Source organism: Perna viridis, chromosome 5 (assembly GCF_037379345.1).
Source record: "Perna viridis isolate PV_CMFRI_1.1 ecotype Kerala chromosome 5, ASM3737934v1, whole genome shotgun sequence".
NCBI classification, from domain to species: domain Eukaryota; kingdom Metazoa; phylum Mollusca; class Bivalvia; order Mytilida; family Mytilidae; genus Perna; species Perna viridis.
This window is the reverse complement of record NC_142449.1, coordinates 18,763,390-19,042,350: the sequence shown is the minus strand read 5'-3', so window position 1 is coordinate 19,042,350 and position 278,961 is coordinate 18,763,390. Positions and strand designations below refer to the sequence as shown.

The window sequence follows — 278,961 nt, the reverse complement described above, 5'->3', positions numbered from 1 at the left end:
GATTACATTCTTTTGATTTCCGCTAGAATATTGGTTTCCTTGATTACTCTTTATCCACACATCAGTGACCAACCGGGCACTGTGCACTGTACATGGAAATACAATGATAAGTGTGTGTGTGTGTGTATGAAATTGTACCACGAGTTGCCATATACCACCAAATGAATGCTGAATGTTTTTAGATTGTTACTTTGTTACTTAATTGAACAGTTAATGCTTATGGTTATGGAGACGAAGAGTGGCCACTTCGATGCTGGTAAATCTTATACTATTTCGCTGTATATATGTGTAATGTTGTTTTGGGGCCAGCTGCAACCTGCCCAGTGGTGTGAAGTTTTCTTCGGAGTTTACTGAAGACCCATAGGTGGATTTGGGCTGACATTTTCATCCTGACTGGGTTGTTTCTTTGACATATTCAGCATATCCATTCTCCTTATGTTTACTTACTAACATGCAGGCTTTAGCATACTCTATATATCGACGAAAGTCGATCGGTGGTGACTATAGTTCTATGTCTTTTCTGTCCGTCTAAATAAGTTACTAGTATTATATGTACATAAAAATATATTACAATATTTGAGGTTAACGTTTTCAACAATTTTAAAGTTGTCACACCAGCAAGACAACTTTGGAGGAAAAATGTACTTCTTTTAAACGTGTGTTGATATTTCCACCCGAATTGTAATAATTGATTTTTCCTGAAATTTCCTGGACCATTTGAGCTTAATATAAAATACCATAATGATATTATGACCTGAAAATGAACTTTTTCTTACAGTTTAACTTACAGTATTTTTAAAGATATCACTGCCCTTTGTCGAAGCTATATTTATTGTTAAACACTCTGGTGATCTATATGTACATTGCATTGTCATTCTTTACCCGCTCAATCATCGGCAATCATATACACTCCCGTACAGCTCTACAACCCAAACCCAAATCAGGAAGACTGTCAAAATTGTATTGATTTAAAAAAAAATCATTCATGTCAAACAACTATTATTTTAGTAATTGCAATCATGAATAACTAAATAGACCTGTAATTAATTCAAAGTTTATGCTAAATATATGCTGGGATTGAGTACATTACCATTCATTTGTTGTTGTTTTTTTTTTGTTCAGTCCCAGCAAGGATTTTTAGAGTAGACTATATTTAACTCCTTTGGTCCAAACTATATGATTCTTTCAGATGATTCTTTGAATTTCGATACCATCCTAAAGAAAACCTCCTAAATGACATGCTTCTTGTTTATTCTTAATTGTGTTGTAATCAAATGTTACATAATTTCATTTTGCTTCGTTTTTTTTCAATCATTTCAAAGCTTTCTTGTATTTGTCGGAAATTACGGAGGTGTCCGAAACTGACTTGAATTATTCGTCAAACTTCATTTCCGGCAAACAAAAAAATTGAAAACAGACTTAACAGATCGCTAACTCATACCGTATTATCTATTTTACAGAAACGGTTGTTTTGACACCCCAGCAAAAATTCGACGTGTATGTTTTATTAAGGTAATGATAACTTTACTCAATTCAAAATCTGCGTCAGATCTAGAAGTCCTTGCATTACCTATATATAATATTTTGGGATCGCATTCAGTGTCCGAAGCTGCATGCATTTTCTGATTCTTGATACCTACGGTAGGATTAGACCTTTGTCGAGCCAAATATTTGACTTATTGTAGTTGGGGTAAGTACTTGGAGACTTTTAATAAATTTATTTTAAACCATTTAGCTAGTTATCAGAGAGCAAATATTATAAGTTGCAAAACCAAAGAAAAATTCTAACTGTTCTTCTTTCTCAGATGAGATTGCCAGTCAGGTGTTGGTGGGTTATTCCTTTGAAAAACTGTCTAAATTGGCTTGCTTTCTGTTAGAATGCTAAAGGACTGATTTTGATTATAGTGTTGGTTGCAGATAAATATAATACATTAACTATACTTTTGAGTATTTATTGACTAAGTTGGTAAATACATGTAGTCTGTGTTCAGTAGCAGAGTCCTACTGTTTGTCCCTGGCCTGTACTGGTATGTAAGTTTTGTTCAATACATCATGCTCTTCTGTTGCAGTAGGGAAGTCATTGTGCTGATGACAGATACAATGTAGTAAGAAATAAGTCAGTGGACATATAATACCAAAAGGTGCTTGTAGTTACATCACCTTATCACTAATTGTGACAGTGTATGTGAAATTGGTGTAGGTTTACCAGACCGAATCTCATATTTTGAACTTTTCTACTATTTGTGTAACTAAAAAAACATTTTTTATAGGGCCGAAGGCTTTTTCAGACATGTCTGTCAGTCCTACACATATTTTGTGAGTTATGACAACCATGTTTGTAAAACTGCAGGATAAGCTCATATACATGTCCATTGTAAGATGTTATTTCATATGTACATGTATAAAACCTTAGGATAATTTTTTATGTGTTATTTCCTGAATGAAATGTAGAAAATAATAAGTAAGAAGAACACATTTTACTGCGTCAGCTATCTTTTTTAAAAAGATAGTATTTGTTTTGTATGATCACATTTTTTTTATGGCAGGACATGTTCATTTATACAATAGTATGGTGTTGTCAAATTGATTCTCTCAATGTAAAGTAGCATATATGTAGAGTAGTTAGGGTCCTTCCACAAAAAGTGGTGTAGTGTTGTGAAGAAATGTATCCAATATGCTAGCTTTACTTGGTCAAGCAAATGTTTGGGTTTGGAAAATCAAAGTATGTCATTTCATGTGTTTATTAGATCATGTCAAAGGCGTTCAAAATATGTAACTGCTCTTCCCAATATAAGATGTGAATAATGTTACAAAAATTGTTTCTGGTACATACATGCACATTTGTACATTGTAAGCCTTAAAGTACAGACTTAATTTTTACTTGAAATTTAAATGATTCATTACATAACCTCAAATTTTGTAGTGAAGATGAGTGGGAATAGGTCACCTATTCAATTCAGGGTATGTGCTTCAAAATGTTAATAGATGTAATATTATAGCTGATGTCTAAACTTACTGTCTGCATTTTAATACAAAGAAATTTGTATGCTTTTAGATTTAAGTAATGTCTAACCACATCATAGATACTGACAGTGAAGATGAGTTACCACCTGGATGGGAGGAACGGGTCACCTTTGAAGGAAGAGTGTTCTATGCAAGGTACTGCAAATGTTAAAAACATGTGGAATCTGAAACAACTTAAACAACCTACAAGGGAAAGGGAGTTACTGTATAAAAACCCACTCTGGTCAAAGTCTTTTGCATTCAAGCATGAATAACACTGTAGGTGCATATTATTGATGGTGTGTTACATGTAAATTAATAATACCATACTGGGTTACATTACTCTACAGATAATGATTCAAGATTCAAAGTTTTGTTGATCTTAAGTCATATATGCAGTCAGTTTGAAGAATAAATAACTTCAAAATTGGAACAATAACAAGGAAGTAAAAAAAAAACAGATTCTGACTCATTACTTTTATCAATAGCCATTAACATTCTGAAATTTCTTCCATCCTGACAGAAATTCATATTGAAGAAAAACTTGCAATAAATATCCTTTTTATTTGAAAATACATAGCAGAACAGCATGATCAGCGTTTTTTTCTTGCACATACCAATCAGATGAGTTGAAAACTCAATACCTTTAATACAGAGTTTCCACTGCTCAACTGGTTCCATCATCAGGTGAATCCCCTTCTCCTTGACTGTTTCAAGACACAACAATCACTAGTGGGTATACAGACTGAGTTGACAATGCTCTGCCAAGATCTATCTAGCTATATCCTTTGCTTGCTTCCCCACTCTTCCTAATGGCCGAACAGTCCAAAGGACCCAAATGCTCGTCATAAAGTTTGGGAAGCAAAGCCTGTACAGCCCACCTTGACTGGGAATAATCATATTTTCCAATGCTTATTAACTCACCTGGACCAAAGGTCCATGTGAGATTGTGCCATTACTTGGTGTCTTTTGTTGTCCCTCATCTGTTATCTGTTGTCTGTCATCCATCTGCTGTCTGTTAACTTATTAAAATAAATCTTCTCCTTTAAGATTCCAGTGAAGCTAATTTTTTGTCACCATCAACCTTAGAGTATGTAGTTTAAAATTGTATCAGATATTTTCAAATCCAAAACAAAATTGCAGACATAACTGTAAATAGATCAATGTGGAAAATCACTCAGTTGTGTCTATATCTTGAAAATTTGAAAAGAAATAGTGAATTTGAAAGCATACTCTAGATACAGATGAAAATATAAATGTTTCAAATCAAATTTTTGAGGAAAAAAATTGTTAGTACTAATCCATTGAAAAAATAAAAATAGTGATTCTATAGTTTCCCCATTACTTAACAAGGCAAGTTTTCAAATAAAAATATTAATTTTGGTTGCTACTGAATTATCAATTAAAAATTGCACTTGTGCAAAAAATAATTTCTTATCCGTCATTATATCCGAGGCTCTGGATAAAAATGGCCAGTGCTTAGCTGTGTCTAAGCCATTCCCATGACATGTTATGTACAGTGTAATTGCATGTCTACTTTCAGATTTGATGCACTTAGGTTCTGTTTTTCAGTCATGAAAACCAGCAGACTCAGTGGAAGCATCCAGTTACAGGGAAAGAAAAGCATGTCAAAGGAGGTATGTTAAAATGAAACAAAGAAATGATGTGCAATTTGTTTTATAGCCAAACAACTGTGAAACTGTAAACAATTCCTGTATTGGCAAAAAATACTGTACTGTCGGTAATGGGGTAATTCAGATAATCAAAAGTTCATTGCTTGAAGGTAAAATTAGGAATCAAAGACAATCTACATACACAATGTAGTGATCAGAATGAAATGCAATTGAAAGTAATGAAAACAAGGCATCATACAAGTAACTAAATCATTACACAGAAACAGGGAGTTACTTCAGGTGCTCTGTCATGAACATCCTTCAAATTGCAAGTGAGTATAATCCAGTAAGATTATAGCTACATTTATGCAGCTTCCTAACACACTGTTTAGATGGAGTCACAAAGGAGTCTCAATGTACATATTCAAAAGAATTTGAGAAGTGCTGTAATTTTATAATGACATGAATCAGGAATGCAAAATGTCATGTGTAGTTAGCACTTTTAGACAGAAATAAGCTGCAAAAACTCCATGGATTACTTTTCATTGTGTAATATTTGAAATTTTAAACTATATTCATTCAAAATGTTAACAAACAATGGTAGAAAAACATGTACACTATGGTTTCTCAAATAATGGAATAAAGTATTTAGCAAATTACACATGTGTTGCTTTATTATAGCCTGCTCTGTGTTCATGTGTCTGTTGTTTCAGTGTTTCTGTGGGTTTGTGTGTCCATGTTTCCAAACAATTTTTTCAGTCACAGTTTTCTCAGCAACTACTTATCACAGCAACTTGGTATTTAACACATTCTTCCTGTAACTATGCCATATGGTGGATGACATTTTTGGAAAAATTCAACAATATCTTGTTTACCAAAGACTGTTTACTTTTGACATTTTGGAAAGCCACATAATTTCTATAGATATGTCATATGTTGTGATTGAAAGCGGGGTATCACAAGATGGCTCACAGATTCTTGTTATTCCAGTTTTGTAGATCTGTTTGTAAGCTGGGATCGCAGGTATAATTTAGGCATTATGTAATGTAAGAGTAAGCACCCTTTTAGGGCAGTATGATTTATTAAATATTTTTTAATTCTGAAACATATTTTCTTATGAACTAAAACAAATAAAAAAAGGAGAAAACAGGTTAAAATGTTCAATTTGAAGCTGTAGAATAATTACGAGAAAAGAAAATCCAATCTAACCCATATTATGTGCAGCATCCACAATGCTAGACAAAGGGAGGTAACTCCTTTTTACAAAAAAAAGACTGAGTAGTAACCTGTAATGGTGTTTTATTATTACAGACTTACCCTATGGTTGGGAGAGAGTTATAGAGAAAGATGGTACCATTGTATTTGTTGAGTAAGAATACTATATTGTCATTGTGGACATCTTTAGTCATCAATATTGTAGATTTTCCTGACCTTTACATCCATTCCTACAACATACTTTGGTTTTTATTGATAGTTTCATTAGTTTTCCTTTGTCAAATTTAAGAAACATAAGGAAATGCTTTAACCTAACACCATACAATAAAAAATTCAGTTGGTATTACTGTAATCTTCATTGTATTCCACACACTTTTTTAATATCTTTTTTTCTCAGTTCAAGAACCTGTGTGCAGTGAGCTGTTTAATTCTGTAGAAATACCAATTAACCTTCATTATCTGTCTGCATATATTAAAAAATACTTTCTAATCATGTTAAAATATGGCAGTAGATCCAATTCACTTAAATACATTTTCTGTCTGTTTGCACAGTAACATGCTAAAAAAAAGACTAACAGCAGTCACACAAAATTTATTGGTGTTCTGTTTTAATACAAAAATTTAAAACGAAAGTAGAGTTTCACAAGCAAAAATATAAAAAAGTCTTCATCCATGTAATGAAATAATAAATGACTGTTAAGTAACTGTCATGATTAATCAACTGTCACAAACTTGCCTACTGTTTCATGATTATAACATTTTCTCAGGTTAGTGAAACATCATAGCAACTCATATCAAAGTCATTAATTGTATAACATCATATTTGTTTTTATTTCAGTCACATAAACAAGAAAACAACCTTTACAGACCCTAGACTAGCCTTTGCAGAACCAGTGAAAACCTCTCCAGCAGATTTTAAACAGAAATTTGATGGGAATAGCACAGCTTTACAAGTGCTGAATGGAAGAGATTTGACAGGAAAATTTGCCCTGGTAACGGGAGCTAGTGATGGCATAGGTAAGGATCCAGAGGGGATGCCATGGGTTGGTACCCCCTTTATATTGGAAAATTGGTCATTTTCATGTGTAAAATTGACAAAAAATGGCAAATAATGTCCTAGCACCCCCTCCCCTTTTCTGAGAAGCCCCATCTGGCACCTTTTTTTTCAGTGTCTTGATCTGCCCCTGAATATTTGTTTTAAGAGTTCTTACTAAAAGTGCAAACTTACCTGTAATTCATAAAATTGTTTGTGAATACTTCAGACTTAGATTTTACTCTTGGTCCATTGTAACTCCAATCAATTTTAAGACTTTAAGAATAATTCAAATTCTCAATTTTTGTAATATAAGAGTCTGATCTTTTATATTGAGAGGCTCTAAAATAATCATATCAGAAAAAATGTTGATTAAGGAGACTTTATGCTTATAGTGCCTAAACAAACAATAGAATTATACAAGATACTAATAAACAAAAGATATTTTAATATACCTCTACCATTCCATTGATTGTACTCAGTGGCAGAACTATTATTCATGGGGTACCAGTTTTCATGGTAGTCTGAATTTTCTCTGACCCTGTCTCCCTCCTTTTTTATTTGGGTATGGATATGTAGGGATGGTGGCCAGACTATGGTGCTGTATAATAAGTTGGAGGTTGAATAGTACACTGGAGTAATGCACTTCAGACACTTGTATTGACTTTCTATTTGAAATGGTGCATGTCAGGCCTACCTAATATGATTCTTGATTCATTTTTCTGTATGCTGATATCATAATTGTTATTAAAATTTCATTTTTTAAGTTTTGACCTATTTACATGAGAGACCCTGTTTTTTGACATGTTTACATGTGAACTGTTAACAATTATAAATAGATCAATGTTTATGACTTCATTGTATCAAAGTTAGTTATACAAAATGACTTTTGTATTCAAAGATAACCTACCAAGTATAAAACTTTTTTTTACAATAGATAAGGGTAACAATGTCACAACCTCAGTTTCTAGGGGGTTGATAGAAGTAAACTATAATTTCTAAATAAATGTTAATGCTCTGTAAAATACAGTTATATTCAATACACAGCACAAGATAAATAATAGCATCTTGCACATAAAGATAACATTAAAAATTAAACATGTGTGTGAATGTATATTTTAGTACAATTACATATCATAGGAAAAATATAACATTTGAGTAAATTTAATTTACGGCTTCATCAATCTGCTTGTGAAGCATAAACCAACTAGCTAAATATGTAGTTTGACTCGGGAGGTTTACTCCATATTCAAATGTAGCAAATTATAAGAAAATGGCAAGTTATCTAATCAAACATATTAAAGAGCAAAACAACAGCGTTAGAGCATGAGCGGTTTAGTGCATACAGTAAACGTAAAAAAATAGCAAAGCAAATACATAAGCAAAGCAAAAAAAACCTCAAGAATACAAAACACTTAGCTTACCTCACTTATCGTGCAAGAGGCACATTTGTAAATGGTCACAGGAATAGTACTAGTCCCCAGTACTACTGTATTGTACCTGAAGTATCAGAAATCACTTATTGTATTTATAGTTTAAAACAATTACTTTATGACCTCAGTGTGTGATCGATTTAAAGACTTACACTTTTACTTTCGAGTGGTCCACTCGAACTGATAAATGAATCAATCGTTAATCACTATTATTTAAGCATAGTAAAATATCATTACAGATTTATGTGTTTAGGCAAATTATAATGAAAGTTACACAATCAATCATTCATACCGGACTTTCATACGAGGTAAAAATATTAATTTCTAGACCATTGACATGCACAACTAAGTTAGGAATGTTAAAGAAACTAACCTTAGTAATAGTTAAGTTGAAATCAGATGTGTATATAAGTTGAGTTGATAAGAATATAGGTTGGTAGATACGGATGAACATAAAAACCAACATGTCCGTTCAGATACTTAGGTAAGAGTGTTCAAATGAAAAAGGAAATAACCTGCAACAATTACCAACCAATAGATGACGAGAAAAGAAGTGTGTACTAATCAAGCATGAAAAAGAATATAGAAGATTATGACTAGATTGCAATACAATCACCAGTTCCCGAAAGCTCGTCTGTCAATTGGTCCAAGTCAAATAGTAAAACATAATACACATTCATACAAGTCAAATATTTTATTACACAATACATAAAATATTCATATAGAACAACAAAATTACCGAACACTTACCAAGTTACAAATCAAATTCATTTATTCCAATATACAATCCACACTCTGAGTTGGGGTATAAATTATACAAGGGATTTAAATCACTGACTTAATTGTCACTTTTATTGATAATCTGTACTGTTTTCCATTGATCTTGACAGATATTTTTCTATCTCTCTTACATAACAAGATATTTGAAAATACCTGTCAAAACTTTGAGAGTAATTGTGTAGTGTAATCAGACCTTCCTCAGGGTTTGTGGATGAAAATGACTTCAGGCACCTACAGTTTGTAGTCACACTACGACATGTTTTGTTAAAAGTACATTTAAATGATCAAATATGCAATTATTAGATTACACATAAAATAATAATAGTCAGAAGGTCATCATTATCTGCCATAAAAATGGCTTTTATTGGTAAAGATATTAGACAATAAAAAAATACTGATAAGATGACATTGATTTCTATTTTAGGCAGGCATTTATGAAAATTCTTGACTAATCCTCATATTGTCTGCTTGTTTTAAGCCATAGTAGTAAATCATAACAGTATTAATTACTATTCTGTGTATAATGGGCACATTTTAACATGGAAATCATTTTCTGAGCATGGGAATGTGTGTTACATCAATACACAAGAACTGGCCACAAAATGACAGATTTTCGTATGTGAAAAAGGTGCATTATGTAAACAAACAAATCAGAAATAGAATGTTACTCAAAGAAAAGTTTTATCTAATCATCAAAACTAAATTTTAGATCATAATTTCTTAAAAAATCATCAAAATCATCAAAAAATGTCAGTGTTACAATCTCATGGAAGAATACATCTATGAGATGCTTACGAAAACATATCATCAATCAGAGGAGATGTTACATCCAAAATTTATAAACTATTTTGCAGGTTATGAAACAGCAAGATCCCTAGCATTCCATGGGGCAACTGTTGTCATGGGATGTAGAAACCTAGAGAAAGCTGGGATGTGTAGAGATAAAATCCTAGCTGATAGGCCTAAAGCTACTATAGAAGTCTTGCAACTTAATCTTGCTTCCTTGAAAAGTGTTAAAATGTTTGCAGAGGAGTACAAAAGGCAGGCATGGTATGTAGATTAACTCATATTAATTTTTTATTGATAGTTGTTGATTAAGACAAAAAGGTTTTATAAGTAATATTGTGGTTTCATTTATTTTTGCAGTATCAATTTTTGTAGTTAAAGGAAATGGCATTTCATGGGATACTTATTTTTGTGGTTTTTGGATCAATATTAGGTATATTCCATTTTCAGGCCCTTGCACATGTTGATACTGAATGCAGGAGTATTTGGTTTACCATATATTGTTACAGAGAATGACCTTGAAATGACATTCCAAGTTAATCACTTGTCACATTTTTATCTGACCCAACTTCTGATGGATCAGCTGATTGCCTCAGCACCCAGTCGTGTGGTAGTAGTTTCTTCAGAGTCACACAGGTAAATAGTTTAATTTATGTTTAGTGTCATATTAACAAGTTCCTTTCAGCTTACTCATTTCTATGTAAAGCTAAAACATATAGGCAAAAAATACTGAAGTGTAAAAAAATAAAACATTATGAAAAGGGACAATTCGCACATGGTTGATATCAGATAATTTAACAATGTTTCATTATTTGTAATTCCCCTCGTAGTCATTGCCAGATGATTACATAGTTACAGATCAGAGAATTATATTATTCACATTTTAATGGTACTATGAAATGTTGATGAAGATTTATTTTTTGCAGGATTCCAGTTTTATTTTTTACTATACATCATTTTTGGTTCCACAACATTGCTGAGTATCATTATATATTCTGTTAGATACCCTTTTAATATTTACCTAGGTTTAATACTTAATTTATACATCATTTTTAGATTTTCCAAGATTCATTCTGTAGAAGATGTTTGTGAGGACTTTTTATCATTACCAAAGGAGAAATACAGTGATTTTTATGCTTATAACATATCAAAACTATGTAACAATCTGTTTTCTTTACAACTAAACAAACTTCTTGCTGGTAAGAAGGTGACAAGTAATAGTTTGCACCCAGGCAGTTGTATCAGCACTAACATACAGAGGAACTGGTGGTTGTATAGACTAATCTTTGCTGTTGTCAGACCATTCACCAAATCTAAGGTTAGTTTTATGATTTGCCGTTATGAGCTATACTGCTACCGTATTGTCTGTTACTTCAGAACTTTTTTAGCTTCCTCTGAGCAAAATAATAAATTTGGTTTGTAGCTTGTGTATAATCACATTATCCACAATTCTGAGAAATTTTGACTTTTGGGTACTCTGAAGGACAGAGTTATGAAAGTCTTAGCTGAGGGTTTTATTTCCTGGGAAATAGTTTCACTATGTCGGTTTTTGATCCATAGACTGCCTTTTTTCCCTAAATTTCATCTGATTTTCAGAGTCTCTATTCTGCAGCATGAGTTTTGGTTTGGTATTTAGAATTTAATGAAGCTGTATAATTTCTAATATATTTCATACCACATTGTGATATATTACTTTGATTAGATATGATCTTGTATCATGAAAATAAAACTTTTTATAGTAGATAGGATTGGAATCTTGCGCTTTCTAGTTGTATCTTGCATAGTAAGATTTATTTTGTCACTGATATTTTCGAATGTCTTGATATTGTTGATAACTCTATAAATGGGAATAAAGCAAGATGATTTTCAGTAAAATTACTTACATACATCAATAAAAGCCTATCAGAAAAATGTCCACTTAAAATCAACATTCGGGATCATGAGGGAGGGGTTTGAAATTTAAATAAGCATCGCAGTCTTTACTTACAGGATATTGCCATTTTGACAAATGATGATTCATTGTTTTTGCAAACACAAAAAATACATAGCAAGTGATTCAATAAGGATATTTTTTTCATATATACAATGCTTACACTATCAACATCACAAATACACTTAACATTGTAGGTTAAATTGGTAAATATGGATGTTGAATGATTTCTTAATAGACCACCCCTTTTCAGTCTAAGACATGCCCCATCATTGTAAATACTAGTAAACAAAGCACAATAAATTCAAATTAAGTCCATGGTTTTCAATAAAATTGCTCATTCATGGCTTAATACAATACTATCTAAACAAAACCTGCTTATATATCATCCTACAGTCAGTGTTTCATTAAAAACAGTTATATTTTAAAACTCTCTTCACTACTCCCTTGTGACTATGATATTACATACATACTAATACTTGCTTTAAAAGCTGAAGCAATTAACAATTTCTCCATTCAATCAACCCATGCACATCATCTACAAATCGCAAAATGGGTAATCTCACTGGTTCTTCCCAGTGTAACATACGATCTACATCCAATCCTGTCTACTGTAAAAATCGTTGCTGGAAACCAAAACAAAAATCACAATACTAAATATTTGTAAGCCTTGATGCAAGAGGAAGCTTTTTATTATGTAGGGTAGCTTTGTACTGTAACTGTCTTCGTCTACAAATTTCAGTCCTCCCTTTTTGTTTGTAAAATTACATTTTGTACCAAACATAAGACTACTACTGTTGGTCCTTTTACTTTGACACTTAAAGGAGCTAAAATATTTTCTGTGTTAGAATACAGCAAAAGGTATCAGGTGACCTTGAACCTTCATGATTTTTTAAAATTCTATGATATATTTTCAGCAACAAGGAGCAGCTACAACAGTATATTGTGCTACTCATAAAGATTTAGAGGAGGTTGGAGGAATGTATTTCAATAATTGTTGTCCATGTCAACCCTGTGATGAATCTATGGACGAGAAACTAGCTAAAAAACTATGGACAATAAGTGATGAAATTCTACAAGACAGACTTAATAGAATGACAAATCTGTAGCATAGCTAACTGTTAAAGCTGAAATAATATTGAATATGAAAGACCAAACTTTCCTAACTTACTTGTTCTACTTAATATTGTTATATTGATTATAGACTTTCTTTTTAAAGAGGCTAACTTTTTTATATTCTATTCTAAATATCTTATTAAAAAAAACTTACCTCTATTATTTAAGGAGGCATTAACAATGTATTGCTGTTACCATAAAAACCTTTCAATCAATCAATCTACCAATTAATCAATCAATAAATGTTATAAGATAAATAACATGAAAATAATAAAGCAGAAACCAAGTACACACAGACAAAAACAGATTGTTCATGTATTTTGTTCTGGTTTCATCATAAGTTGAGATTTTCCTCAAATCCTTGAGTTTTTCCTCTGACAAATTTCTAATTTCAAGCAATCTTGGCTAAAATTTCAGTTGAGGAAATATTTTTTATGAAATCCAGGCTTGGTTTACAATGAGTTTAAGGTGCCAATAGTTGGTAGATAAAACTTTGGTTAAATTAATTATGTATGTACTGTAAATGTAGTATTTTCACGGTTGCTAATTTTTAAGAATTTTGATTCTGATATATTTTCACAGGTATAATTTTTTGCGGTTTCACAAAATGTTACAGTTATAAAGTGTTAATTGATTTTGTGGGTACTATTTTTCACGCTTTTATGTCCACAGCAAAAATAGCAAAAATTAATATGCTTACAGTAAGTATCATTTTTTGCATAATATTTCCTTCCTGTTATGCTTAAGTTATATAGCACAGATGATTACTGAAATCAATCTTTATTAGAACTGCGGTAGAATGTGAATGGAAGACAAAGAATGCCAATTGATGGCATAAGCTCACATGGACCTTTTGGTCCAGATGAGCTGATAATTATACACAAACCTAACAGTGATTTGAACTAGATGTGTACTCTTATTAAAACAAGAAATTTAACCGGAAATGTAAGACAATTGGAATGGATATTATAGAAATTGTTGATAATGATGAAAATATAAATCAGTTGAAAATTACCTCAGATTGAACAAAACTATGGACCACAGTTGAAAATCTAGAAAATTTAAATATTCTGCACACGTTTCGAGGAGTACAAAACTATGGACCACAGTTGAAAATCTAGAAAATTTAAATATTCTGCACACGTGTTTCGAGGAGTAACCTTCCAGCATCATTAGAACTACATAGGAAGTTCAAGAGCCAAAAAACTAAAGGACTACTCATAGATACTCCTTATAATGATAGGCAATATGAATTTATTTTTGACCTTGAAAGCACAAACAGCCTGTTTTCTGCAGTCTGACAGGAAGTTATCTTTTATACCAAGTGTAATACAAATTAAGGAAACATTTTTGTTGATGAGGCGTATTGAAATGCCTGGGAGAAAGTAAGCTCTGTCCTGAAAGCAAAATCGTGCAAACCGTGATTAGTCCCAACAATCTATGGATTAAGACCAGACTAAGAAATGAAGAATAAAAAAATGAAATCCTCCCACTGCCATATAACGTTGTGGAATCAACCATTTAAGCTTACTTGGACTTCTGTGATATCTTTGTTGTATGTACCCGAAAACAACCAAAATTGAAATCATCTCGTAAGCTCATCAGACATAAGGGTATAACCGAATGCTGTTGGAATATTGTTTGACGTGCACACTAGCAAACCGGAGCTGAAGGAAAATGGAAAACCTAGCAAGAGTTATCAAGTCAAACAAAATTATCTTCACTGTGTAAGAGTAATCAAGGGAACCAAGGTTCGAATGTTAACAAATATAATCCAAGGACAAAGACTATAGACAGGGAAAACAGACATGCATAACAAAGAACATGAAATAACCAAAAATAGCACGCACAAAGAAACAAAAGCAAATGAGCAACGCGGACTCTCCTAAAAACTTGGAGCGTGGACCCGGTGCACCGGTAGGGTGAATTCTATATATTTTTAGAAGTTTAAAGTCATTTCATATATGGTAAGGAAATATATCTTTAAACATTAAATAATGAAGCCGATATATTTTCGTGGTTAGGCTACGCTACTTTCAATACCTCTTTAGTACGATTCGTTGCATGTATTTAGGTATCTGCAAGAAAAAATGTGTTCTTCTTTTGCGTTGAACTGATTCGCCTGATCAAATTGAATATCTTTAATTGTTTTTTACTTTAATTTGCAATTTGTTTCCTGCGAGGTTTATGCTTTATTTTTTAAAAAAAACCTTAAAAGTTATTGTCCGTTGTTAAATGTCCCGCGTCAGAACAACCTACATGTAATTTTCAAAATAGAAACAAAATAGCTATTCTACCTATTGTTTTCCGACGAGCTAGGAAAGCAAAATTTTGCACTGCGTAGAGTTAACGTGTTTGAGGTAATATTGTCTACCACATTAAGTGTCACGAGCTATTTTTTTCTGGAAACAGTGGTTGAAGTAAGGGCATCGTTACAATGAAATAACGCCGTCAAAACAAGTCAATTTGAGGTTAAGTATTAAAATTCGTGCGTGTTTTCTGAAAAAAAAAAGATGCTCCATAAGGTATACTTTCCTATGCACCAATTGATTCGTATTTTCTCTTTATTTTAGTTTTTGGATTGCAGGGAAATAAATTTCAAAAAGATGAACTGGATAATTTGTAGAATTTTCAAACATTTTTTTATTACTTTTTACTATATTTCTTTGTAACCCTAAAATCGACGTTTGAAACGCTGAATATCTTTCTAAGACGGTCCATAAACCATATTAAGAAATAAATAGTACGATGAAATTCGAAAAGATAAATGCGCATGCACAAACTTATAAAAAAGTAAGATATAGTCATTTAGTTACGTCTAATCATAAGAATAACAGGATTTCACAAAAGGTTGTGAAATTTTTTAAGTTCTACAATACAAGTAGAAACAAATTGATGGGTCACTGTGCTCGTTTTTGTTTTTTTTTTTTGTTTTTTTTTAGATAAAAGCACATTTAAAGTTTTGGCGGGAAAAGAACATCTCTTGATTTTCCATAGGTATCGTCTTGTAAGTTTTAGTTATTAAAAACACCGAAGAAATAACAAGGATTTTATGAAAACATCACAAATAACGTTTAAAGTGAAAAAAAAAGTAATGCTATGTAATGTATTTTTGATTTGGAATGGAAAATAAAAGGTTACAAGTTTTTGTCTCACCAAAGGGCATCGCTACAAAAAGAGGATATCTGATATATGTAAGAAAAGACTTAGACTCTTATACAGCGGAGACCACTAAATTTTCAAATGAAGAGTATGTCCAACTTGGAATATATTTTAAAAACTGAAATAGACTGTTAGTATCTTGTATTTCTAGAAGTCCACTTGTAGTAGATCAAATCTGTATAAAAGAACTATAAGAAATCCTATCCACCGCTAAGACTGGCAAAGTTAATTATGATTACCGACTATTCATGGGAGACTTCAAATCCCCCGAAATATTTTGGGAAAATAATAATACCAGTGTATGTGCAAACCATATATCAAAAAGATTTCTTGAAATGATAAAACACATTCCTAATCCAGAATGTTAAAAAGGAGACAAGATTTAGGGGAGATGATCAACCAAGCCTATTAGATCTCATTCTTACAAACGAGGTCGGCATGATAGACCGTATCGATCACAACGCTCCTTTAGGGAACATTGATAATGAAATATTCGAACTTTGGAAGCAAGAACGAAAAGCATTCTGAACAAAGGTCATGTTTCTTTGTAGGAATCTATACAGACATCAACCAAGAACTTGGAAGTGTAGATTGGGATTCTAAGTTGGCCCAATATGATATCAATGATCCTTAGAACAGTTTTGCCCATACATTATCAATAGCTTAATATGAAGAAAATATACCAGTGAGTAAAGCTGTACGGACAAAGTATGATACACCTTGGATAAATGATGGAAGTAGAACTGCACTAAGATTGAAAAGGAAATTATGGAAAAAATTAATACAGTAGAAATCCACAAATCAAAGTACAATATAAAGTAGCAAACAGAAAAGCAAACTATTTAGTGAGCAAAGCCAAGTACGAATATGAACGGTCAATTGCCATCAACATGAAGGAGGACAGTAAAATCCAAGACTAAAACCAAGGAAAATATACCTAGTGTAGTGGGTAACGCTGGAACACTTTATTCAGATGATAAGATAAAATCTGAGAACAGATAAAACTATATCTACAGTACATTTTAAACATAATGAAATAAAAAAAATTAGAAGTCACCGTATCTCCAGGATCTGACCAAATGCATCCAAACTGTGACAGGAAAAAGCAAAAGAAATTTAAATTCAATTAACAAAGATATTCATAAAATCTAGGGACAAGTGGAAAATACCGGTATGCCTGAAAAATGTTAATATAACACCTCTGCTTAAAAAAGGTCCCAAAAAAACTCAGTACAGAACTATCGACCAATTAGTTTAACATATATAATCTGCAAACGTATGGAAAAATTCACATGGGACTGTCTTTTGGACCACATGGAAAGGAACAAAATGTTTACAGTACATCAGCATGGTTTTAGAAATGGTAAATCTTGTGTAACGCAACTTGAAGTACTAGATGATTGAACTGAGCAAATAGAAAACAGAAATTCAATAGATGTTATGTACCTGAATTTCCAGAAGGTTTCTGACACAATGCCACATAACAAACTATTAAACAAATTACATAGCTATGGTATTTGTGGAAACCTTCATGGATGGATTGGGGACTTCCTAATGAATAGGATCAAAAAGTAATTATAAATTGTATAAGCTCTTAATGGACTCCAGTTACCAGTGCAATTCCCCAAGGCAGTTTTTTAGGACCCATACTATTTACCATTTTCATACTTGACATGGTTCAAACTATAGCGAAACTCTTTACTGGTAATACTTAGGTCTGCGCAGTAGTAAATAATGAGGTAGACCGACTCCATCTCCAAAACAATGTTGACAACTTGGCAAATTGGTCTGACAAGTGGCTCTTGAAATTCAATAAATCAAAATGCAAACATGTTTACTACGGTCAACATACAAATCACCAGTACAAAATGGAAGAGGCGAACATACAACAAGCGACCAAACAGAAAGACTTGGGGATTGTAAATGACGATAAGAAAAAAATTCAGCCGTATCAGCATGCAAACAATGAAGGCAAATCAGCAGTAGGGAATGATAAAAGGAAGCTCTGGTTATAAGGATAAATATATGTTCACACATGGAATATGGAAGTTGCATGGAAGTAATCTACAAAAAGAGGCAATTCAAATAGAACATGTCCAAAGACGTGCCACAAAACTGGTTAGAAACATAAGTCATTTAAGCTACTCAGATGGTCTTAGATACCTAGAACTTCCCTCATTTCAATAAAGGAAAAAAAGAGCAGTTGCGGTGGAAGTTTACAAGATCATAAACAACATCGACCATGTCCAACATGAAAAAATCTTCCCTATTAGAACAACAAATACAAGAGGCCACAAGCACATAATTTTCAAGAAAAGCTATCGCCTAAATTTTACGAAATATAACTTCTCCCAAAGAATTGTGGACGTATGGGACAACTTAACAACAAAGTGGTTGAATCCAAAACTGTGAATGCTTTCAAAAGCCATTTCAATGACCATTGGGAAAATCTTGAACAAAATTTGACCGGATGTTTATAGGTTGCAGACCACCAATTCAACCAATGAGCATTTGGAACGTACGCAAAAATAGTCCTACGCAGAAATTACCCCTGTTCCTCATAGTGCTGTGAAAAAAGTTCTCATCTTATTTAAAAAATTTAAACAGTTTCTGAAAGGGAAAACATTTCTGTACATTTTATAGGTGCATTTTGCTTCTTGTGATGTGAAGCCTAATCTCCATAATGATTTTTAAATATACCCCTATCTTGTGAAAACACTGGGATTTCCCATGCTATTTATAGACCCTTCACTTCCGGTGACCAGTACTGCACTGCAAGTCTGCTAACCCCACATGCCATTCTGAGGATTGTGAGCTGACATATGTAGAATCATGCTGATATATAGTCCTCTGCAGGTTAAAGTTAAGGTAAAGTCCAGAGAAGCCATTGAATATTGTGAAATTAGCATAGAAGCCTATGGAAAGTGGAATTAGTGGTTTTTAGCCTGAAGACCGGAAGAAAACCAAACCATATTAAGATGGACTCCATTGGGTATCTAGCCCAGATTTCTGCCTGACAGGAAGTTAAATTGTAATACCGCGTGTATTACAAAGCAAGGATCTTTTAAGTTTCGTGTCTGTAACAACGTTAAATGTTTACGGCTCCCGTCTTAAGGTTTTGTTAAATTGTGAGGAAAAATAAATCCTAGTTGATGTAAAACTGTAAAAGGCATTATCATTTTTAAAAATATAAATATATTTAACTTCGTCCAATTACAGGTTACACCTGCCTCATATTAATCATATATAAAACGGAAACTAAAATTAAGGACTCGGCTAGTTGCGTTTCTTTTTGTAGTAGTCCTTACTAAAGATATAATGGGCAAATTATGAAAAAAAAAGAAGAGAAAAGTTTTCATGATAAAATGTATCCCCAACTTAAAAAAATGTATATATACTTTTTTGTAATGTAATGTTTCAATGAATTATTTCCAGCTAATTTAACTCTTCAATAAAGGATACTATAGACACAGTGAAGTCGGCCTCATATCTTGACCTACACTTAGAAATCGATGGTAAAGGAAAACTATTGACCAAACATTACGACAAACGTGATGACTTTTCATTCAGAATTGTCAACTTTCCTTTCATCTGTGGCAACATCCCTTCGGCTCCTGCATATGGAGTGTTCATATCACAACTCATACGTTATGCCAGAGCTTGCCGAAACTACGCAGACTTTTTGTATCGCGCTAGAACTCTAACAAATAGGCTTCAGGAACAGGGTTATGTTGCTACAAGATTGAAGTCATCACTACAGAAGTGTTATGGTCGTCATCATGAACTCGTGGATCGTTATGGTGTATCCATCAGCACCATGAAAACTGATTTATTCAACAGGTCATGGTTTTCTTTCCTCATTTGTCTACCCCGGACTTGACTTTTTTATGAGCAACTCAGCGAGTGTTTCTAGAAAAGCAAAGGACGCTTACCCTACCGGTGCACCTGGTCCATGCTCCCAGTTTTTTAGTGGAGTCCGAGTTGCTCATTTACTTTTGTTACTTTGTATGTATGATTTTAGTTACTTTATGTTCTTTGTTGTGTATGTCTGTTTTCCATGTCTGGTCTTTGTCCCTTGATTACTCTTTCAAAAGGGGAATTAATGGTGAATCGTATATACTAAAATTGTTAAAATTAGAAAATTCTCGTGTGTACACAATTAAAGAATGTATCACATGACCATGAAAAAGCAGCGCGAGAAGTATTACCTACTTTTGGGGCACTGAGTTTACATTTCGGTTGGTAGCAGAGTTCGTGCTGCCCATGTTTGTGTGTACTTACTTATTCTTTTATATGAAACATGTCCGTTCCAATTTTTTTTCGAGCGACATCCACTATTTATTCTTTCCATTAAATAAAACTATTTTAATTATTTGACGTTTATTCATAACCATGCTACACTTTCGGTCGGTTTGCTACTTATCCGTGGACTTTCGGTCAGCAGACTGTAATGGAGAAAAGACATATAGACAATACATCACATTTTTCCGTTGATTTGCATAAAAGTTTTACTCAATTGTATTTAATAAAGTTGTATGAACAATACTGAAAATTAAAAAAAATAAAAAATACAAATGATTGAAATTTTGTATGCTATCCTTTTCTTTACATCACAATTATTCAAAAGACTTTAAGATAAAGATTGTTACAGACACCGAAACGTCTACCCATATCTTCACGAATTATTAGAGATTGGCGAGAACTAAATTATACGACTAACCAGATAGCCTTATTTGAAAGTGTCAATTTTTCATTTGTTCGTGGCAACATTCCATCCGATCCCCTGCACATGTAGGTGTTAAATCACAGCTCATACATTATTCTAGAGCCCACCAAAGCTACGCAAATTTTTAATATATATGATTGGTTTTTTTTGTTTTTGTTTTTTTTTTGTATATGTACTGCGCCATAATAAGATTTTGGATCAAGTTATTGTTGCCACAGAACTAAAGTCATCAATTCAAAAGTTTTATGGTCGCCATCATGAGCTCGTTCATCGTTGTTATGTGGCTAACTCCACCATGAGAACAAGTTTGTTATGGTATTTCTTTCGCGTTACCCGGATTTGACATCTTATAGGCAAGTCGGTGGATGTTTATAGAAATAGCGAGGACACATACCTTATCGGTTTTCTGCTCCTTATTCAATTATTCAGAAGTTTCTGGAAAATATTTATGGTGTTTTGCCTTTTTTTCTTAGAATATTATATATTTCTGGATCATATATATCCTGTTCCTCATTATAATCTTGATTTCTCGATTTCTTTATATAAATAACAATTAACCGACTAGTATAAATTTTTACCCACCTTTATTTTTATTTCTCTTAAGCTTTGCCGGATTTTTACCAGATTGTTGACATTGGTAAACTAGACATTTATTCTTTTTGTATTTTTTTAAAAGGGAATTAACATTTACACAGTTATCACGGATACTTTCAGTTTCTGAAAACGACTCATATCCACCAGGGACGTAACAACCTGTAAACAGTTTTGGAAATAAACTCATATTCATCAGGGACACCATAAAATGTGAAAGTTATACGTTAATTATTGCATAACATAGTCATTAAGAACAAAAAACAAAACAAAAACAAAACAAAACAAAACAAAAACACCAAAGTAAAGCACAACTTGCCACCGACGACAATTAAACTAATGTTTAATACTTTATAAAACCTGGATTAATCCATCATTTCCAATGGAAATAATTGTGGTCTTGATATGGTATTCGTTATATAAACTTTCGTTTTTAACTATTTCTGTTTGACTATTTCATAGAGTTTTTCAATTAGGTAATTATCTTATCATTCTTTATGAGGAAACATGTAAATTGCTAGAGACAAACACAATTAAAATGATCGCAAAATTACAGATTGTTTTGAATTTTGTTTTAATCCCTGAAACGTAGATGAAATTTACATGTAAATATAGTTTTATTTTAATGTTTTATGGTATGGCCGCATTTTAAGTGGAATGTATCGGGAATTACTAGTATATATTCCATATGCAAGTTTTCATGAATGATATGGCTGATTTCCTTTTGTTTTCATTAATCAAGAACGAAAGTCAGAGGTACGAAGACGATCAGATACCGTCGTGGTTTTGACCATTGTTCTTCACGTGGTCCTTTTTTTGAAAACTAAAATACGTACATCGATTTCAAGTTTCGAGTTTAATCATATACGCAGTCTTAAGGCTTATAATTATACGATTGTACCACTATTAACACAAATATCACAATAAATGCATGATCAACAGTACTCCTAACAACTTTAGAGGTTGGAGTTCCGTTCCTCTATACACCAATGAATAGGATGGCACCAAGTCTGAAAATAGCTTGCCAGACAACCTCTAGCACTGCTGGAGTAGGTCTATGGACGTTTATCTGGCACGGGTGCGATTACGAATGAATACTATTATATTAAAATATTTTTATTATAATAGTATTTATGTAATAATTATATATTCTGCTAATACCTAGGATCAATATCTTTTAATAAGTTGAGCTAGCAAGCTATAAGCCGACAAAATGACTAGCTCTACATTAAATTTTATATGTACAAAAAATAATGAATAGGAATAAACCAAAATGAATAGTAAACAGGCAATGCAAGATAATTAAAAAAACGATGTTATAAAAGTTTGTATCCATTTATCAAAATCTATTTTTAATCAAAAATAATTTTCAACATTTATGATCTTGAAAATGTTTTTTTTTAATATATGCTCAGACTGACAAGTAGTTAATATTATTAATAAGCAGGCTTTATAACTATCAAATAGGTGGTGACTTATGAATGTCACGAACGAATTTCACTTTATTTTTCATTCCTTTTCAACAAGAATGATTAATGGGAACCATGAAAAGGAAGGCACTTATTAGAAACTCAAGGTTTGTTTTGAAGCATTTTTTGTACAACTCACAGGCAGTGATATCGTGAATGAAGTTTCATAGGAAAAGCTATTTCTCGACTTTTTTTTTAGTGCAGATCTTATTTGATAGTCATTTAAAAGCTTAACAAGATGACATTGACTGTCTTATGTTTTAATCGAGTTACAAACCAGCTTTGCCGATCTTTTCCATTTTATATCCTTTTTCTGTTTTTTTACACATAAAAGAGGTACATCTATGTATTCTCGTATCGTTGAGTGTAACGCACTCATTCTTGTTCCAGGGACATCCTATGGAGAAATAGTATCAATATGAAAGTGGCAAATGCCATAGTTCACTCGTAAAAGAGAGACATGCACTAATCGACGAAACAAATGTTAGTCATTGCATAGACATGTTGCTTTAAATCTACATAGTAAGATAAATATATTAATATAGAATACCTGACACGCAAAGAGTGGCATTGTATCTAAGCTTTTGGTAAAAAATTAACATTGAATTTAAAAAGCAATGCATTTTTTGAACTTTGAATAATTTTGTTCTCACTTATATCAAGTTAAAAATATTTACGCGTGAGACGGTGATTCTTACATTCTAAAGCTTTTAAAAATAATTAAATTCTTCACAGGGGTCAATGTAATACGACTACAGACAGAACTTTGAACACTGGACCAAGTACAGAAACAGCATTAGTAACAATTCCTGCGTTTTTTAGTGGAGTCAGAGTTGCTCATTTGCTTTTGTTACTTTGTATGTATGATTTTAGTTACTTTATGTTCTTTGTTATGTATGTGTGTTTTCCATATCTGGTCTTTGTCCCTGGACTACATTCTTTTGATTACCGCTATAACCTTGGTTTACTTGATTATTCTTTATGCTCCAGATGGGGTAAGCATGCCCTGTAGCGGCTGATATACTGCAACTCAGTTGCAGCGGGTGTCAAGTTTGGATTGGGGTTGGAGTTGGGGTTATCCGATCAGTCTTAATAACAATAACTTGATAAGAAACAAATACATATTTCTCAGCTACTCGATAAAATCAACAGAAGGAAGTGTATCAAATTGTTTGGGTATATCAAGTTTATGTTATCTATATAACGGAAACTGAATTGTTACACTAGACAGAGAAATGTTCGTTTTTGTTTTCTTAATCTAATTCTACGTGGTTTCAGTCCAACCACAGAATCATTACAAGCTATATCTTGTTGTATGACAAACGGGCTTTGAAATTGAATATTGTCTCAGGCATTAGCAAAATACTTGTTTTTTGGTCACCAGGGTGCTTGTTTGTCTCCTCATTTGTAACCCTTTCAGGTCGTCACCTGTTAAGGCTACAAACTACTAATTCAGATTCCCATTACTCTCTATGTTAATTTGCTCATTTTCAGGGGATCCTCAGTAGTTTACCATATATTTAACCTAACCAAAACCATATATCATCTGAAACATACACATGTATTGCTATGTCTCTCAAAATTTCACAAGGGGTTTACAACCTTGCAATGCAGCACTGACACTCGGAACTCATCTACCTTAAAAATATCCTGGGAAATCCTAAAAATTCTGTATTTGGACCATCTTTATTTATAGTTCCACCAAATTAGTATATTTAAGTTTGAGGCAGCATACTTTGAGCTCAAAAGTATCAGAATAATATTCCCTTTATGAGAAAAGTTCATCAATTTAAAAATATTGTCAACTTTTTTATAATGGCATGCTTAAGGGACTACTTTGTAAATTGGTGTAGGACTTTTTTTTTGCGTATGTTCCAAATTGATGATGCAATTGGTGGTCTGTAACCTAAAATCATTCATTTACTTCTTTTTGTGGTTTTAGCACCTTAAGGAACAATCACAAAGACTCAGGTAATTGTGAAAAAACTGTCTACAACGACAATGCGACGTAATTATGTCCAATTGTTTGCGATTCGTTTGGAAAGTTTGTAAGATATTTTAACAGGCTAAATTCTGAAAACATATATTACCAATATCATAAGCCACTACATATCCAGTTGCATTTGTAATACACCTCTGGAAAACACATCTTTTCTCTGGATGTTTTCCTGTCCATCCATCCTGTACACACATTTCTGTTTTATCTGTATCTAGTACTGGACATGCTTTTATAATAGAAAGACAACAGCGGTATTAAGCATTCAAATTTTAAAATTTCACCGAAAATAACGCAGCTTACTACTTTCAATTGTGATTGTCGCATCATGTAATTTGTTGTACTCTGAAAGTTCGAAGGAACGTATCAAAATGGAAGATATGGTAATTAAAATGGCTGTGATTAAATTGCAGTATTTAAATTAACGATCATATACATTTTTCCAACTTTGGAAACACACCAAAAGAATTGATTGGTTGATGGATCGAATGGTGTTTATGTCACATTACGGATATTTCACGCATTTCTGTACAAGCACATAATCAGTCGAACAGACCCTTTCTAAACAATGAGCCGGGTTTTCAATGTCCTAGCGCATGGATTCAATAGTCGGCAGATAAGCATGTCTACCACATGACACTTTATTCTGGCATCGAGTTTAGCAGTCGTCACTCTTAATATTCCAAATGTATGTGCTTAGCGAATAAGCTATTAATACCATTTGAAACACTCTTTTGTATACCTTGATCCTAACTTAATCAACAGACATAATAAAGAAATGATGTCACAAGAAAGCAGAAATCCCAACGTGAAGAATATTAAAATTAATATGTTGAGGACAACACACTTTTTTGCATTTCTACCGTTGATGCTTTTAATATTACTGAAAAATAATTAGTAATAATAATACCGATACCATGTTAAGCGAACAGAAACAAACTCAAAAAATAACTTTACCAATATCAAGTTTCAACTTCCATCTATTTCCCTCTACGACACATGTTTGCTTCACACACTTTTTGTATTGTCCTTCCCAGCCTTCTGCTACACACATGACAGTGCCATTCTCATATTTTACTTGGCATTCTATTAAAAAAGACAGTTTCGTCATCAACAGTAGAGGTAATATTTGTAAGGACAATGTGTATACAGTATATTGATGTAGTACTTAAGTGGCGGATCAGGTGATGGAACTGATGGGTTTGAGCCCCTTTAGTTAAAAGTGTTTTCATTTTGTGCATAGTTAGACAAATTTATGAATCCCTTGTTCAAAACCCATCAGGAAGGTAACTTATAAGCATTTCTCAAGTAAATATATACATACTACGTTCAACTACTACACTTGCATAATGGTTTTCTGCTTTTTTCACGCATTTGAATATGCTGCAATCGCTTGTCCATTCTTCTTGATCTTGAAGACATTGGCCATCTTTTTCACATCCTTGAATATATCACATACCAACAAATTCAAGCTAAATGCTCTGTTATCTAGACACATCCATTATTTTATAACGGGTTAATCCCAAGAAAATCATACAACCACCAATACCGAAATGTTTATAGTAAATTTTACTTGCAATATGCCGTTCTATATGGTGTGTTTAAATATAACATCATATTTCAATAATATAAAACATGAAAATGAATATCTGTCAATACAATTCTGCTAATACATAAATATACTTTGTAAGTTTCTTAAAAATATGTTGTTGTTTTGGGTTCATAGAAAGTTAACATATATCATACTCATTAAAAAAAAAATAATGTATTCGTAAAAGTAAAGTATACTAAGCACATAATTTTCATTAACAATAATGATGTAAAGATTTATGTCCGAGAATTTGCATTTAGGTATATCCGTGGCATTTTAAGTCTGTTATTAATTAGAGAAGCAAAATAGAGATAGTTAAAACAATTAAAGAGCAAATTGATGAACCAGAGTTAGAATTACTGATCCCCGTGGAACTTTCAAAAACGTATTTTTTAACAATGGCATTGCATTGACCTTTTTGTCAACTGACAATTACTACAGAGTATGGAAATTTACAGAATAGATGCGACGTGATTTTTTTCCTCTCGAATCTCTCAATTTACGCTATATAGATGACGTATTATCATTAAACAAATAAAACAACCTTAGTGTCGGGGATTTCATACACAGCATCTACCCAAAAACTTCAGATAAAGGATACTTCAGACACTGGGAAGTCAGCCCTATATCTTAACCTACACTTAGAGATCGACGGTAAAGAAAGACTATTGACCTAACTACACAACTAACGCAGTGACTTTTCACTCCGTATTGTCAACTTTCCTTTCATCTGTGGTAACATCCTTTCAGCATTTGCGTAGTTTTAATATCACAACTTATACGTTATGAGCTTGCATCACGAACTTGCAGATCATTACATTTATGTACAACTTACCCATCTAAACAACGAGAACCGATTTATTCAACGTGTCATAGTTATCGTTTTCTCTTTCATCAGGTGTTTCTAGAAAATCAGGGGACCCTTACCCTCCCGGTGCACCTGGTCCATTCTCCCAGTTTTTAGTGGAGTCCGAGTTGCTCATTTAATTTTGTTGCTTTGTACATATTATTTTGGTTATTTCATGGTCTTTGTTGTGAATGTTTACTTTCAATGTCTGGACTTTGTCCTTAGATTATATTCATTTGATTTCCGCTAGAATCTTGGTTCCCTTGTTTACTCTTTAAACAATATTGATGAACTGATTTCTACAATTACAGCATTTTTGCCTCAAATTTCCGTTAGATTGTCAGCTTTAAGATTAACTTTTTTCTGATTTTCGTTTGATTGCTACAAATCGATGCGCTACTTTTTGTTTTTATAAGATTTGATGTTTTTGTCCTTTTCATGTGAGTAATTTGAATTTGAATATAAGTTTGGTATGCTGGACACGTAATACACGCCTCTCATCAGAGCTTTAGAACCAAATTGTTGAATTGTTTAATCAACTTTTAACTTTAATTTGCTTTAAATTTGTTTTCAAATTTCAAACGACAAAACAAATTGTTAAGATACACGTAATGAAACAAAATAACTGATTCTGACTACTTTAAAGGAAATACATTGAGAATATAAGTCTCATATATTAAAATACTATCTGTCATGATAATTTGTTTGTCATTTATAATACTATGTTTTTAAACTAAGAATTACATGAGAACACTCATCAAATTAATTTAAAATTGTAACCTCATTCTGCTTTGACTTAAAGTACAGTTGTTTTTTGTAGACAAAATATCACATCATAACATTGAAATAGAAACTAATAAAATTGTTTTTCAATCACTTAATGATGTTGTAAGATTCGAAGTGACATTGTTAATAAAAAGAGTTTACTGTTACATACACTACGTGTTAGTTTATTACATTTATACGTACATGAATTTACATTTGTGTGTTAAAAAATTCATGTTTGCTATATTACTTCTGTCCTGTTAATTGACCTTTATGCTGTATAAAATTTGATATGATAAAGTTTAGAATAGAATGTTTCTCAAAAATTATTTTTGTGAAGACGAGTATATTTTCAGAAGTTTATTCTATAAGCATTTTAAGGATGAGTATTCATGAAACACACAAATGTTGGCTGAATTTGTATGTTGTCAGTACATATACATTGACAAGGGAACAAAAACGTGACACTTCAGATTGATTCGATGAACACGAAATCATACAATCCTATGCTTAAAATATGATGGAAATTTTTGAACTACGGTGAATAGCTGCAAGGATTAAGAGAAAAGAAACACTGGAGAAACCAAATGGCTGCTAGTCTTTAGACTATTTTAGCAGAGGGAGCCGATTTAACTAACAGTCTATGAAAAAAAGATAGCCTTTACTAAGATGGAAGAAAAATAATCTCCGATATTCTAGCACTGTGGCCAACAAACTTGGGCTTTAAACTAACAACTCCTTCTAAGTCCAATATTGTGGAACACGATCATCTAATTACTTACAAAAAGGTTGTTCTTTCTATTTCAATAATAAATTTATCCATTAATTTAATGCCAATAAAGATTTTTTCTGTGTACAATGCCATATAATGTTCCAAAATGAGGAAAAAAAATATGAAACTCTTACATTAAGCATTTTAAAGATATATCCAACACATTGATCTGTAAATGATTTTTAATGATTCGTGTTGTTGATCAGTTACCCGTCTAATATCTTAAGCACCAAGACCGGCCTTCAACATCAACATGGAAAATACATATAAAACAATAGTTCAGTAAAATGAAACATTCATCAAATGTTCATTTGAGAAACAGTAAATTTATCGCATCTCGATGCCAAATATTATCATTGGCATTGCGTCAAAACCTTTATACTTCTATTTTAATCAGAACAGCATGTAATACAATGTGATTAAATTCCAAACTAAGACAATCTTTCAAACTAAGACAATATTTAGTAAGGATGTCTATGATATTTCTGTATTAAAAACAAAAATAGTAAAAATAAAAGTATTTTTGCATTTGACTTGCAACAGCCACACAAATGCTTGTGAGGAATTCATAAAAATGTGTTGACACGGAATTTATTTGGTACCCAGGCTACTTGACCTTAATTGTCCCTCCCCTTAAGTTTTTTGTTTTGCGTGAAACTGATAAGTTTCAATGGGATGAAGTTTGTTTGTCTTTAAAATCAGGTAAAAATTCTAACAACAAAGATCAAAGACATACACAATAAGACTTAAGTCATTACAAACCTCCAGATAAGATCTTTGTCACAAAATCTCCATTAGGCGCCTCAATACATTCCATTTCAAAGCAGCCATCTGTCCATTTATCCCCAAGTTCCTTTTCTATACCGTTATGTTTACACCCAGTAACTACTACTGCTACAAATTCAGATTGTATCGACATATTGTATTTAATCGTTTTGCTTCATATCTGCTTTGTAATTACTTTGTAGCTTATGTTATCTTCCGGATATTATTGGACTTAATTTTATTTATACTACGGGTATGTGTTTCATTTTCACGTGTCGCAATCAAAATTTTTTGTAGATTTGAATGAAACATTTTTTACACCAAGCCATAGACACTAATTGAAACGATGCCTCATAGAGCGCAAGCATTACACCTTTGGCTATAAACTTACCCGGCTCATCAGATGTCCGTCTTGGTGATAAAATAAGATTAGTTCCGTTAAATTTACACGTGTATTCAAAGTCTCCTTCAGTCCATGTACTATTTATTGCATAACAATTTTCACCATGGCTGCATTCTATCAAAACAATGAATGAAAATATAAATAAAATGAGTACAGGCCCTTATATTAGTTTAAATAATTAGCTTATCAACCTTTTTCAAAATAAATCAACGATTCAAAGATGTAATAAAACAGAAGAAAACAACACCAACAAAGAATATAAATACCCCATTTTTAGTAGTGATTTTTTTAGTAAATCAAATGTGCCAGTAAGACACTAATTATGCCCCCGCTCGCTAGATTTGATAAATTAAAAACATGTTTAGTTTTGTATGAAGACATGGTTTGCAGATTCAGAAAGGTTATGTAGTGTTGGCTGATGCAGTAAATATTTGGTATGTAAGGCTAAGCATTACATAAATACTTGCAATGAAAAAAAGAGTACCGATGGACGAAATGACGGACACATAAAAATGTTAATGTTAAAAACTATTATCATGTGTAGAAACATCCTGCAAAAAATATTTTAGATGTAGTTCAAAAACTACATTTGGAGATAGATGAACAAGCCTTATAGCCCTATTTCTGATGAAAATGACTAAGTTACGAAGTTTAACTATGACCAATTTCCGTAATATTTCACGAAAATCTAATTCCTTTGGCCCTGCACACCTTCATCATGTTTAGAAATATCCTGTAAAATATTTTAATTGTAGTTCAAAAACTGTGCGAGGAGAAAGACCGACAAGCCATAATCCATATATTTCTGAGTAAAGTGATTAAGTGTAACTTTCACCAATTTCCGTAATATTTCACGAAAATCAAAATTCTTTGGCCCTGCAGACTTTTATCATGTGTAGAAATATCCTGTAAAATACTTTAGATGAAGTTTAAAAATTGTACGAGATAGCCGGACAAGCAATGATCATGTGTAATCTGGACGGAGAGGGGTAAATTAATATGACCCCGACCATTTGTCGCGGGAACAAAATACAAAAAATAGAACATTTAACAAAAAAGAAATTAAATATGATAAAATTAATTTAAGTGTATATTTTTTTCTTTACAATAATAAATACTCTATCGACAGAAAGCATTATTACAGGTGATAAAAGTGAAACTGACAATAGTCAGTTGATAGTGTCATTTACAGGACAATACAGAAGGCTAGCTGTCTTTTTTGAGAAAAAAAACTCTTCAATTTCAATTTTGAATTCCAAAAGTATGGTCTCTGATGTAAGAATTATAATGGGAATTTCAAGATTTAGTTGGTTTATATGTAACATGTAAAGCCTTATATTTCCGACATCGATTTGGATACTTCTTATTATAATAAGATGCGGTCACTATTGCTTAATACTCTAAATGTAAGTATTTTGTTAGGTAGAACGACTTTCAAGACGTCATATCAATTTACAAGTGAAATCAAGGGAACCAGGCTTCGAACGGTTATCCAAAAGAACATAATCCAGGGATAAAGAACAAGAAAAAATTAAAATAACACGCACATGAAACAAAATGAAACGAGCAAGGTGGACTCCATAAAAAATGGAAGCACGGATCAGGTACATCAGTAAGGGTAGCATCTTCTGCTTTTCTAAAGAAAACATCATAGAATTACTCATAGAACGTCACATTCGAGGAAGACGAAAGAGGAAGACACCCTTTTCTGTTATTCAGCTCTTGAATGGTATAAACTTCCCACTTACACCATATTCCATACCCCATTCCCCGTTGAGAATTCCCCATTCAATAGAAAAATCCCCATCCCCCATCTGACAAGACAGTATTTCCTGTTTTACTTACTGACAAGACAGCAAACCCTGTTTTACTTACTTTTAATTCAACACTCCAATTTGTACTTACTAAGATCCGGTATTGCATGACCCCTTTCACAGCGATACGTTGAACATTTACGTTTTACAGATTCGCCATCTTTGAAGCATTTGTCTTCGTCTTTAAACTGGCATCCTTTATATACACAAAAAAATAGATAAATATGATATTCATTGGTGTCGTCTATTGTTATTACATGCATTAATTAACGTACAATAACATGCAACAGGTATGGCCGGGTTAATAATATGTCTTGGCGTTTATATACAATTAATATATGACCCAATGTTCCAAATTAGCCCAGTCAATTGTCCAGTCAGACAAAAATGTAGCAACTAGGTAGATCTACTGGTGATACTTAATCATACGTGTCACCAATACACATAGTGAATATCAGATAAAATAACAGGCGTCAAAAATTGATGTCTTATCAAAGACAGTAAAATTCAGGTACACGAGTAACACATGAAAACAAGAAACAGAGATAATCAATAATGTAATAAACAATAAATAATAAACAGAATAAAACAATATACAGAAAATGTAAAATTATTTTTGCAAAATCATTCTAATACTTGAAAATAGAAATTTAATATGTAATAAAGTGATTTATTAAAAAACTGTATCAAATGTCCGATTTGAGTATTGAAGTGTTACGGAAGACCCTAGGATTTATATGATTTTTTTTAATGAAGGAAATTTGAAGTATTCCGATGTTTAAATTTAAAGGAAAATCATATACATTTATACACAATATGACCGGAGTCACAGTTAAAAACGTAAATGCATATTTTATCAATCTTTAGTCGTCATTGGTCATATGACGCTTTTGACAGGTTTTGTGTGATATGTCAATTCATCAATTAAATTGTAATGTGTAACATAGCAAGACATTTGAACATTATAAATGAAAATAATTAATGAACTATTTTTTTAATAAACGTTCATTTCGTTCGATCGCCGTAGCATTTTTTCCCTTTGATTCTTTATTTGCTTTAATGGTAAATTGTTGTCACTCACCTTGTGAAACAACTTCTCTTCCTAGTGTATTATCTCCCTCCACACATTCGTACACAGAACAGTTCTCTTCAAATTGTTTTCCCACATCTACACATGTGCCGTCGCTCTTTTGGCAGCCTATTGTAGAGTATAACAGAGTTATATCAAGGTTTGATATTTACCAATGCTCCACAGATATAAGATAAAAATATATAGACAGACACATCTATCAACAAAACAAACCAATCAATAAAAAAGTCAGGATTAGGTACCAGTATCGTATTGCATATTCCTGAGCAGTTGTACGTCAAAACATGGAGGCTGTAAAATATAGCGCATTTTCTTTTTGTTTCTCTACAAACTAATGTTTTGTCAAAAAATTCGAACAATGACTTATATAATAGAGCAAACATTACAATATAAGATGACAAACTTTTTGTTAAGAAAATCTAACATTATAAATAAAAATGATCCACTGAAAAAGTTGGTTTGATGAGTGCAAAACGAAAGTGAAAGTAGAGAAAATGGCTATTAATATTTCAAGACTACTTTTCTGTCCGATCTGCGTTGACTCACCCTATTTTGTTTGCGGGAAATTATTTTTTCACATGTCTTTAGAAATGCTACATAAGTGAAAGTTTTATTGAATCAATTATGTTTTTTTTTAATTCTAAAAATATACACTTCAATGTAGAAGTCTCTGGGAATATTAATACGATACTGAGACCATTAGAAGAATGCTTGAACACAGATAAGATACAATGCAACATCTATCTGTTACATTGTATAGAAAATTCTTTTTCGAAATAACAAAATACCTGAGTTGAAATGAAAGACGTTTAACGTTGTATTATTTTATATCAATGTCTGGCTTTCGAATAGTTAAGGGCTTTCCATACATCGAAAGTACCTTATTGTCTTTCTAATTTTTTTTATTCTTCCGTTATTTGCAAAATTTTCTTTGACATGATTTCCCTTTTTCATCTGTTAAGACATCGTTACTAAATATGGACCATCGATAGAGGTCATTAAGGACCTTTACCAGATGACCCTGTGAAGAATTCCATTACCCATTGTAGAAGTTATCTCCCTTTTATTGGCATTTTTTCAACATGGTCCCCCGAACTCATTTTTCAGGCTACCATGATCATATTTGATGTAGACGTTACCAGGTTAAATTAGAAAATGACCCTGCTAAGGATTTCATTACCCTCTTTAAGAGTTATGTTCCTTGGAACAATTTCTTTTAATCGCTCATATCTTGAAAACCATAATAGATAGAATAATTCTGGAAACGGTGTCATGTACATAAACAGATGGCATAACTTATAAACATAAATTTGTTTTTTTGTTATCAAACCATATGGGAGTTATATTCCTTGAAATATCATACTAAAGTTTTTAAAAATATATTTAGAGACATGGGACCTTCATAAATGATCTTTGGTCTATATGACCTTTAATTTGCACTCAAGGTCAAAGGTCACAGAGTGCTAGTGTTTTTTTGTTTTTTTTTTTGGTTCACCATTTACTTTGACACTGCCCTGTTTCGTCATCTTTCAAGATAGCACTATAAAGTTTGGACTATCGATAATGTGTACATCTCAAGTTTTATTTTTTTTATACAGAAAAAGAACCCAGTTGGGGTTAATAAGTGCAGAAAGTAAGACTGTTGTATATCTAACGAACGGTCGTCGAGTTTACATTACAAAAATCATGACGTCAACATCGACAATTGCATTTGACAAGGGAACCAAGTGCAAAAAGTCAAACTGTTGTAGAAGGTTTGCGTTTTATGTATCAAACAAAATGTCTTATTGTGTATATGACGAAGACAAAGTTTTCAAGAGAAAGGCCTTTCAATTGTTTAAAAAACAATTGACATACTAGTTTATTCATATGTTTTAAACTTACAAGTGCTTTTACAGTTATGTATTACTTTGATTCGATTAATGATTCTAATACTTATTAACACACACTCTATTTATCATCTTTTGTATGGCGCAAATTCATCTGTTTAAAATAGCACTGATATTCATAGTTATAATGTTGAATCATATACAGAGAGATAATCGTACGGAATCTGCAAAATAGTGCATGATCGTCCAAAAGTAACTGTGACATAAATAAATATTTATACAGAAAGAGATTTGTGAATCGATAATATATTTAAAGATGATTGACTAGTATTCTGACAAACATATGGGAGTCAAAAACTTGTGAGTTATGTATGTGTCAATCATCAATCAAGCGGTGTCGCTTTGTTGATGATTAAATATACTTTTAAAAGTTTACAACTCCTACAATATTACTTGACTTTTTGCTCTTTTTTTCATATTCAATATTTTCCGAGCTGCTCATTTACTTTTGTTACTTTGTATGTATGATTTAAGTTACTTTATGTTCTTTGTTGTGTATGTCTGTTTTCCATGTCTGGTCTTTGTCCCTGGATTACATTCTTTTGATTACCGCTTTAACCTTGGTTCCCTTGATCACTCTTTCCTAAATGAAGGAATTACAAGTGTATTACATAGAATCGCTAACAGTGTTTTTGGTTGTAAGTCAGGTTTATATCGTGTAGTTTTAAAACAAAGGGAAATACGATCTAATGGTAACTTTAAATGTTTTAAACTCTTATCAAACTAAGATAGTTTAGGGTTCTCGTGATAAATGTTTATCTGCACTAAAATGTGTGAATGAGGTTTGGATTCTTGATTGTTATTTTAATATTTTAATATTTTGTGTCTATTGGAACACAAAACGTACTGAGTCATACCTTTTTTAGTGAAATATTCAGTCACTGAATATTCATCTACAAGTTTACATCCTTTCTCAACACAGGGATCATTTGGATCACCCCACACTTGGTCAAACTCTCGGCATGTATCAGTGTCGCTATAATAACAGCCTATATAAAAATAAATTAGTAATAATAATTCTTTTCCATACAGATAACAATTAGCGTGTGTTAATAACTTCATGATGAACGTTTGAAGTGGTGATGACTCGATGATGAATATAAAGAGTTTATATCGGTGCAACATTTGATATTTCTTCGTCAAGATTCTGGGCACTGTACGCATTAAGATATATTGCAAGTGTTTTTGCTATTTTGTGTTTGCTCTCTGGAATTTTTTATACACAAAATAGTTTTATAGACGTAATTCGATTTATTCTACTGTCAACATTGTGTATGTAGATTGTCTCAGTTTCGTGTTTGAAGGTTTTAAATATTTCGTTTAACTCTGATGTCTCGGGAATTTCCTACTATTTTGCCAATAATTTCTTAATACTTAACTTGTCTAGAGTAATAATTGTGTTGCTTTTATTTTTATATAAATGTTATGTAACTTTTCAGCATGGTTATGATACATGCGCTAACCTTTCAGTTCGTGATCAATGTGTCCTGCCTTACAAGTGAAAACTGTACAGCCCTCTTTCCATTCTGAACCATCAAGGCGAGTCTTACCATCTTTTGTGCAACTTTCTATAATATATATAGTTCACATAATTATTACAGGGTTACAAAATGAATACAAATGAATACAGAGTTTAATATATTTCCTTTCCAAATAAATCACACATTTTTTGTCTTTATGATCTTTTAGTGTGCTAGTTTTATTATACCATTTATAGCATTTTATATTGTCCTATTAAGGTTTTTATTTAATGTGTGCCTTGCCATTTGCATATGGAAGATTTGCATTTTCCTTTCAAATATGTAATGTTTACACTTTAAATATGGCCTGTGTCCACAAAGCAAGTTTTGAAATTAGAAAAAATTCTGTTCTTTATAAATGTTTATACATATATATTTTCGAACCATTGTTTTTACAATTATAACAGAAGTTGAATAACGTTTTTTTATCAGGATTTAATAATTGGGGACTAATGGGAAATAATTTGAATAGGATATACTATTTTGAATTTTGACTAGCTTTGCAAGGAAAATTCAAATATGTAAATATTTAAAGTAAAAGAAAAAAATAGCCGATAGACAAGTAAAATACAATAAATAATATCATAAATAAAATGTATCAACAATTAACTTTTGAAATTCCTGCAAGTATTCACTTGGATCGAACTACAAAACCTTTAATTTCGAATTAATAAAAAAAAATAGATATGCAAATAAATGTACCCTAAATGCAAAATAGAATTGTAGAAAAAGGTTATGTGAAATAAGGATAATATTATCCATGCTTTTGTACATTCCGGCAGAAAAAAATCAGATAAAAATATGTAAAATCTCGATAAGTACATGACAAATTCTTATTGAAGATTACGATAGAACGTGTATTTTAATCTATATAAATTTTCTTTTATCTACTTGAATTAGAGACTTTCAATTCAATGTGAGCTCTGATCTCTGTTTTATGACTCCTTTTAAAAATAATGAAAAATCCCTCTGTTACTGTTACATATTCCACATTTTTACGTTTCATTAGTACGTATTATTAATCGTTTTGTGAACTATTGTGCATAGAAGAAAAACCCTCACAATTTCGGTTTAACAGTGAATACGTATAGATTGTCGTGAATAACTGACTTACTTCACAACTGTAAAATAACATATTTATCATGAATAAAAAGCAGAGTTCAAGTGGAATAACAGGCTGTTTAACAACAATCATACTATAATGGTATTATGTAATGCTTGTTTACACCTTCTTTTCTGCATTTCATTATCTGCATTTATATGCACAAACTGTAAAAGGAAAGTATGAATATTTCCACCACATTTTGTTAAGCCGATTTTCTGTAATAAACTGCAAATTTTATTACCATTGACACTTTAATTCTGCGACAGACCCACTGACAATAAAATTCATATTCATACTATTTGTTCAAAATGACAGATGTCAACAACAAACATATTTTCAAGGAGATTCACTTAAAAGGAGTAGTTGCTAAATCTTTATAATCTTTATACATATTACAGTCCTACGTATTTCGATCAAATTTAAAATATCTATACCACCTATATCTATCCTTTCAATAAGATTAAGCATTTGAAAAAGATCTTTTCCATATGGGCTGTGATGAAATATTATTAGGCATGTACAATAGATAAAGATAAAACTTAATTTGTAAACAAATAGCAGATATTTCTATGAAATGCAAAAGTTAAACAAGCATGCTTATTTTTTGTTTGAGAATCGAATTTGAACACGAGCAAATGGGAAATAAAAGACAAGAACGGAACCTTTTTTATTTTTGGAATTTGTTATATTCCAAACTGAATTGATAGAGTCCTATGAAATGTTGTTTACTAGTGTTAGTCATTTTATACTCAGAAAAAAAAAACTTTCTTTGCTTCTGAACAGTTCCTTTCCGGTGTATACCCATATACGTCCCTTAATTAAGAGAATTTTTAAGTTGCAAACCTAAAACTAACTGTGATTTTGGTCAGACGATGGCGTAATACAGAAAATTTTCATTAATACCACAAGTTCTTTCTTGCAAACTTCCTACAAACTCTGCTGCCAACACCCCGACCCCAAGTTTAGATGAAATTGAAATTTTAGCTTATCTGTTTTATCAATTTTGAGTTTATAGTAGGCAGACATTCAACTTTGTTTTGTGTTCTTATCAGGGTCGAATTATATATAATCCGAACATAATCTTACTTTTAGAACTTGTTGTGATCATTAAAAAAATGAAGAAAATATTACAATACTAATTTTCGTTTGATTCCAATTGTTACAAAAAAATTAGTATTGTAATATTTTCTTCATTTTTTTAATGATCACAACAAGTTTAAAAGTAAGATTGTGTTCGGATTTTCGTTTGATTCCAATTGTTACATTGTCTGAATATAGCTGAAATATTGCTGCTCGGACGTTAAACCCCAACAAACAAACAAACAAACCAATTGTTACAGACACAATCTCCTTATATCCTACCTTTTATTTATCCTTCTTAATTAGTGTCAGTTTATCAGTTTTGTATTTTATTATGATCAAGAATACTTATTTAACATTACTTATGTTATATTTTCTCAGACTAACATACGTGATACCACAGGATCGATAAGAAGGATAAAGCCGAACACAACCAGTATCTCCATGTTCCTAATAAATGGTTGTCTGGAACAAGATACATTGAATATCACTAAGAGCGAAAATTTAATTTACAAGACAAACATTAAATAAAATCAGTCAATTTTTTTTTAGAAAGATAACAATTAGAGATAATTTTGATACACATATTTCTATTAGAATTTCTTAGTACTTTAAAAGCTTTAAAAAAAGACTTCATTAGAAATGAAAAAGAAATTGAAGGCGACTACGTTCAGAGGTGAAATGTACGATAGAAGAAGAGAAGTACTTCTTACCTTGTCGATAGAGGAAGAGAAACCTGGTAAGACCTGTATCGAATTGCCAAGAAAGAGAAATAAGCCCCGTTTTAACCAGCTGGCGAAGATTATTGATATTTGGTCAAATGATTTCAATTAATCGTAGAATTTAACCAGGTATTAGCATCAAATTCCAATCAACAGGAAAAATAAATCGTGGTCTTAGATGATTTTTACGGTGCCTGTCTGCCCACCCTAATTCAATTATATGTGAATCAACAATAAAGCCATAAAGCAACATTAAAAAGCCGGAGAAATCCTCAAAACTTGTTTGAAATAGGCGTAGATCTCCCATGAAAAGTTAATATTGACATTTTATGTTTTAACATTTTTCTGGCCTTTTTATGTACCTAGGCCAGATTAAGGTCAGAATAACAAGTTCAAATCAATTAAACACTGACTGATTATACTAATTCTCTAAGAACGGAAAAGGAAAAGAAACATAACAACATGCACAACATCTTAAAAATGTATCAATTTACTTTAAGTAATAACAGCTTGAATCATTAACAAAAACGTCAATTACAATTGTGAGCTCTTTTTGGTATTTATCTCCCTCTTCAGGCCGCTTTTTGTTGATTACAAAATTTGTCAATTCATATAAGTATTCAATTCTATTTGGTCAATGGTGGTGTTTTAGTTTTAAATATCTATGCATAGATTAAGTCCCTCTTAAAACGCAATGTTTTTATTGCCATTGACGCTAATATGGTGTGGTCATTTCATTTATTATAATTTCATATTTGATACTTTCTTGTGTCTTCTTTTTACTTAGTATAATTTATATTTATCATATTCAAATATCATCATTTATTAAACTCCACCGACATTAATTACGTATTTGCTCTAATATAAGGTTATTTCTTGAAACATGTGTACAGCATACCGAAATTTTCAAAACTTTTAAAGGTGTTTTTTTTATTTGGAACAGAAAATTTGCAATTACTAATTTTGTTTTGTTACTCTTTTTTACATTAGTTGGTTAGTAGGTTAGTAACATTCGGCATAAGCGTTTCTTTGTTTTAGTGTTTTAAGAGATAAATGATTATTGTATTAACTTTAGTCTATATCTGATTTTGTTTGTAATATTATTAATGATGCTTAAGGAGGTAGACCTATGGTAAGGAACACAACTCTTAAAAATTATTGGAACGTTTGTATTCAGCATTTTATATCAATGTCATGTAAGCATCAAAGTGCCCTTGACTGATTTCATTCTGTGTCAAATGAATAGCTTTTGGTGAAATTGAATATGATACAAACATATCACTGACTTCATGAATTATGTCCCTTGCCCTAGGTCTACCTCCTTAATGTGGTGAATGAAAGGGTAGCAATCAAAATTTTAAAATGAAGCTAAATTTTGTTATTGCGAAATAAAGGAATTTATGGAGAGAAGAGCAATAATCAAATTTGAAATTAGAAAGACCAAGACGGGAACTTTCCGACATCTTTACTTCGACCTTGAACTTAAATCGAGTCGGTAAATAAAAATGTTCTCTGATAAAGTACATATCTCCTGCTACTTATGAAATATGAACATAATTATTTACCCTTACTTATTGCGGATGAACTTTAATGAGGTCTTGTCCTGAAAAACACAAAAGAACACAAACTAACCAAAATAATACGTACATAGAAATTAAAGTAATTGAGAAACCCGGCCTAAAATTGGGAGCATGGACCAGGTGCACCAGTAGAGTAAGCATCATATGCTCTTGGCTGGACGAAAAGGAAGAGAAAATTATGACGCGGTGAACAAATCATTTGCCATGGAGCAGAAGGAGAATAAATGTAAAAACAATTGAGCTATTTTCCTTCTATTAATTATTATTGTGCTATAACTTCAAAAATTTAAAAATATGAGATGTGGTATGTTGCCGTAGAGACAGCCATCCACCAAATACCAAGCAGCAAAAGGTGGATTTACCCACCTTAAAATACCAGTACGAAGCCTGCACCATTGCAGCGGTTTCCAACTTTCAGGTTTTTACCCTGACGTTGTCATCTGTTAAACAGTCTTTCCTTTTGACTATTCATTTTGTCTACCGCCTAATCTTGATATTAACCTTCATCGTTTTCCTTTTTTTTTATCATGTTCAATGGCCACTTATTTATGAAAGAATTGATATTACGATGCAATCAAATGCATCCATTATTCTTGCAGTATCACTTGTAATCTATGGGACATTAACGGTATAATGCATAAAGAGATGTCATATATTTGAAAACCCGCTATAGTGTGAGTTTTAAGTTAAATTAAAAAAAAACACTCTAAACAGAACTGTATATGACTTGGCATCATCCTAAATCGTGGATTTAAATTGAAGGCAATCTTTCATTTTGATAAACAGATATTGCTTATGGTTACAAGATGTTCTAAAGCTTCTATCATAAAAAAGTACTAAACCTGAGTCTCATTTCTTAAATGTTTTAAATTCATTATATTTCTATCGAAATTTGAATAGTTATGCGTTCCCACTAGACATAGGGGTCATGATTTATTGAGGAAGGGTAAATTTATTTCGTTTTAAACAAAATGCACTTTTGTAGATGAAATAATCTGGGTACATTTTGATCCAGTGGGTGTATTATTGTATCATAAACTAGGTGTTGAACCGAATTGTTTCTAATTAAAAACCTATAACATGGCAATACTAAAACGTTTAGAAACTTGCAGTTTGTCACGAGGTACTTATAACGGAGGTATATATATATATAGTGGATGAAAGAGTACTTGGAAAGTGTTGATATCAATAACACTGTTGTAAGTATTGTTTTCAATTTTGATTTAAAAAAATCATGATCAGTGTTCCATGCATTGAATGTTTAAACCTAGTTTTCATGCTAATGATAAAAATGTAATTTATCTAAGATTCATTTTAATGTAATGTAAGTACTGTATGTTATAGAATAATTGCGGGACACTCTTTGCAAAGAATTATCTGTAATTACATGTTGTATATTCTAACAGATTCTAATTAGAACCTTTCAAACTTTTATTAAATGACAAAATTGAACAGATATCTACTATAAGAATCATGTAAAATAATGTTTCAAAAATGTTCTTTTTTCGTCAGATAAGATATATTTATCTTATTTTTTTTACACTCACTGCGATCTTGATATCTAAAATTGAAGTTGAGAAGGCTGAAATATGAACATTGAACTGCTAAGCCGGAACTTTATTGATAAAGTATGTTTTAACTGTTTCTTTTTACTTGAAGTATCAATTGGTCTTTTATTTCCCTTTCACCCAACTATAATATTTCCTCGTCGTTATTTAATCCGCAGTGAATGATCGTTGTAATTTTACTTCATTCAATTACCACTCAAAACTTTGCTATATTAATTTGTTACTTCAAGAGATGTAATTTTCGGGATATGCTAAGTTAATAATTAATTATTAATAGATTTGGAAATGCGCTTGGTTTTGAATGAGCGTAAGTTGCTCCTATCCAGGCTTCTTGGCGTTTTGTAAGGTTACTTTATGTTGTTTGTTGTCTTTTGTTTTTTTGCCGTTTTGATAGAGATCTATATATTCTAGTATTTTCCAGGTTGGTTTGATTTTCTTTACAAGATATAGGAAACCATGCAAATTATAAAAAACTTCGTATTATTCTCGATTCTGATTTGTGCATTGCTGCAAGTAAATGCATATCCAGATGAACCCATCAGTCCTGATCAAAGCGTAGGTATGTATAATAAAACAGATGTACATTGCTTTTCCTTAACCCTAGTCTGTATTGTTTTTCTGTCATTCATGAAATAATCACAATTTGAATCATTTTGATTTTCAGTTGGATAATACAATTCAACCCTGACATCAATACGACGCAAAAGTATAGTTTCAGCTTCCAGAAAGATCGACCGTAATTTGGATGATGTGACATTGTATTATAGTAGTTTATAGTCATATCCATTGTGTAAACTGAAACTTTTGACTGGATTTCTGGTGTTGATAAAATACATTAGTACATAAAGATAGTAAACGAAAATGCTTGTTAATTGAGAGTTTATGATATAGTCTATATAATGTGTTATTTTGGGAAGAATCGGTATGGTGCCATAGAGATTGAAACATTTAAATCTGTTAACAATGCTGGGTTAATGTGATTCTGTCTTTTATTTCTGTACCATATTTTTTGTATGATGGAAAAGGTAAAAAAAAAACGGTGGCTTTCTTATATTTAACTGTTAACTTCCGCTTTGAGTCACATTCTAAATTTGTTCTAGGTATGGACTGTACTTACAAAGACGAAACTTACGAAGAAGGAGTAGGTATATACGACACAGATATTGCTTGTAGGATGTTTGTTTGTGAGTACGGAGTCATGAAGCCTTTCTTCACAAGTAAGTTTTGAATTGATGTCACTCCCTGAAACACGTGTAAAACACAGCGATATTTGCGGTATTTGTATATACCTTTGGAGTTTTTTTTTAATTGACATGACGTCACAAGATGCGATGTTAAATAATGTACTGTTAACTTCGTGACATCTGGCGCAGTTTATTGGGCCAGTTTTGCAATTCAGACGGCTGATTGTTTATTAACTGTAGACCTTCTTGACTGTATATATTTATTTTTGTTTTGCTTGTTCGATCTTCTTTTGGGAAAAGCTGAGAAAGGTTATGTATATTTTACATATATGAATATAATCTAATCTTTATTGTTGGGAAATTCTAATTATTTACCATTCAAGCAATTATAATGAACATCTTAATTTTTCCGCAGTGTCAATATAAATAACAAAACTCAGAGTATATTTCGTGTGATTTTTAAAGTGATATGTACGTTTTAATTTAGAATGTTTCATGGACGGAAAATGTTATGACGAAGGTCAAAAATGGACATCTGGCTGTGAGCAGTATATTTGTATATTAACTAGCAGAGGATATCTTCCCCAAAGTCTAGGTAGACGTAAGTAATCAGGAATCAATCACTTATCTAATCATTTGAGATAACTTTTGAATACCAAGGTAAGCTGTAAAGGAAGGGAATCATGTACCCTGGTTTTATTGTATTGATATATAGAATTTTTAGAAATATTTTAAATTCATGCTTCATCCTTTAAATAGTGTATTCATCGTTGGAAGAGTAATCAAGGCAACAAAAATTCTAGCGGAAATAAATAGAATGTAATTCAGGGACAAAGACCATACGGGGACACACATAACAAAGACCATAAAATAACCACTTTAACACGTACAAATCAACAAAAGTAAATGAGCAACTCTGACTCCATAAAAACTGGGAGCATAGAATAGATGCAACGGTAAGGTAGGCATCCTCTGCTTTTCTAGAAACACCGGCCGAGTTGCTCATAAAAAGTCAAGTCCGGGTAGATGTAAGCAGACAGAATATTATTTGGTTCTCGTGTTGAAGATGAATACACTGCATCGAACCACAAGTTCATGATGACTACCATAAAACTTCTGTAGCGATGACTTCAATCTTGTAGCAACATAACTCTGTTCCAGAAGTCTATTTATAAGATGTCTAGCGCGATACAAAAAGTCTGCGTAGTTTCGGCAAGCTCTGGCATAACGTATGAGTTGTTATATGAACACTCCATGCGCAGGTGCTGAAGGGATGTTGCCACAGATGAAAGGAAAGTTGACAATAAGGAATGAAAAAGTCATCGTCTTTTTCGTATAGTTTGGTCAATAATTTTCCTTTATCATTGATTTTTAAGTGTATGACAAGATATGAGGCAGATTTCACATTGTCTGTAGTATCCTTTATCTCAGTTGCATTGGTGTAGATGCGATGTATCAAATCCCTGAAACTAGAATTGTTTAACGATGAAACGTCACTTGTAAAGCGGAAATTTAGATCAAAGGATCTGGCTGAATGATATTCCTTCCTTTGGATCTATAATGTTATCTATAGAAATTTCATCACTATAAATATCGGTAAAAATGCAGAATTGTCAGCAGGGGGATAATTCATGGCCTGAACGTGAAAACAGGAAACAAAGACGATCTAAAGACACTATGTAACGAACCGAAAGTAATCTAGATGTAAAGTTTCTTATTGGGATTTTCTTTATTTAAATGTAGCACTTCTTTTGATCTTTTGTTTTATATATTTATAGTGTGCTTTATGGATGGTAAATGTTATGAGGAGGGAGAATCGTGGTCATCTGATTGTGTGGACTATACCTGTAAAAAGACAGACGACGGATTTGTTTCAACAGTCACAAATAAACGTAAGATTGCTTTAGATAAGACATGATCACTTGAAGCACGCTTTTACCTGATCGGTCAGTCAATTAACTTTAATGATTTCAATTTCTTTGGCTTTTATCATTTTTAGTTTATACAAAAATTAGGGGTATATCAAGTGTCAGTCGATTATAAATCCGATGCCAAAATACAATCAGAAACATAAAAACAACAGGCAAAAGAAAATTTACACTTTTTTCGAAGAAATTAAAATGTACACACAGATACGAGCACTAAAACTGGTTGTTTAACTTACTAGCAATAACAGGCGTTAGGGAAAATCAGCCATGGTTTCCGGTTATACTTATGTCTGGTGTAACTGGAAATGATGCGGGAGGAAAGGGGGAAATTGATATTTCCCGGTTTTATGTGATCTTGCATTTGTCAAAACATTATAACTTTATGTTGCGAGAACAAATTAAACATTAGAAAACATCGAAATCTTCATTTTTATTGCTTGATTACACTCGCACAATTTCTTGACAGAATGCAAGTTTGAACGTAAAGGTAAAGTAAAGTGTCTTCCAAATGAAGCGGTTGTACGGGACGGTCCATGCATAAAAAGACAGTGTAAAATATCAGAAGTTAAGGACGGTGTCAATACTGAAATGGTACTTTTACGTGATTTCGGAGGTAAGTTAATACGAGATTGTGTATCAGTAATGATGTACTCAAAATTTACCATTAATTCACAAATAACAAAAGATTCTTATGCATTATTTTGTTCATATTGTGTGAATTTTTGAATTCAGGAGCCTTTCAAAGCCAATATTTTGTTGTCAAGACATTGCAAAATGAATGGTAAACAATTTAAGCAACGCTATTTATCACAAAATTGTTTTTCAATCTATGGTTACTAGACATGATAAACAGTATAAGTATTCTAACTAAATGCATTGAAAGAACATCATATTTGATTCCGGTAGATTAGTCCTTCATTGTTGTATATTTATGATGCATATTTAAACACTGTTTTTAGGTTTCTCTTTTGCTTGTGCATGTTATGATGCGATTATTGGAAAGTATATTTTTCTTTTGCTTTATGCACACAAGTATAAATCGCTAAATGTACATTTAGTATTATGGCTCAGAGGCTCATGAGCATATTAAATTAGAACAGAACGATGAAGAAATTCGTTGCAGATATAGGTCACTTAAAGTACCACACTAAAAATACGAAAATTGAGAAGTCGGAGTGATGACCGAACCATCCTTTCAAGGTATTTTAAACGACTATCGAAGAAAAAATAAGCTTTAATCAATCGTATCAGATGTTCCACTTACAAATGCATGTTTGTATTTGCTTATTTGCTTAAAGGTTGTGGATATGCCAAAGGCTGTAGGGAGTTAAATGAGATTTGGACTTATCGATGCATTACGAAACAGTGTGTTACTGACGGGTGGAATTTCGTTAAAATCTCCTTACAACCAAGTTAGTCCCAGTATCAAGTGTTTTCAAATCAAATGCTATATAAAAGTCATGTCATAAGTCTTTTCATCACAGTGTTGATTATAAGGGCAGAACCGTTATAGAGTTAGTACTTAAATATAGTCCTTGGACCTAAAACTGGGTATAAGCTAATTGGTTGAATTTTAAATGTTTTGCTGTAAAAGCATATGTTGCATGTGGCTTAACTGCAATGATGGAATGATGAAAATAGATTAAGTTGATGTATTTGTTATGAACTGCATGCTTTATTTCTATATTTTTAATCTTGACGATTGACTTCCATGTGTTATTGGAATAGTTTGAACGAATTTGAAAGTAATGTAACTAAAACATAACATAAATAAAAATAAATTTACAAGTGGAATAAAGAGCAATTTATCTCTAACTTATGTAGGATGTATCCGTCGAGGTCATTGTTATAGTCACGGCGAATCTTACACGACCAAAACATGTGTGACACGCACCTGCCAAGTCAATGTTCTTGTACAAAAGGCTTGGTTTGAAGAAACTAAGAGACGTAAGTACATAAATATATCTTAAAATCAAGTCTTATCGAATTAAATAATGTAATTATTATTATAATAATGGTCTTGGAATATGTAAAATTAAAAAATACTATTTTTCGTATATTTTTATTATATAAGTACGGATAAGCAATAATTGATGTTATTTGAATAACCATATTATTGTATATTAACGTATCTGGAGAACAATAGCCCGATTTAATGAAACATATTATATTGAAGATTTCTTTAAGTCTAACTGAAATATCGACTAATTGTGTTACTGGAAATGCAGGATTTGAAAAGAAATTCAATACATTAAGAAAAATCTCAAAGCGTGAAGAAAATGGTTCCCTTAAAGCTGTCTCAGGCAAAATATTGTCAATTTGGCCAAATTATATATTAAGCACTCCATTGTTTTAAGATAAGTCAGTCATGTAAGATTTTACTTAGCTGCAACAGGAACCGTACAATATCCAGCATGAAGCTGGTACCTTCAAACATATTGAGTATAATTACATTATTTAACCACGAACACCTATCGATCAAACGGATCATAGAACACTTATTAGTCACAATTCGAATGATTTATAAGATTAATGTCGATCAAAATACATTTCTATTACGGATTACTGATCGATATATGTTCGATTTGTGATTGGTTTGAAAAAAATCTAAGTTGAGCGAGTTTAATCATTACAATTTCGAATAACAGAGCTTACTGATTAATCATCTTTAACTTGTCACCGTTAAGTGATCGATGATCCTTTAGATCGAGCAGTTTTATCGGGTTGAAATTTATTTCCGTAATGTGTTATGCTGTACTTTTTGGTTGATGTTACTACTTTCTCGTCGGACGGAGATACCGTTCATTAAATGTTCCCGTTTTTGTAGAGTGTAGGTACGATGAAAAGTGTATTGATGAGGGACAAAGTGTGGTGAAAAAATGTGTTGAGTTGACCTGTTCCAAGGTAACAAAGAAAGGGAAGATTCGATATGTTATGAAACGAACTGGCAATGGTAAGTATTGACTTTTTATATGTATATAAAGTAAAACGATTTACTTTTAACTTATAGTACAACTTATTGCATTTATTACGAACGTAAGGAAAGGTTTTTGCAACAATCACAAAAAGAGAAACGCTTGCTATGTTATATATGTTAAGAAGCCGATGTTTTTTTTAACAAAAAGATTAAACTGTTCACCCACTCAATGTTTTAGAATTTAGTAGCAGGTTGTCATAATATCGTCTCTGTATGTGTTAATATATTATGATAACATTATTTACTTATGATTTTTCAGTATGTAAACAGCAGACGTCTAACGTTTATTGACAACTTGCAGAGGTGAAAGACATAAGCAACAGGCTAAATGCTGGCGAATATGCCACAAAATAAACTAAATCTGAACATGGGCCGTAAGTGATCTTTCCTAAAATGTAATTGTAATTGTTTTTCAGTTTTTTTCATTACTTGTTTTTGTGTGTGTGTGTGTGTGTGGATAACTCCATAAGGAAATCAAATAAAGATTTTAGCAGTCTTATGTTTTATATGAAATATAGGAGACAAAAGAGAGTATCATATGAGTCAATTGGTTGTCTCTTTTAATTAATGTTTGTTTTGTTTTGTTTTGTTTTGTTTTGTTTTTTTTTTTCATTTATGTGTGCATTTGCATTTGGGGATGTCTTTTCGACAAATTATTGCTGTCTGATTTCGTGATGTATTTCAGAAAATAGAGAAAAAATCCATCGTAGTAACAGGATCATTTATTGACGGTCAACCATATTATGATTGCAACCACTAAACATTTAAATGTGCATCAGAATTTTCAGCGCGTATTCAATCAGTAATTTGTCCATTTTCTTGAAAGAAAATTTGTGTGCTGTTGTAAAATTTCTTTATTTTCTATCATAAAAGTACAATAAGGTAATAATTTAACCGCATCAAGTGGATGACATCACGTGACTTGAATAGGACAACTATAACTAATTTTACCATCAATCAGCTCACAGGAGCAATTGTGGCAACGTTTACCGAAACATTTGAAAGTAAACTTTTCTCCAGGCTTACGACAGTTACCATAATAATCTCTGCATTCTGAAAGAGAACATACACAAAACTGTAATTAGAAATTTAAACATGTATAAAATCATAAAATGAAAATAAAATGAAATAAAATAAGATAAACATTTTCTTAAACAGATTGAAATCAAAGATGAATCACTACTGAATTAAGCTCCCATTTTCTTTTGTAAATCACTCCCTCATTTGATTTGATTTTTGTGTTAGTGTGTATGATTTTAATTGCTTTTTCTTTGCTGTATCTATCACTGTTTCCCTAATTTTCGGGAATGATGCAGACTCCATCAAAATACTAATCCAACACAACAAAAAGGACGCAAGTTATCACAGTATTAATATTACAGCTTTAACTACATGTATGTTTATAATGCTTTATCATTCAACAATTCTAAATTAACATTACAGACACAGTGATGTCTCGTTCTTATTTTGACAAACGTCACGAAATTCCAAAGAGGAAAGCTTTAAAAAACACAGTAAAGTCAATCTTTCTCTTTCGTATTAAGAACCAGTTACAGACTAACGAACAAATCTTATCTTATCATTCGGTTGTTTTACTCTAGAGATAAAAAAATATACAGGTTTTACATTAAATTGGCATCCTGCAACAGTTATCGTTCCTTGATTTAGTTGATTTTATTGGGAATTAAATATACGGTTTTCTGAAAATAAAACAGAAGTAAATGCAGAAAGGTTTGTAGTTACGTAAAAATATGGCGTATGTAGACTTGATCGCCAACCAACAGAATGGTGGATGTCTTGCAAAAAGCAGAAAAAAATGTTCATCTTTCCGGAACACGTGACCGGATTTAAGTGTAATTCGTGCTGTTTGTTTTTGTCTTTTTCATTTGTGCTTAACTGTATGTTTCTTCGGTGTTCCCAGTGTTGTTTTGTTAAGGAACCCTCCCTCATTGTAATTTCTGCATTTATTCGTACCCAGGCGCGTAGCTGCCGTTAGGCAAAAAAACTTTTGCCTGCACTTAATTTTCCTTTTTTTTAATTTTTTTAAATAAAATACATCCAGGAGAGGCATAAATGATGCTCTCATATGCTATCTCTGCGGAGCTTCCGCCCTGGACCTGCTGGGGGCCTTAAGCGACCCCCTGCCGTAATTTTGCCTACACTTCAATTTGGCCTCAGCTACGCGCCTGGTACCTACCCTTGGCTTAACCTTCGCAGTGAAATGGACTTCAAACTATCTAAAACCTCACTACGTTTAATCATCAGTTTGTGTGTTTGTTGACATGACAATATTTTTCATTAAGGTAAGGAAATTTACCTAACCACATTATAACATGCTTACAAAAGTGCATGTCACCTTTATTAATAAATAAATATTTTAAATTGGTTTGACATCGTTTGGACATTACCTCTGTCAACAATGACTACATCATTTTTCACATCTTTCTGTCCTTGTGTCTGGTTTCTGGTCACATTTTCTTGTTGTTTAACGGTAACAACACAACTATACTCTATGCAGTCTGTTTTCCATCGTTCTCCATTACCATAACATATATCACTACCATCTACTTGACAACCTTCGTCTATATAAAAATGACAATCGTCTGAATCACTGAACATTTTCAACTATTTCGGAAATAATGTGAAATTCACATCTAATTTTATACTACAGAAATTTAAAAAAAAACGAAGATTAAATTATCATAAAGAATTTTGTAATCTATCACATTTCCACTAACATAGTGGCTGAGATAATCTCCAGGGCCACATTACAAATGACTCTTTACCTGGTTGTTTATTTTTAATGCTAAATGTGATTTAGTTTGTTTATTTGTTTGGGTTTTTTTTTTTCAGACAACTATCTGTAGTTCAGAGCTAAAGTAAAAATGCAAAAAGTACTTTTGGACTTCAAAGTGCTTAGAACAACTACTTTCTCCTAGCTTTATCCATATCTTACCACAGGTAAACATGAAACCAGGTCTATTATCAAAGAAGTCTAGGACAACTCAAAATGTTTTGTTTTAGTTTTAGAATTAGTTCAAAATAGGAGATAATTGTATATAATTTGTATTGCAGTGTGGTGTGGGAAGTATTATTTAGAAGAATCACAGTTAACCGCATTGTGACTGTAAAAAAAAGAAAGAAATACAATGGATAATATTATTTCTTGCTCATATTTTTTTTTATACGATATGATAATTATGAATTGGCAAACAAACAAAATGGTACTTGATGATATTTCATCAATACTATTTAGAAGATAGTGCTTACTGTTTTTGGTCAATTTTGCGTCGTATTTTACCGTTATTGGTTCATAGTTAATTTCACATCTATATTCAGAACAACCGTAAGTCCACGTCTCGTCTGGACGATAGCATTTACCCCTGAACTTACAACCTGTAATGAAGTCAACAATAATATACATATTGACAATGCATTCCTAATATTATGAAAGTCATGCTCAGGTTTAAAAATCAATGCTCAGAGCATAACTGAAACGTATCTAATTGAAATTATGGCATAATTTTGATTTATCGTTCATCGGAAATATGTGTATTTGTTTTCTTCTGGTTAAACATATAACTAGGACAGTTATAAGCTTTAAGCAAAAAATATTACTACCGTTTTTTGTTTTGTTTTGTTTTTTTGTTTATCCATCGCATTTTTTCCATTATGATAATATAACAATAGTTCCTTTCTCAATTAACAAGTTGTTAATTGCCTAACGGAGATGCTGTAAAATATAGGAATCGGAAATAAGCCACTGGATATCCTATTCTTCATTTCAATTTCCTGAAAACGAACATTGTTGAGCACTCGATTATTGAATAACAGAAAAAATATGTCAAACATTTATCAATCTGCTTAAAAAACACTTAAAATCTTGATATTGTCAAAAAATAAATTACTTTGGATGATAATCGTGCTTTTCTGTTGTACAAACAGTTCGGAAACAGAACAGGTTGTCCTGGAATTAATTTCGTATTTTACAACTTCAGTATAATTAGTAGTTAAATTATGTGAAAAATTGCAACTTCAAACTCATTTTGCAAAGCATATGTTGTAGATCAGAGCGAGAACTTTGTTTTATTTTATTCGTTATTCAATAAAGAATACTTAATTACACATTGCAATATTCTACGGTATCTTATTATCTCTTAATAAATGAAAATGCACCGAAATGCAACCAGTTTTAGGGACAACTTTGTTCTGTGATTTAGTCAACTTTTGTCGGAAAAAGTTCTTTTTTACATTTTTGAAATTCTATACATATGATCTTTACATGTTACTTGTTTTCCGTTACCTACAATGAACGATTCCACTTAAATCACTTATCAAAGTGTATTGGGGTCGATTGATCGTTGACCCCTCCTCTAATTAATGCAAAATAGCAGAAAACTACCACTTTCCAGTTAAACAAGAATGATATTCAAAAACTACATTGACATATGATATAGCCGTATATCTTCTAGGCCCATTTAAGTTATAAAAATCTTTAGCCGTCCGCAGCACTATATACATTTTGTATAAAATATAAAATGAAAAAAAAACTTTCGTGCGACTTGTCTGATCAGAGAAATATATACCAAAGTTGTCTGGAATCAACATTCCGTCTTCACAAATATGTTGACACCTATTTTTGTCAGTTGATCTTTCCCCATTGTCAATTACTCCATTGGCCGTTTTACACTTACTGCTACCTGAAACTAAAATACGTTATAAAAAAACCAAGATTATGTTCGGTATAATTACTTTTTCTTCTACTTTATATACAACCAAAGCATGTGAAAGAGTAATCAAGGGAACCAAGGTTATAGAGGTATTTAAAAGAATGTAATCCAGGGACAAAGACCAGACACAGAAAACAGAAATACACAACAAAGAACTTAAAGATACTAAAATCATACATACAAAGTAACAGAGAATCGGGTGAGTGTAAGAAAACGAATCAAGATGACCGTCTATAATTATTTCTGAATTATCAGAATTTACATATTGCAGCTTCGGTTATTTAGATAAAGTAGTCAAAACAACGTAAAATCGTACAATGTTATTTGTTTATGTCTATCTCGATACCAACAGAGATTGCCCTATTCAGTTATGTCATGTGCTAATGTTATTAGATTTAGATTTACGCTCAAGATTTACTTGCGGGGAAGTATGACTCGGTTAACGAAAGCTATATTTTTATATAGCCTAGTTGGCCGAGTGTCTATAGCGTTGGACTTAGTGCAGGTGGTGTTGCCATAGATGTCAGAAATCCCGCTGAAGAAGCGACCAAATTTGACTCGCACTCGATTATATATATATATATATATATATATATATATATATCGTCTCAGAATGTGACGACTCTATTCGCTTCACTGCTCCATCGGATCAAATTGATACAGGTAAGATAACGTAAACTTATAGAAAGGTCTGAAAAATTCCCAACGATGTTAGAGCTGTCAAATTTGCAAAGCAAATGTTTGTCGTTTCCGAGGGACTCGAAGTTGTATCACTGTGACTTCTATGGCAACACCGCATGCACAAAGTCCCGGGCCCTAGGACACTCGGCCAGCTAGGCTATATAAAAATAGCATCTAGGTGTTATTATGTAGGATAGAGGATCAAATTAATGATGCATGTCACAACAAATCAATATTATACAACGTCTCAGAATGTGACGACTCTATTCGCTACACTGCTTCATCGGATCAAATTGATACAGGGAAGATAACGTAAACTTATAGCAGGGTCTGAAAAATACCCAACGATGTTAGATGTCCCTCCGCGGGACTCGAACTCGTACCGCTTGATTTGTTGTGACATGCATCATTAATTTGATCCTCTATCCTACATAATAACACCTAGATGAACTGTCCCTTACTACCATACATCGTGTACTAAGTTACAGCCCTAGATTAATCCTACGAGGAGGAATGACCCGGCCAGCGAAAGCTATATTTTTATGTAGCCTAGCTTGCCGAGTGGTCTAGGGCGCTGGACTTAGTGCAGGCGGTGTTGCCATAGATGTCACATCGGTACGAGTTCGAGTCCCGCGGAGGGAACGACCAAAAATTTGCTTTGCAAATTTGACAGTTCTAACATCGTTGGGAATTTTTCAGACCCTTCTATATATATATATACGTTTGAGAATGTGACGACTCTATTCGCTACACTGCTCCATCGCGGATCAATTTGATACAGGGTAGATAATGTAAGCATAGAAGGGTCTGAAAAATTCCCAACGATTTTAGGACTGTCAAATTTACATGACAAATGTTTGGTCGTTGACTACGCGAGACTGGAACTCGTACCCCTTTAACATCTATGGCAACACGCCTGCACAAAGTCCAGCGCCCTAGACCACTCGACCAGCTAGGTTATATAAAAATATAGCTTTCGCTGCTTGGGTCATTCCTCCTCATAGGAATAGTCTAGGGCTGTAACTTAGTTCACGATGTATGGTAGTACGAGATAGTGCATCTAGGTGTTGTTATGTAGGATAGAAATTAACGATACAAATCAACACTATACAAGCGTCTCAGAATGTGACGACTCTATTCACTACACTGCTCCACGGATCAAATTGATACAGGGAAGATATGTAAACCTATATATAGCCTAGCTGGCCGAGTGGTCTAGGGCGCTGCACTTTGTGCAGGCGGTGTTGCCATAGATGTCACATCGGTACGAGTTCGAGTCCCGCGGAGGGAACGACCAAAAATTTGCATCGCAAATTTGCCAGTTCTAACATTGTTGGGAATTGTTCAGACCTTTCTATATATATATAAAATATAGGTTTAAACTTACCACGATTACTGGACTCTTTACGTTTAGGTTTAACGATGACATCTGTATTTCCTGTTGACAAAAATCAAGAACAGTTTCTCAAATTTGTGTCTGTTGTAACCAAAAACAAAACAAAAACGAAACAAAACTAAACTAAACTTAAAATCTTAGATATTGTTCTAAAATTTGCATGTTATTAATCTACAATGGTATTCTAACGATCACTTGTTTCTCAACAAACTATTGCCATACCACTGACATCAAAATATGCTGTAATGTAATTCGAATGACCTAATAGCAAATTTTGGGGAAAAAATCAGATTTTTATTTATTTTCGTCGTATGCAAGGTATAATATCATTGAAAAATCCGAATCGGCAATTAGCCCCGTTGCATGCATCCTATTAAAATAGAAATAGGACGCAAAAGACTCTCCTTTTTCTGCTGCCTATTCTTACCTTTTCTTATAAATTGTCAGAAGATTAAAACTCATGACAAAATGCGAACTTGTCACCGCACCTTACAAAACTCGTGCATTGAGTTTGTGTTATATAATGAAAATTAGTAGCGTGTTAAACCATAATTACATTTTTCTTTAATATGGATTAACGTGAATTAAGATATATGCTTGTTAAGTATCTCTTCAATTTGCACGGCCGCAATTTGTTGACCAACGTGATGTTTCCACATTCATCATTGATACACGTTTGTTCTATTGGTCAAAGTCAATTTTCCAACAGTTTGGTGGATTTGGATTATGGATTTCTCACTTATCTTACAGTGGATTTCCTGAATGAACTGACCTTTTTGAACTTGAATAGCCCAAGGTAAATACCAGTTTTGCTAAGTGAAATTATCTATTGGATTAGAAAAAAATGAAGCTATATTTCTGTGGTCATTTAAAGAGACACCTTCATTCAAACAGTTAAACAGCTGAAAGTAGGAGATATTTACCTACAGGAAAAAGACGTAGTTTATTACTAGCGGATATGTTCGATAAAACATTGTTGTGAGATGGTCCCCAGTGACAGTTTTATTACTAGCGGATATGTTCAAACCAAACCTAAACAAGATCTTCGACTAACTTTTTTCTCATCAAAATTACTGAAATTACAATGATAAAATACAAAAAGATTTTGAAATCTGCTAAAGCTAACGTCTTAAAAAAAATGCTTAACACTTCTTTATTATATTAAAGTAAACATTTGATGGTTTCATTACCCAGAGTGTGTTATGACTCATTTTCCTCTACAATATGATTACATATAACTTAAACTTCTAGAGAACATATAACAATTTTGTTATTTGAACACATAATTCTCCAGTACACGATCTGATTTCTTTTATTCTTTCACTCTTCAGTGGTCACCTACTGAAAATCCTTACAGACATATTTTTTGTCATGTGACGGAAATATTCTCCAGCATTTTCAATGCTTAAATGCAGGTGTCTATTTACACGACCCGGAATTTAGGCTCTATTGTTACAAATTAATAGATGAACTCATTAACAACACTGGTATTTACCTTGGGTTGTTCCAGTTCAACAAGGTCCTAAAGCATGGTAAACTCATTGTAAGTTTTGTGTATCTATTCATTTCTCTATTATTGGTATGTTGCTTCGCTCTGCTTTTTCTTTGTTTGGCCTGTATTCCAGTTTTTGTGTTGATTGTGATTCTCCTTTGTTTTGATTTAGCTCATAAAGTCTCATCCGTCGAAATCCCTACTAACACAACGATAGTTATCATATTCGACCTCTTTTTTTTTTTTTTTTTTTTATCTTTTTTAACATTTTTGTTTACTCTTTTTGCTATACAAAATGTATATTCGATATTTATTCCATTTTAATAGTGATTAATTGATGATAAAGGCATCTAAAGACATACAACACAAACTGACCTTGTCCGGATGGTTTCAATACCTTGTCAGTCACGGAACCTATTGTTCCGTTTTCGTCTACTGTCAAGAAAAATAATCACATTTCATTTAACACCTCAACAAAGTATGTCAGTAACATGTAAAAAAAACTCACAATTTGGTGTATATGTTTTCTTATAATGTAGTTGAACAGAATTTGAACCAAATCAAAACTTTATCCTAAAAATTGTCAACAACATTATTTTGCGAGCTATCCTTAAAACATGATATAATTGATGGTCCGAGTCATTGTGCGATTGATATGATAAAGTTAGTCCAACATCTAGACACCGACTTTTACACTGGTATCTGTAATAAATACTTACTACAGAAGTTGCAGTATTTACGACAATACTTCCTAGCCCAGTCAAGAAACGGTTCTCTACATGGGTTTTCGTATTCCTCACAACGTTTTTTGTCAACACATTCACCTGCGGAAATATAAATAGTGAAGATTAACATCTCTTTTACAAACAATAAACTAAATACAATATTCCTGGAGTGAGCGTTCGAGATGACACTACTAAATTATAACCATTAATTGAGACAAAATATGTATTTAACGATATATTTAATGTCTTCCAATTGTGTCTGTAACTATTTTTTTTCATATGCTTTAGTTTAAAAAGAAGCTTCTTTGGGTTATTGACCAAAAAATGGTCATTTGTATTTTTGTGCATCGGACTTAAAATTAAACAAAAATAAGTTATTATCGCTAGAGAATCTTATTAGTTTATTTTTAATTTCTCATTCAGTTTAATAAAAGCACCCTTATATTATTGTGATTTCCTAATTTGGACCTTAATACAGAAAATGTACTTGTGGTATTTCGGTATTAAAAATATACCTTCTGCCTCCACTATTTTCGTCACTTCCGGACCTACTATTACCAGAAGAAGAAGAATACTCCTGGTCATCTATAATATGTAAAGGTAAATGTTTCATGAATTATTACTAGCGTGACACACTATTTTAGTTGGCGGTAATCAACAATAATCAAAATTACAGATTTCCTTCAACAAAAAATCGGCATGCAAATAGAATAAAGTGTTCCCTTATTCAGTGGTCTGTTTCTTCACGTAGTGTCGACCATGCTTTTTCTAAGGGAGCTAAGTCCTAAAATTATTTTCATTTTTTTATTAAATAATTTAATTTTGTTGAAAGTTATCAGTTCAAATATTCAGCTCTTCTAATAGTACTAATTATAAAGACATCACAGAATTTGTTTGATCTATCCCCGTATTTCAACCTACTCTTAAACTTCGCTCTGAAACATACGTAAAATCTTTTAATTCTATATTACAAAATTCCGATTGATAACATTCATCAGTCACTGTGTTTGGAACTTTCATTTTTTCAACTCGTACAAGTATAAAAATAAATGTATGTCTAATATATTTTTCATGTTTAAAATCTAAGAAATTCTAAATCCCTTACCTTTCAGGATATTTTTTTCCACTCTTAGACATGAAATAGGTTGCATTAACTTAATTGAATATGAAAGTAGTTTACCCAATGCGATAAAAGGCGTAAAAATACCGTTTATCTATATGAAAATATATATTAGTCAACGATCGTCTTACGATTCGTCAAATACAAAATATTGCAATATGTCATCTTGCCTATTGACTATGTTAAATTATATGACACGAGTTATAGGTAAAATGTTATGTTGTATAACGTAGTTTTTAACATGTATATCAGAACTACACCTTCCACATAATTCACTTAAAGAAGTATAGACTGAAATGTTTCAATGCAACACAAACATAAGCATTTTGATCCTGGCTGTCAGTACTATAAATAGACCGTAAGGGTCTAACAGCATTTTTTTTTTTTTTTTTTTTTTTTTTTTTTTTTTTTTTTTTTTTTTTTTGTAATTTCAATCTCTTGGTTTGGTGAAATTCTGATTTGGGTTACAGTAATCGAACCATGAGAATTTTTCGTGAAAACCTCTTCATAATTGTTGGAGTTATTGTTCTTTTTGACGTATTTTGTTTGCCTTTTTGATTTTTAATTCATTTTAATGATACCTGTGAAACCTCATGTGTCAATGTTTTGAGAAGTTATAGGACTGATAACCTCAGTGCTCTTCACAAATGTTTGTTTTCCTCAAATAGATTAGAATCATATAGTCATAGGGCCTCTTTAACTGATGAACGTTTTGTTCCAAATGACAAATCTAGATTATTTCAATTCTCTAGGTGAGCGATTCAAGACCTCTGGTTATGAAAACGCTTTTTAACAAACATTATTTTTGTGAATGCAAATGTCATTTTTTGAGCACATATTTGTTTTATGGCCACGTATTTCATTTTATGAAAATACATTTCATCTTCATGATTACATATCTGATTTTATGGGAATATTTTCGATTGTATCAATACATATTTGATTTTATTCATATATTCATATTTATTTTTCATGAATATTAAAACATACACGCATGTAGTCTTCCAATAATTGCACCATTTTCAGGAGTGAAATACAATTCACCTATCATAGTAAATTATGACCAAAATAACATGATTTCCCACAATCATGGTAACACTTTTATCTATATTAATTTTTGCCGAAGTGGTAGACCAGAAAGTAGAGGATTTCTTCGCATGTGCATGTGTTATTTGATTTGAAAGATTAAAATTTTTATAGACATTTTGTTTGGTCACCTCCCTTACATTCTTGTAATGGAAAGTTTTACTTTTCATCACAAGAATGGAAGGGAGGCGACCAAGCAAAATAGAATTTGCCTCCCAAGACGGCATTATTATTTGGACTATGCCGTCTTGGGTTAGTCGGACTGCATATTTGATAGTGGATAAAAGCCCTTGTGGACACGTCAGGCCACATATGGACAAATATATATGTAAGTACAAAATGTCTATGTTACAGGAGGGGTTTTGAACGTCTGGAAAGTGACTGGTTACGTCACATATTTTCGTCCTTTTTATTTCAATTTCTACAAAGTTTCGTTTACAGAGGATAGCGTTACGCTTTAAGAACTCAAAAGTCCAGTGAAATATTTACCTCGCAACCTCTCCTTAACAAAATTGTTAGGTAGACCGGTAGGATAAGGTTGCTGACCATTCCGATGAACTTATTCCATCCTCCCAGTTTTAGTGGAATCATTTACCTTTATTTATTTGTATGTATTATTTTGATATTTTATGTTATTTGTTGTGTGCGTCTTACATGGAATCTGACAACTTTGATCCCTAGAGACTTGTGTAGGTCTTATAATAAGAATCCTTTCAGCAATTGAAAATGTAACTCTATCTATCATAGTTTTCAAGATATTGCCTAAAAACTGTAAAAAAAAATCATGTTTCACATCTCAAGGGCAAAAACCCTTACATGGAGTCGTCTGACAACTTGGATTCCTTGAAGGCTTTTATAGGCCTTATGATAAGGATCATTTTCGCAATTGAAAGATATTGGCTAAACCAAACGGTATAGGAGATACATACAAAAAACTACTGTCTGACCTCTATGTTCTATTTTTAACGGCGGTCATGTTTTTAACCGATAAAAAAATCCAAACCTTCATTTTGTTTAAGTTGTAACGCTAAAAAATAAAAATACCAACTTTCATTGAATTCTGTAGAGTAGTTTCTCAGGAAAAGATTTTTGAAAGTTATAACATCAAAAACAGCAAAAAAACAAACGTCCAAAAAGGGCAATAACTCCACCATGGGTCAATTTCATCAAAATTTGACCACAGATAGATCTTATCATGCTAAATACTTTTATTTGTGTCAGAATTTGGTTAAATCTAACGGTTTTAGAAATATATGCAAAAATCTGCTGTCTAACCCCTATGTTCAATTTTTTGTAACGGCGGCCGTTTTTTTTAAACCATCAAAAATCCAAACGGTCATTTTGTTAAGAATACCCTACAAAACAAATATACCAACTTTCATTGAATTCTGTATAGCGGTTTTCTGAAGAGTAGATGTTTGAAAGTTATAACATCAAAAACAGCAAAAAAAAAAACGTTCCAAAAGGACAATAACCAACATGGGTCAACAGATTTCACCAGAATTTTACCTGATAGATCTTATCGTGCTGAATACTTTTACCTATGTCAGAATTTAGTTAAACCTAACCGTTTTTGAAAATAAATGCAAAAATATGCTGTCTGACCCCTATGTTCCATTTTTAGTCATGGCGGCTATGGTTTTTAACAAATCAGAAATCCAAACAGTTATTTTGTGCGAGACACTATAAGAAATAAACATCTTAAGTTTCATCCAAATCCATTCAGTAGTTTCAGAGAAGAAGATGTTTGAAGAAATTGTTAACGACGACAACGGACGCCAAGTGATGGCAATAGCCATGTGAGCTAAAAATGTAATAAGTAGCTATGGAAATAGCAGTGCAAATAAATCCACTTCTAATATGTCTGTATAAAAAATGTGTAATAATGTAATAAAGTCCATATTACAGTTTAAATGTGCATAATTATTACCAAAAATTTTCATTGTTTTACCAAATATATAGTTTTAAAAACCAGAAGGCAAGCAACGCTGTCTTTATTATAGACCTGCATTGTTACATATAAAACCTGCAATAGCATGCACAATAAACACTGTACACACTTTGTGATCGCAAATTCACATAATATCTTTAATTTAATACAAGCTTTTGTTACCTTATACTTTTCTGTTCCACAAGATTTCCGCACTCCATGCACTTGACTATACTATATTCAAAATTGATGAATCTCTTTCGCAACAGTTGGTCTAGCCAGTATTTGTTAACTGACGAGCCAATTTTTCGAATCATCTTTTTTGCCTTATGTTTTAGAAGGCAGTGTGGAGATGGGAAATCATGCTGTTCTGTTTGTTTAATCAGATTGAAGAACCAGCTATCTGAATCTCTTGATTTCATAAATGTTCTATTGGATTGATGCTAAATTTGCTTGAGCAGTTTTGTAAAGTTTGAAGACCTATTCTGTATGGTAGACTTCCAGATATTAATTACATCTTGTCCATACATCAGTCTAAGAAAGACATATCATATGATCATTTACATTGAAACAACTAGATTTATTCCATTGAGATCGTGTAACCCTAAGCCCATGAAAGCATATATAGTTTTCGTTGCCGTATGTATTCAAATTCTCAATTCAATTTTCAGATTATGTCAGACTTGTCTTTAAACGTTTTCGCAGATCATGTGAGTCATTGGCTTTTAGTGTTACATTATCTGCAAATGTAGGTGAAAGCTTCCTATTAAATAGAACACTGTTTTTACTAAAACCTGGGTTCATGATGTGTTAGCTTTTTATCTTTCATGTAAACTTTCAGCAAATTTGGCAGAAACTGATATAACACAGTAGATATATTTAATTGAACTTTTAGTGGTTAAGTGGTATAAAAATAATTTAAACAGTTGTGTATTAATTTAAATTCAACAACTTACCTGTTGAAGTACTTCATTGTGAATTCAAATTTTCATGGTTTTGGAAATACATGATAATTTGTAGATTCTTGAAGTCAAAGGTTTGAAAACTCCGTCATACAAATGAATGATTTTTTTAATGGGAAACATATTTTATAGTCGACAAAAACCCACGGAAGCACGATGAAATTTGGTATTCCACTAACAAACGTTACTTTTTCAGTAAAACTGATTTTGTTTTTAGAAATGTAATATCGACTACATGTATGAAAAAATACAAACCTTAATTAACCTTTTTTTAAGCAAAAGGACTCACCATTAATTAATAAAACTGACGTAGCTACCATAGGCTATAGGCCAGCTGAATCCATAGAACTTGACCTCTACATTCATATCAAATGTTGCCTCACAGAGAGTTTTATTTTAAAATAGTACAAAGTTTGAGTAAGGCATGAATAATAACTTCAGAATATTTTATCATGGTTTCATTTATCCTTATATATACATCCTTGCATAATGACAGGAGAAGTAGACTGAAAAGACAATGCTCACAATAGTTGTCTATGGCTGAGGTGTTACAGAGATAGGTGTTGATACTCAGTCTGAACCATCTATTGATGCCCATGTATAATTAGTTGGTATTTATGTTATATCAGTATTGGTATCTGATGAAGTATAACTTAAAATAGATGAAGCTTACAGTATACAATATCAGTTGCCTTCAATAGGCTCTAATCTCTTAAAGTCATTTTATGCCATGTCTAAGCAAAATGCAGCGTTTAAAATAAATCATTGGTGATTCATCAGACTTGTTTCACTGTCCTTTCTAAAGAATTTTTCCTGCATGTCTGTCTGTTACACTGCCAGAGACGATATTTAAAGAACCTCAATCTTCTCTAAATACAATACAATGTTGTTGAGAAAAAGACATAGGTCAAGGTTACAGCATTTACTGTTCAGGATTTATTGTCCTTTGTATTGAAAGTTTGGATTTTTTTTATATTTCGTGCATATATATGAAGTATATTTAAAGTGCCCCATATTTAAATTTGCTCTGAATCTCTTATTTACATATATGGTGGGTGTATGGTTTTTCAATCACATAACAGCAGTTATCGTATTATTGCATAATTTTGCATGCCAAATATTTTATTTCTGCTTGAGACCGATTGCTTTAAGCCTTTTATAGTTTTCCTGCATAGGCTCGTGAATATTAGTACATATCATTGGTTCTTTTTTTATTCACACTACACAGTCCTCAAACAAATGTGTGTTAAATTTTGCTGGCATATAAATACAAATAAAGGAAATCTGAATAACGTTAAGTAACTACAGCAAAAAAAAAACTTAATAAAATTTGAAAAAAAAATATGTGATTTAATAACAAGATCAGATTAAATATGCATCTACAGCCTACCCTTTTAGATCCTCGTTGAAGAAAAAAACAATCACATGATTTTATGAGACCATTACCTAAGTGAAGAATAGAGGGGGGAATTCATGATTGATTTCACATGCCGATTGAAAACACATGTAAAGACTATAATCATTTACTTGTTTTATTTCAGTGGTGACCAATATAGATCTTCTAGAATTTATTGGACTGTGTTGATGTCGGGAAGCGAAGCCATAGATAAACTGAAAGATGACGTTGCAAGTTCCCACAGCTATTCACTGCCACATACATGATATTGATTCTCACATAGATATAAATATTCCAGTAGTAGTTTGTACATGACTACGAATTCCTTTGGACTTCATATCCACATCGGGGTATAGATACTGTCTTTCATATGATGTACATGAATTTGTCAGATGAACATAGCTGCGAGTAATAAAATATCTTAAGTTTATAGTGTTTCTATAATCGGTTTGGGAGGGCGCGCGTGTCCTGTCCTTTTTAATGAATTTTATAACCTCCAATGGTCAATTTTCTCTAAATAATTGTTAATGGTTGCATTACAAGTCTTCAGATTTGCCTATAACATATTAATGGTTTGTATTACCTTGGCCTTTTCGAATGCTGCATGCTAGATTAAATTCCTGTAATGAGGTTTAATCGGCGGGTGTTTCTAGAAAAGCAGAAGACGCTTACCCTACCGGTGCATCTGGTCCATGCTCCCAGTTTTTAGTGGAGTCCGAGTTGCTCATTTACTTTTGTTACTTTGTATGTATGATTTTAGTTACTTTATGTTTTTTGTTGTGTATGTCTGTTTTCCATGTCTGGTCTTTGTCCCTGGATTACATTCTTTTGATTACCGCTATAACCTTGATTCCCATGATTACTCTTAAAAGAGTATGAGACATCAAATATGGTTTCGTTTTAGGCCAAAAAAAATTGGCCTTGTATGGTGTAATTGTTTTGGTGTAAAAATGATAACTTTTGGTAAATTTTGTGAATATATTATTTAGGTTTTCTTTTATAACATCAAGAATGTATCACTAGGAGTTAAATGTTGGTAAGATGAAAATTAACACTAAATGTTATTAGAACTATTGGCGTCCTTAAAGAGATTTAACTTATACATCAATTTCCCTCTAGGCCTTTTCATAAAGACAAATGAACTTTTTAATGATCTGTGTTCATCAATATGTCCATTTGTCTATTTTTCATCAGTCACAGATACTTCTAGATGCACCCCCTCTGACTTTGTTTATCAAAACCCTACTTAATGAGAGGGTAATATCTTGGAATCAACACCAATGTCCATCTTTCATTCTGTCCGTCATTTCCTCTGCCTGTCTGTCCAAATTTTGTTGCACTTGTCTCAGCTCCCCATGAATGGTTTTGAGTGCTGTTCAATACCAACTTCTTGTAAAAGTGGGAGTATTCCTAGCACAACTAGTGCAAGTTCATGCTGGTTTTTTTTTTATCAAATTTTGTAAGATGATAACCTTTGGCCACGTTTATTTGCCTTAAGCCACCTCAACATATTTTATGGGAGATATAGGGCTTCAACTTTTTTATGCTTGTGCCACTACAAAAACAATTATTTAGATGAATGAAGATCAATTGGTGGCCTTGGGCTAACATTTTCATCCAGGGTGGGGGGGGGGTGTTGTTGTCTCTTTGACATATACACCATATATATTCTTGTCATATTGGTTTCCATTTATGCTGGACTTTTTTTTTATTACATGAGACTTTTGAAGTGTTTCTTTTTATTAAACCTGGCTGTATAAATTATCTTAATTACATAAATGACCTTTTTGTATGATTGACTGATCACTGACGCAACCCCGGAGTCACGATATTATTCAAAATTTTGAGGGATCTTTTTACAATCAATTCATTTTGTTGATGTTATATCAAATCCGGAAAAAATAGAAATATATGATTTTATAGATTCTATTCAAGAAGTCAAGGATATTACTTGAGAAAAAATATTAGCCTGAGTGTGAGTGTAATATGATCTGATATTCTTAACTCTTGAGAGTGGTTGTAATGTAGTATTTAGTTGCTATACCTTAACCTCTGAGTGTGATTGTAATCCTGTAAACCCTGGGATATACGTAGATGTGTTCGAAGGACGTATTCTAGCTCATACTGACTATGAAACATTTAGAGGCTTGATAATGTTCAGTTCTATAATGTTTTGTCTTGAATTAAAGGAGATGACAAAATTATGCATAGTTTTAGTCGTGCTTTTGTTTTTTTATTCAGTATATCCCCACAAAACAAAATTTGAAGATAAAAAAGAATAAACCAGATTGTCCGTCTGTCTATTTGCATATCGCATATCTTTTACAGCAACTCCTTTTTAACCAATCAATGGATTTTGATTCAATTTTATTGGAATGTAGAACCTCATGTTTAGATGTGCATGTTTAGTTATTTTATTATGCCTCCTAGAGATAATTTAAGGGGGAAATGTTTAAATCATTTAAGCATAACTCTTACTAAACAACCCACAATACGGTTTTGATGCCGTATGAAGAATATGGACGGTTAAATGTACATGTACATAATTGAAGATAATTAATGACAGATCACTTCAAAGGAGGATAATCCAAATTTAGTATCTATATGAATTAAGTCAATTAATAGTATGGTGATTCTATTTATAAGCTTACTCACAATACTTCTAATTCAAAAAATCAACAGGAAGTCCAAAATTGGTGTCAACACTTAAAATTGTAATCAAGGCAACCAAGGTTATAGTGGTACAGGGACAAAGACCAGATATAGAAAACAGACAAACACAACAAAGAACATAAAATGTTCAGATATGAACATCAGACCAAAAACAAAAAAGTCTACTTTTTGTTGTGGACCTTTGGACCCTTTATTACTCGAAAACTATGAGAAATGTATAGACATGATTGAAAAATACAGACAGAGACTTTCATACGGAATCCAATAAAACAATTTTTTTAAATCAGACCAAAAATTAAAAAGTAAATTGTTTGAGTGTGTGGCCTGAATCTTTCACAAATTTACATTTGTGGTAGTTGTACATGTATGTAATGGCATGATGGTTTAGTTGAATTCTATTGAAAAATATACCCTGCAAGTTTTTTTTCACTCCTGATCACATTTTTTTTTCTCAGCTTTCACAACTCCTTTATTACTTTTCTTAGTTCTCAAATCATGAATATGACATACTGGATATGTTACAGTATCAAGAAAGTTGACAAATATCAGTCTGCCTGATTGGGAGGCGGACTGATACTGAAGGTGTCAAAGTACATACAACCTTTCGATAAAATTTGGTGCGAAGGGACTTTATTAATGTTTTCTCCAGTTTGATACAGATTTTATTGAAAAGAGCTAATAATTGTGTAAAGCCCCGATTTTGTTTTAATGATGGTTTCGAACAATAGTTCGATGAAGATGACGAATACAGTCAACGATATAGAAGAGTAATCAAGGGAACCGAGGTTATAGCGGTAATCAAAAGAATGTAATCCAGGGACAAAGACCAGACATGGAAAACAGACATACACAACAAAGAACATAAAGTAACTTAAATCATACATAGGAAGATTAAGAATTGAATATCTTAAATTTGTCCGTGTTGTCGTCAGTAAACGCTTGATTTTCGTGCAATAACTTAGTTGTGGTTGACCAATAGTTATGAATTTTTATATGATTTTACTAACCACTAAATGAAGGTGCATATTTAAGTTGAAGTGTGTGACCCTTACTCTTTTAAAAAAGTGTTTAAAACCCGTGTAGTATGATTGTTTTTCTTCCGATTTTGATAATTCCTTTTTTCTTGGGTTCCTTATTTAATTCCGGTAAAACAATGTATCAAGCAGATGTGATGTGTTTACGACCGTTTTCGAGTTATAAGGGGTCAAAAGGGCCACACACTAAAAAAATCTACTTTTTAATTTTTGGTCTGATTTGAGATAATATTTGTTTTTATTGGATTCCTTATGAAAATCTCTGTCTTAAATTTTCAATAATATCTATACATTTCTCATGGTTTCCGAGTAATAAAGGATCTAAGGTCCACAACAAAAAGTATACTTTTTTGTTTTTGGTCTAATTAGGGGAATTTGTGGTTGAATTTTAAATTTCATGCAAACCAGTTGTTGCGTCAATAATAAATTGTAAGCCCCTTTGCTTAAGTGCGTCAAAAGTTAATATTGTGTCCACACTAGTCCCCATGTTTAGGTTTGGAACACTGCGGTTGTATAGTGCTGTGCTTTGTGAAGCTTTTTATTGAATGCATTTAATATACTTTCCTACCTGTCTGTCGAGAAACAAATGCTTTATGTCAAATGCTAAATTATGGTCCAAGATAAAGGATCTGTCATTCTTGGATTTGCTCTTACTGTTTGTAATTTATAGCTTTTGTTTTATATCTTGAGATGATATTGCTAAAAACATCCGTTTGACAATGTTTCAGAAGAAATCTTTTTTTATATAAATGGATTGTTATAAGATGTTGGCTGGTCGTTTTATAACTTTTTTGTATGTAGGAGTTCCCCCCTGTTGTCTGTCTGCTTGTGTGCTTGTCCCTATATCTTGTAAAGGTAACTACAAAACTTTCTATTTCGGTTAGGCCTCTTAGCTAGATATTAAAAATGGATGCTTTGAGGGGGATTACCCATCTTAGATCTTAGATGTTTCAGGTAGATAGGGATTTGGGTATCTCTGTGGAACTTGCTAGTTTTCTGGATTTTTTTTCCAGACTCTTCCCTAAACTAAACTGATTTTTATGATTATTCAACCTTTTTAAATGATTTACTCGATTAATCTTTAAACTAAAATTAAAGTATAAGGAATGACTGTTATATTTTTTCGGTCTATTTGAAATAACCTAAATGCACGTGGTGCACCTGATGACTGGGGTTATTTCGTCATAGTCCAAAAAAAATTAAAACAATCATTCCTTTAGCATGTCCTTCACTATAAAAAAACAAATACATGTAGTTAATTCCTTATAGTATTCAATCTGATGGAAAGCAGCTGCTATGAAACAGTACATTGCCTTACGCTCTCTAACAATACCGCCTACATCTACTATGAATTGGGTTTTCCGTAGTGTCTGAGCGGGTGGCAGTCATCATTGTGATTAACTTTGGAATCTCTCGGGATCTTTCAAAAATACCATAATTTTCAAAAAATCCACATGAGAAGTTCCCGTGAAATGTTAATTTTAGGTATAAGGCAGATCCAGAGGGTTTGAAAAATGAGAATCCAAGCTATTATATGATCATTTTTGTGCAGTTTATGATTGAATTTACATATTTTTTCAACTGGATGCATTACTACAGTATATATATAGAAGGGGGTCGGAAAAGTTCCCAACAATGTTAGAACTGTTAAATTTACAATGTGACGACTCTATTCGCCACACTACTCCATCGGATCAAATTGATACAGGGAAGATAATATACGTTGTATAATATTGATTCGTTGCGACATGTATCGTTAATTTGATCCTCTTTCTTGGTTTTCTCTGCAAAACGTTTTACCTCCAATGTTTATTATCAGAGGTAGACGTAGAAAATAATGGCAGTGATAAGACCTATACTGCCACCATACTCTCGAAAAAAGAGATTGTGGTAAACCATAAATCTGTGCTATCCCCTTTTGGTCTCTCTACCAAGGACGATGATTGTGATTTACCGTCTATGTACTGGATTCCTAAACTCCACAAGAATCCATTCAAACAACGTTACATAGCTGAATCTGCAAAATATACCACCAAACCTCTTCCAAAACTTCTATACTCACAGCTGTCAAAGAGGGTCTGTATTCCTGCCACAACACTTGTTACTCCCGTTGTGGTATTAATTCAATCCTGGATCCTGAAAAATTCGAAAGATCTTTTGGAGTCAATAAGTTCAAGACTATTATCATAATAGCATTAAAACCTATGATTTTTCAACACTGTATACTTCTATTCCCCATATTCAGTTATAATCCAGACTTAAAAACATTATACATCGTTGTTTCTTCCAACAAAGATGGTACACCTAGATACAAATGAATAGTTCTTGGTAGAGATTCCTCAAACTTTGTAATAAATAATTCTAAATCAATCATCTTCCAGAAGATGTTTACAAAATGCTGGAATTTTTAATCGACAGCATATTTGTCCAGTGTGGTGGACGCGTTTTTCAACAAACGGTCGGCATTCCAATGGGAACGAATTGTGCTCCTCTACTTGCTGACCTTTTCCTTCACAGTTATGAGGCTGACTTTATAGCTGATCCGATCCGATAGAAAGAATAACGTTTAGCTAGATCCTTTAATCTCAGTTTCCGCTATATAGATGACGTATTATCTTTAAACAATCCTAATTTCGGGGATTTGATACATCGCATCTACCCAAAAGAACTTGATATAAAGGATACTACAGACACTGTGAAGTCAGCCTCAAATCTTGACCTACACTTATAAATCGATGGTAAAGGAAAACTGTTGACCAAACTTTACGACAAACGTAATGACCTTTCATTCAGAATTGTCAACTTTCCTTTCATCTGGGGCAACATCCCTTCAGCACCTGCGTATGGAGTGTTCATATCACAACTCACGCGTTATGCTAGAGCTTGTCGAAACTGCGCAGAGTTTTTGTATTGCGTTAGAATTCTAACAAATAAGCTTCTTGAACAGAGTTACGTCTAAGAATTCGCTACTCTGCTCCATCGGATCAAATTGATACTAGGAAGTCTCGAATTCGTACCGCTGTGACATCTGCATAGAAAGGTCTGAAAAATTCCCAACGATGTTAGAACATTCAAATTTGCAATGCAAAGTTTTGGTCGTTCCCTCCATGGCACTCGAACTCGTACCGCTGTGACATCTATGGCAACACTACCTGCACAAAGTCGAGCGCCCTAAACCACTCGAGTACGAGTTCGAGTCCCGCGGAGGGGACGACCAAAACTTTGCATTGCAAATTTGACAGTTCTGACATCGTTGGAAATTTTTCAGACCTTTCTATACGTTTACATATCTTCCCTGTATCAATTTGATCCGATGGAGCAGTGTAGCGAATAGAGTCGTCACATTCTGAGACGTTTGTATAATATTGATTTGTTGTGACATGCATCATTAATTTGATCCTCTATCCTACATAATAACATCTGAATGAACTGTCCCGTACTACCATACATCGTTTACCAAGTTATAGCCCTAGATTAATCCTACGAGGAGGAATGACCCGGCCAGCGAAAGCTATATTTAGATATAGCCTAGCTGGCCGAGTGGTCTAGGGCGCTGGACTTTGTGCAGGGGGTGTTGCCATAGATGTCACAGCGGTAAGAGTTCGAGTCCGGCGGAGGGAATGACCAAAATCTTGCATTGCAAATTTGACAGTTCTAACATCGTTGGGAATTTTTCAGACCCTTATATATATGAATATTGATTGCATATATGACAAAACTGCGTAGTCTTAACTGTGTGTTATGTATTGAATTATGTAATCTTAATTGAATATTTTTAAGGTAATTTGTTATGTTAATATGTGGTTTTATTTTAATATTAGACTGATCTCCTTCCAAATCAATACTTCATTCAATAAATTAACACAGCTTCAAACCATAGTAGTAAATAATTGGTACAAGTAGATAATTTGAAGTGGTCTCTTTGTCATTTGTCAGAAGAGTAATAGAAACCACTACCATGGTTAGCATGAAATAAGCTTATTGTTGAATATAATAAATTGTTTTGTATCAGTAAATATGATTTGTTATGTTAATGTGTTGAAGCAGATGTTCTAGGAATTATTATGTTTACATACCTGCTCACATTAGTACATAGAGGACAGTAGTAGCTTTTGTAAATTGTAAAAATCCACACAAAATTCAGACACCGTCAATTGTGGAAATGATTTTTGGTGCAGAAAAAAAACCGATACTACATTTTTAAAGTAATTATAGTCATTTATACAGATCTGTATAATATAGATGGAATAAGAAATATTTTTTTTGTTCCTGCCTGAAAACTGCTACTTTAAGAATGAAGGTGTATCATTTCCGCTGGTAGTATGAATTGTATGGTATATGCTGGTAGTAACTATTGTTATACATGAATGGAAAATGAAAGAACCTTAGTTAATGTGCTCATGTACCAAATGTCCCGAAAATGATAAATACTCCACCCTTGTATGTTCCCTTAAGGAATTTTTGTGAATATATGACACAAAACTTCATCGAAGAAGGAAAACTGACAAAAAGTGAAAGCAGTTTCCAGGCGACTGACCTGTTGTAAACATGTTACCCATGGCAACTTAGTTGCAAGGTTATTGAAAATCAGAAATTTGTATTTGGTATTTTCTGAATGTATGCTTGGGCAGGTCTATGGCCCACAGTGATTCTTTGTTTTGATTTTTAGATCACACCATCTCTCTTGAGGTTATGTTAGCTATTGTCATCACTTGGCGTCCGTCAACGTCATCAACTTTTCTTTAAAATTCTTCATCTCTACAACTACGCAGTGGATTATTATCAAACTTGTTTAGTAGCATCCTTATGGTATCGACTTTGAATACATTTTATTGCAGTTTAAGCTAATATATTGAAAACTACAATTGATTAAAAAAAACTTTCCATTGATGAAATGATTCATATGGTTAGGCCTACAGAAGTCTGCTTTCAGTTAATGTTGTGAAATGACTCCTTAATTAAGTTTTTGATTTATTGCCATTGAAAGGTGTGAAATGATCTCGCAGCTTTTTGCAAATATCTTCCACTGATGGAATGATCCTTATGATTAGTCCTAAAAAAGTCTTCATCGGGTCAAAGTTGTAGAGAAACTCCTTACTAGAGTAAGTGTCCTAGGATTTTTGTAATCAGACTTACATAACATTAATTATAAAGTGTTTTTATTTCTCAGTCCAGAGTTCTTATTCTTAGGTATAAACCTTTTTTATTTTAAAACTGGAATAAGAAATAATAAGTCATAAGCTACAGGATATTATAGTGCAAAAAATTCTTCCATCCTTTCCCCATTTTGTTGATTGGGAATATTTTCTGCGTCAGTGAAACCTGTCTTAACTGATCATTTGTTTTTACATTGAAGTTAGTTTACGTTAAGACAGGTGTTCGGTATACCAAGGTTCTAAATACATTTAAACTAATATAATGGGATTTTGAAAAGTGAAAGTATCTGGTTAAGATAGGTTTTTGGATACTCAATGTTTTGTTTTCACAGGTTTCACTGTATTTCATACTCTGATGTGACGGCCCTGAATCATACGTGTGTCTTTTCGGGGGCAGGGAATAGCTGGACGTGGGGGTCAGGATCTAAGTTTTTAGTAAGTATCTTGATCAAAGTAACTGCACAAATAAATGTGTGGTGCAATTTTATTTTATGCAGCTATGCAAATTATGTTAATAAGAAAATGCCAGTTTAATATATTGTAAATGTCGATATGCTGTACACGTGTTTCGAGGAATAACCTCTCATCAGCAGCATTAAAATCAAATATGTAGTAAATGAAATTTTAAATTAAATGTTTTCAACTTTGTGTATAATTGTGTGATTTTTCTAAGAACTTAAACTATGTTATATTGAGGCTTCTTAAATCTTTAGTTTGGGGACCCCAAAGAAGATGATTTTAGCATTATCGGATCTAGTTTAGTTATTATGGTTTTAGAACACACCAACTGTATCATATAAACGCACGTCTATTACTATGATTCTTTGTTGTATATTTGTTAGATTTTGTACTTTTTCTTTTGTAAATTAAAACATAACCCATAAAAATGACTCTTTCGGTAATATATAAAACAAACATATTTATGGTGTGGACTTTACAATCAATGTGATCCTAAGAATAGCTATACTCCATTGTAGGTGTAGCAACATCAGTGAAGTGTTGCGATACTTGGCATCACCAGCACGGTAGAATTTCTTCCTGGTAAAAGAGCAATGGTGAAAATAAATATGACCTTAACAATTCAATTCCTGTGTTTTTTATATTACCGCAAAATATTTATGGTCGGAAAACGGCGTTGCCGTCGTCGATAGCATGAATATTAGTTGGTTAAAATTCATAAAATTTTAAACAAGGTTCTAACCCACGAAAAGAAAATTGATGTTAATGGGTTAATGACCCCAACCGTTTTGGGATGAAGGGCCAAATAGAGGCTTAAACAAGCATTTCATAGCATTTAACTATATAACTCTGGTAATAACATATGGATATCTATGATATTGCCTCACAATGTTATATACCATAAAGGTCAAGTTGGGGTTACTTTTTAGGCTTAAGACTTGAAAGTTCCATTAATGTTCTATTTTTTAAATATATAAAAAAATTTGTTATAACTCATCTCTATTACGTTATGCTGAATTGATTTCATACTATTACACCAAATGCATTGGGAACCCTCTTCTTGTAATAGTGATGATTAAATGGGATAATTGCCGGATAAATAAGATTGGTATGACTTATGATCAAATTGGCTGGCATTGACCACAATTAGTCAGCATTGTTAGAGATTTATCAGAACTTTCAATGAAGACACGTAAACAATAAAAAAAAAAAGATTTTCCCAAACAAGAGACTTGACTGGAAGTAACGCAAATAAAGCGCTGTTTTTGAAATTAAATTTGATCGTGCTTTTGTCATATGGATCAGTTCATCAACTGAAAAATCAATTTTATATTGTTTTCTAGCTATAAGCAATACAAAAAAAAAACAAAGAAACTAAAATAAAAAATCTATTATTGTTTTCAATCGAGAAGCTAAAAACTTCAAAAATGATCATTTTTTCTGCATTTTAAAGGCACAAACCCAATAAATTTTTCACACATTTTGGACCCTTTAGCTATCTATTACAGTTTTATATTTTAATTTTTTATTGTGTCATTTGAAACAAGATAAGAATTTGACCGTTTCTGCTCCTATTTCCTAAATGGTTACAAAACAATAACAACCTTCTTTTGAGCATATGGTACTTTGTAGTAGAATTTTAAAGACATACATTCCCTTAATAAAGTTATCATCTCAATTTTTTTCCTGGTCCCTTACTCTTGATAGGCTTAAGTCACAACCCCATAGACCCTAATGTTTACTCAAGCCTTCTTTTGTTGGTATGGTACCTTGTGTTACAATTTCATAAGGATTCATTCATTGTGAAGTCCAGACATCATGAAAAAGCTTATTTCTAGCCTCTAATTCATTAACAGTGCAAGTCATACCCCCAAAAATCAATCCCAAGCTTCTTTTGTGGTATGGCACCTAGTGGTATGATTTAAAAAAGATCTAAACACTTCTACTCAAGTCATTATCTGGATATGAAATGTCAGGACAAGGACAACGAAGATGACAGCATGATACCATTATATGACTGAATTTTTTTTTGTGGTTATATGAAAAGGAGAATGACAAAATGTTCAGAATGACTAAATTCGAAAACAAAATTTTCGCTATTGCTGAGAATTAAACTTAACCTGTATTTTATAATTCTTAACAGCTTAGCAATTGTTAAAAAAGAATCATTCATTGATCTGTTCTCAAGTTGTTGTAAGGAAACCATCAGAAAACAGACAGACACTTAACTTTTATGGAGGCTTTCACATATACCTCACCACTACGAGTGCTGTGTATAACAATTTCACGGCTTTTTCAATGCAGGGTGATCAAAAAGTGAAGGTTTTGACATAAAATACAGCCTGTATGTGTACTCAGTTTTTGCCCCATTCCTAAGCATCATACAAATACAAGTTGTCTTTTTTCTATAACACCCTAATATTTTATATATTTGCTGAATCCTTCATTTTTTTCTTAAAAATTAATGGTTTTAACAAGAGGAATGAAAGAAAAACTGGCTCGGACGTCGCCCAGTATAAAAAGGTCCGAACCTGACAGCAGGTCGGACACTCGGTTGTCTTGTAAGTATGTGGTGTCCCCAGATGGGAATCTTAGCACACTCACATCTGATATGGAAAGTGCCCCGACCAATTAAACTAAAAGTACCCAATCACACGTTCAGTCTGCAGACCATCTATTCCAGTACAAAAAATCTGACTATTTTAAAATTATCAAACCATGTACCATCACTTTAAACGATATATTTGACTACAACGATGACGAACCACATTGTATCAAATCAAAATGTGATATTAAAAATTGAAAAACATGCAACATTCTTATAACCGACCCTTACTTCTCCAGTTCCCTTACAAACAAAACCTTCCATACAAGAAGTCACGATGACTTAAGTTGCAAATCAACAAACTTAATATATGGATTAGAATGCAACTAATGTGGTTTAATATATGTCGGAGAAACACAAGAAAAATTAAATAAAAGAATGTGCGGTCATCGTTCGGGAATTAACACCACCAAATTCCCGACAGTTTATCAACACTTTAATCAACAAGTTCATTCAATCCTCTCCATGAAAGTTCGTATTCTATAAAAAAAAATTACCATCCTACGAACAGTCCCGTTCTAAGTAAAAACTATCGTAGAGAAAGAGAGGAGTACTGGATACGCAGACTAGGTACTGCAATACCTTACGGATGCAAGGACAACATCAGAAGTATAGGAAACCTTTCAAGCCAATATAACAACAGCATAAATGTGATGAATTTATCTGACAAAAATCCAAGACGGGAAAGGAGTCATGGCCATCGCCACTATACGTCACTTAAGTTACATGATGTCTCCATAAATGGTCTCCTTACTTTCATACAAAAACCTCTTGGACTTCATCACATTAGAACCAAACTTTATGCTATACCTCTCACTCTACTACACTCCCTTTACAAAATCAATCTTGACACTCCTGTTTCTGACCCCACCTCATCATTATACAGACTTGTTGTCATCATTTTGGATATTGGTTTCAACAGACCAGTTTGTGTGAAAAGATGAAGAAAAACGATCATTTCTTCCACTACCGTTTGTCGACAAAGGTATAGATGCAATTAATTTGGCTAACATCCTCCATCACAAAAACGTTACCAACAAAATTCCCCCATATTTCAAAGACAAATCCATACCAATTATTTCATATTCCTATACTTCACCCATTGCATCCGAAATTTTCAATTATAAAAGGCTATTGCAGAACTTCGAGATTGAGGACTTCAAGGCTAAACCACTTGACTGTTCTTGCAAAACCTGTCCATTCAAATATGACCCTTGTGGTCACGTCGTTACGGGAGATTTAACCATTATCGAAAACGAATATCTACATAATATCCTTTCTAAAGGACCCAAGTACCGTGAACCACGCTCAATAAACTGGAATCATAACTAAAGTTAAGAGGACTATGCAAGAAAAAGGATAAAACGAGAACAAGAAGACATTGATTCTCTGTCAGAGTGGTTAAAGGCCGTGAGGTCTTTAATTTTGAAACAAATGAAACTTTTAAGTAGGTCAATGAGTGCCAAGGCTACATCAGTTTTCAAAGACCCCGATGTAGCAAAAACATTATCTACTATACATGACACATATGTTGTCGTACCAGCAGACAAAGCCCCAAAACAACATTGTTTTTGTCTGCAAAACGTTTTACATCCAATGCTTATTATCAAAAGTAGACGTAGAAAATATTAGCAGTGATAAGACCTATACTACTACCACTCTCTCCAAAGAAGAGATTGTGGAAAACCATAAGTATGTGCTATCCTCTTTTGGTCTCTCTACCAAGGACGATGATTGTGATTTACCGTCTATGTACTGGATTCCTAAACTCCACAAGAATCCATACAAACAACGTTTCATAGCAGGATCTGCAAAATGTACCACCAAATCTCTTTCAAAACTTTTAACTTCTATACTCACAACTGTCAAAGAGGTCTACAGTCCTACCACAACACTTGTTACTCCCGTAGTGGTATTAATTGAATGTGGATCCTGAAAAATTCGAAATATCTTTTGGAGACAATCAGTTCAAGACTATTATCTGAATATAATAGCATTAAAACCTATGATTTTTTCAACACTGTATACTTCTATCCCATACTCAGTTAAAATCCCGACTTAAAAACATTATACATCATTGTGTTTCCAAAAAAGATGGTACACCTAGATACAACTATATAGTTCTTAGTAGAGATTCCTCATACTTTGTAAGAAATAATTCCAAATCATCTTCCAAATATACACAGGAAGATGTTTACAAAATGCTGGAATTTTTAATTGACAACATATTTGTCCAGTGTGGTGGACGTGTTTTTCAACAAACGGTCCGCATCCCAATGGGAACAAATTGTGCTCCTTTACATGCTGACCTATTCCTTCACTCTTATGAGGCTGAGTTTATAGCTGATCTGATCAGAAAGAAAGAATATCGATTGGCTAGATCCTTCAATTTCAGTTTCCGCTATATAGATGGCGTATTATCTTTAAACAATCCTAATTTCGGGGATTTGATACATCGCATCTACCCAAAAGAACTTGAGATAAAGGATAATACAGACACTGTTAAGTCAGCCTCATATCTTGACCTACACTTAGAAATCAATTGTAAAGGAAAACTATTGACCAAAATTTACGACAAACGTGATGACTTTTCATTCAGAATTGTCAACTTTTCTTTCATCTGTGGAAACGTCCCTTCGGCACCTGCGTATGGAATGTTCATATCACAACTCATATGTTATGCCAGAGCTTGCCGAAACTATGCAGACTTTTTGTATCGCGCTAGAACTCTAACAAATAGGCTTCTGGAACAGGATTATATTGCTACAAGATTGAAGTCTTCACTACAGTAGTTTTATGGTCGTCATCATGAACTTGTGGATCGTTATGGTGTATCCATCTGCACCGTGAAAACTGATTTATTCAATGGGTCATAGTTTTCCTTTCCTCGTTTGTCTACCCCGGACTTGACTATTTATGAGCAACTCCGCAGGTGTTTCTAGAAAAGCAGAGGATGCTTACCCTACCGGTGCACCTGGTCCATGCTCCCAGTTTTTAGTGGAGTCCGAGTTGTTCATTTGCTTTTGTTACTTTGTATGTATGATTTTAGTTACTTTATGTTCTTTGTTGTGTATGTCTGTTTTCCATGTCTGGTCCTTGTCCCTGGATTACATTCTTTTGATTACCTAATAACCTTGGTTCCCTTGATTACTCTTCCATTAAATCCTGGTATTTACCAGGTCTAACAAATTTGCTATCACAGCATATGACAATGTCATATATTATGAAGATAAAGCATTTAACTGTAGAAAAAGTGATTCTATATCAGTTTATTTAAACAACAGTATTGATCTGTTCTATCTACAAAAGACCCAGAATAATCATATAAACATGTAATATGCCCAATGTATCACATGTATAGATACTACAGAAATTGAATAGTATCTTGTCTACTTATGTCAGTTTATTTCAGTTTTTATTCAATTCTTCATTGCACATGAGCAAATGAAACAAAAATATGAGTAAACATATTTTAACCTCTTAATTTGTTTAACAATTAAAATTCAGAAAAGCAACAAATTTAGATTAGGCAACACAAAATAGACAGACAATTTCAAAATGCATCAAGCCATTGGAAATCTTGTAGTCAGACATGCAAGTATTTTTTTTATATGAAACACATAACAGCAAATTACAAAACAAATCATATAAGAATGAGTCTAGTAAACAGAACTTGTAGACTTTCATCACAAAAACACATCTCTCTTATTCATCAGTGGTTAAAGTTAGATAATATGGAAAAAAACAGTACATTTCTATAACGCTGATATATTATTTTGGTCATAAGGTAGACCATACCTATTATACACTAAGCATCCTTTTTGGTCATCTTACATAATGCTCTATGTGTTGTACATACTCTTCTTAAAACTATTTTAAAAGAATTTTTTATACAAAACTACAAATTCTTTTTACAAATTAAAGTAAAATGACTGATTTTTTTATTTGTGCCCAGAATAAGGAAATCTCCTACATAATATGTAGGGTCAGTTATCTCAAAATCAAGTTCAGTAACCAATGTTTTCTAGATTATTGAATTTCTAGATAGAAAATATTAGGTATGATCTCCCTTTAATCAATAATAAATGGGAACAAACACTGATAATATATTTTGGGTTTTATAGATTATTTATTACTTCCTTGTTTCAAATGTTACTCATTATTATGCTTTGAAGTTTTAAATTTCTACATAACATACTGAAGTGTGAGTCGCTAAGAAAAATACATTAACGAAATAACATTATAGAAAATTGTATATGTACCTTAAAATAAATAGTACAGTTACTGTGAGTACACCCTCATATTGATTGTACAGATATACCATAGTAAGTTATCTGCAAGGTGTCTGACAGAACTGGTTTGTGTTCAAATAATATCTTTATGGGTGTTAAACTTGAGTTTGAATTTAGTTTCAAATGACACCCTGCAATATTAAATGCTGATTGCAGTTTTTTTAAACAAAAGAATGTTGCAAGAAACCACCTTTATACTATAAAAGTTACTGTGATATACAAAAGAAATAAATTTACTGTATAAATATTGATTTCAATGAACACTTCTTTCATTTTTTTACATAAAATAAATACAGGTCAGAAAGAATAAAAGTTAACAAAGATTTCTATCACACTTGACTATCCTTCTGACCCAAAATCTGCAGTGAATTCTTCTAATTTCTTTAGGTCAGCTTCATTTACTGTTGGTTTGCTGTTTGCTAATGAGGCTAGCATATCATTCTAAAATTAAATTAATCATAGATTATTTTTCAATAAACCTGAAACTGACACACATGAAACATATTACAACTTCTTGATTTAAAGAGACTTAACGCTGTGCATTCAAGGCCAGAAATCTTGTGCAAGTAAAGGTAACACGTGACCAACTGGTGTGCTATAATGTCAAATGTATGTATCTATAAATGGAGGTAATATATGATCTAAAGAATGCTATAAACATTTAAAAAACGGACAACTGGTGAAGAATAAGTTATACTACATAAAGGAACTGAAAAATTACAAAAAAAAAATGGGAACAACATGACCACAAACCTATATCTTGCGTAGAAATAAAAAAAAAGTTGTCAAACAGGTCACGTGGGCAAGTTTGCCAAAACTGAAATGTTTGGAGTAATATTTTCTCGCCCTTACAATATGTTGAACAGAAAAAATATTAAAAAAATAGGCGGTCAAGCTCTGTTTGACTTTGTCTAGCCCATCAAATCATTTGCTTACCGCAGGCCGGTGGGAGAATGGTTATTTCAACAACACTATATAATATAGTGTAAACCGTATTTCATTAATAAATATAACATGACAAATACAGTTTGATATAAACAATAATTGGATAGGAAAACAAGTGTTGAACACGTTTATAAATTCCTCCTTCAGAAAATAATAAAACTATATAATTTATGACATTTAAAAAAAAAGGTAAAACTTCTCTTGAAAATTCTGATGCATGATTTTTCCTGTAGTAGACTGGCTTACCATGTAAAAATACTTTAATTCATGAGTATCAATTTTCTGGATACAACACATAACCAAATATTACTACTTCTTCGAACCTTAACTTTGTGTAGGACTGAAGTCTTCACAGAGATATATCGGCTATTACCAATTCCAGCCTTATTATTGGCTATTACAAATTCAGCCTTATTATTAAGTGAAAATTTTGCCTTTCCAACTCAAATGTCTTTTTGGTATAACTTTATGTTAAAAAGATTATTTAACACCTAAAACCTAAACAAAAATGATTTACAAACTATTAAGCTAAGATCATGACAATATTTCAATAATTTCTTATCAGTAGGTGGTTTACATGATTTACTGGCCACATGCTCCTACAAACTAAATATTTTGTCAAAAGTTATCCTGATACAACAGACACTCAAGGTTGAAATATTCAATTTGTCCTGGTCTAGGACATAAGCCCCCTGGACAAAAGCCCCTAGACAAAAGCCCCCTAGATAAAACCCCCTAAGACAAAAGTCCCCCATCTCATAATACTCTTGATGTTAATGTAAAAGTATGTATTTATTTTTGTTTTTATTTTTGTTGTTTAGTTGTTTTTTTTTGTTGTGACTGTTCCTTTTATATTGGTATTGCATTCTATTTGTGTTTGTCTTTTCTTTGTATAATTTCAATTCTGTTTAGTGAATTTAGGAAGTTTTTGTTTGTATTACAATGGTTCAATTTCTGTGTATTTTTTTCAAGGGTATGCTCATTTTATATTTGGTGTTATATTTCTTATTACTAGAATCATTTGAAATTTCATCAATGAAATAAGAAAAGCTACCAGAAATACACTTTTTAAAAAGAAAACAAAATGACTGTTTTCAGATATATTTCCTTTTTAAAGAGTGCATTTTATTGATTAAAATATTGTCTTAAAAAGAAAAAAAAGTTAAAATGTTAACAATTTAGAAATTAAATTTCAAATTTTACACTTTCAGTACTAATATAAATATTATATTTTGTCTGGGGGGGGGGGGGCTTTAATCCAGAGGCTTTTGTCTGGGGGCTTTTGTCCTGATCCTAAATTGTCCCTCTATCTGGCCAATATTTCCTGCATAGAATATGTTCTTAAAATAGTTTTTTTTTTCACAAATTTGATCAATTTACACATTTTATGTGTATTTCACACTTGGGTTTCCATGTAAGACATGAACTGATTGCAAACAGATTTTGTCAGCAAAGTTGGCACACATTTTACTAAACAATGTTGTATGGTAAGAATACTCCAACCCAACTAATTACTATAAACAAGTAATAGAAAAGCAAGTAACCTGAAACAGGGAGGAAAAGTACTAGTCATCATGCAAAAGCAATATACCAAATATCTAAGCATTTCCTCCATTATAAGCTTAGAAATCTGTTTTGAAAATGCCCATTATGCATCACCTATAAATAACAGTAAACAGAAAGTAGATGAGTGACAAATCTGGAAAGTGGGGCACTGTACAAGATATCTGAGAAATCTGCTTTTGAAAAGTTGAAGGGATAGAGCAACAGAATGATTGTAATATAGCCCATGACAAACACAAATAAAAGGGCAAATGTTTTCATAACATGTCAGAAATTAATTACCATGGAAACAATAGGTTCTAACAACTTTTCTCCTGGTACATCCATCCATGACATCTCAGTGGCTCCTGGGGCACCAGGTGAACAGGGAGTCAGTAGGTCATCTACAATCTGGTCAGGATTATTTCTACAAGGACCTCTAACCTAAACAAAATCAAAACTAAATCAGAAAACACCTAATATACATGTAAATCCTGTCTGATAAAGACACAAAATCAGGATGGTGAAACCTTAAAAACTCCCAAAGAAACATATGAATTCAAACACCTAAGTCCTGTCATAATTTTTTGTAATTGGTAAAATATGTAATGATATACTATTTTTATTGTCCTTATGCATTCTCCGATTGTCATGGTCTGAAATTTGTATGGGTTGAAATGTCCAGCTTTGGTAAAGAACTGGGTTGGCAAAGTCAGTAATGTTTTTGGATCCAATTGCCCAGTATTGAAAATGTCATTTTTGTATACATTCAGTTGCAATGTTTTGACCACCCCTATCTTAGAAAAAGCTCAGATTTGATTTGTATTAAATCATCAAAGCTAGTTGATGTTTCCTAGACTAGTGTGGTCCTCAAACACATCTACCAAGTATACAAAAATGAAGCTGCCATTATAGGGTTTTTAAGCTCCTGATTTTACACCGGATATTGATGCTTTTTCTTATGTCGATTTTTTTTCCTTCAATTTTTCTATAATTGTAGATGTACATCTTCAATATGTATACAAGCACAATACAAAGTTTGATTTACTTAAATATTGTTACTCACGGTAATAGATTACATAAAGGATGTAAGGGTGACAGACAGATAGACAGACACTAGACATGCTTTCACCATCAGTAAGGCAGGCAATAATTAAATTAATCATTCCTTCAACACCAAACTTGTTTTACAAGAGCCTGTTATATTAATTGAGTTGCATTAAAATATATATTACTTTTATATTAAAAGAGACTCAGTTCTTTTCTCCAAGTTTCATGATTAACATACCCTTCTGAAATGTGTAGCAGTCTGCACTTTCCTAACAGGTTGCATCAAGGCATCTCGTACTACAATTGATATATCTGCACCAGAAAACCTATAGAATGAAAAATTAGCATTTTGTAAAAGATATATTGTGAATGCATATGATACATGTATGTGACAAATCATTTAAAGATTATCAATTTAAATGATACATTTAAAATCTTAAATTTTAATTCAATTTAATATTTAAAAGAAATCAAACATTTGAAGCTCTAGGACTCTATCCAAATGTGTAGGAATATAAATTAGTATGAAAACTGTGCTAACACCATACTTTTGTTTTATTTTATGGTTGTAACAACAGTCAATAAACTAATTTGGTGGCAACTGAAATACACATATGCAAATTAATAAAACACATATCAGGAAAAAAAGGATACACTGAGCAGACTACCAATAGGAGATCCACTTTTCTACATGGACTACATGTTAACACTTCGGTTCCATTATCTCCCGTTGAAAACAATATGAAATAAGTAAATAACTATCACAACTGTCAAAGGAAGTTTGCCAAATGCTTTTCACAATTTATGAAAGGACAAACAACAGACTTATATGACAATTTCTATATACAGTCTTATCCATTTTAAATATTCTAACATGAAGTTATTGATATCGGTAAGAAAAGACACATTTCAATCATAATCATTACATCTGTCAGAAGTGACTATACCTTGTTTTAGGACAACATTACTACAATGTTTTAAGAACATACCCATCAGTTCTCCTGCCCAGTTCTCTGAAGTCATTTTCATTCAAAGTATGGGGTGTATTGCCTAAATGTATTTTAAACATTTCAGCTCTGGCAGGAGCTTCTGGCAATGGTATATAAATTCTTTTCTCAAATCTGTTTTAATAAATTGTAAGTATGGTAACAATAACTAAAATATAAAAACAAAAACTTCAAAATTTCTATCTACCTACATGTATCTGCATTAGACAAACAAATGCTGCATCACATCCTATTATTTGGAGCTAATAAATTGAAAAGCTGATGAAACAGATACATAATTAGTTCTGAATATACCTTTATATCAATTCATCAATATTTTTTTTAATCAAAAGTACTGGTATTAATAAAACTGCAACAAATTAGAGATCATGGTGAATTTGGTTTCAATTGTTTCTGTATGTATCTCCTGCATGACTCACATTTTAAAATTATAAGCAGATTAACGAACTGGTATACCATTAATTATTTCCCTAGTTTCCCCATTTTCCACTTCAGAATAAATTACACACATTGAGTATATCCTAGATCAACTGATTCCTCTAAGAACATGTTTTTTTTAACATTCTATCTGAATGACTATTGGTTTAAGATTATTTTTCTAGCATTAGTTCATCATGTACAAATAGTGACTCCTCCCACTACTCACCTTCTTCTTATAGCTGAATCTAACACCCAGGGTATATTTGTTGCTCCTAATACCAGAACATTTTTATTATCTACTCCGACTCCCTGCATTTGGACTAAGAATTCAGTTTTAATTCTTCTGGCTGACTCTGATTCATTCTCACTACGTGACCCACATAATGCATCTACTTCATCTATAAATATAATACTAGGTCTGTGTTCTCTGGCTGCTCCAAATAATGTTCTTACTAATCTGTGAACAAATAAAATTGACTCAAATATAACTAGGTTGCAGTAATATTCTCTCTGGTAAAATTAGATCAATCTGTCAGTATGGTGCAACTACAAATGATTATTTAAATGATAGCAATGCTTAATACAATAGGTTTTTAAACAAGAGGCTCCCAGGAGTCTGAAACACTCACCAGGTTAATTTGAAAGAATTCGGCTAAACCAAACAGTTTTGGAGATATAATGTGCAAAAAAACTACTGTCTGACCCCTTTGTTCTATTTTTAGTAACAGCAGCCATGTTTTTTTGACAGATCAAAAATCCCCACATCATTTCGACACAGGATACCCCAAGGAACACTCATACCAAGTAGTGTCAGAGAAGATTTCTGAAAGAAATAACATTTAAAATAGCAAAAAAATGTCGAAAAAGGGCAGTAACTCCAACATGGCTGCACGGATTAAAATGAAAATTTAATAACAGATAGATCTCATCATGCAGAACACTTATGCTTTGGCTAAAACTAATAGTAGAGTTATATGCGAAAAACTACCATCTGACCCTTATGTTCTATTTCTATTAATGGCGGCCATGTTTTTTGACAGATCAAAAATCTAAACATAACTTTTATACAAGATACCCCATGGAACATTCGTAACAAGCTTGGTTCCAAATGGTCAAGTAATGTCAGAGGAGAAGATTTTTGAAAGAAATAACATTAAAAATAGCAAAAAAAAACATCAAAAAAGAGCAATAACTCCAACATGGCTTAACAGATTAAAATGAAAATTTGACCACAGATAGATTTTATCATACTGAATACTTTAACCCTCTGTCAATTTTAAAATTTGACCACAGATAGACCTTATGCTGTACACTTTTACCCTCAGTCAAAACTTGGCTAAACCTAACGGTTTTGGAGATATATATGGGAAAAACTACTGCCTGACCCCTGTGTTCTATTTTAAGTAACGGTGGCCATGTTTTTGGGCGGATCAAAAATCTTAACACAATTTTTGTACAAGATATCCACAGGAACATCTGTGCAAAGTTTCATATGATTCTGCTCATTAGTTTCAGAGGGGAAGATTTTTGAAAAATTGTTAATGGACGACGATGACAGACACAAAGTGATTATATTCTTTAATACAAATCTACATGATGCTAATCCTTCCTGTAAAATTTTATCAAAATCCCTTGAACAGTTTAGGAGAGGTTGCACTTACAAGAAATGTGAACAAACGGATGGACAGACAAACAGGGTGATTCCTAAATACCCCAAAACATTTTGTTGTATTATTAAACTTGACCTAATTTTTCTAATCTGAAGAATTTTTTTTTCGTCAATTAATTCATTAATTAGTTTAAAGAAAATGGTGTGACAAGACAAACATAAGGATCCTTGAAAAAGTGGTCAGTCCAGCAGGGGTATAAAACTAATTACAGTAGTAGTGTATGTAAATCATCACTAAGGTTCATGTGAACTTGCACTCACTTTTCACTTTCACCAAGCCATTTGGACACTAAATCAGCTGAAGAAACAGAAAAAAATGTAGAATTATCTGCTTCTGTGGCTACAGCTTTGGCCAAGTAAGACTTTCCAGTACCAGGAGGCTGAAATAAATCACAGAACATCAAGTATGGGTATGAGAGGAAAAATTCCCAAACAAAATGAATAGTTTAGATGATATTTTTTTTTAACTGACTATAAATCTCAGCTTGTAATTGATGTTACTATGTAAGAAAGTTGTTTTCATGTGGTATTTGCAAATATTTCAATTCAAAAGCAAATTAAGTTATCCAACTTACACCATACAGAAGAATTCCTTGCCATGGCCGTCGTTTTCCTACAAGAACAGACAATATGTGTAAAATAAATTACTATGATGATTTCCTAATAAAGCAATATAGACTAAACAATTCACTTGAGCTTTACTCTACTTCTAATAGTTTTGAAAGGTGTCTTTAATATGTAAGCTACAAATAATCAACTTAATGTATAGTCAAGCTAGGGCTTTATGAAATATGGCACTCCCTAAAAATGAAAATTTGACCCTGTGACCTTGAACGTTGACTTATGATCTACATAAAAATAAAAAGTTCCAGATTTTTCTATTGACCAATTGACTAAGAATATATCAGGTCAGAATGTTGATTGAAGTATTCTGAAAGATGCTAATTTCTCTGCAACTTTGTCCAAAGGATAATAAAGACTGTAAAACCCACCTGTGAATAAATGGGGGAATTTAACAGGTAAGATCACAGCTTCTTTTAAGGATTCCTTGGCTCCAAACAATCCTGCTACATCATCCCATTTCACATTGGGTCGTTCCATAACAATGGCACCTACAATACACATTTCACTGTATAGTAATGACTCAAACACAAAAAAAGGTCTTTATTTGTCATAAAATAGATAGCAAGTGAGGCATTTTTCTTAATAAAGAACTAAAACCATTAGTATTATAATCATAAACCTAAATGTATATCATATCCCTATCGAAAAAAAATAATGAATCTTACTTTTCCTTCAAACAGTTTTGTTTCAAATATCTTATGCATTTAAGGATGATATACCATTACACTACTGCAAAATTTTTGCAATTGTTACCGGAGTTCGATGGGACCTTACCAACTTGTAAACAAATCATCCCATAGAAACCAACATGGCGATATTAGTATAAGATTTTCAGTTTAGGATTTGTTACACACGATTTAAACCAATAAGGGACTCGCTGGTACTAACACGTCATATATATATGCGAAACTATCTTCAGACGAAATAAAAGATATTGACTGAAAACTGTTAAAAAAAATCAATTTTTCACTTTCAAGAGCAATAACTCTTACAAGAAGTCATCTACAACTTTTATCCCTGAAGACTTTTGTAGTCCTAATAACAAGGATCATTTCAACTATTGAAAGAATTTACACCTAATGGTTTTGGAGATATATGCGAAAAACTACGGTCTGACCACTATGTTCTATTTTTAGTAACGACGGCCATGTTTTTTGACAGATTAAAAATCAGGTCTATGCAGGATACCCCAAGGAACATTCTGATCAGTCCTTTTTTGAACATGAAGTAAAACTTCCTAATGAACAAAAAAATGTCTGTGAAGGTAATCTGACTTTTAAAGAATGCTTAGATGCTTTGAAAAAATGTTCAATGGGAAAAGTCCAGGGTCAGATGGGTTTACCGTTGTTTTTTATAATTTTTTCTGGTGTGATATTGGTCCTTTTGTCTTTTGATCTTTACATCATGGTTATGAGGTGGTACATTTTTCATCATTCAAGTACCAAGGAGTTATTACATGTATACCAAAGAGGATAAGGACAGATGAGATATTTGTAATTGGAGACGTATTAGTCGTCTTAATACTGACCTAAAAATTGCTTCAGCTGTGTTGGCTAATAGAGTGAAATCTGTGCTTCCACACATCATTAGTGACTCACAAATGGTTTCATGAAGGATAGATTTATTGGTGACAATACTTGCTTATTATATGATCTTATGCATTATTTGGAAGAAAATAAAATCTTGATTGCTACTTTTAGTAGACTTCGAAAAAGCTTTTGACTCTATTGAATGGGATTTTAAACAATGCTTTGAAGAGTTTTAATTTTGGTACTTCCTTTTGTAAATGATTTAAGGTCCTATACACTGGAGCCAAAAGCTGTGTGATCAATAATGGTCACATGTCGAACTTTTTTTATTTAAATAGAGGTTGCAGGCAATGAGATCCATTATCTCCGCATCTCTTTATCATTGGTGTTGAATTATTAGCTATCATCAATTATGATTGTGTGGTGTCATTGTTAATGATTCTGTACCTCTTCTTATTAGTCAGTATGCAGATGATATCTTTTTAATGTTAGACGGTACAGAGTCCTCTTTAAGGGAGACCATAAAATGCTTTGATTCCTTCCACGTAATATCTGGTCTAAAGGTTAATAAGTCAAAAACCACAGCAGTTTGGGTTGGGTAAGAGATTTTCTGATCATGTTCTATGTCCAAATATAGATTTAAAATGGTCAAATTCTAATTTCCATGTTCTGTGTCTGGACTTTTCCTTAGACTTAGGTACTATGGTTGATATAAATTTTGCAAGAAAAATTAAGGAGGTATCAAGAGTGTTAAAAAGTTGGGAACATAGAAAACTGACCCTTATGGGAAAGGTTACTGTAGTTAAAACATTAGCAATTTCCAAGCTCATTCACCTTTTTACATCATTACCAACCCTACCAGACCAAAAGCTAAATGAACTTAATTCTATGTTATTTAAATTCATTTGGAATGGCAAATCAGACAAAATTAGGAGGAATACTCTGATAGGTGACTTAGAACAGGGTGGGCTAAACATGATTCATATTCAGTCTTTTGTGTCTTATCTTATGGTGAGTTGGGTACAGATTCTTTAGGAATCCTGGTGGCCATTGGCAAAAACTTTACAAGAATCTTTACAATTATGGAGGTGATTGTGTCTTTCAACTTCACAAAGAAAAAATCAATGATATAAGTGTAAAGGCTGCTAATCCTTTTTGGAGAGATGTTTTATGTAGTTTATCCTTTGCAAAACCAAAAATGAAGAATTGTGTGAAAAGTATGCTATCTATCGATATCTTGAGTTATGTATCTTGTGAAGAAATGAATTATTATAATGGTTGGAAACATTTTGGTGTTCAATAAAGGGTCCGGAAATTTTGACAGCCCATGCCGGACATTTTAAAAAACTTCAGGGGACGTTTGTGTCAGCTAGTCTTTACATGCTCAAACCGAAAATATGAAGTTAAAAAAAAACTTTTTTTGGTAATTATTTTAACAATAATTGGAAATTGTGTTATTTCATCACGTACCTCTGTCTTTTAACATTAGAGCAAGTGAACGAGTTCGGTTTCGACAAACATGGACGTTCTAACATGTAAACAAAACATTGTATCGCTCAGACTTTTTCGTCACATAGGCAAACAGCAGAAAACTTCCAAGTGATGAAAAAAAAGTTGTTCACATTTTGTATATTGATTTAAATGGTCTGTTGACTTCTGTGTTATAACGATTTTAATTGATGAATAAATTATTACAAACTATGACTGATTCATAGTTTCAGTTCCATGTGCTTTAGTTACCTCTGAAAGATTGGCGGGAGATTGGTGGACTTGTCCATCTTTTTTCTTAATTAATCAACTAATAAATGTATGAAAATTCTCGGAGTTACTTCTAATAATTCGTATACGCAATGGGGGCTACACGGGTACTGTTAATTCAATTATGCAATCAACTAATCAGTTACAGGTAAATCACAGTCACAGGTGGCTGCACATCGGCTACAATTGACACACACCTGTCAAATTATTTCCAATAAACAATTAGGAGACTGGTAGTCAGGATGTTTATACACAAATAAAACCATGCAGACTGTAATTAATAATGGTTGACAATTTTTTATGTCCAATATTGGAAAATGGTCGCCAGTCATTTGCAAAATTTGTAGATCAACCACCAGCATTTTTTACCCTTTCCAGACCCAACATGTTCAATACTTGTACAATATTATAGATCCACAAAGAAAGAGCTTTATGTCTTTTGATAGAATCAAGAAAGTGATTACATGTAACAATTTTATGAGATATTACAGCTTGATATCTAGCATACCAAAGTTAGTAAAAGACCACATTAGAAATAATGTAAATAATATTCCTTTTCAACACTTTCGGGCAGAAGATTCTTTTCTCAAGTCATTATTATCAGTAAAAAAGGCAAAGTTTGCTCATAAAAACTTAAGAGATGGCATATTTTTTTCATCAAATGCAAAACTTAAAAATTGGGAAGAAGTGCTTGAAGATAGAAATTAATGTTTTTTCGAAATATTTCTATATTTTGAAAAAGGTATGCGATCACACTTTTATGAAATCTTTTCAATACAAGATACTTCATAGAATTCTTCCCACAAATAAATGTTTGTACTTAATACATCTAAAAGATACAAAATACTGTACTTTTTGTGGATCTGAAGGAGAGACTATTCAACTTCTCTTTTATGAATGTAGAATTATTAAGTGTTTTGGGGGTATTGTGTTACATTATATAAAGAATTTTTATCAAGATTTTCAATTGAACAAATCAAGTATTATTTTAGGATACACTGATGAGACTTCATTTCTTAATTATATTGTTATTGTATAAAAAATTATATCTACTTATGTAGGTTGAGAGAGAAACTGCCATAGAACTAAAATCAAAACTTCAATATTTACATGATTTAGAAGAATTCATTGCTTTAAAGAACAATAAAAATCTGAACTTTGAGAGAAGATGGACCCCTTTTAGACATATATTTCCATAATTATCATGTTATGCAAATATACATGTATATACAGGCAAAACTTTTCTCTGTGTGAGTGTGAGTGGAAGGCCTTTTCTTCTTCCTTTTACAATGTGTAATTTATTTGTATTAGATTTACACTAAAAATGATAGTCAGTCATACTTTCTTTTTGTTTAAATACCCCAAAACACCCTAGTCAGGTGGTGGTGTAGGGGATTTTGTAAAATCCTGACTATGAAAAACAAATAAAATATATATATATAAAAAAAATCATAATTTGGGAATTCACTGTTTTTAAGTACTTCTCTGTCCAAGAATCAGGCAAAATGTGTGTAAAGTGTAGCACATGAACAAAAAATACACAAGAGATTTTAATGCATTACCCAAGTATTACCTTTAGAAATTACTGTCAAAGTGTTTGTACAGTTTGCCTTTTTAAGATATTGATAGTTCAAATCTAGTTGAAATGAACTATATAAAAATGGCTGGAAAATTTTCCCGAAGTTTTTCCTTATATAAACAGTAACAAGATATGTCACCAGTGCTTCAGGATAAATTTAAATAGCTTTTCAGTTGTTTCTTGATGTATTTTAATATATTTGAGGCAAAAAGAGACCAAATCGAGAAAAGTGATGTGCCACTCACTGCCCGATCCTTACACAGAAAGGTGCTTAATAAACCTATAAATATAAGATTATATTACAGTACTTGTACAGGAAAAAATTCCCATTCTATGGTGTGGGGGATAGGGATATTGTATTGGGGGATGGGGATTTTGAATGGGGAGAATGGTGAAATTATATTACTGGTAGTTACCTGATATTTGATCACTGAATTTTTTCTTTTCTGGATCCTCATCGGAGTCTGAGTCTCCACCATTTTTATCATTGTTCTTTTTTCTTTAGAAAACAGAATAAATTTTCATCAGTTGTTACCCATCTATTTTCATTTGATAATAAAATGAAAACTGGAAATATTTACGTCATCAGCAGAGCGTTATAATGCAGAACATTTTCTTCAGATGTTTATAGCAAATATAACTGCAGTAAGATTTAATGGTACCCATACATGCAATTAAATGTATTTCATGATCATAAATACTACTAAACTGAAATATAAACCTCTAAAGCATTGTATTTTTTTCCAATTTCATCTCAATGTTTACATCTCCTAACCTGCATGGGAAAAATGTTCTTTCTATGGACTTTCTGTTCTAAACAGATTATTGGATTAAATTCAACTAACATCACAGCTCATAAAATACTGTTTAACTTAATGACATTATACACCAAAGTTGGAAGGACTTGAATTTTTTAATTTTAAGTTTAAATGTAGTTGTTGTTTTTAGAAATTAGAGAGAGTGCAATACATTATTACTCATGGAATAACAGATTTCTAAATCTTGATAGTTAAATGTTGGTATTTTAAGCATTCACTATAGCTCATGCTAGAAATACGATTTCAATTGAAGAAATCTGATGATTTCCTATCTTACCCTTTACTTGATGATGAGTCCCCATCAGCAACAGCCTTTTTCCTGTTCTTTGATAAATGATTTTTTAATTTCTCTGCTCTGTCTAGGTACTGAGCACACTTCGATCTTATACTGTCTTTAGCTTTGTCACTCTGAGCTTCATCTGATAATAGGAACTCATTGTTTGTACAAAATTTAAATGACAACATAAGGAACATTAAGAGGACTGTTCCATAAATTCTGGGGAAGCACAAAGGTTTTATATAGACTATGAAAAAGTTTTTATTTACTAATTTGGGTGCTGAGGATTAAAAAAAGTCTGGCTTGGTATTTTCTAGAACAGCCCTTATATCATTATCTTGAGTGTGTGATTTTCAAAACAATATATTTTTAACACTCTACATTAAATATCAGAGGAAACCAACAATAATTCCAAAAAAAAAGTATGGGTTTCCAATATAAATTGACAATATACACGTAGAAGAATTTTGTTCTGCTGATCATTGGTAACTTACAGGATTCCTTTAAATTATTTGACATGAAATCTCAAGAGGAATAACACAATAAGATACTCAGCATAGCTTCTAAAATGTTTGCATAGTCTTTTTGGTCTGGGTTTAAGAACAGTATTTTGCTTTAAAGACAGAACTGTGGGAAAGAATCAAAGGTGGTCATTAAATCTGTACTATCTTAATTTGATCAACTCACATTTCATAGCATGTAGAAAATACTCTACAGCATGTTCATACAGTCTCAAGGCTTCTTCATAGTTTTTGTTTTTATCTTCTTCTGTTGCCTTGGTTACTAAATCAATAGCTTTCTACAAATAATCAAAATACAACTTGAATTAAAGTTGTACAATGTATACACGGTTCATGCCATTGTCAAAATATATTGTTTGTCTCTCCTTGTCAAACTCAGTGAAAACCCAACCACATCATAAGTTTTTATTCAACTTTTAAGACACTCACTTCAATTTCCATGTTAAATTTAAGATTTAGAACCTGGTGTGTGATACATTTTGAATTTATCTCAAATTCTGAAAAATTATGAATAGAAGTTACAAGACTAAAATGCCAGATTCTTCCCCACATATCATACTGCACTTTATCATATATGTTAACCCTCCCACATTAAGGGGGAGACTCCAATATAATCAATGAAAAATTATGAATCTCCCAAATAAAAATGCAAGATTTTTTACTTATAAAACTAAATTTTCTGTGAAAAAAAGAATTAAAAATTCAACATGAGACAGTGTTAATGTGGGAGAATATCCCACAGTTCATTTACTGTTCTAAAGATCAACAGGTACATGTATGACTTCACACCATGATTATTGTACTTTTTCCATCAATGTTAGGAAATGCTTAAAGTGTCCAGTTAAGCTGACTTATAAATAAGGAGTCTACAAATGTAAAATAGTACTAGTCATATTTCCTCTGTATGTACACAACAAAATTTCATATTCACAACATGAATTTGCACATATTATCAAGCTAAGTATTCCTCCATTCATTTTAAGGAAGGTTGCATTTGGAAATCAATCCATTATCAAATTTCTTCCTTCAGTGAAAGACAAAAACTTGCAGGATTATTCCATTATTCAAATTTGTACATAGTGATACATAAAATAGTCTGACAAAACATTTAGGAGTTTTGCTATGGTAAACACTCTACCATACCTCAATTGAGATAATTCCCATCACTACAATATTTTATTCTTTTATACAGCCATTCAAACTCCAAAGACAAATTTCAGTAATAATTATCCCCTTAAAGGTGATTTATTCAGTTCTTTGATATCAAAATTGACAATCATTCAAAAAACTCCAAGTCATAAGACCTTTAATCCAAAATCATGTGATGAAGTTACCTTTGTTTGAAGTCTATTTTCAGATCTTACATTAACAACTTATAGAAATGTACCCTATAGTGGTTACCAAGAAACACATTAACATCAGTCATATGACAGTATGTGTACACAATATACATGTGTATGTGACATGGAAAACGTCCAACTCGCATCCAGATATTAAGTACAGTCGAACTTCGCTCGAACTCGGATGGCTCGAACACAATTCAAAGTACCAAAATTTTCTCCTATATAATCAATATAAAGAACCTTGGATTTCTCGAACACTCGAACTGACTAGTTGGTCCGTTGGTCTGAATTTGCTTGTCACATTGGAAGCAAAGTGATAAGACAATTACATTATTGATTGTTTAAGTAAAATTAAACTATCATCAGGGTAACATTGACCAAAGTTAATTAGCCCTTAATTTCATTGCAAACATGATCAAAGTGCATTACGTATGCTGCTATAATGCATTTCAACTTCTTACATGAACATGGAAGGTTTAAGTTTTTATTTATATTTCCATGTAAAGAATCAAGTCTTAAAATTGTTTGTTACCTCAAACTCAAAGTGCCATACACATGTACATGTAGCATTCATTACATGCACTATACAAGTTTTGTGACATTTATTTATAATGTTTATGCAAAGAATTGTTTCAATTGCTTACCATCAAAGCACATCCAGGAATGTATGCCCTTTTAGTTGAGATATAATTGAAAATGTCACTTTTAAGCATAATGAATATTTTGATAGAAACTTTTTGATGAACCCTGGTTCAATTGTATTTTCCATTTAAACACAAAGTTTAAAATGAAGCAGCATGTGACATGAAAAGGTCTAAAAAAAAGCTCTAAGAAACAAAACAAAATATTATGTACCTCCATAACCATAATGCCAATGTGCAAGAAAGTTATTTTTGGGACATCATACTTAAATGTAGTCACTCCTATTTTCAGATTACTCAGCAATCACATGAGAATGCCTCAACAGAATTTCTTATGACAATAGAGGCAGATATACGACCAATGGAAGAGTTTTTTTTTTAAGTTGATACATGAATACGTACTTTACAACTTTAGTGAACAATATTTGCTGCTTCAGTCTAGTGTGTAAATGTAAACAACAACAAACTGAAAATTAGATGCGGACCGGGTTCAAAAAAAAGCCAGTTTATCAACCTTATTCCAGATGACCATAGTCAAATACCTGAAGTGTGCCACTATTAGACATTGAGTTTTATTTGAGGTGGTGTTATCTGATCATGAAGCTATTGAATTGAATGGGACACTAAGATATGTCAGTAATTTTCACTTCTTAGTTCATTTTCCAACATGGAGAAAATTGTTGTTCCGGGTCACATGACTCCTCATGGGAAATAACTCTAATTTCCCGCGTTTTCTTTTCATATTCAAGCGACCAAATTTGCATCGCAAATTTGCAACCTCACATCGATTCTAGAGTTGGGGTGTAGTTTAGACTTGATTGTATATATATGTATGCATACTTGTATTGACATACTATGTTGATCCTCGCCGTGCATGCTATGTATATCTAAATAGTAATGTACTAGCAAGTAAGATAGTAGAGTTGCCTCACCCCATTAGACTTCTTATATGTATTATATATTTGGTGTGGCCGTATTTGTATACTGTTACAGTTCCTCTAATTTTATAATATTTTTTTTATAAGAGGAGAAATCCAGATAACAAAAAAACCTATTTTTACAACCAGTGTCTGAGGATTTCGTTTTTAAAGAACTTTCATCTTTAAACGCTTCAAAAAGCACAGGATTAAACGAAATCCCTGCAAGATTTATATGGCATGGCGCTAGAGTTTTAAAGTATCAAATTACATCAACAATAAACAAACTTATATCTTCTGGGGTAGTCCCCCTGAGTATGAAAGTTTAAGGGTCAAACCTCTCTATAAGAAAAATAGTCCACTAGAAATTGGAAATTATAGGCCAGTTAGCATTTTAAGTATTGTATCAAAAATTTTAGAAAAGCGTGTTTACAAACAACTCATTCCATTTTTACAAGATAATAATTTGTTACATAATTTACAATCTGGCTTTAGGCAACAATACTCGACGGATACTTGTCTTATATATTTGTTAGATTATCTGAGAACAAACGATGCCGACGGTTTGTACACTGGTATGATAATGTTGGACCTGTAAAAGGCTTTTGACACTTTCGACCATAATATATTATGTAGTAAACTTAAAGTTATGGGTATACAATCAATTGATTGGTTTCATTCATATTTGTCGCAAAGAGTACAATTTGTGTCTGTAAATAATATGTCTGAACCAATGAATGTAACTTGTGGTGTACCGCATTGTAGCATTCTGGACCGCTGCTATTTTTAACCTACGTGAACGATATGTCAGTTAGCATAGATAACAAATGTAAACTACTTTTATATGCAGACGATAGTGCAATATCATTTCCACATAAAGGTAATATCAAACACATTAGGCAGTGTGTTAGAGGAGTGTTCAGACTGGCCGATTGATAATAAATTATCATTGCATTTAGGTAAAACCGAATGTATGTTATTTGGTCCCAAAGAAAAATCAAACAAATCTCAATTTTTTCTGTTAAATGTTATGATCATGTAGTTAAAGCTACAGATGTCAAATATCTCGGAGTTTATATTGATAGTAATTTGAACTTTGTAAAATTGTAAAATTACTGTCAAATATTGTTTCTAAAGGCAATGGAAGACTGAATTTTTTATATAGAAAATCTAAATGTCTTGATTTCAGATCGAGCATAACACTTTCAACGTCTTTGATACAGTGCTATTTTGATTATTCATGTGCCTCTTGGTACAGTAGTTTAGGGGCGGGATTAGTAAAATAAAAACCTCCAAATCTTGCAAAACAAAGTTGTTAGGTTTATTCTCGGCCTGCAGCCCAGAACAAGCGTAAAATTAAAAAAAAAGGACAGTGTCAGTATGCTTTCGGTGCCAGATAGAGTGAACCAAATTAGAATTAACCATGTTTTTAATATTTACCATGGTACTGCACCTGAATATTTGTGTGAAAATTTCAAAATGAATCAAGGAAATGCAAGGGGTGCTTCAAATTTAAATTATAGTATATCTAATTGTTAATTATGTAATAAAGATAGTTCCACATATCATGCTATACAAACTTGGAACAAATTACCACTTACTATTAAAAATATAACAAAAACAGAAATTCTTTCAAAACTGAAGTTAAACTCTTTATAAAGAAAGGAGCAAAAAGAAGAGAAGAAAATGAATTTATTTATTTTTAACTACAAAATGTCATTTTTAAAATAATAAATTGTATTTTCATAAATTGTAAATATTTTAGCAAATGTGAAATGCTTCATGAGTAGATTCAAGTATTTTTCATGCATTCTTTTCTTTTTAAGGACCCAATTGGAAATAAGCCTTTTTTATAAGTATGGCTTTATGGGCTATCCTTGACAAGTTTCAAGGTTACATATAAATGCTAATTTTTTATTCATGTAATGCCTTTGTCTTTGTACGTTTATGTCTATGTGTATATGTATACTGCATTTTATGTTTGTATTATACGTGCTTGACTTGTCTAAATAAATATAAATAAATAAATAAATTAGACTTCTTATATGTATTATATACCTGGTTTGACTGTATTTGTATATTGTTACAGATCCTCTATTATCTTACTTGATACCATCATTTGTTGTCCTATTCAGTTACATCATGTACTAATGTACGCGCTCTAGATTTACTATACGAGAAAGTATCACTCGGTTAACGAAAGCTATATTTTATAGCCAAGTTGGCCGAGTGGTCTAGAGCGTTGGACTTAGTGCAGGCGTTGTTGCCGTAGATGTCAGAGAATAGAAGGGATTCCAATCCCGCTGAGGGAGCGATCAAATTTGCAACCTGGCATCGATTTTAGAGTTCGGATGTACTAGTTTAGACTTGATTATATTGACTAGTACTTCAATCTATAATGTAAAAATTCTCTGAATTGCGAAGTTCAAACATAATTATTAATAACATATAAAGCAAAAAAATATATCATCATAGACTTGTAATATATATCTACTTAATCATATAGGTCTCTCATGATGTTGGATGAGCATACTTATAAAATCACAAGGTAAAGGTATAGATATTGATTTGTCAGTTAAAAGCTACAGTGCCGCTATTTGGGGTAACAGAGATTTTTCTTGTATTAATGCTGTCCAGCACAAAGCAATCATTTTTTTTTTGGGGGGGGGGGTGTAAATACACAGCAAACGATGCATTAAATGGTCAAGATGTACTAAAATGTCTACGGACAAAGTACATTATACAATTTTTATGTGATCGCGTACCAATACTGTCATTAGAAAAAAGAAACTGCTGTTACAGAGTAATTTCAAAACTCTGAGATTAACTGTGATATGGATAGATTTTTAGATGTTAAAAACGTTTGAAAAAAAATATTAATTTCACTTTAGAAAAATAAAAAAAAATATTTTGTCTGTGCCAAGAAAAAAAAGTTCCACTATGGTGAAATAAAATAATGTTGTGTTGTATTTTTCATAAAAAAAGTTTAGGTAGAAAAAAGGAAAGGAAAGTACAGGAATCTCAAGTACATATTGTGAATGTACCATAAACTGCCATTCAACACATTAAATTGTATGTAACAAATGTCTTTAATATGAACATTTTACGGTTTATAGTTTATATAAAAATTCCGAATGTTATAATGAGCAACTAAGTAGATATTGTAACAGGTATAGTGAGTGGTCCATTAGATAAGAAGCTCTCGGTTTTAGATATTACGTTTCTGCGTATTCTATACGTATATGCATGTAGAATAAAGCATTTAAAAATGAACGATGAATTTCATTACAATAAATGCTTGTTCTATTCAGCAGACTATATAACGATATTGACCCCCGTTGATAGCAGTTTCTGTATCTTTAATAAAAATTACGCCTTGTGTGACTTGTTATGTTGCCTCATTCTAGTCAAATTATAATTAACTGATAGCCTTTGAACAGCACTGGTACTAGTATTCACCAACTAAAGTTAATAGTTTTTAGTTCCTTTTCCACATCAAACGATCCTTAAAAATATTAACCATGCATTCTAAAGTCCCTTCTTATTCCTTATCCACCATAAATAATGCTTGTATTTCACTCATTTCAAAGTCAGAAACGACACTATCGGTGTGGTGGGAGATTGCATTGATGATGGTTTCTTGCAGCATTAAGTCCTTCCCATGGCTGTTTCCTTATATTACAAATGATGTCGACAGCACTGCAGCCAAATGCAATCTGCCATCTTCAGCGAACTTGCTCCGTATTTATACCTTCGAAATAATTCATACGCTGGCTTATGATAATGATTACATGTCATCAAACAAAGGAACCATGGCTCATGATATGTCTCTAATGTTACTTCATAATTTTGTAAAGTAGTTTTTTTCCATGAACATGTTATTTTCCTATAAAACTCAAATTAATCGGCTAGCGTTTCCATTGACGCCATTGCTATGTGAAGAGGTGAAATACTCACTACAAATAGTCCATGGCCCCAAACATCTATAGGTTTGAAATATCGGAATAAATATCGAAACTGTTATCAGTCTAGGAGTCAACATTTACATTAAACAATATATAATATATAATCAACATATAACTTAAACCTAGCTTGAAAACTTATGAAAGAGTAATCAAGGGAACCAAGGTAATCAAAAGAATGTAATCCAGGGACAAAGACCAGACATTGAAAACCGACATACACAACAAAGAACATAAAGTAACTGAAAAAATTCATACAAAGTAACAAAAGCAAATGAGCAACTCGGACTCCACTAAAAACTGGGAGCATGGACCAGGTGCACCGGTAGGGTAAGAGTCCTCTGCTTTTCTAGAAACACCCGCGGAGTTGCTCATAAAAAGTCAAGTCCGGGGTAGACAAACGAGGAAAGGAAAACTATGACCCGTTGAATAAATCAGTTTTCATGGTGCAGATGGATACACCAAAACGATCCACGAATTCATGATGTCTGTAGTTATGACTTCAATCTTGTAGCAACATAACCCTGTTCCAGAAGCCTATTTCTTAGAGTTCTGGCGCGATACAAAAAGTCTGCGTGGTTTCGGCAAGCTCTGGCATAACGTATGAGTTATGATATGAACACTCCATACGCAGGTGCTGAAATGCCATCGCCAAAACCCGAAAGTGAAAGTAAACGTAAATGACGTCATTCATAAACATTGTGGGCGGTGTCATGCTGCTTGTTTTTGTGAAAATCAAATGCAATACAGTGAAAACGCCACGCTGACAGGAGAGTTCCACTCTAATGTCACGGGGAAAGGGGAGATATGACTCTTCTTAACACGGAACCCCTCGTCCCCCCCCCCAAAAAAAAAAAAAAAAAAAAAAAAAAAAATAGTTGCATCACTAATAGTGTTTTTGGGACATGTGCTTGAAGCATGTTGAATGAACTTGAATCATTCCAAAATTTAAGATTAGAATTGTCAGGTTTACAGTAACAAGGAGACCTCGTGCATATTACAATATTAATGTTTTACATCAATTCGTTATGTTAAACAAACTATTAGTAAGATGCAACAAAAAATACACGAACTTCCACTAAACATTTTAACCAATTTAGATTTTATCTCCAATAGAGAAAAGATAAGAATACCATGTCGTCCGATTATTTCCCATTGTGGAAATAGCGTAGACTTCTTGACTAATGTTTGCTACCTATAGTTAAAAACTAAAGAACTATGTACATGTACGAGACAGCTCAGAACTTTTACAGTTTCTGAATGACAAATTTCTTATGTACATTGCACTTATGGCATGACAAGCATGTATACAAGCACGTTCAGGAATGAACTAATTAAGGCGGATGGAAACGTTTACTATGAAATGAAAAAAAGAAGACTATGCTATACCGTTGAGCAATGAGAACTTACTTCTAGTATTATAATTTGTTCTATTAGAATTAATTCTTTAATACGAAGTGCAACGAGGACAGTCCTTAGCCCTGGCATACAAGCGTCAGAACTTATTTATTTATGGTTGAACGTACCCAAACAAGCACAAAAACGTTAGTTCCGCGATTTATTGTCTTTAATGGGTCTTTTGATTAGCTATAAATGTTATCTAACATTGCTAAGAACCTGAACTATTCAAATTCACTTAAACGTTATCTAAGTGCAACTAAATCCAAATGGAATAGGGTGAAACCTTACGACACTTAAGACTTATTAGTAGTTCATTGTGCCTTCATACATAATCTCAACAGTTTTAATTCATTAAAAAATACTCGACTGCAGAATGTACAGCTTGTTCTGCCCACTAGCATCTAGCGTGTGCTTCCAGACGTAAAGTCAATAAAAGATGAATAAAAAGTTATTAACATTTGTAACAAAATACTACCCAACATTACACACAATGTCGTATTTGTTACGAAAGCACTGGTCTTGTATTATTAATGACCCTGAATGCTCTCAACTATTTGAACGACCATTAAAGCAGACTTTGGTAAAATCTCGATAGTGCACATCTTTCATGAAAAATTAAACTATAAATGTAACTCCATAGCACTTTTTATCTGTTGAAGATAAGGGCATCACATATACAAACCGTTCTTTAAAGAGTAATCAAGCGAACCAAGATTATAGCAGTATAATCAAAAGAATGTAATCCAGGGACAATGACCAGACATGGAAAATGGACACACACAACAAAGAACATAAAGTAACTAAAACAATACATATAAAGAAACAAAAGCAAATGAGGAACTCGGACTCCACTAAAAACTGGGAGCATGGACCAGGTGCACCGGTAGGGTAAGCGTCCTCTGCTTTTCTAGAAACACCCACCGAGTTGCTCATAAAAAAATCAAGTCCGTGGAAGATGAAAGAGGAAAGGAAAACTATGACACGTTGAACAAATCAGTTTCCATAGCGCAGATGGATACACCGTAACAATCCACGAGTTCATGATGACGACCATAAAACTTCTGTAGAGATGAGTTCATTCTTGTAGCAACTTTATATGCAAACTAATTAATATTTTCACGATATGATTGATTGATTATGGTGTTTAACATTCGAGCAGCAATATTTCAGCTATATTCATATCAGGCGATGAACATGGATGATAAAATGAACATGAAATGATGATGATAATGAAATGAAAAAATGAGACACAAGGATAATAGGGTCGACAAATTTTGATTGCCAATAGAAAAAGGGAGGAATGGGAAGGTTCGGGCAATTTAGCCTCCTGTGGCGGAGCGCAAAGGTTCCTACTCCTATCGAATACCATAGCAGGGTTCTTTAACGCGCGAGGAACATGGCAACTCACCCAACACGGTGCTCCACTATGGTTTGCGGTCAGGTTTTACGTATTATAGCCTGACAACCCCAGCATGTAACACGCCAGGGGTACCCCATTCCATCACCTTGGGCACACAACCCAGTTGCTCTGTGGGCAGAGCGCCCTAGCCCCCGGATAGGATTCTGAGCACTATTTAGTCGCCCTTTACGACAAGGTTAGCGCTGCTGCAGGCCTATTCTTTCGACACTCGGACCTGCACCGGTTTTTTTTTCACGTTGTGATCGGAAGCCAATGCGTGAAATATACTTGTGGTATATGTATATATATTACAAAATACATTCGATTTTTCTTAACTACTAGTATAATTTTTCATCCGCTGAAGAAACTTTTCTCCCTTAAGAATGTCTTAATGATTGCAAGCTTGATCGTGGATACATTATACGAAACTGGAAAAGCTGCCAAGGCTGCAATAGAAATGGAACGCAAAAACCTTGATAGTTTGGTATGAAGTTAGGTGGACATCATCTGGAGCGATCATACTATCTTCAGGGCAAACTGTACCGTACTCTGGACCACCAAACGAGGATGGCAACCATCAACATGAAGTATAAATCTTACCCAACTTGAAGGCCAAATCATCATTCATCGAATGGAATCCTGTGAGTGAAAGAATTATCGTTGCAAGATTTATGTCAAAGATACAAAAAAATGCTACACTCCTACCAACGTAGCAGAGTAAGAAAACTAAAAAGAATTTTACAACCAGCTCCGAGCTACTCTAGATTGAACAACACTTGGTATATCTTGATTGTAATGGGTGACATGAATTCCAAAGTTTGAAAAGATAACACAGGGAGAGAACACATCACGGGAAAGGAATGAATTGGTAACATCAACGAAAATGTTGAACTCAGAATACAGATTTTTGGTTTCAGAACGATCTGGTCATAGGAGGTACGACATTCCCACTCTCTTAGAAGGATAAATACTAAACAACTTGGGTATCTCCAGAAATTGAAACTAGATAGACCACATTACAGACGTTAGGAGATGGAGAAAGAGCATTACAGATGTTAGAGCTTATCGAGGTGCTGATATATCATCCGATCATTAACTTGTGGTGGCTAAGTTGAAGTTAAAGATAGCGATGGCAACCAGACAAGATCATATTAGAAGGCGAAAGTATAACATAAGGAAGAGGCGCAGTAGACAGACAACTGAAAAGAGTAAAATCCACACATAACACCACATGCCCAGAGGAACTTGGATTTTAAAAGAAGGAATACAGGCCATGGTTATCTGACGATACAATCGAGACAACTGAGAAACATAGGTCTGTTAAGATACAACTTGACTAGGTCAAGTTAAGATTGCAGAAAGAATGGTTGACGAGCAAGCATTAAAAAAGAAGGAAAGAGAAAGGACAAGACAGGACAAAAAAAATTCATCAACAAACTCGCTTCATAAGCAATGAGTACAATGGGCAGAAATGGCACAAAAACAGCGTACATCACATGCCTACTGGCAGGTAGAAAGACCAACACACCCAGACCAATGAAAGACAGAGATGTCAATGTGATAACAAACCTGGATAGACCACTTTTAAATGGAAAAGATATATCAGGTGTTCTTTATCTGACTCTCGGAGAAGACCTCAATGTTGATACTGACCCAAATCACGAAAGATGAAATTATAAAAGCCCCACCAATAAAGAATGGGATAACCCAAGACCGAACCAAATTTTCACCCGAAGTCTTGAGATCAACCCGAAAAAACCTACAATATATCGATCGTTGATTGATGCCCGATCAGCCATATTTCAGCTATATTCAGACGATGAACATGAAACAGATGATAACATGAACATGAAATGATGATGAAATTAAAAATGGGTTGAGACAGAAGGATAATGAGGTCAACAATTCTTGATTGCCACTGGAAATTGGGAGAGGTCGGTAGGGTCGGGCAATTTAGCTTTTTGTGGCGGAGCCAATGGTTCCTACTCCGGCAGAATACCACAGAAGGGTAATTTAACAAGCGAGGAACGTGGCGTCTTTTCCGATACGTTGCTCCACTATGGTTTTCGGCCACAGTATGTCAGAGTTACCCCTTACCACCATCTTGAACACTCAACCCAGTTGCTCTGTATGTAGAGCGCCCTAGCCTCCACCCATCACCACACACACACACACCTTCCAGGGTTCTGAGCAGTATTTAGTTGCCTTTTACGACAAGCTTAGCGCTTCTGCAGGCCTATTCTTTTAACAGTCTGACCTGCACGGGGCCCTACAGCACCTTGGACATCTAGGAAACAGTGTAAATCCCTGAGGAGTGGAGTTTAGGTTACATCATTAAAGCTACATTAGCTGTCATTTTCGAAAAAAAAATTCTGTTGAAATATGCCTTAATTATACTAAATTGCACGTTTCCTATAAAATTGTATTCGATATCCACAAAATAATGTGTTAAATACATGAAATAGGTGTCTATATTATTTATTGTCTTGCAAGACAAATCATATTTCTCATGTACTGAATCAATTTATATCAATCGTCTGAATTTTTACGACTCATATAATCGTATATCAATATAATGATTACAAAGAACATTCAATTTACTCAAATTCAAGTGGAATCGTAGCAGTGCGCCAATTTGTGTAATCTTCAGGTTCGATGTCGGTTTACTACTAAGACATTAAGCACCTAGATGAATGAACATAAAACTCTCAGACATACTTTATAATTCAACTACAAACTCCTGGTTTGTCCCTCTCAGTTTTTAAATTTTCAAATTCAATTTATACCCCCAGTTCGAAACTGTCCGTCAAATCATTCAAAGTTAAGCAACAATCGTTGAAATAAACCCTGTCCTTAGATGCATGTACCTCTCAACTTGTTACCACGATTTCTCAGTCGATGAGCTACATGTCTCAAGTGCTACAGATTGTCGCATCTATAGACACATTGTGTCGCTTAAAAGAGCTTTGTTTCTGGGCATCTATAGCTAGTTCCAGAGACGCGTACGATAACATGAACGCCAAAGTCTTGACCAGCGTGTCGATTTAATGCAAATAAATGCTTCACATTTTATAAATGCACGATGTACGTGGTGATACGTTAAGATGGTTTCGGGGGTTGGGCTACTCTTTTGTTTAAAATTTGGCAAGAAAAATATTTAAAAAAAAAACAAAACAAGAGGCAGATAATAGCCTGGATCTCCCTTTCTTATAGAAGATCGGAACCACCGCCCATTTTGTTTGTAAATATTTGGATCCGCCAGGGCCTGCATGAAATATCTGAAGATAACTCTTTCAATTGGTACTCAACACTTCTCTTTATATTTTCTTTCTAGGATTAATGACTATTTATAGAGACATACACATGTATAATACACATGTATATTTAGGTCATGCTTTTATCATCTCGTAGGGTGTTCATTTCTATCTAATCGTCAAATGGTTTATTGTGCGTCTTAGACTTGAATATCTCGACAGCGAACGATTAGTTTATTCTGGTAAATGCATATAAATTTACGACATGCACCGATAAGAGGTTTTAAGTCAACTATTTCAATTGGATCATAACCCGAATAATCCAGTCCCTCTCCGTATCCGTTCCTCTTCTAGGCTAAAAACCACTAATTCCACTTCCCATAGGCTTCTATGCTAATTTCACAATATTCAATGGCTTCTCTGGACTTTACCTTAACTTTAACCTGCAGATGACTATATATCAGCATGATTCTACATATGTCAGCTCACAATCCTCAGAATGGCATGTGGGGTTAGCAGACTTGCAGTGCAGTACTGGTCACCGGAAGTGAAGGGTCTATAAATAGCATGGGAAATCCCAGTGTTTTCACAAGATAGGGGTATATTTAAAAATCATTATGGAGATTAGGCTTCACATCACAAGAAGCAAAATGCACCTATAAAATGTACAGAAATGTTTTTCCTTTCAGAAACTGTTTAAATTTTTTAAATAAGATGAGAACTTTTTTCACAGCACTATGAGGAACAGGGGTAATTTCTGCGCAGGACTATTTTTGCGTACATTCCGAATGCTCATTGGTTGAATTGGTGGTCTGTAACCTCTACTCTCGATGAGTGATCGTTGGGAACTTAATATAACGACAGGATTATTCGGGTTAATTAGATCGTCAAATTTATCAGCATATAAGTTCGCAGCAAAAGTCGCTTAATGGGTTTGTTTATTTGTGTAAATAACATAGAATATATTAAAAATACCTACAAAGAGGACTTTACTATCTGCATTTTAACCTTAACAGGGTATATCAATGGAGGCTTTACAAATCTTCATTGCCCTGGCGACTGCTATATCAATTCTGATCTTCGATCTAAATTGATAAAAATCGACCTAGATAATTTCATATGCATGTGACTTCTGGTGACCCTTAATCCACGTATGTGCTGTAAGGGTTGTTTTTTTTTAACAAATCTGATTACAAAGCGAAAGTGGTTAATCAATAGCAAGGAAGACCGTCGGACTGAAGCCGTAAAAGAAAAAAAAGTTCGAATACAATGCTAGGATCCTTTTCAAATTTACGTATCGTGATATAATGTGGCACAAATATGGTCAGTAACTGTCATTATTTATTTGAAAACTAATCAAGAAATAAATGAAATGAAATGTAAACAAGACACGTGCTTACCTGTGTATCCGTTATTGTTATTTTTTTTTTACCAAGGTTAATGTATTTTTAACCCGGGTTAATGTCCTGGGAGACGAATTCAACTACTGCCCAGGTTGATCGATCATGTATTGACCAAATTGCCACGTTACGGGTCATCATCGAGCATTCCATAGAATGGCAATCACCCCTCTACATTCACTTCGTGGGCTTCAAGAAGGCCTTAGCCTAGTTGACAGAAATGCACTTTGGAAGGTACTAAGAAACTGTGGAATCAGATTATCAAGATTATCCAATGACTCTACGAAATGCCAAGTCTTCCACAATTCAACTCTCACCATCCTTCAATGAACTAACAAGAAATACGCCAAGGTTGTCTAATGTCACCCCTTATTTTCTATACGAATATGCAAGAATTTTAATTAGATAGAATATACAATTATGAATTTATTCAGAGATTGCTTGTTGCTCAATTGATATATTTCGGGGTGTTAAAAGGACAATGTATACAAGGTGATCACTCTAGATTGGCCCACAGGGGCTTGGTGAGTATTTTTAGCGACATATATGCCCGCTAGGCAATGGGAACCTCGGAAAAAACCTATTGAAGAAACTTTAATGTGTATGGGCTATCAAATATTTGGTTAACGCAAAATGTTTTGAATATTGAATGGTTAATATGCAAGGTTAAGCTATGATCAGTACAGACTATCTTCTGACGAAAGTATCACATGCAATTGGTGCGAAAACTGTAAACTATAGGATTTATACTTATAAAGAAACTCTTAGTTTTGAAGAATATTTTAAAACTCTCGATGAGAAAAATCTTTCACATTATGTAGATTTATAACAGTTAACCATACATTACCAATAGAAACAGGTCCTTGGTAAAATATCAGTAGAGAAAATCGTTTTTGTATTCTATGTAACTTAGAAATAGGGGACGAATACCATTTTATTATGAAATGTCCATCACTTGCAACAGAGAGAAAACTGTGTATCAACAAGGAGCTTTTAAAGCACCCGTGTATTTTAGGTTTTAGAGCAACAATGCCAACGAAAGATAAAAAAAGTTTGACTAATTTGTGTAAATTTATTAAATTAAAATTATAAACAAAAGAGTGAGCCCCCCTGACTAACATCATCGATACGTCCTGTAATGTGTCTAACTTGTCGGTAAATAGTTTTGTATAGCACGTATTGTATTTATATGTTATATGTCTCTGTACCAAATATGTGGTTTATGGGGATAACGATTGTTATTGTTAAAGGATAGGCCTTTCGAAATTGCAAGACAGAAAACAGAAGCCGTACTGCAATGACATTTTATGTTTTTTAAAGCAACTAAGTAAATAGGTAAATTCTTATTAATAAAATAAATAAACGAAATGTATTGATTAATTGAATAAAAGTATAAATAATATAAAACAAAAATATTTAGAAAAATATTTTTGATCACTGTGTGTAAGTTTTGGACAAATAAAGTGTTAAACTTAATATCTTTATTTACCATGAAAACGTGCAGTATCCGAACGATCACGGACATAATGCCAGAAAAAGAATAAGAAAAGTACCGCGTCATCCATCACAACTCCACCAACCCCCTACCAAGAGCGAGTATTCCCCTAACACAACAAAATATATCTAAATGATTCCTATATATAGAACGTTTCAGATGGAGGCGACATCTCGAGGAGCAGTATACTATGCCATCGGTCACTCCGCTCCGACTGACTATATATATTTTTTTCGACATTACAGAGAGAGTCTTTCTTGAAAGTGTAATCGTTGCAAATTTATCGTGTAGTTTTCTGTCAAAAATATTTTAAAACAATTTAAAGATATAATTTGTGCACCATATAAAGAAATTACAAATGTAAATGTATTCACTAAATACGATGTTGTTTCTTGGGTGTGGACACCATTCCTTGCCAAAAATATGACCCGAAATAGACCAAAAAGTACAAGAACAAAATTGACAGAATACTAATTTTGGTAAACTTCGAGTAATTCCTTTACCATTTTCAGAAGTCTAAATATTTTCTCATTTGTTAAGGATTTAAGTCTCAAAATTCACAATTAAATCTTGATTAATTTTCAATTATATTTTATGCCAATAAGACTCTTCATTGTCCCTTCTCCTTTAGTGGTTTAATTAATATAATCACTCATGTTTTTGTTCTATTTGTTTATGTGCAATGAAGAAGTGAATAACGACTTAGATATACTGACATATGTAGACAAGATACTATTCAATTTCTGTGGTATCTATACATGTGATACATTGGGTATATTACGTGTTTATATGATTATTTCTGGACCTTTTGTAGATAGAACAGATCAGTTTTGTTGTTCAAAATTTTTCTACAGTTAAATGCCTAAATTCACGTGGCATCGTAGCAGTACTCCAGTTTGTGTTATATTCAGATTCTATATTGGTTTACTACAGTAAATGAATTCAACAACCTAGATAAATGAACACCAAACTTTCCGACATACTGCATAATTGAACTACAAACTTCTAGTTGGTGTCTTCCCGATTGTCCAACATTTGAAAATTACAGGTAAAAAAGGTTAAAATAATGTTGGACAATTGGGAATGTTTTAACAAGAAATTTACATGTTGGTTAATTAGAAAATGTCTTGATAAAGATACTTTTCAGGTTCTATAAGGAGTGTTCATTAAAAGAAAAAAATATTCTAGGTTTGTGATGTTAGTTTGTACTCTATTTGTCTTAGTTTTTATTCTTTTGGTTTGTTGCATTAGTATTTGATAGCTGATGGTTTTTGACTTATGGCTGCTTGTCTCTATTATCCTTTTGGTTTTTGTTTCTGTATTGCCCCGTACAGTCTGGGTATCAAAAGAATAGGCCTGCAGCAGCGATATGCTTGTCGTAAAAGGCAACTAAATAGTGCTTAGAACACTGACCGGGGGCTAGAGCGCTCTGCCCAAGACAACTGGGTTGTTTGCGCCAGGTGGTTGAATTTTCAAAGTCAAAAATCAATTAATCGACCTCCAGGTCGAAATTGTCTGTTGAAGCCACAATTGTTGAAATAAATCCTGTCTTAGATACGCATACCTCTTAAATAGCTACAACTATTGCTCAGTTGATGAGCTATAAATCGCATAGACACCTATGTGTCACATAAAAGCGCTTAGTTTCGTGGTACCTAGTTCCAGAGACACGCACATTAACATGAACGCCAGAGTCTTGACCAGAATGTCGGTCTAATGCAAAGAGAGCTCCATATTTAATAAATGCACGATATACTATAGGGTTATTAAATGGTTATTTTCATATTAATCCTGTATTATGTCCTCATACAGTCGTATTGGTTTCGCCTCGGGCCAATACCAGTGGTCGAAACCCAATACGACTGTATGAGGACATAATACAGGATTAATATGAAAATAACCATTTTATGATCCCTTTATTAACTGATGACTTAAAATAACAGGAGTTATCTGTACAAACCTTTAAATACAGCTCAGTATGACATATTTCCTAGTGAAGACTGTAACACTCCAGATCTCTTGATGCATTTATTCACCCCAACTGTTCTTTTCTATATAGATCTATATTAATATACCAAGTTTGCTGATACCTTCTCAAATTAGGTTTTTAATGCATTCTTTAGCTTTTTCTCCTCCAGAAACCGTTGAGCTTCTTGACAATTTTTAAAAAAAAATATGTCTTTTTTTCATACATTTAATTGATCTACATGTATGGTAGATCATATGTTTAAAACAAAAAAAAAAAAAACAACAACAACAAAAAAACATGTATTTGTTGAATTACCTGATGACTGCGTTTAAAATGATTAGTGAGACTAGCAAATGACTTGGCAACATAATTACATGAGGAAAAATGTCAACATGATTATTGAAAACAAAGTTTAACTTTTATACAGGGCCAGAATTAATACAGGGCATGTGCCCTGTATTAAATTAATACAGGGCAATTGCCCTGTATAAATTATGGTTGCTAAAACCTCCTGTTGTATTAAAGGGGCAATTTACATTGTATTTTAAGTCATCAGTTAATAATGGGTGATACATCAGGATGGTTTTGAGGCTGGGCTACTCTTTTGTTAAAATTTGGCACACACACACACAAAACAAAACAGAGTGGCAAAAATAGCCTTCTTAATCATCAGAAGCAGCTCTTCGGAACTTCCAATTGGTACTCAGTATTTCTCTTTATATTTCCTTTCTAGGATTGATGACTGTTTGTTGTCCCGAAGGGTTTTCATTTTCTAGCTAATCGTCCAATGGTTTATTGTGCATTTTTTCAAGATTTTTTAGCATTTGTAGGCATCTTGAATATATCGATAGTGAACGACTGGTTTCTTCGGGTAAATGCACAGAAATGAACAACATGTACTGATAAGAGATACAATGTAAGAGGTCAACCATTTTAATTGGATTGTAACCCAATTAATCCATTCCTCTCTGTATATGTTTCTCTGTAAGTCTTATTTCTACTTCACTTTCTGATTGCTTTTATGTTGCTGGAGTCTTTAAGGGCAACTTTTTCGTGTATAATGTTTTGTTATAATGTTGGGACCAACTACAGCCCGTCGTGGTGCAAGGGATTCCTTATTTTCATTGTAGACCCATGGTTGGCATTGAAGCTGACATTTTTCATCCCAGTGGGGTTGTTGTCTCTTTGACATATTCACCAAATCCATTCTTCTTGTACTTTGTGGTAGAATTTCCAAATATCCATTCCTGTTTACTCAAGTAACAATTTGACCCATTAGTTGCCTGTTATTCTTGCTTGGCTTAAATCACAACCCCTAAAATCAATCAAGTCTTCATTTGAGATATGGAACTTTGTAGTGTAATTCAAAAATGATTCATTTACTTTACTCAAGTTATTGTCAGGACATTTATAGGAAAACACTTCTTTCTTGTCCCTCATTCATAAATGATCAAGTTTAACCCCCAAAATCAATTCCAGCCTGACCTTTGTGGAGCAATATCGGACATGTATATGCTTTTACTGGAGTTTTATAGTAAAATTCTTTGAAATGTTGGTATTTGATCTCTTTTGTCCCCTAATTCAAAAACAGTTGGGGCCTTAAACCGCCTTTTTTTGTGGATTGGAACCTAGTTCTAGCCTGCTGGTGATGCCAAGGATAGTGATACTTCACCGATGCTGATACACCTACAATGGAGTATAACTATTCTTAGGATCACACTGATGTAAAGTTCACATCATTAATATGTTTGTTTTATATATTACCGAAAGAGTCATATTTGTTGTGTTAAATATTTTAATTTACAAAAGAAAAAAGTACAAAACTTAACAAATATACAACAAGGAATAATAATAATAGACATGCATGTATAATATAAAACTAGTGTATTCTAAAACCATAGTAATTAGCACTCATTAATACCACAATCTTCTCCCTCAAACAAAGGAGCAAAGAAGCCTTAATATTACATTGATTTAGTGCAAAAAGTAATATATTTAATTACAAAGTTAAAAGCAATGTTCTACAATTACTTTAAAATTTAAATTCAAGATGAGCAACATTTTATTATCAACATAACATAGATGCATAGAATAAAATTTCAACATACATATTTTTGTGTAGTTTCTTTGATCAAGATACTGACTAGAAGCCATGAACCCTCACCCCTAGGCTAAAGGAAAAGACACCACAAAAAACAATTTCATGTTTCTGGAAATATTGATACCAAAAGTATATAGAACCTTAATATCACAATGTAAAATACAAATATTCCGGCAAAACAATGGGAAAAAGAATGGAGATTCTTTCGTTACAATATCCTAGATGAATTATATTTTAGATAAACAATATTTTGTTCCACTTGTACAATTAAAAAGTTGGCATATAAATGATATTTTCTAGAATAAGAAAAGTCCTTTTTAATCTTGAGTGTGCGTTCACATGAGGGTACATTGGGTGTATGATCATGTTCATTAAGATTCTTTCATTTCTCCACTCTGTGAAATTAAGTTCAGCAACAATTACTACCAGTATACATATACCATAAAATATAATACAAGTAGACTTGGTATACCTTAAGTTAAAGTATCAATCCATATAAAATTATAACAAACTGGTGCAGGACACCTTATAGTACAATGTTTTTTTTTGTCTTTATATGCTCTATTCTGACATAACTACAGTTCTTTTTGTAAACATCATACCTGTTAACCCTTCCAAATTAGGGGGAGACTCCCACAAAATCAATGAAATATTAAGAATCTCCAACACAAAAAATTACAGTAAGATGGAAGATTACTATATTTTCTGTGAAAAATACTAAATAACTGAATTTTTACAAAAAATTGCTTTTATGTAAAATTCTCCCACATATGACAGTACCAATGGGGATGAATCTTCCATGTGAACTGTTCTAAAAGTTACCATTTTTAGAAGACCATACATTTATCCCCAACTTAAGTCAACCAAATCAAGAAAGATAACTCTTTCAAGATGCCAATTTCAATACAAAATCTACCTGATTTTTGTCTCAAAGGTACAATAATTGAATTACAAACTAAGACTGATTATGTGGTCAGTAACTGTTTTTAATCCAAATTAAAAGTGAATTTGTGGTTTTTTTATGGCAGGCTTGAATCATCTGCCTGATATTTATATGGATTATAACACTATTATTCTTAAAACATCTGTTTGAACACATGAACATATCAAATCATACTTACTGATACAAAACAATTTATTATATTCAACAATAAGCTTTGTTAATAATAACCACTGACAAGTTTCTATTACTATTAAAAATAAGAATGACTAAGTGACCACTTCAGATCAAATATTTGTTCTTTATACCAATTCTTAAAAGAACATCAAGACAATTCTATGACATTAGTATGAAGTATGACTGTTTTATCTGTTGAATGAAGTATTGATTTGGAGGGAGGACAAAACAAAAAGATTGAAACAAAACAGCATATTAACATAACAAATTACCTTAAAAAATTCAATTAAGATTACAAAATTCATAACATGACATGGACAGTGAAGGCTGCACATTTTTTTTTCAATAAGGTAATTAATATTAATTAACACTGAAACAATGTAAAAGATGTGTGTAAAATATGATTACAGTTAAATGATCATAAACTACTGACTACACATAAACTGCAATGGCAGATCCATAAGAAGGGGTCTCTGGAGGTTGCAAACCCACTTTTGATGAAAAATGTGGACAAAATATATCATATAATAGCCTAGACACTCCTTTTTCAAAATCTCTGGATCTGCTCCTGCACGGACTACTTTATACCTAAAATTGGCATTCAGTAACTGCAGGGGGGCTTCTATTGTGGAGGTGTATAGTTATGGAAAGGTCTTTTATGTCCCATCAATTCAACAATGATTATTCATATATAAAGCATAGACATATATTGAATAACTGTCTTATAAAGGAAGCTATAACTCTACATCAATAGTTTTCTCTGTACTATATTGATTAGAAAAATCCTTGTACTGCTGGATCTCTTCCTTGCTCAATGATGGTAATGTTCTGTCTAAACCTTTCAGAAGGTCCTCCTAAAATTAATAACAGTACTAATCTAAATCTAAACCAATCCAGCTGCAAAATCGTAGCTCTTCATCTTTTTTATTTTTTTGATTTTGCGATCTAGCGTTTAAAAAATACAAAAAAAAAATAGTTAGAGCTACATTTCGCAGATACAACCAATGAAATCTCATCTGCGTTAATTCCACAGTGAAGTAAAAAAATCTGAAAATTATTGTATTTTTGAAAGAGCCTGAGATAATCGAAAGTAAATTACAAAATTAGCCACCCCAGCTCAGACTTGTTGACACCATGGAAACCCTATTCGTAAACATTTGCATTATTATCAGAGTGTAAGGCAATGTAGCATATCATAACAGCTGATTTTAATCAGATTGATTACTAAGGAATAAACTATTTGATTCCTATAATGAGGGAGATATGACTTTTATAGTGAGGGAGATATGATTTTTATAATGAGGGAGATATGACTTTTATAGTGATGGAGATATGATTTTCATAATGAGGGAGATATGATTTTTATAGTGATAGGGATATGATTTTTATAATGAGGGAGATATGATTTTTATGGTGATGGAGATATGATTTTTATCCTGTTTTTTTTTCGTCCTGACTTACAGTTTAGCTTTAGCCCTTGTCAATACATGTAGTATTGTTAGCTGATATTAATTCAATCTTCAAGATGAATGATGAAATTAAAAAGGGTACTGAAGTCTAGATAAACTTAACATTATTGAGATGGAAACCATCTCCAACGACACGCCGTAACCTAAATAAAGTGAATTATGAACATTTTGGAGGATCAAAATTAAACAGAAAATTTTAGCTGATCTACCCTCATGCCAAATACAAAATGCTAATCCCAAAAGACGACAAAGTTACAGACCTGACATGAATCTGTATTGCAAAGTCATTAGTTTGACCTAGAAATAAGTTCGTCTACTGTTTTTTTTGGTGCATCTGTTTTTAATGAACCAATAAGTTCACATTTAAAGCTCAAAATTCTTCAAGCAAGATCTAAAGGTGGTATACTTTATCATGTTTATGTAAAGTATCAAAAACTTATAAAAAAAGTTACAAGCCAGACAGGTTGATTGATGCATTGACATACAAGCATACAAGACTGATCACCATTTGTGGCCACCACTATTCATAAAAGAGTTGTAATAAGGTAATTCAATGGATAAGAAACAACCACATTATTATTTAACTTAAAAGAATAACAACTGACAATTTTTTATGATTGTAAAAGTGTTTTTTTTTGTTTTTTTTTAGGGGGGAGGGGGTGGACATAGCATTGTTTTGGATTACTGTACACGTAAATTGTAACTTACCATTGTCAATATTGGTTCATTAAGTTTGTCATCTGTTATATCTTTCCATGACATCTGTATTGCCATTGAGTCAGTGGAAGCACATGGTGTAAGGAGGTCATTTACTAGGACATTTGGGTCAGTTGGACTTGGCCCTTCTATCTGGTAATAAACAAAATCAAGAGGTCACAACACCAATTACCCTACTCACAGTGAGGTCAAATGTTGTAAAATATAGGAAATGAAGTAGATATTGTAACTCATCGAAAAAAGAACTGCATACCAAAAATCAATTCATTTTCTGAAAACTTTTAAGAATAAAGTAAAAAAAGGCATAATTCTTTAGAAATGTTAATATAAAGCTTCACATGGTATGGTAAGTGCAGCATGATATGACTACTGACAGTTGATCTCTGTTCACATGGGGCAAGTGTGGACACAATATTAGTTTTGACTCACTAAAACACAGGAACTTACATTTCATTATGAACATAACAACTGGTTTGGAAACTATACATCATTGTGAAATTTGTAGAAAGTTCTACTTTTAAGGTGATTTCATGGGATCACTTTGAACCCTATTATCTCAAAAACAGGTTTTGATAGAGTAAAAGAAAATAAGGCTATCATTATCCTATAATACAACTGAAAATTAATAAAAACTGTTGAAAGATATAATTATGAATTTGGAGACTTGAATCCATAACAAATGAGAAAACATTAAAACTTCAGATAATTCTTGCCTTAAAAGGACAGAAGAAAGCTTGAAGTTGACTAAAATTCAGATATTCTTTCAGTTTTGTACTTTTTTGTCACTTTCCAGTCATATCTTTGGCAAGGAAAAAAGTCCATAAAAATATAAATTTGTGAAATTTAAAAAATCCAAGGGGTATTATTCAGCCACAAATCAAAATTTCTAATATCAATATATTTTGTACCAATGTTCCCTCTCAAGTTAACTTGTAGCGAATATTAACACATGGAAATAAAGTTTGTATGGACACTGCAAACAACACTGACATACAAACATTAGCCATTTTCTAAAATTAAATTCTTAAATTTTATACAAAAATGCAATACTGGTATTCACCAACCTTCTTAAAATGAGTAGCACTTTGTACTCTTCTGACAGGTTCCATTAAAGCATCTCTAATAGCCACAATAATATCAGCACCAGTATACCTAAATGAGTTACAAATACATGTACTGTATAAGCAATGTGCACAGAGGTACCCAAATCCACTTCTCCTTGAAACATCTAAGCCTTAAGATGTGTAACCAAAAGATGTATAAAAAGACCAGCCAACATATGGATGTAATCTAACTATATATGAAAAGACTTTTGAAACAAGGATGTTTTTAGAGAGATATCATCTCAAGATTCAAAACAAATGCCCTAAAAGGCAAATATTGAACACTGAACAGTAGGAGCTATTCCAAGAATGACAGGTCTATCCTTTATTTGGACCATGATTTACTGTTTTACATATAGCACTTGTTTCTCAAAAAAAAAAAGGAAAGTTTGTTAAATGTAAGAATTTGTTTCACCTCATATCTGAAATTAAAATATCTCAAACTTGTAACTTGTTTGTTTGATTCTGCAAGTTGTTATATACAAACTTATATTATCTTGATTATAGTATACTTAAATTTACTTTGAGAATTAACATTAGCATGGATTAGACTAACACCTATAAAACAACTGCTCTTTACGACTATTTTTATCAATTGTGAATATCAAAAGTACTTTTTGTACGTTTGTAAACGTACCAAAATCCTAAAAAGGAATTGAAGTGTTAACAATTTTTTTTTAAAGAAGGATTACTTAGACAATTAAATGTATTAGTGTTTTCCCACCTCTATAAAATAACTATATCATATATGATAACTACAGATTTATTCATTATTCATATTTTCTACTTACTTATTATCAATTACCAAATATTTGTGACATCAAACAATCAATTGATTTTTTACCATCTTAAAGCTAAATGGTTATCTTATTATAATATTATAGATGAGATCAGTTCTATCCTCTCAGGGGAATGTCAGAAGAGCCAGCTCTAGGACAGTTCTAAACTCTCAGGGGAATGTCAGAAGAGCTGGCTCAAGGACAGTTCTATCCTCTCAGGGGAATGTCTGAAGAGCTGGCTCAAGGACAGTTCTATCCTCTCAGGGGAATGTCAGAAGAGCTGGCTCAAGGACAGTTCTATCCTCTCAAGGGAACTGTTCTAAATCTGTCATAGAACTGATCTTGTGGCAGTTTTATGACAGTTTTGTGAGATGATAGAATAGATCTGATCTATACAACCATGATATAGCCTGATAATACTTCTATACAACCATGATGCAGCCTGATAATACATCTATACAACCATGATACCGCCTGATAATACTTCTATACAACCATGATACAGCCTGATAATACTTCTATATAACCATGATACAGCCTGATAATACATCTATACAACCATGATACAGCCTGATAATACTTCTATACAACCATGATACAGCCTGATAATACTTCTATACAACCATGATATAGCCTGATAATACTTCTATACAACCATGATACAGCCTGATAATACTTCTATACAACCATGATACAGCCTGATAATACATCTATACAACCATGATATAGCCTGATAATACATCTATACAACCATGATACAGCCTGATAATACTTCTATACAACCATGATATAGCCTGATAATACATCTATACAACCATGATATAGCCTGATAATACTTCTGTAATCACAAGTGATGTAAAAAACTAACCCTTCTGTTTTATCTGCTACAAGGTTAAAATCCTCTTCCTCAAGTTGGTGCCGTGAACTTTTAAGGTTATTCTTTATAAGTTGTTTTCTGGCCTCTGTGTTTGGTAAAGGTACATAAATCCTTCTGTTCAATCTAAAGTAAAACATATAATACATCTTTAGAAAGAAGATTGGGACAAAAAGCAATACATTCAAAAAGATCAGAAAATGACATGAACAATGTATAGATTTTTAAATATTACATTTTTTTTTCTAATAATCAAATGATTGAATTTGAACATAATTTCTTGGCATCTAAATTTTCTTCATTTGTTATTTTTTGTAATACTAAAGTGCCTAATGTTTTTGTGTGGTGCCTTGTTTTTGTCTTTTTTTGTGTTTTTTTTTGCTGATAAACTGAATTCAATCAGACTGACTATATCTTGTCATAAATTGTGCTCACTGTATCATTAATAACTATTGTATAATCACTGTCACATGATTTTAATTTACTGAAGCAAAATCCTTTCTGAGATAAAATACATAACTGACAGTAGCATATACAGTCATGATGATCCATTTAAAGTAGTCAATTCTATCAGATATAGATAAATGTATGCAAGTAGATAAATGTATGCAAGTATTAAAATAAATTTCAGTTTATATGTCCTTCAAATTCTATACAGAGGTAAGAAAAATACCTTTCAAGGAAGACCTCTTTTATCTTCCAAGGCTGGAGAGTTCCAACTACCATATGAACATGTTCTCGCATATGAACAAAATTATACAGAAATTCAGTTCTTAATCTTCTAAATCGTTGATTGTATTCATCATCTTCATCAAACAATTGTTCAAAATCATCAATAAACAAAATACAGGGCTTTGAATATGAATTAACTCTTTTGAACAGAATCTGTATCAACCTGGAGAAAACAAAATTGAATGGTTAAAATATCCAGTAAATGGTAGTTGAAACCCATCTCTAGAGAGGAGTCTAAGTAATAATATGGAACATGATTTAGAGGCTTGAGAATAATGCAATCAGTCCTATTTTTTATGGATAGGCCTATTTTTATTAAGTTTAATACTACATAATTGCATTAGTAAAGTCTCTTCCCATCAAAATTTATCAAAAGGTAAAAAGTTCTTTGACATCTTCAGTATAGGGCTGCTTGTCAATCATGCAGAGGTGATTTCAAAGGTCCACATTTTTGTCAACTTTCATAATACTGTAAACACATCCTGCATGAGAACCAAGAAATGTAATAAAGAAAGCTGTAAAAAGGGGGAAAATATGATCAGGAGTGAAAAAGCTTGCAGGATATATATTTTTCAATAGAAGTCAACTAAGCCATTATCCTATTAAATACTGGTACATGTACAACTCTTATTTGGAATTTCTACCATAAACGTGACATAACAAAAAATTTAGCTTGTTTTAATGTTAACAATTCTTTTTTTACTTCCCGTTGATTCCTTGATTTGCGAGATTCTTAGTTGAATTCTTAGAAATACAGAATCCCCATGCTACAAGTTGACTTAATTCATATACACACTAAATTTGGATTATCCCCCTTTGCAGTGACCTGTCACTAATTATCTTCATTCATGCACACCTACACTTAAGCTAACATAGCCTTCATTTGTCATCAAAATCTATTGAGTTGTTTAGTAAGCGTTATGCCTAAAAACCCATAATGTGGATTATCTCCCTTGAAGACATTAGACAATAATTATCTCCATGTACATCTAAACATGCGATCTTGCTTTCCCATAAAATCTAATCAAAATCCACCGAATGGTTCAGAAGGAGTTGCTTTCAAAAGATATGTGGACATGCAATTGACAGACAAACAAACTGGGTGTTCCCTTATTCCTTTAAACTTAAAACAGAATAGCAGAAAAAATTCACAATATTGTCATCTACTTAAAATTCAAAGCAAACAAAAAAAAATAGAACTGAACAATTTCAAGCCTCCAAATATTTCACAGCATGTATGAGTTAGAATACCTCCTAAGAACACCTCTATGTATATCCCATGGTTTACAAGCAGACAGGATTACATGTAGAGCATCATCATTCTGACCTATACCCTGTATCTGAACACTTAGTTCTGTTATAATTCGTCGATTGTGTTCATAATCTGAGAACAACTGCTCATAATCATCAATAAACATAATGCATGGCATGGAACTTCTAGCTTTTATAAATAACTTTTTGATTAATCTGGAATTCAATGATTTAAAACTGCATATGTATATACATGTACCGGTAATAAGTAATGAAATCATGTAAGTAAAATTAAGCAAAGGTCAGGTTTTTCAATGACAATTTTTGTATGATGCAAAATGTAGAAGTTATACTGCTTGTCTATAATATCATGCTTCATAACAATCACACTCAGAGTAAGAAATATCATATTACATTACAATCACATTCTAAATTGAAAATATCATGCAACATTACCATCACACTCTGAATAAATAATGTCATGCTAAATTACAATCACATTCAGAGTTAAGGAATATAATACAAATGTACCTGTACTACATTACAATCACATTCTGAATAAACAATATCATGCTACATTGCCATCAGACTCTGAGTTTCAGAATATCATGCTACATTACAATCACTGTTAGTCTGAGAATCAGAATATCATGCTACATAACAATTACACTCTGTCAGTCTAAGACACATATCATGTGACGTAAACAAAATTCAGACGATATCTGCAAAGTCCAAACAAGAAAATGATGTGCCTATTCTACCTTAGAAAAGCTATGCTTCAATTTGGATAATATAATTGAAGTTATATTTTTCAGTGACAGATGAACAGCAAAGATACACGTACGTACAGCCACATCTTTCCCAAACTCTTTATAAACATCATATTCACTTCTTTATATTAGTAAAAAAAATAGAAAGACTCAAAAACTATCAGAAAAGATTAATTTATTTTAACTGAATCCTGATCTTAACCTATGTATTTGTATTTGTTTGGTTTAAGGAAGCGATGAATTTTCTCTGTAAGGACAGTCACTTTTTGTTACTCCCAAGACATGACTTTTTTTCATTAGTATATTGGGGAACCTTAAGGAAAATTTGGACAATACATGTAATAACCGTAGAGCTCACACCACTTTGCGGTGCTCACTATCATGCAACATTACAGTCACACTCTGAATAGAAAATATCATGCTACATTAAAATCAAATTCAGAGTTTAGAATATCATGCTACATATCAATCACACAGTTCACATTCTGAATAAATGATATCATGCTACATTACAATCACACTCTGAGTAAAGAATAACATAATTTTTTCTAATGTTAAATGTCCTTGACTTAAAAAAACTAATAAAATGTATATATTTCCATTTTTTAATGAATCTAATTAAACATCAACTTAATGAATTGATTGTGAAACGATTCCTAATAAAAATTTGAATATTTTTGTGACATGGCTTTTACTACAGCCTCTTATTATTGATATATTAGATGTTCAGAGAGTTGCTTCAGTGAACAGTCAGTCACCAGAACAAAAAAGGGTAATTTATTGTATGTTTTAAGATAAAGTATACACCCAGATTGAAACAAAAGAAACATTTCAAAAGTCTCATCTATAAAATAAGTCCAATATAAAGGCCAAAAAAAATATGTGTGTAAACGGTCACCCGACCAATCCTCACTTTTTTTATCAGCATTTTTTTCTGATTCCTGAAATTCCAACCTTTTCCGTCACTGGTACCAGTATTTATCGTATTAAACAATAATGGCGGCCTCCAGTGCCAGCAATTTAAAAAGAAAACTAGCTGATAGACAAGCATGTGCACCATTACAGTGTCTTTTGTTTTCTCTCTATGTAGCTTATTAGTCAAGAAACTACAACTGAACTCCTTCCCCCTCAAAAAAAAACAAAAAACATATATCAACATACCGACTCTATTTTTTTTTCAGCATGTGACAGTAAACACACTGTTTTTTCCTGGCCTAATTGGAAATCAAGAATATTTTAACTTAAATTACTTCATTCAAATACATGAACTTTCATACTTAACTAACCTTTCAGAATCTACATATTTAGAGATTAAGTCTACAGCTGATATTTTGATGAAATTAGCATTGATGTCCTCTTTGGCTAGAGCTCTGCCTATCATGGTCTTGCCAGTACCTGGAGCCTATATTTCATTAAGTATAATATATCAAAATGTACAATAAAATTTCTATGAGACATGCTAAGACAATTATTTTACAAAGATTAACTGTATATACATGAAAAACAATGTTCCTTTCAATCTGAATAAGAATTTTAACTGATTTTGGTATTTTAAGTTGATTTCTGTATATAGCAATGTATATGTACCAGTATACTGATTAGAATAAATTTGGATAATTTAGTCACCTGGTTAATTGTTTGCCTTTCAAGGGCAATAACTCTAACAAGAAGTCATCTGACCACATTCACCCAAATAAAGTCTTTAATATGTCTTATAAGGATCATACCATCAAATTGAAACAATTTTTTCTTATCTATTGTAGATGTTAAGATATTGGCTAATAAATACAAAAAAAACTCATTTTTCACCATTCAAGGGCATTAACTCTAACAAAGAGTCATCCTACAACTTTGACCCAATTTAGACTTTTGTAGGCTTTATCATAAGGATTATTTTATCAATGAAAGTTTTTTCCTATTTCAAATAGTTTTCAAGATATTGACTGAATATTGCAGAAACCTAATTTTTCGCATTTCAAGGACAACTCTACCAAGGAGTATCAAACAATTTTGACCCAGAATAATTTAATGGACCCTATCAGAAGGATCATTTCATCAGTTGTAAGTTTTTTTGTATCTATTACAGTTTTCAACATATTGACCACTAATTGATAAAAATTGTCATTTTTCACCTTTCAAGCACAATAACCCTTAATAAGTAGTCATCCAGCAGATTTGACCCAATGAACATGTCTGTAAGCCTTGTCATAAGGATCATTTCATCAGTAAAAGGTTTTTTCCTATCTCTATAATTTTCAAGATATTGGCTGAAAATTACAAAAAACGTAGGGATTATTTCATCAATTCAAATTTTTGTCTGATCTATTATAATTTTCAAGATATTGGCTGCAAAAAACATCAATTTTCACCTTTCAAGGCCAATGACGCTAACAAAGAAATGCCTGATAACTTTGATCCAAAGTATACTTTTGTGGAGTTTTTCAAGCTGAAGAAAAAAGTCACGTTTATTTTCCAATACCTCTAATACTTTTTGAGATATATGTAAAAATTGGTAACTTGACCCTTGTGGTAAAAGAAATAGCAATGGTGGCCATGTTTTACCCTTGATCTATATAATCAATAAACTTTTAAAAGTATATATCCTAAGGATGCTGATGACAAAGTTTGGTAATAATCCATTGCGTTGTTTCAGAGGAGAAGATTTTTTAAGAAAAGTAATGACAAAAGGCCAGGAGAGCAAAAAATGAAAACATTTGCATTAAAACAAAAATCATCCTTATGCAGCACATCAAAACACACAAAAAAATGTAGAATAAAACAATTGCAGTAGGATACAAATAACAATTTGAACAAAATCCAACCAACAACCTCAGAAGAGTTGTTTTAGTAGCGGCACAAGTAAACTCCAACATCAAGTTGCACATGTCGTGCTAGGTGTACTCCCACTCATACAGAGAGTTGTATTGGACAACACTCAAAACCATTCATGGGGAGCAGAGATTATTGCAACAAAATTCAGACAGATGGACAGATGAAATGACGGACAGAATGAAGGATGAACAAGGTGATTCCAAACTACTACCTACATTGAGTAGGGGTCTAATAAGCAGTGTCAGAAGAGATGCCTCTATAAATACGGAAGATAGGCTGATGGACAAATGGAAGGACACGGATCATTACAAAGTTCATTTGTCTTTTGCTAGAGGCCAAGGGGGAAAATAAGATGTAAAGATCAAATCTCTTTAAGGACACTTTTAATTCTATAAATAGTTTTATGTTTATTTCCTCTTCTTAAGAGGGTGTCCAATGACAACTGCAGTGAGTGGCACATGTAAAATTTTGTTATCAAAATTTTCACCAATTTTATATCACAAATGCATTTCAAAGTGGAATGTCGGTTTTGGATTAACTGCAACAATAAAAGACAAATAAATTACACAGAAAGCATTGAAATTCATTAAAAAAGGGAGATGACTTTAATTTGAGCAAAATTTTGTTGCTTTGTTAGGGAACTTCAAAATCTCTTTCTGTGCCATCAATTGTTGATTAAAAACAAACTTTATACTATTTGACATATATATGGTATATACATAACATTGAAACAAAAAAATTCAGTGGGATAAAATTCACCCTTTGCCACTCACATCATAGGATCTGCCTGACTTTTACATGGACAGCCTATTAACATTTAAACTAGAAGTGAAATATTCTTGATATAAGTATTTTACTTTATATTGCATATATTAAGTTTTTATATAAGATAGACCCTAAATCATACATTCACACTATCATATTTTACATAAAAACACTTACACCATACAGTAAAACTCCTTTCCAGGGTCTTCTTCGGCCTGAAATAAAACCACATTTGATTTTACATACTCTTTATTATAGCATTACAGGAATTTAAACTAGTGTTCAGTGCAGCTTTCAAAGAAGTAATACAGCCATTCAGTATGTAAATCTGAAGACACATCATGCAACCATAAATTGACCTTAGGGTTTGTAAATATCATTCTAGTTCCAGTTTCCCTTCTGGAATTTCCAATGTAAAACATACTAAAATCTGAAGACCAATCTGCATTTTATTGTTTACTTCCTGGAAATCAAAATGTTGCGTCACAATGCAAAATCTTCTATTTTATGCTTTTACTAATATTTTTATCCTGCAGAACTAGATATTTGTCACTTTTTATCAGTATTATTACACAAAAAGGAATTTTGCTTTTAATATTGAACCCATTGATATGTTAATGACAAATCTCTATGCATTTGAATGGCAGACAAGGACCTATTCTCATAAAATCATGAACTCAAATGACAAGACTTATATACCCTATTGCCACTTATAAAGTTCATCAAGAAGGGCAGGACACCATGCCCTCCCTAAACCAACTGTAGGAAACACTACACACTCAAATGTTTTATACCCAGCAGCTTTTAATATAATATAATATGAAGTCCAACAGAATTTATAGTCATGTACTAACTACTACCAGGGTATTAACATTTAGGTGAGAATACAATATCATGCATAATACCTGTAAACAGCTGTGGGAACTTGCATGGTAAAATAACAGATTCTTTCAGTTGATCTATGGCTTCCCGACATCCACATACATCGTCCAATGAAAATTCTGGAGGATCTATATTGGTCACCACTTAAAACAAGAAAATGATTATATGTTAAGTAGAGATTTTGAGCTGACATAAATGTGGGGCACTTCAAATATCTCCCAGAAACATAAAAAAAATCCTGAATTTCTATTCAAAGGACAATACACCCTACACAGTAAATGCTGTAACTTTGACCTATGTTTTTATATCAACAACACTGTATTGTAGTTTGAAAAGATTGAGGTTCTTTAAATATCATCTAAAACATGATAATGTAACAGACAGAAAGTATTTATAAAGGACAATGAAATAATCCTGATGAATTAACAATGATTTTTCTTTATTTTCATGGCTGAATTTTACTAAGACATGGTATATAATGACTTCTAGAGATTAGTTTAGTCAAGATAGCAGTCAAGATAGTATATTGTAAGCTACATCAATCTTAAGTTTTACTTTATCAGATATATCTATTGATGTAACAAAATTACCATCTAATATATGCTCAAGTTCTTCGTCATCAATAGATGGTTCAGATTGAGTATCAACACCTATCTCCATCTTCAGCACCTCAGCCATAGACAAGTATTGTGAGCATTGTCTTTTCAGTCTACTTCTCCTGTCATTAGGCAAGGATTTATCTATAAAGATAAATGAAACCATAATAAAAAAAACTATCCTGAAGCTATTAACCATGCCTTACTTAAACTTTTTTTCCCAGTTGTTTTCTTCAAGTCGTAAATAAAATGCTTTGCAAGGCAATACTTGATATGATTGAAAAGGTCAAAACTTGAACATTTTTCAAAAGTATGAACATTCAAGCCTTAAATTTTATTGTGATTAAATATTGATTGTGATCAAATATTTGACAAAGCATTGGTTTTTGACACAGAATAAATATGATCATAGAACTTGAAAATTCAAAATGTACTTATTCTGATTATTCTGATCCAAAATAGATAATCTAAATACATGGTTCAATGTGGCATCAATAAAACCAAAAAAAATTATCAAACCAAGTTCAGTTAAGGATGCTTGAAAACTGAGTCAAACCCAAACCAGATATTACTGTAAAAGTACTTTAATTCGTGGATACCACTTTCTGTGGATTAAGGAGGAAACACAAGTTTGTGGATTCTTGAGTTTGTGGTTTTGAGGTTTTCAGTACACACATCAATGGAAATCCACTTTTTGTAGGGAACCAAATCTCATGGTTTGTCCTACCCACAAAAGCCACAAAAATTGGCACCTGACAAACAATATACTTTCACAATATTCAAGATCAAACCATGATGAAACCCCATTGGCAGTGGACATGAGCTAAGCAATGTATACATACTTTTGGCTCCTAATTCCAAAACTACTGGAGCTACAACCTTGTATAAGCTTTACACAGATCCAGACAATAACTTACATTTTGTACATGTATTTACAATGAATAAACATGGTGGTCTTTTCTTTTATGTACAAAGTTTTGTTTTGTTATTATTTTGAGCAAAAGGAATGTTTTACTGAATAAAAATAACCTGACAAACAATATACTTTCACAATATTCAAGATCAAACCATGATGAAACCCCATTGGCAGTGGACATGAGCTAAGCAATGTATACATACTTTTGGCTCCTAATTCCAAAACTACTGGAGCTACAATCCCTTCATTCAAATTAAACTTTCCTTTGATGATAGGAAACCTTGTATAAGCTTCACACAGATCCACAGACAATAACTTACATTTTGTACATGTATTTACAATGAATAAAAATGGTGGTCTTTTCTTTTATGTACAAAGTTTTGTTATGTTATTATTTTGAGCAAAAGGAATGTTTTACTGAATAAAAATAATGGCGTTCCAATGTCCCCCACATAAAAAAGATACATTTCAAACTTTAAACTCACTTAAATTTTCTAAGTCCAACAGTCATAACATCTGTAAAAATCATACAACCAAAACCAAAGTAAAAATTAATCTGTAATTTTTCATAGTAAGACTACATACACAAGACAAAATCAATTGGTAAAAGCATAACAAAAAAAAGTGCAGAAAACTTAAAATTCACTGAAAATTTCTAAGTCCAAATGCCATAACTTCTATAAAAATCATTTAACCATAACCAAAGTTGAACTTAATCTGTAACTCATCGTAATAAGGCTACATACCGAAAACAAACTTATTTGGTAGGAGCATTACAAAAAAAGTGTGGAAAACCCGGACGGAGACCCAGCATTTCAATGCCCCCTCATGACCTGTTGCGGGGGACAAAAAGTCCATTCAGCTATTAGCCTCAGAAATATTGATGAAAATCAGAAGCCATCTATTACATATCAATTAAAAACCTTAAGGGATCACCACTCTGTCATCTGCAAGTCTCTTAAATTTACAGTTTAAGTCAAATTAGTCAATTTTACCTTGAATTTCTTGAATCAAATTTTGAATTTCTTCCTCATACAATTCTAAAGCTTCAGCTGGTCTATTCTCTCTAGTAGCTACCTTGGCTTTATCAATCAATGGTGAGTCCTTTTGCTTAAAAGAAATGCATTCCTCAGAATTTGTTTCTTTCATAGTATTTAAGCCTAGTTGATATTACTTACTTTGACAAAAACTAAAGTTTTAGTGTAAACCTGCATACCAATTTCAATCATGCTTTTGTTGGTTTTGTAAACCATAAAATTTGATTTCCATTAAAAATGAAAAAAAATCTCATTCGTTCATATATGGAGTTTTCAAATCATTGAATGCAAGAATCTGCAAACTGTCATCTTTTCCCAAAACCATGAAAATTGGTACATGTACTTACAAATAAAGTACTACCATAGTAAATTAATTGTTTAAATTACTATTATAACACTTACAATGTAACCACTAAATATTCAACTAAATTTACCTCTTGTATTGTATCTTTATCATCCTTTTTATCCATTTTTTGCCTGCTGAAATTTCACCTGAAGTATAAAAAAGTAACACATGTACTGGTACCAAGTCATAAAGTAGTCTTCACTGGCAAGTAATTCTTACCACTCTATTTTTCTCCTTTCCTGTCAAATAAGATGGAAGATTTAGTCACAATCTGATCCTGACGCACAAGGTTACAGAGGGTTGGTCCCGATACTGCCAGCACCAGCATTTATTTGAATGGTCAAAATGAACTGCTTAAGTTAAACAATCAATGCAGAAAGAAGCCAAATAAAAACATTATTTCTTTGTGGACATTTCAGTTCACTTGAACCACCTACCAGACAATATCGTCCAAGTGGACATCTTACCCATAGCTATCAATATTGATAGAGAACATTGTCTTACAATATAAAGCCTGACATACTGTTGATATTTTGCTCTGGAAAATAATCCCTATTGGGATTCAGAGCTCAAAGCGGTTTTCTGAAGAAGTTCTGGTCACAGACAAAAAAAAATATCTTGGTAAGTGACTTTAGTAGTATATTACAAAGACACAAGTAAGATACAAAGAAAACATTATGTCTGTTTAAGGTTACTTTGGTCTTGAAGGATAAAAATAGGGAAGAGATTTCTAGACTCTTATGGTGCTCAACTAAAAATTATAGTTAATCAGCATTTCACAAACAAATACCCAAAAAAATGTGAAAGAATAGGTATTGTAACCTTAAGAGATTTATCATTTTTTACCTGGGAGGAAGGGCTGGTCAAAATGCAGGGGGATCAAGTTTTTTTCTGTAAGTGGAAAATGGGGTTCAGATTTTTTTATAAATTCAAAGAGGGAGGATCATTTTTTTTTGCACATGGATTTCAGGGGGATCAAAATTTTTACTTAAGCAGAGCATTACACCAGTCAAACAAAAACATATTTTACCACCATTAAACATTTTATTTTATTTTCACATACATGTACAATAATGCATATATGCATTTTATGTCACTGGTAAAATCAAGTTCACACATCAACATAACCATCAGAACCTAAAACCCTAACAGTTATTAAATCAAACGGGTCCAACTCATCTCCCGACGATTCATATTCCTTATCTATATCTTGAATTTCAAGAGCTGTGTCTAATTCTGCTTGATTTTGATCTGATTTTTCATAAGTATTATGATTTGGAATTGAAGACTTGATATTTTTATTGTATGAATTTTTTAACATCTCAACTGCTTCTGTTTCAATAAAATCAGAAGCAGAGAGTTTTTTTAATAACTTGTGAGATTCATTTGAATCACTAAAATGTGCCTTATTTCTATTAAATTAAACATTTAAGAACTTGTGAATCTTCAAGTATGTCCCACATATCATGTGTGTCAAAGGTAAGTGTTTTGCATGTTAAAATTTTGGCATGTTTAATAGAGGGGGGAGGGAGACACATTTTTTTAAATGTTTTCAAGGGGGGGGGGTTTAAAAAGTGAAAAATCATGGGGGTAAGAAAATTTTATATGTTCGATTTCAAAATGGCCACCCCCATCCCAGGTAAATAATGATAAGTCCCTAAAGTTAAACAGACATCTCTTATTTTTCTTGGCCTTAAGAAGTTAAGTTAAGCTATAGCAGTTACGTGCGACGCCTATTGCGAAATCAGGGTGTAACCTGTTGGTCAGTTGCCCAGACTACCATTAATACGACCCGGGCTGATGGTGTAGGGAATCTGTCAACTGAGACTTGCGAAAGTGATAATTAGAAGTACATAGTAAAATTAAACTTTATCGTCTACTGACCTTTTCTCAATTTAGCCCAAGCTAAAGAAGTGCTATACCAGACAAGGAACCAGTAGAAGAGGCTATTCTATTTACGCTGAGGTTCCCTCTCGAAACTGTTTCCGGAATTTTATACCAGATCATTTCTGTACATGTCTGAAAAAGCTGTAAAATGGGAACAGTGTTTTTTTTTGTCATTTGTTTTGCTGATTTTAAATAAAGCTTATCCTATCTAATCGTAATCATATGGTTTACTGCTACTGCTCAACCTAGAAAAGAAACGAAACGAAAAAGAAAACGAAATCCAATAAAAACAAACGAAATCTTCATTTATATTATGGAAACGAAATCCAACGAGTTGCAAACGTTGCCACATCACAAGCAACATGAACCTTATATTAGAATATTGTCGAATATTACAATCGCAAACTAAATTTGGCATGAAGTCATTTATTCAGTTGCTGGGTTAAATCAGTTGAAGGGCGGTACTCCGCGTTACCGCTAAATCTGCAACTTTTTGTATGGCACATCGTTCAAAATGTCAACAAAACAGGGTCTCTCGTGCAAAATTATCGAAACTTCAATAATAAATGTAATTTTTGTAGCAAATTTGGTATCAACATACAGAAAAATGATTCCGGAATCGAACTAGGTAGGTGTGACATGCACAATTTTAACTTGAAAGTCGTTACAAGCGGTTGAAGGGCGGTACTCCGCGGTACCGCTAAATCTCCAACTTTTTGTATGGCACATCATTCTGACTCCATCCCGACATATCAATATCCAAATAAGGATAGGGTCAGAGGAAATTCTGACTGGCATAACGTAGAAGTTGTGATATGAACACTCTATACGCAGGTGCTGAAGGGATATTGTCACAGTCTAACCGAAATTCCTAGGTGAGAACAACAAATTTTGGTCAGCACTCTTTTAGATATGCTGGAGCCACGGTGTGGAATGAGTTGCACAGATAAACTTGAACCAGTTTAAAGGTCTTATCAACAACTGGGAAAGCAATTCATGCAGATGCGGCTCTTTTTTATCGTTACAATTATATATATATATATATATATATATACAAACGTCGAAAATTTCCCAACGGTGTTAGAACTGTCAAATGTGCGATGCTAATTTTTGGTCGTTCCCTGCGCGGAATTCGAACTCGTACCGCTGTGACATCTATGGCAACACCGCCTGCACAAAGTCCAGCGCCCTAGTCCACTCGGCCAGCTTTTAACATCGTTGGGAAGTTTTCAGACCTTTATTAATCTGAATGGTTATAATTTTATTTTCATTTGATTTGTGTTTGCATGCTTCATGTCCATTTAGTAGATATTATGATTATTCTTCCTGCTTTTTTATGTATTGTATGTGTGTAATGTGTTGCTGTTATTTGTGTCGGTAAAAAGCTCTACAGAGCTTGTGTTTGTACTTACATACCATAGATTTTAAATAAAGTTTCTGTCTGTCTGTCAGTCTGTCTTCACATGGCAAAACATGGACTTTTTCATTTATTGATATGCGGACATGAGGGACCCATCGCTTGTCCGTTACTTCTCTATACTGCTGAATGGAAGTAAATGAAACTTCCGCAGAATCTTTATTACATGATCTTATTGTACACCTCCTATATAAGAATTTGATCCGAATCAATATGGAAGTTTCACATTGAAAATAAAACCACGGACTTTGTCATATGTTAATATAATATCACTGAATGGAATTGAATGAAACTTTCATATAATCTTCATTGCATGTTTCAGTCTGCACCTACAATTTTAGAAATTGATCCCAATCAATTAGGGGGTTTCACATAACAAAACATGTACTTTGTCAGTTGTTGATATGGGGATATGGGGGGAGCTATCTTATCCGTTACTCCTCTTATACATTGAATGGATTAAATGAAACTTTTTTCAATATTTTAATACATGTTCTAATTGTGCACTTCTATTTTAGATTTTGATCCAAATCAAACTGAGGATTCCACAGAAACATGGACTCTGTCATTTGTGAATATGGGGACTGTGGACCCATCTCTTATCCGTATTCCTCCTCTACCACTGAATGGAATTGAATGAAACTTTCACAGAACATTTAATATATGTTCCAAAATCAAAATAGAGGTTAAAGGGTGCATGTTATCAAATGCATGAGTTGGGGTATCAAGTTAGTGAGCATTGCTCAGTTTTTTTTTCTATTTGCTAATATTTTCCAATAGTTATATTAAATCTGTAATATAACATTTCCTCAAGTTCTTTGTATGTAAATAACAGGAATGACCGCTTTGTATCCTTCTGTCCCGCCCTTTAAGTTTCTCCTTTAAACATGGAAACCCTTTTTATACAGCATCGGTGGGTTAATTTATTTGACAGAACCTTAAAATCAATGTTAACATGTAAAATGGAATCATGTAATATTCAAAATTGCTAAATTATCTTAGAAATTTTTGTAAAATAAAATCACGACCTACCGACCCATTTTTACAGGAAAGAGAGGTATAATTATATTTGGCCTGATATGATATACTAAACATTGAAAATATGTAATAATGGGGTAATGGTAAGCAGCTGAGAAACGGATTTACAGACCTATCCTACTTCATTGCAACTAAGGGGCTTTTTATTACAGGGACTGGTCATTCTATAATTATACAATCACTGTCCAACTATACTCCTACAGGGCAAGATGTTTGAATTACGTTCCTCCACACCCAAGGTACCAAGTCAGAAAACAGCTTGCCAGACAACCTCTAGCACTGTGTACACATCGTCTAGGTCAATTAATCAACCGCTGATGTTTATTTATCAGTGTAGTTTTTCATGTTAACTAGCGTCAGTGATAGCTCTATAGAGGTCAGGGAACCTCATTTTTGTTAGGAAATATAGTTAATTTCGTGTACACTCTGGGGTAACTTACTCTGCTGAATGTGTATTTTAGCACAATATTACTTTGTTTTTGTTATGGATATTGTGCCACAGGTTTGCAGCACTAGACCAACTTACTTTAAGTGAAGTAATGGTAAAATTTCCAAAATGCAATTTTTACCGGTTGTGAATTGATGTTGGTGACATTTTTTGACAACAATAAAATCATCCCTATAATTTCTGAATTTAAAGCAATTGATTTGACTTTTAAAAAAGGAATCCATATAAAATTCAGACACAGGCAACGGTAGAGGTGATTCGTAGTGTAGAAAGCACCACCCAACAATGTTATTTTTTGGTTACATATACATGCTGTTTTTATGTAATGATAGTCCTTTCTATATTCAGATTCATATTTTTAATGGATAAAATTGAATTTGACCAGCAAGACACTTATATCTCAACATCGATTGTAACTTCCAAGTGTTATATGACAGTCAAGACTAAACTTGTAAGTCTACAAAAATGAAGATATTCAACTTCATGAAACATACAATTTGTCCAGACTATCTTAAAAGAATGACAGTAAAGTTATTTGCTGGGCACAACTTGATATGCAGTTAAACATAGAGTGGTAGAGAGGTTGTAAAGATATGAACCACCTATTTATTAAATTTTTTGTAAATATCATGCAAAAATTGAGCAATTACTGCATGAAAACCAAAAACGTCTACTGGCAAAAAGAAATATTTCCCATTAATTACCAGTACATACTACCATGGTATTGGTCCGGGAAACTTCATCGTTTCTAATATGTCCAAGAGAACAGAAAAGTTCTTTGAAGGTATTTTTTTCAGAAACACCAATAGACTTTTAAAGCCACAAGATTAATATTAGAGTTACTCCTCTTACTTTTCCATGTAAGTATATTAACACGAACTAATAAAATATCTTAAGGAGGTAGACCTAGGGTAAGGGACACAACTCTTAAAAATCATTGGAACATTTGTATTCAGCATTTTACATCATTTAATCCATTGAAAGGCAGAGAAAAAGTAGCAGTTAACAAACCATATCCTTTTTTTTTTAATTAAGTCTATATTCAGTGTTAATAAACTCATAGCTTATTTTTAAGGAGGTAGACCTATGGTAAGGGACACAATTCTTGAAATCAGTAATATGTTCGTATCATATTCAATTCATCAAAGCCTATCAAGCTTTCATTTGAAACAGAATGAAATCAGTCCAAGTTACTTTGATGCTTACATGAGCTTGATGTAAAATGCTGAATACAAATGCTCCATTGATTTATAAGAGCATTTGTATCCCTTACCCTAGGTCTACCTCCTTAAATACAATATATAATTAGGAAACAAACACAATATAAATTTAGCACCATTTATTTGTTATGCCTGATCCAACACTCGTATCTTCTTCTGGAGAGTCTGTTTGGGGAACAAATAATCTCTCATAAATATGTCTAGTTCATTTAAAGACAATAGAATGTGAACTTTAACATTTTCATCCTTCTCAGTGGTTAGGGTCATTTTCAACAGTTTATAGAGATCTTTTAACAGAGAATCCAAAACCTGCAGAAAGAAAATGACAAGATATTTGTCAGTTAGAAAGTGAAATCAAACATGACTATTTTAAACATTAAACAATTAAGTGTGTTTTTGTAAGAATCAGGCAAAATGGGAAAAATCAGAAATATACATGTCAAAAATCCACTGATCTGACAATGTAATTTCACTCAAGGATGCTTTCTCTATTTGAAGAGACCACTATTTGATCTCAGCATCACTGGATTTGCTCTATTTTTTTCTGTAGAATGTTTGAAAAATGAGGCTTTTGACAGAGTTACCTGCCTTGAAAGTCCATCTGCCTTGAAAGTCCATTTTCAATGCATTTCAATTTACCAAATATGGAAAATCTTGTCTTTCGTCCTTGAATCTGATGGTGAAAATAGTCAAATTAAACTTTCAAAATTGTGGTTTTTTTTTTCATAACAAATTCCATCCAATGTCTGATTCTTACAGAGACTGACACTTAATCAGTTTTATTTCTTTTTACAACAAGGTCATCAAATGGTTAACACTGAGCTATTAAAGATTAATTGTGTCATCTATATCTCACCAACACGGTCAAATTTTCTCCTAGAAGCAACACTGTTTAAGCTTTGTACAAGCGCTTCCTAAAAATACTGTTAACATATTAATTTTCGAGGTGTACTAGTTTTCACTATATTTGCAGTGGACCGAAAACTATTAAAAATTAATCCAGTAATATGGATTTTAACACTATATAACACTCATCATTTTTCGAAAACCAGAAAAAATGATACCCACAAATATGTTCATTTGACAGAACCCGCAATTATTAATATTCACAAAAATTAATACATTTACAGTAATGAACAAAATGAAGGGAGGAAGTGAGATACGAAAAGTGCTACCATTTTCATTTTTTTTGGTAATAGTATTATTTAATCAATTTTTCATTGAAATTCAAAGAATTCCAAATACTTTTTTGAAAGATTCTCTTCCCTAAAAATACTAACTTGAACACAAACATGAACTAATCAAGCAATTTTGTCTTAGACTCCTATGTGAAATGTTTTATGTGTGAGCTTTAACATTGACACCTCACTACAGAAAAAAAACATACCAGAAGAATATCTTTCCCTAGTCCCTGTAACAATAGAGTTGTCAGCAGGGCTGCTGCCTTTCTTACTTCTACATCATTGTCTGTCTTCAATAAACTCTGACAGCAGATAAATATCTGTAATATAACAAGTTTGTAAAGTGATTTTTAATCAAGACAAATATTTTTAAGTCAAGTTTAGCAGGATAACAATAATACAGCTAGACAATTTAATCATATATTTTATTGAAATAACACTGATTTTGAATATTTATTAAAAGAATCTTTTTCTGTATATTATCTGCCCCCAGGGCAATAACATTTCAAGAGAGCAGATAAATTGTTATCAGTCCTCTCATGAGCATCACTGACCAGGCACTGATCCAAGGAAAAGGGTGCAGGACATACAACCCCTTAAAATGGGAACATTTTTTGGGTGCATGAAGTTTTTATTTTTCACAAAGTCTACCCCCAAAAATTGTCTCCCCTTGCTTTGCTCGACCTTTAATTCCATTACAGCCTAGGCTATGCCTAAATCAATAACTAATATAGAAAAAGCGTTAGTGACGTCCTATATATGTTATGGGTTTATTTAACATGAAAGGTTCATAATCATTCTGTTGGAATTGAAGTACATAATGTATTTAACTTGGCAGTAATTGATTGAACTTTTAACTCAGGAGTAGAATGGGTGTTCTAGGAAGTCTAGAAAAATTCAAGACATCATCCTTAACAGCATGGATGTGCACAGTCAACAATCATTATTTGAGTACAAATAGCTCTGTCCCTCATAGGTAGCGCCTTAAATCATAACATCTAAAGCTACAAACTATAGGGGTAAAAAATTCTAAGAAACCATCCATTAGGGAAATTTTTTTTATCTTACTCTTTTTCTTCTTTTTCTGGAAGAAAGAAATAGTTTTTAGTCAGTAAATAACTGCTATGAATAATGACAACGGCACTAAAAGCACACTGAATACTGAATAAAATGGTAATGTTATCATAAAAGTACTTACCTCTTGAATAACATTTCCTAAAGAATATCTAAGGACCTTACAGACTTCTCCTATGTTAGACAGACTACTTGCTCTAACTAAAGGATCCTTGTCACGGGCACCTGCCAATAGAGCTGGTAACAAAATATCTCTATATCTGGGGGCAACATCACCTGAAAATTAGAACAGTTTACTGCGAAGTCTTTAATTTTGAAATGTATGAAAGTTTTAAGTAGGTCAATGAGTGTCAATGCTATATCAGTTTTCAAAGACTCTGATGTAGCAAAAACATTGTCTACTATACATGATAATGATGCTATAGTACCAGCAGACAAACCCAAAACAACATGCAAACTGCAAAAGGTATTACTGGTACATCCAATGTTTATTACCAGAGTTAGATGTAGAAAATAATAGCAGTGATAAGACCTATACTGCTACCATACTCCCCACAGAAGAGATAGTAGAAAAAATAAATCTGTGCTATCCTCTTTTGGTCTCTCTAATAAAGACGATGATTGTGATTTACCATCTATGTACTGGATTCCTAACCTCCACAAGAATCCATACAAACAATGTTACATAGCTGTACCTGCAAAATGTACCACCAAACCTTTTTCAAAACTTATAACGTCTACACTCACAGCTGTCAAAGAGGGTCTCCAGTCCTATCACACTTGTTACTCCCGTAGTAGTATTAATTTAATGTGGATCCTGAAAATTCATAAGATCTTCTGGAAACTCTCAATTCGAGATTATTATCAGTCTGCAATTCCATTTAAACGTATGATTTTTCAACTCTTTATACTTCTATTCCAAAAACTCAGTTAAAATCCCAAGTCAAAAACATTATACATCGTTGTTACTCTATAAGATGGTACACCTTGGAAGAGACTCCTCATACTTTGTAAAAAACAATTCTAAATCATCTTCCAAATAAACAGAGAAGATGTTTTCAAAATGCTATAATTTTTTATCGACTACATATCTGTCCAGTGTGGTGGATGCATTTTTCAACAAACGGTGAGCATTCCAATGGGAACAAATTGTGCTCCTCTACTTTCTGACCTATTCCTTCACTCTTATGAGGCTGACTTTATACCTGATCTAATTCAAAAGAAGGAACATCATTTAGCTAGATCCTTTAATCTCAGTTCCACTATACAGATGTTTTATCGTAATACAATAATAGTTTTGGGGATTTTATTCATCGCATCTACCCCAAAAAACTTGATATAAAGGATACTACAGACACTGTGAAGTAAACCTCATATATTTACCTACACTAAGAAATCAATGGTAAAGGAGAAGTATTGACCAAGCTATGTGACAAATATCCCATGTTGTCGACTTTCCTTTCATCTGTGGTGATATCCCTTCAGCGCATGTGATCGACTTTCTGTATCATAACTCATGTGTTATGCCGGAGCTTGCCCTTGCTGCACAGACATATTGTGTCGTGCTAAACTTCTTACAAATAGACTTCTGGAACAGGGTTATGTTGCTGCACGACTCAAGCCATCACTACAGAAATTTTATGGTCAACATCATGAACTTGTGAATCATTACAATGCATCCATCTGCACCATGAAATCTGATTTGCTCAACATGTCATAGTTTTCCTTTCCTCTTTTGTCTACCCAGGACTTGACTTTTTATGAGCAACTCGACAAGTGTTTCTAGAAAAGCAGAGGACGCTTACCTTACCTGTACACCTGGTGCATGCTCCAAGTTTTTTAGTGGAGTATGAGTTGTTCATTTACTTTTGTTATTTTGTATGTGTTACTTTAGTTCTAGTATGTTTTTTGTTTTATGTGTAGATTTTCCATGTCTGGTCTTTGTCCGTTGACTACATTCTTTCGATTTCTGCTAGAACCTTGGTTCCCTTGATTACTCTTACAATATTTATCTGTTAGTATGCTTTTGACATAATATTTCAAATACTTTCATGTATACTTTCATTCATCTTCACTAGTCAAGGGATACGGTACTTTATCTGCTATACAAAATATGACTTTTTACTAAACTCAGTAATAGAGATACAGTGATCCTAATAAATATTTAAATACCCAATTTTCTTGTACTTTGCACCAAGCATTCTCCAATTTTCATCCTCAATTCACTTTTCCTTTCTGTTGCATCAAAATCGGCAAACTGAGTAGTTAGTTTAGGTATTATAACATTAGGATATTTATCAGCCAACAATGCTAAGCCCCTTACTGATGTAAGATATAGGTAAGAATCAGGATGCTTTAGATTCTCCTCAAATATTTTCAAAATGGCTTCCTGCTTTTCTATGGTGTCTTTGTCACATTTTTCTATCAGTTTACACAGTGAAATTAGACCATGTCCTCTCACAGGCAGTAGTGGGTCACATAATTCTTCTAATGCCTTCTGGAGAGGTGAGCATGTGGATTCTCCATCTTTTCCAGCCACTTCTGGTTCTGAATAAGATTTTATTGAGCTGTCTATTTCTTCTATCAGTGGTTTTTGTTTAAGTGAAGTCTTCTTATCCTGAACTTCTGTGGGCTTTACTTGGTTCTGTTCAAATGAAAAAGGTAATTCAACACAGGAAAAAACAAACTGCTTCAGTGGGATCAGCTTATTACAACAACACAGGTCAAGTATGAACATCAGTTTTGTGCTGGTCTAAATTTGGACTATAATAGTGCTTGATGAATTTTTAAGATTTTGATTAATTTTTGTACACGAACTAAAAGTCACAAAACTTAGAAACTGGAAGTTAAACAATTATGGTCCTATATGCATAATCTATAAATGTTAATAATGACCAAATCCCACATATCTAAGAACCTCTTCAATTCTTTTTTTGTTGCAAATAAACAGAGTTAAATTTTTGACAAAAAAACACAAAACAACTAAATACACAAAGAACCCCATGTTTTTTGCTATGGGTTTATATATTTCATACTTTTTACAATCTTATCTCAAAACAGAACAGTTTTTACACAAAAAAATATCTGATCACTGCTATTTTGCTGACAATAAAAATCCCCCACAACAGATTGTGACATTTATTTTCATTAAAACATAATATAGTAAATATGAGCAGATATATTCACATTGTTTACTACAACAGACCTGTGTTGTTTGGGAAGATTTTGAAAGTCTTTCTGACCAAACAACTCCATGTGTAGCTATAGCAATCCTTAGATCCGATGCCATTTCCTGAACTTCAGAATCAGGATGGTTCTCAGCCAAACTTTGTAGTAATGGAAGGAACTTCTGCATATGATCTATGTTTGTATTATTACACTGAAAAAGATATGACAGAATATGAAAGTATATAATATGACTGAGATTGACATTGTTCAAAGAGTAATTCCACACTGAAAATAAACTTTGCTAAATCAGTTTGTATATTGCATAAAATATAATGTGTGCTTACTTAGCTAATAGAAGTTTCTCACAGTTCTTACATGTATTTATATCATAAAAACCAGAGTGCAAAATGAAGCTCAAGGTAGATCATACCTAATACTTTTAGTAGATAGATTTTGCTAATTTTTCTCAAAGATGACCTTGAACAAACATACTACAAAATTTTAATATAAAAATATAGGTCACCAATTTTAATTTTGAGAGAATTGAGCCCAAGTATAGTTGATTTTTTACAACATTTTATATAGATTCTGGAGGGAATCTTCAGTTTCACTTACTATTAAAAACTTTTAAAAGAAAATTGTACAGAGAACACTTTTCAGACACTATTTCATATTTCAAGAAGAAAATTGGGAGTCACCAAACTTCTTCTCCAGTATTATTAAAAAAAAAAAAACCAAAATTCCCATTACATTTCTATAGAACATTTTCCTGCCAATTATCTCTCCTTTAAAAGAGGGTTTATAAAATTAATGTTTGTACCAGTATATCATCCTTTGTTTACCTTTAAACCTCCACTTAGGACAGATGTGATAAGACCCATAGCCATTGTCAGTGTTTCATTCTCAAACACAGATGTCATCTCATCTTCAGAGAAGTTCAGGACTTGTATTGCTCTTTCTAAAGTCACCTGTAAAGTAAACATTAATCGAAATTATGGCAGTCTACATATATTAAAGGTAATGTCATTTTTGAAATGTTGACAATGGCTGCTTAAAGTCTTTGTTTTTTCATGAAAAGAGTTCCCTCTCAAAAAAGGCAGTAGATGTTTGATTATCTCCCTTTTCAGGAACCTGTCTAAATATAACGAGAATAGATATGGTGTTTATGTCAATAAGACAACAACCCCACTTGGATGAAAATGTCAGCCCAAGGCCACCCACTGATCTTCAATGAACAATTAAGAAACCCTCATACCACAGGGCAGGCTACAGTTGGTCCCAAATCATCATTATACACAGGTACAGCTAAAATTAACTTCCTTGAGCACATATACATATCATATCTAACCTATATTTAAGTTTCATCAAACTCCATTGAGTGGTTTTTGTCCATACAAAAATTAGTAGACAAATGAATGGATGAATGGTAACAGACAGTTGGATTCCAATACTGTGAAAGTACTTGAGTTCATGGATAAAGGAAAAACAGAAGTTTGTGGATTCTTGAATTCATGCATTAGAGGTTTTCAGTATTCTCATCAATAGAAATCTCCTTTTCATTGGGAACCAAATTTCGTGTTTTGACTAATCCATGAAAACCATAAAAATTGGTACCCCACGAACAATAGTACTTTCACAGTATATCCCATACTTTGTTCACAGGACGTTTAAAAACCAAATAAAAAATTTGCTGGCCGTCACCATATTTGTAGTAAAATGAAAATAGAATTAAATAATAAGGCCTAAACTTTTTTACAAAACATGCATTATTAAAGTCATTTACCTCTACAAAATCAAGGGTTTGTTGAGTATCGGTCAGGCATGATGGACCTATGACATCACACATGCTGGCCAGTAAGTTCAATATCTGGATCTTCCTCTTTGTAGTGTCAATATCTAGGACACTATGACCTGTTATCTCTGTAGAACAAGTGCCTTGAATTTCTTCTGTTATTATACAGCTTAGTTCCTGGAACATAAAATTATCCTATGTACTAACAAAGCTTTAACCTTCAATTATTTTCTTTTTATATATAAATTGAAAAATATAAATGCAAGCACATGACACTTCAATGAATATTTTTTTTAAGAAACAATTTACTTTATCTCAAATCAAAGAACAGTGATTTATAAGATAACTTACTTTCATCATGAATAAGAAAAAATTGCCAGTCAAGCCATGTTTCTGTAAGTCTTTCAGTATATCTAATACTCCTTCAGTGCTTGTTTGTTGCCATGTATCATCTCTACAGAGAAAAATCATTTAATCCATTGAAAGGCAGAGAAAAAGTAGTAGTTAACAAACCATATCCTTTTGTTTTTTAATAAAGTCAATATTCAGTGTATTAAAACAGACAACTCATAGCTTAAGGTGGTAGACCTAGGGTAAGGGACACAACTCTTATAAATCATTGGAGCGTTTGTATTCAGCATTTTACATCAATCTCATGTAAGCATCAAAGTAACTTGGACTGATTTCATTCTGTTTCAAATTAAAACCTTGATAGGAATTAAGACGGGAAAGTGAACCAACGCCTGCTGTGTTTTATTTCGTTTTGAAATCCAGAACAGGATACCACTTGGTATGCTGGGTTGTCTCAATGAAAATTAAAATTACCAACGAAAATGGACAACAACATCAACTGGATTTGCAAGTATAATTTTATTTGACCGACTAGTTTCGGTGGCTAGGCCAATGTCATCAGGGTACAGTGGTATAAAATATTTACCTAAGGTTAAAAATGTGGCCCAGAATATGCAACGTCATAATTAATATTCTAAGGTGATGAAAGTGAAAGTATAATGGTGAGTTAATGTCTATAAATAGAATTACGAAAATAAATTGTAAAAATAGAATTGGAAATCAATAAAAGTATTTAAATAAAGACAGTTTATGGCACTGCCCGTTTCAAGATGTTGTAAGTGTAAGTAACAGTAAGTTGTCTGTCCCAATGTTCTTCAGGCAGTTCGTCCAGACATAAGGTGGAGGTTGAACTATTACTGTCACTGGTTGTTAAGTCGATAAGATCTGGTTCTTCCCATTTTGCTGGTTCAGAATTTGTGTCCAAAATATATCCAAAATCATTAGTTCTAACTGGAGGTTGATGATCTGTACTGCTGTTTATAAGAATCACGGAAGTTTCTGAATCTGAAGATAGGTACAAGTCTTCCGCTAGCATGGCTAGGTTTGGTGATGGTTCCTGCGTTTCACTTGGAATGTTCTTCATCAGGTAAATAGTATCAGCAGGTCGGGTGCGAAATGTTGGTTTTGTATTTTCCCAGTTAACTTTGGTTACACTTTCAAATGGTGGTTTCCATTTCCTGATTGGTTGGGCACTTTCTTTTGGGGTTTGCGTTATTTCAGTGTAGTGGTCAGTTGGTTCATTTACATGTTTATCCTTCAGATGGCGAACTGCATTGTATCGGTCTTTGAGTTTTACCATTTCCGAGTCAAAATCTTCAATTTCACTGCATATTCTTCTTATTCTTAGTACTTGGCTGTAAGGAATGCTATTTTTCTGGTGCATTGGATGGTATGATTTGTAGTGAAGGTATAGGTGGGCGTCGGTGGGTTTGGTGTGGAGGGATGTCTTAATTTCACCCCTGTCGTTTTTTGTTATTTTGGTATCTAGAAAATTCACTTCTGTTTCACTCGTGGTGAAGGAGAATTTTATACTTGGGTGGTACTCATTTAGTGCCTTGGTGAAGGATAATAGTTCCTCATATGAATGTGGCCAAATGAAAAATATATCATCAATAAATCTCCACCAAACTGTTGATAGAAATTGGTGAAATTGAATATGATACAAACATATCACTGATTTCAAAAGCTGTTTCCCTTACCCTAGGTCAACCTCCATTATTTATGTACATTTTTTTCTGTTTCTTTAAAATGGTTGCAACTGTCCTACTGGACAATATATTTAGGCCAGAAATATGTTTTTAAAATCTTGATGATACTACATACAAAAGGTACTGCATACAATATAGCAAGCCAAAGTAATATTAAACTAGAAGCCCTGTTTATAACAGGAGCCCCGTGTCATTTGTTAGTAAAGATTTTTTTATAGTAAATCAAATGTGTCTGTAAGACACTAGTGATGCCCCCGCTCACTAGATTTGCCAAATTAGGAATATGTTTATTTTTGTATGAAGACATGGTTTGCAGATTCAAAAATTCTTCCAAGACTTGTGATAATCATGCTCTGTTAGTTCAGTTCAATCCTTCCAAGACTTGCAATGACAAACTGTTCCACTACCGTAACTCGAAAAATTTGGGGATCAATATGGGGATCAGAAGTGTTACTATCCCAATAACAAATCCCTAACTTTGTTGCTGGGTATATAAATTTCTGACAAAAACTATGAAGTCTACCGAAAACTATCACCCAGTTCCGTAATATTCTGAAGTCCAACTATCACCCAGTTCCGTAATATTTCATGAAAATCAAGATCATATGACCTTGCTCACCATCATTATGTGCAGAAACATCCTGCAAAAATATTTTAGATGAGGAGATAGCCATACAAGCCATATAGCCCTATTTCTGATGAAAATGACTTAAGTCTAACTTTCACCAATTGCCGAAATATTTCACAAAAATCAAGATCCTATGACCTTGCACACCATCATTATGTGTAGAAACATCCTGCAAAAAATATTTTAGATGTAGTTCAAAAACCGTATGAGGTGGTAGCCAGACAAGTCATGATCTATATATTTCTGAGTAAAATGACTATTAAAGTGTAACCATCACCAATTTCCGCAATATTCCATGAAAATCAAAATTCTCTGGCCCTGCACACCTTCATCATGTGTAGAAATATCCTGTCAAATATTTTAGATGTAGTTCAAAAACCATACAAGAAAATAGCCATACAAGCCATATAACCCTATTTCTGAGTAAAATGACAAAGTGTAAATATTACCAATTTCTGTGATATTTCATGAAAATCAAAATCCTTTGGCCTTTGCACACCTTCATCATGTGTAGAAATATCCTGTTAAATATTTTTTAGATGTAGTTCAAAAACTGTACAAGTAGATAGCCGGACAAGCCATGATCTATATATTTCTGTAAAATAATGACTGTGTAACTATCACCAATTTCCGTAATATTTCACGAAAATCAAAGTCCTTTGGCCCTGCACAACTTCATCATATGTAGAAACATCCCGTAAAATATTTTCCGATTTAGTTCAAAAACTGTACAAGTAGATAGCCGCACAAGCCATGTTCTATGTATTTCTGAGTAAAATGACTAAGTGTAACTATCACCAATTTCCGTAATATTTCACGAAAATCAAAATCCTTTGGCCCTGCACAATTTCATCATGTGTAGAAACATCCTGTAAAATATTTTAGATATAGTTCAAAAACTGTATGAGGAGATAGCCGGACAAGCCATGATCATGTGTAATCCGGAGAGACAGACGGACGGATGAACTGACAGACGGACAAACAAGGGTAAATTAATATCCCCCCCAACAGGTTGTTGCGGGAGCATAAAAATGATTTTTTACGATTACAAATTCATTTTTTAACTTAACAAATTTGATTTTTAATATTACAAAACCCTTTTTTAATATTAAAAAATGATTTTTGATATTAAAAATTCAATTAAATTTCTAATATTAAAAATGATTTTTTGATATTAGAAATTGATTTTCTAATATTAGAGAATGGATTTGTTGAATTCAATTACAATTTTTTTTAATATTAGAAAATCATTTTGTAATATTAAAAAATGTGACTGATTTTGCTATATTGTGAAGTGATTTTTTAATATTACAAATTCATTTTCTAATATTACAAATTCAATTTGTAATATTACTAAATGCGTGATATTTTGTAATATTACTAAATCAGAAATACATGTACATTTGTATTAGAAAATGAATTTTAAATATTACAAAATGATTTTTTTAAAATTACAAAATGAATTTCTTATATTAAAAAATATTTTGTAATATAAAAAAATATTTTGTAATATAAAAAAAATATTTTGTAATATAAAAAAAATATTTTGTAATATAAAAAAAATATTTTGTAATATTAAAAAATTATTTTCTTATATTACAAAATATTGATTTTTGTCCACTTTGGCTTGCCATATACATATAAATATATAACTAGTAAAGGTATACAATGGCCAGTAGAGAACGTAGACAAAATAATTTAATAGTATACTTGAGAAATAACTCATGGAGACTCAATTTTATCATAAATGGATAGAACAATCTACCCTTTACAAGACTTTTTTTGTACATTTTGGCAGTACCAGTATGCATGTAGGTGCTTAAATAATTAAGATATTCAACACCAACAAACATTCAAATGTAAACATATCAGGAAAATAAATAAAAATATATCAGAATAATTAAAACTATCATATAATGTTAAACTTCATTTAAGTGTCAGTATCGGTAAGAATCAGGCAGTGGGTAAAACATGGTGTGAAAAAAAAAACAACATCATTTTGATATTGTATTTGTATTTGCTCCAACAGAATTAAGGAAAATAGACAATATTTTCTATATCATGATGGTGCATTGAGTTATAATTCCATTGAAATGCACTGAAATGAACATTTCAATGACAAATAACTCTGTCAAAAACCTCATTTTTCTAAAATTCTATAGAAAAAATTTCTGAGCAAAGCCAGTGATGCAGAAATCAAATAATGGTCTTTTCAAATAGAGAAAGCATCCCTGGGTGAAATTATATTTTCAGATCGGTGGGGTTGTGACATGCATGTTTCTGATTTTTCCCATTTTGCTTTATTCTTACAAACACTTATACTTAAAAAATATGAGTGGTCTTATTTAAAGGAATTAGTCTTTCTGTTTACTTGTAAGTTATATGCAATCAACAGAAATGATTAAATGTAATCTGCAGTGCCTACACTTTCTCCTGTTGTGTTACTATGGTGATGCCTCCATTCTGTCCAGCAGCACAGATAAGCTTAGGATTCAGAATAAGTTGAGCTGACATGGAGGGTGAACCTAAAACCAGGAACTTTAAGTACTGTAAAGCTTCATCTAATGGACACTGTTTCAGACAAGTAACCAGTATCTCATGCAAGGAGGACCTGAAAATGCAATAATTCAACATACATAATATCAGAATACTGCTGCTTACTTAAATCATAAATCTGTGAAAATGTCAAATGAAACTGAATAAGAAATATTTCAAATTTCAGAAATTTAAACATTGCAATTAGTGTATAAAAGAAAAAAATACCTACCAATAAAATGTGTGAACTAAAGCCATAACTCAAGATTATTTACCTTAAATGTGAAACACCCTGCTTAGAAAAACAGTATATCTGGAACAGAGGCTGGAGAACTGGTACCAGGTATTTAGATAGATTACTGAAAGGTTCAGATCCAGATACAAACACCTTGAATAGAAGGTAAGTATTTATATATTACAGCCTTCATAATACAGCCCCTGTTATCTACTGGAGATCTTGATATAAGCCCCAAGGCTTCGTTTCTGTTGCATTTGACTTTTCAAGTGTGCTTATAGCAGTATTGCTCTCCATTATGTAATCAGCAACTACATGTAATTGCATTTGTCATTGTACTTACTGCCTGATCTTGAACTACTGCCTTGATACTAAAAACAAAAGCACAGTTTTTTATGCCAAGGTTGCATCAAGACTACTGTGACATTGTGTATCACATATTGAACATGATAGAGCGATACGAAATATTCTGTCAAGATGTTCAGTACTGGAGTTATTCTACATTTGTATTTGTCGGCGAGGTTACAATTGATTTGGTCCAACATTGTCATTATAAACAGCCGTTTTTTCAGTATAATGGCAATTGCAAGAGATTGTAATTATCTAGCAGTAAAAACAATAGAAAATAAAGTTGCCAAAAAAGCCATACATTTCTTAATTTTACCATTAAAAAAATACCAACATCTATCTTGGACTGATCAATGCCAATCATTCTTTTACACTGTATTAGACTTAAAAATACCCATTTCTTATTTTACCTTATGAATGTCTTCAATACAGAGGGTAAGAGTCTGTTCTTCTACAATTATCTGTTGTTGTTTATTTCTACTAAAGTCTAACATTCAAAGAAAAATATAAATATGAATTTGTACTTGTACTTGTGCAAGAAAAATAACACAACCACAAAAATTGTGAGATGTAAAAGAACATGTGGTAATCATTAAGTAAAATATCAATTTCATTCAAACGTCTTTATTTCCCTGGATGTCATCTACATACAAGTGAAAAAGAAATTGCAAATTTTTCACTATGTAAAAACAAAATGAAAACTAGACGAAGTAATGCCCCCTAACTCCACATGGACTGTTTAGCCGAAACACTCAGAGTAGGACTACCCTAAAAACTTTTTTGGGTGTAGGAAACACTGATGAAAGATTTGTCTAGTGACACTTGGGCAACACAATTAATACACAAAATTTCACTGAGTTGCTAATTAGATGTTCTATTAATCCTCCATTTACATATGCATATGCTTGATGAAAACACATTGTGTAGATGAAAATATCCTAAAAGGTTTGTACTTAAAAAAATAGTATCAGTTTCACCATGCAGATTTGGATAAAATACTATTACCAAAATTCTGAAATTTGGGGATATTTTAGTGCGAAAACATGAATGTTACCAGAAAATCACCCAAAACAAGTCTTTCCATGACAATATAGAAAATTTATGGGCATTGGTATAGATGGTTAAAAAGGGGGAGGTGGCTTGGCTTTTATTTTTATAAAAATTGATAAAATTTGAGATAGTTTTGACTTCATAGCATTGTTTGGGTGTAGGTAATGTTGCTTTGTAAGGAACTTAATGTTACATTCATGAGTTCATTAAAACAAGATGTAAGAAAACACTCAGGCCCTGTTTCTTGATAGGCCAGTTTGCAGTTTTTAAGGCCCTGCAACTCTGATATCCTTATATAAAAACCACATTTTTTTTTCAGAAGGTACTTGTTTAAACTGTCTGAAAGTTGGTAAATATGTTCAAAATATTTTAATGGTTGGACAGGATGAATGTTTTTATTTTTGAAAGTAAGAAAACATCTCTTTAGGTTACAGACCACCATTTGCATCATCAATTTAGAAGGAACGCAAAAAAAGTCCTACGCCAAGGTACAAAGTAGTCCCTTCAGCATGCCATTATAAAAAAATGTTGACAATATTTTTAAATGAATGAACTTTTTTCTTGACCCCCAACTTTTTTTCAAATAAATTTCTGTAACTCAAAATTGAAATTTGGGTAAAAGACATTAATGGCCAAATTTCTTTTAACAGGACGTAAATGTCCCACAGGCCTTAAATCAGATCCCAAGATCAATATAGGACCCATACCTGATGGTGGATACCAAATATCAAGAGGCTGCAACTTTTAGTTGCTGGGGCATAACAAATTTGAATGACTTAAAATCACAATAATTAAAATATGCATTTTTCTCAAAATCACAGAAAATGAAATTGCATAGAAAATTTATAATGATAAAATATCAGTAATAAACACATGTGATAATTTCTTAATTTACAAAATATTATGAAATGAATATCAGATTTGACGAGCACAGCAAGATAAGCCCCTGTAAAGATGGAGCAAATACGGACATAAAATTCAAGCTCAACACAGCCCTCAATTTTTGAAAGTACCATTCTGTGTCAGAATCAGGCAATAGGTGGCACATCTATTTTCTCAATTTGTTCTTGTTTGCCTCAAATTTATTCAATACATCAAGTTAACAACCGAAAAGCTCTAAAAATTCATCCTGAAGCATATATGACATAGATACTTTTTTACTGATTATAGAGGGAAAAAGTGCATAAAAAAATTTCTGCCATTTTTGCATAGTGCATTTCAACTAAATTTGACCAATCAATATCTTAAAAAGGGCAAACTTAACAAACACTATGATGGTCTATTTCTTGAGGTTATGAGGTATAACTACTTAAATCATGAAATAAAATCCTTCATGTACCACACCTTATACACCCTTTGCCTGATCCTTAAACAGAGAAGTACATTGTACTTCAAATAACTTAATTACAATGTACTTGTAATAAAAGATAACATGAACAGACAATCTGTGTGTTTAACAGACTGACAGACAGAGAATTTCTATTAATCCTGAGAATTTGTTTCAGTAGGTACATATATGACAAATAAAAAGAAAAAGAAATAAAACAATTGTCAATGTGGTTTTTTGGCATTTGGTGGAATTGTTTCCTTTTTTAAAATTCAAATTGGGAAATTGCTCCATAAGAGCCCTTACCATTTGGTGACTGTATATATATGGTCTGGGGCTTTTTTTTATTTTTGGTTCTGGCAATGTTAATTTTAGGTTAGGATATATCTGCAAGCAGAGTGAATATGCTTCAAAATGAGACTACCGGTAACTTTGTAGAGTTTGAGTTGGGACTTGAGAGCTGAACAAGAGGTTATGAGTTATGGTGGCCAATAAAAGTTGAAGTTATGTTTATTTTTTAAGGGTTGGGCTCATTTCTAGGCATCTTACCATAGCAGAATTGATACATAGTGTTTTATTTCACTTGGAATTTATAGACGAATGATGTCTCTCACCACTCCTACAATGTCAACCCCTTATACTACCAATAACCACTTGCGGTAAATCTTAGGCCAATCTGTAGCCAATAATTGCACAAAATCATCATTTTTTTCCCATGAATGACCCTTCTTGGAATGCCTGACCTTCCACTGTATTAACCCTTCAATGACCATCAAAGGGTACAAGCTTTGGAAAAATTGCAATATGGACCATGTCTTATCCCTGGTGAGCCACACATCCGGCCAAAAAACAAAAAAAACAAAAAAAAAAGGAGCATTTTCAGATTATTACACAAACGTGGGTATCCCCCTTTTTTATGAAGCATGTCCCATAATTCAAAATTGAAAAATCAGGAATTTATCAAATTTAAAAGCAAACTCACATCAATCAAACAAAACAAGTAATTAAAGTTTCATGAAAAAGGGTATAGGGTATGTAAGTCTCGTAATGTGACTCTGTCGTTTCATGAGAATGGGTCCTAGTATACCACTCAAATGTATGGCATTTAAGCATTATCATAGCATCACGTTCAATATGAAAAGCAAAATATCTTTTTGTGTAAAAATACTGATAAAAATTTACAAATATCTAGTTCTAAAAAAATGTTAGTAAAAGCATAAAATAGTAGATTTTGCATTGTAATACAGTGTTTTGATTTCCCGGTAGTAAACAATAAATTGCAGCTCAGTCTTTGGATTTCAATACATTCTACATCAGAAATTCTGGAAGGGAAACTGAAACTAGAATGAGATTTACAAACCTTATAACCACCATTGAGTTACAATTTGAAAACTGTGAAATTTCCCCTTTTTATGATTTAAGTCCCATAACTCTAAAATAGCAACCAGAATTCTACTAAAAACTGGGAGCGTGGACCAGATGCACTGGTAGGGTAAACATCCACTGCTTTTCTAGAAACCAACATGAAGTATCTATAGTAAACATACCTTTATCTGATGAACAAGACATCAGGGGCTTCAACAGAGGACTTATAAAGTACTTCAATGTCAGGTCTGGATAACTGCTAGCTATAAATGATATAGTGCTACATGCCACACGTAGAAAATGTTTAGCCACTTGCTTATTTGGATGTTGCAGTAGGGATAATATTTGGGGTGCCACATGTTCATAATATTCCTCAGGAGAAGATAAACTCTTTGGACAACTTGCTATCACCTTGGCAACAGCATCAAATTTCCTCCAGTCAGCAATTATATTCCCCTTTGCATCTGCAACTATATAGAAATTCAGTATATTTGCACAATTGCATCATGAAGATGAAATTTACATCTAGAGAAACCTTTTTCGTTGTTATCACATTCAAATTGCCTTTAAATTAAAAGCTTCATCACCAAACTTCGCAACTGTGTACTGAAAACAATCTTTCATATCATGAAAGAACCATTTGAATGAGTTAACCAAAGTGCTGTAAGCACTGGAGAAATAAAGTTGAGATAATTGCAATGAAATTTGGATGGATAGACAGAATGACAGACAGACAAGGTGATTCTGAGTTGCTAATTTACATATGTTTCTTCAGTCCTAAAACATGTTATTTTGGTTATTTCATGTTCTATGTTGTGTCTGTTTTTTCTGGTCTATAGTCTTAACCTATGGATTACATTCTTTTGATTTCCACTAGGATCTTGGTTCCATTGATTACTCCCTTCAATATACAACGCATATGTTGAATGGGGGTATAACAAGAAATGTGTAATGATGCTTACTATAGAACAAGTTTATGCAATTTTTTAAGATGTATATTACTAGAAAAGAAAGTAAGTGTCTCATCCTCATTGATTAAATCTTGACAGCCATCGATACAGCCATTTTGTGTTTTCAAAGTTTTCACAATTTATTAAGGGAAAAAATTCAACTACAACCTCTTTTTAAAATATTTTTTTCCACTTTAATAACATAATTTTAAAATTATTGCAAGAAGGATGTACATGTTTTTCAATCTGAGGAGAAGAAATGATTTACCTGCATTACCCAGCATGCCATGTAAAACATTGATGACACCTAGAGGCTTCATCAGTATCCCTGTCAGCAGCTGACCACAGATCTTCCTCAACCAAGCAGGTGCCCTAATTAACACAGGTTTTGTCTGTCTATTGACACCATCCCCCTAAAATATTGTATAATGAACCAAAAAATTAAATTGGGAGGCACATTAAAACATCTTTAATTCCACATAGGTTTGTATAGGAAACCATGTAGCACTGTTTTAAGGAGATCTATATACAAATGTACTAACTATACTAAAGGTATAGTCCAGACAACAAATGACAACCATGGCAACACTGACAGTGCTATAAAATTATACAATCACAATTTTAGGTCTTCTCATTTCAATAAGATAAAAATTTGATGTTAAACATGCTTATTTTTGAATGTCTTAATTTTATCAATCTGGAGGTTGGGGTCCTCAGTTGGCATTGTTTTTTATTCTTAATTGAGAAGAAAATTAAATATGTAGACAAACGCTTGCATGACATGAAACTACATGTACTTTTGTGTGTATATATGTATGTTTATTTTTAAGTAATGCTTCCATAAATGAACAAGTACCTTTTGGACAGGCTGTTTACTTGGACCACCTTGTAATACCAATAGTTCTCTAACCAACAATGGCTGACTGATACTCTGAAGTAAATTGTTCAAGCTGTCTTCACAAAATTCCATATGCTCTTTAGTCCATCTGCTTTGCTCCACTGAGCCACAGTCATTTTTGCTCTTAGATGTAATTTTTAGATCTTGTCCTTCGGCCTTATGATTGACTCCATTCTCTGAATCTTTGCTCTTAATAAAATCTTTTTCTCCTCTTACATGTAATTCATTACAAACAGCCATGTTAACAACCATTGCAGGAGTCCATTTCTCAGGTGGAATGGATTCAAGTTTACTCTGTTTTGTGTCTTTTTCTAATTTTAAAGGAGTATTAAGAACTCTCTTTTGTCCATGAACCAGCTGTAATAGAGCTGCTAGAATGTCGCCAAGATGTCTTGACATAATAATTGTCGCTAAACTTTCAACTTTGCAGCAATCAAGTAATCCTTTGATACATCTAATAATCCTTAAATTTCTGTCTATGTAGTCTAAATGTTCTGGAACGCCCTCAAGAACTTCTTCAAAACATGTTCTCTTGTCAGTCTGTAACCCAACACCTTCCTGTAAGTAAGGACTGACACCAAATATAACTATAAACTGTATGGCTGTTAGAAAGGTCTTCTTCTGTCCTACACTCAAGGTATCAGGAGAAAGAGGCGGGGCTTGGGAAGGCTTGAGTTCTGATTTCTTTGTATTCAGCTCTGCTTCGAATTTAACCATTGCGTTATTTATTGAAATGTGAAGAATTTCCAATATTTTTAAACAATAACATGTATATGTCCATTTTATTGGTATTTCATGATTTTCTATTGTTGGATTCTTTTCAATATACAACTGTATGTCTTTATATCTTGACTTTTTACTTTCATCTAAATAACACTTAAGTGTTGATTGTAAAATTCTATCAAGAGAATCTGGGTTTTCTGTAAAGACAAAAAAATGAATGTGCATAAACTACAAAAAATGACTTTAAAATGACTTTACCAGGAATATAAATGTTCAGTTTTAGTATCAGATAATAAACCAATTAAAATGTACAAGACAGCCATAATACCAAAGACAAATGCCTTTTGAGTTATTTCAGACATCTTAAGGTCAGAGATAAGAGAATGGGCCTAAAATGTCATTACTATAAGGACAATTTGTTTGTGGAAACTATTCTGATGAAATATTGTACCTATAATGGTAAGACCACATGGGGAATATGGAAGGTACATGTAAATATTTACATTGGTATTGAAAGTAAATTTGTGTACTAGTACATTGATAAAAAAAAAAGGAACGAATTCTACTTCATTTAATCACTACATGAATTTCAATACATGTATAATGACTACAAACCTATGAATCCCTGGTTAACATTTAACTAACATAACTTTTATAAGTTTGAATAATGTTTCACAACAAATGACAAGTTCTATTAAACAATGTATGTTCTTATTAACAACTTTACATTTGAAGTAGATTATAAACATTTGCCTTGGCAAAAAAATTGTTAAGATATTTACCTAACAGTGTATCTCCAGACTTTGGAGTTGTCAACACCTTCAACAAATCTAAAACAGTGCCTGGGTCATCCATATCAATTTGAATCTGTATTAAATTTCAGGAGAATCTGGAATGTTTAGGATTTACAGATGCAGATTGTAAATTATAATTCTTGACATGAAAGCCTCATAGTAATAATCATAAACGTTTTTGAATTATGGGCCAAAATAAATATATGTAATTTGCAATTGAAAATTAACAAATAATATGAAGCAACAAATCCTTGGATTCCAAACTTGGAAACAACAGGGTTTCAGTCAAATCTGAAATAAACCACAACAGGTGTTCAAAGAGTGATCTAAGGTTGGGAAACCTTATTTATTTACCTAGAACATTTGAAATTTCATTTACCTGGGTCCTGAACCTTTAACAATTTTAAGCATTGTATTGAGGATTTAAGATTTTCCTTAAGTGGACTATTGACTTCGAAAAGACCAGAACCTTCCACTCTTGAAAAATTTAAACCCCTTCCACAATTGTCTTGGTTACAGAATCATGGCTGGTATTCCACTAAAAGCTAAATTTTGATGCCATGTACATGTATAATGAAAATCATAAATGAGTTGAAAACAGTGCACAAGTTAAATGTCTGTTCATATTATTTTTTTAATTTAATCATTTTCTTTTCTATATCATTCCACTCTTGCTCCTGATTTGAAAATAAATAGATAATTTTGTTATTAATGTCCAAATAAAAAAATTTGATAATCATACATGCATGCTCCTTTAAAGAAAGAAAAAAATACCAAAATAGCTATAAGAAAATGTTACACTGAATAGTTTAAAAAATTCAACAATAGTAAAAAATTGTAAAAAAGATGGATCCAAGGAGTTTTTGTCAACAGTCAAATCTTTTATGACAAAGGTAACATTTATGGAAAGGAAACTGTATGATCTAAAAATAATGGATATTTCTACTTTTTTAAATTGTGCCAGTGCCAATTTTTATTTGGGAAAAAATATCACAAAAAATGAAAATTTGTCTTTATCACTGTTACTGTCGATGTCAATGTCAGTTATTGACAAATTTTCACAATTCCATCCAAGTTATGCTGTGCAAGTCCATATTTTTAGTGAAGATGTTTGCCATAAGAGAAAAACTTTTCTCCACTACCCCTGTGGATGACAGAATGAAACACAGAAAATGTTTTAAAAAAAAAAATACGGTATTATTTTAGGAAATGTAGGGAGAAATTTTGCATTTTACAAAATTGGGAAATAGCTTGTAAACTTCGCTAAAATTTCTATTATCAAACTACATCCCCTGACAGATTTAGTGAAATTTGGTCTTGTCTTTTGAGAGTCAGTTTCCTCTATTGATATGACAGATTGGGAAAAATGTGACAAAAAAGTAGTAGATTCTGCTGGCTATACATTGATCCAGTGCGACCTGATTAGAAATAGCTCTAGGAAATGAATTCCAGGAAGTATACTTAAATAACTGACATGATTTACTCAAAACCCTACAATTTATAGAACAAATATACACATACAATAGAAGTTTATTTGCACACATTTAAAGAAAATGGTTATGGCAAGAACAAAAACAGTACAATGTAATTTACATTCCATATAAACTTAATTCATGACCATGGTGGGATAGTGATGTAAATCTTATCAAAATAGATTAATCTATAGTTTAAACTTCAACGTTATATATTAATATTATTTCTGTTATATTAAATTGACCTTCGATTCCAAAATTCATTCATGAATATCTTCTTTGAAAATTTCATAAACTAGTGTATCAGGGGAATCAAGGTTATTCTTTAAAAATTAAATGGTATTCAATTGAACTTTTAGATGTAGAGACGTTCTGTTCAGATCTGCTAAGGCCTAAGCATGCAATGGAAATATGATTTTTTTTTCAGAAGCCTGTTCCTTGACTAACTTGTACAGAGGAACTTCTCCCTCGAATCAAACGCCACAATTTTTTTTAAAGTATGTGCCGAGGGTTGTATGTTTTCTGCTTAGTACAAAGTCAATATTCTACACATTTTGAAATTACATGGATCCAGAATTTCGCAACAGTCCGACGACGTTTTAGGTTTTACTTACTTAGTAGAGACGCGCATTTTCATTAGTTAATGTTTACTTGTATGGCCAATCGAATTCAGTATTACATTATTGCGAAATGTAATCAAAAGGTGAAGGTCAAGTGAATCATAATTTTTATTCTGCGTCTTTCAAGGGTAAGAAGCTTCATGTATCTATACTTTTGTCCTCTGAAATGTGACGGGACTTCTTGGTAAAATGACAATATAAATTTTCTATCTGCATTCATCTTGTCAGTGGTAACTTGACATGCGATTTCAAGCTCTGTGGCCTCACAGTCACAGTCACACAGATCAGGGACTTCAAATTCCTACTACAGTCTGAAGCCACGGGCCCTTGTTGTCTATACCTACTCCTACAACGTAAGAGATTGGAATTCCGTTCCTCCGTACCCCAACCACTTACTTCCGAATGCCATATTGCATACCGCTCGTTCTGATGTTTTTTTTTTTTAAATCAGCAGAAATACTGTTAAATATTTTCCATTTAAAACATTTTATACAGTGTCTTTATCATAACATGGGAGAAGGTGAATAAACCGAAGAAAAACAAAACACCTACCTGATTAGAAAAACCAGCAATCCTGGAAATCCTTTGTAAAAGCAGTATAAATGAACTTCACATTTGGTTTTTAGCTTTTTGAATGTGTAATTCAGGTTGATAAAATAACAGATTTTGAAATTTGCAAAACGAACATATTAAATTAACCAATGAATTGCCTTTACCAACTTAAACTTCGTTTTGTCAAAAATATATTGTAATCCATAAATTAGTGACCTAATTCAAAATGGCTGGTCACTTTGATAACTGTCTCCATTACAAATGTTTTCTATACTCAGCGTCACATGAATAAGGTACTGTTAAAATTTGAATAAAAATATTTTCTACGACTTTGTTGACACCTACCGTCGTTTAAATTGTCTTAAATGACTTGCTCATTTGTTTAGCCAAACGGCTTCTCCCTTAACATTGCATCGTTAAATTCCGGTCAGATTTTAATTCTTCGTCCCAGTATTTACTTTGTCAAAAGTCAGCCATGTTTACAGTGATTGGGTTGCTAGGAGATGTTGTTTACGTTTAAATGGTTTGTCCAAAAATCAAAGTACCCAGAATGCATTTCGGCGTTAGTTCGGATGTTTTGGATTTATGCTATGCAAACAAAGTACAATACGGAGAAGTTGCCTGCCACTATTTGACAGACACCCTGTAGTAATCATGCACTCTGTCCATCCATAACAAATCATGTCCAGGCTTTAACTTCGTTGTGTTTTGATATTTGGCATGAGGGTACATCTGTCTCATAACATGAATAATTAACTTTGACCTTATGTTCAAATTAATGATTATTGTTGGACAATTTGTGGCAAGATTAACTTCATTGTTCCTTTGGTGTAGGCTTTTAATATTTGAAGTGAGAGTAGATCCTCTCAAGACAGTGTGTTGGGTACCATGGTTGAGGATTTTATTCTTGAAATTTGACCTCAAGGTCAAATTAATGATTGTATCTAGTTTGAGAAAACTTTTTCAGGCTATAATTTTGTTGTCTTTTGGTGTATGCTTTTGACATTTGGCACGATGGAAAATCCGCTAAAGATATGTACCGTATGATTGATGATGAACTTTGACCTCAAGGTCAAATTAATGATTTCTGTTTAACAAATTGTGTCCGAGCTGTAACTATTTTTGTCTTTTAGTGTTACTTTTGATATTTGGCATGAGGGTACATCAGAACAAGAATATATGCCAAATTTCATTTGGTGCATGTTTGTGATATTTTGCACAATGGAAGATGAGCTCAAGACAAGGTGTCCTATGCCATGGTTGGTTTTCTTTGTCTTAGAATTTTGGCATCAAGGAGAAATTAATCCTTTTGTTATTTATCTTGTAGGTACATGTAGATCAGCTCAAGACAAGGTATTTCATACCATGGTTGACCTTGAACTTTGACCTCAAGGTCTAAATAATGATTATAATTGAATAACTGTTTTGTGTCTGGGCTGAATGTGTTTTTTTGTGGTTAATTGGGTGTTTGTGCATGGCTGTTGTACTGGGCTTTTACCACAGCAGGCCCACAGAGATGGATTTCATCTCAATTACATGTATATCTAGTTTAAGAAAACTTTAAGATATGAGGTACATGTATTAACAGATAGACATTTTGATTTTCTTAAAGATATGTACAGGTAACTAGTACCTTTTCCTTACTCAGTATTACAAGTTAACGCTCTTACAGACTGAAATCAGGCTCCCAGTGCTTGAATGCTTCTAAGGTCAAAGGTTAAAATTGCATTGATATATGTTATGAGGATTTTGTCCTCTGTTAGTCCAAATAATCAGTTGTCTTCGTGGACTTATTTTGATAGGTTGCCTCCTTGCAAGATATAAACATAAGCTGATAAACTTCATTAAATGCCTTTACATTAGTACCTACCCATATTATGTTTGTCTTTTATATTTTCATCAGACACCAAAAGGGAAGTATAATCACCCTCTCTAATTTTCTTACATTTCCCCAAAAATTAGGACATACTAACTAAAGTTGTCTGGGGGTTTCTTTCAATATCTATTCAATCATAAATCGCACCCATTAAAGAAAAAAATGTTAAAATTTTAGAAATAAATAAAAAAAATTCTGTGACAAATATTTTAGGCAGCGTTTTGTAATTTTGTTCAAGATGGAATACTTATCTCCAGCTTAAACTAATTCATGAATTGATGTTTTATGCTGTAATTGGATAGATGTTGTGGGTAGAGGTATAGTAACTAGTACATGTATGTGCATTAAACTTCTCTTCACTTCTGCCTTACCCCACTCTACTTCTCCATGGTACCTCTCTGAAAGAAAAGTCACTTCTCCCTGCTTTTCTCAAGTAGCTTTAGCCCTGTACACACAATGACACATTCATGTATTTTCATATTTCATATACATATTACCAAAAAAAATATGAAAATTTACTTCTATTTAAGTAGCAGTCTATAAAAAAATCGGACAGGAAGAATTAACACCAACCAAATTCTTTTTTTATTTCTAATTTTGAAATAGGTACAGACCACATAACCAGTCTTAGTGTATCATTTGGTTCCTAAACTTTTGAGATAAAAATCATATAGATTGTGAATGCAATGGGTATTTTGCATCAAAGGGAATTGTTCTTTATTTGGTTGCTTTATGTTGGAGATGAATGTATGGTAATTTACAAAATATAGAACTGTATACAAACAGAAATGTAAAAATATAGCATAAAGCCATATGAAGACCCCAAAAAATCATTGTTAAAAGTTTGTTTGGTGGGATTTACTTCACTGTATCAGAATCACCTCTACTATAGGCAGTGTCTAAATTTTCTAGTTATGAACTGTGTATTGACTTCAAGCCTTCTAGCCATTGAACATACATTTTTTGTACTCAGAGGTGTTTTCCTGTATGGATTCTCCCTCTTTTCTACAAATTTTGATTCCAAAATATACTCCAGGTATTTTGACTCCTCATAGTACATTTTGTACCTATGTCAGAAATGACATACATGTACTGTCATAAAGTAGTGTTCACAGGTCAGGGTACTGTACTACATCAAGCTTGCTTTCAATACATGTAAATCAATTTGTAAGTACATACATGTACTCTTTATATTGTATTGAGAACTTGATTCTTGAGTTGTCTTTATACATTGTAAGTTAGCCAGAATTGATAATGCATGTATATTGTACATGTAGTTGGACAAAAAATTGTGGTATAGCATTCAATGGCAGACATAATCTTCTTTCTCTTACTTTATTTTGCCAACCATGGTAAAGAATGAATTCATGCCTATTTTCATTTATTTTTTCAAAATTGTACATGCACGAATTTAGATCTACATGTACAATATTTTGTGCTATTTAATTACTATGTACAGGTACTTGTGTCTTAATTGATAATCATTGATGAGTAAACTGACATCTGTCAAGGAGGCAGGTACATAGTGTACATGCACCTTAACACTTTAGGAAGATCTTAAGTCTTGGCACAACACGTTCACAGTGATCTTATGTCAAATTAATATGATATGGGGACATTAGAGACACTATTGTCAACACAAATGTCATAGTACTTGTTATATCATAACAATGTAGTACATTTATTTACATGTTTATTTATTGTGTAATCTGTTGTGTAACATGTTTGTTTAATTTACCTAAAGGCATTTGGTAGAAGTACCCTTTTCTGTATAGTAAGGATTATCATTGTTTGTTTGTAAAGGCCAACCCTATACAGCCCTTCTCAGGTAGAGTGTCTTAATCATTTATTTTTGCAATAATTTTAAAACTATTTATCATTTTTGTATAGGGGGTGAGTTTAGTATTTTTTCTTGCATCAATGAGCTGTTATTAGAGAATTTCAATGACATTGCTTTTGATTTAGTTACTGTATTTGAATTTTGGTAATACATGTAATTAAAAAGAAGTTGGTTTGATTTGATGACCAAAGAAATTATGTACTGTATATGTTAATATTGGATTGAAGTAAATTAACTTTCTGTAAATATGTCTACATATCCCAGAGCTACATGTACTTTTACAACTTTATCATCTAAAATATCTTGTAAACTTGTGTTTTAATTTGATACAAATTAAATATCTTTTTCTTTTAAATTTGAAAAAAAAGATTAATGATGGAATTTCTGCCTACATAATGTGGTGTAATATAATGTTGTTCCCTATCATGTGCTTCCATTCTTCCTTTGGTCACAGATGGAATATTTTTTTCAAAGAGTGGCAATTTGATTTGGTTTAAATTTTGAATTTTTATGGATAAAGTTGACACTGTATATAGACCATACAATTGCATTGCCAGAAAATATGAAATTTATTTATACAAGCTTTATAAGATTGTGAGGGTTTCACAAGCCATTCTGACTGTTCTGCAGTGAGTCAGGAGTTCAAAGTAGCACTGCTGTGAGGTCTGGGCCTTTCAAATTTTGACCCAAGACCTTCCAAATACATTGTGTATCATTAACCTTGGTCCAGACCTACCATATTTAGCTTTACTCTTATAGAGGACCTTAATTTAGGATGCAAATAAAGTTGTGGACCTGTCACTGATGAAAGTAAATTTAAAACCCTGTGAGTACAAATGAATTTGATATTTTCTGGCAATGTACAGTATTACATATGTTATTTTCATTGAATATATGCAGGAAAAAGTTGATAAATTGTATGACCATCTCTTAAATGGGGGTTTACTAGGAAGCACCCTATAATTTGTTACCTGTTTGGCTCTAAATGGGGGTTTACTAGGAAGCACCCTAGAACGTTACCTGTTTGGCTCTAAATGGGGGTTTACTAGGAAGCACCCTAGAACTTGTTACCTGTTTGGCTCTAAATGGGGGTTTACTAGGAAGCACCCTAGAACTTGTTACCTGTTTGGCTCTAAATGGGGGTTTACTAGGAAGCACCCTAGAACTTGTTACCTGTTTGGCTCTGAATGGGGGTTTACTAGGAAGCACCCTAGAACGTTACCTGTTTGGCTCTAAATGGGGGTTTACTAGGAAGCACCCTAGAACTTGTTACCTGTTTGGCTCTAAATGGGTGTTTACTAGGAAGCACCCTAGAACGTTACCTGTTTGGCTCTAAATGGGGGTTTACTAGGAAGCACCCTACAACTTGTTACCTGTTTGGCTCTAAATGAGACAGGTAGACAGGAGATGATAATACATTATACAATGTACATGTATGCTGCTAATATGCAAATAAACAGTGGTTTATTCGACACCCTGTACTTGTATAGAAGGAAACCTGCTGTAGTTTCAAGATAGTTTTGTTACCTGATTATCTCACTCTACTGAGTCTACAAACTATACTGGATTTACAATTGTATTAGACTTTAACAATTTAAAGTTTACCGATAGTCAGGAAGGAGGATATTGTTACATGTACAGCAACAGTAGTAGCAGTCTTGTTATTCGTATACATATATTTTTTGAATTGTCAGATAGGACCATGATTGAAAATAGTCTTACAGGAAAATGAATCCTTTGTTGAAAAAAACACTTAAACATTTGTATTCTGAAAATTAGCATTAACAAAAAAGTACTTTTATAGTTGTATATCAAACTGTCATTTAAAATTAAGCTGTTTTGAGTGTGCCTTTGAGCTACATGTACATGTATAGGATATTAACAGTTGATCAATCAGCTGACAATGAAATGTAAATTATTAGCACCTCTATCCAACAGGTATGTCATTGTTCAGGTAACCTACAATGACCTATTGACATTGTAATTTATACTATTAAGTTAAGACAGGTAAGTTGAACACACATTAACAGTTAACTAATGATAAAAAAAAGTTACATTTTTATAGTGAATAATACATGTAAACAACCAGGGAAGAAAAGAGGAAAGGGGGAAAAAGGGGGAGGGGTAAACCAAATTGTTTTCCTTTTTTACTGTTAGAGACAAGTATATGTCATGATAAGTATACACTGTTTACATCATTTGAGCATATAATCTGAAATTGTTCATAAAAAACAGAGAATTTTACCCTTATAGATTCTCTATAGTTTCTGTGAATTTTGACTGCAAATTGGGCTCTATGGATTGCAAATCTCTCCTTTGTACATTTGTATTTATGGTAGAATCACACAAAATTGAAAATTGTATAGGTCATTTCTATTAGATATGGCCAAAAGACAGAATTAGCATACATACACAGGTCTGTAATAACTAAAGATGTGAATGGGGTTTTATATATTAATATTTTAATAGACTTAATTTGTACTAGTCACACTTGTTATTTCATTAATTACAAATTTCTGTGGTTTTGTGGTTAGGTAATAGAGGAAGAAAGTGTCTGGGTTAACCAACCTGTGGTAATGTAATACACAACTGTAGCTATAACTTTTTCTTTCATTCCCATAAAAAAATTTGGAGTAATTCCTGTTTTTGGTTTGGTTCTTATTTAAAAAATGTAATTACAAATTTAAGTGCACAATATTCTTAAGAAGTAATTAGCTAGAAATTATTTTAAGTGAGTTTGGACAGTTGGAGGTAGTTATTGGGACAAAATAAATAGTGCTTCATCAATTTTATGCTAGTTTTTGATAATTTTTGTAGTACCCCCAGCCAAGTTGTCCCCAGCATCATCTAGCCTATTGGTATTAGTGGTAGTATTTTACTTCTAAATTTATTTATCGATTTGTAGATTGACTAGTTAGATTAAGATGGAGAAGTTAACAGATATTGAATTGACCTCAGTTCAGGCTCAGGAGCCACCAAACAGGATTATCAACAATAATGCTAACTCCATACTCATACAGGTACATGTATACTTCAACACTTCAAGCTATGGTATCTACATGTAGTTGATGGTCAAGTTTTTGGTTCATTGCTTTCATTTACAGAATGTTTTCATATGTAGGAATATAAATTTGTTGTTCGGTATTAAGGCACATTGAATCTGTGCCAAAAACTATTTCAATTTCAATCCTAAATCACAAATTTCCACTGAATTTTCATTTGCCACAATAAATTTTTACAACATTTAGAGACTTAAGCAGGTACAGACTGCATGTTACCATGTGAATACTAGGAACAAATACCAGGTCTTTAGTTCGTCTTATTTATTTAATTTAATGTACTCTTCTCATGGTATACTAACTATTATTTATAGTTAATTTCTTGACAAATGAATTGAAAACTGATTGTGTTAATTGTTTAGAAAGTTTTACAGAATAATTATAGCTACAAATAACCCAAATGTACAAATATGTTTTATAAACATGCAATCTTTAGAAGATTCAAATAATTAAATCAAAATATATCAAGTATATGTAGGTGGATATCAAGATTCTTATTACTACATATTAAATGGAAAACTTGTCTAACATGAAAGATAAAATTATACTTGACATGACATGGGAAGGACATATTCTCTGTCACTTGGAAGCAGTGAATCTCCCCCCAGGTTTTATGATAATAGACGAGTAAACATGACTCATTTTAATTTATGAGATATTTGGCTACATGTAATAAATAATCTACATGCCTAATGATGCCCAAGCTCTATATGATGGTGCTTTACTATGAATTCTTCACAATAAATTGTATGATCAGCCATGCATCGCTAGCAGTACATGTACAAGTGTAGTTATTAGAAATGATGAAGTTATATTAGTTATAATTAAGTCTAAGAAATTGGCCTTTGCTAACCCTACAGATCCTATTTTTTGTGCATACCTATATGTTTTTATGGCCATTTTTTGACAAGCACTACTAAAGTCTGAGTGTGTCTCCAAAGCAAACCAATCAAAAACTGGAAAAAAATATAGAAGTTGTGCCTACCAACCCTAGTTTTTTAAAGCATGTTTGAGGAAACACAAGTGTTTTTTCTTTGCCTTATTTAAGATGATTATAATGGTTCAGAATTTGTCTATTGCATGGAAGTGTTTGGTAACTCAAAATGTATATACTGTATGTAACTAAGCATTCAATCTTGCTATGAATTAGCATTTACCTTCCCAATAATAAAATTCCAAAAGAATACAATCAAGTAACCTAGCAGTCATTTACTACATCTTAAACTGTATTTCATGTCCTATTACTAAAACTATTTTCAGGAAGATGATGTAGAGACTCCCTATGGAAATTTCCATGTTGCTATTCAGGGAGACAGATCTAAGATGGCTATCTTAACCTTTCATGACATTGGTTTAAACCGTGAGTAGTCATTAATTTATTGAATTTTAAGACTTTGATAAGGGAATTGACTAGAATGTCTTTTATTAATATGTTTAATTTTATAGAGCCTCAAGTTTCTTGGCAACAGAATATTTTTGTTGGGATTTGAAATATTAACTAAGTATATATGTATATGTTACTGGGCAAATTGGAATCAAGTAGGATCTGGAATCTTCCTTTGGCAAATTTATTGTAGGAGAAATTAGTGTTCCAAGGATTCTTGATCCTGCTAGCTTCAAGTTTGAAAAAATCAAAATATGAGATAAAAAGTATTAATTATCATTTTTTTTTATTTCTTCATTTCCTTTTTCATAATCTATAAGTTAGCCAGTCAAATTAAAGATTTTTGTGTATTTCATTATGTTATTATCTCTTATTGTAAGTTTTCTGTGACAGGTGTGATTGGATTAACCTTTGGGCTTAATCCTTTGAACATAGATCAAAAGTGTTGCTCACATATTTACCTTACATCACAACGAAAATTAAACTTGAGATGGATGAACACAAAAATTTGTTAAAGAAAAATTATTGGAACATTAAAGTTAACTGCTACAGATATATGACAGAGGAAAGTTTATTTTTTCTGGAAAAGAGTACAGTTCTATATTAAAGTGTTTGGAGACAGAATGCAGAAATAAAATAGCCAAAGGATTAAAATTCAAACACTGAACTGTGAATAATTAAAGGAGACAATTCTTGGTGAAATAATAAAATTTTGAAGTTAAATGTAGTAAATTATAGCTCATTGAATATAAATGTGTCAAATAACATTCAATATTTTCATAAATCAATCGCATAATTTACGTTCAAAATGTTAAGTAATATCCAGAATCCTCCTGACCTTCATTCTGTTGTGATTCCAGATCCCATGAAAGGTTAGTAAGATCTGGAATCCTCCTAAGGCAAATTGATGTCCCAATTTGTCCTAGAACAAATTAGAATTCCAATTTACACTGATTAAAATCCAGGTCAGATTGGAATTCCAATTTGTCCTAGGAGAAATTTGAATTCCTATTCGCCTTAGGATGATTCTGTATCCTACTGTATTCTAATTTGCCCTGTAACATTAACATATACACACACATTGTACATGTATATGATGAGAAAGTTATGTTTTTTCAAATTAATTGATGAGAAACATGAGCCCTGATTTACACTAAACTTTGTAAAATATTAAGCTTGTATGTCTGTTGATACTTAAAGTTGCCTTTTTTTTTATTTAGATGTCACATGTTTCCAAGGGTTCTTCAACTACACAGACCTTCAACCAATACTCCGACATTTCTGTGTATACCATGTGAATGCTCCAGGACAAGAGGAAGGGTCTCTCCATTTAAAACCAGAGTAAGTTCTCCTAAGACCTACATCTGTGCATGTGTACAGCATGTGGCATTCTTTATATATATAAATTGTTGTGAGGAACTGAAAATAACTGCTTGTATGATTTGGGTAAGGAAGGGTCTAATGATTAAATATACAACTAAAACCAACAAAGATTGATAGGGAAATATGATTAAGTTTTATTTTCTATTTTAGTTTTACCTATCACTGGTAACATGTTTAACTTATGACATTATTTGATAACATTAATTTACATGTTATATTCAATAATTTAAAAAATTTGTAACACAATAATTTAATTTGATTTCTAATAGATCTGATTGTTTATGTATATTTTGACAACGTAGGTTATTTTGTATAAACTACTTTGGTACTGTAACATCATTAACATCGATTTGACCACAGACGGTACTTCAAATCACCCCAGACTAAATAAAGTTTTGATTAAGGAGCAAATTTTGATTGAAATTGGAATAGATTATATACATGTATTACATTGTAAGGTATGTATTTAATTTTTAACCAATTTATGTTTGCATCACCAACTTAGGGACAATTTACATTTGTTCATAATTGGTTCACACTTCATGAAGCGTAAACTGCCCTAAAGTAGGGTTATATTGCATAACTTGGTCAAAAATTAAAAACCGTCATTAAATAGTATGAAAATATAAAACGTACATATGAGTTGATGATAAGTCCAACTCTACACATTCTGGAAAATTGTAGTTAGTTAAGTATGTTTGACAACATTTGTTTATTTTTTTAAGCTTGTACAAGTAGAAGATTATATGGAAATGTGCATGCAATAAGGCTTGGTATTTTTAATCCTTGTGTTAAATTTCATCCCATGAAATAAAACAAAAATTATGCTATTTGATTCAGAAATTAAGGGTTAGATGCTTTTAAGGATGTTCCCTGGTCTATTTAAAAATAACAGGGATTCAAAAGGTAAAATCTTGAACAATATAAGAAGAAATAATAGATGGGTCAGCATTTTCATGTTCTAGATATGAGTATTGGAAATTATGGTGGGAAAAGGATTTGTCTAGATTTTTCATAGGTTTTGTCTTTGTAGGTTTATCTGTTAAAAATACTGAAGAAATAACCAGGATTTTATAAAAACTTCCCAAACAACATTTTAAGGTGTGTTTGATAAAATTATGAAAAGAAAAATGGGGTCATTGGAAAAAAATATGAATGCTATGAATTGAATAAAACCAGAGGAGTTAAAAAATCTGACAAAAATGGCTGAACATGACCAACTAACATCCTTAAAGAATCTACAATGCCTATAACTTTAATCGATTGTTGCATCACAGCAGTATCAATACAGACTTATATTTGTAAAATTTTTCTTTGAAATCATCAATTTGCTCTGTTGTCAGTTTTTGACTAAGATTTTCTCTTTCCATGAATTTCTTTTCTGATGTAAATTTTTTGATTAGTTTTCTGCAATCTTTTGGAATTTCTATTGAGGATCATGGGTGAGAATAAGAAAACAACATGTCAATACAATATAATAATATTATACATGTACATGTATGTCAGTTGAAATGTATGTGACATTTTTATGATGCACCTTTTATAACTGTCACGCATATTGACCTCTATGCAGTTGCTTTTTGTTTGTCAATGTGTTTATTTTGCATATGGATTTATTATGAATATCAGTGTATTAACATACTGAGCTTCTTTTTCAGATTTTTACATAAACGCAGTGTATTTATTTTGTTCTATATAGATTATAAAATGTTCAAATCAATCATATAATAGCCCTTGAAAGGCTTCAAACCTTTCAAATATTGTTGTTAAAATATTGTAAAATTAGTTTCTAACAGAAAAAAATTGGGAATTAAAAAAGTAAAGTATGCATCATTGCACAATTTTTGTTACATGTTTGATTTGAGCATAACTATGTAATATTGATTTGAAACATGCTAAAGCTTGATATTCTTTGTTACGGTTAGGCATGATGTCTTAGGCAATCCCGAGTCACTAGGTAACAGGTATGTCCGCCAGTCGCTCATATTAGATGTTTATGTGTGTGCATATTAACAGTAACTCACTGAGCTCTTTTATTCATTCTTCTTTCATAACAAAATTTATAGTTAAAGCTAATTGCATTTTGCTTTAATTGATATTTGGATGTTTTAGATTTTAAAAGTTCAATATTTATTCATGTCAACAAGTACCGGTACTTGAAATCATGTTGAGTTATGTTGTGTAAAAGAGCTCTTTTTGCTTATAGCTTATGATCCTTTTCTTCATATGATACACCAGCATTTTCTTTTTCTTCAAATTTATTTATACTTTGATTATTGCACTTCTTTTTTTCTTGTTCCATTTTATTTTCTAAGGGAGATAATTTTGATATAGTTTCATTTTGGCTTATTTTTTTATATATACAATGTATGTATATATATATTAATATAAGTTTTATGCTAGTATATTTTGGTTACTTCACACACTGAACTAATAAGATATTTCTTTCAGGATAAGACTAATTTGCTGTTGTTCTTATTTAAACTTTAACCCATTCTCTTTTTCCTCAATCCCTATCTGTTAGACTGAAAACTGTTGTGAACAAGTTTGACTCTTCTCGACTTGACTCACTGTATGAGTAAGTTAACTCATATTTGGAGTAAGTTTGATGTTGTCAATTGTTTTCTTTTTAATAAGTTTTGACATTTTTCTAAGATTTAGTGCCTGACAGAACTATGTATTTAAATATATTGATTGTTTTTCTAAGGAAACTTTTGAATAGTTATCTCCCTTAATGATCTTATTTTATTCATATTATTTCTTCTTCCTATTCATATTTGTTATTCCCCTTTGATTTTTTCCTTCTTTAGTTTTATATCTTTTTATCATACCTTTTACATCGTTTCTATTTATATTTCTTGATATCATTTCCCACACTTGTAGTTATAGTCTTCTTTAGCGAGAATAAGTACATGTAGTTGTATGTTGTTTATAGTTAATTTTTTCAATTGGTCAACTGTGCAGAAAGAAAATGTCTTAATAAACATTGTGCCCCTTTACGTTTAAAATCAACTATGCACTAGCCACTAAAATCAAACTATTAACCTGTGCCTGGAAAAGTAGTTCGCAATTTAAATATAATCGGACAACTTATAAAAATCCAGCTTGCTTTTATGATGTACAGTCACAATCATGGCTATTAGTAGTCATAAAATATTAAATGTGTATTAATCAAGAATTAGTAAAATTTCAGAAGATAAATTCAAGTTAAGAAATACAGTTTGCACTCTGTGCCTTATCTAATATTTACCTGAAATGTTTGACTACTAAAAGTTGGCTTAGGCTTGTGAAGGTTTTCAAAAATTTAATTGTTTTGTGTTAAGAAATTAAATTCATAATTTTGAGTTGTAGTGGACAAGGAGTGAGGGTTTGTTGATTATTGAGTATATATGGCCATACAGAATCTACATCATAGACAACAAGATGGAGATAAAGCACTCCTTTAAGGCACACAACATGCCATTAATGAGTTGATGTAGAATTGGCACATGTAGATTTAAAGTTATGAGTTGTTGTCTGTCATAATTTTACATGTAACTATTAATTAAAAATAGATGTCAAAAATCCATTTGTTACTGTTTTTTTTTTTTTTTGGTATCATGTATGTTGACATTTGAATGTAAAGGGGTGCTTTGGTTTTCAGAAGTCGTGCACACATCATGACATGCATGAAATAATTATCTTCAATGAAAGATATTGTTGTTCCAATGTAAAATATTGTGTTTGAAAATACCGTACCTTTGAATGTTCTTTGCAAAGCTCAACTTTAATTTGTTTTTAAACTCTTGAGTGCAATGACTCCAATCTATGGTTTCTTTCCTCATAGAATGAATGCTTAATTCCCTTTGTATGATCATTCAGCTCCTCCACATTTTCTGACAATTAATAATTAACTCCCTTTGTGCTGTCTTTCAGTCTTTTTATATCAGAATATGTTCCTTAATTTTTCATAGTTTCTTATTTCTTTAATATCAGTAATTAATTTTACTTGATTAAGTGATATATAGTTTAATGTAAAATGTAATTCATTTAAAAAAATCGGATTGTTTGAAGACCTGTACATTTGTTTCAGCATTGTAGTAAGTTTTTGTAATAATACTTTTTGCAATACATATGTATGTCTTATGATGAAATTTTTAACTGATTGTGAAAAAGTTTTGCAACTGCTGTTTTCTGAAACCAGAATATTAGAATTATAAAACGACAATTATTTCAATAACTGATACTGAAATTTAAAATTTAATTTGTATATATTAAATTAATATTTAGAAGGAAAAAAATAACAATATTGAATATTTAATAACAGAATGCTAATAAAACATTATCACATGGATTATCTACAAAACTGAAAAATAAATAAATTTTTTGACTATTAATATAAATGTAAAATAGGTGTATAATATTTGATAGTTGTACTTTGATGAGATTACTCCTATTTTCATTGCATGTACATTAAGTCCTATTTCATTGGAAATATCTACAAGTTTTTATTATGATGTTGTTTTATATAGGTTTGTGTACCCTACAATGGACCAGTTAGGTGATGCTATACAACATATTGTTGATCATTATGGGTAAGTTTTTTTTCTTTTCATTTCTGCGAAGAAAGGTGAATGTATGAAAAATATGTTTCTTGGTCTGTCAATTAGCCAATGTACCTTGTAAGCAAGTGTCTTCCTATACTGATCTTTTAACTTTTTTGAAAATCTATGAAGGTTGTCTATCATAACTAAATTTGAATGAAAGATTATTATACCCCAACTTAATGAGTGGGCGATATATTGCAAATCACCTTGTCATTCTGTCCATATATCATATTGTACGTCTGAATTTTGTCTTATTTATCTTTGCTTGAAATGGATGAATTGATTTCAAATTTTTTGTGGCTTTATAAAGATAAGGCATACATTGTAAATGAAATTAAGGATCAGTGCCATATCAACTTCTCAACAAGTTGGGGTATCCCTAGCACAACAATCATGCAATTTCTTTGTTCTTTTAATGCTTGTAAAGGCAAATATTTATAACCCTGCAAACAAAGGTGGGGTATATAGGAATCCCCTCGTGTATCTGAATGTCTGTTTGTCCAATTGTCTGTCCACATTTCTTGAAAGTGCAATTTCTACTTAACTGTTCAAGTAATTTGGATGAATTTTTGTAGGAATTATATAGGCATCATATGTAATGGTGCATGAAGGAATATAATTACAAATTGAAATAATTTAAGATTTACTGGTAGCTCCCTTTGAAGCAGGGTATTCTCTTTGTGAACTTTCTCAGGCTACTTTTTTATGGATAAGAGTTTGTGCATCAGCTTAACCATGCTTACATACATGATAGCTATCAATAAGATATTTTCTTTCGAAGTAATAGTTATACATTTTGTTTGTTTAAATAATTTTGATTGTATTTATTTAAAAGAAATGTTAATGAGATATAAGATAAGGAACTTTTATCATGTAAAAGTTCCTTGAAAAAAAAAAACCTAAAAAAACCTAAATAGCAGTATAACTGATTCCCTTTCAGAATCAAGAGATTTATAGGATTTGGTCTGGGTGCAGGAGCTTACATTCTGTCAGAGTATGCTGTGAGTATTTACTCCATTTTGGTTTCAACTTCCCAATTTTATTTTCAGTTATAACTGTCTGTTTTGTACACTTACAATACAGGAAAGGTTTATCATTATCTTTTTGAAAAATTTAACATAAAGTTTGAGTAGTCGAAAATATTTCAATTTCTTTAAAGGAAGGAATGATTATGAGTTTCTGAACAAAAACCTCTGTGATATGACTAACTGACCATTTATTTCTTATGTTTGTATAGTTAGAGCATCCAAATCATGTTGACTCATTGGTCCTGATTAATAGTACAGTAGGTAAAGCAGGCTGGACAGAATGGGGTTATCAGAAGTTAAACTCGTGGTATCTATGGAGTGGTCAGATGACTAACTTTACTGAGGAATACCTTCTGTGGCATTGGTTTGGCAAGGTATGGGATTTTGTTATTCAAAGTAATTTCTATTTACTCAGCAGGTGTTTTTTGAAAAGCAGAGGACATTTACCCTACTGGTGCACCTGGTCCATGCTCCTAATTTTTAGTGGAGTCTTGGTTGCTCATTTACTTTTTTTTCTTTGTATTTGTTCTTATTTAATATTTCATGTTCTTTGTTGTGTGTGTTGAATATATTCATATAATTAGCATTCAAGTAACTCCCATTCTTTTGTCATTTTACAACAAACTGTTGTTTAAGGTTTATAGGACTGTTGTACCCTTGGCAGAATTTTGGGTGTATATTTAAATGGCCCTGTCTGTCTTACATGTCCAACTGTCTGCCCACATGTCATACAAGCACAACTCCTCCCGAACCACTCAGTGTATTTTGATGAACTTCGATTCTTAAATTAGACTTCATTTCATATGAAAACAAATTGTCAGACTTTTTATACAACCACAAACATGTATGGTCCTATAATATTATATTGTTGTTTGTGAGAGCTGAATTATGGTATTCTAGTTAGATTTTAAAAAAAACAAAAACAAAAACAACAAATTTATGATTGTGTGTTGCAGAAAACAAGATGGGAGAACAATGATTTAGTGAATGTATTTAAGGAATACATTAAAGCCATTAATCCACAGAATCTGTCACTCATTATTGAATCATATCTCAAGTAAGTAGAATCTTTAACAATCTACAGTGTAATTCATTAAACAATTACATAATTAAGTATGGATTCACATCCACATCTTGATAAAAAAAAAAAGCTTTAACTATTTAAAGGGGTTTGAAAGTCTTGTTCTAGTTTCATTTTTATAGGGCAGCAAAAAATCTGCAGCCATATATTGATATTGTTGTTGTCTGTAGATACTTGTCTTTGGTGCAGTAAGTTGAATATTAGCTGGTTGATCTTCATAAATTTTTGTAACAGGTTTTATGCTATGAAAAGATGGTTTGCATTGATTTTTGGGGTTATAGCCCAAACCATTTTAGAATTACAGTCAAATCTCAATGTGTCGAACTGGGAAGAGTCAAAATCTCAGATAACTCGAACTACTTTCAAAGTCCCAGCAAAAAAACTCCCCCTACTCCTCTACAATTTTACCTTAGATGACTCGAACTTAGATGAATCGAAATCTCAGGTAACTCTAGGTATTCAATCTTCCCAGGATAGGACTTCAAGGTTAATTAAAAGTCAACTGATGTCTCAAAGTCCACTACTAAGTCAGAAAATTGATTGCTTTATTACAAAACATGATCGAAGTGTGTTTTTACAATGATTAACATTGACTTTGAATTATTTGTGGACACTTTCTATGGCTTGATGCATGTATTTAATTAATCAAAAATAGCCTTGTAGTGAAAAGAAATGAATTGTATTAATCACAAGTCAGAATTCTCACTAACAGTGATATAGGATATTTTTATCAAAATAAAAAAAAATTACAGATGAATTGTAGTATCATAACCTTTAATTTAAACATCATGCAGACGATAGTAAGTGTATTTCAATGACTATATATGTTTGGCTAGAGAATCTGCAATTTTAGCGTTGTAATGTAGAGCCTATGGTTGATGAAACTCCTGATTGTGAGACATAAAAAGCAGCATGTTATGAACTTATGACATATTCCACGCAGAAACATTCATTTTCCTGATGTCAAGACAATAACTTGTTTATTTTTGGGTCTGACTTTGAGAATTTTATTTTATTGGATTTCCAATGAAAATCCATGCCTGTGTTTTTCAGTCAGATTTCAGATATTTCTTACTATTTTCTTGTTATAAGTGGCCAAGTGCCAGGGCCATGCCCCAAAAAATAGACTGTTTTGTGTTTGGTCCAATCTCAAAATTGTATTTTTTATATGATTTCTGAAAATCTCTGACTGCGTTTGTCAATCAGATTTCAGATATTTTTTGCAGTTTTGAGTTATAAAGATCAAAGGGGTAACACCTGAAAAAATTTTAACATTTTAATTTTTGGTCTAATTTCTAAAATTTTGAATTGAATTTCAAATTTTGTGCTATATTGTGTCCATAATGAATTGTTTGTACTTATGCTTAAGTGCGTTGAAAACTACATTGTAATATTGTGTCCAACTTGTCCCAACTGTTCAGGTTTTGACCACTGCAGTTGTATCATGCTGCTCTATGCAAAGCTCTTTTTTTCTTAATGGAATTTTTATTGAGAAAGTATTGAAAGTTGAAGACTAATTTGCATTTAATGTTGATCTCCAGGATCTGGAAATGCTGTATTACCATGTAAAATCTTCTTTATATTGCTTTTCGTAATACTTTTACATAACAGATATTTATTATCTTTATCAGTAGTTTTACACAGAAAGATGTTTCGCTTTAAATCCTGCACTCAATGTTCTGTTAATTACAAATTTTCATGCATTTAAATGGTTGGCTGGGACCCATTCTCTCAAAATCACAGAGTCAAGCAATGAGACCTACATTTATGCGGTAAAAAGGACATAAAAACATTTTCCTTGTGACTGCAGAATGACTTGAGTATCAGTGTATATATTTTAAAAGATGCCTCTCTTCAAAAGAAAGGTTTTTAATGATTTTTGAGGTACTAACCCTTTTTTTTTACAAAGGGCTGAAAGGGTCAAAATTAACTGATTTTTTAAATTTTGTATGGGTAATTTTTTTTTTTCTTACAATTTTCAGCGTAGTAATATATGATGTATAAGCGTTTCTTTAATGTTCTTAATTGAACATTATATTTAGATTTTTCCATTTAAGCTCTTTCATTCACCATGGTTATACTCATTATGTATTTCAATGAATTAAACAATATGATCAAGTCAAAAAAGAGAGAACCACTTATATGTAGCGTACACGCTACTGAAAACACAGTGCAGGATGGTAAATTTAGTGGTGAAAGTTATTATTGACAGCTTTTCAAACTTAAAAACCTGTGTCTAAAAGACTTGTCAGTTAGCCATGAAGAAAACTATTTTGCAAACTTCTGAAAAAAAACAAAAAAAACTGGTAGATTAATTTCTTATAACTTGATTTAAAGAACAATTAAGTGTCAGTCCCTGTAAGAATCAGGCAGTGGATGAAACATGGTATAGTAAGAAACCATCATTTTGATAGTGTGATTTGACTATTTGCACCATCAGAATCAAGGAAAACAGACAAGATTTTCCATGTCATGGTGGACCATTGAGTTACAATTTCATTGAATTGCATGGAAAAAAAGGCATTTCAAGGACATATAACTCTATCAAAAAACTTATTTTTGTAAAATTTTATTGAAAAATCCAATGATACAGAGATCAAATAAAGATCTTCATACATAGAGATGCATCCTTGAGTGATATTTTATTGTCATATCTTTAGGGATTTGATGTGCATGTTTCTGTTTTTCCCATTTTGCCTGATTCTTACACATACTTACACTTAACTGAATTCTTTCATATTTGAAAACAAAAATTTAGGTTTACTGAACTCTTTTTCTTGTAATAGTAAAAAAATAAAATTCCCTATACATTTCAATAGGACATTTTCCTGCAAACTATTTCCCTATTGAAAGCAATTTGCTGTCAGTTATCTACCCTTGAAAGAGCCTTTTCAAATATATTGTTTTTAGCTCTCCTGGCAGAAGGCTGTGTGAGCTATTGCCATCACTTCGTGTCTGTCGTCGTCTTATAACAATTTTTCCAAAAATTTTCTCCTCTGAAACTACGGAGCAGAATTATATGAAAATTTGCACATATGTTCCTTAGGGTATCTTGCACCAAATTTTTGTTAAGATTTTTGATCCGTCAAAAAACATAGAGGCCATTACTTAAAATACAACATAAGGGTCAGACAGTAGTTTTTCACATATATCACTAAAACCGTAAGGTTTAGCCAAATTTTTTCAGGGTAAAAGTGTTTAGCCTGATGAGATCTATTTGTGGTCAAATTTTTATTTTAATATATCAAGCCATTTAGGAGTTATTTCCCTTTCTTGACATTCTTTTTTTTTTTTTTTTGCTATATTTAATGTTATTTCTTTCAAAAGTCTTCTCCTCTGATACTACTTGACCAATTTGAACCAAACTTGGTACGAATGTTCCTTGATGGATCTTGCACTAAAGTTGTGTTTAGATTTTTGATTTATCAAAAAACATATCCGCCTTTACTGAAAATAGAACACAGGGGTCAGACAGCAGTTTTTCGTATATATCTCCAAAACCATTAGGTTTAGCCAAATTCTGACTAGGTAAAAGTGTTAGCATGATAAGATCGTCTGTTGCCAAATTTTCTCCTCTGACACTACTTGACCAATTGGAACTAAACTTGGTATGAATATTCCTTGGGGTATATTGCACTAATGTTGTGTTAGATATGTGATCTGTCAAAAAACATGGCTGCCATTACTTAAAATAGAACACAGGGGTCAGACAGTAATGGTCCTTATGATAAGTCCTACCAAAGTCTTCTTAAGTCAAAATTGTTTGACAACTTTATGTTAAATTTTTTGCCATTTGCCATTGAAAGACAAAATTTAACGAGGTGAGCAATTCAGGCTCCTGGGAGCCTCTTGTTAATTTTACCATTTTAATTTTCATGTCAAGTATATCATCTGAAATAATTTAAATATTATGTTTTTACATTATTTCCAACACTATTGGTTAATAGAAATACATATCTGTATGATTTTGCAAGATGCTATTAAAGAATACTTTGTGTAGTAGGTATGATCTACCTTAAACAGAAGTTCTATATCCTGAGTGGGAGGCAGAAGACAACCTTTAAAAATGAGAGTTTTGAGAGTTGACCCTTTTGGTATGTTGTTCATAACGATTGGATTTCAAACACACCAGGACTGACATGTATTTTTATTACACTTGTATTTTAAACACTATGCTGGTAATTTGATGTTTGTTTTAGACGTAGAGATCTTGGTATAATAAGAGAACTTGACCCAATTAAGAAGCCATATGCCAAGACTATTAAGTAAGTACACTGTAGATTTATGTGATCTCTGAGCATAGGTTCTATCTACATTAATGTTCTATCTACAATTACAGTTATTTGATGCACTTTTGATCTTGACAGTTAAAATGGATTTTGAAAGGTCTTTCCTAACAACAAAGTTAATGTCTAATGAGATTGATTGATTGGCTATTGAGGTTTAAGGCCTGAGCAGCAGTATTTCAGCTATATTTTGGCGACAACCACTAATGAGAACATCGAATTTTAATCATCAGATTGAACTAAAAGCTTGATTGTAATCTGATACTGTTAATGGCTATTACTATTGATGTTTTAGATGTGGGATTTCTATCAGTTTTCTTTCTATAAAATGTCATTTGAATTATTTTCATTTTCCGTGGATAGATGTAGAAGCATGTTACTGGTTGGAGATGATTCTCCTCACTTAGACCAAGTTACTGAAATGAATGGAAGAATGGACCCACAAGAAACTGACTTTGTTAAGGTTTGTTAATTGCAGAAACCAAGTAACTTATGAATAAAATAAGTTGTATTTAAAGTTGTATACACATCTAGCTTTGAATATTACTGAATAACAATGAAAAACATTAAACTGTTTTGATTTATATATGCACATATAGTTTGGCTGAATTTTATAAAGACAATTAAACTTACTAGTATTGAGTACTTACAGCTAGTTGAAATAGACCAGTTCCAATTTCAATACAAATTTAGGTAGGCTAGTGAGTAATTTAAATAGCTAGGTAAATATCTAGATAAAAAAATCTGCCCTATATTATACCAATGTGTCCTACTTGACTACCACAGAACACCTGTGTGATCTTTTGGACACTATCTTTTAACTTTGAATTGCTGTCAGTTATGAAGGTGGATGGCAAATGTAAAGGTTAAGGTCATCATAATTGACATCTATTCAAAATTAAAAGACCATGTCCAAAACCAAAAGGTCACAGAGGTGTTCTGAGGTAGTTACGTAGGACACATTGGTATAATGTTTGGTAGATTTCTACCCAGAGAGCTATTTAAACTACTCGCTAGCCTAGCTAGATTGTTATTGATATTGAAACTGGTCTATTTCAACTAGCTGTAAAATGTATCTTTATAATCTTGTAGATCCAAGATTGTGGAGGTATGCCATTAGAAGAGCAGCCTGGTAAAGTGTGTGAAGCTTTCAGATTATTCCTACAGGGAATGGGATATGGTATGTATTTCCTTGAAGGCCTATAAACAGCTGTTTTTGTATGCCTATCTCTCCCATTGTGTGTCCATTTTTCACAGTAACTCGAAAATGCTACCATTGATTTTTTGTGAAACTTTTTTGAAGTGTTTTTTCTATCAATGTGAGCTACCTTTTTATTTTTATAAATTTTCGATTTTTGGTATATGAGTTATGAGATTTTATTTGTACAATGGGGTGATTTTCCCCATTATAATTCAAAAACCCTTACAGTTATGTCAATGAAACTTTATTAAATTGTTTATAGATATTTGTTTACCATTTTCTTACTGTAACTCACGAAGTGCTGCAAATAGTTTATTATTATTATTTTTTTTTTTATAGTTGTTATAAATTTCTGATATTCTGTTTTCAAGTTTTGGACTTCATTCATAAAAAGGGGGATATAACATAATTGCATGACAACTTCAAAACAATTAGAGCAATTTTCATGGAATTTTGTTGAATTGCTTTTTTTTTTAAAATAATCTCCTTTTGATTTTTATATATTTTGTGTCAAATATTTAATTACAATCAAATTTCAGATTTTGTATTTTATATTCAATAAAAATTGAATACATTTTCTATGACAGGTGAAAAAAAAAATGGTGCAATATATTTTCTGTTGCTTAATGTTAATAAAATACCCTCATTACATCTATTTGTAAAGTACCTATGTGTAAATCTATGTAAGTAATTCAATAATAAGTGGTTATAAGAGAATGGCTAGCATGTGGACACAGAGCTTTTATCGTTAACACATTTCTTTACATGTAATTGTACTGATATATCATATTGATATACAAATGTACATTGTACTAAGTATTGATAAGTATCAGGTGCAAATGAGAGCTTTTGGTTTTGTCAGTTTTATTCTTGAGCAATTACAGCACTGTCACTTATTGTACAGCACTGTCACTTATTGTACAAGTCAAAATAGCTTCTCTGCATGTACTAAATTTTACTAGCTAATTAAATGGTTCTTTGAGTATTGTTGTTGGATATAAAAGGTTTTATTAATCTTATTCCTGTTTGGCTGTTAATTATAAGATACTGACACATATTTACTCTTGACAGTTCCCTACTACTACTGAGTCCAAAAGAGACTATTTGTCTGGTTGATTGTTTATGCTTAACAGTCCTGTACTACAGAAGTCCAAAAGGGACTTTTTGTCTGGTTGATTGTTTACTCCTGACAGTCTCCTATTGCTGAGGCCAAAAGGAACTATTTGTCATGTCGATTGTTTACTCTTTACAGTCCCCTACTACTGAAGTCCTTAAAGGGAGTATTCATCATGTTGATTGTTTACTCTTTACAGTCCCCTACTACTGAAGTCCTTAAAGGGAGTATTCATCATGTTGATTGTTTACTCTTTACAGTCCCCTACTACTGAAGTCCTTAAAAGGGACTATTCATCATGTTGATTGTTTACTCTTGACAGTCTCCTACTGCTGAGCCCAAAAGGGACTATTTGTCTGGATGATTGTTTACTCTTGACAGTCCCTTACTACTGAGCCCAAAAGGGACTATTTGTCATGTTGATTGTTTATTCTTGATAGTCCCCTACTGGTGAGCCCAAAAGGGACTATTTGTCATGTTGAAATTGTCCTGACCTATTTCCTACTTTCTTTTAGATATTGATTGATTTTTAGTGTATATCGAGGGTTTGACACTAACGTCATTTGTTTGGTGGTCAACAGGACTACTTCAGAGGTTGAATACAACAAATGTAGGTAGTCCCCAGATGGTAATGACGGTTCTGTTCTTAGATCTTATAAAAATAAGGCTAAATTTAGATAGCCCATAGGACTTCCATGAACATTTTTCAAGTAGTCCTCACCAAAATCAGGGTGGCACAGGACTACTGGCCTACTGTTGGTGTTGATCCCTGTATTTCTGTATCTAGACAATTTACAGTTTATTGAAAATCAACCATAGTTGTGGTCTCAAAGCCTTTTAAGAACTTCATATTAGAAATACTTTTTTACTGCTGTCCATGTTTTCATCCACATAAATTTTTCTATCATAATTCTCTCAGTAACTACTCATCACATCAGCTTGAAATTTTAACACAGTGTTCCTGTAGGTATGTCATATCGTTGGATCTGTTTTTGGAAAATTCAACACCAACTTCCTATTTACAGAGTACTTTGTTTATTTTCCTTATATCATGGATGAATGTACTGGTATCCCTAGTGAGCAATTGCTCACAGTTTTTCGTTTTATGTACACTTCTCCAATGTTTATCTGTTGTATTGTGGGCGTGAGAACAATATAACTGATTTCATTTTGCTAGCATGTGAATTTGTTGAAAAATATGCCCCTTTAGGCATTAGAAGCATAAAACTTTGTTGCTTTCAAATACCTGTTCTGTAAACATGTATCAGCTAAACTTAGCACAGGCCATGATAGTTTGAAATTTGGTATACAGCATCAGAGCATGGCAGTGTTTTGATGGACTTTTTACTCTATTTGTGTGCCAATTTTTCTGTTTGAAAATGTTTGTAACGGTTTTTAGAGCTTTTGGGACATTTTTGTCTTCTGATTGCAATTCATCTAAATTAATATAATGGGTAATTGATTTTTTTTAAATTTCAGTGCCAACAATAAGAGCTCCACAGCACCCATCTCAGCATACGCATGTTAGTCCCCACAAGACAGTCGACTTCACTAAAGTTCAGCCTGTATGTTAGTGACATTCCATTAACATTAGTGATTTACTGTAGTAATGACATTGCCCCATTATCAGTTATAATGTTGTGATATTTTATTGGCAGTGATCAATTGTCTTTCAAATGAATTAGTTCCTTGGTCTTACTAGTACCAAATGAATCAGTTCTTTGGGTTTACTGGTACCAAATGAATCAGTTCTTTGGGTTTACTGGTACCAAATGAATCAGGTCATTCGACTTACTGGTACCAAATGAATCAGGTCATTAGACTTACAGGTACCAATTGAATAAATTCATTGGACCTATTGGTACTTATCTCACACATAATGCTTTGATTATGAGAACATATGTTGAGGAACAATATTTATGTTACAGTATTCATGATTAGTACATGTATCTACAATGCATGAAATGGAAAATATCCTTCACAAGTTAATTTGATTTTCAATTTTGTTTGTATTTTGTTTTTTGTTTTGTTTATTTCATTTACTGTTGAACCACAAATTTTCACCTAAAAATATAGTCTGGAAGGAGGAATCTCATTTTTTGAAAATGATTACATCTAGTTGAAATAGAACAGTTCCAATTTCGTTACAAATCTAGCAAGGCTAGTGAGTAATTTAAATAGCTCTCTAGGTAGAAATTTACCCTACATTATACCAATGTGTCTTGCTTAACTACCACAGAACACTTCTGTGATTTTTGAACACTGTCTTTTAATTTTGAATAGCTGTCAATTATAATGACCTTAACCTTTAAATTTGCCATCCACCATCATAGCTGATAGCGATTCAAACTTAAAAGTCAGTGCTGAAAAGATCACACAGGTGTTCTGTTGCAGTTAAGTAGGACACATTTATATAATGTAGGACAGATTTCTACCATAAAGAGCTATTAAGTTACTCACTAACCTACATTAATTTGTATTGAAATTGGAACTGGTCTATTTCAACAAGCTGTAAGATATAACTGTGCAATTGTTACATTAAATGTTAGCTACAACTTCATTAACTCCCTTTTGTGTTCATCACATAAATTTCAATTTTCATTTATAAAAGGTTTCATACTTCTATGAAATAACAATGAGGTTATTCAAGCTACATGTATCTTCACTGCATTATCTGTGACTGATTCCTGGTCTTATTTGTTTTATGACCTGTCTTCATTATCAGTGGTGTATAGATCAGTGATCCATTACTTACAATGTTGTATTTATAATAATGAGTGTCATTTATGTTGCTGTAATTATGATGTAATTATGTTTGGAATGTATACCATGAATGTCTATACATTTGTTTGAAATGTATACCATGAATGTCTATACATTTGTTTGGAATGTATACCATGAATGTCTATACATTTGTATAACTTATTTGTTATTATTTGAATGTTTAAATTGAGTTTTGATCTCTATTATCATTTATTAGTGTTTCAGCACATAGTTTAATTTCTCAATGGTAGGTTCTCAATTTTTTTAAATAGTGAGAAAAATCTTTGTCCCTTTGAAAAATGTTCTTATCTCTTTGTCACTATTAAAGTAAACCTAAAATATTTTAATCAGTTTAATGCTGAAAATGTTTTCATTAAAGAAATAGTACATACAGAATCAAAGACCAATATAAACATATTAGGGTTTTCTAACTTACTTCTTAAGCCTGATAAATTTTTAAATTAGACACACTTTTACCCATTGGTCCTTCTGAAAATTTAATTCTTAGAAAATACTGATGCATCCCATAAATATTACACAGTATTTATTCAGAGAACCTCATTTTATGTATTATTTACAGTCTGTGTTTTATGTTCTTGTGTGCGCTGTCTGCAGTATTAGTGTCCTATCTTCCGTTGTACCTGTGACACAACAACTAAGAAAACCATTCAGAATTTTTTTTCTAACTTTTGTTATAAAAAACTATAAAACTATTGAAGTAGGATTTTTTTTTAATTTATGGACTTCATTTTTTGGGACATACTTCCGATTAATACATACAGAAGTATGCTCAGCTGTTCATTTAATGATATTTAGTAAAATTGTGATCCATAGTACTTTATAAGCTGTAGACTTAATGTATCATGCAATCTTCAGAGTTGGCATCAAATTAAAAAAAGAAATTGTTGTCAAACAGCCATATCTTTTATATAATGAGCTTTCGTGTATATATTTATATTTATGTAAATATTGCAATTTTTATTTTATAGATCATTGCTTGTTGTATTGATTTATATGATACAAGTCATATGGGAATGTTTTCCCTGACACTAATAGAAAAGGATAATAAATATAAAAAACTGGATTTCTTATTTCTTATTTTGTACATTTCACCAATAGCAGTGGGAGTAATATCAGCTAGCTGTTCCTCTGGCTATTACATTTTACATAATAACTTCAAAGTGAAATAATGGATTTGTATAATTTATTACCTTTTAGGATTTATATAGGCCAACATCGCTTCAGAATAAGTATTTTTCAGTTGTATGAACGGCTTACAGTATTGCAAATTTTAAAGTGTTTTTTAACCACCTTCATTCAGGTTAGAATCATGTGTTAATATTTCTTCACAGTCCAAAAGAGCTGTTCAAACGTGACTGTTTTGTCCATACTTGTCCAAACTGTAAATGCTTTGACCTTTGCTGTCATATCAAGCTGCACCCAGCAAATCAATTGATTAATTTGAGGAGCTTATTAAAAAAAAAAATGTTACTGAATTCTAATGGCCATGAAATGCTCAATATTCAGGGATATAAATGTCACTGAATGTTCTATGTTCTTTTTAACTGAATTAGTGTAATTGTATGGTTCATGAAGTCATTTGGTTGGATTGATCTGTCATTACATTGAATCTGTAATATGTGATACACATTCTCATTTTATGAATCAGTTGCTTTATTGGTGTATATGATGAAATATATAATTATTCATTCCAATCTGTTAGCTCTTAAGAGGTCTGCATTGAAAATCAAATTATCTATTGTATTTTAGTGTCATTCACAGTGTTATCTCCCTTCATTTTGAAATCTACAGTTCATATTATACAACTTATCTCCCAAGAACAATAGTTATATGAAAAACTACATGTTAATATCTGTTTTACTATAATATTTTAAAGAAAATATCAAAAAATATAAAAATATGTAGGCTTTCAAACCATGAATCACATTTCACATGATTCTTACCTGGAGTGCTACTTGAATATACTAACAAAAATCCTTTAAAATCTAACATCAATCCAGTCGAACCTGTATATAAACTACACAGAAACCTGCGTAATCTAACACCTATCTAGTTAAAGCTGTATATAAACTACTCGGGGACCTGTATAATCTAACATCATTGCAGTTTTCCTTTCCTCTTTCGTTTACCCCGAACGACTTTTTATGAGCAACTCGGCGGTTGTTTCTAGAAAAGCAGAGGATGCTTATCCTACCGGGGCACCTGATCCATGCTCTGCGTTTTTAATGGAGTCCGAGTTGCTCATTTACTTTGGTTACTAAGTATGCGTAATTTTAGCTATTTTATATTCTTCGTGGTGTTTGTCTGTTTTCCAGGCCTGGTCTTTGTCTCTGGGTTACTTTCTTTTGATTTCCGCCACAATCTTGGTTCCCTCGATTGCACTATCATCGAATAAAACCTGTATATAAACTCTACAGTAACCTGTATAATTTAACACCATCCAGTGACGTAGGTGTCTTAATTACTTTAACTAGATTGAAAATATCTGCATGCAGTTGACTTAATTGATTGTAACTTGAACAAGTTTTTTTAACGTACAGTTCTGTGTGAAGTTATGACTCAAGTTCTACTCTCACAGATTTCTTCTAATTACTGATAAAAATTAATTCGGAACGTCTCCAGTATAAATGAATCGATTTATACATGGGATTATACAACGCATGCTTGTTAAAAAAATGTTTGATGATTAAAAAAAGAACAAATTTGCAAATTTTTATATCTAATACACACAAAAAAGGCTGCAATTAAGTTCTTTGTTCGGTCTATGTTGTAAAATGTTTAATTATTCTCTCAAATTCGTCTTGTATTAGGAGACACACAGTTCACATCGAAGATCCAAATACTAATTTCTGTTTAATATAACACTGCAAACAAAATATAAACAATGAAAATATAAAGGTTTTCCGACAATGTATTACAGTTTGCATGCTTCTTAACTGTATAGCTACTTAAACAGGCCAAGAGAAAACGTGTACATTATCGCTTTGGAATATATTTTTCGTCTCATTTATAATTTTACATTTATTAAAACTTCGAGAAACATGCAAACTTAAGATGTCACTGGATCACCCTTTTTAATCTTTCACAAAATATATTGTGGTATTTAAGTAGTAGTCTTTGTAAGAATCATGCCAGTTCTGTAATATGTGATACACATCAAAGGCTTCACATTTTATTTTTGTTATTTAGTTGCTTTATAGGTCTATATGATGAAATATATAATTATTCATTCCAATCTGTCTGCTATAAGGAGATAATGCACATTGAAAATCCAACAGGTTCAATTGTAATAAAGTGTCTTTATCAGTTATCTCCCTTAATTTTAAATTCTACCAAACATTTCAAATTAATTGTATCTCCTATTGACAGGGGTTTTATGAAAGGCACATGTTAATTTTTGTTCACTATAATATTTTATACAAAATATCAAAAATATGTAGGCTTTACAACCATGTATCACATTTTGCATGACACTTAGCTGGAGTACTACTTAGGATAGGTAGCGGCTATTTCGGTTGACAAGTTGGAGAGAGTTGAAAAAGGACCAGTTCCAATTTCAATACAAATCTTGGTAGGCTACTAAGTAGTTAAAATAGCTCTCTACGTAGAAATATGTCCTACGTTATACCAATGTGTCCTACTTAACTACCATAGAACACCTGTGTCATCTTTTGGACACTGCCTTTTAAGTTTTAATAGCACTGAATTATTTTTCTACACTGGTACATTTTCAAGTTTATATTTTAGGACATCTTAAAGAGTAATCAAGGGAACCAAGGTTATAGCGGTAATCAAAAGAATGTAATCCATGAACAAGACCAGACATGGAAACAGACATACACAACAAAGAACATACAGTAACTAAAATCATACATACAAAGTAACAAAAGCAAATGAGCAACTCGGACTCCACTAAAAACTGGGAGCATGGACCAGGTGCACCGGTAGGGTAAGAGTCCTCTGTTTTTCTAGAAACACCCGCCGAGTTGCTCATAAAAAGTCAAGTCCAGGGTAGACAAACGTGGAAAGGAAAACAATGACCCGTTGAATAAATCAGTTTTCATGGTGCAGATGGATACACCATAACGATCCACGAGTTCATGATGACGACCATAAAACTTCTGTAGTGATGACTTCAATCTTGTAGCAACATAACCCTGTTTCAGAACCTATTTGTTAGAGTTCTAGCGCGATACAAAAAGTCTGCGTAATTTCGGCAAGCTCTGGCATAACGTATGAGTTGTGATATAAACACTCCATACGCAGGTACCGAAGGGATGTTGCCACAGATGAAAGGAAAGTTAACAATTCTGAATGAAAAGTCATCACGTTTGTCGTAAAGTTTGGTCAATAGTTTTCCTTAACCATCGATTTCTAAGTGTAGGTCAAGATATGAGGCTGACTTCACAGTGTCTGTAGTATCCTTTATCTCAAGTTCTTTTGGGTAGATGCAATGTATCAAATCCCCGAAATTAGGATTGTTTAAAGATAATACGTCATCTATATAGCGGAAACTGATATTGAAGGATGTAGCCAAACGCTATTCTTTCTTTCTGATCAGATCAGCTATAAATTCAGCCTCACAAGAGTGAAAGAATAGGTCATCAAGTAAAGGAGCACAATTTGTTCCCATTGGAATGCCGACCGTTTGTTGAAAAACACGCCCATCACACTGGACAAATATGTTATCGGTTAAAAATTCCAGCATTTTGTAAACATCTTCCTCTGTATATTTGGAAGATGATTTGGAATTATTTCTAACAAAGTATGAGGAATATCTACCAAGAACTATATATTTGTATCTAGGTTACATCTTTTTGGAAAAACAACGATGTATAATGTTTTTAAGTCGGGATTTTAACTGAGTATGGGGAATAGAAGTATACAGTGTTGAAAAATCATAGGTTTTAATGCTGTTATATTCAGATACTAGTCTTGAACTGATTGTCTCCAAAAGATCTTTCGAATTTTTCAGGATCCGCATTGAATTAATACCACTACGGGAGTAACAAGTGTTGTGGTAGGACTGCAGACCCTATTTGACATTTGTGAGTATAGAAGTTAAAAGTTTTGAAAGAGGTTTGGTGGTACATTTTGCAGATCCAGCTATGAAACGTTGTTTGTATGAATTCTTGTGGAGTTTAGGAATCCAGTACATAGACGGTAAATCACAATCATCGTCCTTGGTAGAGACACCAAAAGAGGATAGCACAGATTTATGGTTTTCCACAATCTCTTCTTTGGAGAGAGTGGTAGCAGTATAGGTCTTATCACTGCTATTATTTTCTACGTCTACCTCTGATAATAAACATTGGATGTAAAACATTTTGCAGACAAAAACAATGTTGTTTTTGGGCTTAAAAAAACGCTGTAAACCAAAAAAAAAAAAAAAAAAAATTAATTAATTAAAAACTGATACTAGTATTTACAATCACTTTACAATATTTCTTTTAACATTTTTTTAACTGTTTAATATTAAGAAGGTCCTTAAAAGGACTAGTACATGCATTTATATTGTAAACTGAAAACATGGCTATTTTGCAAAAGTGTAATGAATGTTACCATAACTTTAAGATCTTAAAATGACTTCAGCTAGACAGAATCTCAGAATAACAATATATGAGCATCAAATTCTTTTTAATAGAAGTTTCAGCATTCAGTTCAATGAAGTAATTGAAACTGAAAATAGATTTGGTCTGTGAATATTTAAATAAGAGAGAGAGAGAGAGAGAGAGAGAGAGAGAGAGAGAGAGAGAGAGAGAGAGATTTGTAATGAAATTGGAACTGGTCCTCTTCAACTCGCTGTAATTGCTAAAGGCAGTTAAACTGGAATCAATCTGAAAAAAAAATCATTTAATAACTTCATCAAAAGGCAAGTGATATTATGTATACAAAGGGAAAGAAAGAACACAGTGAAATAATACTTATCTTGCCGAAGTGTAAAAGTTAGTGAACAGAAAGAAGTATGCTTATTTTTTTCAACAATACCATGACTACTCACTTCCCTGACAGGTGTCACAAATTCGTTAAGGAAAATATTTTTCAACATTATGTCACCATTACCACAAAACCTCGAGTTTTCATGAAAAAAAAATGACAACAAGACGTTACAAATTAAAAAAAAAAAACAGGAGAAAAGCTATTGTTTTCGTGGATTCCAATAATTTAAAGAATTAAAAATTATGTATTATTGAAATAAAATAATTTGCACTGGTCTCTGTCGAGTGCAACGTAAACAAGGTTTTTAACGCACGGTTTAGTTTCACTGTACATATGTTAACATACATGTACTCCCACAGATTTCTTCTAATTACTGATAAAGCACTATCGTTAGGATGAGAAATAATTATAACCCGATAATGAATAGATTGATATGTGACCTGAACGCATGATAATCAAACTAGATCACCTATTTTATAGTACTAGTATCATTCTATGTCAGAATCATGCAAATTCTGTAACATGTGAAACACACAAAAAAAAGCTAACATATTCTTATTTTTGGTATTATGGTATTTTTAGGGTGTGTATAATTATTCATTCCATCTGTTTGGTCTTAGGAGTTCATTCCCATCGAAAATCCAATAATTTCTATAGACCCTTTTGTAGTTAAAGAGTATGCTCAATGTACACTTCCGCGAGGTAGGGCTTGGGTAAAACAAAAGAATTTTCCGTGCGGAAGTGCATATTGCCCATGCTCTACGCATGCTTATCGACTAACCCACGGTTAGCACAAAAGGGTCTTGTATTTCCGTGCTATTTTCATAGTTACTTCCCTTAATTTTGAGTTTTACAGTACATTCTATAAAATTCATATCGCCTCAGGCCAACGGTTACTAGTATATTAGAAGCCACGTCCTAATTTCTGTTTACTGCAACATGAAAAAAATTATCACGAATAAAAACATGTAAGCTTTCAAACAATGTATCACATTTCGCATGCTTCTTATCTGTAATGATACTTCAATGTGTAAAAGAAAGCCACGTAAATTATCTCTTTGGAATACATTTTCGCCTCAAATTATGATTTTACAATAATGAATCTTCGAGGAACACGCAAACTTAGAATACCCAGAATTACCCTAACTAATCCTTTACTATAAACATTGTGATACACTTAAGACAGCTAGCAGCTATTCATGGTGGCAGAATTAATTGTTTAAGGCAGTTAAACTAGAATCAATCTGAAATATCTTTTAATTTCGTCATGTAATTAATGCATAGAAAGATAAAGAAAGAAAACGGTCATCCTATGAAAAAACTCATCTCACCAAAGGTCAAATAGCTAATGGATAGGAAAATTATGCTGATTTTTTAACTATACATTTACCAGGCCTGCTCACTTTCTCTTGACAGGCACCCTAAATTCGTCATGGTAACTATTCTTCACAGTTTATGACAAAAACGAAATAAAACAAAACAAACAACAAACAAACATAAAAAACAACAAACAAAAACAACAACAAAAAACAATTAAAAAACAAACCAAATAACAAAAAAAAACAAGAACAAAAACAAAACAGGAAAATATCAATATCGTTTTTGTGGATCCCAATAGTATAAGGACTTTTATAGAGGTACATAGTGGAATTGGTTGTCTATGGTTCTTAATATATCCTGATGGATACAAGAGCGCAATTATTTATAATGCTATTTCCGTATATGGTCCTCACTTCCACTAGAATCTAAAAATAGATCCGGGTGAAATTTCTCTTATCTGACACAATGTTGCTAAAATACATCCACATAGCCTTTAAATTTTGAAATAAAAACCACCATGTCACGCGGCGTTTCTGTACGTAAATTAAGACTTAAAAAGAAATTCAAAAAAATTTGAAAAATCAATTTTTCAGTAGTCACCCCAAACCTTAAGTGCTCCATAAAATAAACATATATGTGGACTGCCAGCTTTTAAATTAGATACCCTTGGTTCCTTTTGTTCGTTCATTTTTTTTTCATGAAAATATCTATTTTCCTCCAGTCGTAAACGTTTTCATATTTTCTCCTGGGCTTCATGTCGGCGGATGATGATCTGACTGAATACCGAGGAGACATCATTGCGTAACCTAGCTGTAATACCATTTTGAAATGAAAAATAATTTGCAACGACCACAGCTATATCGAGTGCAGAAAAAAACCCGTTTTTTAACGCACGGTTTTATTTCCAATTAGATACTTTTCACTGCACATAGGTTAACATATGTTATACTCCCACAGATTTCTTCTAATTACTGTAACAGATAAAATACTACTCGTTAGGATGATTATAACCCCGGTAAAATGAATAGATTGACAAGTAACGTGAACGCATGCTTATGAAAGAAATGTTTCAAAACCAACTTTTAGGTAGCAATCTTTGTAAGAATTATACACAAATTCTGAAATATGTGACCCCCAAACCCCCTCCCTCCAAAAGCAAACACATATTTTTAGCTCACCTGGCCATAGGCTAGATGAGCTATTGCCATCACTTAGCGTCCATCGACGTCGTCGTCGTTGACAATTTCTTCAAATATCTTCTTCTCTGAAACTACTGAATAGATTTGCATAAATAATGACTGTTGGATTTTTGATCGATTAAAAACATGGCCGCCATTACAAAAATGGAACATGGGGTCAGACAGCAGATTTTTGCATATATCTCCACAACCGTTAGATTTAGCCAAATTCTGACATGGGTAAAAGTATTCAGCATGATGTCAAATTTTGGTGATAATCTGTTGACCCATGTTGGAGTTATTGCCTTTATGGATGTTTTTTTTCTGTTTTTGATGTTATTACATTCAAAAATCTTCTTCTCAAAAACTAACGTACAGAATTCAATGAAAGTTGTAAGTTTTCTTTTGTAGGGTATCTTTAACAAAATGACCGTTTGGATGTTTGATCGGTTAAAAAACATGGCCGCCGTTACTATAAATAGAACATAGGGGTCAGAATATTTGCATTTATCTCCAAAACCGTTAGGTTTAGCTAGATTCTGAGAGAGTAAAAAGTATTCAGCATGATGAGATCTATCTGTGGTCAAATTTTGGTGAAAATCTGTTGACCCATGTTGGAGTTATTGCCCTTTTTGGACATGTTTTTGCTGTTTTTTATGTTACTACTTTCAAACATCGTCTCCTCAGAAACTACTCTACAGAATTTAATGAAAGTTGGTATTTTTGTTTTTCGGGTATCTTTAACAAAATGACCGTTTGGATTTTTGATCGGTTAAAAAGATTTGCCGCCTTTACTAAAAATAGAACATAGGGGTCGTACAGTAGTTTTTTTTTGTATTTATCTCCAAAACCGTTAGGTTTGGCCAATATCTTCCAATTGCTGAAATATCCTTATTACAAGACCTACAAAAGTCTCCAGGGAATCAAAGTTGTCAGACCACTCCATGTTAAGGTTATTTTATTTATTGCCCTTGAGAGGTGAAAATGACTTTTTTTTAGTTTTTAGCCTATATCTTGAAAACTATAATAGATAAATTGAAACTTTCAATTACTGAAATGGTAAAAAAATGTGATAAACACATGACCAACATTTCGCGAAACACACAGGCTGTGTCTGTTTAAAAACGTGAAGAAACTAGCCCTATTAGTAGAAATATATCACGAAACTCCATATTATCATTGTTTTACCACGGGCTAGCCATTTACGTTAATGTTTACCCCTCCCATTGCTCGGGGTAAAACAGTGCGACGTAAGTGTCAGCCCGTGGTATTGTATTGTCATATTATTTGCAGAGTTACCTCCCATAATTTTGAGTTACATTCTATAGAAGACCAATGATAACTGGTTTATCAACAGACAAGTCCTTATTTCTTTTTATTATAACATTTAAATAAAATATAAAAAAATAAACATGAAGGCTTTCCAGCAATGTATCACATTCAACATGCTTCTTAGCTGCAGTGCTACTTAAATGACAAAAAGCCCTGTAATTTAATTCTTTTGAATAGATTTGTCGTCTCATTTAAAATTTTATTTTAAAATAATAAAACTTCGAGAAACACGCAAACTAAAGTTACCTCATAAGTATCCTTATTCATCCTTTACAATAAACATTGTGATACTTAAGACAGCTAGCAGCTATATCTGATGGTAGAATTTATTGCTTTAGGCAGTAGAACTGGAATCAGTCTGTAATATGTTTTAATGGCTTCACCAAATGGAAGTTATGTAATGTACATTGTAGAAAAAGGAATAAGAAAAAACACAGTCATCTTAAAAAAATATTCATCTTGCTAAAGGTTTAACAGCTAATGAGCAAAAAAAATATGCTTAATTTTTTTACAACTCTACCATGCCCGTTTACTTTTCCTGATTCGTAATAGAAACAGACAGGAGAATATCTGTCGTTTTTTGTTGATCCCATCAATATATGGAATTAAAAAGGTATACATTTTTGCAGTTGCCTCTATTAAACGTTTATTTTAACGTACAGTTTGATATGTTTCACTGTTCATAAATTAACATCTGTTCTACTCCCACAGATTTCTTCTAATTACAGATAAAGCACTATCGTAAGGATGAGAAATAATTATACCCTGGTAAAAATGAATAGATTGATATGCGGCCTAAACACGTTCAAGTGGAAGAAATGTTTGATAATCAAACTACACCAAATGATTTTAAGTAATAGTTTTTGTAAGAATCGATCATTCGAATTCTGTAATATGTGAAATACACAAATAAAAAAGGCAACACATTTTTATTTTTGGTATTTAGTTTGTTTGGGGTCTATATGATAAATTGTATAATTAATTGAAAAAGAATTATAAAGAATTGAAAGCAGATAACATGCACAAAGAAATTGAAAACCATCATCTCAATGGATAAAAATCTCAAATAACGCAGAAGTGAAGCGCCGATTATTTATGATTGGCTGATAGCATAACACACTCTAAAATCAATACGTAGAACCGTGTGCGCTTACGGTATATTATCATTATTGTAGCATCTTCTTTAGACTGATACTGGCTGAACGGAGACCAGTCTTAAATCAGAAGAATCGGTAACCTTCGTAAATAGTGGCAACGATCAAATTAAAAAAAAAAAGAGTTACGATATACATTCAATATGGTATTGATATGTAACAATAATTTCAAGAAAGTTTTGATACCATCAATGTTATTTAATATTCACTACATTATCTATCGTGTATTCCCGTTCTATTTTTGAGGGCTTTTCGCGCATGAATGATTTTGTGGTAAACATAGAAAAAAGTCTGATCATGCATGATTGACTGGTTACGTTTTATGTCGAAGTCAATTTCTAAGAAACTATGTACCCTGGGATGATGTAATGAGTTGTGGAAATATATCTTTGGGAGTGTGTAAGCATCAAGATAGATAATCAATGTAAGAAGCATTAATGTAGAACATTCAAAGCTCTACCTTCCTGCAAAATTTCATCAAAATTCGTGAAGTTTTATAGAGCTGCAGCTCTTAAACTATACAAGATAGATAATCAATATAAGGAGCCATAATGTAGAGCATTGAAAAGTCTACCCACCTGCAAAATTACATCAAAATCCAAAATGTTTTGAAACATTACAGCCCTTAAAAGTTTTATTTTTTACCGAAAATTATTTACCGTATATAGTTAAAAATTTATATCTTTTATAATTTTTAAGTAAGAAAAATATAACATTTAAGGACATTCACGTTTCCTATTTTAACGCAAAGAGACGACTAACTTTTTTGAAAAAGCTAATACTTGTTATTCATTCCAATCAGACTGGACTCAGGAGTTCATTCGCATTGAAAAACCAATGGTGTTTTTATTGCATTTCCGTGCTATTTACATAGTTCTCTCCCTTAATTTTGAGTTCTATAATACATTCTATATAATTTATATCGCCTAAGACTAACAACCACATGCTAATTTCTTTAGTATTTAAGACAAAACATCAAAAATAAAAATAAAAATTTGAAAGTTTTCCAATTTTGCATGCTTCTTAGCTAGAGTGTTACTTAAATGAGGGAAACAAACCTGTAAATTATCTGTTTGGAATATATTTGTCGTCTCATTTATGAGTTTACAATTATAAAACATCGAGGAACACGCGAACTTAAGATTCCCCACAAGTATCCTTATTAATCATTTACAATAGACACTGTCATACATAAGACAACTTACAGCTATTATTGATAGCAGAATAAATTGCTTAAGGCAGTTAAACTGGATTCAATCTGAAAAATCTTTTAGTGACTTCATCAAAAAGGAAGTGATGAAATGTATATAAAGGAAAAGAAAGAACATAGTCATCCTGTTGAAAAAATATTAATCTTGCCAAAGGTCTAACAGTAAAATGTACTACATAGCTCAATACAGATGATTAAGTAAACGAAAGAGTAATCAAGGGAACCTAAGTTATAGCGGTAATCAAAAGAATGTAATCCAGGGACAAAGACCAGACATGGAAAACAGACATACACAACAAAGACCATAAAGCAACTAAAATCATACATACAAAGTAACAAAAGCAAATGAGCAACTTGGACTCCACTAAAAACTGGGAGTCGGATATAAATGTAGTACGGGTAATAATCAGTTTCATGTCTGAATGATGTCGGACACAATAAAGATAAAAGTTTCAGTACTACTGTTATTACAAAATTCTGTGACTTTATATTCTCTACAGATATCGTAGTCAGTTATTGATAGATGTCAGGCATCTTTAATCATCGAATTTTCCTTTTTTGGTAGCCTTAGTGACCTATTTGAACTCAGTCCAAAGATCTAAACGATTGTCTTTCTGCAATGGTTTTTGTTTTCTTGTATGAAATGACTTTTTCGTAATTCATTCTGTCCGTTTGTTATTTACAAACATATATTCTTACGAGATACATTTCCCCTTCATACATAACATAAACGTGTTCTCTTGTTTTTCTGATCAATCTTCAACTTCATGTTATATGCTATTCTGTCACTGATCACTGTCAAGCATCTGCCAATGTATTTCTGATGTTTGCCTCGCGCCTCAAATTTTACGTAAACAGTATGCACTAGCAAAGGCAGGTATATCTAAATAAACAAATATTGTTATTCACGTATCATATATACTTGAGTCGCTATGTATATTCATGTACATGTAATCGTAAAATTATCAGTGACCTATTAAATCCACCCAATGTCCACAATGAGGTATGTAGAGAAAGAAAACCTTATTTTGTTATTAAGTTAACCGTATTTTCTGCTTATTTCTATTTAAGAACCAAGTTATTAAAGCGTCGTTCGCGACATACCATTTGCATACATTGTATATAAAAATACTGTTATAATTTGATTACAGCCGAAAATGGCAGCCTCCCTTGTCTACATTGGAAAAAGGTGTCAATGGACTAAGGTTAGAGGATGTTTCTATGGATACCAGTGCTGTATTAACTCACTACGAGTTCGATGGAGGACCAAAAACAGACCCCGTGGTCCCACCCATATATCACACATCGACCTATACCCTCAAGTCAGTTGACGATTACCTTAAAATCCTGGATGAGGTATGTGAGTTTTTAGAAAATCATACAATTGCTTGTAAATGTACAAGTAATCATAACGCTGTTTATTTTGGGGTAAAACTCAGCCTAAATTCTGAAATTCAATTACCGTATTTCTATTCTAACCTTACACCACCTTTTCAAGAAATAACTTGCTACAACATATAAGCTTCTCTTGGACAGCAACTGCTTTGATCTGTGGCATAGCATGCAAGTACTAAACAACCGAGACTAATACCCATATAGGCAAATGAACTGCAATGAAATACGATTTTGATGAACTCACCGGTATCGTTAACAGAATTCCCAAGCTCATGACGACTAAGTTTTGCTTTCTTATTTGTTTGAGAATGTTCAAGATTCTCGACGCACGCAAAAGATTGCAGAAAACATTATCAAAACATGTTTTATTCTTCTGTTCAATAAGTTCTGGTTATTGTAAATTAAACCCTTTACTGAATGCTTTCTTTAAGCTTCGTTTACATTTTTGTGACGAAGTATTTTGAGAAATAATGGGTGAGTCTCCATACATTTATTTCGATAACCAAAACGGTTTTGTGGAGATGATTGGATTTTTTGTTCCGTTCATTACTTGCCCTTGTACAAACCTCGATACTAGTAATTACAAGTTGTTGTTTTTGGTATCAAAATCAACAGCGGAATTTACGTTCAAGCTTGTGTACTTGACTGTGGAAACCAACAAATCTCTCATGATGTTATGAGAGATCACAGTTTCGGATCGAGAGGGGATACAGGGGGTTGGCACCACCCTTTTAATTGAAAATTTTGTCATTTTCATGTGTGAAACTGACAAAAAATGACAACGTCCTAGCACCCTATGATCCGGCCCCAAATCATAAGTTCAAGTCTTGCTATTTAAGTAGTGCTATATACGGTAAAGTCAACTCTGAAAATTCGGTCTCGTTTTGTCGAAATAAAGCTGTTTTGAGGCAGTCTACACAGAATTTTAATTTTTTTTGTGTCGTAAATGTACAATTTTTTTTCTAATCCTTGGTGCGTGGAGATTCAAATAATTTATTAGTAATTTAGTAATTATTGTTTCAAAATCCAGTAGCCATGGTAACATACTGAAAAAAATATTGCTGAGTTTTAGTACAAATCAGGGGTTTCTTTCCAAAATTAAAATCTAAATATATGTTTTATGAAATATCAGGCACGTAGACACTAGGACAGGATAAAAGCGTGCATGGAGGAGGTGGATAAAGGGTAAAAATAACATCCTTTTCGATTCCTTTTCTCGCCAGTTCGTACGAAATAAGCAGGGGCGGACCCAGGATTTTAGATTGGGGGGGGGGGGGGCGTACAGTTAAAATTTCGCCGAGGGGAGCGAATTAAATTTTTGAACTATTCTTCTAGAATGGGTGCAATGTAGATATCTTTTCGGCAATGTAGATATATTTTGTGGTAAAATTGGCAAAAATTAAAGTTTCAACCTAAAACCGCCTAAATCTACCCCTGACAACCTATGCTTTACAAATTTTAAAGGGGCACGCCCGCCACGCCCCCGCCTGAATCCGCCCCTGATAAGGTATTTTGAAAAATCAGCCAGTTGATGCTGAGGAGAGAACCTAATACGGCAGGGGACTGAAACGTTCCAGATACCCTTCTTCATTTAAATTTCACCTGTTTACCATTACATAATACATCTGTCTATGTATAAACGCTCAACGACACTTAAACAATATATCTATCAAATTTCAACTTCTTCTTTTTAGTTTTACAAAATTTGATGGGGTCAACTTGTTGTGCGAAACAGTGCGCCTAAATGTAACTATATAGTGTATCCTTACAAAACAAGTATAACCATGAGTCACCAAATGCTGAGAACAGAAAAAGACTATCAAACTCCGGGTTAAGTTCTAATAACGGACCTAATTAACTTCATTTTTCATTATTCCCATATTACAGATCGCTTGAGTTTCATAAATCTTTGAAAAAAAAGTATATAGAGTTATTTTTCCAAATAATTATATTCTTTTTCATCTGTGTTTAATGTTCTATTGTCCGTACGAATCTCAATAGACCTACGAAATTGATATTAGGCTTAATGCAACTTTGATTTTTGATATTTTAATTTATCATTTTTTTCTGTTTGGATGTGGAAAACTATTTGCATATGCAATTATAATAAAATCAAATGTGGCATTCTGCCAAAGAATCAGGCAATGGCATGAATGGGTGGTACATCATTTTTCTCAATTTTATCTTCTATGCCTCAGATTTATTCAATACATTCTAGGTAACATATGAAAAGCTCTTTAAATTTGTCCCGAAGCTTCTGTAACGTAGATATTTTTGACTGCTTATATAAGGAAAATGTGCAGGAAATTTTTGTTTTTGTTTGATAAGATATACTATTCTGAAAATATTTGCCATAGTTGGTATGTATTATAGAAAAAAGAACTAAATTAAAAAAGTAAAAATATTTTGAAAATGAATTTTTAACGATTTATTAAACTCAAACTCAAGATATAAAGGATCTCGTTTAACAAAGAGAATATTTGACTATTTTTACTTGGTGTCTGACAGACCATGACCATTGTGACTAGTAAGTTTTGATACTCCAATGTAAATGACTTATAAATATGGAAGAGTAGCAACCATAATATGCTTGTTTGAGAAGGAGAAACCGGCAATCGAGATTGAACAGGAAGATTATATCATATAATAAAAAAATGTTCACAATGCAATGACACGTTCAAGCTGTCAATTTACAAAATATCTACAACTAATCAAACACGCGAAGTCCAAAAGATAAACTTGAGAAGGGTCTTAGGGGATTCAAGCTATATCTGATATCTGGACAAGGTAAACAAGGTAAACGTGTTATCAAATATGCTAATATGATATCTAAGATCTAACTGTTGAACGACACTGAATAGTTAGATAATTCCATGTAAAGACAAACACACAATTAGTCATTTTATACATTGATTACAATAATTATAGTATATCCTAAAAATTATTAGTTTATTCACATCATAGGAAAATAAAGTCTTCATGTTTCCTTTCTGTTACATTAAAAACAACGTACTATTCGGTTTGTACATACTAATTCCATACCATGATGTAATTATGCTTACTCTGATCGTTTTTTTTTTGGAACACACAATAGTACCTCCATATTTGTTCCGTATTTGCTCTCACCTTTGTTCTTTGTTCGTTAACAATCATTTTGAATACGCTTTTCCCGTTGCATATTTCATTTTAGCTCTTTCAAAACATCAATTCTTCATCTGACAGGTGAAAGACAGGTGACGTTTCGTTATCAGTTCTCTCGCTAAATTCGTTATGTGTGCAAAGAGGTCCATGGGCAGCATATACACAACACAATGTATTTTGTAAATTTTGTATAACTTTTGTCTTGGATATTTTTTTATAATCATTTTCTAGGGAGGTTACATATATTCAAGACTGAACAACCCAACATGTGACAACGTCCAAGCTGCAATAAATGCCTTGGAAGGAGGGAAAGGAACATTAGTATTCAATTCAGGAATGTCTGCTGCCAGCACTGCTTTGTTCTGCGTCTTACAGACTGGAGATCACGTGGTCAGTTATTTGCCATACGAATTGCTTAGTATATATATTGCTACCATCAGTTGGAGTATTCAATGTTTAATCAAACGTACACATACAAATTTTGGGATTAGTTTATATATCCTTCCATGAAAATTACTCATTATTTATTTTAAATTTATAGAACCAATCTTGTATATTTCTCATGTACGAATATCCTTTGTGTTGTTATCTATAATTTTCTTAATTAATCTTTATTTGAAAAAAAAATAAACACTAGTTTTTTTAATCTCAGTACAAAGCGATGGCTGTGTTTCTGATGATTTGTCCCAGTCAATATATATTTACGTTTGTATTCTATGGTAAATTGATGTTTATGCTTTAGATCAAGTGTATGGCGCGGTCTTTGTGTTTTAATTCATGTGGAAACCAGTATATTATGTTTTAGATCACGTGTTACCCAGTATTTAATCGTTTAATGTTTTTTAATTAGGTCAGTGTGTAGCCCAGTATATAGTTTTAAGATCATGTATAACCCAGTAATAGTGGTGTTCATGTTTTAGATCATGTGTAATCCGGTATACAGTTGTGTTTATGACCTAGCTGTTAACATATTTCCGAAGTTTAATATTGAGGTGACCTTTGTACCCGCTGGATGTCCCGTAGAGGAATATAAAAAGAATATCAAGACGAATACTAAGGTATTTCAACCGTTTTAAACACACAGGCTTGTTTACTTTCGTCTAGGGTGAAAACTTTGTTTTATTTAGTATTAATGAAACCAAAGCAAACCATTCGTAAGCAAAGTCAAAATTGTTCACAGAAATAGAGGAAGCAAAACAAATAATAGGAGAATACTTTGAAAAAAGAAAACAATGACGAAATAAGCAGTCTGTCTCATCTTGGACTAATCGTTTCAATATATGAGTGAATTCAAAACTTTACATATACTAAGCTTATGTTGCTACAAGATTGAAGTCATCACTACAAAAGTTTTATGGTCTTCATCATGAATTCTTGGATCGTTACGATGTATCCATCTGCATCATGAAAAATGATTTGTTCAACGTGACATAGTTTTCCTTTTTCTCTTTCATCTACCCTGAACTTGACTTTTTATGAGAAACTCGGCGGGTGTTTTTCCAGAAAAGCAGAAGACGCTTACCCTACCGGTGCACCTGTTCCATGCTCCTAGTTTTTAGTAGAGACCGGGATGTTCATTTACTTTTGTTACTTTGCATTTATTATTTTGGTTTTTTAAGTTCTTTGTTGTGTGTGTCTGTTTTCCATGTCCGGCCTAAGTTCCTGGATTACATTTCCGCTAGAAATTTGGTTCCCTTGATGACTTTTACTGATTTTAAACTTGAAGTGATAAAATGATGCCCCACAAACTTATTAATAAGATTATGTAGAATGAAGTATATCACTTATTGTCTATTTCTTACTTCATCATTTTTATACTTAAATTCATTTATAAACCGACACAGATATACTTGAAATATACCTAGGTGTTTTTATTTCTATTTCTATATACATGAAAATTGAGTATTATGACTTTTTTTCGTGGATTATTAAAAAAATTAGATCATTTTTTACTTTCAGTTATTATATGGCGAAACACCATGTAATCCTAATTTGGCTGTGTTGGATCTAGAGGAATTCGGTAAGCTTGGGAAGGCTAGTAAGATATTGACCATGGTGGATTGTACATTTGCTGGTCCATATTTACAGTCAGCCATTAAACTTGGTGTAAATATATCTATGCACAGCTGGTAGGTTATTAGAATTTTAAAGGAATACCATAAAGATATACACAACCCTGTACTCCAACCACTTGAGAGGTTGGAATTCCATTCCTCCATACCCCAACCTCCTACTTCCGACCGCCATATTGCATACCGCTCGTTCCGACGTACTGTGAAATCGGCAGAAATATAAAGTAAAATATTTACCATTTAAAACATTTTATAGTTCCTTTACCATAACACGGGATAAGGTGACTAAACTGAAGAAAAACAAATGACCTACCTGATTAGAAAATTTTGCAATTCTGGAAATCCTTTGTAAAATCAGTTTAAATGAAATTCACATTTGGATTTTAGCTTTTCGAATGTGTAATTCCGGTTGACAAAATTACGGAATTTAAAATTTGCGAAACGAACATATTAAATTAACCATTGAATTGCCTACACCAACTTTAAGTTCGTTTTGTCAAAAATAGATTGTATTCCATAAAAGTAGTGACCGAATTCAAAACGGCTGGTCACTTTGATAACTGTCTTCATTACAAATGTTTTCTAGGTATTTAACTAAAGTTCAGGATTTTGATTGCTTCATTTCCGGTAGATTAAACTTCTTTTTTGTAAATTAAAGACTTAAAATATTTTAAAACACATGTTTAGCTAATTCACATTTGCAGTGGCTTTCAACATGTTAGATACTAGAGGTTAGGATGGCACCAATTCAGAAAATAGCTTGCCAGACAACCTCAAGCACTGCTGGAGTACACGACCCTGATGACGGTGGTCATTATGACAGATTGCATCATTAGAGCTTGAAATAGTCTCGATATTTTAATCCGGTATTTCTACTGTTGAAAGCACTAAATCCGAAGACCGATTTTAATAACATGCTACTTCTGGATACATCAATAGTGTCCTATTTGTGTTGTTACCATACTAACTATAGTGCAGAAACAGTTTTAGTAATCGTCATATTTTTACCGTCATATTTACGAATAAGATGTTTCCGCGTATAAGATTCTGTAGTTCTTTATAACAGTCGCATGCTTTTATTTTTAAATTGGAGTTAACGAAACTTACAAACCCAATTAAATCATTTATATAACTTTGTCTGTGTTGTCGAGATTTCTTACATCATTAGTTGATAATTAGTTGTAAGTCAAAGATGTGCGAAAATGAGTACACACAAGAATCGTAAGTGGATATCTATTGTCAGATATGGTATGCACTTTAATACTTTTTATTCTTATCATTCTGAGAAGATTCAAATCACTAGTCGACTAAGTTCAATTATCCTTTCCAGTACAAAATATTTGGGTGGTCACAGTGACTTGATCGCCGGAAGTTTGACGTTTAGTTCTGTAGAACTGTGGCAGACCATGATGAGATACCGGACTACTTTAGGCTCCAGTCTGGTAGACAATCCCTTTACTAATTTAAGCACTAGACAAACACAAATCACGTAACTCAAATGCAAACCACGCAAAAGATATCGGAAGAATAATTGTTATCTAATAATAATTCAGCCAAAGTACCTTTAAACATTACCTACCATTCATATAACCTTGAATTAAATGATCAAGCAATATCTCGAGTATAAAAAAATCACTTTTAGGTTGAATTCTAAGCTATTTAAGGAATAGCAACCATAAGTATTTTCCGACAGAATGCAGCTATAAATCTTAATCTTATAACTATCAAATACGCTGATTTTAAAGGCCGTAAATCCGCAACAAATCATGTACAAGTATTAACATCGTGATCAGAGACGTACACTATCTATTGAACATTTTTTTATACCTTAAGTCACCTCATGAAGCTAGTCTGTTACTCCGTGGGATCAGAACATTGGCTATCAGAATGGAACGTCATAGTTCGAATGGTATGAAGGTAGCCACGTATCTTGAGCACCACCCGAAGGTAAGATTGTGTATATGTAACATGTATGCATTTATTAATTTATTTTTGCACCTAGTACATCTTTTAAGGAGGTAGACCTATGGTAAGGGACATAACTAACTAAATCAGTGATATGTTTGTATCATATTCAATTTCACCAAAGTTTCTCAAGCTTTCGTTTGAAGCAGAATGAAATGGATCCAAGTTAATTAGATGCTTACATAAGATTGATGTAAAATTCTGAATACAAACGTTCCAATGATTTTTAAGGGATATGTCCCTTACCCTAGGTTTACCTCCTTAAACGCTTTCGAAATTGCAGCTAAAATATGATTTTATTTTATCACCGAACCATATTTACTGTGTCTTCATATAAAACAAAAGTATACAAAAGCAAAAAAAGCAAGATATAACAAAAATACCAACCCAAAGAAAAATAAAAACAGAATAAAACATAGAATAATAATAATAATAATAAAAACAAACAAACAAACAGCGGACATTTAAGTATTAAAGGTGAAGTATATGAAGAGCCCCAAGTGTGAAACGTTATTTCTTGTCAGTATAATTTGACATTTTTCTTTCATTTAATCAAGATAAAAACTGTGTTATACCCAGGACTTAAGTCCCACCCAAATCATGAAGTCGCCAAGAAACAGATGAAATCTTTTGGTGGAATGATGTCGGTAGAGGTCAAAGGAGGGCTGGAAGGAGGGCGAATATTGGCCGAGGTAAGGATAGGTTTGGACAGGGGAGACTGTTGACGGAAGTAGATATATTAGGGTCAAAAGAAGGCTCGAGTGTGGACAAATGTATAGGTCTGAAAAAGGGAGACTATTGACGGAAGTAAGTATACTAAGATCAATAGATGGATCAAATGTTGACAAATATTTGCTAAGGAAAGGATAGGCTTGAAAAGGGGAAACTATTGGTGGAAGTTGGTCAATATCATTGGTGGGTATTATAATAATATAGGTAAAAGAAGAACGATAGGATGGACGATAACAGGCATAATTAACAAAAAAAAAAACAAACAATAAAAAAAAACAAACAAACAAAAACAAAAAAACCCAAGAAATATGAGTGAATTTTAGCTGAAGTATATATACTGAAAACAAAAGGATGGACAAATATTAACCGAAGGAAAAGAAGAATAACAAGATTGACAAATTGTTGTTATAGAGGCAAGGTGGTTATTAGTTTCAGGAAAAAAAAATGTTTTATTAAACACTGAAATTGCGCAATTCAAACTTTTTTCTATCATTATTTTGAACGTAATTAAAATTCAAATGGTATATAAAACTTTTGCATAATTTTTTTGTAGTGAAATGAGAAATTTTAAATAAACAAATGTTAATATAATTTGATTTATTTAAGGGAAGTATCTTTAAGAAAACTAAAACACATTTTTTACATTTCATTTCATCTATTTCTTGATTACTCTACAAATAAATAATGACAATTACTGACCATATTTGTGTCACATTATATCACAATACGTAAATTACGAAAGGATCATTGCATTATATTCGAATTTTTTTTCTTTTACGACATGAGTCCGTCGGTCTTCCTTGTTCATTAACCGCTTTCGCTTTACAATAAGATTTTTTTAAAGAATCGACCCTTACAGCACATGCGCGGATTAAGGTCACCAGAAGTTACGTGTCTACGAATTTATCTAGGTCGACTTTTTGTCTTGCAAGACAATAAATGTATCGACACCTATTTTATGTATTAAATGTATTTTATTTGTGGATATAAAAAAAATTTACAGGAAAAGTACAATTTAGTAAAAATAATTCAAAGTTAAGGCATATTTCAAAAGGAACAAAAATTTACGAATATGACAGCTAATGCAGCTTTAATTTCTGACACAAATAAGATTACAGTGGTAAATCTAAGTACCAACAGTGGCAGTGAGTGCAATACTTATTTTTATTGAAAATGTTTCAGAATTTGAGAATTGTTAAATTGGGCGTCTCGTTAGGTGGTGTTGACAGTCTAATTCAGCATCCTGCTACTATGACGCATGGTCCAATGCTGATGTCAGACAAAGATAGAGAAAGTGGTGGCATAACTCCAGGCATGGTTAGAATAAGGTTAGGAATCTTTATTTACATATTAAGTGCACACTTTTAAAATGGATGTTAAAATAGCTTTCCGATCGGCAAGACTTAAACAGTAATAAAATGCGTTAATAAACATCTTTTACGGGTTTTTTTGGTTTAACCTCACAGAATGTGAAAAGCCATACGTTACATGGTTGAAAAGGGGTTCTTTGGAAAGTTTTGACAAAAGAAAAAAATGCTTAAAGAGTAATCAAGGGAACCAAGATTCTGGCGGAAATTGAAAGAATGTAGTCCAGTGACAAAGACCAGACATGGAAGACAGACAAACACAAAAAAGAACATAAAGTAACTAATATAAAACAAAGTAACAAAAGAAAATGAGCAACTCGGGCTCCACTAAAACCTGGGAGCATGGACTAGGTGCACCGGTAGGGTAAGCGTCCTCTGCTTTTCTAGAAACACCCGCCGAGTTGCCCATAAAGAGTCAGGTCCAGGGTAGACGAAAGAGGAAAGGAAAACTATTACACGTTGAACAAATCAGTTTTCATGGTGCAGATGAAAACTGATTTGTTCAACGTGTTTGTTCTTGTTTTTTAAAAAAAAGTATTTTCAGCGTTTTTTTCGCTTATTTTTGTTTTGTTCCTAATAAGGGTATTTTTGTGAAAAGTACAGCATTTTAAAAGAGCTTTTAAATTTTGCAGTACTTGTGATCCGCTCAAGGTTGCATTTTGTTTTCTGTTTCCGGTCTTTGGTTTCTAATCTTGTACATGTTTGTCTGACTTGCGTTTACAAGGCCTAACCTTTTAAGATTTCCAATAATGGCGTCTTAATAATAGATACCTTGCGCGAACTGAGTGTTTCATTCAATACTCATAAAAAATTATCTTTCACAATTTATTGACGAGTACATATGTATGATAGATATTGTGGTTTTGTTTTTTATTGATTAGAATTATAATGTGCCTCGAAAAAAAGTTCACGCAAAGTAAAGTGGATTATGAGAAGAAAAAGAAACAAGAAGTTCAAAATATAAAGAATACGGGCATCAGCTAATTTCCATTTTTTTGTTCATAGCATTGGTATTGAGGGCTCCGATGACCTGATTGCTGACTTTAAGCAAGCGCTGGAAAAAATACCGGAAAGTATTTGCTCCTAACATCACAAATGCAGCTAACGAACTATCGCCTGAATATAGTTGAAATATTACTGCTCGGGCGTTAAACCCCAACAATCAATCATGCTAACGACTTAGCAATTAATAATACAATATAACGTTTGTCATATCTATCTTTTAATGTTATTCAAGGGGATATTCTGATTATATGTTAACCAGTTCTGCACACAAACATAAAATCAGTGTATGAATGATGATGTAAGATAGCCTAAGGGCTTGCAGTTCTCGTCTTGTGACCCTGTGATTTCACGAGAATGTGTTCCTAATTCCCTTTCAAAACATAGCAAGTGGTTTTTCATTTTGAAAAGACTATAATTCTGGAAAATCTGTAATGCTTAAATACCATGAATACGATGCTGAACTGTTTATACATAATGAGTTTGTTAATAACACATCATAGAACATTATGATACCTATGCATGATGTATCCTGAAGTAGCAAACTTAATGCAAAATCGGTCTTCGGATTTCAATGCCTTCAACAGTAGAATTCCGGATGATACAATGAATCGAAAACCAGATTTACTAGTAACATTAGATGGCGTTACAAAACAATGAAATGTTCTTTTTGTGCTATAATGAAGGTGTTGTAAAGTTAAATGAAAATATTATACAGACTTAAAAATAAAGTGCAGTGATTGAGTGTATTTGTCATTATAGAGTTATAACAGTTACTTTCCATTTAGACGGACGTGGTACCCTTTAGCTCTTAAAAGCTGAAGTAAAAACTGTCGAGATGGTGACCATTTCTTTGACTTAGGTGAATTAACACTGAACAATGACTCTCTTTGTTTAATATGAGCTCTGGCTAAAGTGGTGGCTAGTTGTACTAGGAGGTTTTTGTCAGATTCTTGGAGTTCTTCTAGGTTGTAATTAGCTTCATTGACTTCGCTGTTTTTTGCAGCAATAAAATTTACCCTGAAAAGTACTAGTTTGATTAGAACTAATTTCACTTTTGACAGTTTCCTGAGACATACTACACAATCAGTGTTGACAGAATAACAATATACAATTTATCATGAATCAAAATTCATCAAATAACAGGACGTGTGCATTCTTTCCTTGTGTCGTTAGTTTTGACTTTCGACATATGTCCATTCCTTATTTTTGTCGTTATACACAATAAAAGCTTTAAGACAATTAAAAAATAAACTTTAAAGTTAAGAAACCCTGACACAGAATGATACTATTACCAATCTTCTTTTAAAATCGCTTAAAGAAATCAAGAATTAAAAAAATCCAATGGGTTGTATCAAAAAGTCACTTGATCAATCACATGAAAGGGTTTTATCCAAATTTATTTACGAATTCAATCAAACTTTCATGTATTGTAAATGGAACAGAATAATAACCAACTATTTATAGCAATCAATATTTCTAACAGCATACGTTATTTAGTAAAAAACACACTTCCAAAGAAACGCATTTTATTGTACTTTGAACAACTTTTTACATTTCTATCTACACTAATTATCTGTAAATCACAAATGTCATCCTCATGCTGCCTAAGAAAAAAACAACAGTTAAAAACGCCCGCATAAGGTAAAGAAAATACATTGTATCTTAAATGTCGTCATGTCAATTTGCTGAATTTCGATTGGTTCAATACGAGGGTAATATTCTGCTCTATTACATGACTCTGGGGGAGGGGGGGTGATAGTTTTTGTCTATTACCCTCTCGTAAAAAGCTAAACTGGTTACGGTTAACAATATGTACCAGTTTAAGTATATATGTCCCAGTAACCCATTTGATAGTTATTTAAAAATAACATTTTATCCAATAATTTTAGACCCTTTTGTCACTCAAAACTGCACGCACCCAAAAATTTTGCAAAAATATGTAAATTTTAAAAATTTTGACCGAAATATATATTGACGCAGCCACCAGTATGATACTTATTTTACACCCTTATGGAAATTAAAAGTGTTCGCACTTTTACATTTTGCATGTGTCGCAGTCACCATTGTTTTTAAAAAAGTTACCAAAATAATACTAATATTGACAATTTGTACATAATATGCAATGATTTTAGACCTAAATGTTATTAATTATTAAAAGTATTTATATAAATACTCACATATTACTTTTAATTTTGAACTTTGTAAAAAAATGCCAAGTTTTTACACTTCGAACTAAATCATAGACATGTAATCAAATAAATCTTATTACATAAATTTAATTTCAGGTATATGAGAGATTGTATAAAATGATACATATAAAATGATTTGGAACAATAAGTGATTGAACCATGATCGCCAAGTGTTGGAAATGACCCATAAGTAATTGTGTAGGGATTATCATTTGAGCAATGGGCGCTTTGTGGTGAAATTTTTTATGAGTCTTTGAACGTTTTAAAAATTTTAAATGGTCCAAATTACATGACCCAGAAAAGATTTACTTTTAAAACAGTTTCCATTATCTATTAATCGGATTCCCTATCCTAAATACGTCACCCAGAATAGATAGAATTAGTGTCAGAAACTGTCCAGGGGTATGACAGTTTAGAACAGCTTTTCGTGTTTCTTTGTCATTACGCAGGACAGTTGCTGTCAGGATCTGTCAGGGAAAAGGGCAAAGTGTGTCCTGACACAGGACAGTCTCTTTCAGACGTTATAAGGATCTGTCAGGATTTCTGTTCTATCTGCTGTCATAGAACAGTTTTTTTCTGACTGATGCTGACAGAATTTAAGAAATGTTTGAAACCTCATGTTGTGTGCATTAGACAAAGGTTTTTTTTTAACTTTCATCTTCATGCAGTCTTCAAAGGAAATGAAATGAAACATTTTTAAAATGTCAACCTCATGCTATCTGCACATGAAAAGGGAAACATTCTAGATTGTTATTCTTTCAGAGTTACTTTTATCATGATACATAACAACAGGTAGCTGTTACAAAGAGGTTTTAGTATCTTGACGCGTATGGTTATAGCCATAGAGAAAATCTGTAAACATGTGAAAATTTACTCAAATCTAAATCTATTTACCCTAGACTGTCATTTCTTTAAAATAAAGACACGGTATTGTTCCAAAAAGCAAATGTTAACAAGTTTTGTAGATTGATGTTGAATGCATGGATAGCAAAAACATATTTGATTTTTTTTTGTATGTCTTATTGAATTCAAATTGGTTTATTTTTAGTATTCAAGAACAATTAATGAAGACGGAGTGTCAGTGAAGTCCTATATTAGGCGGTATTGAGATCGTTCAGTCAGATGCGACGTATTTAATTCAGAAGTGGTTTTTTACAATTTTAACGCAGACACAGAGTACATGTTTTAAGAAACCTTGCTTTTTCTGGCAGTCGAGAAATCTGACACCGGTATAAAAACCTAGCAGTAAATTATTGATAAAGCCGTTATTTTAGTACAAATAGCCCCGTCCGTCATAGATATATCCCGAAATAATTATCGTATGTGCTGGATTATTTGATAGTGATTTCCAAAATTTTTTGATTACCTGAACCAAACGTCTACAGTTGGATCATACAGAAATTTAAAAACCAAACTCGTGAAATATAATGTCTGCTCGAGTCAATATTCACCAATATAAATGTAATGACTATAATGTTAAAGCGACCTCACTCTAAGATTTCCTAGCATTTTTTTCTGAAATGTATACCAAAGTATACCAAAACAAATACAATTTTATTGAGAATATAGGTTACTAATACTTACCAAAGAATGAAGCTAACAAGCATGAATATTTTCCCCATGTTTGAGTATCTCATCCTTCTCTTCTGTAATCCTAAAATTCAAATTTACTGTTTAATAATAAAGTTCCTTTCATAATAAGATAGAGAAGGTGCTAAGTAAAGATGAAGACGGAAACATGACTCGCCACACTAGAGTATTGAACATCTTGTGAAACCACCGAAAATGTTTAAAGAACAATCGAATATTTTTTTCACAACTGCTTTGGCTTATTGTGCTTCATTTTGAAACTAGTGATTGCACTTCAACCAAATATGGATATGCAGTAGAGTTAGGGAAAGATCCCTGCACCCGAGGAATGGCACCTGTCACGTGCAGATGTTCACAAACTAAAGCCACACAAATGCATTGTGAAATAAATTAAAATGTTATTTTTGTGGAGGTAGAATCTCTACATCTGTAAACAAGTTTATTCTATCCACTATAGAAATCATGAAATGACGATCGTAGCTTGGCTTTACAAACTACTAACTCTATAGTACAAATATATCTTCATATGCACTTTACCACGACAAACATTTAAGTTATTTAAAACCCTTTCGGATCACATTATTTAGAATTTTATATTTTGATGTCTTTAAATTGTGCTTTTATTTTTATGCTTCAGTATATTTCGCTGATATTCTCGATAAAACAAGTAAGCGGATTCCCTGGTCACTACAAGATAACATTTAAGATTAGAGCACGTTTTGTCAAACTTGAAGGTTACATCACTTTGTAATACGCACGGCTGTCGTCATCACCTTGTAAATCTCAAAGAAAATTCTAAATCCCTTTCATCGCGACTCTTTAGACAAGCTGGCGTTACATTGGTTGGAAATATAGAAACAGGATGAATTACAATAAATTATATGGTACGTATTTTGGAGATAATAAAACGGATCGTGTTTTTGGTTTTTTTTCAATACATATTAACTTAACATTCATACACAGAAGTTAAAATGTTTAGATAAAGCACAAACATATCATTTTTGTCTTGTTTATAGTGAAATTGTACACCCCATTAACTTTACGTGACGATACTTCGATGATAGACTAATCAATTAGAACTCCTATCAACTCCGTGATTCTAGTGGTGAGACTGGTGTTTATATATTATTTGATTTTTCCTTGAGCAATAAATGGATTTAAAACAAGTTTTTCGACTTCGTAAAGTCCTTTCTTTTAAAGACTTTATATACGTACAATGAACAAATTGCAATCATCTAGTTACAAATTAAATTTCCATACTTTACTTTCCTACGTAAGACGTTGTAAAACATTGTATTACTGATATTATTTTGTTAAATCTAAGTAAAAAAACTTACCAGTTTAGGTGATAGATTTGATACTAATCACTGCTACTAAAATATTCCTCACGAGGTGTGTGGTTTGCTTATTATAAGCACCATAAACAGTTCGCACTTGTTTTGTCCTTCCATAAGCATACATTATTACACTGGGAAATTAGTGGTGCTAATTAAATCACGACATGACTCGTGAACCATTTTAACGTTGGTTTTTATATATTTCTTCACACATTTTATCACGATAAAAGGTACATAAAGAATAAAAGTTCTTATCTTCAATTTTTCTGAATACTAATTGTATGGTATATCCAAAATGTGTTATGTTCTTTTCTTTATATTCGATACCACAAATGGAATGATTAGTGTAATGTTTGATGGTATCAAAATGACATGTTTTGGGTCCATGTTTTCCTTTCCTCGTTTGTCTACCCCGAACTTGACTTTTTATGAGCAACTCGTCGGGTGTTTCTAGGAAAGCAGAGGACGCTTACCCTACCAGTGCACCTGGTCTATGCTCCCAGCTTTTAGTGGAGTCCGAGTTGCTCATTTACTTTTGTTACTTTGTATGTATGATTTTAGTTACTTTATGTTCTTTGTTGTGTATGTCTGTTTTCCATGTCTGGTCTTTGTCCCTGAATTACATTCTTTTGATTACTGCTATAACCTTGGTTCCCTTGATTACTCTTTGGTACTCGTTGCAGTGATTATTTCCTGTAATGAAATGATCATCAAAATCCACATGTCAGAACGAACTTATTTTCAAAGATATCGTAATGTCAATAGACTATACTTTTCTCAAACGTTCTATTTTTAAATTGAAATAAATAAATATTCACCTTACTTACACGACCAATGGTATTCCATGTTGTTGTCCTCGTCTAAAGACATGTGGTATCCATACAATTACTTGAGTATTTGGATACAGACGTTAATGTAATGAAACCGTGCCACATGGCAGTTAACATCGACCGAAATATTTGTTAATAACAGTTTGAGTTTGAAAGTTCAACAGTGTAAGAAGAATTTATCAGATGTTCAAAAATAAAACCAAGTTAAAGTAAACAAATTTCTTTGACATGTTACCGCATGGTGTTATCCTATCACATGGAGGTTGGAATACATTTCGATTCTTTTCACGAACCGTGTAGGATTGAGCGAACAAAAAGTAGCACTTCGAATTCTTTATCATGTATTAAATTCTGAGTTGCAATTTAAGTTCAAATCCGTACCTATTGCGTAATTATATTTGCACCAGCTGTTCAGTGTTCGAACTAAGCAGTCATATCAACCTGCACCTTGCAAAGCATTTTACACAAATGTCTAATTGTTCAGCTTTTATTCGGTCGAAAACCTCTGAAGACCTTTAGGGATATTAACCGCTAACGTTCTACTTTGTGGAAAGAATTCATTAAACTTTACGGTAACTTATGTGTTTTATATGTGTGATTTATCTCCCCTTTTTCTTCAATGGCTAGCTTATCAACACTTCTTAAATTTTTAAAACTCCTACATGTATGATAAGTTAAACTCTTCAGATTGCAGTTAATTAGTTATATGGAAAACTTCAATTTACGTATCAGAAAAATAGTGTTTATAATATTTTTCAAACTGCTGTTATCAACAACTGCAGTAAAATAAACGTCAGACAGGCTAAAACACTTTTAAACAGTTTAAAATACATGTTATATGAACATACTTAAATTTTTTGTATAGCGTTTCTTAGTAAAAGTTTATTAAAAAGTACAAATGATTGGTATCCCTTTGGGACCAAACTATGCCTCCTACACGACAACATGTTTTAATCAATTAACTAACTGTTGTTTATAGACAAAGACAAGACAAAAACAAAATAGTTTTTTAATAGTTTATTATGTCTCACCTTTCACATAAGTATACAAACAAATTTAATAGTATATACAGACATTAAAAACATATACAATAGAGAAGCACTCTTTAAAGAGTTATGAGAGACTATCTTTACATTTGAATATTTAAATATGAACTTTTCATCATCAGATAGAATTAAAAACTCAGGATAAGAATAGCTTGCTTGGTCGTATAACTCACTTCGTAGAAGTGAATAAAAAGGACAATTAAGTGTAACATGTTGTTCCTTCTTTTCAATTAAGTTGTTTAAAACATACTTATCATTAAAACATATTCATATTCTATTCATAACATCGACACCCTCATAACGACCAGTTTAAATTCTTATTGGCGCAACACCACATCTAAATTTAGCGAATGTGCTTTTATATTTACCAGGCATATTAATATTTAAATAAGGTTCTTTCCCATATTCTTGTTTGAAAGACCTGTATGTTCGAAGTTTACTTCTATGATTTAAATTCAGATCATTATGCCATCTATCTTTGTATACATTAAAAGTTATATTTTCTATATTTGTTATCATATTCTTTTCGAAAATAAATTCTGTATTACTCAAATATGACATATCAAGCTCTCTAAATTTACTGTGAACTATAAAATTCCAATTTTTTATTTTACTATTACAGCTTCTGTTTGCCTATAAAACACTTTCTTATTCAACCTGTTATTACACATCTTTGTATATCTGGACCATGTTCTAAAACTGCATGACCATTGTTTAATTATACATGGCATCCAGCCCATATCACCATACAGAGACAAATTTGTTGTGTATTTTTCTACCCCCATAAAAAACCTCATCGCTCTGTTTTTTACAGCATAAATACAAGCCTTTTGAACCCCATATAGATGCGCCATATTCTATAACTGACATTACAAGTGAATCAAACAATTTTGTAAAAACAGTGTGTTCAAAACGACCATTTGCTTTACATTTTGATATTAGTAAACCAAGTGACCTACTTGCAGACTTTGCTACTGCTTTTGCAGTTTCATTAAAATTCAAAAATTCATTTAATACTAAACCTAAATAGGTATATCTATCTACTATGGACATATTATGACTATTCTACTTGAAATTACAATTTGTCTTATTACATGACTGTGTCCTAAAATGAATAATTTTAGATTTCTCTAGTTTGACAACAAGATCATTTGAAACACACCAAACATAAAGAGTATCTAGTTAAAGTTGTAAATCATAGGAATGTGCGACATTTTGATAGGTCTTTATCTTCCTTTGGCCAGTTGACTTGATTATTAAATAATTTAACCTAACACGAGTCTATAAATATTATTTTTGGTACGCTAATCTCTATGCGCACAACAGATTCTAAAAATCCGAATTACTAAAACTTTGTATAAACGGTCCATTAACACATAACTAATAGTAAAATATTTTACATGCTACTATAATTAAAACGTAGTGAAAGGACAATAATCAGATTTTAACCTACCCGGTATTAACTTTGCACCTAGTCTTAAATAGTTTTTTGCCGATTTGACATAGATTAATCAACATTTAGATAAAAAGAGAGAATTACTTGCTTATCTCCGATATAGTTCTATGGTTATTATCTTCCAGATTTGTACACACTTTCTTCGGTTTAATTGTAGGATATTTTTTCAATTATGTTTCATGTTTTAATTTTCATTTTTACTATTTTTAGAATCAATTCATATAAAATTCAGAAACAGACGATGGTGTTTGTGATTCATGGTGTAGTCAATATACCGAAACAATTATTTTTGTCTGTTTAAATATGGTATAATAGCTACGTTACGATAACGATACTTATTTGTTTAGAAAACCATACATTCAACTCTTATTTTAATCAACTCAAATTAATTAAGAAAATTAAATCTTGCAAAGTGTTTACTTTATACACGATCCATCTCATTAGTAAAATACCGAAATGACAAATTAAGTAGCACTCCACATAAGAATTGTGCAAAATTTTATTCATGGTTGGGACGACTTCATATTTTTATTTTTGATATTGTTTAAAATGTTATATTTAACAGAAATTAACATGTGACTTTTCATTTAACCATTGTGTTTAGGAGATAAAAAAATATATATAATGTACTGTAGAATTCAGAATTTAGAAGACAGCTTTGTAAATGACACTAAAATACAATAGAAACTTTTTTCAATGCAGATTATCTCCTAATAGCAGACAATTGGAATGAATGATATTAAATTACATCATATAGACCCACAAAATTACTGAATGACAAGAATAAAATTGTGCAGCCTTTTTTGAGGTGTATCGCATATTATAGAATATGCATGATTCTTATAAAGACTGCTACTTAAAACTTGTTTTGTGGTCTGCAAAAGTACTGAATTCGATATAAAAGTAAATTTAGTTTGACATGCATGAATCTTCTCATGTCTGATTTTTACAAAGTATGCTGCTGAAAAAAATATGAGTGGAAACATATGTATAAATAAAAAATTGTAATGGTGAGTTCTATTAATTTCTATGATATCTACATAATCAATGTGGTGTTAGTGTTTCTTCATACTCGTTTTTGAAAACAAAATTCTTAGTTTTGGTACCCGTCGTACTGCTGAACCTTTTCAATCGCAGTACTTTTAGATTTTAATTTAGACACATCCATCTATGTGGCGGTATTTTGGGATTTTAATGTCTAATTTGATGCTTCAGGACTTTTTGTTTAAATTATTGATATTGATATTTGTTAATATTCAGTAAATGATTGCAATCATTTTCCTTTACAAAAAGACACATTTTTAATATGACGATTTATAAGACTTTTGCTTCGTAAGACTATATAATATACATATATTAAAAAAAACTACATTCCGGCGACAATTGAAAAATCATTTAGGGCTTCTAAGTCAAAAACAATATCAATTATACAGTTACGACAAGATTCAGTATCTGTCAATTGAAGAAATAAAAAGGAAAATTTGAACTGATGTAGCTGTAAGTATGAAATACCAGTATGGATTTGTTTCAAAGGAAACATTGTCCGTACCGTTACTTCGAATACTTATTGATCGGATATGCATTGCTGCTATGTCGTTATTTCCAGTGCTTATTGCAACGTTGTCGGCATTGTATGCTGATAATGACGTTGTCGGCTGATTAGAGTACCGGATGATAAATCGGACCATTTTCCCATTTCTCACATCATCAATGAACTTTTGTTTAGATTCATGTTTTGAGTTTCCAGTAGCAGTGTTTGAATAAACATGAGACCATGGACGATTATCGATAAACCATTTCAATCCTCCTCTTTCGTTAGAGTTCCCGCGATTTTCATTTGATCCAACGCTTTAACGGATAGTTTCTATTTTGCCATTTGTGGCAAAGTTTTGCCAAAACCAATATGCATCTGATTGAAATTTCTGTATCCCATCTTTAGACACATGACCAAGGAATTGGATTGTTACATGATTACTGCGTAATTCTAAGCATTTTGCCTCTATTGCATAGGAGTTATATAAGAGTCTGACTCGTTTTTTCTGCTAATACTGCTGATCGGAGGAAATCTAGATTACCATCTATCATTTTGCCAGCTGAATCGTGTTGGTATGCTAACATCCAACACGGATCAACAAACCAATTCATTGATAAAGTGTCATTGGTATGTCCGCGATCTGTGTGCTCACCTACATTCCATCTTGACATGTCACGTGACCCATTACTCGACCATATTGTAAACCACAGTAGGCGTCTCTGTGGAATTCTTTGTGATTGTCCACGGTTGTCTGACTTACGCTCCAGATTTGTTGGCCAGCCACCAAGGTGTTTCCTTGATTTGATTCTATATTAGTGAACGTTGCAGAATAACCCCGTAGAACATCAGTGACGTGAACTTCTCCACCATTTCTGACAGCGGTTACAAGCTGATTAATGCTTCCACAATTTATTCCTCCATCCGCGGAATTGCAATAAATTTGTCCTTAAACGTTAGAGTCACTTCCTAGATGTCTGAAAATAAAAACGCACCATATTGTTATAAGTCTTATGAAAGAACTCGAATGATAAATTGAACACAAAAGTTATGAATCGGTGGTTTTCATTCTATACGTGTGACGTATGTTAGTACCGTCAATGTTAACATAATAAACAATGTTGTATTTCAGGAAAAGATGGAACTGAAATTTAGATAAACAACAAAAATGCATCAATACATTTTTAGTGAGGTTCTTTCTGTTCGAATTTCTGTGTGTACTAATTGAGTTCGTCGTTTCTTGGTACTGTTGGAATAGTGTTTTTTTTTGTCGTCCTATTCTAATTATCGGCTTTGTCTAGTTAATATTTCCAATTGATGTTTTCGGAATTATGATTTTTCAAGACATTCAAATTTGAAAACTTATTTCATATTCACTGTTATGAATTAATGAAAGTGAAATAATATACAAAAAGGTTAAAGAGGCTAGTTCCTTTAATTTTACAAATGTATATATTGACAATGTTCTCTCCATTATTACTTAAGTTAGTAAATTCAGAGAATTGCTTCAGTTTATTTATCCACCTAAACTATTTAAAGAGACGATTGACACGGCTTCCTTCGTTTCATTTTTATACCTTCATCTCAAATTTAACAACAGAAGTCATCTCAAATATATGTGACGATTTTGATTATAAATAATAGATTTCCTTTTCTTGTGCAGTAATTTTCCATCTCCACCTGCATATGAAGTTTATATTTCTCACTTGTAAAGGAGTTAGTAGCGACTATTTTGATTTCTTAAGACACAACCGTGGCCTTATACTGAGGCTTTTGAATCAAGGCTATAAGAAATAGTAACAAAGGGAACAAAGACTCTCGTGCAAATAAAAAAATGCAATCCAGTGATAATGACCAGACAGGGAAAACAGACACAAACTTCAAAGAACGCGAAATAACCAAAATACCACGTACAAAGAAACAAAAGTAAATGAGCAACTCCAATAAAAAGTGGTAGCATTGACATGCACTGGTATGGTAAGCGTCAACCTCCCAAGAACACACCGAGTTGCTCACAAACGTTCAGTCCGGAATAAACGGAAGAGAAATGGAAAACAATGGGATGGCGAACAAATCGGTTCTCATGGTGCAGATTGATACACTGTAATAATCCACGAGTTCATGATGACGACCATAAGAATTCTCTAGTGATTAGTTCAATCTTGTAGTATCATAACCCTGATCCATAAGTCTAATTATAAGAAGTCTTGCGCGGTAGAAAAAAAAATGCATACCGTATGATATGGAAATTCCGTACGCAGGTGCTGAAAAGGATGTTGCCATAGACAAAAGAAAAGTTGACGATACGGACGTACAAAAGTCATTACGTTTGGTGTGATGTTTGGTCAATAGTTTTCATTTTCTTTCAGTTTCGAAGTGTAGGTGAAGATATGAGGCTGACGTCACCGAGTGTAGTTTGCGTTGTCGAAAATTCTTCAAATTATATACTCTTAGAAAAAAAGGATTGTGCAACTATAATACGTCATCCCCAGCAGAAAGGGAGATCCTTTTGATCAGATCAGCTATAAAGTCAGTCTCATAAGAGTAAAGGAATAGGTCAGCGAGTGGAGGAGCACAATTTGTTTCCATCAGAATGCTACCATTTGTTGAAAAACGCGTCCATCACACTGGACAAATATGTTGTCGATAAAAATAAATTCAGCAGTTTGAAAACATCTTCCTAGATATACTTGGAAAATGATTTGAAATCGCATTTTTTACTAAGTATGAGGAATCTCTACAAAGTACTACGTATCTGTATCTAGGTGTACCATCTTTTCTGGAGTTACAACGATGTTTTATTTGTTTGAGTCGGGATTTTAATTGAGTTTGGGGAATAGACGTATGACGTGTTGAAAAATCATAGGTTTTAATGCTGTTGTATCTGATAATGATCTTGAATTTAGGGTTTCCAGAAGATATTTCGAATTTTTAAGGTTCCACATTGAACTAATACAATTACGGGAGTAACACGTGTCATGATCAGACTGGAGACTTTCTTTGACAGCAGCTGTGAGTATAGAAGTTAAAAGTTTTGAAAGGTTTTTTGATACATTTTTTTAGATCCAGCTATAAAGCGTTATTTTATGGATTCTTGTGGAGTCAAGGAATATAGTACATAGACAGTAGTTCACAATTATCGTCTATGGTAGAGAGACCAAAAAAGGATAGCACTGATGTATGGTTTTCCACTATCTCTTCTTTGGAGAGTGTGGTAGCAGTATAGGTCTAGTATTTGTCATGTATAGTGTATAAAGTGTTTGCTAAATCTGGATCTTTGGAAACTGATGCAACATTGACACTAATTGACCAACTTATGACTTTCATGCGTTTTAAAATTAAAGACCTCACGGCCTTTACACACTCTGACAGTGAACCGATGTCTTCTTGTTCTCGTTTTATCTATTTACTTGCTTAGTCCTCCACCCATAATAACTTTAATGTTATAATTGCAATTTATGGAATGTGGTTCACGGAACTTGGGACCTTTAGAAAGGATCTTACGGAGAGATTCGTTTTCTATAATGTTTAAATCTCCCTGAATGGCGTGACCGGAAGGACCACATTTGACTGTAAAGTTTTTGCAAGAACGATCAGGTGGTTTAGCCTTGAAGTCCTCAATATCTAGGTTCTGCAATAGCCTTTCATAATTAAAATGTTTAGAAGTGAAGTATAGGAATATAAATTATCGGTGTTGATTTGTCTTTGAAATAGGGTGAATTTTGTTCGTGGCGTTTATGTGATGGGGATGTTATCGAAAGAATTTCTGTAGTTTTACTTATATATTTTATTTCATCTTGAACTTGACGCAGATTCCCCACAAAGGTGAAGACTTACTTTGAACTCGTAGCTTGGATTTACGTAACATTATTATATTTACTTTCATGTATTTATTGTACACGTCATTTGTACTGTTTTTACAATTGATTTTACTGATTTTGACTGCTGATTATTTGTGTTGAAATATACGGGACATAATGAACTGTAATGGATGCGGGAGATTCAGTGCGTATGAAATCTGGTTTATGCTACATTTCATTTTCACATACTAAGTCAGGACAATTGCAATGATTTCCAACTTTCCACTTAGTTTACTATCATATTGCCATTTGTGAAACAGAATTTCTCTTTCCTTTTGACAACTGCATAGATTTTATCAGTTCGGTAATTTTGTTATCACCCTTTATAATGTTATAAGTGCTCAAAATATCAAATTATAATTCATGTGAACTCATTCAGATATTCACACACACACACACACACACACACACACACACACACACACACGTTAGAAGACAAAAACAAAAAAATATTAGAGTAGGATTTTTTGAAATACTTATACCGTATTAATCAAATGACATTATATTAACACCTGCAAAACGATAGAAGTTTAAGAAATTTATGCGGAGCATTTAAATACGACACATTTTGGCCGCATACACCCTTTTATCGAATGTGTCTGACGTTTCAATGTTAGTTAATGACTTTGCATTCATATCATAGCCTACCTGATAAACCTAGTTCTGCTTTCTGAAGGAATTGGTTGCGGAGTATGGGATCCAACATACCAACGGGAGATGTGAACATTACCAGTTGTACAAACATTCAAAAACCACCAGTTTGCGTTCACCCGAAGACGTCTCCAGCCATTCTTGCTGACGTGAAGTAATGCTTGAACACCTCTTCTCCAAATGCACTTGCACTCTGGGTGTCTGTAGCGTAGTCGTTGAATATTTTTAGACGGACGTTTGAGCCCTTAATAACTGCGTTGCGAAGGTATTGTTTACTTCCAAAAATCACTTCACCATTGTATTGGTCTCAAGGACTTTGACCCAATTACTTCCACAGTTCACTAGAGCAAACAATTGTTTATGTTAAATGTTTTGGGAAACTCATTGCAATGTTATTAATGTTAAACTCGACTGTCATTTGGAAACCTGAAGTAAAAAAAAAAAAAAAAAAAAAACGGAAGCCAACAAAAAAAAAAAAAAAAAAAAAGAAATAATTTGTCCCCAACCTTATGTTTTCAGCGAACCGATATTTGCGTAGCTGCAAACTTTGATTCAAACAAAACTATGCTATTTTATATAAATTGGGGGGAGGAGGAATTACGTTTGCTTTTTTTATATTACCCAACTGAAAAAAATCCGACACGGTAAAGTGTTTGAAATATAGGAGGTATTCATATATTTCGTAGTTTGTATCTTTCCTTTCCTTCCTAATGTTGCAACATTACTACAGCGTCTGGGTATGGAGTTTTTTTAAAACAATAAAACTTTATGTCAGGACTTGCCGTAACTAACGGACTTCTTGTATTATCGTATAATGCTCAACTTCTTACAATTAGGATTATGACACAGGGTTATGTTGCGACAAGATTAAGATCATCACTTAAGAAGTTTTATGGTCGACATCATGAATTCATGAATCGTTACGGTGTATCGATCTGCACCATTTGAAACGATTTTTACTTGTGTCAAATTTTCCTTTCATCTTTCGTCTATCCCGGAATAGATATTTTATAAGCAACTTGGCAGGTGTTTCTAGACAAGCAGAGGACGCATATCCTACTGGTGAAACTGGTCTATGCTATCAATATTTGCCTGGGTACCTCTTTTACTTTTGCTTCTTTGTACGTGTAACTTTGTTTATTTCATGTTCTATATTGTGTTTGTCTGTTTCCTTGTCTGGTCATTATTCCTTGATCATCATATTTTGATTTTTCCCGAATCTTGGTTCCCTTGATTACTCTGTAATAATTATACAAATACTTTAAAATTCAGACAAGGTTAAAACTCCCCAAAATAAAAACGTAAGGAAAACGTATTCATAACACAATGAAATGCTCATGGAATTTATGATAACACAATGAAATGCTCATGGAATTTATGATAAAATCAATGCTTAAAGAAATAAAGACTTCAAGTAATAATTTTAAATTCATTAAAATATTTTTGACAAATTCTATCAATATTGATGACACGGATAACCGACATAATAAGGTAAAAGAAATCGGTAGTTGCTAATGCTGTATAATCGTCCTCCAAGAGTACACAATTTCTAATTTTCTATGATTTGGTCGTTTTATATGATTCTTGGATGGCTAGATATTTTCGATATCCCACAATGGACATGATATGAAATACATAGTGATATCCAAACATTCGCTCTTGCAATTGGTTGTTGTGTAATCGTATATCATTTTCTATAAAACCTGTTTGGTCGAAAGCGACGTTGTGACTTTTAACGTTGTTCTCCCGCATCGTTTGTGACGTCACAGACGGACGATCGTTAGAATTTCCGCTATGACAGATGCTGAATGTAAAGCGACAAAATGAAATCACAGAGAAAAATGGTTTGATAACTTGCAAGATGAATATTGAACAATATAAACTGTATCTATTTAATTTCAACAACTGAGGTCATGATATTGAAATTAAATGAGTTGATGTTTTGTGATATTCAGTTTTTATTCATCATGGAACATGATATGTGCACAGCCTACAACCGAGCATCGCACTTCTACATTTTTCTTACATTTGTTGTTTTATCATTGAAAGAAGGGTTGATATCTGAAAGAGTCGAGATTGGACTTTGCAAATTTTTGGTCGTTCCCTCCGCGGGACTCGAACTCGTACTGCTGTGACATCTATGGCAACACCGCCTGCACAAAGTCCAGCGCCCTAGACCACTCATATAACTTTATTTCTATAAAAGTGAATGTTATGCTCATAAAGTTTTATGAGTTTTATGCTGAAGAAGGATATCAGTTATCCGAAATATTCAATTTAAATTTTACCATCTTTGGGTGATGTAAAACATATTTGGAGTTTATTTAATTTATTTCGACTGAATATAGCTGAAATATTGCTGCTTGGGCATTAAAACCCAACAAACAAACAAACAAACAATATAATTTTTTGTTATGTTACGAATCGTTTTTAACGATCCATTACCCCGTAAGAGTGATTGTTGACTTTTTATTTAGACGATTAATTATATATATATAATTTGACAGTTCTAACATCGTTGGAAATTTTTCAGACCTTTCTATACGTTTATATATCTTCCCTGTATCCCTGGATCCGATGGAGCAGTGTAGTGAATATAGGGTCATCACATTCTAAGACGTTTGTGTGTATATATATATATATAATTGTATAAAGACTTTTTAAGAGTAGATAATTGGCGTGAAAATGAATGCCAGTTAAGCTTGGTTATATAAATTTAAAAGACATTCTATCTAACGGTGTTTTACAGTTTGCAAAATATTGAAATTCCCCAAAGAATCCGTATAAAAATTGGCTTTGTTGAGGCTCAATTATCTGGAAATCAAGTTGGGTGTCCTACGGTTTTTACATTAGAGTTCTTAAGTGTATTCAAGGTCATCTTCCAGAAAAAAATAGGAAAATTTATTTATTGAAAATATAAGGTAAGATCTACCATGAAGATCTTCCATTACTCTTACTTTATTTTACCTTTAATATAAAATTTATTACACAACTACCATACAGGTAAAATAAACAAACACAAAAATACAAAATGAATATTAGTATATTAATTTTTCAACAAATATTTTATGTTAGTATATTCGTCGCCTTGTAAAATATTACTTTTTTTTAAATCATTAAAAACTCTGCGTTTACATTATAATCCTTAATCAAGACGATGGAAATCATGATACTCGAGTTATTTGGCTACTCCTACCGTCCAGATATCAAATATCAATATCAAACGGCTTTAGACGGAATGAAAATGATAGCGTCGATCTTACAATGTCATCTATTTCATGAAGGTGTCCGGACACTTATGATAGTTTGTACATGTAAATCCAATTTATTGAAAATAAATTAACAGAGTAGAATTCATACCGTTAAGATTAACGTAGAAAGGGGATATTGATTAACATGGCAATAAGCTTGGATTAAATATATACATGGCGATACTAACAGTTAAACAGAGTAAAATATAACAGTATTGAATTTAAAGGTCAGAACTTTAATTATTCAAGATCTTGATCCACAATATATAATTGAATGGTAATCTGTTTTCGTTGTAAAGTTTAGTTAATCGTTTCAAAATATTCAATAGTAATGTCTATCAACATGGAAACTAGTCAAGTCAATTTGACAACAAACAATCATAACAAACAAATAAATCATGTTCCCTTACCACAAAAAGTGATTTGATGAAAACATTGCAAAATAATACATTGTAATTCCTATTTTAGTAAGAACTATATTCTTGTCAAATTTAACGAGATTAGGTATGATGTATATGCCAAAGAGGCCACTACCCCACCGGGATGAAAATGTCAGCCCAGGGCTACCCATTGGTCTCCAATGAACGACGAAGAAATCCTCATACCACAGGGTAGGCTGAAGCTGGCCCCAAAACATTATTATACACAGAAACAGCTAAATAGCTGCCCCTATAAACTCAAGTAACATAAGAAATAAACTGAAGGTAAAAACGACACGAGACATACAGAGGCCAGAAATTCCTGATTGGGATAGGCGCAAGAAAGTTCATACTAGAATTTGTTGTTCAAATAGATTAAAATACACGATTCAACAATATTTAATGTTTTTAACTTAGTTTTGAATTATGATATTCTCTCAATAAAGCTTCCAATAAAAAAAAAGATAGACGAATAATGAATTCGTATGAATATTTTGATGAAATATATTTTTATAATACATTTTATGTGAATTTAATTGTAACTTTTTATCAGCTTAAATGTCAATTAGTAATTTTCAGTATTTGGTTAATCAAAACTGACTTCGAGTAATGCATTTTTGATGTTATCATTCCCAAAAAGCAAATCTTTAAATATTATACACAATCTTTTAAAAAAAAGTTGGCCAGCTGATAAAGATCGAATTAAAATTTATTTTACGATTGTAGGGACTTACGAACATTCATTTTTGAGTCGGAATTTTAAGATTTCAAATAAAATCTGTAATCATTCCGTAAATGCTTAGACGGTAATTTTGTGCTTGGTTTTTCTATAAGAGTAAGCAGAAAGAGAAATCAAGGGAACAAAGTATATAGCGGAAATCAAAAGAAAGTTATCCGGGGAGGGACAAAGAACACACATGGAAAACAGACATCCACACACCATTGACCATTAAGTAACTAAAATAGTACATACAAAGTAACAAAAGCAAATGAGCAACTCGGACTCCACTAAAAACCGGGGTCCCGTGCAGGTCCGGGTGTTAAAGGAATAGGCCTGCAGCAGCGCTAAGCTTGTCGTAAAAGGCGATTAAATAGTGCTCAGAACCCTAGCCAGGGGCTAGGGCGCTCTGCCCACAGAGCAACTGGGATGTGTGCCCCAGGTGGTACAATGGGGTACCCCTGGCGTGTTACATGCTGGGGTTGTCAGGTTATAATACGGAAAACCTGACCGCAAACCATAGTGGTGCACCGTGCTGGGAAAGATGCCACGTTCCTCGCACGTTGAAGAACCCTACTGTGGTATTCTCCTGGAGTAGGAACCATAGGCTAGGCGCTTTGATTCACATATTAATATATATTGACGATGCTCTCTCCATTTATATTCCTAACTTGAAGAATAATCTTCATTTGTTTGTTTATCCACCCAAAACTAGAAATTAACGGGAATACTGACTATACTTCCTCCGCATCCAATTTAGACCTTCATATCAAATTCGACGATAGTAGTCATTTCACTACAAAATGTATGACAAACGACACGATTTTGTTTTTTTTTATTATAAAACACAACAAATAATATTCTGTTTGTTAAATGAAATCACGGATCGTCTTTGCAGATTATATTAATTATGATTCTGGCGTCTAATAATTCATAATAATGTAAATACTTCCACATTATTTGCTATGTTCAAATGCTGTTTATATTTTCATTGTCACTATGACAAAATGATAAAAAGCGGAAGTTTTTGACGTGTTTCTTTTTTTTTTAAAATTTAATTCAGTATTCTAGTTTTATCATGCTGTACATAGCACTTTCTGATAAAATAGTTTAAAATCTGCTGATAACAATTATCACATGTATTTCTGGTCAATATAGTATGGTATTACAACCTTCCCGTTAAGTGTCCCAAGAGACACTTAAGAAGGTAGACCTAAGGTGAGAGACACAAACATATCACTGATATTAAGAGTTATGTCCCTTACCCTAGGCCTACCACCTTAAGTTTCAATGATATAATTTTATAAATGATATGAAAATTATCATGAAATGCATAAATTTGAATCTTTTAGAGGGTAAAATTCTATTTTTTTTTTTGAAGGAATGAAAATTGAATGTTATCATAACAATAATGATATATTTTTGATCATTTTGAAACATTGAGTATTGAACTTATTACAATTTCTGGCTAGCTATTGATTCAACAATGCTTCTGATGATAGGCTATTCCTTAAATCATGTGTTCAAAATGCTGAAAGAGTAATCAAGGAAAACAATATTGAAGCAGAAATCTAAACAATATATTACAATGATAGAGACTGGACAGGGAAGACAGAATCACACAATAAAGAACAAGAAACAACACGATAACACGTACAAAAAACAAATATAAATAAGCAACCCGAGACTGAAAACTGGGAGCATGGACTAGATGCACCGTTACTGTAAGCATCCTCTGTTTTTTTTTTAACAAAACGATATATCAGTTCATGACTTCAGTGGCGATGACTTCAATCTTGTATCGACATAACCATGTTCCTTAAGCCTAGTTACAAGAAGTATAGCAGGTACAAATAGTGTGCATAGTTCAACAAGCTCTTGCGTAGCGTATTTAATGAAAACTTTATACCCAGGTGCTGAAGGGATGTTTCAACAGGTGACAAGGTAGTTGACAATACGGAATGAGAAGTCATCGCATTTTTCGTATAATTTGGTCATGAGGATTCCCTTTCCATCGATATTTAAGTGTAGGTCAAGAAATGAGAAAGGCTTCATAGTATCTGAAGTGTCTTTTATCTCGTTCTTTGGTTGTAGATAAATAAAATCTCCGAAAATAGTGTTGTTTAAAGACGATACGTCATCTATTTTATACTGAGACAAAATAATCTGGCTAAACGATGTTCTTCAATTCTTGTTGTTTAGACCAGCTATAAATCAGCCTCATAATAGTGAAAAATAATTCAACGAGTGACAGAGCGCAATTAGTTTCCATAGGAATGCCGATTGTATGTTGAAAAACGTATCCATAACACAGGACAAATAAGTTGTCTATAAAAATTTCCCGGAACTTGACATCATCATCTTCGGAATATTTTGAAGATGAATTGGAATATTTTTTTTAATGAGGAATCTCAAACAAGTACTACGTATTTGTATTTAGGTTTACCGTCATTTTTAGAGTAACAACGATGTGAAATGTTTTTGCGTCGGGATTGCAATTGAGTATAGTGAATAGAAGTATATAGGGTTACAAAAAACATAGGTCTTGATTCTATTCTGATAATAATCTAACATTGAGGATTCCCAGGATCCACCTTGTATTGATACCACTACGGGAGTAACAATTGTCGTGGTAAGACTGAATTTCTTTTTTTAGCTGTAAGTATAGAAGTTAAGAAAATGTTCGATATTTATATGATTGGCATCTTTTTTTAATTAAATCATTTGAGTATTTCTACGAAAAGCTAGACCGAAATGAATATGAAAGAAGCCGTATTAAATAAATCTGAGTTTGTTTACACACGTAAATGACAAGACTTGAATAAACAAATGTTTATAGACTTGCAATTTGTCGTTTCAGTAAAAACAGAAAGCTGTACTTTCAATTTATTGTTTAAGAACCAAACCTGATATTAACAAAACAAAAACCACAAAAAATAGTGAAAATTCGATGTATGAAAAATGCAATTATTTTCCTCTTTTATGGAAAGCGAGACAAGATTTGATTTAAATCGTTAATTAAAGTGAAAGGCACCACTTTGAAGCAGTTAGTTACAAAGGCATGGTAAATATAAGAAAAAAAGCCACTTTGTAATATCAGATATTTGCCCATTTTTCCGAAAATGTTGCTATAGTTTAACGATCTATACTATTATAACCAAGCTTATTATTTTCAAACAATGTAACTTCATTTTGTGTGTTATTTAAAGAAATGAAATGTAATTTTCTAAATGAAACTGTTTTGTTTTGGGTAGAATACGGTTTTCACTTCAACCGCCACAACACTCTAATAAATGTTATAATATTAAGACTTTTAAGGTTTTTATAGCAGAAAATTGTGAGGACAGTTTAGAACGATGAAGATAATTTTAAAAACAACACTCCTGTTTGAAGTGAGAAATTTGCAAAATTTCCATAATTCGCGGCAGTTCTATACCTGGATAAGAAATTGTACATACATTGCCAGTTGGTAACGGGTCAATTATCATTCCATAGATAATAAAAAGTTCAAATAATGGGGTCTCATAAATTCCGCGGAGAGGGGAGCCCTTTGATGTGTAGGCCCTTGACTACTACGGTAAGATTTAATCTACACGAAGTGTGTTCTGCGTCAACTAATTTAAACGTACACAAGTGTATCCCGCTTCCCGCGTTTTCTACGTTTCCTATATATTTAAACGCGGTATATATATACCACGGGTACAAATGAGTAAATGCAACTACATATATATATATATATAGTTGCATTTACTCATTTGTACTCGTGGCGGGTGCCGCTGACGGAGTAGGACATGCTTACTCTTTCGGAGCACCTAATGTAACCCCTGCAAGTGTTTTTGTTGAGTATATGTATCTTTAGATTGTATATGTAATCATATCTTAATACGTAGCACACCAGCTATGAATCATCCAAAGTATGAAACATGGTTGGGAAGCTTACATATTTTTATTTTTGATATTTTGTATCGAATGTTATTGTATACAGAAATAAACATTAAAAAATGGCCGCCATCCAAAATATGGGAACCCTTGGAAAACAGTGTAAATGTCATCAAAATGTTATACAACTTGGTATTTAGACTTCAAGTTGTATGTTGAATTCAACATTCTGGATTCTTTGATCATATGTGGAACGTGAAGGGACTTATGTGTGACTTGCTTGCAAGCACAATTGGAAACTTGTTCTGTTTGCTATATTATGCATGTAGATGGTATCTGTTTTTGATTTTCACGTTCATGCCATTTACTTAGATTTTGTGAAAAGCGCCCTCGATTTAAATGAGTAAACGTGTTTACGTTTTAATTCATTGAATAGATACTTCCACCTTCATATTTAATAAAGAAAAGCACGAGATTATAATCTAAAATAATATGAAATCTACCAATCTGCATATGGAAAATATTAACTAAGATATATAAACAAAATACCGTTAGTCATCGACGATACAGTTAAATCTGTCTATGAAAAAATAAAACTGAGATTGATCTGATATCATAGGATTAATAAGTACCGTCAGATACTGATGATACACATATAAATCACATTTTTTTAGATTTACTTTTTCCGAAAAAAAGATAGATATCATTTCAAGTTATATTTTGCCACTATCGGTAATGCGATTTCTAGATAAATCTTGTAATTTTCAAGGCCGAGTACATTCGGATTAAAATAACTTTCTATTTAGCTTGATGAACAATTTATTCTACTAAGCAATTCGAGAAACATTTCAGCAAGCACGACTTTCATGAAAATTACTGAAAATTGTCTTTCCGCTTTATCCATCAGTCACGGAATCCCAAGACAAAAGCAAAATAACATTTAGCAATAATTTGCATGATCTTAAAATGATATCCATTGTATTGAATAACTAAAGAGAAATATAATTGTTCAAACGCTTTAATTCAAAAAAAAAAAAAAAATGAAATAATTTCCTACCAGTCATATTCTTATTCGTCTCACTGTGTAATGAACATGGTAGGTGTTGTGGATTTATTTTCCAGATTTCATTAACGTTGCTTTAAGTATGATGGCTGTTTAGAGATGGTTTCTATATAAACACTACTTTTATTACATACTTTATAGTATATAGCGGGAATTAATTATCCTACTGTTTGTCTCACCAGCATTGGATGTAAGTTTCCGATGCTTTCTTATTTTTATAACTGATGATTCATTAGGTCAATTGACAAATATATATATATATATATATATATATATATATATATATATATATATATATATATATATATATATATTGTATTGCTTTCAAAAATAGTGTAATGGTAATAATACCATTTTGTTTTGAAAGTTTTAATGATCTATGTGCATAAATATATATATATATATATATATATATATATATATATATATATATATATATATATATATATATATATATATATATATATATATATATATATATATATATATATATATATATATAACGTCTCAGAATGTGACGACGTATACTACGTTACAGCCCTAGATTAATCCTACGAGGAGGAATGACCCGGCCAGCGAAAGCTATATTTTAATATAGCCTAGCTGACCGAGTGGTCTAGGGCGCTGGACTTAGTGCCGGCGGTGTTGCCATAGATGTCACAGCGGTACGAGTTCGAGTCCCGCGGAAGGAACGACCAAAAATTTGTTTGGCAAATTTGACAGTTCTAACATCGTTGGGAATTTTTCAGACCTTTCTATATATATATATAGGGCTTTTAAACCAGCATAATCACATGTATCAATATTATTGAGCTTACATGTCACTTACATTGATTTGGCTAAGTGTTCAGGTTCAATCCCCTTTTATGTGCTATGAGTGAATCATTTCATTAGCAAGTTTTAATTGAAGTTCTTACTTTCATCTATTCTATTTTTTAATTATACAATTATTAAAACAAATGCATGCTGGTGTATTGTTTGACCTCAAAACTATACACCTTCAATACATATACATAGTTTTGTAATTTTGAACCTTGACATTTGTTTGAATTCATCTTATCTTAAAGGATCGCTAAAAGATTGTAATAGAAGGAGAGAAAATCGTAGAACTTAACTGAAAGTGCAAAAAGAAGAAAATAGTACAAGAAGAGAATTTTTCCTACCTTTATTGAAATGTTTGTCTCGGGATAGCATATGTTGATGCCGAGTTGCAGGCTATTTCTCATCTGAAGTAATCGATATATGACTTTGGTTTTAAAAAGAAGCGCTATCATTTTCTCAGATTGAAATATAATACAATTTGTAATTCAAACTTTTAATTGTCTGAACAAAAAACATAGGATTTGAGGATCATATGAAATTTTAATTCTACAACTGACAAGATTTTCAAAAACTAAAGGCCTTTTTATGAACATCACAAGCATTCTAAACATTCTATTGACAAAGATCAAGTGAATAAAAAAGAAACTAATTTCTAAAGGTCTAAAGGAAGGGCTTTAGTATTGGTCTGCATTTATAAAAATTAAATGTTTAACTTTTTTTATTGTCTAAATGATTATGTTTTGACATTTCATATTACTTTATGTAATTTTGTCATTAACAATGCATGTAACAAATAATGCACAGAACAAAACATGTATAATCAATAAATAAAGGCTACAGTCACAATACCATCAATTATTCAACATTTCATGTGAAATTAGTCATATATACTTTGTTTCTAATATACTTTTAACTGACTACATAAGTTTTCATCGCTGATCCGTTTCCATGACTACCCCTTACTTCGTTGCCACCTTCAGTTCTAGGATGTACACGATTGCTATTTACTTGTGTGCATCGCCTTCCGGTGAGCAAGCACACGAGGTCTCGGCGAAATCTTGAATCTGATATAAAGAATATTACCGGATTAGATAAAGTACTTAAAACAACGAATACATTTTTGGTAATATGCTTTCCAGATCCTGTATGCATCGTGTCATCAAGCCCTAGTGCTTCCTGAAGAAGAAAAACGTATCATGTATTAAAACTTCGTTCCCGTTGCATTTTAACCTTTGACCATATGGTCGTTGGGATCGTTTATGTGCTACAAGGGCTATAAAGAGAGGCAGAAAAGAAACAAGAAAAAAGAAAATAGATGCATATGAATAAATGAGTGCCTCTAGATAGTCCTTCAATTTTGATGCTTTGGTATACCTTTGCTGATATTAAAACACATAAGATTGAGTAATACATTCAATGATTACAATCAAAAACAATATTTTTCTTTGCAATTATCATACTTTTTTATCTCACTACACGGTAGATGCAATGATTTCTAATTAAAATTGTATTTTTTTAATTCTTTAGCAGAATTACTTTAGCTTCCCTGTATTGAGTTTTTTAATGTAATTATTCCAGAGCATGCAACGCTACATGGATCGTTTGTACCGCGTTAAACTTTTTCCAAATACAATTAGAACAAGGTTATGACGTTACAAAACTATTGTAAATATTCAAACGTTATACATCACTTGTTCACAATGTCGTAATACCCCTCTTTTTTCTTTATACGAGGATTCAGTTTGGTGTTTCAGGGGACGCTTACCCTACCGGTACACCTAGTCAAGACGTTCGTAAAGTTCGGGTGTTCATTTATACTTGAGTTACACTAGTACTATTTGATATCATTTATGGTGGTTTGTCCTGTTTCTTGGTCTAGTCTAAATCAAATTGATCATGTGTATATCTTGAATTTTTTACAATACTTAACAGTACCTCCATTCCAAACAAGACAAAATATGGTGACCAAAGGAGTGCAAACACCACGGTAACGGTTATTAGCAGTCTTACAATTCTCATCCGTTTCTTCAGGACCTGACTCTCTATGGCAGCCAGAGTATTACCAGCTTTCCATACGAATATAATAATGCGGGCATAGTTGATGGTTATAAGGACCAATGGAATGACGTAGGAAATAACAATAACAACAGAGGCATAAATGGTCTCAAAATTTTCTACAATGTCATGTGAACCACAGGAAGTGATGTTGTATTCTTCATCGTACTTCACGTAGGCGCTATACTCATAAATTTGTGGGGAACTTGTAGCAATGCTCCATAACCAGATACCAAAGATGATTTTACGGGCTTCCTGAAGAGTAAGTTTTTTTCCGTAGATTATCTCTCTTGTTCTATCGATAGCGATTGCAACCATGGTGTATATTGATGTTGAAATTGTTAAAAGTGGGACAAACATCATAACTTTACATACATGATCGCCTGAAATAAAAATTTACATTACTCAATTTATACATCAAATTTATCATACATGTTAGACAATTAAGTGAATTTCTAACAAAAATATCAAAGGTGTAATGGGATAAGCACTAGTGAATTTCTTATTCAGATATCATTAAATGCGTTGAAGACATATTGTTTTGCAAATCCGTAAACTGCCGGACAAACATGAGTAGCGAGTTTGATGTTTCAACTAAGAAGAAGCAGGCATGATTAGCCAAAGCAGTATGTGAGTTCCGTAGTTTTAACTTGTAGTGGAGTACAGAGTTACTTGTTCTCTTTCATGTTTGCCCTCCAGTGTATTTCCATTGTATTATCTCAACAAGATATTCTAGTTTCATTATTACACAATTCAATCCAGAATTCATGAACTTTTATGTTGGAATTTCGGTTAGGAAATCAACGGAATATGTGTGATTACTCTTACAAAACTCTCTGTTTTGTCAACTTTGTTTTAACAGTTTTTTCCTGAACTGTTGAAAAACATCCCTTTAAGGGCTTGACTGCCTTTATCTGAATTCGTTTATGACACAAACATTATGAAAAAAAGTTTTTATACTTTAAGATATTATTTGAAGTTTTGAACGAATCGGTATATTGCCAGAGCTTGCCATAACTACGCGGACTTTTTGTATCGTAATCGACTACTTACAATCATGCTTCTTGAACTATGTAGTCATCGCTACGGAAGTTTAATGATCGTTGCTGTGTATCCATCTACACTAGTTTCTAGTTTCATGAACGATGGTTATAGACAATTAATTGGTAGTAACATTATTATAACATAAATTTGAAAAGAATATGTTATTCATCATTTCACTTCAAATATCGAAATTGAGGAGAAGTTGGTTTCACAAAAAATGTTGGCTGTGTCTTTTCGAATATCCAATATTTGAAAATTACAGGTAGAGAGAAACATGATTTCGGTGAGACATTGAGAAATAGGCATGTTCGACAGTAAGGGATTTTAAAGATGAATAATTAGGAATTGTTTAGGTTGTCGTTTTGTTAAGTAGTTAACATGAAATATTATATATTAATGTTAATGACAAACAATAATAGCTAATAATGATATTTCATACTTGTGTTACAAGTTCAAAATGTTAATATAGCATGGTTTGAGACCAACGCAAAATCACAAAAATTAAACACTTTCTGGTTAAGAGTAAATAATAACAACAAAGGGATTCACAGAATAATAACTAAACAAAAAAACAGCTAAATAATAACTAAAATATCACAGAATAAAAACATCCAAAAAAGCCGCACAAAAATATAAACGGCAAAATGAGTTATGAGTCTTGATATAGTTGATCTGCAGACTGGGTTACTGTAATTTCATTTTTGTTAATTTGGTTTTTAGTTGTTGTGGATCCAATATTATTCAGGGCTGGTCTTCACTAATAATGCCTACATTAGCAGATAACATTTTTTTAATGTCCAGAGTAGGGTTAAGATGTTTGAATGCATATACTAGATAACTTTTCTACACCCTTGTGATATTTTTCTAAGTGATTTTAATGTCTTGCTTTTTTGGTTTAAAGTGGTTCAATATTGTCTGCTTGTCTAAACCTTTAAGGTGGTAACGACTTCAGTTGTTTGTGGGCAGGTGAGTTTACTCAATGAACTTTAAAGCAAAAAACGTAAATAATTAGTAAAATAATGTTTACCGATAAATGAGCTCATGAAAAGTTGATTCCATCTTACGAGTATTGTGCTCTGTACCGTATGCTATATACATATAGTAAAGAAAAAAACGACCTTTTGTGGGGATACCGGAAATGGCGGCACTCTGTATGCTTGTATGGTACAAAATACCGGATTTAGTATCTTGTTGCGAATATTTAGACAAGACACTCAAAATAAGACTGGAATCCTAATATGAATTGAGAAAAAAAATAAATTTAAAATGACAATTCTTATTTACTGGGTAGGTGAGCAAAGGCTGGTGGAAACATTTATAAATGTGTGAAGTATGTGGAACTATACACTTAGTGATGGTCAGGTGTAGAGGGTTTTAGCGGCTTATGCAGTTAAAATTAAAATAAATATATTCACATTTTAGATACTTTATGTTCTTTGTTATGTATGTCTGTTTTCCATGTCTGTTCTTTGTCTCTGGATTACATTCTTTTGATTACCGCTATAACCGTGGTTCCCTTGATTACTCTTAGAATTTGTACATATTAGGTTAGTTTGTGTAATTTTAAAATTTCGAAGTAATTTGTTGCTAATTATATGACAAAAAGTTAAAAACTTAGTGTTACTCATTTATTTAGCAGTCTTCTACTTGAGGCAGAAATTTCTTTGTATGGGACACCTTAACTTTTTTTTAAAATATAGGCATTGCCTAAATCAGCACCGTGAGCTTTACCATACGTGTACCGTTTGTGCGATTTGTAAACATAATAAAGGACATTACAAAAAGGGGGTTGGATGAAAATTTTTGTTTCGCAAGTGCAATATTTTAATTTACATTTCAGCAGAAAGCGGAATCAATATTTCTATTTGCAAATCTGCCTTGTTGAATAATAAGGATTTTTTCAATGAATGAGTTACTTGAAAAATGAATCTTTTTCCAAAGTCCTAACTCCATCCTCCCTTCTTCCCTCGCTTCAAAAATGGTCCATAAGTTCATAGCACTTGGCCATATTTTATAATTTTTAACCCTTAAGAGCATCTCTGGCAATATCCTTTCCAATTTTAGCAGGTCAGAACAATTTGTACAGACACCGCAATATTATAGTTCTCCACGGATGGTGGGAATATTTTACACATATCACGTGATGCAAACAAAATGTAGACGCAACTGACAGCAGAAATTCCCACAAATAAAAATGATTGCCTTTCCTATCTTAGAAAAGCGATGCTTCGATTTGGATTTTACAGTCGGAGTTAAATTTTTTCCAAGGCGGGTTAGGCTCTTGACAAAAGTAACAGTGGAACAGCGGTAAATCCACGTTTTTCCCGAACTTTTTAAAAACATCATATTTAATTGTTTTGATAAGTAAAAAATAGAAAAATACTCGAAATTTATCAGAAAAGATTAGTTTATTCTTACTGAAACGTAACCTTAACCTATATATATTTTTATTTGTTTGATTTAAGGAAGCTTTGAATTTTCTCCGTAAAGACAGTTACTTTTTGTCAATTCCGGGACATGAATTTTTTCCGTTAGTATATTGGGAAACCTTAAGGAAAATTTAGATAGTACATGTAAAAACCGTAGAGCTCACACCGCTTGGCGGTACTCGCCATAAGGATTTCACTAGGTTAAGCCGTACAATGTTGACAAAACATAAAGCAATTTAATAACAAACTTGCTGATGTTATTTTACAATATATTAGAATGACATTTTCCCCGCATGGGAAGCTGGACAATGGACAGTGTCAAAAGTACACATTGGGGGCACACAGGTACGTTATTGAAATGTGCGAACGAAAAAACCTTATAAAGCTTTGCGCTTTAGAACCATGACAATTCAACAACCATATATAAATTTAAATTTAAATTTTACAATGACTTCGCGATAAACTATGTAAATTTTGTTTTATTTTGGTATCCTTTCTTTTGTATAAACGAGTGCTTAAATATTAATCACAGATTTTGGAGTGTGTTAAAAATGTATGGAGTACACATTTGTCGATTTAAAATGTTTTGTACAAACTGTAGCGCAGAAGGTTGAAATGTTTGGAAGAGTTTATTGCATATAATATGTTGAAAATGAGTTGAATAACGTGAAATAGCGTTGAAATATTCTTCAAAATATTGCAAACTTTTGTTTTATTCAGTTAGGTTACATTTTCTAGCATATATAACTCGAAGCAGATATGACGGAATAAAATTTAATCCAAGTGCAGTGCCAATTGAAGAAAATTTTAATTGATACGTCTTAGGGTGTGAGATTGTCATTGTTTATTTTATGTATTTTAATAATTATCACGATACCCCCATCATGCATCTGTAAATACTATTCAAAAACATTCACCACCTCCGAACAAACAATTAATGAGGAATCTGGTACAAGTGAATATCAATATAGAAAATTCCGTGCAACCCCGTCAACATTGATTTCTGAAAATAAAATCTAAATGATCAACCACAGAAGAAAAAATAAAATAATATACGATTCTATTATTGATCCACTTATCAAGGAAACCAAAATAGCGAGTCCTGAAAGAGTAATCAAGGGAACCAAGGTTATAGCGGTAATCAAAAGAATGTAATACAGGGACAAAGACCAGACATGGAAAACAGACATACACAACAAATAACATAAAGTAACTAAAATCATACATACACAGTAACAACAGCAAATGAGCAACTCGGACTCCACTAAAAACTGGGAACATGGACCAGGTGCACCGGTAGGGTAAGCGAATTTACAGTATGATACTACACTTGGAAACAAGACGACAATCAAGAATACAATACTTGATGTGCGGAAATGTTTCCAACTCCCTTATATACAACATGTAATTCTCTGTTGATTTAAACATTCTTGTTGTATTCATTTATTCATGCTAGAGCTTGCCAAAAGTACGCAGACTTTTTGTATCGCGCTAGAACTCTAACAAATTGGCTTCTGGAACAGAGTTATGTTGCTACAAGATTGAAGTCATCACTACAGAAGTTTTATGGTCGTCATCATGAACTCGTGGATCGTTATGGTGTATCCATCTGCACCATGACAACTGATTTATTCAACGGGTCACAGTTTTCTTTTCCTCGTTTGTCTACCCCGGACTTGACTTTTTATGAGCAACTCGGTGGGTGTTTCTAGAAAAGCAGTGGACCTTGGTTCCCTTGATAAACAAAACGGTAGAATTCAATCATTCGTCATTTTTTTTCAAGGTGGTCAATTCCAATGCTTACAATTTTTAACAACAAAATATAGCCTTTCAAAATGTTTGATAATGATATTGTCTACTGGAATGGCAGAATTAATTATTTTCTTAGCAGACATAATTAATTCATTAATAGAAATATACAGGATTTTCACGTAAGATTTAAACACTGAAAATTCATGTATACGTATTTTGTCTTCTCATGATTGTGGTACTTTTGCGAAAGTAAGTTATGGTGTTGCGTTAGCCAGACTAGAAACAGGAACAACAAATTGTTTAACATAGTTCTGCGTTTGAGAATTTAAGACAAAATCTATTAAAGATAATATTTACATTGATGCCTATTTTCACAGATTTTTTTTTTTTTTTTCAGAATAAGAAAATGACTTTTTTTTAGTATTGAAAGTCGTTTAAAATTTGCCAAAAATTTAAAACAACAGCAATAACATTTCAGTGTAGGTATGTAAATTACTTATGCTCTACAACACGCATTGTATGTAAATGCATACATTTTGCTATTTCTGTTTAGCCTTTTATAAACTTCAATAGTCATATACATACAGTTGTTTTATGTAATGTGAAGCTTTACTTGTATACCTTTCTCCCAACCCGATTGATGGTTACCAGTCTTTCGTTTTAGTCTGATTTATTCATACCTTGATGATTGTTCATTAACAGAAATTGGAATGGTAGCAATTTAACACAAAAAGTAAAGTTTAGAAAAGAAAAAAAAACAGGTCTAAAGAAATCTAACTGAACACATTTTCGACTTTGTTTAATACAAAACAAGGAAGACAAATCAATACAAGAACCAACACCATTGCCCTTTTACTATTACTATCAATAATCACTGTCCCTTTTTTCTACAAATTATATATTAGCTTAGTTTGTGAATTTCCCTTACCTCCTTTGAAGCTCTCTCCTTCATGTGATCCATTATTAAGCCTTAGAGGTAATGCTATTCCGGCCAAGAGAATGTCGCTGACACATAGGTTTATGATAAACCCATCAACAGACGTACGAGCACAGGTTTTAGTAGATACTACTATTATAACAATTATATTCAACAGAACTGCGATCACACACATGATGGTCAGTATGATAGAAAGCCCTGGTATATCTCCGATGTTTTCACCCCCAGACATCCTTTGAATATATCAATACGATATTTTGAAAATGATTGAAAATTAAAACTTCACCATAATATAATGTTAAAACTTTCTTGCTACTGTCTTGACATTTCTTGTCGTTGACTATATTTACCTATTTATGGAAAAAAACTAATAACAGTAGAATTTAACTGATTGCATCAAAATGAGAAACCTTATGACCATTGGAGGATATACAGACTCATCATTGATTTCTCAAATACAAAAGGTTGTTATAACTGTAAAATTTCCAATCTTTAACATGACGTTATAACATCTGCATCGTAAACTAATTTGCTTCCTCCTGCTAACATCTAAAACCGCGTTGGCTGTTAGGAAATAAAAAAAAACATAGTGACACTAATCTTGCATTCGCAATCGTTGTAAATATTGTATCAGGTGCTAATATGTTTTAATGTCAATTTGAATATGGTTTACCTTTAATATATGCGAAGCATATCACCACATTTTCTTACCTTTGTGTATTATGACACTCTATGCAGAATATGATATGTAAGTCTTGTCATATGACTCCGTTGTTTCGTGAGAATGGGCCTTAGCCTAACATTCAAATGCATGGAAATTTGTCATCTGCGAAGCGTTGAGTTCAGTATTAAAAGCAAAACATCTTTTTGTGTAAAAGTTTCGATACAAAAAGACAAATTTCTGTTTTCACATGATATAAGTGTTAAAAAAACATTAAATAAAAGAATTTGTATTGCAACCAAACGTTTCAAGATCAAGGAGTAAACAATAAGATGCAGATCGGATTTTCACACATTCTACATCGGAAATTCCCGAAAGGAAAATAAACTTGAAAAAGACTTGTAGACCCTATTGATATAAAAAGCCTGCAAAATCAAGTCCAGATTTTAAGATATCAAAACAGAAAATTGTATAAATTTTCATAATCTAGGTTCATGATTGTTTTGAATACATCCCAAGTGCATAATCAGAGGAATAATTGTGGTGAAATATAACCCAAAGTTGTCAAAAGGTGCCTATAAACCGTACCGGTGTTGTTACTGTCGAGATCATATTTATTTGCACTTAAAAATACAGTTTGTAATAAAGAACTATCAGCAACCAAAACCTGATTAAGATTGATTGACATAACACATGATTCGCCAAACTTTTGTCTCGACAACAATATTGTTGATAGTTCATTTAAAAAATCGTGTATATTTATGGCCACAAATATCCATCTTCTGGCAAGTAGACATAATTAACCATGTGGTTATCTTAAAATTTCCTCATGCATTTTTTACAAGAAATACTGCAAGTGAAACAATTTCACTACTTACGTCATACTTTTGTATTTTTTTAAATTCTTGACATAAAACGTTTTTGACCAAAACAAAAGTCGACTTGAATATCCAATGAAATTCCAGTACATGACGATAATAAACCAATTAGTAGGATGATTATATTTTTTATTGAAATATTGTCAGTTTCATATCAATAGCAAACGCCATACGTCTTTTACACATTGTTCATGGAAAGAAGAATTCCTCAAAGTAGTTATGTCAAACGTAAGTATTAAATATCAGATACAATTGTGTATTTTAATTTAGGAAGATGAAGACAGCCTCGATGATTTCATAATACAACGGAACCTGTCTAAACCGAATTCTGCTTAATCCGAAAACCTGTCTAAACTAGATAGTCCCTTTGTATCAAATTTAATGCATTTTAACCTTGATAAACTAAACTCCTAAACCAAACAAATTTAAAGTCCAAAAGGGATTCGGTTTAGACAGGTTTCATTGTATTGAAACTGAATTCTGACGTAATCAAAAGGGGTTGTTTCTATCAAATGAGTTTCAAAAAGTTTTGCTACAATGGCAAGAGAAGTTTAGAAGGTTGCACAAAGGAAGAACTGTTCAATTTTCGGTGCACCTTGTTTCAATCTGAAATCCTGCGAGGTCTGTATTGCCTGTTTTTCTGTGTGTGTTTTTTAATCCTTTGCGTTGTGTGAGACTTTGTTTCTTTCTTTTTGTTTGTTTGTTCGTTTGATAGATCGACATTCTTTCCTTAACTTCTAATTGGCTAAGCTTCGATTCTTCACAATAAAGTAAAATAAACTTTCGTCCTGTTATTTAATCGCATTACCCTATACATAATGGTTGTATCACAATCAAATTGCATAACAAAAACGCGTTATTTTTTTCTGTTTCTAAGTGTATCTTTTTTACGTTAAAAGCGTGGTTCTTAATAACAGAAAAAATATGTTTGATATCATTTAAAGCTATACCTATTCAAGTCAGTGTCATTTGTACTCAAATAACATTTGACTTTGTTTTGCTATGTTGTTTCATCGCTGATTTCTCGTCAGTTGGGAACATATGGCTATGCAAGACCTCTATTTATGTTTGTTTCATTCAATGTACAACAAGTGTTCAACATATCCATCAGAATGATGGTAAATTGATTTGTATTCTTTCTTTCTTGATTGATTTTAACTGTCCATTCTTTAGGAGGATTTCACATGTCTATTGTCTTGAAAATTAAATTAAAGTAATTACTTTGGGCCGAATCTCTTTTCGTGATGACTACGCAATTTTGTTTTAATTCCACTAAACAGAAAGGTTTAAAAAAAAAAAAAAAAACATTGAAGTTGTTGTTTATTGATTGATTATCAATAACATCATGTTTTCGTTTTCTATGTTCTGACTTTGCAAGTTTCGTGCTCCAAAATTATCGTTTAAGCATGTATATATGGAAAACATTAACGCCCAAAAAATGCAACCATTTTCATAACAAAGACAATATATCATAATATGAAAATAGGCCGTAGAGAAATTAATGTCATGTGAAATATTTTAAGAGAAGGGGATATCACAGACTCGTTTAACTCTAGTTTGGAAGCAAAGTTTGCAATGAAATTCGTCTAATATCAATATGCATATCATATTAAACCTCAAGAGTATTCATTCCCTCGGAGAAGTCCGTGTTTCCTGTTTCAACAACTGCACAATCTTTATGTTTACCCTAGATATTTTTTCTCATTCTCCATTGCCCATTTTGTGTTTTTTTTTCATTTAGTTGTTCATGCGACAAGCTTTTTTACAGCATGCTTGACAAACTCATTTCTAGCATTATGGGATTGTTATTGGTATTTTGGAAATATAGCAAATGTTCGTTCAACAAAACCAGTTGGAAAATTTGTAATATTACTTTTTTTAGACTAAGCAACTTCTTTATAACGCCATCATTTGATCTGCAAGGGAAATTCCGTCAAAACGTATTGTAAGCGTTAATAACTTATGATAGAATGATAATTGATCCAGAAAAGCAGACGACGCAACCATACCGGTACACCTGGTCAATGCTCCCAGTTTTTAGTGGAGTACGTGGTAATCATTTACTTTTGTTTCTTTGTACGTGTTATTTTGGTTATTTCATGTTCTGAGTGTGTCTCTTTTTCACTGTCTAATCTTTATCCTTGGAATATATTCTTTTGATTTCCACTCGAATCATTCTCAAACCTTCCGGAGTGTTTACTGAGGCAATAACACTTCTTCTTTGTAAGAAAGCGTCAAAAGCCGTACTTTGAATAAAAAACATGTTGCTCTCTGACAAAATGAACTTGCACATTTAAAGAGTAACCAAGGGAACAAAGGTTATAGCGGAAATCAAAAGAATGCAATCCAGGGACAAAGACAAGACATGGAAAACAGATATACACAACAAAGCTAAATATTGTCAAAACTGACAAAAGTTTAGAGTCTAAATACGTAACAATGCCACCAGTAAAATTACAAATTAAATTGGCTAAGTATTTGCTTGGGGTAAACAAAGCAGCTGTAAATTTAGCAGTATTATCAAAATTGGAAATGTACCGTATTAGTATTAGTATTAGTAAAGTCTGCAATTGGATTATGGCTACATATTGTGAACTCAAAAGTTAAACTTTTATGTGAATCATAAAACGCCAGCTCACGTATATCGGACAGTTTTCATTCAAAAATCAAATTATTATTTAAAAAAATGATTTTCTCCTATGTATGGGATAACCAAACCACTTTTTCAAGGAAAAGATTATTGAAAGCAATCACATTGAAACTGCAAAATAATTTCAATCATTCCTGGAATACATCCATTCATAGTGGTAAAAATTCAGAACAAGGTAATGAATTAAGAACATATCGTAAAGTTAAATCTGATTTTAAAATTGAAAACTATTTACTACATAACTATAAAATATATTCAAAATTCATACCGAACTTTAGAGTAAGAAATAGCAAATAAAACCAAATGTGAAAATATAATTTGTCCTCTATGTAAATACGATATTGAGGATGAAAAACTTATCAAATTGTAGAGAATCATATTCCAATGAAATAAGCTCAGTTGTGTCTTCTTTCGGTAATATTGACGACCAATGTAAATTAATTACATATTCACCTGTGATGAGTATAACATTATTAAAGTTATTGCAAATGGTATTAGTGTTATGTACAACAACAATTTTTTTATAATATTGATAAATGTACTCGTCGTGAACCTTATTTAGTAAAGGAAAAAAAAATAACTCTAATTTATTGATGTGACTCGAAATGTATGGTTTATATTGATACTTCTCTAATTATATGGTGAAGCAAATATGTTGTCGTACCAGCAGACAAAAATCAAAACAAAATTGAGTTTGTCTGCAAAACGTATTACATCCAATGTTTATTATCAGAGGTAGACGTAGACGTAGAAAATAGTAACAGTTATAAGACCTATACTGTTACTACACTCTCCAACAAAGGATAGTGGTAAATCATAAATCTGTGTTATCCTCTTTTTTCTCTCTACCAAAACTGGATTCCGAAACTCCACGAGAATCCATATAAACAATGTTACCTAGCTGGATCTGCAAAATGTACAACCAAACCTCTTTCAAAACTTTTATCTTCTATACTCACAGCTGTCAAAAAGGGTCTCCAGTCTTACTGCACTTGTTACTCCCGTAATTGTATGAATTCCATGAGGATCCTGAAATAAATCAAAGATCTTTTGGAGACCCCCAATTCAAGATTATTTCAGAATACAATACATTAAAATCTATGATTTTTCAAATCTGCATACTTCTATTCCCCATACTCAGTTAAAATCCCGACTCAAAAACATTATACATCGTTGTTTCTCCAAAAAAGATGGTATACCTAGGTACAAATATATAGTACTTGGTAGAGATTCCTAATACTTCGTGAAAATAATTCCAAACTATCTTCTAAATATGCAAAAGAAGATGTTTTCAAAATGCCGGATTTTGTTATCGACGACATCTTTGTCCAGTGTGGTGGAGAAATATTTCAACAAACGGTCGGCATTCTAATGAGAACAAATTGTGCTCCTCTTCTTGCTGACCTATTCCTACATTTCTATGAAGCTGACTTTATAGAAGTTCTGATTCGAAAGAAAGAACATCGTTTGGCTAGACCCTTTGATCTCAGTTTCCGCCTTATAGATGACGTACTCTCTTTAAACAATCCTATTTTTGGGGATTTGATACATCACATCTACCCAAAGAACTTGAGATAAAGGATACTCAGATACTGTGAAGTCCGCTTCATACCTTGACCTACTCTTTGATATCGATGGTAAAGGAAAACTATTGACCAAACTTTACGACAAACGTGGTCATTTACATTTGTCAATTTTCCCTTCATCTGTTGCAACATCCATTCAGCACATGTGTATGAAGTTGTTATATCACAACTCATACGTTATGTCAGGGCTTGCCGTAACTACGTAGATTTTTTGTATCGCGCAAGACTTCTTACAATTAAGCTTCTGGACTAGAGTTATGTTGCTACAAGATTGAAGTCATCGCTACAGAAGTTTTCTGCTCGTCATCATGAACTCGTGGATCAATACCGTGTGTCCATCTGCACCATGAAAACTGATTTGTTTAACGTGTCATAGTTTTCCTTTCCCCTTTCGTCTACCCCAGCATAGATTTTTTATGAGCAACTCGGTGGGTGTTTGTAGAAAAGCAGAGGACCCTTACCCTACCGGTGCACCTGGTCCATGCTCCCAGTTTTTAGTGGAACCCGAGTTGCTTATTTACTTTTGTTACTTTGTATGTACTATTTTAGTTACTTTATGTTCTTTGTTGCGTTTGTCAGTTTTCCATGTCTGGTCTTTGTCCCTGGATTACATTCTGTTGATGTCCGCTAGAATCTTGGTTCCCTTGAATATTCTTTAAACAGATTTATATTTGGTAATTCAATTTATTTCAATCTATCATAAGCGTGATTCATCAAATTACCAACAGCAAATTTCATTTGCAAAATAGTATAATAAATGCACAAAAAAACTATCCCAGAATTCTATAGATCTTGTTGTTCAGATATTGGATATACAAATTATTATATATTATGTATTATACAAATCTTGATACTACATGTATTATTAAAGCATAAAATCGTTATAATCACAAGTTTTAAAAGCTGCATAGTAATTTTAATTATGCAGTATTCAACTTTACCTTGTTTCACTTTCTTAAATCATAATTAATGACTCCATCCTTTCCAAATTTTCTTTTTGCCCTTTTTAATCTACTTTATTTCATTCATTTTCGACATTGTATATTCCACAAGAATATTGCTATCAGTACGCCCTATTTACTTCGAATACTAAATATTTACTTCGAATATTAAAATTAAGGATAATAACAAATTTACCGAACTGATAAAATCTAAGTAGTAGTAAAAAGAATAGTCTAAAATGAAATGGAAATATCAGGGAAAACAATTGAAAGTTGGAAATCCACCGCTATGGTCCTGACTTGGTACAAGGTCTAAACCATCCTCCTTTAGTGCAGAGTCAAAACGAACTGAACCAAAACTAAAACATATCATGAATTCATCCGATTCTCTCCATAAAATATCTCAACATCCTAGTACACCATATACATGTAGAGAAAACAAGATGTTCACTTACAACTGCTTTGAGTTCCCGAAAGCTAGCTCAGAACATCACGAATTCGTCTTTTTTGTCATAATTTTAGTATTTCTAGTGTAATATCTAAATCAAGAAAAGGTGTTCGAGTACTATTATTGTTAGATTTGATCAAATCTAAATATGTCTAAGTAATGCATTTATTTCGTCTTAAATCAGTGCAAAACACATTGTAGTCATTATAAGAAATGAATTTACAAACAGATTTATCAAAGGACCGTTTAATTAAATCTGACAGCTTTTCTTTATTTAGTTTTTGTAGAAGCGTTATATACAGGACACAAAAAGTCTTAGCTATCAAATGAATCAAGCGAATCTTGAAAGTTATAAAGTCGACACAATATCACAAGTGATTTTTAACACTCCTAAAATAGTTTATTCCATTATTTTCATAACATGCATTTAATACTTGATTATCAAGTTTCATATAGTAGTAAAAAGAGGTTCATTAGACATATTCGTGGAAGAATATGCTAGAAGATGAGAGAAAAGTGATTTGAACGGGTTTAATGAAGTTTTGATATTCAGTTTAAAGTTAGAATGGTCTTGTAAACGGTATTAGTATACAACGAAGCATAATTTATGATGTTCTGCAGTTACCTCACTCTTTGTAGAATTTATGAATGGTACATGTTGTGGCTTTAATTAGTTTAAAATGTATACAGTGAAAATAATGATTGATTGATTGATTGATTGATTGATTGATTGATTGATGATTGGTGTTTAACGCCCGAGCAGCAATATTTCAGCTATATTCAGGCGATGAACATGAAAATGATGATAAAATGAACATGAAATGATAATGATGAAATGAAAAAGGGATGGGACACAAGGATAATAGGGTCGACAAATTTTGATTGCCACAAAGTAAAAGGGGGATGGGTAGGGTCGAGAAATTTAGCCTCCTGTGGCGGAGCGCAAAGGTTCCTACTCCTATCGAATACCAAAGCAGAGTTCTTTGATGTGCGAGAAACGTGGCATCTTTCCCAACACGGTGCACCACTATGGCTTGCGGTAAGGTTTTCCGTACTATTGCCTGACTACCACAGAATGTAACACGCCAGGGGTAACCCATTCCACCACCTGCGGCACATATCCCAGGTGCTCTGTGGGCAGAGCGCCTAGCCCCGACTAGGTTTCTTAGCACTATTTAGTCGCCATTTACGACAGGCTTAGCGCTTCTGCAGGCCTATTCTTTTGACACCCGCACCAGCACGGGGCAAAATCAATGAGATATACTCTCTAAAAACTGATCTGTTCAAATAACACTCTGTCAAGAAATGTTTAATTATATGCATATATGCAAAATTATTCTCAAATGTGAATGTAGGGTAACGGAACAGATGATTCAAATGTTTAAATGATATATGTCATTTTGTATTCAGCTCTATGAAGTCTGATATTTCGTTCCTAAGTACGTTCAAAAATACGTGCTTAAATCAACTCAATTTTTTTTCAATTTATCAAAACTTCTGAATTGATAGATAAGGGCACAATGTTACCTTAATATGGGTGATAATAAAGACTGTTTAATGAAATTGAAATGTAAGATTGATCTAAATTAGGTAAGTGAAGCTTTTAGGAACGCATTGCCATTAAGCCCGTCCTAGCAACTGTTTGGACGATGATGTGTATCGGGAATTTGTTTCTTTTTGTTTTGTGCAAGATGTTGTTATTCAGACAAAGTAAGTCGATGTTTTTGTGCATTGTTGTAACAATTTGCCATAAGTATCTTTTCGCATTTCTAGTTAGATTTATATATAAATATATAAGTATATATAAGTAATAAGCAATAAACAAAAATATTACAGCACGTATGGCATCCCGATGAATAGACACAATCAAGTGAACGAGTAATTTTATACCAGATTCAGATGTCGTGGTAAGGAACTACAGTAAAAAAACATTAAATAAGTGTAATACGAATATCCATCAGCAGCAGTAGTTTAAGTATACAAAAGATTATTAAATAAGACATGGTTCAAAGATATCTACAGAAATCTATAAAAAAAAAACCTGATATTTATTTTATTAGGTACTGCTGATTGCAAGGACAAATACAAAATATTTCCCCACCATTCTGCTTGTTTACAACGATCTAAAGATGTCAGAGATTCAGGTAATATTTTCTAAAATATGACTTAAGTGAAATCAAAAACATATATTTAAAAGGACAGACATGACACTAAAAACTTATATGAGAATCACGACGACTCAGAAAACAAAAAGAAATCATGTGATAAGGTTCTATAGTATAGGAAGCCGCGTTCTCAAAAAGAATAAGTTAATTTTAAAAAGAACAGAGAAAACATGCACCTGAGGTTATGAATGGAGTAACTTCACCATCTTGAAAAGAACAATGACACTGTAAGGTCGACAAGTTCACGGTTGTGGTGTAAAAAAATAAAAGTAAGGATAACAGCAAGACTCATTATTTTGAAGGAAACTGTGTATTTTCAACCGATATCTAAAAAAGAATTTGGTAAGAGACATTTTAAGACCCAATTTCTCATACCCCTGATTCAGGAGTCTGTTTTGCAGGTATTTATGGCGTTCAAGGAAATCAAAGTAGTTAGTACGAATCAATTGTGAAATATAAACAAAATATGCAGGAGATAAAGGTATATTGCTGCACAGCGCTCGTGGATGTATTGACTCTAACCATTTACCAAAAGTAGGGTGGTTGTTGATGGACACGACATCATCAATATATCTGTATGTAAAGATAGAGTATTTACATGCAGCACCTTTTAATTTTTTATTTTTACGAGGTCCTGAAGAAATTCAGTCTCGTTTTAATATGAAAACAATTCGGCTAGGAGAAGAGCACGGAGCATAGTTAGAGCCCATTGGAATGCAAACTTGTTGTTGAAAAATGACTCCTTGAAATGTGACCAAATATGTAATCGATGAGGAAATCAAGCATATCGCAATACTGTTTTTCTGTGCAGCACACTTTGTCTTTCTGTGATATTTTAGAAAAATATGTGGATTTGTAACTTTTTTTCGAATTTTCTAATTTTTCAAAACAGCAAAAGATTTACAAAAAAGTCCTTTCAAACATGATTTCAATTTATCATGTGGTGACGTAGTGTGATGAGTTGAGCAGTCAAAAGTTTGGAGGGAATTTATTGTCGAAATGCTGCAGGATTTTATGTTCTGAAGTAAATCTTTAGAATTGTTAAAAATCCACATATGATTATTGCCACTACACGATTAGGTGCTATTGCAACTAGGTTACTGTTCATCTATCACTGAGGACAATATCTTTGTAAAATAAATAGACATTTTCTTCGTGAAGATCCTGCTACATGTATATACATTTCTTTGTATGGATTCTTATGAAGTTTGGGAATCCAATACAAGTAAGTCCTCACATTTTGTTTCGATGTTGAGAGAAGACATGAAAAATATACAAACTATACAAAAATGTGCTTTCGGGTTATATACACAGGTCAATGGAAAATTATCGAAGACCTCTCATAAAAAGGTAATAATTATTTTACCCATCTAATATTACATATTTGTCGATTGAAAAGATATTATTCAAAGAGACGGGTCGTGGATATATTTTGTTAAAAGTAATATTTTAGAACCGGAAATTGGTCAGCTTACAGTGTTTTTTAACAGTGCGATAAAATGTCAACAATGGAGCATAATTTAAAATGTAACAATGATTTTAATAATGTTAAAATGATAGTTTTTAATAAAAGTAATATATAAATTCAGGCCCCATTAATAAACATGAAGCACTCAATGCCCACAACAAATACAGACATGAAGCAGCCAGAAGGTATAACGGTAGCAACATTCTGAAAATGATCTGGGATGACGAGGTGGCTTTAATTGCACAGAAATGGGCTGATCATTGCCTTACAAAGCATGACAAGAATTACCAAAGACTTATTCCAGGTATATTGCTTGTTTAAGCATTGGTGAAATCTTCAATCGCGCGTCACTGCCGTCGAAGGTTATGACAAACTGGGTCATAAGTTGTCATGACTTGAGAAATTCGGAAACGAGATACTCCGCACCGTTTATTTTGCATCAATTAAAGTATTTAATTCGTTGTCACCATGATTATCTCAGATATGTACTAATCTGCAGGAATTCAGTTTTTGTCGAACTTTTATCATTGACTATCAAAATGTTGTAATTTTAGTGTCCAAGGCTGAGGATACCTTTCTTACATAAGAGAAGGATGTCCATTCCGCTATCTTTATGGTTATAACTTTTGTTATAAAAAATGTCACTTTCATTCTTTCATCTTTACTCTACAATCGTGATTATGAATATTCAGGTCGTTTTAATGTTGGTCAAAACATCGCTACAAGTCCATACAAAATGACATGGGACGCAGTAGTCCAGCTGTTTTATAATGAATCCAAAGATTTTACATATGGTGGAAATAATGATTTGGAAAAAGTTGGACATTTCACGCAAGTACGGATTTCTTGTACAAGAATTTTATTTGTTATGATTGCAAACGAATAATCCTTGTTTATTTATAGAGAAGACTACCAGTATGTTATTGTGCAAGCCATGTATATTGAAATTGATATGTTAAATGTTCATGAAAAGTCAACTGAAAATTTTTTTTTCTTATTTAATTAATTGCGATTCATAATTAGGAAATTTGAATTTTCTGCGCTTGTGGTTGAGCTGTGACGTCGCGAAGTCGGTTTGTAAAGTAAAAGTAAATAGGTAGTTGATTACGATGTCCGGAGAAAGTGCAAATTTGGGACTTTACCCCCATGATTTCAATCCAAAATACACAGAAGAAGGGTTTAAAGCACAACACGTCAGGAAATTTCAGAAACCATTGACCAACGATGGTATTTGTTGCTAGAAGACGTAGTATGTCGGAGGAAAATTTTATGGCTACTTCCGAAGAGTGTTCGTGTTGCCGCTCAAATAAACTGTTTCAATATTTCTCTATTTTATCATTTGTGCAATCATAAGCTTGACAAGACAGCATGTTATGGGATTAGAAAAGCAGGATTGTAATAATATTTAGGGGATATACTTTGTTTATGTATGGATATGTAGTACTTGTATCAGTAACAAGCCGACTAACTGACGTCACAAGCTAATCGGAAACTATCGGTAAAAATCAATAAAGTCTCCGTATGGTCAGCACTATCGATTCCTGTAGATAGAAGAGTTTTGCAAGGTGGCTATTCACATATATAACAAAGATTTTGAATTTTGCATAACCTTGTGCATTTTACAAAATCGCATTTTCGCATTAAGATTATTTATTTTGGGTTACATGTGCATGATTTTTCATAAGAGCCTAACAAAATACAAGGTGGTATTTCCTTTTAAGCTAACAATTCTGCTTTATAAATTTTTATCACACAGCGTATCACTAATGGCATTCATTAAAAAATGGACATGACGTCACTTCAACTTCTACAGAAGGGATTGCATAAAATATTAGTTTTAAAAACTATACAAATAAGTCATGAAGCTTATTCAGTACCTGCAGTATTGACTGTGGAAATTGCGCTGTTTTGATATAGAATTTCTCTTAAATGATAAAGATGATCAATAAAGAATCCACACAGCAATGTTTTAAACATTCATCAAACGTACACAGGATCAAGAATGTATGATATAATATGTTGTTTTATAATTACAGTTGACATGGGCTACGTCCTATATCCTTGGTTGTGGCCATGCTTTATGTGGTGGATATCATTTCTATGTGTGTAATTATGCACCAGGGTGAGATGTTAAGCTAACTATCGCCAGAATATGTCAATATAGTTCATTGGTCACAAGGGATAACAGTGACCCCTCTCGCGGAATTTATAGGACTATGATTTTAGCTACTAAACTATGGCTACTTTCATAATTTATATTTTTTTTCATAATTTTTATTTATTTATTTATTTATTTATTTATTTATTTGTTTTGTTTTAAATTACTGTCCCTACCCCCGGTAAAAATTAGCCAATTAAAAAAAAAAATATAACATTTGCAAATTTCAAATGTGGTCTTAATGAATGCTAAGTTTAAACTTTTTGTCGTGAAATCGTAACAAACAATATATTTCTTCATTTCCTCGCACAACTTGTAAAAAGTGTTTATTGATATCTAACAGAAAAAGGACAATGAGAAATTGTTTCTCAATTTTACATTTTAATGTTTACATCATTTTTGGAGCAATTCAGAAATGAAGTTGTAAAGGCTATGGTGTCAGTGTATTTATTAGTTCTTTGCAAATCATTATGAATAGTAATTACCAGTTTTATATGGATATAAAAAACACATTTTGATCACTAATTTTAATTTTACAAAATTCTAAGTCCTCCTTTTATTGGATTATAAAATAGCAAAAAGATTATCTAGACTTGCCATCTATCTGAGGTTTGAATTCGTACCACGATATTTGCTATATAATTACTGGATTTTGTGTTATTTTTGTGTTAAACAATATCCAACTAAAAACCGCATGAGGATTTTTTGTTCCGATAATTTACGAATCACAGGAAATCACGTTTCCTTCGTACAACATGTATGGAATACTTATTTAAGCTACTTAACTATTAATTTTCTAGTTCTAGTCATTTGCATATCAATTACTACTAGTAGGTTAAAAAGTTATTTTTGTATTGTCGTGGTCACAAAATACAAAACTATCAATAAAATATATATAACAAATATCAGTATGCTGTAACCTTGTTTTAAAGCAGCAAGCATAAGAACCACATACGAATGACGTTCTCAAATCAAAAGTTATAGTTTTATACAAGAAGCACTCAAAACTGAATAACATCGAAATAGAACACCATCACCTGCACGCATAAGTTTTTACTAGAGAATGTTAAAGGAGTAACAGTATTGTAACATCATGTTTAATACAGATACTGAAACTTGAGTGTTTAAGATGTTTAGAATTTTGTGTTTCGAAAAAAAATTCAGAAATATAATATATGATATGTAATAGTTTGTGTTCACACAAGTCTGACTTCTTCTGCTTGATCATCCTCGACTTCGATCATGAAGATGACAGAATGATAAAAGTTGGAAGTTTCAGAATGTCTTTTTTATTTGAGTAAATTCGTTTTTCTTGATAAAGTGTTGTCTGATCACACGCTGTACGTGGCAACGTTTGATAGAATTTTTTTAGATGCTTGACGGTAAGAACAATTTAAGAATGATTTCCGTAGTCGTCAGTCACTTATCTTCTTAAACGTAATCCTACAATTAAAATATATTTATTTTATTGTTAAAGTGTGAAGTAAAATGCACATTAAATTTAATACTATAAAATCCCTTCTTTAATTCAAAGAGGAATCAAGGGAACCAAGATTCTAGCGGTAATCAAAACAATGTAATTTAGTGACAAAGACCAGACATGAAAAACAGACACACACAACTAAGAACATAAAATGACCAAAATAAGACATACAAAGTAGCAAAAGCAAATGAGCAACTCGGACTCCACTACAAACTGGGAGCATGGACCAGGTACACCGGTAGGGTAAGCGTCCCCTGCTTTTCTAGAAACATCCGCCGAGTTGTTCATAAAAAGTCAAGTCCGGGATAGATAACAGAGGAAACGAAAACTATGATACGTTGAAAAATCAGTTTTCATAGTGCTGATAGATAAACCGTAACGATCCACGAGTTCATAATGACGACCATAAAACTTCTGTAGCGATGACATCAATCTGCGTAGTTACAGCAAGCTCTGGCATAAAGTCTAAGTTGTGATATGACAACTCCAAAGTCAGGTGCTGAAGGCATGTTGCCACAAATGAAAGGAAAGTTGTATGTATAAATGTGAATGAAAAGTCATCACGTTTGTCGTAAGTATGGTCAAGAGTTTTCAATCACCATCAACCCTAAGTATAAGTCAAGATATGAGAATGACTTCTCAGTGTCTGTAATATCCTTTATTTCAAGTTCTTTGGGGTAGACGCAATGTATAAAATCCCCAAATCTCGGATTGTATAACGATAATATGTCTCAGCGGAAACTAAGATTAAAGGATCTAGCTACAATGTTCTTTCTTTCTGATCAGCTATGTCAGCCTCATAAGAGAAAAATAATAAGTCTGTAAACGATATAAATATCTTTGTATCAGTGAATAATTGATGTTTGTAAGATGCATTTGTAAAAGAAATATTTAGATATTTAGGTGTAACAACTGGAGTGTACAGAGTATTGAACATTAAAGTAAGAGTTGATTGCATCTGAAAAAAGTTTCAATGTTTATGGGATTGAGTGGTCTTGGGCGCTGAACATTATGCAGGCGGTGTTGCCATAGATGTCACAGCGGTACGAGTTCGAGTCCCGCGGAGGGAAGGACCAAAAATTTGCATCGCAAATTTGACAGTTCTAACATCGTCGGGAATTTTTCAGGCCCTTCTATATATATATATATATATATATATATATATATATATATATATATATAACGTCTCAGAATGTGACGACTCTATTCGCTACACTGCTCCATCGGATCAAATTGATACAGGGAAGATATGTAAACGTATAGAAAGGTCTGGAAGTATTTCGCTGGAGTACTAGTTATGCATAAAAACGATAACTTTGAATTTGAAAACATACATGTAGCTGATTTGGCAATATGAATTTTTCAGTGTAGTATCTTCTTCGAGCGTTATATTTGTTGAAAAGAATTCTGGATTTTTTCACGGGAGAAATTCCTTAAAATGGTTTACAAGAATGAAATAGTGTTTTTATATTGGTTTGAAGTATTTAGATACATGTGTAGGTTCACACCGGTTATTATTTTTTCAAAAAAGTTAAAGTAACCCAACAAGACATCATTCACTGCAGTTACAGAGCTTTTTAGGCAGAAACATTAAATTACGAATGATGTAGGCTCTCTATTCAAGATTAATACTGGTTGAAAGTGGAGCATTTGCTTTGTTTTGTTTTGGTTTGTTTTATTATTATTATTTTTGTTTTGTTTTGTTTTTTTTTTTTTTTCAATTTTGTACTAAAAAAGCTAATGACGGTTTGATGACAAATGTATTGTTGTTTTGCTTTCATTTGTTTATATGTGATTGTATTTTATTCTGGTCGCTCAGTTATGTATGTAGTTCGTCTTTGGTCTGTTTTCAAGTTCAGGACAAGTGTTTGGGGTAAATGGAAATGACTTCGGTATTTTTGTTGATATATAACATTCACTTATAATTCATAGTCATATGAACATTCTATTCAATATCAACCATCTCGTCAATTCATGTAATAACTAATAGATTTAAGTGGGTCATGCGTCAGTGATTTCCTTTCAATTCTATCATTTTCAGCGGAAAATTAGGAAGCAAACCCACTCCATCGGGCCTTGACCCGCTCTAGTTCTTAGTGTGGTATTGTCACAGGGTTAGACGTCTTTGTTTACATCGGGCCTTGACCCGCTCTAGTTCCCAGTGTGGTATTGTCACAGGGTTAGACGTCTTTGTTTACATCGGGCCTTGACCCGCTCTAGTTCCCAGTGTGGTATTGTCACAGGGTTAGACGTCTTTGTTTACATCGGGCCTTGACCCGCTCTAGTTCTTAGTGTGGTATTGTCACAGGGTTAGACGTCTTTGTTTACATCCGGCCTTGACCCGCTCTAGTTCTTAGTGTGGTATTGTCACAGGGTTAGACGTCTTTGTTTACATCGGGCCTTGACCCGCTCTAGTTCTTAGTGTGGTATTGTCACAGGGTTAGACGTCTTTGTTTACATCGGGCCTTGACCCGCTCTAGTTCTTAGTGTGGTATTGTCACAGGGTTAGACGTCTTTGTTTACATCGGGCCTTGACCCGCTCTAGTTCCCAGTGTGGTATTGTCACAGGGTTAGACGTCTTTGTTTACATCGGGCCTTGACCCGCTCTAGTTCCCAGTGTGGTATTGTCACATGGTTAGACGTCTTTGTTTACATCGGGCCTTGACCCGCTCTAGTTCCCAGTGTGGTATTGTCACAGGGTTAGACGTCTTTGTTTACATCGGGCCTTGACCCGCTCTAGTTCTTAGTGTGGTATTGTCACAGGGTTAGACGTCTTTGTTTACATCGGGCCTTGACCCGCTCTAGTTCCCAGTGTGGTATTGTCACAGGGTTAGACGTCTTTGTTTACATCTTCATTATTAGTATAGAATTCGATAAAAGAGGCTATTATGCTGCAAGTGGTTTTTACGCATTAGATTTACCATTCCTACGTAATTGAAATTCACTGTTTTAATTTTGGATGGATGCAGAGCAGGCCATTATTTATTATATATTCAAGGGAAATGGTCTTAATAACAGTTCAAATAATGACTAAAATTGAAAATGATTGTATTTTCTTCTTTCGCTACCAATTATTTCAAGTTAAGCAACAAATCAATAAATAATTCTCAAACATTATGTTTTGTAAGGAAGAAGAACGGTTACACTTTCTGGTTATAATTTAGACAAAAACTTACCGATTAAATTTTGCATTATAGAGGTAACAGTAATGGTAACTTAGGAAAGCCATTTTCTATTGAAGGGAAGTCTTCAAAACTGATAGGTAAGCCAAATCTACAAATGCCTGTAAGATTAAGAGAAGTCACATATATAAGTTAACATAATATCACGCGAGCTAAATTCTGACTGAGCGTAAAACCAATTTTCATTTGGAAGACTTTCCGCAAGTGTATATCTGATACATTTCAAAATGCAAATTCTCTATTATTTGAAAGATTTCCTAGACAAGATTATATAACGATAATGGATATGGTGAATTTATGAAAAAGACAACAACCCCACCGAGATAAAAAAAATGCAAGACCTCGTCCGCCAATGGGTCTTCAGCGAATGACTAGAAAACCCTCACACCACAGGACAGGGTGCAGCGGGCCAAAAAACAACAACAACAACAAAAAACACATTCAGCGTCATTGACATTACATGGAAGACTATTCTAAAGTTCTTAAGTTTATTATTTAGTTCATTGTGATCATTGTCATTTAATGATTAATCTGTCTTACATTTCAGCGGAAATTAAAAATGAATCAACTTGTGATATAGGTTTTTGCTACTATTTTAGGTAAAAAGGGTTATAATGTAACGGACATTAAATTATTATCTCTGCATGTAGAGAACTAGTAAGTTCAATAAAATGTTCTTAGGCACGAGAATACAAAATCAGATGATATATCCAACATATGCGGTTTTAGTCAATGAAAACTGAGTGGATCATTTCAATCAAAATAACGTTGGCAAGAACGAATACATATACAAATGTATTAATTTTGGAGTACATTTTCTGTAAAATTGCAGACTGCAAGAATAAAATCTGTGAAGGAGGCAGTCAACTTGATCCCACTTCATGTAGCTGTGTTTGTAACAAAGATATTGATGGCCATAGCCTTAATTTCTTGACGCCTGATTCTGATGGCTGTTTACGTAAGAATAAATTATGCATTTCTTTGTGTTGAATAACTACTTAGATATGTAACCTACACAATATGAGATTAAGTTATATTTCTCTAGCTTACATATAATAGTTAATTGATATAAACAATATTATTCAAACTGCAGTCAATGATCTTTTTGGAAATAATTAAAGTATGTATTAGAAGGTTATTGCATTTACATTGGTGAATAATGTCCAAAGCAGACGTCATATTGCGCAAGCTTGCGAGTGCAAAATAATACTTCTGTATGATATCTTTTAACTCAGAAAAAGATTATCGGTAATTAAAATATTTATTGTGAATTTTACCATCATTTTGTGATGTGGAAAACAATTTAGATGTTTTCTGACTTGTTTTATTTTAAGACTGATTATTGACAATCATTTTGAATTTAGTTGTATGTAAAACAGACATAAAAGAGAAGTTTTTCTGTGGTACACAAGATGGATTCAAACAGGCAGATTGTCTGAGGCTGGGTAATATGCCATTCGACTGCCCTAAAACTTGTCATGTATGCCCGTGTAAGTATCGAGCCTACATTGTAATATAGAATAAATCATTTAAATATCACATTGGTAAATAACTCGTCATATCAAATGTCACATTGGTGAATAACTCGTCATGTCAAATGTCACATTTGTTATTACATCGTCATATCAAATGCAATAATATTGTTGACTATTTTTTTTGTATCAAATGTCAGATTTGTAAATAACTCGTCATATCAAATGTCACATTGGTGAAAAAATTATCATATTAAATAAACACTCAAATACTAATCACAATATTGCAAATTTTGATATGCTCTGTACGTGAATCAAGGAGTAGCCCTTTTTAGATGGATGTAATGTTGATCAATAAAATATCGTTTTTAAATGTCACCTTGGTTTATTTGTCAGCATTTTAGTATATAAATATATAAATTGAAAGAAAATCAATATCTAAGAATGGATTTGAAGTAATTGAGTTTACCTTTTTAATTGAAATCAAAGAACTTTAAATACCCTTACAGTTGGAGGGCATTTAATAACGCTTCCATTTTAAAATATCTTTTGTAAATAAAAAGAAGCATTGATCAAAAGAAGACATCAATATTTCATTCATATACTTGGCAAATAATATGTACAATCCTGTGCGGCTATGTGTTGTAAGAAGATGTACTAGTATGATATCTCGAAAAAATGTAATATAGTTTTTTTGATATTTTCAGATGCAGACAAAAAATACAAAGAAGGAAGTTCACCTGTCATTAGAATTGAAGGTTACAATGGTGTTTCACATACTGTGATACCATGTATCCTATTGATGTTCTTGACGGTGTTTCACATACTGTGACAACACGTATTCTGGCTACTATTTCAGTGTTGTTTTTGGTGTTGTGATTAATACTTGTTTCTCAAATTTTTCCAAATAAATATGATATAGTTAAACTTGAATCATTTATAATTCCCCTGCAAACAGAGTTTTGGGATACAGATGAATCCACCCAACTGTCTGTCTGTCTGTCTGTCTATCCGTTCGTCGTTCTACTTTACTGGTAAGGACAATTCATCCAAAACCGCTAAATGAAGTTAATGAAGGTTAGACATTATATGTAGATATGTATGAAAAAATAAAACTGATCTCGAAACACTCAAAGGTGAGATAATAGAATTAAAGGTTATGTATTTAACAGCATATACAGCGGTGTTATTCTCCTTATGAGCTTGCTCACTATATTTCTGGTTAATTCTCTCTTAAACTAACTATATATTTTTGTACCATAAGAATAATCATAGCCATTATAAATGTTGACTAGAGTATTTTTAACGTAAATTAGACATAAATTATCAGCTGCAGCCTACCCTGTTTTGTGAGGGTTTGTTCGTCGTTTAAATGACGACCCATGGGTGGCCTTGAGCTAACATTTTTCATCTCGGGGAGGTTATTATTTCTTTGACATATTCACCATATTCATTCGCGTTTTATTTATATATGAAATCACAAAAAGCAATGCCATAGAATCATACAATAGGGTCCGCAAATTTAAACAATAGAAAAGGGGTCTTGCATTGCCCATATATAAGGGACTGAAACAACAAGCACAAGAAAGGAGAATTCTCATAGAACAGGAACGATAAAATCAAATACCAGTACTGTAAAATGTAACTATTCGCGTTTTGTAGTTTGCATAATTAACAATTTAAGATAGAAACAGTGTGTATCTTCGATATTCGGCCGGAGATAATGAAAAAGAGGAGGAAAGGATGGCACAAAGTGCAAGATTAATAACTATTTGGTTAAATGCCTGGACCAAGTCACGACCATTGCGGTGGATTCAAACTTTCCGGTTTTGCCATTTATTATACAGACTTTCCTTTAAGACTAGTTCTTTTGACTTTTCTTTAGATTTTACGAGTTCGGTAATGTAGTGGTTACCTTTTATTTAAGTATAAAGTACATTCTAACGAAGATTTATTATTAGCAATTTTTAGAAAAAGTAATACAGTACTGAATCATGATTCTATTATAAGGGAAGTAAGCGAGGTACCATAACCTTTATTTACTGACATATCGCTTCAATTGTTTTTCTTTTGTCATTTTTATAAGGCTGCAAATTTGTCGTTATGACCTGGTTTAAAATAGATTCGGGGAATTTTACGTACTTGTAACAGCTGCTGAGATTAAAAAAGTATTTTTCAACACAAAACAATTGCCTCAGGATTTCCGACGACAGAGTATAAAACCTTCACAGTGACTATGAAAACTTTTGATCAATCTATTTAGAAGAAACTACAAATTTTTTATATAGGTAAGCATAATGAAATAATAAAGTGAACTCTTGCTTAATTTAGTTTTAAAGGCATCGTTGACGAAATATTTATACAAAGAAAATCCAATTCATAACAAATTTATTCAAATTAAACTTAAATGTAAAGCTCGAAATAGGACATCGGAAAGAGTAATCAAGAGAACCAAGATTCTAGCGGTAATCAAAAGAATAAAGAATGTAATACAGGAAAGACCAGATATGGAAAACAAACACACAAAACAGAGAAAGGGGAAGAATTGTTTCACCAATAGGATCTCTTCTCTGATCCATCGACACGGTTGATTTTTACAGTAAAATAGTAGTCTTTAGAATATGAATGCTCTAAATTGAATGGACCGAGCCTTACATATCTGTGAAATATTAATACATTACAGATGAAGACACTGTTGGTTCATCATCTTATTTGTGTGCTGTCTGTGGCCTCAGCTATACCAGGAATGAGTATATATGCTTAATGTATATACCTAAATGCATTTCGTTGGAAGATTTTAGGTGTATTTTATAAAAGTATCATAAATAGAAGAAAATAAATGCAATTCTAACGAGGTATAATAAAATTAATGCTTACAATATTTTATCCTGGTTCCCGGGACTACGTTCCAGGTATTAGCTACTAGCAATACACTATCACGAGTATATTTGTATATGTGTAACATACTGAATATTGCAATCGGGAACCAGTCTAACAATATTTACTCATTGTTTTTCCGGAAGCAACCTTTCTTTTTGCAAAATTACCATAGGTAAATTTCGTGTTAATTTTATTGTAGAACTGCAAGTCATAGCAAACACATTTTCAGTCCTCTACAATGTTTATGATGATTGGACAATATAATTTCACTCAAGAATGTTTTCTCTGAGTTTTTTGACAGAGTTATCTGTCCTTAAAATGTTCATATCCAGTGCATTTCAATGAAATTATGACTCTATTTACCAAAGTGATTTAGAAAAACCTTTTTCCTTGATTATGATGGTACAAAAAGTCAAATTAAATTTTCAAATGGTGGTTTTTCGTACCATTTTTCACCCAATTCTTGATTCATACAGATACTGGTATAAATTCATCGATCTTATTTATCCAGTTGACGGTTGCACAGGATGTAGTATAGGTGGGGTATGTTACCTACCTAACCAAGAATGGAAACAAAATTGTTGGACCAAAAAATGTCTGATCTTCCAATACGGAAATATTTTGAATGGTTGGAAAACAAAAATTGTCAAAGGACGTAAGTTTTATTACTGAAATAATAAAAAAATGAAATAAAATAAAAGATAAAAATATTTTGTTAAAACAATCGTTCACTCGCGTTGGGCATATCTTGAAATTTATGAAGGATTTAATATTTTAATTACAAGCAAATTTAATGTCATGTCCATCATATTAATATTTTAAGCTTTATATGCACTATAGAATTATATCAAGTAGCACTCCAGCTAAGAATCATGTTTGTCGCTAATAAGGGAGACCGGTATTACTTAGTGTTCGGACTTCGTGGCTAAAGTCGGAAGCCATACACACCCTTATAGCATGTCAGAAACAAAAAAGTATCTAAATTCAAATAATTATTTAAAACCATATAATAAACGCTTTTTAGTTAGAAAAATACCGAACTTTGTATCAAAAGCTCCGAAAGACGTTATTTTCTGTCAGACTGAAATCAGGCTTTTAGTGCTTCCAAGCTATTACTTTAACTCGCATTAAATACCATTTTGAGGGCTCCATCCTCTATAATTTTATTTTTGCAATATAAAAAAAAACTTTTCGTCGTACATTTCGTAAAACAGAAATAGTGTAGATTGTTGTCTGGTAAATGAAACATTACCGAAATCGTAACAGCATTTTTTTTCATCATAATCACAATTTCATATGTCCCCATGTTAACCACAGCTAGATTAACTCGATTAAGATACAACGTTATCTATTTATCAGAATGTCAAGACAGATATAACAGATGTGTTGACCATGGACAAATAATGTCAGATGGGTGTATCTGCCTTATGAATGGGCGACAGATAGGTAGATGGTGCACTGGGAAATAAAGTTTCGTATTATACCATGTAATGAATGTTTGTTTCATTTATTTAAAACGTTGTTCGTTATTAGTTTACGGAAAACATTAACATATCTTCACGATATTTGCCTTTTTGGAAACTTTAATTCATCTTACAGCTAATTTAATTGACTTGTACCATCTACGCCTTATTTTTACGTAAGTTTCCCTAAATGTTCATGATACATTTACTGAAATAGTAAAATTCGTACGCATTGTAATGAAAAATCGATATGTATGTCATTAACTTTTGATTTCCAAGGTATTAAAAATACAAATAATGAAATTCCAAAATGACTTCAGAAGCAGTCATATGTTTAGTATCTTAGATCTTACTATAGTAGAAATGTTCGGGATAAAAGCTGATAACAACAAGCTGTGTTGAAGAAACAACAGCACAAAAAAAGTAGAAAAAGGCAGTCCTTGAACCTCCGATGAACGATGAGACATTTCCGACACCAGGAGTAAACTAACTTAGGTTCACAAGAATTGTGGTTAATGATATGGCCGAGTTAAACTAGTCGACTTGACCCTGAAAGAACATCACATAACTCTCTAACAAATGTGGACAACAACATCCACACAAATAAAAACGACGCGTTTCTCATTGTTCGTGTGTTGTATTCTGTCTTACAATTACGGTCTTATTAGTAAGAAACGAAAGTTAAATCTAACCACTGATTCATCAAAACCTGTAGGCATTATAATTAAAACATTTAAGAAAAATATATTTATGATATGGGGCAGTTTCAAACTGTAAGATGTCGAAGGTATGGGCATGAGAGATCTTATCAACAGAGTAGTCATTTGTCATATACATTCGATAACGTCCTAGGTCCTGGAAGACTTTGAACGACTTGTCTTTAGGTCAAGTTGTCCAACATGTTAAACTACCGTAAACTATTTTTTATTATATTTTGTAAGAATAAAATGCATTATCAAGTTCTCCATTATTTTTTTCCTAAAACATGCCATACAGATATGAAACAGTTGTTGCATACTGTTGTTAAACGTGGTTTAACTAATTTATGGCATGTAATTTCTGTTAATGTTTTCCCTATAGCCAAACAAAACTGATAATGTAAAATGATAGATTTGAATTTAAAATTGTATAACAATTGAAATTTATCATAACTGCCTTACACGCTTAGTTGTATATTGTAAATAGAAATTGCCCTTGGTGCTACATAGCACTTCAGTCTTGCTTAAAACAGTGTAAATATATAACAGTGACATTATTGCCCAGGCAATAGGTTTGAGTTCTTATTTCAAGTTTTTTTCAATATTTTTAATAGTTATCTTAAGCAACGTTATTACTGGTAATTGAACATATATACGTATAAGTACATATTGATCAGTATTCATCTTTTGCTGACTTTTTTATTTTATATTAAAAGAAACTATGAATTCAATTAAGTTATTGTAAACTCAGAACATTTAAATGTATATAGCAGGTTTGTCAAATTTGTATACCTTAGTATATCTTATGCTGCTTGGCAATGACACGTCTTGCCTATTATGTAAACTGACTTACAATTAGAAATCTCGGGAATACCTGTTGGTCACCCGACCCACCCAGAATTTACCATGGTTCAATTCTATTTCAGGTCGTACATGATGTCACACCAACTGTATGACATCTGACAAAATTTATGTTATTTCTTTTTCTTAAAAACAGACGGCTTTTAGCTACTTGTAAATGTGGAGACATAAAGAAAACCCCATAATTAACTGTGAATCTTGATATAGAGTTAAAGTATTTCGCGAGCCCAGCCCGATGCAAAAAATAATGTTAGACAAAATTCATTCTCTACATTCAGTAACATGATGTAAAGATACATTATATGCTTGGCATGGTTACATAATGAAAACAGAATGCTTCTAAGGATTTTTGAAAATTATCTTATAACATTTGCAATATAATTGGTAGGCCTAACTGTCTTTTTGTATAAAATATTCTATAACTCATTTGTAATATTGTTTTAAAGAGTCTGGGTATCTTGTTGAAGGCACCATTTCAAGCATCATTCTTTGTAGTAAAAGATAAATTCCCCAACAATTAGAACATGCTTTACAATCTTTGTTATCAAAAGCAAAATTGCACGAGGCTGACATCTTTGTTCTAGATGTTGAACGCCCTTTTTAGTTATCCCTCTTTTGCCTGCACCATGAAAACTTATCTCTTCAAGGTGTCATAGTTTACCTTTCCTCTTTCGTTTACCCCGGACTTGACTTTTTATGAGCAACTCGTTTGATGTTTCATAGAAAAGTAGAGGATGATTACCTTTCCGGTGCACCTGGTCCATGCTCCCAGTTCTTGGTGAAGTCTGAGTTCCTCATTTACTTTTGTTACTTTGTATGTGTTATTTAAGTTATTATTAAGGATTACATTCTTTTGATTTCCGCCGCTTGATTCTTCGTTCTCTTGGTTACTCTTGCATCGGAAGCACCTATAAGTTTCAATTTAAAGAGCCATTCAAACGCGTTAGAGACTGAAATACATTTAGTTAGATCACCACCCTAACCCCAAGTCTATCGCCTTAAATTATATAAACACAATTCTCTATACTTTTCTAAAACTCCTGAATGAGTACAATCCAAAATAAGATTTGATCCTTAATTAAGCATAATTTAATCACGGCCAAAAAGTTAATACAAGATAACAAGAGGAAACAAAAGGAATCCAACCAATAATAATTCAAATCATGAGATTCTTCATGCTTATAGCCGTTTTTGATTGGTCGAGAACGTCATTGCCAGAAAGTTCATACATGCATGAACTTCGCCGGGTCGTTCATACATGCATGAACGACCGAAAATAGCTGTTCAATCCTATAATAAAAGCCTATTACAAATTAAAATTAAGACTAACCATACAGTTCATAACGTGATCGAATATATATATAGTCGGGTATACATCTCATCAAATGTTGATTTGTCAGTAAAACTAACTGAATTGTGAAAGTACATTTTATTTTGCATGATCTAGTAGCTTAGTAGAGCAACGGTATAAGCGTCACAAGTCATGATTTATTTGAGACCAAATTGAAGGTTTTAAACTTGTATGGTCGTCTTGGGAGAAGATCGAGTGAGCGATCATTCCACCAATCGGAAAGGAAAGAGATTTCGACACTCCATCCGAAACATTATTCAGACAATACGTGCGTTTCATAAAATAAATCTGCAAAAATACCTTTTCCGAGAAATCGTTCTAAAATTATTTTCTGTTTGAAAGATTTCTTCATAGTGGATTTTTAATTTATAATCAACTAGTATATACATGCAAAATGCACTATTGTTTGCAGTATATTGTGCATCTTATGTTCTGTATTATAAAATTCTAAACAATATACCTATAAAATAAAATGCACATTGCATTCAGGCTTTGTATATAAATAAGAGAGAAAGAGTAAACAAGGGAACCAAAGTTATAGCGATAATAAAAAGAATGTAATCCAGAGACAAAGACCAGACATGAAAAACAGACATACACAACAAAGAACATAAAGTAACTAAAATCATACATACAAAGTAACAAAAGTAAATGAGCAACTCGGACTCCACTAAAAACGGAGAGCATGGAACAGGTGCACCGGTAGAGTAAGTGTCATCTGCTTTTCTCGAAACACCCGCCGAGTTACTCATAAAAATCAAGTCCGGGGTAGACGAAAGAGGAAAGGGAAACTATGATAATTCTGAATGAAACGTCATCACGTCTTTCGTAAAGTTTGGTCAATAGTTTTACTTTACCATCGATTTCTAAGTGTAGGTCAAGATATGGGGCTGACCTCACAGTGTGTAGTATCCCTTATCTCAAGTTCTTTGGGGTAGATGTGATGTATCAAATCCCCGAAATAAGGATTGTTTGAAGATAATAAGTAATCTATTTAGCGAAACTGAGATTAAAGGATCTAGCTAAACGATATTCTTTCTTTCGGATCAGATCAGCTATAAAGTCAGCCTCATAAGAGTGACAAAATAGGTCAGCCAGTAGAGGAGCACAATTTGTCCCCATTGGAATGCCGACCGTTTGTTAGACTGGACAAACATGTAGTAGATTAAAAAGTCCAGCATTTTGTAAACAACTTCTTCTGTATATTTGGAAGATGGTTTGGAATTATTTTTTACAAAGTATGGGGAATCTCTACCAAGAACTATATACTTGTACCTAGATGTGCCATCTTTTTTTGGAAAAAAACAACGACGTATAATGTTTCCAAGTCAGGATTTTAACTGCGTATGGGGAATAGAAGTATGCAGAGTTGAACAATCATAGTTTTTAATGCTATTATATTCTGATAATAGTCTTGAACTGATTGTCTTCAAAAGATCTTTCGAATTTTTCAGGATCCACATTGAATTAATCCCACTCTGGGAAGAACAAGAGTTGTGATAGGATTGCAGACCCTCTTTGACAGTTGTTGCTTTCAGATTTTTCTTTTCCGAGTTGTGGGGATATTAAGCGATAAAAAAGGTTTAATTTTATTAGAGTAATCAAGGGAACCAAGATTCTAGAGGGAATTAAAAGATCAGACAGGATAAGCAGACACACACAACCATACGTATATACTACGTACAAAGAAACAAAGTAAATGAGCAACTTGAACTCCACTAAATACTGGGAAAATGAACCAGGTACATCCTTAGGGTAAGTGTCCTCTGCTCCAGGGGCCTAATTGTAAGAAGTCTAGTGCGGTACAAAAAGTCTGCGTGGTTACAGCAAGCTCTGGCATAACATATGAGTTGTGATATGAAAACTCCATACACAGGTGTTGAAAAGATGTAGCCACAGATAAAAGAAAAGTTTACAATATGAATTGAAAATTCATCGCGTTTGTCGTATAGCTTGGTCAATAGTTTTCCGTTTCCATCGGTCTCTTAGTGCATGCCAAAATATGAGGCTGACCTCACCGTGTCTGTAGTATCCTTTATCTCAAGATCTTTGGGGTAGAAATTTGTATGAAATCTCCCAAACTAGGATTGTTTAACGATAACACGTCATCTATATAGCGGAAACTGAGGTCAAAGGATGTTCCTTCTTTTGGATCGGATCAGCTATAAAGTCAGCCTCATAAGAGTGTTTGGGTCAGCTAGTGGAGGAACACAATTTGTTTTCATTGGAATGTCATCAATTGCACACCATACTCACTTGCCTTTCGTAAATAATATATATACATTGTATTATAATAGTTTACAAAATGAAATTTTAAATCCTAGTCATTTTATGATAAAGAAATTGGAAAAAAGGGATCAATGAAATACGTTTGATCCGGATCAAATATGAATAGGAATACAGAAGAAGTAAGTGGCGGTATAGAAACGTTCCACTGCACAGCATTTTAAAAATTCTTTGTTTTTGGTAATTGCTTGGGATATTAAGGAAAGTCGTCAGATTTCTTAGATGATTTTGTTCAACTATATCTTTTTATTGTCATTTGATATGTGAATTTCACTGTCTACATAATATTTTTTTCTTAAATTGTCACATATATACCAATTTGAGATCAGCATGATGAGGATATATCAGATTAAATTAGCAACATGTTTTAATAGTTTTCTTTGCGCCTTACATTTGTACTTCTTCAATCCATCCAATAAAACTTTGGTAGTGATTTGGCCATTTAAATGTCTACCAGTAGAGTAGTAAATAAACAGATGTTATATGTAGAGAAATCGCGTTGGGGTAGAAATAAAACTCAATCAGTAGACAAATATAAGTTAGATAAGATAATGAATGAGTCCGTAAACAAACGTACATAAAAAGGTGGAGATACGGAATAACAGTGGTCATTGAAATCCGCTACTGACACAACACGCGCGGAATTACCACATAACAAAATTTGTCAGTAGCTAAATCATTCATTGTATAAAGTACCCTGTGTGATCCCCGTTTTAACATTTACTTTTTATATGACCCTGCTTAACTTATATTGAGTAACAAGTAAGTCGCTTAACTTTATCAGGTCCGTTTATCTATGTAAAAAACATTACAAAAATAAAGATAAGGTAAGTAGAACTTTATTTTAGTTTATAAAGAAATAAATTGGTCGATTTGTATTATATAATTTTATGTGTTAATTTGTTAAGCATTATTACGCAAATATGGGCCTCAATAATGAGAAAAAAATTAAATATTACTAAATGCAAGTTGTACGAGATATTTTTTTTCACATTTATTAGCTAAACAAATAACAACAACAAAAGCGTATTAGAATGGTTTCAATTTGCATATAGTCTGCATATACATGTATACTACACAATCTAAAGGACGTGTGAATTCATTTTAGGGCAAAAGTCCCAGTTATTATGGGCCCCAGTTTATGAGAAAATGAATCTGGCGACCTCATATATATATTTTTTTTTCATTTTTGTTTTAAAGTTAAACAGTTGCACATGAACCAAAATAAAGAAAATTAAAAGCAGTCTTCTTAAAGGATGGAGCCACATGAAGCGATATCAAAATCAAAAACTGGAAACAGAGACGATAAACATGCACAATGTATTGAGCAGAATAATATGCAATCAGTGATTTTTTTTCTATTTTTTAAAAATAACACACTGATTTCTTCTTTAAATAAGAAGATCCGAATATAAACATTACTTTTGATGTTTATTGACAGTCGAGAGTTGTATTGGCTGCAATATAAATGGTACATGTTACAAACCCAACGAACAATGAAAACAAATCTGCTGGACCAAAAGGTGTACCATTTTCAAGAACAAGTCGGTGTATGGATGGCGAACAGAAATAATTAAAAAACGTAATTGTATTGTTTAGAAGTGCAATGGGTTATTGTACCTATTACCTGTTATCGAGGCCTTTCCGAGCTTACTTAATGGTTTGTTTAGTATTAACTATTGTTATAAAGGTTATTCGATGCCGCATTTGTTGCGTTTCACCATGTCTGTTCTAATTTCTACTGTATTCCTATTCAGCAAAATGTGAAATCATATACATTATGTTATCGATCGGCAAGAAATTCGATTACTTAGAATCGCAATTTGATCGATGATACTTCTCAAAGGCCAGTAATTACCAACTGCTTTTCAACTTATTTGTTGAATTATATGTTGAATGATGTAATTATGCCATCTATGCAGTTTTTAACAAAAGAGTTATTAAGACTCGAATTAAATGCCCTAATAAACAAGCATATCACAGTTCGTAAGTTATACAAGATATGCAAGCTCATTAAATGTAAATTGAAAGATATCTCTAAATTATATGTTTTGGTCAGACAGTTGTTAAAGACCTGTGTTAAGATACTGTTAATTGAATATCAAGCCAAATTGAAGCTATAAACTCTTTGCAACGTAACATAAGGCTTTATTTCATACTTTAATATCTATTTTAGAGTTTAAACTGTTATACTTTTTTAACTGTTAACAACACAAAGGACAATGTTCTTGTGACCAAGAAAATAAAAGAACAAAATGCAAAACCGTCCCCAATTTTTAGCACAAAAGAGATCCGGAAATATTACTAACAGTGATTCATTATTTAATCACTCGACAGCAGAACATTTGTCCCTTCTCTCACTTGTAGAGAACCTCTAATATAAATAAAATGGTCAGATGGCGCAGCTTGATACGACCGCGTATGTCGAATCCAATACAGTTGGGAACAAGGATGGACCCACCATTCAAGCATGATACAGCTTTGAAGTTTGATTGCGATTAGACAATTTGACCAGAATCGAAGTGGCACCTTTATGACCCTTTAATTCCAGATACCCCCTACACATTCAAGAACCTTTCTTGCAAACGCTTACTAATAATCAATTCGTAGTCATTTCCAAGCATTCGTATTACTCGTCGGCATCCGTAAGTAGTAGTAACTCGTAACAGCTCGCAGACATTTACAAAAAGGAGACAAATTATTTTATGTAAAAATTGTTGACATGACCCTCAACGAATATTTGTTGATTATTTTATTCATAGATAGCACTAAAACTACTCTTAACAATTCGTAAGGCATCGTTAACCGATCATAAGAATTCGTACAGCATGCGCAAGAATTGTTTTTTTTGCTATTTTATACAATTGTTTTACAATTTATTTACAAATGATTGCGAGTTGTTTACGATAGTTTCTCGATGGATTAACGAATAAACTCGATACCGCCGAGCACTTTGAGAATACTTTTCTTATCACGAGGTGTTAGTTTGCCGTGCCATTAAGAGAAAAAAATCGAAAGAAGTTTTGGTATTATATAAAGTTGTTAATCTCGTTAAACACGTAAAATCTCCCGAAATGACCAATTAAAGAATACATGAGGCTGTGTTGGTTAAATTTATATGAGTAAATGCAACCCCATTAAAACATCATTAACCTTCGTAAAATACTCGTAAATAAACCACGAATATTCGTAAAAACTCATAGGTCATCGTTAACCATTCGTCAATTACCCTACAAGGCCTAGACTAAATCGTGACAATTCGCACTGCACTCGCAATTATTCTTAACCATGTTGTATGCATTCATATATTGCTCGTATTAAACAGTAATAAATCGTGAACTGTAATCGTTAACACATAGCAATCATTTTTAGTAAATCGTGAAGGGATTGTTCACACTCGTAACAAATCGTAAAGCAATCGCAAATCGCTCGTAAAAGTGGCTAATCTGTGATTCGTGTTAGTTTTACAAATCTTTTACATTTTGAGATTTGTAAGGATTAGTAAGAAAATTCGAATGTATGAAGGGGTATTAATGGATATATTCAACTCCCAAACTCAATCTCAACTTCTTTTGGGGGAATGGCACAATTCATTGTACATTATAACGTTCCATCTCATTTTTCTAAAGTTTTCATATAAACATCGGGAAAATGCATGTTTCTGGTCCCTTTTAGACCCTTAATTTATAATACTGGTAAAGTCGTTTTCCCTGAAATAAGCCCCAGCATTCCTGTGGTGGTATTACACCTTGTGGTAAGTTCAAAAAATGATTACACAAGTCAACTTATTGTCCAGACTTCAGAAAAATGCTTGTTTCTGGCCCTTTTTATCACATCGCTCGTAAATAGTCCAAGCATAGACCCTCAAAATCAATCCTTGTGGCAAGTTTCAAAATTGAACCAATTACAAAAGTCAACATACTGCCCAGACTTCAGCAAAATGCTTGTTTTTGGCCCTTTTTATCACATTGCTCGTAAATAGTCCAAAATCAATCCCTGTATGAATTTAGTGGTATAGAATATTTTGGAGCAATAATATAAACACGCATTTGCTTTTACTGTTGTTTTAAAGTTAATTTCTATGAAATCCTTGTTTCGGTCATTGCGTGAATATCTAGCAAATGTCTATGGTTGAAGACGACGACGACCCGAACGACAATGACAGCGCCATACCATTAAACGATCGCATTTTTTGTCGTATAAAAGCATGTTATCCTTATTCACCCCAGATATGACATCCCATCCAGGAAATAATGGTTAACCTAACACATGAACAGAGCACTGGAAAAAAAGTTGCAATGAAATTGTAACAGTGAAAACAATTGAAATTATAAGCCTCACTTTTGATTTATACATTAATCTGATAAAAAATTTTTAAGAGTAACCAATTTGTAATAGAATAAAAGTTTAATCAATTACATAGAAACATGCCATGAAATCGAATAATAGTCAGTTCCTGTTGGCAGGAATTGTGATCATCCAATGATGAGAGCAAATTGTAGAAGAGGCGTATTTAGACCATTTATATTGGTAAGTCATATACATCGCAATTTATCGCGCAAACTTCACAAAAATTCAGATCACTTGGAAGGTTATAATGCATCTTTTTCGTATTTATTTCAGAATGCCCTAATAATGATAAGTGACTTGATCATAATGCTGTAATATCAGCTAAATCATGTACATGTAAAGTAGATGGTTACAGCTGGGACACTGCAATGTCAGATAAATTAGGTACATGTAAAGTAGATGGTTACAGCTGGGACGCTGTAATGTCAGATAAATCATGTAATGTAAAGTAGATGGTTACAGCTGAGACACTACATGTCAGAAAAAATAATAAAAATAAATCGTATTTACAGGTTAGATATTGTATGTCAGAGAAAATAAAATAAAATAATAAACCGCAATTCTGTTGTGATATTGTATGCCAGAGAAAATAGAAAAAATAAACCGTAATTACTGGAGAGTTGTTGTATGCAAGAAAAAATGTATTTACTGGTGGGAAACTGTATGCCAGATAAAATGAAATCAATAACCACTTGAATCCCATTATGAATACAGACTATGCATTATTTTTCTTGTTAGTCCATAAAAGGGTTTACCGGTCCTTCAAGAATAATTACAGCGTTAAGGGCTGGTCCATCATAACTTTAAAAATAATTCAAATGTTACATTATAATTAGATATACAAAAACACGTACAAAATTAGTAAATATCAATTTAATATGATACATAATGAACTAATAATTGAATTGTTATTTTAATTTTAAACCAATCATTTAGAAAATGTGTTGAATACAACTCCATATATATGTTGACTTATAAAACAAATATTTTCTTTTCGAATGGTCTAGAAATACTTTTACTTTCTACAACGGTTCTGGAAATATGAGCCAAAACAAAACAAAAATTATTCTCGACTTAATACGACCGCAGGAGTCAAATACTTAAAGAGTTGATGCAGGTATGGATACAACTTTCAAGCTTGATACAGTGCATTAAGTCATTTGACAAAGGATGAGTATTTGACCAGAATCAAAGTGGCCCAATTATGGTCCCTCATTCCTAATCAGTTCAAGTCACAATTGTCAACATCAATAAACAAAGAAATAAGAAGTAAGTTTTATTTAGAGTAGGCATGAGATACATAATAAGAGCTTTTGACAGACATAATGAAAATATTTGCTTCTTGCCTCTCAATCTTATTCGTTCAAGTCACAACCATTTAACAATCACAGTCTCCGTTTCATGGTATGTCAGGTTTTCAGAAAAAAAATGTTTCTAGTTCCCTTCTGATCCCTTATCCCAAACTGATTCAATTTACAACCCTCAAATTTAGTCCCAGTCTTCTTGCGGTGGCAAGGTGCCTTTTTGGTACAATTATCAAAAGAACTGTTTAATTATATCAAAGTTAGTAAAAACAGGTTAATGATTTCTTTTTCCCCTTTTGGGCCCTTGATGCTGAACGTTAAAAGTCTTATCCCCGGAAATCCACCCCAGTCTGACCTTTTTGGTGTAGAATATTATGAAACAATATCATAGACATCCATATGCCTCTAAATTAAGTTTCAAAGTTGAATTCGATTAAGAGCTTGGTTTTAGTCACCATTTGGCTCCTTATTCCAAAACGGTTTAGGCAATAATCCCAAATATCAAAACCAACATTTCTTATGTGGTCTGAAAGGTTGTTGCAAAATTATATAAAGATAAGGCAGATCATATTCAAGTCAGCATATGAAAGCTAAATGTTTACGGATGGCGAAGACAACGACACGAATGGCAAGGACAGCACGACGCTACTTTACGATTGAAATTATTTTGTAGTCGTACACAAACTACAAAAAAACTGGTATTTTTCACCAACAAGAGCATTAATCCTGATATGAGTCTTTTCTTACTGATATCCGGTTGAATCATACGTTGGACTAATCATTTCATAAACGGAAATCTTCTATCCACCTTTCATTGTTTTAAGATTTAGGAGAAGAAAAGTTAATTTTTGCCTGTCAAGGGCATTAATTCTAAAAAGAAAGTAATAATACAACTTCAGTCCAATCAAGACCTTTGCGGCTATATGAACAGGATCATTTTTTTTCAATTGGAAGTTCCTTAAAATCTATTATGTTTTTTTTTTTTCAGATATTGCCAAACAGTGCAAAAACGAGTAATTTTTCGCCTTTCATCACCCAAACATACTTCGACAAAATGGCCATTTATTTTTAAGATCATTTCATCAATTTAAAGTTTGTTTTATCTATCTGTTATGACTAATACCTTTAAAAGAACGTCGTCTTTCGGCTTTAAATTGTAGCATCTTTGACCCCAGTAGACGCTCGGTATTCTTTAATAAATCCTTCGAAGGGAGCAACTTAAACCGACCACAAAAATCGCGCCATAAACCAATCCAAAGCAAGTATGGAAAATGCTTGTTTCTGGTCCCCTTTGGTTGGTTCATGTATCAACCCTTAAAATCGATCCCAGCAATCCTTTTAAGTATGGCACCTCGTAGTACCGTTTCAAACATATTGGCAAAATGATGACATACAAAAATCATTTAAATATCTACAAGCTTTAAGGAAAAAGACAGGAAAACGCGCATGACGGACTGACAAACTGTTAGACAGGTACAATCCTAAATGTATTTCTTACGATACTAATATTATACATGTGTATGTCAAAGAAAACGATAATACAAAAACGATATTGTAAGATTTATTACATGTTTTAGTTGTGGCAAATAAAATATGTGTATAATTTGACAGTTCCTAAATATGAAGATAAATATAAATTTTTCATGAGCTTAAAGATTACAAAACCAATCATAGCAATGTGTCACATAGGAAAACACAAATATCTACAACTCCTAAAAGAATTAAATATTTCTTTAGGAATGGTGCAAATAGATGAAACTGCCTTAACACATTACCAAGTTTAAGAAATGGCGCATAATAACGACTCATATTTCAAATACCATAAACAAAGAAAATAAGTGAAATATAACACATCACAGTAACAATTTCTACTATAGAGCTTCACCAAACTTATGCATGTGGGCCGCACTTTTTGCTGGCTTGATTATCTGTTAAAAATGTTAACAAAATTAAATTAAATTAAAATCATCTTTATCCTTGAGATATGATAACAACTATAATAACCTTTATTTATACATGTATATCTGTGACACATAGACACATGACTTTTCCTCCATTTTTTGGTGCAAGGTCAACATTTTTTCAATAAGCTTTTGATACAGAGTTACATGTATATTACCTCAAGATAAGTCATCACTCAAAAATATCTAGTGTATTTATGTGATGTGTCCATATCAACATTAATGACAGATTTATTAAATTTTTGGTACATTTTTTTGTATTACACTGGATATAACCAACTGGGCGAGTGTTACAAAAAATAGTGATGTTGCTTCCCCTACCGGTTCACTTAGTCCTCACTTCTAGTTGTCAATAGCTAGCTAAGGGATCATTTCTGATTGTCTCTGTTTGTTTTCTGTGTGTTGATTGTTATTTCCGTCTCACTTTTTTCTTCAACTTTGTTTTTGCTTTGTGTCGGTTCCTTACATGGTAAGGAACATAACTCACAAAATTAATATGTTAATATGATTGCTTACAGATTTATTTATCTGTACTAAATACTCGCAGTATTAGTCATACACAAAACGTCTACAGAAAGACGATGTTGCCATATATATAACATATGCGTAAGCAGATAGATTGAATAAAAATAAGTATCTACAACTGGAGAGAGAACTTGAAACAAATTGTACATCTAGGATTGTACAAATCAGTTTCATTACAATTGGAGTCATCTACATAGAACATGATTTTTAACATTAAGAAAGCTAAAACTTGGGCAGTTTTTAAGATATACTAAACTATCATATCTCACCTGGTGATCAACATAGTTATCACAGCCATAACACCAAACTGACAAATCAGAATAGCTCAGACACATCACATGACTTTCCTCAACTCCATGGAAAACCATGTGCTCATTGACAAATCTACTACAGAAGACCTAAAAGATGGTACAAACGCATTAAAAAAGTAATACTGGTACAATAGAGTTGTTTGCCAATGGAGGATGCAGAATTCTACCAAAAACTTCAGCTAAAAATATCAAATATCTACATAAAAATCTCTGTCATTAAAATACTTTGTATTATCGTACTGTTCTTATTCTAATAATTATGATAGCTGCAAGTTTCAATTTTTTTACATATGTGGCTATTAGTTATACATGGAATTTGCATTAGACAGTTCTATGTACAACGAGTATCTAGCACAATGGTTGATTTTTTTAAAATAAAATCCTTGCCAGCAGAGTGCTTTCCATTTCTCAGTGTCGTCCGAGGTTTCCATTCTTTTGGGGGATGACTGGTAGAGTAGTGGTAAGTATGGGGGGAATGTAGCATGAAATCTTGATTTTTCACAAATTCTTTGCCCCAAAACGTTCTTGCCTTGATACACTCGACATTTAACTCTATGTACGCCCAAATCCTGAAATCTTAGATCTGCTCTTGATGCGCATTTTCATTCGTCGATGATACAAATATGTTCTGTCCACAATGTTTTTTTTTACATATGACATTGAATTACAAAATGACATTAACTTGTGGATAGCTTTTTTAAAGGGTCTATATATAGCTTTAGGATGTTAACATCAAGTAATGAAATATAAAACAAGACATGATGTTTTTAAATGTCATTGGGTTATTACAAAGCCTTATTTAGCATAA

At 32.5% G+C, this 278,961-nt stretch overlaps 12 protein-coding genes and 3 long non-coding RNA genes across 38 annotated transcripts in view; 7 read left to right on the top strand and 8 right to left on the bottom strand.

Moving 5' to 3' along the window:
- The first annotated feature begins 1,376 nt into the window (after positions 1 to 1,376).
- LOC148616396 (WW domain-containing oxidoreductase-like) lies at positions 1,377 to 13,011 on the top strand. The gene is made up of 9 exons (XM_088583398.1): positions 1,377 to 1,512; positions 3,056 to 3,159; positions 4,576 to 4,640; positions 5,928 to 5,985; positions 6,670 to 6,848; positions 9,932 to 10,127; positions 10,314 to 10,499; positions 10,920 to 11,181; positions 12,711 to 13,011. Exons 2-9 carry the CDS (start codon positions 3,065 to 3,067, stop codon positions 12,900 to 12,902), a joined length of 1,233 nt encoding a protein of 410 aa, XP_088439524.1. The 5' UTR covers positions 1,377 to 1,512; positions 3,056 to 3,064; the 3' UTR covers positions 12,903 to 13,011.
- Positions 13,012 to 20,434: 7,423 nt separating this feature from the next.
- On the bottom strand, positions 20,435 to 39,313 carry LOC148616395 (uncharacterized). The gene is made up of 14 exons (XM_088583397.1): positions 39,208 to 39,313; positions 38,886 to 38,959; positions 36,253 to 36,357; positions 35,647 to 35,778; positions 32,892 to 33,008; positions 31,902 to 32,006; positions 29,985 to 30,110; positions 29,591 to 29,722; positions 26,178 to 26,294; positions 25,811 to 25,939; positions 24,948 to 25,082; positions 23,135 to 23,254; positions 21,380 to 21,550; positions 20,435 to 20,516 (listed from the first exon to the last, which is right to left on the bottom strand). The coding sequence occupies exons 2-14, from the start codon at positions 38,938 to 38,940 to the stop codon at positions 20,509 to 20,511; spliced, it is 1,452 nt and encodes a 483-aa protein (XP_088439523.1). The 5' UTR covers positions 38,941 to 38,959; positions 39,208 to 39,313; the 3' UTR covers positions 20,435 to 20,508.
- Positions 39,314 to 41,922: 2,609 nt separating this feature from the next.
- Positions 41,923 to 48,948, top strand: LOC148616394 (uncharacterized). 4 transcript variants are annotated; one of them, XM_088583389.1, is made up of 10 exons: positions 41,923 to 41,995; positions 42,786 to 42,923; positions 43,465 to 43,581; positions 44,036 to 44,149; positions 45,327 to 45,440; positions 45,943 to 46,089; positions 46,775 to 46,888; positions 47,301 to 47,423; positions 48,304 to 48,429; positions 48,713 to 48,948. In XM_088583389.1, the coding sequence occupies exons 2-10, from the start codon at positions 42,821 to 42,823 to the stop codon at positions 48,742 to 48,744; spliced, it is 990 nt and encodes a 329-aa protein (XP_088439515.1). In that variant the 5' UTR covers positions 41,923 to 41,995; positions 42,786 to 42,820; the 3' UTR covers positions 48,745 to 48,948. The 4 variants fall into 4 exon arrangements, with proteins under 4 accessions (XP_088439515.1, XP_088439517.1, XP_088439516.1 ...); XM_088583390.1 differs by having other exon boundaries at positions 41,948 to 41,995; positions 42,776 to 42,923; XM_088583391.1 differs by lacking the exon at positions 46,775 to 46,888.
- Positions 48,949 to 49,292: 344 nt separating this feature from the next.
- LOC148616393 (uncharacterized) lies at positions 49,293 to 58,679 on the bottom strand. 3 transcript variants are annotated; one of them, XM_088583396.1, is made up of 9 exons: positions 58,583 to 58,679; positions 57,993 to 58,062; positions 57,472 to 57,576; positions 57,128 to 57,187; positions 55,252 to 55,302; positions 53,040 to 53,153; positions 51,724 to 51,849; positions 50,862 to 51,035; positions 49,293 to 49,506 (listed from the first exon to the last, which is right to left on the bottom strand). In XM_088583396.1, the coding sequence occupies exons 2-9, from the start codon at positions 58,060 to 58,062 to the stop codon at positions 49,367 to 49,369; spliced, it is 840 nt and encodes a 279-aa protein (XP_088439522.1). In that variant the 5' UTR covers positions 58,583 to 58,679; the 3' UTR covers positions 49,293 to 49,366. The 3 variants fall into 3 exon arrangements, with proteins under 3 accessions (XP_088439522.1, XP_088439521.1, XP_088439519.1); XM_088583395.1 differs by having other exon boundaries at positions 53,040 to 53,159; positions 57,128 to 57,184; XM_088583393.1 differs by having other exon boundaries at positions 53,040 to 53,159; positions 58,583 to 58,677.
- Positions 58,680 to 79,152: 20,473 nt separating this feature from the next.
- Positions 79,153 to 96,609, bottom strand: LOC148616392 (vacuolar protein sorting-associated protein 4B-like). 4 transcript variants are annotated; one of them, XM_088583386.1, is made up of 12 exons: positions 96,456 to 96,609; positions 94,096 to 94,207; positions 93,409 to 93,550; positions 92,730 to 92,812; positions 87,816 to 87,935; positions 87,399 to 87,436; positions 87,085 to 87,203; positions 85,381 to 85,611; positions 84,717 to 84,848; positions 83,966 to 84,053; positions 82,981 to 83,121; positions 79,153 to 80,631 (listed from the first exon to the last, which is right to left on the bottom strand). In XM_088583386.1, exons 1-12 carry the CDS (start codon positions 96,477 to 96,479, stop codon positions 80,530 to 80,532), a joined length of 1,332 nt encoding a protein of 443 aa, XP_088439512.1. In that variant the 5' UTR covers positions 96,480 to 96,609; the 3' UTR covers positions 79,153 to 80,529. The 4 variants fall into 4 exon arrangements, with proteins under 4 accessions (XP_088439512.1, XP_088439514.1, XP_088439511.1 ...); XM_088583388.1 differs by lacking the exon at positions 96,456 to 96,609 and adding an exon at positions 96,128 to 96,224; XM_088583385.1 differs by lacking the exon at positions 96,456 to 96,609 and adding an exon at positions 95,917 to 96,155.
- Positions 96,610 to 113,487: 16,878 nt separating this feature from the next.
- Positions 113,488 to 132,020, bottom strand: LOC148616391 (vacuolar protein sorting-associated protein 4-like). Of its 7 annotated transcripts, none has more exons than XM_088583383.1 (12): positions 131,882 to 132,020; positions 130,086 to 130,143; positions 129,610 to 129,724; positions 127,693 to 127,842; positions 127,126 to 127,245; positions 126,398 to 126,435; positions 123,910 to 124,025; positions 121,854 to 122,069; positions 119,865 to 119,996; positions 118,179 to 118,266; positions 117,106 to 117,246; positions 113,488 to 115,782 (listed from the first exon to the last, which is right to left on the bottom strand). In XM_088583383.1, the coding sequence occupies exons 2-12, from the start codon at positions 130,119 to 130,121 to the stop codon at positions 115,663 to 115,665; spliced, it is 1,272 nt and encodes a 423-aa protein (XP_088439509.1). In that variant the 5' UTR covers positions 130,122 to 130,143; positions 131,882 to 132,020; the 3' UTR covers positions 113,488 to 115,662. The 7 variants fall into 7 exon arrangements, with proteins under 7 accessions (XP_088439509.1, XP_088439506.1, XP_088439504.1 ...); XM_088583380.1 differs by lacking the exon at positions 121,854 to 122,069 and adding an exon at positions 120,544 to 120,765 and having other exon boundaries at positions 131,882 to 132,011; XM_088583378.1 differs by lacking the exon at positions 121,854 to 122,069 and adding an exon at positions 120,544 to 120,765 and having other exon boundaries at positions 131,855 to 131,888.
- A 985-nt stretch (positions 132,021 to 133,005) lies between these two features.
- Positions 133,006 to 134,103, top strand: LOC148616390 (uncharacterized). Its single transcript, XR_015922186.1, has 2 exons — positions 133,006 to 133,136; positions 133,820 to 134,103. It is a non-coding gene; the product is annotated as an uncharacterized LOC148616390 (long non-coding RNA).
- Positions 134,104 to 136,111: 2,008 nt separating this feature from the next.
- Positions 136,112 to 158,215, bottom strand: LOC148616389 (transport and Golgi organization protein 6 homolog). Of its 5 annotated transcripts, XM_088583368.1 has the most exons (17): positions 158,055 to 158,184; positions 156,515 to 156,680; positions 156,124 to 156,230; positions 154,577 to 155,538; positions 153,989 to 154,133; positions 152,953 to 153,240; positions 149,439 to 149,515; positions 148,721 to 148,833; positions 148,336 to 148,521; positions 143,574 to 143,676; positions 143,214 to 143,399; positions 142,273 to 142,398; positions 141,468 to 141,641; positions 140,435 to 140,906; positions 138,387 to 138,538; positions 137,395 to 137,508; positions 136,112 to 136,316 (listed from the first exon to the last, which is right to left on the bottom strand). In XM_088583368.1, the coding sequence occupies exons 3-17, from the start codon at positions 156,194 to 156,196 to the stop codon at positions 136,134 to 136,136; spliced, it is 3,354 nt and encodes a 1,117-aa protein (XP_088439494.1). In that variant the 5' UTR covers positions 156,197 to 156,230; positions 156,515 to 156,680; positions 158,055 to 158,184; the 3' UTR covers positions 136,112 to 136,133. The 5 variants fall into 5 exon arrangements, with proteins under 5 accessions (XP_088439494.1, XP_088439493.1, XP_088439491.1 ...); XM_088583367.1 differs by lacking the exon at positions 156,515 to 156,680 and having other exon boundaries at positions 158,172 to 158,215; XM_088583365.1 differs by lacking the exon at positions 156,515 to 156,680 and having other exon boundaries at positions 158,055 to 158,192.
- An 84-nt stretch (positions 158,216 to 158,299) lies between these two features.
- Positions 158,300 to 185,464, top strand: LOC148616388 (protein NDRG3-like). Of its 6 annotated transcripts, none has more exons than XM_088583370.1 (13): positions 158,300 to 158,355; positions 165,401 to 165,515; positions 166,815 to 166,914; positions 168,159 to 168,279; positions 170,247 to 170,285; positions 172,833 to 172,895; positions 173,848 to 173,908; positions 174,145 to 174,309; positions 174,892 to 174,992; positions 179,216 to 179,281; positions 179,666 to 179,765; positions 180,395 to 180,482; positions 183,097 to 185,464. In XM_088583370.1, the coding sequence occupies exons 2-13, from the start codon at positions 165,420 to 165,422 to the stop codon at positions 183,189 to 183,191; spliced, it is 1,095 nt and encodes a 364-aa protein (XP_088439496.1). In that variant the 5' UTR covers positions 158,300 to 158,355; positions 165,401 to 165,419; the 3' UTR covers positions 183,192 to 185,464. The 6 variants fall into 6 exon arrangements, with proteins under 6 accessions (XP_088439496.1, XP_088439498.1, XP_088439502.1 ...); XM_088583372.1 differs by having other exon boundaries at positions 158,300 to 158,580; XM_088583376.1 differs by lacking the exon at positions 183,097 to 185,464 and adding an exon at positions 181,168 to 181,205.
- An 11,984-nt stretch (positions 185,465 to 197,448) lies between these two features.
- Positions 197,449 to 208,954, top strand: LOC148616387 (uncharacterized). Its single transcript, XM_088583364.1, has 10 exons — positions 197,449 to 197,538; positions 197,687 to 197,891; positions 201,303 to 201,461; positions 201,992 to 202,129; positions 203,031 to 203,200; positions 204,474 to 204,585; positions 204,977 to 205,090; positions 205,666 to 205,800; positions 207,023 to 207,168; positions 208,213 to 208,954. The coding sequence occupies exons 1-10, from the start codon at positions 197,525 to 197,527 to the stop codon at positions 208,292 to 208,294; spliced, it is 1,275 nt and encodes a 424-aa protein (XP_088439490.1). The 5' UTR covers positions 197,449 to 197,524; the 3' UTR covers positions 208,295 to 208,954.
- On the bottom strand, positions 208,858 to 212,172 carry LOC148616386 (uncharacterized). Its single transcript, XR_015922185.1, has 2 exons — positions 211,986 to 212,172; positions 208,858 to 209,229 (listed from the first exon to the last, which is right to left on the bottom strand). It is a non-coding gene; the product is annotated as an uncharacterized LOC148616386 (long non-coding RNA).
- A 21,591-nt stretch (positions 212,173 to 233,763) lies between these two features.
- LOC148616385 (QRFP-like peptide receptor) lies at positions 233,764 to 241,303 on the bottom strand. The gene is made up of 3 exons (XM_088585071.1): positions 241,063 to 241,303; positions 234,790 to 235,292; positions 233,764 to 234,030 (listed from the first exon to the last, which is right to left on the bottom strand). Exons 1-3 carry the CDS (start codon positions 241,301 to 241,303, stop codon positions 233,764 to 233,766), a joined length of 1,011 nt encoding a protein of 336 aa, XP_088441197.1.
- An 8,623-nt stretch (positions 241,304 to 249,926) lies between these two features.
- LOC148616384 (cysteine-rich venom protein-like) lies at positions 249,927 to 261,009 on the top strand. The gene is made up of 9 exons (XM_088585070.1): positions 249,927 to 249,945; positions 250,296 to 250,379; positions 251,990 to 252,172; positions 252,561 to 252,703; positions 253,905 to 253,990; positions 258,707 to 258,771; positions 259,524 to 259,649; positions 260,056 to 260,181; positions 260,871 to 261,009. The coding sequence occupies exons 1-9, from the start codon at positions 249,927 to 249,929 to the stop codon at positions 260,993 to 260,995; spliced, it is 957 nt and encodes a 318-aa protein (XP_088441196.1). The 3' UTR covers positions 260,996 to 261,009.
- Positions 261,010 to 262,418: 1,409 nt separating this feature from the next.
- LOC148616383 (uncharacterized) lies at positions 262,419 to 264,519 on the top strand. The gene is made up of 4 exons (XR_015921911.1): positions 262,419 to 262,451; positions 262,847 to 262,913; positions 263,555 to 263,698; positions 264,403 to 264,519. It is a non-coding gene; the product is annotated as an uncharacterized LOC148616383 (long non-coding RNA).
- A 10,796-nt stretch (positions 264,520 to 275,315) lies between these two features.
- Positions 275,316 to 278,961, bottom strand: part of LOC148616382 (protein deacetylase HDAC6-like) — a 10,043-nt gene continuing 6,397 nt past the window's right edge. The window contains exons 3-4 of the mRNA XM_088583363.1: positions 278,112 to 278,240; positions 275,316 to 277,284 (exon numbers count right to left, since the gene is read on the bottom strand). Of these exons, the coding sequence (XP_088439489.1) occupies positions 277,228 to 277,284; positions 278,112 to 278,240 (186 nt within the window). The 3' untranslated portion in view covers positions 275,316 to 277,227. The remainder of the gene's footprint in view (positions 277,285 to 278,111; positions 278,241 to 278,961) is intronic.

Coding starts and splice junctions, on each gene's coding strand:
- LOC148616396 (XM_088583398.1), top strand. CDS start 3,065: ATGTCTAACCACATCATAGATACTGACAGTGAAGATGAGTTACCACCT. Junction 3,160..4,575: donor GGAAGAGTGTTCTATGCAAG/GTACTGCAAATG, acceptor TCTGTTTTTCAG/TCATGAAAACCAGCAGACTC. Junction 10,500..10,919: donor GTTTCTTCAGAGTCACACAG/GTAAATAGTTTA, acceptor CATCATTTTTAG/ATTTTCCAAGATTCATTCTG.
- LOC148616395 (XM_088583397.1), bottom strand. CDS start 38,940: ATGGAGATACTGGTTGTGTTCGGCTTTATCCTTCTTATCGATCCTGTG. Junction 29,723..29,984: donor ACGGACATCTGATGAGCCGG/GTAAGTTTATAG, acceptor CTGAATTTGTAG/CAGTAGTAGTTACTGGGTGT. Junction 23,255..24,947: donor TGTAGTGGCTTATGATATTG/GTAATATATGTT, acceptor ATTTCTCCATAG/GATGTCCCTGGAACAAGAAT.
- LOC148616394 (XM_088583389.1), top strand. CDS start 42,821: ATGCAAATTATAAAAAACTTCGTATTATTCTCGATTCTGATTTGTGCA. Junction 42,924..43,464: donor CAGTCCTGATCAAAGCGTAG/GTATGTATAATA, acceptor AATTTGTTCTAG/GTATGGACTGTACTTACAAA. Junction 46,090..46,774: donor ACTTTTACGTGATTTCGGAG/GTAAGTTAATAC, acceptor ATTTGCTTAAAG/GTTGTGGATATGCCAAAGGC.
- LOC148616393 (XM_088583393.1), bottom strand. CDS start 58,062: ATGACCAGGAGTATTCTTCTTCTTCTGGTAATAGTAGGTCCGGAAGTG. Junction 55,303..57,127: donor ATTGAAACCATCCGGACAAG/GTCAGTTTGTGT, acceptor TTTTGTCAACAG/GAAATACAGATGTCATCGTT. Junction 53,160..55,251: donor TAAAGAGTCCAGTAATCGTG/GTAAGTTTAAAC, acceptor AACGTATTTTAG/TTTCAGGTAGCAGTAAGTGT.
- LOC148616392 (XM_088583385.1), bottom strand. CDS start 95,985: ATGCTTAAAAGTGACATTTTCAATTATATCTCAACTAAAAGGGCATAC. Junction 87,437..87,815: donor ATTCCCCCATTTATTCACAG/GTGGGTTTTACA, acceptor CTGTTCTTGTAG/GAAAACGACGGCCATGGCAA. Junction 83,122..83,965: donor CTGCTACACATTTCAGAAGG/GTATGTTAATCA, acceptor GATTTTGTTTAG/GTTAGAGGTCCTTGTAGAAA.
- LOC148616391 (XM_088583380.1), bottom strand. CDS start 130,121: ATGGATAAAAAGGATGATAAAGATACAATACAAGAG. Junction 126,436..127,125: donor GTTCCCACAGCTGTTTACAG/GTATTATGCATG, acceptor GTTTTATTTCAG/GCCGAAGAAGACCCTGGAAA. Junction 115,783..117,105: donor ATGAACCAATATTGACAATG/GTAAGTTACAAT, acceptor TATTAATTTTAG/GAGGACCTTCTGAAAGGTTT.
- LOC148616389 (XM_088583367.1), bottom strand. CDS start 156,196: ATGGATGACCCAGGCACTGTTTTAGATTTGTTGAAGGTGTTGACAACT. Junction 155,539..156,123: donor GTCTGGAGATACACTGTTAG/GTAAATATCTTA, acceptor TTGTCTTTACAG/AAAACCCAGATTCTCTTGAT. Junction 136,317..137,394: donor TAGGGAAAGATATTCTTCTG/GTATGTTTTTTT, acceptor TTCTTTCTGCAG/GTTTTGGATTCTCTGTTAAA.
- LOC148616388 (XM_088583370.1), top strand. CDS start 165,420: ATGGAGAAGTTAACAGATATTGAATTGACCTCAGTTCAGGCTCAGGAG. Junction 170,286..172,832: donor CCCGAGTCACTAGGTAACAG/GTATGTCCGCCA, acceptor TGTTTTATATAG/GTTTGTGTACCCTACAATGG. Junction 179,282..179,665: donor CCATATGCCAAGACTATTAA/GTAAGTACACTG, acceptor TTCCGTGGATAG/ATGTAGAAGCATGTTACTGG.
- LOC148616387 (XM_088583364.1), top strand. Junction 197,892..201,302: donor ACCTTAAAATCCTGGATGAG/GTATGTGAGTTT, acceptor ATCATTTTCTAG/GGAGGTTACATATATTCAAG. Junction 204,586..204,976: donor CTACTTTAGGCTCCAGTCTG/GTAGACAATCCC, acceptor TTATACCTTAAG/TCACCTCATGAAGCTAGTCT.
- LOC148616385 (XM_088585071.1), bottom strand. CDS start 241,303: ATGTCTGGGGGTGAAAACATCGGAGATATACCAGGGCTTTCTATCATA. Junction 235,293..241,062: donor AGGAGAGAGCTTCAAAGGAG/GTAAGGGAAATT, acceptor TTTTTATTTCAG/GCGATCATGTATGTAAAGTT. Junction 234,031..234,789: donor TTGTCTTGTTTGGAATGGAG/GTACTGTTAAGT, acceptor TTTCTTCTTCAG/GAAGCACTAGGGCTTGATGA.
- LOC148616384 (XM_088585070.1), top strand. Junction 252,173..252,560: donor TTACCAAAGACTTATTCCAG/GTATATTGCTTG, acceptor ATGAATATTCAG/GTCGTTTTAATGTTGGTCAA. Junction 253,991..258,706: donor GTGTGTAATTATGCACCAGG/GTGAGATGTTAA, acceptor TTTGCATTATAG/AGGTAACAGTAATGGTAACT.